We start from the raw sequence: 288,358 nt of genomic DNA on the forward strand, positions 1-288,358 counted from the left end.
GAAGCAGGTTTTTCATCTAAATTCCTTTAGTCGGGAAGGGGGGTGGTCAAAGGCTCTGATACTGATATAATAACCTGGTTATTATTAACAGGAAAGGAGTAAAGGGGAGACTAGCTAACGCAGGCATGCCATTGACGCAGCTTTGCCCGGGAGCTGCAGTTACCATTCTCCAAGTCCGTTCCCGCGGGTCGCTGGGGGAAGGGCCTGGACACCAGACGCCTGCCTGGGAGGGTCTGGGTGACGCCGGAGGATGCTCACCTGTCAGTCACACCTGGGAGCGAGTCAGTGGCCACAACAGGCCTGGCCACCGCAAGGGCACGAAATCTGGGACACAGCCTCTGAACAAGGAAAGCTCCCTCTCTCTCCTGCTCGCCTTGGCTCCCGGCTTGCGGGGCCCTGGAGCTCTGCACTCACCCACGGGGCCCACCGCTGTGTGGACGCCTCACAGTGGACTAATGGGCTTCAGCAGACCCAGCTCCACCATGGAACAGAAACTCTGGCTTTGCTTCTGGCTCTAGCTGCATCTTTTCCAGGACTGGATTAAGGGAAATGGGACTTTAGAAACCGAGAAATAAATAAAAACCACTCATTTCCTGTGTGAGTCTTAGAAAATTCATTTTCTCAAGATATCGCCAAAACCCCACTCCCACTAGCAACGGAGGAATCCACTCATGCAATTCTCCGATAACAGTTCTTTCTGAGTCTTTTGTTTCTCAATAACCAGCTTAAAATCAATATCCTAAAAGGTATATTTTGGGGTGGCAAAACTTTGGTCCCTCTCAAAGTCTTTTATGGGTTATGGGAGCTGCTGGCAGCTAGATCTGCAGTCACATGGAAAAAGCTGACTTGGCACAATGAGGCTGATGCACAGAGAGAAGCAGAGGTAGGAAACTAGGGAGGGTCCCAGCTGCATCCAAGTCCCTGGGTCTGAGGGTCACTGAGGCTCACTTTCCCCAGCCTCCATTTACACATACACGTCAATTAATTTCTTGTATCAAGCAAGTTCAAATTGGGTTTCCATAACTTGCCACCAGAAAAGTCTTGATCACTTTTGAGCCTCCCCATTTCCAAAAAATATCTATTCTTCCAATCTTCCACACTTCTAAATGAGAGCCCGCTTGAATGAAAACATTGCTCCTCCAGGAACCCACAGCAATGTATAAATACCCCTGTATATTTAACTTCAAAAACCCAGAGGGAAAAAACAGGAACCTGACATCTTTATAATCGCGAAGCCAAGTTCAGTTTGATAATGTATGAACTGGCAGATGGTACTAAGAGCATCGATTAAATCTCTAACCCAAGGCATTTTATCAAACCCTTGTAAAACCTTCAGACTTCTAAAAAGGTGGACACTTAATTTAGAAACCGAGAAGTGAGGATGGAAAATAAAAGTTGGATCATGTAAAACTTATCCCTGTAAAGAAGCAGCTCTCTATATACTGATAAGAAAAGATCTCCAGGATATATTGTACTAGTTTTTGTGTAAGAAAGAGGAATAATCGGAATATGTATGTATTTGCATAAACAAACCCTGGGAAGCATACAAGAAACAAACTAACAAAAGTGGTTACATAGTGGGAATTGTGTGGACAGGGACAGGTGAGGGAACGAGGCTCCTGAGGTCTGGACGCCTTTACATGTTTTGATTTTCATGTGCATGTATTACCTACCTACTCAGACTGAGTTTTAACGTATAAGAAAGTGAACGCAGAATTCCAAAGGTAGACCACTGACAAAGCCAACCGACATGGACTCGGAAGACAGACACATCTAACAGAGGCTCAGTAGTCTACTCATATCAAAATCAAAGGTTTGAAGTCAAAGGATTTTTTAAAATGTATCTCAATAAATAAACAAGCATCTATGAACGGGGGTAATGATACCATCTGATTAGTTTAAGAAATTATTCAGATTTATCATTTAATTCCAATTTCCCCCAAACCCATGGATGTTAAAGTGAATTAATGTATATAAAAGCTTTTATTGAAAAAACAAAACTATACCTTTTATTACTATTAGCTATTGTCTTTTCTTAAATAAAGATTTTTAAAGATTGGAATGTTTCTTGGTTGTATATGAGACAGTGATATTGTGTTGCATTCTTATGATGTATTGGGGAGAGTTCATCGAAATGAAGATCGTTACTAGTAAGAGCTCTTGTTTTAGTATTTGCAACAAAAATATGTCATAAAAAACCAAGCACTGCTGTCATGTTATTAGTAGGTGTTAAATATAACTTTTGCATTAGAAGTTTAATTCAATTGAATCTGATAGAAAATTATTGGGAATATTTAGTAAAATATCTCTTTCATATTTATTAGGACTCCTATAAATCATAAATAAATGTATTAAGAAATAAGCTAAGAAAACTGTAGTAAGTCCAGAAATGCTTTAAATATGAGCTGGCCAGCATGGCTCAGCGGTTGATCCAGGAGATTGCGGTTCAAGCCCCGGTCAGGACACATGCCTGGGTTGCAGGCTTGATTCTCAGTGGGGGCCGTGCAGGAGGCAGCCGGTCAATGACTCTTGTCATTGATCTTTCTATCTCTCTCCCTCTCCCTTCCTCTCTGGGAAATCAATAAAACATATTTATAAAAAAGAAATGCCTTAAATATGGTTATGGAGAAAAAGTAAACCCAAAGCTATTACAAATCATCTCATGGGGCTAAACCTTGAAACTGAGAAATTACTTTCAGCTTGCACCATCTAGAGGTGGAAAAAAATAATTCTCCATGTACCCTACAAATCTCTCAGATCTTTCTCTTTTTATCTCATGAGGTTGCTAAAGGTCTTAGACATGTGTATAATCCTTTGAACATACTGCTGAATTCTGCTTCCCAGCACTGTGTTCAGAACATTTCTATCAATGATCATAAGAGATGTTGGTCTGTAGTTTTCTTTGCTTGGAGTGTCTTTATCTGGCTTTGTATCAGAGTAAGGCTAGCCTCATAGATTGAGTTTACAAGTGTTGCCTCTCCAGTTTTGGGGGAAAGTTTGAGAAGAATTGGTATTCTTTACATTTTTGGTAGAATTTACTAGTGAAGCCATCAGGTCCAGGCTTTTTTTTAAGGGAGATTTTTGTTTACTGCTTCTAAGAGGTCTCGCTTCCAATGCCCAGGGTTGTGGGAACAGTGAACAAACAAGCTGTGGGAGTATCTGGAGGGCGCCAGACCCCTGTAAAAAAAGGGGAATGGACGATTCAACATCAGCTCATTATTTGGGCTCAAGTTTCCAGGTCTTCAGTTTTTTTTCAAGAGAAGATAAAAAGCTGAGATTTTATGTTTATGTGGTGTATCACATTGATAGATTTGCAGATGTTGAACCATTCTTGCATCCCAGGAATAAATCCCACTTGATCATGGTGTATGATCTGTTCAGTGTATTACTGAATTCAGTTTGCTAATATTTTGTTGAGGATTTTTGCATCTGTGTTCATCGGGGATATTGGCCTATAGTTTTCTTTCTTTATAGTGTCTTTATCTGGTTTTGGAATTAGGACAATGCCGGCCTCATAAAATGAGCTCGGGGTGATTGTCTGGGAAGGGCTGACTGTGGTGAAGAGAAGCTGGAGACTTTTGCATTTAAGTTGGCAGGGACATTATTTATGACAGTGATTTGTTAAAAACAGTTATGAAATATTTTCATGGGGAACTTTTCTCCTCCACAAATATGAGTTTTCTTTTTTAAAAAATACATTTTTATTGATTCCAGAGAGAAAAGAAGGGAAAGGGAAAAGGAGACAGAAACATTGATGAGAGAGAAACATCTGTCAGCTGCCTCCTGCACACGCCCCACTGAGGATTGAGCCCGAAACCTGGGCATGTCGTCCAGGAATTGAACCAGTGGCCCTTTGGTGCATGGAATCACACCAGCCAGGGCCAATATGAGTTTTCTAACTTTTTTGTGAGCCAAGTATTGTTCTAGGTCTCTCTTTCACTAAGAATGCAGCCACTGGTTCCCTGCTTTATATCCTGAGGATACTAGGTTTTATGTCCCATCACCTACTAACAAGACAACAGCTATTAAAAAAAGAACCAAAGAACAAAAATTGGAGGGCTCACACTACCTGATTCCACACCTGCTACAAAGCAAGGAAAGGGCAGTCTTTTCAACAAACAGTGCCGGGAAAACGGGATTTCCACATGCAGAAGAGTGAAGTTGGACCCCTATACCACATACAAAAATTAACTCGCAATGAATCAAAGACATAAATGCAAAACATAAAACCATAAAAATCTTAGAAGAAAACAGGAAAATCTTCAAGATATTGGATTTGGTGATCATTTCTTGAATATGGCACCAAAAGCACAGGCAACAAAAATAGCTAATTTAGACTTCATCAACATGAAAAACCTTTGTGCATCAGAGGACACTATCCAGAGAGTGAAAGGACAACCCACAGAATGGGAGAGAATATATGCAAACCATGTATCTTAGAAGAGGTTAGTATTTAGAACATAAGAAGGACTCCTATATTTCAACAACAAAAAACAACCCAATTCGAAACTGGGCAAAGGGCTTGAATTTCTCTGAAGAAAATATACAGATGCCCAATAAGATACTTCACATCATTAGTCACTGGGGAAATGCAAGTCAAAATCACAATGAGAAATCACTTTACACCCAGTAGGATGGTATAATTCTTACAGTTGATCTTAGCCAAAAGGCCAAGAAGCGATGGCTATTATTTTTAGAAAAGCAAAATCAAACATAACAAACGTTGACAGATGTGGAGAAATTGAAACCCTTGTGTGTTGCTGGTTAGAATGTAAAATGTTACAGTCACCCAAAAAAGTTTGGCAGCTCCTCCAAAGTTACACATAAATTTTCCCATGACTCAGCAGTTCCACTCCCAGGGGCAGACCCAAGAGATGTGAAAATAAGTCTAACAGATACTCATATGCGGATGTTTCTAGCAGCATTATTCACAAAAGCCAAAATATGGAAACAACTGAAGTGTCCATGGACACACGAACGGATAAACAAAACGCGGTGCACACATACAATGGGATACACTGTAACTTAGCCGTAAAAAGGACTGAAGTTCCGATTCCTGCCCCAACATGGATGAACCTCGCTTCATCACGGATGAATACATGGCTGACACATGCTATGAGGATAAGCATTATGATAAGTGAAAAAAGCCAGACTCAGAAGGTCACGGATTGCATGATTCCACTTAGATGAGGTATGTAGAATGGGCAGATTCATAGAGACAAGGGCTGTGGGAGAGCAATGGGGAGCTGTTGCTTAATGGTTACAAGTTATGTTCTGGGTGGTGCAGTTTAGGAAGAAGTGGCGATAGTTACACAACACTGTGAATGTACTTTATGCCGTAAGTTATACATTAAAAATGGTAAAATGGTAAACTTTGTGCTATCTATCTATATTTTACCATAATTAAAAACAAAACAGGAGTTCTGTGGTGCAGGGATGAGCAGGTGGCTTCACGACAGCCACCATCTTCAGCACCCACTCATTCCTCGAGGTTCCTGCCGATGTTTCATTTCCCTCACTTTTTACCTGCTAAGCACACATTTAGAATGTTTTTTGCATTTTATTTAACATTCGTAAGTGTTCAATAGCAGAAGTACCAGCCGGGCGTGGCTCAGCAGTTGAGCACTGACCTAGGATCCAGGAGGTCGCGGTTTGATTCCCAGTCAGGGCACATGTGGGCTCGATCCCCAGTGGGGCGCGTGCAGGGGGCAGTCGATCAATGACTCATCATTGATATTTCTCTTTCTCTCCCTCTCCCTTCCTCTCTCTGAAATCAATAAAGATATATTTTTTTAAAAAAAGAAAAAAAAAGATATATTGTCAGAAATGTCAATTTCTCCAACTCATCTTTTCAAATTCTACGGAAGTCCATTATGTTTTTTAAAAACATATACATACATATACACACTGTATGTTCATATGTATACATATATGTATATAAATATATATACAGAGCGGGACAATAGTCGCCTTACAGTTGTGAGTACACAAAACAGTTTATTCCTGTATTATTATTTATTATTGTATTATTTTCCATACAATTAACTGTAAGCCTACTTTTGCCCCACCATATATATATAGAACATCTAGATAGAGTGTTTGATTTTTTTGAAAACTCACCTGGCGCCAAAGAGTACGTGTATACCTGCTCCCACTGGTGTTTCAGCAGAGAGGGCCAGAGGCGTTGGTGCTCACCGCTCTCCGACAGGTCGCGCACTTCAGGAATACAGGCAGCAAGCGCTAACGCTCGGAACGGTGCGGGACCTGGGCTCTGAGGCAGGAGGCACCCTTCCTGTCGCCTGCATATTTTACTGGGTGTGTGTTGTTTCTTTAAAATTTTATGTGTGTGCGGTTTTTAATTTTAAAACCCTACCTAAATTTTTTGAGGGGCTCCTACTTCTAGTTTCCACTAAAAACGCATTAAATAATATATATTGTTACAAGCTCAGCCTTACGGTCCTAGGTTTACGCGGCCTTCTTCTTTAAGGAGCCCGTGTAACACCTGACCTCTGACCTTGACCTTCGGGCCGGGCAGGTGGGTCTAAGGGGCGGAGGGCGATGGGCAGCAGCAGCCTGCGCCCCCCTCCAGCTGCTCCTTCCTCACAGCCCTTTCCGAGATGCCACCTTAGGTTCTCATGACAGAGGAAACGGCCGGCCCATCACACATCGCGTGTCATCTTTGGTGGAACCAGATATTTCCCCAAAAGGATGCATCTGAATCGATAGCAACAAGTACGTTTTCAGTTTAAAATGATGATCTGTGTCTCTAAGTAAGAATGAATACTCATTGGAATAAGTTTAAACTATAAGTATTAGCATAGACGTATATCCAATACATACGATGGAAAAGCTAGTTTCAGAACAATATATATAATATGGCTTTAGGTAAAAAAATTAAAGTCAAAACTAAGGTTTTATAGTAAGTATATATCTATATTAATTATTTAATTTTTTAAAGTAATGTCCATTGTCTAAATTGTTGGTAAATGCAAAAAGCTTAGGAAGGAAAACTGAAAGTGAACCATAGCGTTTCTCCACGGAAATAGTTTCGGTTACTGTGTTGGTGGGTTCCTGCCAGCCTCTCTCTCTCATCCTTTCCTTTTCTGTCTTTTTTCTTTTTTCCTTTCTTCCTTCTGTCAGACTGTCATGTGTATATAAATAAACATAGATATATAGATAGTATTACACTCTCTGAGAATCATATTATAAGCATTCTTCCATGTCAATAAATATTACTTGAAAATGCAGTTTTAAATGATAAGTAATATTCCTTTATGTGGAAATAGAATCACTTATTTATCTATTTTCCTGTCTTTGTACATTTCCTTTTCTGCTATATAACTTGATAAAAATCCTAATAAGCAAAATTTGTCTGTATTTTCAACCATTTCTGCTGGAGTTTCTAGATGTAAAATTACTGAGTCGGGAAATGTGGACATTTTAAAGCAACCCAAAGTTGGGAATAACTCTTTAAAGTTCTGTACTAAACACACACACACCGTTTAAATGTCTTCTGATTTAATGTCTTTTGAAGTGAAAACTATCTCTAGTAATTAAAAATACTAAAAATTTAAAGTTAAATGTTTATTGGCCATCTGTATCTCTATATTTTTAAGATTTAACATTTATAATTATTCCCCAAATATGTGTGTGTGTTTTCTAGGTGCTGAGCGATCAAGTACACAGTTACCACAAGAGGGCACTAGCACGTAAATTATATCAAAATCTGACAACAATATTGCGTTTAAGTCCCAAAAAATCAGATCTTTATTAATTCTGATTGTTGCACTTCCAAACTATTGTGCTGGCCTCTGAAATAAGAACAGGCCTTCTGAAATTGACAAAAAGTATTAAAGAGAGCAAGGGACGGAAGCTCAGTAATTCAGAAAGCTAGGCATTGAATAGTTGAATTCCTCTGTACTCCACCCTACACACACCTTTCTTTGCTTTTCTGACAAAATCTCTTATAGCTTGATTCTCTTGTTAGATATATTCACTCTCAGATTTCAAAATATATATATAACACCTTAAATTTGAGACGTCCTTGTGCCATTCTATTGTTCAGCAAATATTTATTACTCTCTTCATATTCAACCAGAAGAACTATGGGCTTTTTTTTTAAAAAAAAAAAAAAAAACTCAACAAATTAATATTAGCTGCTATGTGCCACTGCCCTAGTTGCTGGGAATATACTGATGAGCAAAATCAGATGCTGTTCTAGCCCTGCGGAGCTCACACCTCTGACAGCCATCCTAGCACCTCTAAGCAGACTTTCAGGAAATTCATACAATGGATGCTTTTGCCTTAATTAATAGGAGGCATCTGTGTCACCCACACAGGATGTGTCTGCTGCTGTAAGGTCCAGCACCTTGCAGCCGTGACCCATCATTACATCCTGGTCTGGTTTTTTTGTGTGTTTGTTTTTTTTTAATATATCTTAATTGATTTCAGAGAGAGGAAAAGAGAGGGAGAGAGAGAGACAGAAACATCAATGATGAGAAAGTCATTGATCCTGCACACCCCTGACTGGGAATTGAGCCCACAACCCAGGCATGTGCCCTGACCAGGAATCGAACCCTGATCGCCTGGATCCTAGGTCGACACTCAACCCCTGAGCCACGCCCGGTTGGGCTCCTGGTCTGTTCTGAGTATCAAACTGTCTAGCTAGGTATGATATATTACTTTTTGATTGATTCAAAAAACACTTTAAAGTATACTATACATGCACCATAAAGAGTTTATATGCCTATACATTGGACAAGTACTTACTGACTACTCACTGTGTAGAAAGCATATTTCCAGGGCTGTGTCTCAGTTGGCTTGGCCTGCTGTATCAAATATCACACTAGGCAGCTTAAACAACAGAAAATTATTTTCTCACCCTTTTGGCTGCTAGAAGTCCAGTCAATGTGGGGTCTGGTGAAGGTTCTCTTCCTGGCTTGCAAATGGCCACCTTCTCGCTATGTCCTCAGGTGGACTTTCCTCAGGTAGGGTGCAGAGTCGGGGAGGGCTTTCTGGTGTCTGTTCTTACAAGGCCACTAATCCTATTGGATCAGGGACCCACTCTTTTCACTTCATTTAACCGTAGTAATGTCCCTACTCCAAATACAGCCACACTGGGAACTGGGGCTACATGAATTCCAGGGGCGGGGAAGGACAGGAACGTTCACTCTACGACAGGCTGTGAAGTCCCTGCAAGTGAGTGCGGCCCAGTCTTTGCCTGCTTCTCACTAATGCAGGAGTTCGTGGAGTGAACTCTGTTTCTGTCTTTTTGTGCATCGTTTACTTTATTATCTTTTGGAGGAGTTTCCACCAAGGCTGGATATATAAGGTAAGTGAGACTAAAGAAAATTTTATTTCCTTCTTGGTTTAAAAAATATTCTGGAAGCCTGTCCAGTCGTGGCTCGGCGGTTGAGCATCGACTTAGGATCCAGGAGATCAGGGTTCGATTCCCGGTCAGGGCACATGCCCAGGTTGTAGGCTCGATCCTCAGCCGAGGGCGTGCAGGGGGCAGCCGATCAATGACTCTCTCATCACTGATGTTTCTATCTCTCTCTCTCCCTTTCCCTTCCTCTTTTTGTACTCAATAAAGACACATTTTTATAAAAAAACCTGGGAAAAGCTGTCTACATCTCCGTGATGGAAGACCACCCTGGAGCCTTTGTCACGGCTTCATCTCTCATTTCCTGGCTCTCCCCTGGAAAACAAGATTGTTAAATATGTCACACAGGGGCCCCTCCTGACACCGATCTACTCCGCAAGGAGCAACAGTTCCAGGTGGGGGTGGAGTCCTTCATTCAGAGCACGTTTACTGAGGACTCACCCTGCTGAGAACAGCGAGTTGAGTGAAATACGGTCTCCACCCCCGAGAGCTCGTGGCCCAGTGAACCAGTGACAAGAGTATAGTGGACAAGTTCGAAGGACACTCAGGAAACCGGAGGAGAGAAAAGGAGACCCGGAAAGGCTTCTGGGAAGAAAGCACGCCCTGTTGGAGTCTGAAGAAAACCAGCCTGAGTTTGGAAGGAAAGGGGAAAGGCGATTCAGGAAGACGACACACTCGCGTGTGTGGGTTTGTGACGGCATCATCGAGCCGGGCCCTTAGAGGTGCGGGGCGGCGGGGTCTGCGGGACAGAGGGCAGGGAGAGGCCCCTGCGCTAGGCAGGAGTTGGAACTTCACCCTGAAAGCCACAGGTGGCCCCTGAGGTATTGAGCGGGAGAGTGACGCCATCTGAGTTCAGAATGGTGGCTCCAGCAGTCGCGGGGGAGGCAAGCTCAGCAGCAGTAAAACCAGTTAGCAGCTGTGGCAGATACTATCAGCGACCTGTCCACTATCTACCCTCCAGGGAGATAAAGAAAATGTTCCCAGCTCAGCCCCAGGCAGTCGTGAGCATGCTTCCCCCCCTCTATACATTTGTCTTTTCTGTACATTCTGTAAAAGGAATCGTATAGTATGTGATCTTTCATGCCTGGCTCCTTTCACTTAGCATAATTACTTTTAGGGTTGTCCAGGTTTAGCATCTACCAGTAGTTCAAACCTTTTTATTTCTGAGTTCATACCCATTGGGTGAATATAACACATCTTGTGCTTCCATGCCTCAGCTGATAAACGTGGGTTGTTTCCACTTTTCTTTTTCCAATCCGCGCCTGAGGATATTTTTTCCATTGCTTTTCAGAGAGAGTGGAAGGGAGGGAGAGAAACGTCCATTGGTTGCCTCCCACACGTGCCCCAACTGGGCCGGGATTGAGCCTGCAACCAAGGTATGTGTCCTTGACTAGAACCAAGCCCAAGACTCTTCAGTTCGAGGGTCGGTGCTCTAACCACTGAGCAAAACCACCCAGGGCAAGATTTTTTTTTCAAACTGGGGCTTAGGATTTCGTTTTTTCATAAACCCCTAGTGAGACATTATGAGCCCTTTCAATACAGTTCTGTACCTTAAAGGGGGTGTTCTTGGGCTAACACCCCTATACTCTTCTGTCTGATTTGAAGCTGTGACCCCCACTTAAAACCACGTAAGTTACAGCCAATTATTTGTTCCTTGTTTAGATGCTGTGTTTCTCTGCCTTTCTTAAGATGCTGGAATATCTTTCTGTACAACTCATAAGTTACTGTAATGACTTTGCATAGGATTCTTCCCACATGTATATTATTCTTAATCCTTTCATCATTCAGCATCTTTTTTAATTTTGTTTTTTGTTTTTCGGGTCACAACTCATATAGACATTTAAATGTCATTTGGCTACATATTGCTCAGAGGAAACAAACATTTGATAAGAAGCCCCCATCATGAAAAGATAGAACAAAACAAACAGAAAAAAGGAACCTGGTGGAAGAAAAGAAGAACAGAAGAAAAAAAAAACAGCCAATAAGGAACATACTTGGAAAAGCAATAGATTTTGTATCCATAAAACAAGGAGAGAGTACTATGAAAAAGTAAACAGAGACCCACAGAGAACACTTGGAAATTATAAAGTATGAAAGCTGAAAGCAAACATTTTAATGGAAAAGTTGGAAAATCAAGTCAAGGTTATCTTCCAGCAAGTGGAACCAAAAGTCAAAAAGATAGAAAATACAACAGAAAGGGGCTGGTTACGTGGGCCTAGAGCATGAATTCAGAAGATCAGGGATCATAAAAAAAGATAATGGAAGATAGAAATTTTCCCAAGGAGAAATGTAAGAAAATTTCCCAGAACTGAAGGACACAGAGCCTCCAGATGAAAGCGCCCTCTCGGTGTCTAGCATCATGTCTAACCAAGTGTCCCCGAGGAGGTATGTCCCTGACACTGGAGGACATCAGGAAGGAAGAGACAATCTCAAAAGCTTTCAGAAAGATAAACGAGTTACCTAGAGCACAATGAGAATCCGAGTGCCGCCAGGCTTGTCAACACCACGGGATTGTAGACGATAATGGAGTGATGCCTTTAAAATCCCCCAGCCGAGCGTGAGTCGAGTGTGGGGCAGCTGAGGGCACTCTCCTTCCCGAGAGCCTGCCAGGAGCTGGCCGCAGCAGGTACAGAGAGCGAACCAAGGGAAAGGGTGTCACCCACACAATGCCACACACAGCGGATGCGTTACAGAGTTGTGCACTTGAGACCTAGTAACCTTATCAACCAGTGTCACCCCAACAAATTTAATTTAAAAAAGAAAGATACTGTATAAACTCAAAGAGCAATCACTGGGTCCACGAAAAGGAAACCCAGCAGAAGAGAAATAGTTTGCTAGCGAAGGGAGTTCTCAGGGTGACAGCTGAGCGTAGGGCTTCAGAGGACCCACCCAGACTGCAATAGGCGGGTGCAGCACAACCAGAGGGAGGTCTCCAGGGGAAAAAAGGAATAAATTACCTAATATGCTTGAGCGTTATAGGGAAGCAAAAAAGCCACAACAAAACCTGAGAGTATTTGACAGAGCAAATGGACCGTTTGGGAAAATATTAAAGGTAGGTATATAGAAAACAGAATTTTAAAAATTATTAATTCCAGAAAAATTAACTTTGTACATGATACAATATATAATTAATAGGATCTTCACTAAATAATTACATAGCCATAATAATACATTGACTCTTGATTTATCTAGAATGTTTTATCCTGGAGAAGAAGAGGGAAAGTAGGAGGTGGTAATAACAGACTAACTCATCTACCTAATAGGAAGTTAATAGTTTCAAATTGATAAATCAGGAAATAGCTGTATAAATATATTGCCTAGGTATGTGAAGATAAATGCCAGGTTCTAACTTTAAAAAGCTGAATTAGTTCAAAGAGGTTTCCTCCAGGGAATAGGGGACAGATATTTTCATTAAGACCTTTCAATACCGTTTGATCACCTACTATACGCCAGGCATATTCCTCCTCAGGCCTCAGTCATCAGAGTCAGCCCGCCCTCCAAGAGCCATTGGTGATCCCCTTTATTGCCTCCCCGGGACCCTGCTCCATCTATTACTGTTTCTTTCATTCCTATCATCAGTCAATCTCTCCCTCTCCACTGGCTTCTTTCCCTTTGCTGGTAACTGTGTCCAAGAACTTCCAGCTTGGCAAACTGACTGGCCAACCTTGGCCCTGTTCCCTGGATTCTGATCTCATCCTTGGCACGGAATATCGTTGGAATGATACCCACTGCTAATGAGCCCGCATCGGGCCCAGCTCCAGGACCTCCTGCGTACGGGCATTTGTCAGGTACTCTGTACCCTGCAGCTTGGAGCACATAAAGCCAGCCCTACCTGCAGCAATGGGCATTAGAAGTGCAATAACCGTGGAAATTACTACACACAGGAAAGAGAAGGAAGAGTCAGGGGTGACTCTGAAAGATGTCGGGGCCGTTATTGACATTGGGAACTCAAGAGCAGGACCTGTGGTAAGGGTGGCAAAGAAGATGATAAATTTGGCTTTAAACAAATTGAGTTTGAAGCTAATAGAACTGGGAAGTAATCAGGGTAAAGCGAACAGAGTAACCACGATCCAGGAACAGTGAAATAAATAGAAAAGGTTTTGGAGTTACTATGCACTAGATTCATCTTCTGGCTCTACCAGCTGCTAACTGAATAGTAGTATTCAGTTAGTTGGCAAGTTACTTAATTTCCCTGAGGCTCAGTTTTCTCATCTGCAAAATGGGATTGTACCTTGATTAGAAAGGAAGCGGGGCAAATCTGCGACGTCACCAGGCAAAGGCCACTTGAGTCAGAACAATCTGGCTACAGTGTGAAGACTCTACCAGAGATGCCAAGACTGCAGTTCAGTATCCTGATTGTAACACTGCAGAAGATCAAGGGAGATGGGCTCAAGGGGTACCCGAGGGAGTGGGCAACTAGGGGTAGAGGGAAACAGGACAGTTTGGGAAATACGTGGGGGATAGAAGTAGCAGGATGCTGTGATTTACTAGTTTAGGGGGGTGGAGGGCAGATGCCAATGCTCCACCCGTAGGCTTCTGGGTCCATTTACCATTCTCATGTGTTTTCGCCCCAACAGCCAGCACCTGAAAGGAGAGCCAGGAACACCTGGGATTTACATCTCCCTGGGGAGAGCCCTAGCGGGTGCCTCCTGCTGCTGAGGTAGAACCTTCCAGCCTCCCTGCCCCTGGTCCGGGCTGCTCTGAGGTCTGACTGTCTCCAGGAGCGGCGTGGAGTGGAGCCCATATTGCCCTCCCTGGGGCTTTGGTGTCAGATACTCGCTCTGCTCCCTCCTCTTTCCTGTGTCTCTCCACGTTCCCCAAATGCCTTTCCTGGCGGCGCTTCCTAACTAACCCAGTTTCATGTGAGCCTGCCTCTCAGAGTCTGCTGGGGAGCCAGTGTGTCCTAGCCAGGGCGGTAGTCCCCAGGCTGTCCCTTCTGCGCGTGGCTGGGTTGTGTTCCTGGCCTCGGGCTGGGTGATGGAGCCGAGTTCTCGGCTCTGGCAGAGGCGCCGTGCATCAAATGCCAGGATGGTGCCCTTCAGAGCTCTTTTCCTTTGGCTGTGGCGACCAAAGATGTTCCAGATAGTGACTGCTCTATCAGCCCGGGACCCGTCAGTGTGACAAAGTGGGGCAGAGCCCGGCTCCGGCTCAGTAGTCAGAGTGAGCAGCAAACGGCTGCTACGGTGAGCCCCCCGAGCTGGGGGTCGCTAGCTGCGTGGCAGTAAAACCTGGCACATCCCGACGGGTACAGGGGGTGGGCAAAAGGGGAGAATCGAGGACGATAAGAGTCCTGACGTGGGCTGTTGGGGGGATGGGTTAGCAGTCTTTGGGGTTGGGGAGGGCAGGGAGGAAGGCCTGGGTTTTGTCTGTTTCCTTAGGTGGGGAATTAGTGCACTTTCAGACATTCTGAGTTTGAGATTCTTTGGGAATCTAAGCAGAGATGCTGAGAAGAGAGTTCTTTCTCAGTCTCCGGAGAGCGATCTGGGCTGGAGACAGACATCTGAGATGTTAGTAAATTAGGAAAATAGGAATAAATCAGGGCAAGGGAAAAATAGAGCGCGTAAGTACTAATGGTAATCATGAACACAGAGGCTGTGATTGAAACTTAAATCGGGCGTTGAGCTTCCTGGCAGGGAAACAAGGACATATGCTCTATTATATGGCTCTCACCATTGGAAAGAAATAAGTGTATCAGCTCCTTCAAGACACTGACGTTCTGAATGTCCTCTCCCACTTCAACCAGAGTAGTTTCTCAATAATATTAGAGTAAGAATTTCATGGCCAGCCCTGGCCTGTGTGGCTCAGTTGGTTGAGTGTCACCTCAGGCACCAAAAGGTCACCAGTTTGATTCCCAGTTAGGTCACATGCCCAGGTTGTGGGTTCAATCCCTGGTGTGGGTGCATGCGGGAGGCAACCGATCGGTGTCTCTCTCTCACATCAGTTTCTCTCTAAAAATCAATAAAAACATGTTTAAAAAAAAAAAAAAAGAACTTCATAACCCCCAAAACATTGGAGAACTCTCAGTGATCTTCCCTGAGTATACTTCTTTGGACTAGATTTCTGACACGAATTGAATGGCAGAAAATTCAATGTATATTTTCTGAGGCACTCCACCTGGAAGCGAGTCCTGGGGGTAGCTAGGCAAAGCAGGCTTTTCTCCAGGGAGAAGCTCTGGAGCGTTTCCAGCATTGACTTTACAGCCTAAGTTGTCCTGTGAAGTCAGTTCTGTGGCTGATGGCCCATCTCGATCTCCAGGGCCTGGACAGTGCGGCTCTGTGTTTGCCAGCACCTTCACTGAAGAGTGGCTGCTACTGCTTTTGTAGCCATGGAACTTTCCCAACAAGGATTCTAGTGTCATCAGTAGAGCAGAAGGGAATAACTGACCACAGAGGGGCTGGAAGTGACTCGATCACTGTGAGTGACAGTGCAAGGTGACGCCAACAGCTCGATGATGTGATGTGTGAGATTTTATTTCACAGAACAGCAGATCAGCTCAGTTCACCGAACAGACATTGTCGTTGCTAAAACATTCATATATTTGTTGGGGCCTAGTATTTATGAGAGCGAAAGAAGAATAATTCTGGAATATATGTAACATATCAGAATTTGAAAAGCAAGTAATCATTGGGAAAAGATAGGGGGGGAAAAATCACCAAAGAATTTAAAATTAAAATACCTACAAGAACCACCAATATATGTTCAGTAAGATGCCATGATAAGAAATCTTGCTTTATAGAGTTAATTAAATTAAGTGAACTAAAGCATATTTTCGGCATTCATGATAGTGTCTAGAAAAGCAACCCCCACCCTTGAAACCACACAGGCACTGATTTACGTGTTCTCCTAATTCCCTCAATTATAAAGGGTTCCAGAGTGCCCACGGGAAACTTCTCAACTGTGAAAGCACTCACAGAAGGAGCAAAGCAGAGCGCAGGTATAAAAAGCCAGTGTTGGGCACAAAAAAGCACAAACAGTAGGAACAGATTAATCGACTTAGACATTAAAACTAAAAATTTCTATGCATTTAAAGACACTATAAAAATAATTAAAACTTCTTTTCATCAAAATAAAAAATAATTGTTTGTATTTATTAAATTATAGTTATTTCCACATTTTCTCTCTGAAATTCCCCAGCACTACTTTCTCCTTTGCTTTGGAAATTGGCCTTTCCAAATTCTTCAGTCACACGTGTCTACACAATTGCTCGTTCCCCCCTCAGAAGGTTGCTCACACCCATGCTGCGCAGGGCGTGCTTGTTTTTTCCTGTGGCCGCCTTATTTCTAAATCACTGTGTATAGAAAAACCAGCCTTGCATGTGCTGAGTTTTGAAAGGTGATTGGAGTTTGCTTAGCGGACTGTGGCAGTTAAGGGCACTCCATCTTGAGGACTGGAAATATGTAAAAGCAAGGAAATGGGAAACAGCTGGGCTTGGTGGAGGACCTATGAGCAGTTTGTTAAGCCTTTGGTGTGACTGCAGCAGTGTCAAGGCCACGTCCTGACAGGGGGTTTCAGTCTAGGCCGAGGGGGCTTCCTCTCTTCGTTCACCATCTTGCTTTCACACTGCTGCCCCTAAGGTTTTTTTTCATTGTCACCATAACAATTCATGCCAATGTATTAATCTTGAGGGTAAGAGCCCTTTCTCTAGCTATTAAAAACCCCTCACAATTCTAGCACAAGGCTTTGAATGTCATAGATTCTCAATAAATGCTCTTTGAATGAAAATCATTCAAAAGAACCATATTGTGAGATAAAAACCATTCAAAGCTATACTGTCATTTTGTCTCTGTTGATGTCACTTATCATAAACCTACAACTTTTTCCTGATTTCATTACATTTGCATTTTTTATCATAATAACTGCACACCAAAAAAAAAAAAGGTATTTCTCTAAACGGTGTAACTTGATGTTCTCCATAACAGCATCTACAGTATGGGATTTCACCTTTGTCTGCCAGCAAGAATCAGCAGAAGAATTTTTAAATTAAATATAGTTCCCATGTATCATCTATTGGAAAGCTGCTAAGAGAGTAGATCTTAAAAGTTCTTATCACAAAAAAAAATTGTTAACTATATATGATGATGGATGTTAACTAGAGTTATTATGGTCATCATTTCTCCATATGTACAGATATTGAATAATTATGTTGTGTACCTGAAACTAATCTACTGTTATATGTCAGTTATATTTTCATTAAAAAAAACTACAGTTCCCAGAGCTACTTCTAGCTACTTTGGTTCAGTTGGTCTGAGATGGACCCTAGGCCCTTATTTTACAGCCCCTCCGGTGATTCTGGCACCCTCAGGGTTGAAGTTTTACTGATCTAGCCCACTGACTTATACCCCAAGGACATTTCCTTTGAAATCCTTTACCAGAGAAAGATCAAGGACTTGACATGAATTCACTTGAGATTAGTCTCATTTGGCCATCTGACTGACTCTCCGAGTTGCCCTCATTTCCACCAGAATTCTAGCAATGTTTAAACATCCCCACCCACCGCTCCTCCATTCCCCCTCATCCCATGTACAAGTCAACAGCTTTATGCTTATTTCACTTTTTTAAAAATTCCACTCATGTTTGACAAATTATAATGAGTTTTGTCATTTTGCTTTTACAGTTCACTAGAACTGTCTTTTCAATAATTCTTCCAACTTTATTGTTTCATGCTTTAAAAATTATATACTTATGCATATAAAACATGTAGATATGGCGTATTACATATATGTAAGCACACACACATGTGTTTTTCCCTATATCCATTGTTTTGCAACTTGCTTTTCTTTTTAAACTTGTTCTTGGATCTTTCAAACATGCAGAAGAATATTTATAAGAAATGAACAGTCAATAAATAGAAGCATAAATCCAAATGGCCAATAAAATATGAAAATATTCCCAATCTCATTGTAATTAGGAAAATGTACATTCAACCCACAGTAATAACACATTTTATATTCATCAGCCTGTCAAAAGTTTAAAAGATGACCAAGGGGGTACATGGAGAGATGGAATGCTAGAGCGCTGCTGATTTGAGCATGAGCACAAGTGCTTTGGAGAAAGGGTTGGCCGCATCTCATGCATTCGCCAGCCACTGCCATAGTAATGCTGTGTGAAAGAGAGCCACAACAACAAAGCACTCCAAGTAAGCAAAGATTTCTTAAACAGCACACAAAAGGAAAATGAAAAGAAATGAGAGAAAACTTTGATAAATTGTTTCATTTACTATTCACTAACACTATTAAAAAAGTAAAAAGAGAATTATAGACTAGGAAAAGATATTTTCCATAATATATCCTACAAAGGACTTGTCTCCAGAACATATAAAGAACTCCTACAAGTCAATAAGAAAAGGACAAAAAGTTAAAAATTAGGCAAAGACTTGAACAGGCAAAAAGATAAGATATTCAAGTGGCCAGTAAGCATATAGAAAGATGTTGTTCCTCGAAGATATAAATGGGTTGAAACGAAAAAGATGGAAAAAGATATACCATGAAAACAGCAAAAGAGAACTGGAGTGGCTATACTAATATCAAAGTAGACTTTAACATAAAGAAATTTACTAGGGATAAATATGGACATTTATAATGATAAAAGGGTCAGGAAGATATAATAAATGTACATGTATATTTACCTAAAACTGAGTCCCAAAGTACAATGAAGCAAAATTTGACAGAATTGAGTGGAGAAATAGACAATTCAATGATAATAGTTGGACTTGAACACCCAAATTTCAATAATAAAGTAACTAGAAAGAAAACCAGTAAGGAAATAGATTTCAGTAGATATATAGAACTGTTCACTCGACAACAGCAGAATACATTCTCCTAATTGCACACGGGACAACATTCTCCAGGATAGACTACATTTTAGGCCATAAAACAAATATTAATAAATTTAAAAAGTTTTAAATCATGCAGGTATGTTCTCTGATGTCAATGAAATAAAATTAGAAATTAATAACAAAAAATCTGTAAAATTCACAAATATGTGAAAATTAAGCAACACATTCCTAAATAACCAATGGGTCAAGAAGAAATCCCAACATAAATCTGAAAATACTTTGAAGTGAAAAAAAAAACCAAAACAAGATACTAAAACCTATGTCCTATAACAAAAATAATTCTAGGAGGGAAATTTATACATGTTAACACCTACATTAACAAAGGAGAAAGATCTATAATCAATAGCCTAACTTTCTACTTTAAGAAACTAGAAAAAGAAGAGCACACCAAATACAGAGCATAAAGAATGAAGTAAATAAAGATTAGAGTGAAAATAAATGAAACAGAGAAGAGAAAGATAATAGAGAATATCAACAGAGCCAAAAACTGGTTCTTTGAAAAGATCAATGAAATTGATACACCTTTAGATAGACTGATCATGACAAAAAGAGAAAAGACTCCAATTACTAAAATGAGGAGTAAAAGGGGGTCATTTCCTTACAGAAACAGAAAAGATCACAAGGGAATACTGTGAACAAGCGTATGCCAACAAATTAGATAACCTAGATGAAATGGACAAATTCCTAAAAACGCACAACAATCAAAACTGACTCAAGGGGAAAAAAAGAAAGTACAAATAGACTGTAAACAAGTAAAAAGACTGACTTAGTAAACAGAAACTACCCCCCCCCCCCAAAGGCCCAGGCACAAATAGCTTCACTACTGAGTAATACCAAACATTTAAAGAAATTAGCATGAACCCTTTTCAAACTCTGGCAAAAGACAGAAGTGAGAATACGTTCCAGCTCATTCTGTGAGTTCAGTACTACTCTGACAACACAGCCAGACAAAGACATCACCAGAAAAGAAACCCATAGACCAATATCACTTGTGAAAAATCCTCTACAAACACTGGAAAACCAAATCTAGCATCATATAGAAGGGATTAAACAAATGGGATCTGCCCCAAGAATGCAAGGTTGGTTCAACAGATGAAAGTCATCATGTAGTACAACATATTAATAGAATAAAGGAAAACCACAGGAGCATCTCAATAGACAGAGAAAAAACATTTGACAAAACCCAATGCTCTTTCATGATAAAAAAAAAACACTTAACAAAATAGAATATAAGGGAACTTCCTCAGCCTGATGAAGAGCATTCATGAAAAACCCACAGCTATAATCACACTCAGTGGCAAGAGACTGAAAACTTTTCCCCTAAGATCAGGAATAAGAGAAAGATGTCTGATCTCATCACCTCTATTCAATACTATGCTGAAGGTTCTGGCCAGTGTAGTTAGGCAAGGAAAAAGAAATAACAGGAATAGAGATTGGAAAGGAGAAAGTGAAACTATTTCTATTTGCAGATGACTCAGTCTTATACATAGAACACTCTAAAGTATCCAACAAAAAAATATTAGAACTGATAAACAAGTTAATCAAAATGGCAGGATAAAAGATCAATATGCAAAAATCAGTTGCATTTTATACACTAACAATGGACAATATGAAAATTAAATTAAGGAAACAATTTCATATACAATAGCATCAGAGAGAATAAAGTAGGAATAACTTTAACTAAGGAAGTGCAAGACTTGGACACTGAAAACCATAACACATTGCTTTAAAAAAGTAAAGAAGATCTAAATAAATGAAAAGATATCCAGTATTTATGTATTGGAAAACTTAATATTGTTAAGATGGCAATACCTCGCAAATTGATCTACAGACTCAATACAATCACTATGAGGAGCCCAACTAACTGCCCTTTTTGCAGAAATGGACAAGTTGATGCTAAAATTTATGTGGAAATGTCGAAAAATCTCAAAATGATTGGTGTCCATCAATAGAAGGGTCAAATAAATTGTGGCATTTTTATACAATGGGATACTACACAAATAAAAACCTACTTCAATGCTCAACAACATGAGGAATCCCACACACATAATGTTAAGCAAAAGAGGCCAGACACAAAAGAGTTCATGCTATATTACTCATTGACATGAAATTCAAAAACAGGCAAACCTAGCATGTCCGATGTCAGAATAACGGTTTCCGCCGGGGAGAGGTATTGACAGGGAGGGGGAAGGAGGGAGCCTGCCGGTGTTTTGGAAATGTTCCATATCTTGATTTGGGTGGTAATTATCTGTGTGTGTACTCATTAAAAATTCATTCAACTGTAAGATTAACATTAGAGGCCTTATGAACTTACCTGCAAATGTTAAACTTTAATATAAAATTAAAAATCAGAAGTTTAAATCCCTTTATTTTGCCATAGATGTATGACACTTTGTCTCATCTCAGTTTCTCTGTTGTGTTCATGAATAACCTCACTCTTTATCAAGAGTTTTGATAAAGGTAGTACCTTTGGTGCTGATTTAAAATGTAGATTTTTTTGGTCCCATCCTAGATCTCCTGGATTGGAATCTTCAGAGGGAAGTGAGTCAAGACTGCATTTTTTTTTTTTAACCCCTGAAGTGAGAGGAACACTGCAGTAGGGAGCTCACAGGGAGCTTGCACCACACCAGACATGGGTCCACCCCACCCCCACTCCAGCTCTAATCAGTTCCACTGTAGCATTTTCAAATCAAGGCCAGGCTGAAAGATTGAGACATTGTGCATTGTTTCAGCCTTGATGTGGGGGAAGCAGAAAACTGTCCCTCTCCTAAGCCTTTGCAGGACATGCCTTTCAAAGCCGGACATGCATTTGCTCAGTTAGAAAGTTCATATCTCTTTTGCTCTTTTTCAATATAAAAGAAATAAAGTGTTTTGCTTAATTTTTTTCTTTTTAAATCTAGTTATCCTAGTGGAGCTGGAGATAGTTTCACAGGTTTTTGTTTGTTTGATTTTTGGTTTTGAAGGTGAAGTAAAGTAGTCTTTGCTTTATGTTTTGTTGATTACAACATCTATTGCTTCCATATGCATATTTTTACTTTGAAGGCATTTTTAGTCTTAGCATTATCTGCAGGACAGAATTTAGCTCTTAGTCAAATCCCTTGCTCAGGTAACTAAGCTGACATGAAGGAAGCCAGTGGGTACTGTTGCTGTCTTCCGCTTTGTGACATTTTTCTAAATCAGTAAATGAAGCTGGCAGTGGGGTGGGGGTACTGGACTGGTGGGTAGGAGGGTGAATGGGGGTATGTGTGTGATTACAATGTCTCTCTCCCTTTAGTAAACACAAGTGTAAACACTGTATACAATTTTCATTTACAATGAGGTATGTCTTCTTAGAGGGCCCCATAAAGAATGACCTCAAATTACCTTGGATCTGCTTTTCAGGGTTACCTAACATAGTTAGGACATCTTAGTGTAGAAGGACACTATGGTTATAAAGGTGCTCCTTCACACCGACAGGTTAGAACAAGGTGCCCTGCCCTCTGGCTGATGAAGCCGAGAGTTATGGTGCTTGACTTGGCAGAGCCCAGGCAGGATCTCAGCCTTTTCTTAAGCCCCCACTGGCGGGTGGCCTTGTGCAAGGCCCAGCTGTGAGTGGAGACCATGCAACAAGGACAACATGGCGAGTGTTACCAAGACCTCCCTTCATCCATGAATTGGCTCTGCTCCGCCAGTGGGCAACGATAAAGTACAGGGACTCATTTATTAGGAGACTAGAGGCAGAGGTCTTTACCCAGTTGTGCAGAAGGGGGACCTACTCAGCATCTCCTGGATCTGTTTCTACCTTTTGAACTTGGACATGTTGGCCCTGAGAACTGCAGAAACCCCTTCACTAAGAGACTTGGCAAAAGTCTAGTATGGCTTCTAGCAACCTAAGGCCCTAGGATGACCTAGGCTCCTTATTTCCCAATCTGGAAAAGCTCAAGGTTGCCAAAATAATTGCCATTTGTTCCAGCAACACCAGACCAAAGCTCTTGACCTCCTTTTATTAGAGCATTTATTTAAAAGCACCACCACCTAAAAATTGTAAATCCTTCCTCTGTCCCTTTGAAATGTGTATGCATCTCCTACAACCCAGAAGTGTCTCTCAAAGACCTGAAAGCCATTCCTTCAAAGGATAGGGGCTCCGTCTCCCCGTCTCTGTGGGAATGGAGAAACCTAACTTAGATAAATTCCAGTTAGCAGACATTAACTCTCTTCCCTGCTCTTTGTAACTTTTCACTTTTCTAACTCTGCTCAAACCCCCTCCTCTTGTTCCCCCTCCCCACTCCAGCAATCTACCTTTAAAACACCCAGTCTCCACTGCACAAATCAGAATTGAGCTCAGCTCTTTCCCCTCTGGTTGTGGTAGTTACTTAATATCTGCCTTTACCCCTTTCAACTAGTGTGGCTTTGCTTGGCTTTGATAGTTCTACCAGTTCTTAACCCGATTCTTTCTAAAAAGTAATATAACGTGGGTTATATGCCATAAATTTCTTAACCAAAAACCCATTAATTTTTTTTTTATTATGAAAGGACTATATGTTCATCATGGAAAATGAGAAAAGTATTATAAACAAATTACAAAATTACTATCCAGTTGTCCTACTACCCATTCTTGCTTCTTTGTAATCCATTTGCCAACTTTTGGTGTTAATATTTCAATATATATCCTTATGGTCTATATAGTCTCTGAATGTATCTGTATAATTGAGCATAATTTTTAAAGCAAAAGTGGGATCATACTCTTTAACAGATGTCTTTTCTACTTAACGTTTTCCCATGTCATTAAATATTGTTGGGAAGTGTGACTTAGAGACCACACGGCGTTCTGTGGTATGGATGCGCTGGTATTCACTTAACTATCTTGTCGGGCGTCTTGCCCTTTCCCCAGCACCAATACTCTCCCACCACAAACAATATGGAAATAAGCCTGCAGGCAAACCTTGGTGCTCATCCTCCCCAGCTCCTCTGGGTAAGTTCTGAAGGGAGTGATTAACTCCACTGAGGACGCCTCTCCCTCTCCGCCCCTCCCCTCCCCATGTCTCTGCTTCCCCTCCAGGGCTTCCTTATGGTCCCTGTTCCATTTTGGCTGCACCTATGCTTTTTTTCGCATTTTCTGTAAACGAGCTCACTCAGTTTACGGCTTCCATTTCCATCCTTACGCTGACGACTATCTATCCTCTCAGTCCTGATAGCCCCTTGGACTCGAGTTAAGATCTCACAGCACATAAAACTCAACATAGTCAAGATGGAATTCACGGCCCCGCGGCCCCAGCGCCCGCGCTGTGGTGACTCCCATTGAGCAAGCAGCAGCGCCAGCCCCGGCCAGCCGCGCTGGCCTTCTCCATCGCAGGGCCCGTCTTGCCAAATGCTGAGCTTCAGAATCCACTGACTTCTGCTCACCCCACTGCGACCTCTAGACGGGACTGTCGCTCTCGTCAGTTCCCTGCCTGGCTGGCTGCCTCCAGCCTTACTTTCTCCAGTTCACGTCCCACTGGGCATCCTGAGAAAATGTGTCATAGGCAATGTGGTCACGTCGCTCTGAAGCTCACCGCCCCACATGGCTCTCCACTGCCTTCCACACCGAGTCCATCCTCCTTACCATGGCTGCCCAGGGCTTTTCAAAAGGATAATCTTAGGAACAGGCCCTGCCTGTTTCTCCAGGTTCCCCAGCCTCGTTTCCTGACACCCCAGTAAGCCGTTGTCCTGGAGTCCTCAGCCCGGCGCCTGCTCTCTGCCTGACCATTCACGACTTTATCACACACAGGGTGGGTCTAGCATAGTGCCTCGGGCACACTGCCCCGAGCAAAACTGGGTCTGTCAAATAAAAGCGTAGAACGGATACTGACTAGGCAACTTGCAGTTTCTGCCATGGACGTAGTATGTAATTTTTCATTAGTAATGTAAAAAAATAACCCATGTTATTTCTCTTAAACCCAAACTAAACTTACTAAACACTATGTCCTTAAACTTCTACCTCATATGAAACCAAAGCAGAAGAAACAATATAACCTGGCTTCTCAAACCTGTTATTTCTCTTGTTCTTTGGGTGCATAGTATCATTCAGGAATTTGAAATCTGCGGGTAGTAGCAGCGTTGGATAAAGAAAACCCGCCGGCACTATTTTTAATCCCCAAAGCATTCCTGTGACATGTTTTATATACCAGAGGAAGAAATGAAGCATCCTAGGATATGGGGACCCTTTTCTTCTAATGCAAGTAAAAAAGATTGCCTTATTTCCCCATTATTAGCTCATTAGTTAACTAATTGGCTAATAGCTCAGATCTAGTTAGAAGTACCTGGGCTACCACAGTCATTAAAATCTTCTTACTGTGATTTTATGAATTTAAAACATATACTGTATATATTGGATCCTAGTTTTACCCATTTAAGTGTAATGGAGAGTCAAAGATGGTGATGAATCTTTTCTAAGAAAATGTGTTCCTTCCATTTACTAAATAAATATTCATAAAACTTATAACTGTGCTCCTGAACCCTAAAAAAAACAACAAAAACACCTTGGAGAGCAATTACCCCATTATGAATTCCTCTTTTGCACTGCAATTTAAGGGTCTTTTCTGAGGCATTTGTACCAACTTCCAAAATCCAGTGTTGTGGCAAGCTTCTCTTAGGATGGCCCCAGTCCCCTTTTAACATATACTAAAAATGCAACGAGAGCTCTTAACATGTTTCCTTCTGCTTATAAGTTAACAAAATAACAACTAAAGCGAAGCAGTAACCCTGAACTCTGCGAAAAATCCGCATAAATGGAACCATTTTATTATTTATTTATTTATTTTAAAATGGAACCATTTTTAAATGGGGTCTGGGCAGCCTTTCCAGAGGAACTGCATTGCACCTCCTAACTCCTTGAAGCCTACAGAGCTGACTTCCTGACTATGAGGACTGATAATGACTTTTTTTAATATCAGTAAACAGCCATGTAAAGCCAAAGAATAACTTAGCTTATTAGCACCAATAGAAATTCCTTCTTTCTATTCATGTAATTATTTCTCTTCCTTTTCTCATAAAAAACCCTCTGCCTTCACCCCATAATCGAAACACTATTTGGGTTTCTGCCTGAATCAGTGCTTCTGGAATAGCTATTCTTTGATCTCAAATACAAGCCTGCTGCCTCTCACTTCAGCTTTTTATTTTTTTATTGTTAAGGTTAACAACTCTGAAACACTTTTCAGACGAAAAGGTTCGAAGCATATTTCAAAGTATTTTGGTTGCATGTATCAATCCGATACAGACTTTTCTTTTTCTTTTCTTTTAATATATCTTTATTGATTTCACAGAGAGGAAGGGAGAGGGAGAGAGAGAGAAATATCAATGATGAGAGAGTCACGGATCGGCTGCAGCCCGCAACCGGGCCAGGTGCCCTGACCGGGAATCGAACCCGATCGCCTGGATCCTAGGTCGGCGCTCCACCGCTGAGCCAGCCGGCCGGGCCAGACTTTCCTTTTCGTTCTTGGGCGGCTGGAGCTCGCGGACTCGCAGGGGCAGGCGCGCCCGCAGGGCTTGCTGTGTCCCGGACAGAGGAAGCCGCTGGCGTGTCTTGCACACGGAAAGCCGCCTCACGCAACAGATGTGAGTGAGTCTCGGGAGGAACTCGAGGCAGGAAAGCCTACTTGATTTTTTAAAATATCTGAATCAAACAAACCTCTATCAACAGGTATTATTTGGGGTAAATTCGTAAGAGCTTGGCATTGTGATTGCTAAATATTTCCGAGGAACGAAAGAAATTCCAGTCTACTGGATAAGCTGCGTTTATTTTCCGGAGTTGACACATTGTAAAAGGAAGACTTAAAATTTCTTACACGCAATACTCTCCCTCAAGACCTTTACTAAACACATTTACACCATGACTTGCATTACGTCTAAGAAGTCTACCTTGCTTTCAGGGCTTCAGGGGTTACCTTTCGTCGCGGGAATGGAATTAGCAAAGCGCCCCGCGCGCTGAGGCGGGTGGGGAGAGTTGGGGGAGGAAGGGGGGTGGAGCCGGCGCCCTTGGGGGCCAGGGTTAGCGCCCCGGTACCAGATTCTGGAAGAGAAACCTGAACACAGGAATTTGGTGGGTCCCTGTTATCTCAAGATGGAAGTCCAGGCTCTCGGGCTCCTCCAGACTGGCTGGAGCTCGACTTCCCTTCCCCCGCGTCTTGCTCGGTGGCAGTGGGTTTGGGAAGGAGGTGGCAGCGCGGGGGCCCGCGGGGCTCGCGCCGCCCCGAGGTTGGAATGGTCCCCCCGCCCCCCGCCCGGGGCCGGGATGGTCCCCCCGCCCCCGCGCCCCAGGGCCGGGATGGTCCCCCCGCCCCCCCGCCCGGGGCCGGGATGGTCTCGCCCACCCGGGTAAATTCCCGGAGGGCCCGCGCCGCGCTGGGGGTGCGGACGGGGTTCTGCGAGTGTGGACGCTGAAGGGAGGCGCAAATGGCGCGGCGGCGTCCCCGCAGCCTACCCGCACCTATTTCTGTGTCTACGCCAAGGTCGCCCTTTAGCGCCGAGCCACTGCCCCGCGCTGGGGCGCCGCGCTCCGCCTAGCCACGGCGGCGGGGCGCGGAGGGGGCGGCGGCGGCGGCGAGGCGGGGGCGGGGCGGCGCCCCCGGTTGGCCGGGCCCGCACCTGCGCGGCGCCGAGGCCCGCAGGGAGGCCGGGCGGCGTCCCCGGCGCCGGGCGGGGCGGGCGGGGGGATTCGCGGTGGGCGCGGCGCGCGGCGGCACAGGCTGCGGGCGCTGCGGCGCGAGTGCGTCACGCCGGCGGAGGGCGCGGGGGGCTGCGGCCGACCCGCCGACCAGGAGCCGGGCGTCTGGGGCGAAGGGGAGGCGGCCGCACCCGCCCCGGCAGCCGCGAGGGGGTCGCCAGCGAGCGGTCACCGGCTCCATTCATTCCCGCGGCTCCGCCTCCCTCCCGGGCTCCGCGGGCACGTCCGAGGTGAGTGTGCCGCCCGCGCTCGGCGGGGCCGCGGGCCGAGGCCCAGGCTGCTTCCACCGGCCCCGGGCCCCGCGGCTGGCGACGCCGGCCGTGGGCTGCGGGCTCGGCCGTGGCGCAGGCCCACGCCGGCTGCCCGGGCCCGGGGCGCGCGTCCAGCGGCTGGCGGCCGGCCGGGTCCCCCCGGGGGGGGGCGTGTGGCGCGCCCCCAGGTGCGCGGGCCTCCGAGTCGGCGCCACCATTTTGTCGAGCGAAGGCCCCCGCCTCCTCCCCGCGCTCGCCGCCGGCGCGCGCCCATTCCCCGCGGCGCCAGCCGAGCCCCCTCCCCGCCCGGCCCCGGCCCCGCGCCTGGAGCTCTCGGCGCGCGTGGACGCCGTGGCCTGGGGAGAAGCCGACCTGGTCAGGTGTGGGACTGCAGCCGGTAGGCGCGGGTCACCCTCGGAGGGGGCGGCCAGGGGTGCTCGGACCACCTCCCGGGCCTTTACCCCCCTTCGGAGCCGGGCGGTGGACACGCGCCCTGGACCGCGGCTGGCGGCGGCGCGCTCGGTCTAGCTCGGAGTCCGCGCCCAGGCGACGGCGGAGCGCGGGGCTGCTGTGGCTCGGGGACCCGCGGGCATGGCCTCCCTGTGCTGTCCTTTGGGAGAGACGATGAGGCATCTTGCTTTTCAGCTTCTGGAAGTCGGTGTGGGTACCCTCCCGGAGTAGGCTTTAGGATAACCACCTGATGCCTGCCCCTGCCCCTTTGGGAGAGCCTTTGAAAACCTCAGTGGAAATGCGCACGAGCGGGGATTCTTGAGGGCATCGGGCCGGAGGGGCAGGTTACTGAAAGGACTACTGGAAAGAAAAGTTGTAATGAGGATTCTCAACTGTTGCACGCAGTTTGTCACTTTCAAGGTTCCTGAGAATTTGCTAATTGTTGTTTATGTCGTAAATGCACTTAGGTACCTAGTGGATTATACTCATGCCATTTGTATTTTATCACTGCTTCACAGACAGGGATTAAACTCTGGAATGGTGGCTGTTGCATAATACACGTATTTGGGCCCCGGAGGGAATTCAGCAGAATGGATCTGGGTTCGATGTGGAGTGTGTCGTCTGCTTGCATTTATTTATTTATTGCACGCAAGGTGTACAGGTTATCTTTGCAAACTATATTTTATTTTCCTCCTACAAGATGAAAGATTTTTAGTGACCAATACGGACCAGACTAAGCCTTGGGTTTGTTTTTATTTTTCCAACGTGGGGGTGAGGAGGAGAGGACAGGGAAATGCGGCGGTGAGAGGAACCTGGAAGGCTGTTTGTGAAGCCCTCCAGTGCAAGCAGAGGTAGACTGTCACAGCCTGTCACAGTGCCCGGACTGCCCTAGTGTACTCCTCTCTTTGAATACGATGAGGCGGGTTTAGGGAACTTAGAAATATCTTACATGAATCGCAGCAGCATCCTGCTGCCTGAGTGATTATTACCTAAAATGCTTTACCTGTGGATTTTAGGTTCTAAAAAGTTCCCAGTTAGTCTGACCTTTGAAATAGGATTGGAATCATTATCAATTACTTGTATCATTTCTCTAGCAAAGGTACAACAGACATCAAACAAAGGGCCTAACTGATTTGGAGAAAACAAAATATTTTGTAATTAGTTGCTTTTGAGAGTAAATTTCAATGTCACCCTCCTTATTAAATTACTGTAAACCTTTTTTTCTGATTAGTTGACTTTCCCATGAATTCTCTCTACACACAAGTGATTCCATATCATGCACCATCCCTCACAGCAATGTTATGCCTCTCATTAATGACCTGTTCTCTGGGGAGAATTATGGAGATGAAAGAGACCTTGGATATTGAGAGAGGAGTCTTGTTTTACGGAATTTAAGTGAGCAAAGATAGTCTGCTAGGGACCTATCCTAGTCCATGGGGAACGAGATTGTTTTTTCCATCAAGCTCACGGCTGAGCCAAACAGAATTGCTACACGTTTACATTGATTATGTTAATATACACATCAGAGAGGTTCTTAGAATTGGTACTGTTGTATTTAATTGAGTTTTGAAGTGATCTTGGTGTGTTTTTTTTTTGGTGTTTTTTTTTTAAATATGTGTTTATTGATTTCAGAGAGAGGAAAGGAGAGGGGGAGAGAGAGAGAAACATCAATGATGAGAGAGTCATTGATCAAGCCTGCAACCAGGCATGTGCCCTGACCAGGAATCGAACCCCGATCGCCTGGATCCTAGGTCAACGCTCAACCCCTGAGCCACGCCTGGCTGGGCGATCTTGGTGTTTTTTTAATCTTTAACATAGCTTGAGATTTTGAGTATTATTTTATCAGTGGTTGAGAAGTTGAAAAGAAAAAAGATCTAATGTTTTTATCCATTAGCTCCCACCTAACAAACCCCTTTAAAGCCTTATGTATGTTATGTTCAGTCATCTGCTTAAAAATGCAAAAAGATTTACTTTTTAAAGGTAATGAGAACATAAGAGGATTGAATATTTGGGCAGAGGTTTGAAAAATATCAAGGATTCTGTAGAAGGGACTGTTGGTTGGGTAAGAAGGTAAACAAAACTTTCATGTTCTTTTCCATTTCTAAGATTTTCTGATTCTAAATTGAAAAAAAGGAGTTGCACGACTATTGCGTTTAAGGTGATTTTCTTTTCACATACCATTAGGCTTCTGATCCTTTGTATATTTAACCCTGAAATTAAAGTTCTAAATTTGGTATGCTTCATTGGTAGTGAAGGTATTTCACAGTCCTCTATGACAATAACAATGAAATCACTCAAGGTTGAATTTATTAAGGAAAAGATATGATGATTTAAAAAGAATCAGGGAAAAGCTGATAATTTGCTAAAGATATCAAAGAATTATTAGACTCATTGGATTTTAGAGCTGCTATCTGAGATTTTATACCAGGTTTATCTGCTCTGTAGGAGGGATCTACTCACCTAGCCCAACCTATTCTTTGAGCCAGAAAGATTGTGATTTACCATATACTTTTTTTTGAAAAAAGAATACCAGTTTAGTTACTTCCTGCTCCAGTGATATGTTAGTTTTAGGCTACACAAAAGATAGCTTTCATTAATTCAAGCACCGAATGTCTGTTGTATGTTATGGGGCACAAAAACAAGTACACCCCACTATCATGGGATTTATAGTTTAGTGAAGTATTGTGGATTAAAATGTTAAACATTCCATAAAATGTAAATGCACAAAGATTTTTATAAATGTGAATAGGGAACAAATTCATTTAGTAAATTCCATTTTTTAAAAAGTATCAGGTTGCATGGGTGGGGAGAACCCTACATGTATGGGTTGTGCAGAGGAGAGGGTTCAGTTGATGAAAAAAACTGAGGAGGGAAAGAAACTAAGAAGTAGAATTGGGAGAGAGTGTTTTCCCAGGAAGGAGAGGAACTTTTAAGCAGTAGAAAGTGGTCAGTTGGGTCTGGGCTGCTGTAACATTGAGAGGAGTGGGAATGAAAAGAGTCCATTGAATTAGGGAGTTGAGAGGTTATTGGAGGCCTGAAGAATAATAATATCAATGTAATGATAAGGGAAGAATCCCATTTAGGAGGTGTTGGGGGTGGTGGAGTGAGCAAAAAAGAAAAAAAAGAAAGAATTCATGGTCTTAGACAACAGTGTGGTGATGGGAGGTGGGGGAGGTGGAAGAGGGTATAGGGGGGATAAATGGTGATGGAAAAAATAAATAAAATCACACACTATTGCCAGGAGGAAGACCGTCCACAGATGAAAGACATGTAAAGGTCTGCTGCTAGATGAAAAGCAATAGACGGTCCTTCAACAGGCAGAGATAGAGGGAAAGGCCCTCTAAAAAAAAAGATGCTAAATGGAAGCCAGAAAGCATGCCGAGAATGGCAAGTAGTTAGATTTACCAAGAGAATTAAGAGAAGTATATAAAGAGAAGTAGTGGAAGGGATGCTAGGAAAATAAATTGAGGACAGAACATAAAAGGCCAGGAAAACAGTATGGCTTTACACACCAGTGTCACCCCAATAAATTCAATTTTTTAAAAAAGGCCAGGAATACAGACTGAAGAGTTGGGACTTTATTTGCTACTCAAGTAGGATTCCCTTTAAGGATCTTAGTTTGGCTTTCACGAGTTTGTAAACTGCTTCTGTGAGATTATAAACCGTGTTCAGTGATCTGGGCCATGAAGTACGTGTACCACTGTCGGCTCAGTGATTGTGACTTCAAAAGATGATTTTGACTTCTACTTGGAGTAAAAACAGGCAGCAGATGGGAACCGCACTTAGCTTTTTGCTCCCCTACCCATGAACTTGTAGGTAGTCCGTAACCATATGCAATCAAATCTTTTTCATTTCCCAGAAGACTGACAAGGATTGCTGAGCAGTGTTGAGCCCACCTGAGATTTGATCACTGGAACAGTCTGTTCAGTGGTTTCATTTTTGTTGTACTAAAAACTCAGCTGTAAGTACAGAGGAGGATTAATCTAGGATTTAGGGCTTTGTGTAGGACAGGAGGGCTGGAGGGCTGAGAAGGTAAGTAAGATAGATCAGTTGAGCTGTGCAGCACAGGAGCTAGGTTAGTTAAGGAAGGAAATGATGTTAGGGAGAAAAGAGGGAAGAACCTAGAGAGGAATCATAATAAGGCTTTTTGTGTACAAGGTTGAGAGCATTGACAGCTATGTTGCCAGGACACCTAACCTTTTTTCAGTGTTGGGGAGACAGTCAGGAGAGGTAGCATGCTGACTTGGGTTGGTTGAGATAATTATTTGTTCTCTAAGAATTTTCTCAGCTCTAAATTATTCATATTTTTGAAATTTTCCCTTTCCCCTAAAACCCCTAAATAATAGCAATAACCTATAAGAATCCTGAAATAATTTAGGAACTGAACTTATAAAATATGTTCCCCCTTTTTGGAGTATAGTTGACATCTAGTAATTAATATTAAGTAGGGAATAAATCACAATAACAGGAATTATTTTTTCTAACTTTTTTATATTGTTAAGAGTAGTCATTCTTTCAAATAGTGACATAATTTTTCAGGAAAAGGGAAATTATTAAAAGATGAATGTAAAATAGCTGATGGGCATCTTAGAGCTCTTACATAAGGAAGAGGTCTGAGTATGTTTTTGTACAAGTTAGCCAGGGTTAATGAGCATACCCTTTGCCTAATTTATAAATTAATTTGGACACTTTTTACACTTCACTGTCCATTCTGTGAACATTTGTTGATGAGCCAGTTCACTGAAGGCAACATTAAGCTTTCTCACCCATGTAGAATCTAGTCAGGCCATGGTTTATCTCATGGGCAGAGCATAAAGTGCTTGACAAAATTTGACCTGACAGCATTACAGTTATGTAACATAGAACACAAGCTTAAAAAAACAATAAAAAATGGGGAGATGTGAGTGGTTTATCATAGCAACCTAATTTTTCTCCAGAACCTTACCACCCTTTTAACTGGCCTCTAAACTGTAGCAGAACCACCACAGGGCTAATTACGCACTCTTGAGTTAACCAGTATTTTTTAAAAATAAACAATTGTTAGTATTTAGAGGTGGAAAGTTCCTTAGGATTATCTTGTCCAGTTTTGTCACATTACCAATGAGAGTACAGGAGCCTAAAAAGGGTCAGGGTCAAAGAGATCCTTAGTAGCAGAACTGACCCAGGAACCAATGTCATAGAATTACAATTTTAATGCTCTTTTTGGTGTAATGTGTGAATAGAATACTCAATAACAAGGTGATTCTTACCATATCTTATGAAAGAAAATTTAATTACACCATGATAAATACTGTGATATTTGATTTTGCAAATTGAGTAAAATAATTATATTGGAAGGTATATTGGGTTGTTTGGATTCATACTCTTCCAGCCCCACTAGTGGTATGACGTTGGCCAAGTCTTTTTTATCTGTAAAGCTCTGCTTCATCTGTAGAATACAGCAGATAGATGTACTTCAATATATAGTATATGCAACAATCTCTTTAAAGTCTGCTATATAGTCACTCCTCCTGTTACTGAGTTATAGTAATTTCTAGTTCTTTCATCTTTCTTTAAATACGAATAGGTGACTAGCCAATAAAATTGAGCATTGCGAGTGACTAGTAACAAAAGATTTAAGGACAGATTGTAAAAAATATTTTAGAAGGGGTATCTGTGTATGCCTGAACCTTGAGATTAGGGAAATGTTTTTACATTTCATGTGAAACTATGATGCTATAGTTGTCTTTATTTATTTTTTAATCCCCACCCAAGGATATGTTTATTGATTTTAGAGTGAGAGAAAGGGAGGGAATGATGGATGGACTGATGGATGGGTGGACTGGGGTGGGGGGTGGGGAGAAAGGGAGGGAGAGAGAAAGAGAGAGAGAGAGGGAGACATTAATTGGTTGCCTCCCACATGGGATAGAACTGGAAATCTAGGCAGGTGCCCTGGCCTGGAAACAAACCTGCACCCTGCTTGGTGTGTGGGAGGACGCTCTAGCCAGTTGAGCTGCCCTGCTGGGGCCACTGGCTTTAAACTGTGTTCAGAAACCACAACTTCTAACTAAGTGAAGTCGTCCCCGCCCCCCCCCCCCCCGCCCCCAGGAATGCTCTTTATTCAAATTTCAGAGTATTTAAATGGTCGTAATTCAGGAACACTAGATTTGGTTTCATTTTGCATTATATATATAGATATATACATATATATGAATAATCTCTGACTAATAATAAAAAAAACCTAGAAGTGATTATTTTTCTATTGAAAAACCTCAATCTAAGAAGGTTTAAGAATGAAAGATAATGAATTTTTGTTTTACACTTCAATTAATTTAGTCTCTGCCTTTGATCTGTAGTAGTGCCATCCTATGGTACAATCCCATATGGATAGTACAGTGTTTTCTAAAGTGTACTATATACTACTGGTGATTTAGGAGAGGTTTTTTAATTAGCATTCAGGTGAACATTTAAATGATGATACTTAGAAATCATAATGCTGATTTTAAAAATGTATAATCTAATATTTCAAATTGGTGGTTTCATAGGTTTTATAGTTTAAAGTGAATGAAATGTTTCTAAAAAAGCGAGTTGAGATTCTGATACAGGCTGCAACATGGATGAAGCTTGAAACCATTATGTTAAGTGAAATAAGCCAGACACAGAAAGACAATTATTGTGATTGCACTTATGAGGTTCCTAGAATAGTCAAATTCATAGAGGCAGAAAGTAGAATGGTGGTTATCAGGGACTGAGGGAACAGGAATGGGGAATTATTGTTTAGTGGGTTCATAGTTCTGGAAAGGGAGGTGGGGAAGGTTGTACAACAGTGTGAATGTACTTATTGCCACTGAATTGTAAACATAGAAAGGGTTAAAATGGTAAATTTTTTGTGTATATTTTACCAGATTAAAAGGGGAGGGAGTAGGAAATGGGATGAGAGGTGTGTGTTTAAAAAAGTGAATTGAGAAAAATATTAAGTAGTGATATAGACACACTGGAAAAAATTTTGAAGGTGGTATCAGATAATTGAAGTTCAGCCAACACTAGGATAGAGGCAAGATCAATGGCTTAGTGAGACCTGGCCCGTGTTCCAGTCTCCACACTGCCACTCACTAGCAGGATGGGCCAGATATAGCTAAAGAGTATTAGGTAAGAAGCTATGACCTCTAAGACTACTCACTACCCTATAATTCTCTTATTCTGGGCTATACTTTTGGGTTCTTTATGCAATATGAATAAAACTAAAAATAATAAGTAAGACTAAAAAAAATGGTATTTAAACATGGCAGTATTTAAAATCTAAGGACTGTGTAACAGTAGGTGAGAGTCACCCATCCATTTGCTATGTATCAGGCTCTTTTCCCTTCTGTGTCCCTTGCCTAGAATGCTGTGTTATTTCTGTGTGATTGTAATCAACAGTGCTTCTGTGGACCACGTTTTTGGCATCAGTCGTCATGTATTAATCTACATCTCATCCTTTAGGTTGTGATTACTCTCAGCAAATGAAATTTTTAAATGTGTTTCATTCATACCTTGTTTTGGTAGCTAATATTCAGGAGAATCTTTTGAGTTGGTTTAAGGAAAATACTGTGATACTAATCCTTCTTGAGCTTCATCTAGTCAGTGGTAGGGTATATTAAATGATCTTAATATTTTACTTACACACAAAGCTGAGATCTTGTCTATAAGAGAGGAAAACAGTTAATACATTCTCTTAACTAGTGTCCTAATTATGCTTTTTCTCCCATCTGCTGTTGACCATTTGTTTTGTGTATTTGGTTTCATCTAAAATTTTAATCTTCATTAGAATTGTTTTAGATCTGACTTGAGAACATAATGTTCTATTTCTTTAGTTTGCTTTTGCATATTGACTTTGATAGAGATACAAAGATTTGCCCAAAATAACAAATAAGCTTCCTTTCAATAGAGCTACTGTTTTATTTTGATACTTTTCTAACTATAACATCTTAATTTATGTAAGCTTCTGGTTGCTCTCTCTTGAAAGTCACAGTTTTTTTTTTCTGTTTTATAATTGGCTGGAAATCCCATAGCATTGCTTTTATAAATGTTTCACAAATTTTTCTTGCTTTCTCCTTTTATTTAGACATTTATGTTTACTAACAGATAGGATATTTTTGTGTATTCTATTTCTAGGTTTTGATTTTAAAAATTTAAAAAATCAATTTGATTAAAAAATACATATTTGTATAAAATTAGACTCCCAATCATGTACACCAGGTTTTAAAGTCCTTACGACCAGGATTTCAGATGATGATAAAAAATAAGTTTCTCATTATCATCGTATCTTCAAAATTCAGAAAAATATTTTTAGCGCTGGCTGGGTGGCTCAGTTGGTTGGAGCGTCGTCCTGTACACCAAAAGGTTTTGGGCTCGATTTCTGGTCAGGGTGCATGCCTAGGTTGTGGGTTCAATCCCTGGTTGGAGCTCCTACGGGAGGCCACTGATCAACTGATCAGCGTTTCTCTCACACATCGATATTTCTCTCTCTCTCTCCCCCTTACCCTTACTAAAAATCAATAAAAACATACCTTCGGGTGAGTATTAAAAAATAAATAAAAATTTATTTAAAAAAATTTATATTTAACTATATATAACTGTTAGTATATGTCTGTCCTGACTTTTACATGTTGATCTCATATTTTCATTAGGTTTTCAGTTTCTTGCCTACTAATACATTTGTTGTGATAAAATAGATGTGACAAAATTCTTCTCTGAAGAATGACTTCAGAGACAAATAAATTTTTATTTTCTCAACTGTTTTTCTTCTGCCTTTTCCCTTTATTATTTTTTAAGTCAAAATTGAAGAGGTTATTGACAAATATAGTAGTTGGGCCCTGCGGTTTTTATTTTGGGTAAATATGAAGTAGGGAAGTTTTACAACAAAATAACCTATGCTAGTTTTATGTCTTCTTTAAGAACTAGTAGCGTAGATTTTGGTATAGATCGTATGTTTATTTTTATTTTTATGTTTTTAATCCTCACCAGAGAATATTTTTCCCATTGCTTTTCAAAGAGTGGAAGGGGCAGAGAGAGAGGGAGAAACATGGATGTGAGAGACACATTGATTGCTTGCCTCCCGCACAAGCCCTAACCAGGGATCGAGCCTGCAGCCGAGAGGTACATGCCCGTGGCTGGAATTGAACCCGGGACCCTTCGGTCCGCAGGTCGATGCTCTAATCACTGAGCCAGACCGGCTAGGGTGATCATATGTTTATTTTTTATTTAAGTCCTTTTAAAAATACATCTTTATTGTTAAAAGTATTACAGATGTCCCCTTTCCCCCCCATTTGCCCCATCCACCCCGCCTCCCAGGCCTTCACCTCAATGTTGTCTGTGCCCACGGGTTATGCACATACGCCTGGAAGTTCTTTGGTTGATCTCTCCCCGGCCACCCGCCCCCTCCTTCCCTCTCAGATTGGTCAGTCTGTTCCATGCGTCCATGCCTCTGGATCTATTTTGTTTCTCAGTTTATTTTGTTCATTAGATTCCACACATAAGTGAGATCATGTGATAGTTGTCTTTCTCTGACTGGCTTATTTTGCTCAGCATAATACTCTCCAGTTCCTTTTTATCATGGAAATCTTCAAGAGTACACAAATCAGAATCCCCCACAATGCATCTCATTGCTATGTCTCTTAAGTGGTTTTTTTTGGTTTGTTTTTAATCTTCACCTGAGGATATTTTTTCTATTGTTTTCTGAGAGAATGAAGGAGAGGGAAGGGGAGTGGGGGGAGGGGGGAGAGAAAGAGGGAGAAGCATCATGTGAGAGATGCACGTTGACGGGCCCCACTGTGCCCCAGCCGGAGTCAGGGAGCAAACCAACAACCCAGGTACATGCCCTTGACTGGGAATCAAACCCCAGACCCATCTGTGCACAGGCCGGCGTGCTAACCGTTGGATACACCTGCCAGGGCTTAAGTGTCTTAAGGTTCATTAGTTTCCACTCTTTTCTTTAAACTCCATGCTGTATATTTATTGAAGAAACTGGGTTATTCTAAATTTGACTGGCTGCGTACTTAAGGTGTCATTTCACGTTTGTCCAATGGCTTGATTAGATTTGGATCAGGTTTTTCTTGTTCATCACATCCAGATGCATGTGTCTGTCTCACTTACTTTTAGATAGATGGGTTAGTGTGGGTATGCAGACCTAACACCATTGATTATTTATATATATTCACCAAAATACTCAAGCAGGAATGCTCAAAACAGCGCAAATGCCCATTAGCTGTAGAATGGATAAGTAAATTGTATTTGTATGTGATGGAATGAGTACCACAGCAATTAAAAAAACATTAACTGATGGACGCAACACTTGTGTTTCTCACAAATAAGGTTGAGTGAAAAGAGTTGACAAAATAGATGGTATCAGATATAAGAAGCTCACAAATGGGCAAAATTAATGTCCCATTTAAACATTGTAGTACAGACCAATGAAACAATACTGTCTATTATAAAGTCCTTTCTCCACTTAATGGAGATAGCTCCTTAATCATATACTCAGTTTACATGGCATTAGGGTCTGTTTCTGTATCTTGTTCCATTGGTATGTTCATTCCTATACCTGTATCACATTTAGTTACAGTTTAGTAACATGTTTGTTTTTCTTTTTATGTGTATATATTTATTGATTTCAGAGAGGAAGGGAGAGGGAGAGAGAGAGAGAAACAGTGATGAGGGAGTCATTGATCGGCTGCCTCCTGCACGATCCCCCCGAGGATCGAGCCCGCAACCCGAGCATGTGCCCTGACTGGGAATCGAATCGCGATCTCCTGGGTCCTAGGATCGATGCTCAGACGCTGAGCCATGCCGGCCAGGCAGTAACATGTTTTAATATCTGACAGGACTCGTATCTTTCTCCAGTCATTGCTCTGTCTTTTTAGGATTTTTCTAGCTTTTCTTCTATTTATTCTTTCAAATTAATTTTACAATCACCTTGTTTTTCTTTGGGGGGAAAAAAAATAAAACCCTAAAGGTATTTTCATTAGCATTGCATTAAATTAGTAGATCATTTTAGGGAGTACTGCTGTTTTTATGATGTTGAACCTTCCTTTCCTAGAATGTGGTTTGTCTTTCCTGTTCCCTTCTTTCAGGAATGTCGTATTCCTTATATAGGGTTTGTATTGTTTATTTTGTTAATTTTAAGCCCTTTATTTTTGCAGTTGTAAATGGGGTCTTCTTTTCTACTTTTACTTCATTTTTTTCATTCATGATTTCTTTTGCTGGTTATTATTGTACATATGAGGGTTTGATTTCTGTGTGTAACTATATCCTGCTGTTTTACTACATTGTCTTGTTTGGAATAGTTTTCCCATTGATTCTTTTGGGGTTTTCAATTACATATATTATTTGCAATTGGGGTAGAGATAGTTCCACATACACCCATACCCAAGTGTTATGCCTCTAGGTTAATTGTACTGGTGAGTACCTATATAATGTTATACAAGGTGGAGTCATTTTCCTGACTTCAGTGGGAAAATGTTTAGTGTTTTCCCATTAAGGTGCTGGTTTTTGTTTTTTTTAGAACAGCTCCATTTATGAGAGAGGTAATTTACATATATAACATTTACTCATTGCAACTGTACAATTCAATGATGTTTTTAAAGTAAATTTGTATGGTGTAGCAACCATCACTACAGTGCAGTTATAGAACATTTCTATTCCAAAAAGTTTCCTTCTCCCCTTTTATAATGACTTGTAATGTTAACAGGTATATGTGTATATATCTTTGTGTGTGTTTATATGTAAATTCTATACCTGTATAAGTATATTTATATCATTTAAAGAATTACCATTAATTCCTGTTTTCTTTTTAACTCAAATGAATAATATTTAAAAGTTTTCTTTTTGACATATATTAAGTTAGCAAGCCAAGTTGTAGCCTGGCTTGGCATAGTGAAAAAGAGCTCTCTACAATGAAATGTTGAAACATTACTATAAAAAGTTTTTTGATGAGAAAAGGAAGCTAGCATTTCATATTCTGAAACATCTTGTCCCATGTTGTTTCTTCAAGAGGATGGCATTCCCTGTGGACATGCTGGATAATTGCAGTCACGAGGAATTGGAAAATTCTGCCGAAGATTATATGTCAGACCTAAGGTGTGGGGACCCTGAAAATCCTGAGCGTTTTTCTCTTCTCAATATTACGGTAAGGTGTTCTGTGGTGATTTTTATTAGTCTTTTCAGTTGAGTTTATACATAGAATGAGTACCCTTTTATTTTTTATCATTTTATTTTATTTATTTATTTATTTAAAATATATATTGATTTCAGAGAGAGGAAAGGAGAGGGAGAGAGAGAGATAGAAACATCAATGATGAGAGAGTCATTGATCGGCTGCAGCCCGCAATACGGGCATATGCCCTGACCGGGAATTGAACCCCTGTCGCCTGGATCCTAGGTCAATGCTCAACCACTGAGCCACGCCCGGCCGGGCTATTTTTTATCATTTTAAAGTGTTAAGTAACACTTTTGAAATTTGTGTCAGAAGACATCAGTGAAATGGATAAAAATTCTGATTGGTTAGTACAGTATAGTAGCATGATCAGGTTTTAAAAAGAAATGCTACAGGTTATTGCTTAATATTTGTGTTGTGCCTTTAGAATTAAGTAGTTTACCAATTTTCCTAAGACTGGTTACCATATTTGAGCTAACTCAGTTAAATTTTCTTTAGATTTGGAATTTGTGATATTAGAATTTTTTTTTTAATAAAAAATCAGCAAATCACTAAATTACACAATTTTGTGTCACAGACCTTCCCTTTTCTAAAATATTAAAATGAAACTTTCAAATTAGAAAGCTGTGGTATCTTGTAATACATCCTTAGAATTGGAATCATGAGAATTCCACTGTGAACTTGATGGTATGCAAATTCTCCGACCTCTAGGCCTTAGATTTTTCTTCTGGAAAATTATGTTGATGTAAAGGATTCTTGAAGTTTCCTCTAGTACCAGTATTTTATAATTCTCTGAATTGCAATATTGCCTGTAAATGAGGGATTAGTGTTGGATTGATGAAGCAGAAAAATTTTAAAGTATTGTATGTATCTCCAAAAGATAGGAAAAAAATTTACCTGTCTGGTATCTTTTACTAGAAATTAGAATCCCCTTCCCCTCTAATAGTCTAAATAACAGATGAAAACTATAGTTGTTTTAATGACTTTATGGATCATATCATTGTTTCATTTTTATTTAGACTTGTGGCTCCTTAAACTTTCATTTTTCCAAGATAATAATCTTCCTGCAAAAGGGAATTTTGATTTACTTTTTTTTAGACTAGAAATATCTCTATGAAATGAAGTTACATAATTAGCATTAATGGAGGAAAAGTTAATATTTTGGTAGCATCATGGTGTTTTTGTCCTATATTTTCTTAACATACTCTTCATTAATTTTTAATTAATTTTCATTTCAGATCCCCATTAGCCTGTCAAATGTAGGCTTTGTACCTCTTTATGGTGGAGACCAGACCCAGAAAATTCTTGCTCTTTTTTCACCTGAGGACTCACTCACAGGTCTCTTTTTTGCTTAATCTTTAAGACTGAGGAGTTTTTCTCCAAACAATTAGAAATTTGTTAAATGGTAACTACATGAAGGAATTTAAAAAAAGAAAACTGTTTCAAACTATAAATTTAGGGAAATATAATTCTTAATTGCTTACAATTAAATGTTTAATTAGTGAAATAAAAATGGTATAAATGGGGCGACGTTGTATTATAAAAGTATGGGTATACTTAAGGGTATCTGTATAAAACCTTACAAAATGGTAATGTTACGTACTTGAAGACTTAAGACTTAAATGTTAATATTATCATTTATTCTGTTTTAGCTGTGGCATTTTACCTTGCTGATCAGTGGTGGGCTATTGATGATATTGTGAAAACATCTGTCCCTTCTAGAGAGGGGCTTAAGCAGGTAATAAGATCCTATAATTTTAAGCCTTTCTTGGCCATCTCACAAGTATGTTTCTCATAGACAGTGATAGTTTTTGAAGTTACTGAGCTCTTCTCCATTTTATTATAACCAGGTTATATTAAACCCTTAGAGTTTCATTGTTCTAAAGGTGTGTGAGAGTTGGGTGAGGAAGAATGAATGCTTATGGGTTACTTGAACTGTAGTCACCCATAGCAACTTTAGCTTCTGATTTTCTTGTTAGGTAGAGAAAAAGCTAGTTCTCTCTGTGTGTGGTCGCTTAGGTTCTCTGTCTCTAGGAGACACTGACCAGGAAACTTGCTTATCAGCAGGGCCATGTTGGGAGGTTCTCAGCAACATACTGCAAAACTTTCTCTTTTTTCTGCCCTGGTCACCATTTCATAAACTTAGAAGAAGATGTGTCAATTCTGCATGCCACAGTGCTGAATGGAAGAACCAGCCTGTGAAAGGCAGAATTAAGAAACAAAAAGGAAGGATCTAACAAGATGAAAATAAATAGGGATAAATGTAAAGTAGTGCCCACAGGCTAAAAAAATTGACTGCACCACGTATCCATGAAGAGCAAACTGAAAGAGCAGCACATATGAAAAAGAGTGGGCATGAGTTAATTAGAAGTAAAAGGTTAGCAAGAAAGCTTATTTAAAAACCTCAAGTTTATGCAGAAAAGCCCCATTGTCTTAGCAATATCTTCAATGTTTATATCTGTAATTATCTGCATGCCATCATGAAGACAGATATTAGGGATCTGGAACAATTTCAAAGATGGAGACTGGAATGGCAAAAGTACCCCAAATTGCATTAGATTAGTCTTTCAATTATTTAGCATTGGTATGAAATTCAGGGGAATATTATGGTTCTCTTCAGATATTTGTAGGCCTTGTGGCTCCAGAATAGCAAAGCATATCTTTGGGAAATAGATTTTTGCTCAGTATGAGGAAGAATTTTATGCTGATCAGAGCTGTTCAGGGGAGGAATGGGTTGCCTTAAAAGCCAACGAGCTTTGTCATTTCATGTGTTGTTTAGTATTGGAGATCTACTAGGGATGTTTTTGAGAATAGTGTGTGTATGGGTAATGCTTTCTCTCTCCACTTAGCTAATTAGAGGGCACTCTTGTTTCTCTTTAAGGAGTCTATGGATAGAACTCTTGTTTTTAGCAGTGAAAGATGGCTGTTGGGGAAAACCCTACTGTTTGATGTCAGAAAGTTGGTAAGGGGGGCCCTGTGATCATGTAGCCCTGCACGTAAGAAGTGCGGCTCAGTTTCCATTCTGTGATTACCCCAGGTATGTTTTCACTAGACTTCCCTGGTGCCACTGTCATCACTTGCCCGGCTGAGGAGTATATATGTGTGCGTGTGGCCAAGGGGGTGGGTATTCCTTATAGTTAGACAACAAAAACACAACTGTTAAATGAACATTTTACCTGGAAAAGAGAAGATTCCTTCCCCAGGAGCATTATTACAGCTTTGCTCATCAAATAAGGTAATTGGTCTTAATGCCTTCAGGGGATAACATGAAGCCTTTTTTCCTTTTTTTCTTTTTAATGTGGAGGCTGAACTGGGTGAAAAAGAGTTGAAACAGTAGAGGTGGTGGAGGCGGCAGTTAAGGTGGTTGAGACCTGCTCAGGGCAGCTGGAAGCAGAAAGAAAACGCTGAATGCTAAAGAGGAGATGCTGGGGATTGGTGCACTGGAAACTCGTTTTGCCTGTTTTAGAATTTTGCTGAGGCAGTATTCATCCATAATATGTGTGCATAGAAATGGATTGTTATTGGCATGGATGATTAGCTTTATCTCTGTGATGATGAAATGTTTCACAAATCATCTTGAATGTATTCAGAGTGCTCTGAATGCCAGTGTGGGTAGGACGAAGGGAGTGCGGTAAATAGCACCTCTCAGTTGGTGCCTATTGTAACTGTTGTGCCTGGTGTTCGACTCTTTTTGTAGGTGAGAACTCTTGGAGAGAGAGTGGTCCTGTATGTTCTGAATCGAATTATTTATAGAAAACAGGAAATGGAGAGAAGTGAGATCCCGTTCCTGTGTCATAGCAGTACTGATTATGCTAAGATTCTATGGAAAAAAGGAGAGGCCATTGGGTTTTACTCAGTTAAGCCTACAGGTGAGTCTAAATGTTATTTCAACTGTGTGTGATGGAAACCCCCTTTTCAGACCCCAACTGTATCAGTATCCCTTTTAAATGAATCTCGAGTATAAATTGAAGTGATTTTACTTAGTACTTTGGGGGAGAATATTTTGATTGAGCCTCAAATTTGTCCATCTTTTCCCATGTTCTTCCCTTTATTTAAAGGTCGTTTACTGTGATTCTGCTGTTACCACTATTTCTGGCTCCCTTTAAACTCTTGTTTAGCTGTGGATCCAAGTGCATACCCCTTTCTGCTTAGTGCCGCAGATTTAGCTTGACATATTAATAATTAGCAGCTTTGCTAATTACCATGAAAAACAGCTTTTGAAATTGTGAAATCTTCTAAAGTTTGTATTTCTGATCCTAAGACTCAACTATACCCTACTCCTAAGAGACCAGTGTAGCTTCATCTTGTTTGACCTGTTTTCCTGCTCACTTGCTGTCTAGATGTACTGGAGCCAGAAAGATCTAACCTGCTTACTCCATGTATACAAATTACCAAATAACAAAGTTGACCTTGTTCTGTACCTTGACCAAAAGACCTTTCTCTGACTGAGAACACTCACATTTTTCTGTCTTTTTTGCATTTCAAACCTTCCAAACTTAGCTCTTCTGGTCAGATCCAGTGTAAAGGTCATATGGAATTCACCGCTGATTTGAACAGTTGTGACCGGTATCTTAATCACATAATTGGTAACCATTTATGATGAGGTTATGCACACAGTCAGTAAAAGTAAGGCCACTTTTTCTCAACAATAAAAAACTGTGACCTAGAGTTTAAAATGGTTTTGTTGTTTAGTAAATACTTTGGTTCTCCTTTAATATTCTGTTTTATTCTTCTATAAATTTGAAATAAAATCAATGATTCATGTAACTCCAGAAAGAGATCATTATACAAGGACAGAATAATACTGTTTGTTAAATGGAAGCTTGCTACTGCATTGCATAAAAGGCATCACGTTGTTTTAAAACGTTTTAGCAAGTTTGGGGCTGAGGTGTGGTTTAATTTCTTTATGCTTTAATTTATGCAAGATAATTTTTATGGGAATGGCAGCTTTTCACTTTTCACTCTGGCTCCAGGGGAGTTTCCTATCTGAAATTAGCTCATAGATATTTCGAGCACATATTACTTTTTTCACTTTTTTGTTTAGAGCTTGCTTTAGACGAAAGACCCACAGTTAAAGGGCATAGCGTTCCCCTTCTAGTATTGATGATCAGCATTTGATTCCAGGAGTGTGTTCCTCTTCATTTTATGTACATTTGGGGTTCCTCCTCTCCTCTGAGACCTGACCTTTATTTTTGTTTGTTCTGGTTGTTAACTCAATTTTATATCTTGGAGCTTCCAAGTGCTACTTTTCTACCACTTTTAGTACCTTTGACACCTCTCTGCTAATTGCTTTACATCCTTACTATTTTTGTTCTCACTTTACGCTCTGGCTTTCCCCTACCAGATGATAGTGGAATTAGGTGTGCTTATACTAGCCTTTGGATCAGTAACCATTTAATTTAATCTGGAAATGCACATTTTTTTAACACAAAGGAAACCCAAACATAAAATGTTTTGGAAAAACTGTCCAAAACAAATACTAAAACACTTTGTGATAGAAGTACTTCCTACATACATATCAGAAAAAGAACTCTTTATTAAATAAAGTTCTAGTTGAGTGAAAGCCTTATGCAATCACTTATTACTTATGATTTTTTAATTAAATAGCAAAACAGTGAATGGGGATAATAGTTGGGACGTAAAAATAGGCTTTATATATAAAAGGAGGCTTTGTTTCTGAGGTTAAATTCTATTATAGTACAGTGAAACTTAAACTATGTAAATTCTTTTTTACCTGAAGTAAGAGATCACTGTGAGGGACTTATTGTTTGTTTATTTTTTGGGTTAGGTAGATGTCAGGTTATTAAAAATAGTTTTTTGCACTAGGTTATTGTGTGATATCTGACATAAAACTCTAAGCGAGCTCAGATTGAGTAACAACACCACTATGTCAAAAGGTTTTCTGGTCTTGTTTACAGTTATTAAACACTTTTATCTATAAAAATTAAAAAAAAAATAGGAATAGGGTTAATGCTGAACCTTGTCTCATTCTGGTAGTAAGTAATATTCATTCATGGACATATAAGTGAAAAAAAAGGTAAGCCCTATATTTTATTAAGAGGTGTATTTTCAGTAGAATTTAACTTTTTTGCTTACTGCTTAGTTTTTCAAATATATAATATACTTGTGTTTTGATCCATCATGTACTAAAATTAACTACAATGATAATTTAGAATTTCTTTTGGGTTGATACTTGGAACCTAATGGTCACAAGAAATTTAAAAATTTTATACTTATATACAGATATATTTTTACAGAGAATGATTGGATAATCAGTAAACTTTCACGTATAGAAATACATTATATAGGATAATAGTCTGTAGAATAAATATAATAGAAATAATAGTTCAGGTGGAAAAGGGAACAGTGTAGAATTTTGAGTGTTAAAGAATGATTAGTTCAATAGTAAAGGAATAGTTTATTCAATGCATGCTGACAGTCATAAAATTGATAATAGTTTTTAGGGTCCATTTGATACATTTAAAAGGTTAATGTAATAAATTTTGTTTTTCTTTAAGACAATATTGTTGGTTAATTGCAAAGGGAAAAATAGTAAATTTACATAGAGAATACTGGCAGACATCATGTTAACCAAACATCATGGTTAATATCACCAGGAATAAGACATACTAATATCATGGACCCCAGAAGGGCATAACATGGTATCTGTGGTATTTTTGCCCAAAATGCATAACCTCAATTTTATCATGAGAAAACACTAGACAAAGACAAATTGAAGGTTATTCTACAATATAACTGATTAGTAATCTCGAAAAGTATCAACATCATGAAAGACAAGAAAAGATGGAGGAATTACCAAAAACCAGAAATTAAGGAGACATTAAATGCATTATGGGATCCTAGATTAGATCCTGAAACAGAAAAAGAATATCAGTGGAAAAACTGGTGAAATTGGTATAAGATATGCAATTTAGTTAATAGTATTTTATCAGTGTTGACTTCCTGGTTTTGATAATAGTACTTGGCTCTGTGAGATGTTAACATTAGGGAAGCTGGGTGAAGGGTATATGGCAACCCTTTCTATATTTTTGCAACTTTTTATGAGTCTAAAATTATTTTTAAAATAAAGTTTTTAAAAAGTTGACATTGGTAATATGCTAGAAATTACATCCTTTATAATCATTGAAACTTAAGGTGAAAATTTTAGATGTTACCAAAGATATGTGAATACATGATATTTCAAAATTATTTAATGGTTACATGAGCAAGAAAGTTTCCTTTGAGGTATTTGTCTTGGCCAAGAAAAAAAAAATTGAAAATTACCAGTGTTAGTGGTAGCCCTGGGAAAGGTTTTAGCTGCATCATCTCTCCATGAAGCTCATTGTCAGCAACCACCACCACGCACACGGAACTTCTAATGTGCTTTTTAATCTCATTCCTAAGTATAAACAGCTTAGTTGGGGAAAGCCACTCGTGTGAAAGATGGAGATCAAAACAAAAAAGAATAAAAACTTTTTGAAAGAGATACTGCAAAAACAATAAACTCAATTTTTGGAAGGTGAGAGTAGAGTAGCTATTACATTCATTAAATGATGTATTAAAAGATCAAAGTTGAGGAAATTGATCAGAAAGGAGAGCAAAAAAGCAACAGTAAACCGTAAATGAGGGAAAATAGGAAAGAAAATATAAAAATTAGAGGAATGGTCTGAAGGACCATTAAGGATGTTTCAGAAGGAGAAAACAGAAACTGGGAGGGAAGAAATCGCCAATGAAATAATCCAAGAACATATCTCAGAACTACGGAACGTGCATTTCCAGTTTAAAAGGGCCCAATGAACATCCATCATGATGAATTAAAATAGACCCACACAGAGATCGATTATTATGAACTATCAGAACATCTGAAATAAAGAAAAGACTGTAAACCTCCAGCAAGTGAAAAATGTATACAAAGGATGAAGACTCAGATTGTATTTCTCAGCAGTAACACTGAATACCACAAGTGGCACAGTGGCTTTAAGATCCTGAGGGAAAGTGATTTCCAGTATAATTCAGTGCTCAAATTATCAGTGAAGTATGGGAGTAAAAGAAGGAAATTTTTAGATGGTTAATTAAAAAAAAAAATATCTCCACCATTTTTCAGGAAGCTAGTAAGTAGAGTTAATGCTCTACCAAAATAAGGAGATAAACCCAGAAAGAAAGATAACTGATCAGGAAACTAAGGAAAATATATCCCCATATCATAGTTATGTAATAGTCCTGGAGCAGCTCTGCCCAGATTAGTAACCACTAGCTTTAATTGGCCATTTAATGAAAATTAAAATTAAGTATAATTAAAAATTAAAATTTTCAATTATCCTAGCCACTTCGTATGTGTTCAGTAGCCACTTACAATGTGACTAGTGGCTACCACATTGAACAGAATATATATATACAATTTCATCATTAGAGAAGTTTTAGACAACCCTTTTCTAGAGATTGATCTAGATTGTAACAGGTCAGAAAGCTCTGGGACAGCCTGGCTGGGCAGCTCAGTTAATTGGAGTGTTGTCCCAGACACCAAAAGATTGCAGGTTTGATCCCTGGTTGGGGCATGTAGGGAAAGCAACTGATTGATGCTTCTCTCTAACATCCATGTTTCTCTGTCTGTCCCTAAAAATCAATAAAAACATATCCTTGGGTGAGGATTAAAAGAAAGCAAGCTCTGAAACATTGATTCAAGAATATGGAATACCTGATGTGTTTGAACCTATCAAAGTAGATTTACACAGTTATAGGAGGCTTTGGGGGATCAGAGGTCAGTAATAGTGACAAACCATTATTAAGGCAAATCAAAAAGCAGTGCAGGAAAAGATAAATGATCCTACTACATGGCTCAGTTGTCAAAAGTATATAAATGTATACACTCATAGTATAAATACTGAAAATTGATCTGACCAAATTACAAATCACTGTATTGGGGTAATGGCGTGGGGCATATTTAGGAAGTATGTTTATGGTGGAATTGGAATTAGAGTGAATTTATGTAACAGCTAAATAGTCATTTCCATACTCGGAAGTCGGTAGATTGTGCCTAAAATGGAAAAATCAAAAAGTAGTAAGTTATTTGGAGATGTGGAATTAAAAACCAAAAATATCAGTTAAACGATTTCAAAGTGCTGTTTTCTCGAGAATGGAGAATGTGTTTGTGTGTTTGGAGTAGGGAGGCAGTCAAAGGATTGCTTATTCCCCAAAGAGTCTTATAGGGCTATTGTACTGTAAACAATGTTCATGTAAAACTGATTAAAAACTGAGCATTTTATGAAATGGAACTATTCCCAGAGTCTTATTAATGTCTCACAAAACTAGCTGAACTTTATAAATCCTCATGGGACCTGTAGTGATCACATCCACCTGTCAAAAGAGCTGTTCTAACTAGAAAACTAAAAAAAACCCTCATAGCTTATGAAAAACAAAACAAAATAAAACAAGAATGCCCATTGTTATTTCAGTGGAAGCTGAAATTTGCCTTCTGTCAGGAAATAGAAAAGATGCAAATCTGTATAAAACAGGTATCACATTTTCGTGTAAACAAGTGGAGAGAGAAAGACAAAAGCTGAGGATACCATTAATAGTTGCTATTTTGGAAATGTCCATTATTTGGCTCCAAATGTAAACGACCTTGATCCAATTTGAAGACCCATATTTTGGGGAAAAGCACAATCAAAGAAGCATATAGAGGAAGCACAATCTAATCAACTACTATAAATCAGTTTGTTGACTCACTGTCGAAGGGACTTACGATCAGTACTAGGAGACCTGTTTTTGTAATCTCCATTTGAAATGACTTATAATGGGAGCACTGTTTCCCTTCATTTGCTAGTCAGCTTATGTTTTACTGAGCACTATATCTTTGATCTTCCCTATTTTTTTGGACAGATCACTCACTTCCTGTTCATTAAGGTCAGATTTCTGGCCCTGAGATGATCTTAAAGAATAACAAAGCTGTGATATAGAATGATAAGGATTGCTAGTATAGCTAAAAGCAAAACATAGCAGATGTTTTTGTTGGAAAAGGCTTGCCATTATATTTTAGGGCCTTGCGTCTGGTTAGATATAATACTTATTAAAGGAAATGAGCAAAGGAATGGGGGAGTCCCACACTACACTGTAGCTACCTGAAATGTGTCCTTGGGAAATGAGGTGGCCACTGTGTTTTCAGGTGAAGTCCTAGCCACCTATAAAAGCACGTGCTTTCTAGTAAGGGTTCTGTTTATTGGAGAGGTAGGGCTGACTCCATACGCAGTGGAGACACAAAGATGGAGGTCATTGCTTCAGGCCTCAAAGCACCAAAATGTGGATGACACAGAAACTGTAATCAGTCAGCAACTAGTCGTAATTCAGTTTGATAAGCACTGTATTTGAGGCATCGACAATAGTAGTCATTGAAGAGTGGAGCAGCTAATTTTGTCTGGAGGGAGGTGTCACCGAAAGTGGTATTTAATAGTACCTTTCTCAGTTGGAGCATCGTCCTGTGCACCAAAAGGTGGTGGGTTCAATTCTCAGTCAGGGCACATACCCAGGTTGCGGATTTGATCCCCAGTCGGGGTGCTTGTGGGAGGCAACTGACCGATGTTTCTCACATCTCTCTCTTTCTCTCTCTAAAAATCAATTTTTAAAAAAGTGCCTTTATAAGTAGGATGTTAGGCAAAGAAGGGAGGAAGGGAAAGAACATTCTTAGTAAATATATGAGTGAAAGAATGAAGTCACAGAGTCATGAAAGTATATTTGGGAAACCACCTGAGTAAGCTGGTGGTACTAGAGGGTAGGATTGTGGAATGGGGAGAGGGGAAGATGGCGGTTCACTTGTGAAGGGTCTTAAATGCCATACTCAACTTTGGAACATTATCTTATTGGCAAGGAAGCTATCAAAGAATTTTATGTAGAGGTAACATGGTTAAATATTTTAGGGAGATAATATTTGTAGTGTTTTGTGGTGGGCAGGGAAACTGTATTCTGAAGTCAATTAAAGAGCTATTTTAGTACTCCAGGTGAAAGAAGTACTTCTGTTAGGAAAGTGGCAGTAGGGATAGAGAAGGAAACATCTGAGGGAGATTTTTTTTGCAGTCACTCCATGTGTCAGAAGGGAAAGGGAGTAACCAGTGATGAATCTTGAGGGTTTTGGCTTGGGTGCTTAGGTAGAAAGCTGTGAGCTAAGATTGGGAATATAGAAAGAGTGGATTTGGTAATACTTGAGTTCCGTTTGGCGTGTAATGTTCAATGTGCCTATGGGACATATAAGTAGGGAAAGTACATAGTTAGAAATGTAAGTTGTACCATATGGGGGAGGTGGGGATATTTCTGTGGGCCACAGAAGTCACCGTATTTTTAAAATATGGATGAGATCAGTCAAAACTACTGTATGAAGTATGTGTGTTTGTGAATATTGCTTTGAGGATATAAGTAAGTTACTGAAAACAACCTGAGGTAACCAAATGTAACTGTGGAGGGAGTCAGCCAGCAAAAGGTGCCACCTGATGAGATGTGATCATTGATTTCCAGAAGTTAAAAAGGAGGTGTCCTCACTTCTGCAGCACATAAACTAAGGTAAAAAGGAAGTGTTAGTCTGTTAGGAGATAAAAGAAAGGGGAAAGTTAGCTGAGGCTGCTAGCTGCCCACCAAATATTTGTGCTTCCTTTTCTGTATTCTGGTCATTGGCCAGCAGCTGCCTAGTCGGAGATTATATTTTCTAGTCACTTGCACAGTTGGGGGGGGCTGTGTGATTAGTTCTCCCCAAAGTAATTAAAGAAATGATATGTATGACATTGGGTCAAAGGGGTTAAGATGCATCCCTTTTTTAAATTTTTCTGCCGATTGCAAAGGATTCGGAGGACCTAGGGGATGGGGAAGCCATAGATAGAAGGAACCCAAGTTCCTGTTGTAGTCCTTAGCATTTCCATATCAGTTTTAGGGTCACCTCAATTTCTGTAAAAAACCCAGGGATTTTAAATCTGTAGGTCAATTTGGGGAGTGTTGTTGACATCTTAACAATGTTAAGTATTCTGATCCATGAACATGGTATGTTTTCCCGTTTATTTAGATGTTCATTAATTTCTTTTAACAATGTTTATAGTTTTCAGTCTATAAGTTTTGCACTTTCCTTAAATTTGTTCCTAGGAATTTTATTGTTGATGCTATTAGATATAAAATTGTTATCTTAATTTCATTTTCAGATTGTTCGTTGTTGATATATAGAAATACAATTAATTTTTGTATATTGATCCTGCAACCTTGTTAAACTTCTGTATCAGTTTTAATAATTTTTTAGTGGATTCCTTAGGTTTTCTATATATAAGGCCATATCATCTGCAAACATAATTTTACTTTTTTCTTTCCAATCTGGTGCCTTCTATTTTCTTTTCTTGCCTAATTACCCGTCCTCTAGTACAATGTTGAGTAAAAGTGGTGAGAGTGAACATTTTTGTTTTGTTCCTAATCTTAAAGAGGAAACATCCAGTCTTTCACCATTAAATGTGTTGTTAGCTGTGGGTTTTTCATAGATCTCTTTATCAGCTTGAGGATACTGAGTATTATTATCATGAAAGGTGTTGGATTTCATGAAATGCCTTTTCTTCATCTATTGAGGTGATCATGTGGTCTTTGTTATATTCATATTTATATGATGTCTTCCATTCTTGGAGTAAGTCTCAGGCATTATAGAAATTAAAGATTAGTGGACATCAGTATTTGGATAAATGGTAAAAGCCTTGGGAGTAGGTGAAATTACCCAGAAAGTGCATATAGGAAGAGAAGGTAGTCAAAGATGGAACTTTGGGGAGTATAAATATTCTGTTATCATGTACAATGCTGAATTTAATTTCATTTAATAAATTTAATGTAATGAAAATTTCACCTAAGGTAGCAGTTGTGGTTTTGCTATTCAAGGTAATTGTGCTATTGTCTACAGCTGTTGACGTGTCTGAAGATCTCTGGTACCATGAAGTTTTTCTGCCCTTTATCTGATTGCCTTTGTGTGACCCTTATACAAAGTCTAAATATTTAAGGTGTAGGCAAAGGAAGAGAATCAGCATGTTTTTTTGCAATGAATATGTACAGGGCGGGGCAAAAGTAGGTTTAAGTTGTGAGTACATGAAACAGAGTTTATTCTTGTATTATTATTTACTAATTATTGCATTATTTTCCAAACTGATGACAGTGCTGGGAATCAAGATTTCCACAGAGAATAATGCTTCCCAGAATGACAGTTTCCAGCTTCTTTTATGTACTTGGAATTAGGGAGGGAATGTAAGGAAGATTACCTGAAGAGCAGGGTGGGGATTGGATTATAGGTTAGTTAAGATATGTGTTCTCTTGAGGGTGGTTAGGCTTCCAAGGGCTCTGAAAATGAGGCATTTCAAAAGTATATTAATGTTGATGAACAAAAACAACGGACAGGGCTTGCTTAAGGCAAAGATAGACCTTTCACTAAAGAAATTATGTGCCTGGGGTGTGACTATCCACCATGACTTGTCCAGTTTGGAATTTATGATCGGATCACCCTGTGAAGTTACTTTAGGTTAGTTTTGTTATAGCACCCCACGCCCCCTTAAACAATTTTTTTAAAAAAGAGATTGTCAAAGCAGCTTGACAGAATTGGAAACAACCCAAATTGGAAACAACCCAAATAGTAGGAGCCAGGCCAACGTGGGCCAAGAGGTAGTGGTGGGGGAATGGGGCACATCTGTAATATTCTTAACAATAAAAGTAATTTTTTTAAAAAAGTAAACAGTTCAGTTAAATCCGTATCATGCATACTATACTGATAGGCATAGCATGTACTAGATTTCAAATTCATTGTGTTGGGAGAAAGAAACCAGGCACTAAGAAAATATACTGTATGATTCCATTTGTTATTTTGGAAAAGTAAAAGCTAATTTGTAGTGGCAGAAATCAGTGTCCCAGGATGGATGGATTAGCCATAAAAGGGATGGAGGGAACTTTTTGAAATAGCACCCCTTCTTGTCCACCGAAAAACTGTCAACTCATGCTTTCTAAAAGTATATACATATATAGTCTTCTGATGTGAAAAATTGTTGGCTTTCTGTTTTTATGATTGCAGGGAGCATATGTGCCTCATTTCTTACCCAAAGCTACCAGCTGCCAGTTCTTGATACAATGTTTATAAGAAAGAAATATCGAGGCAAAGATTTTGGGCTTCATATGCTGGAGGACTTTGTCGATTCCTTTACAGAAGATGCACTTGGCTTGCGGTATCCACTGTCCTCTCTAATGTACACAGGTAAATGGATTGAGTTAAAAATGTTAAACTTGTCTCAGTGTCACTTCTGACTTGTTTTTGCAGAATATTGTAAATGTGTACATATCAGTATTAAATACATTTTGATTCTTTGGTACCCTAGAGCTTAATTTTGCAAATGTGTCCTTATCGCACGTATATGGTAGCTTTTTAAAAGAATTGAACTATAATTTATATTCCATAAAGCGCACCCTGTGGCTATGCAACCGTAACCACTGTAATTCCAGAACATTCTCATCATCCCAAAAAGAAACTGTGCACCAGCGGGCAGTCACTGTCCATTCCCCCATTTCTTCATTACCTAGCAACTACTAATCTATTTTCTGTCTCTTTGGGTTTACCTACTCTGGACATGTCATGTAAATGGAATCATGTGATATGATTATATTATAAGCCCTTTGTGTCAAGCTTCTTTTATTTTGTGTAATTGTTTTCAAGATTCATCTACGCTGTACCACGAATCAGTGCTTCGTTCCTTTTTATAGCTAAATGACATTCCATTGGATGGATATGCCACATTTTGTGTATCCATCACCGATTGATGGACTTTTAAAGTTGTTTCTACATTTTAGCTATTATGAATATTGCTGCTGTGTACATTTGCGTAGTTTTTGTGTGGACATTTCTCGTGTTGGGTCAGATGGCGACTCTAAGTTAAACATTTTGAGGAACTGCCAGACTGTTTTCCAAAGCAGCTGCAGTAGTTTTACATTCCCGTAAACCATATGTGAGGGTTTGCAGCTTCTCCACATCCTCACCAACACTTACTATCTACTTTTTTTTATAATAGTCATTCGAGTGGGTGCAAAGTGGCCTCTCATCGCTTTGATTTGCACTCGATGTTGAACATCTTTTCATGTGTGTATTGGCCATTTGTGTGTCGTCTTTGGAGAAATCCCTATTTAGATTATTGGACCATTTTTTCTTTGGGTTATTTGTGGTAGTTTTGAAATTAAAAAAGAAATTTCAGACATACAAAAGGTATAAAAAATTAGGTAAATACTTACGTACCATCAGCATGTACCATCCATGAGAAATGGATCATTGCCAGCACAGTTGTACTCCTGCCCAATTAGCTTACTCCCTTCCCTGAAATAGCACTGTCCTCGATTTGGCATTTATTTTCTTCATGCATTTCTTAGGCTTTTAATACATATGTATATATCCTCCAACAATATGTCATATTATTTTAAATATTTTAAAACTTTATATAAATGAAAAGTACTGTATGAATTCTATAGTTCCCTTTCTTTACTCATCTTTATGTTTATGAGATTCATTAATGTCGATTCACAAAGCTCTATTCATTTTCCATCCTGTTTAGTGTTCCATTGTATGGCTATACCATATAGTGATGCTTTAAAAACTATTAGTGGATTTATATTTATGTAAGTTCCATACAACTATTTTTCCTTAATGTAGTAAGATTTAATTCTGGAAAGTAATTTACTTGATAACTTTTATGACATACAATTTACCATTGCTTTTATTCTAACATCAGCTGTTTATTTTCTTCTTCTTTTTTTAATATGTCTTTATTGATTTCAGAGAGAGGAAGGGAGAGGGAGAGAGAGAGAAACATCAACGATGAGAGTCGTTGATTGGCTGCTTCCTGCATGCCCCTGACTGGGGATCAAGCCCACAACCCAGGCATGTGCCCTGGCTGAGAATCAAACCGAGATCTCCTGGATCCTAGGTCGATGCTCAACCACTAAGCCACGCTGGCCTGTTTATTTTCATTAAAATATATTTTGTAACTTAATTCTTTTACTAAATGTTGCAAAATTGTCCTCAGACCAACAGAGTCCATTTCCCTTATTCTTCTGCTGCTTGTTATTTGTTATCTGATGGGTGTGAAAATGGTATCTTGTTGTTTCATCTTATATTTCCTGGCGGCTAGTGAGGTTTATCATCTTTATCTTTGTTTAGTGACCATTCAAGTTTCATTATGTGTGGATTTCCTGTCCACAGCCTCTGCCAGTTTTGGGAAGGGGGAGTTATTGCATCTTTCTAATTCAGTTTTAGGAATTTTTTATATGATTGGAATACTAATCCTTTGGTTTATTCTGAGTATCTCCTAATCTGTGTCTTTGTGGTATCTTTTTAATATAAAACTATGCAGTGCATTACAACAACCACTAATATAAATTAGATATAAGTTAATTAAAATTAAATGAAATTATAAATTAGTTCCTCAGTTGCCACCTGTGGCTTGTGGCTACTGTATTGGACAGTGCTGATATAGGCTGTTTTTATTACTGTGCCTTTATGATGATTCTCGGTATCTGTTAGGGTAAGTCTTTTTTATTCTTTTCTTCACAGTTGGCCTCAATGTTCTTTCTTAACCTTTTCTTCTTTCATTTTGAATTTGGGATCAAGTTTTGTAAAGTTCCATTGAAAGGAAACTTTTGGGATTTTGTATAGGATTGCATCAAATTTGTAAAGTAAGTTAGAGCGAATTGGTGTTTTTACACTATTGAGTCTAACAATCCTTTTATTCAGTTTTTTTGCATCCTTCAATAAAATTTAGTAATTTTCTCTTTAAAGGTAAAACACATCTTTTATTAGGATTTTTTTTGCTTGGTCATGTTAAAACTTTAACATGAAATTTTATTTAGAATTTTTATGTAAATGAGATGACTGGATAATTTTATTTTCTTGAGTTGCTTTGGTATTTTGGTATCAAAGTGATGCTAGCCCATTAAGTGAGTTTTCAGCTTTCCATCTTCTTTCTGTTTTCTAAAACAATTGATATTTGGGATTTCATCTTTCCATCTTCTTTCTCTTTTCTAAAACAATTGATATTTGGGATTTCTAGAAAATTCAAAATGTGTTTTACAGCTTGCAAGCAATACTTTGAAAAGTATCCAGGAGACCATGAACTCCTTTGGGAAGTTGAAGGTGTTGGACACTGGTGCCAGCGAATACCTGTCACCAGAGCATTACAGAGAGAAACACTTAAAATTACAGGTAAGAGTGTTTTTAGTTTGAACACATGTGCCACTTGAAAGTAGCAGTGCCTGATGGTGATGTGTCTTACAGTCCAGAGGAGTGGTGCACTGCAATGTGATCTCTCTAGTAACAGACCCTCAGATGTAACATGATTTTTTGTTATGTGTTAATAGTTGAGTCACTAAGAATAGCCCAGCAGAATGTCATCAGCAGGAACTGGTGGGTGAGAAATAAACAGAGGTTACTGAAAGAGCACAGAATAGGCATCAGAGGACCAGAGGTAGTCCCCAGTCTCATGCATCTTTCCTCAAAGTCACAAACTACAGATAACTGTGTAAGACTCTTTGTAATTGCCAGGTTTCATGATAAGATATTGGTAAGGGGGATATCCCACACCTAGATTTTCAATACCCTTCTATTATGCTGCTCTGCAGGGCTTTTGTGAAAATCAGAACAGTGTTACAATTTAAGTCAAATATTTATTGGGTCACAATTTGTAAAATTCTTGTACATGCAGCAATTTCTCCAAATGAAGCTAAAAGACCTGTGTCTGGGGAATACGGTCTTGCATCTGTTCCAGAGTATGAAGTGGGAACTGAAGACAGTCCATCTAGTGAGATGCAACTAACTGTAGGTACACTGTATATTTACTGTAGGAAATAATTTTTATGTTTAAAATAGATTCAGTCAATATTTAATTTTGTAAGTGTTATTGTTCATTCAACAAACTTAGGTAATTGCTACTGTTTTAGTTTTCTGGCATCTTTTAATTGGTTACTGAGGATTTAATTTTCTTTGAAAAATAATTTAAAATACACATAAAATAAAAGAAAAATCTGTAACTCAATTTTTCAGTTTATTTTAATATTAAGCCAAATAATTTTCAATGTGTCATTTCAGTGAAAATATATTAAAATTGCACTATGTCATAAGGTTGGCAGCATAAGTTAGGCTTTCTTTCATTTTAGAAGTTTATATTCTTGATATTACTTTAATATTTTAATAGTTCAAGGAAAATATTTATTTCTCATATTAAGGTATTATATCTCTATTTTTATCAGTAACCTCATGGGGAAGTGGCTTTATTTGTTTATTTTTACTACATGATGTATTTTTTAGCTTTATTGAGGTGTTATTGACAATTGTATATCTTTAAGATGTACAGCTTTGTGTTTTGGTATACATGGTGAAATGATTATCACTACATGGTTTATTCTTTAGATGATGGTATTTCTATTTGCTTTTTTCTATTTTTAGACATAAAACATACGTCGCTTTTTGTACCTTTTGTTTATTCATCTTTATCTATGTCTTAACCTTGTCTAGTTGAGTTACAGCCTTCCTGAAGACATGATTTTATCTTATTTGTGTGTTATAAACACACCTTCAAGTGTATGTGCCCATAATAATATAAGGTTTTGATAAGTGTGTGACTGGATAGCAGTTTATATAGTAAAGTAGCTACTGGGGCAAGCGCTTGACATATGAATTATGGGTCTTTTAAGCATGGGAGAAGTAGATGGTCCATTATTGGAAACAGATAAGTAAACAAATACACTGTAGGGTAATAATTGTTATAATAGAGCACATAGCAAGTGATTGCAGGTACATAAAAGAGTATGACTAACTCTATCCAGGGACTGGAATTGGTGAAGTAGTAACCAAGCTGAGCTGGCTTTTAAGAGGTGAGTGGGAGTTCTGTGCCAAGTGTTGCTAGGGCATTCCAACTATTTTTTTTTTGTAATGTAAAGGAGTAGCACAGTTTACATTTTGGAAGCATCACTAGCATCAGAGTGGAGAGGATTATGGGGCATGTGGCTAGAGTGAGGGATAGCAGTGAGGAGGCTATTAGAAAGTTCATGTTAACGATGATAAAGGCCTGAACTAAAGCATTGGCAATACAAAGGAGGAGGCAAGTTTGAGAGGTTCTTCAAAGTCAGAATTGACAGGCTTTGTGGTTGACTGAATGAAGGATAGGAAGAAGTCATTACAGACTGAACTGTTACTGCCATTTAAACAAGAGAGGGAATACGGCTGGGAAAAGATTGTTACAATAATATTTTCGGTTTGGGACAGGTTGGATGTGAAATTGGATGGAGCATCCACAGGGGAGATATTTCATTGGAAATAGGGCTTTGGAAATCAAGAAAGAAGTTTGGGAAATTAGATTGTATGTTTGGATTCATTAGCAGATAGAGGTTGAAGTGAAGGTAGTAGATAAAATTACAAAGGGACAGCATGTGGATTGAAAAGAGAAGGTAACTGAGGACTGAATACTGGAAACTCCAGTGTTTACCATTATAACCCATGAAAGGGCCTGATAAGTTCTTAGGCTCATGGTAAACTGAGGCTGTAACATAGCCTTTTTATTTCTTAAGTTTTCTTAATTGATGAATAGTGAGTACCAGAAAGTGCTATTTGAAAAACGTTTTAAAAGATTTTCTTTGACACTGAATGAAATAGATCCACAGGGAGATGAAAATGATCTAAAACTTTTGGTTTTAATCTGTATCTCTATTTTAGATTGATTCTCTAAAAGATGCCTTTGCAAGCACTTCTGAAGGTAAGAAATTCAGCTGATCTGTCAGAAGGTGTTTGAGACACTTAGAATTAGGGGTGTGTGCGAGTGTTACTTAGAGCAGGTTAAGACTTACCCAGCTTTCGAGTCTAGCTCTGGAGTCTAATGCCCCCACTTACCATTGGTTTTACTGTGTGAACAGAGTGAGTGATGGCACCTCTCTTTTCCTCATTTTCTTACCTGTAAAATATGGACAGTAACATTTACCTTTTTTATCTCCCAAGATTGCTGGGAGAGAATATAAGTGAAAATGCAAAAACTTTGTACAGCTCAAGTTAACATGGAAGTGTGAGGAATGAATACTGACAAAGTCTTTTCATAATTTGGAAAAAGATCCTGACATCGTTTCTTATGTCAGATGTGAGAGAAAGGAAGGGTGTAATGGTGGGGATATACGTAAACTAGCATAGTTCTTGCATTTCTGTGTATTTTAATAGGTAATCCTTTGAATACATAATTAATTATAGTTTTGCTGTCTTTTTCTTAGGCCATGATAAAACCACACTTTCCACTCGTACCCGAAGTAGTCATCTGAAGCGGCCAAAGATTGGAAGGCGGTTTCAGGATGGTGAATTTAGTAGTTCTCAAGGGGAAGGTGAAAAGACTTCCTCTACAGTGTCAGTAAACAAGTAAAGCATTGTGTATTTTATTCTCATTATTTTGTTTATTCTTATTTTCATATTATTAGTAATTAGTATTTAAGGTGGAGGCTGTTGTTAATCATGTAGCAAATGAATTTGGTATAGGAGTTTGTATTTGAACTTTTCTACAGGATTATTGATTCTACTTATCAGTGGTGTCACTTTGACAGTATAATAGGGAGAATTTAATTGTTAGCAAGAGAGTGGAATTTAATCATAATTCAGTCTCTTAGACATGAAAATCCAGGAGAATATTCTATTGATTATCCCAAATGTATAATTATCTTCAACTTTGAATTTGACAGTAGCTATAGTTTTTAGTAATGCTGAGGTGTAGTCAATTTTAAAAACCTTCAATTTTACATTATAACTGATTCATTTCACTGGGTTATTGGATATAACATAAATTAGTGATAACTGTAAATGGTGCAGTCAGCTCCTCTTAATCAACAGAACACTTGGTCAAAACTTTATCTTCTATGTTCCTTTGAATCTTAAAGCAAGATTTTAAATTTTGTATTAAACTTACACTTCTGCCCTGCTATTCCTACTAACTGTTCTTGAATCAGCCATTCATAGCTTTGCCATTTTAGCCGTGAAATTATTTTACTCAGGTAGAGAATTCTGTTGCTATACTAATTTCATTATGTAAATAATTTTGCATTTGTTTAATTCAGTAAGTATATAAATGTTTTATTTTTGTGAAAAATTCATGTTGAAGGAGAACATAAATATTTAAATTTAGTAATTTATGAAAAGAATAAGAATTTAGATAATTATGATTTTCTTACTGAACCACATTTGATGTAATACCTTTTTTAGAAGGAAATATAACAATGCATCTTAAATTGAACATCTCAGAATGATGTGGAATTTTGTTCACTTTTCATAAACAATAGTAACAGTAAGACTAAGTACTTGAATGCTTACTCAGATAGTACAGAGAACATAATTTCATCTTTGCCCTTGAAGAATGCTTCATCGTTTCTATTACATGTATCTGTCTGTGGCTCAAGTTAAGGGCACTGCAGGGTGTGATAACAGAAGTGCAAAGGGCTGTGAATGCTGAGGAGAGAGTGATTCTAATTGAGGGTATGGAGACATTTGGCATTTGGGCTAGGGATTCAAAGATAGGTAGAAACTTAATAAGCAGAGTTGGGAGAGAAGACTTTCTGGCCCAAGGGTCCACAAACTATGGTCCATAGGCCAAATCTGGCCCAACACCTATTGTAAATAAAATTTTATTGTAACACACCTATGCTCATTAGTTTACATGTTTATTATGGTTACTTTTGAGTTACTGTGGCAGAGTTGAGTAGTTATTCAGAGATCATATGGCCCACAAAACATAAAAGTTTGTTCACCCTGGATCTGTACAAGGGATGTCCAAAGAACTTTCTGCAATGAAGGAAATGTTCTGTGTCTGCCTTTCCCAATATGGAAGACACTACCCAGTGTGCCCATTGAGCACTTGAAGTGTGGCCAGTGCATCTGAGGAACTGAATTTTTAATTTCATTTAATTTTAATTAATATAAATAGTGACAAGTATTTTATGGCTACTGTATTGCATTGTGCAGTTCTAGACTACAGGAATAATGTGAGTGAAGGTACAAAGCTAAGAGGAATGTTGATAAGGATAACTGTGATATATAAGGTAAATCGTAGTGTAATGGAAACCAAGGTTCTACTGCCTGCCACCATGAAAGCCAAACTCGAGAGACAGATGCTGGTGAAAAAGGAACGAGGTTTATTTAAGTGCCAGTCACCTGAGAAGGTGGGGGACTTTTGTCACAAAGCCCATCTCAACATCTCAGTGCAGACAGAGGTTTTTATAAGGAGGGAGAGGGAAAGCAGGACAAAGCAATCAAGGGAAGGGAATTGAAAAGTTCTCTACATGCAGGCTAGCACAGTCCATTCCAGTAAGAATCTTGAAACTGTTCAAGTGGTGTACTGGTGTGTGTCATCCTGGTTCTGTGGTTGAAGGTCACCAAATCTCCCAGAACTAGAATGGCTGAAGGTCGGAGTCTGCTTCTTCTGAAGTTAGTTCCTAGGATTCTTATACAAGCATGCTGTGTATCTACAAGCTACATATCAGTCAGTCAGCATTTACAGAAACCAGTGTCAAAAGAATGATGGGGTGGGTCGCAATTTTCCACTGTTACAGTAGCATCTAGTAGGAGATAAAAATATAAGGTTCTGGTCATGTTAGGCTTTGAAAGGAGGTATGCCTTATTCCCTAAGCCATAGGAAAACCATCAGAACTTTCTGAGTGGGGCTGTCATAGGTACAGATATATAGAAATATAGCTCTGAAAACCTTATAAAGAACAAGTATTGAGATGAATTGGGTTCCCTGGTCGGTGTGGCTCGGTTGGTTGAGCATCGTCCTGTGCACCAGTCCGGGTGTCCGGGTTGTGGGTTTGATCTCTGATTGGGGTGCATTAGAGAGGTAACCGATTGATGTTTCTCTTTCCCTCTCTGTTCTTTTCTCTTTAAAAATCAATGAAAACATATTTTTTAAAAAAGGTGAATTGGGGAGAAGTTAATAGAATTCTCCAGAGAGAATTGGGGCCTGAAAATCACATTCGGAGGTAGAACTAAACCATGTCATATATGGTCCAAACTGATATTTTTGAGAAAGAAAGGGGCATTATAATATGCCAATGCTGGGATAAAAGCTATAAACCAGACTGTCCCAGATAAACTATGATGCATGTTCATTCTAATAGAATAAGATCTGATCAGATATGGATAGAGTAAAAGAAAGGCCTAGTTTACATGATTGAAAAGATGGTCATGTTATTAATTGAACTAGAGAACAAGGTAGGAAAGAGAACAAATTTGTAGAATGAGATTGGTTTGGGACCTGTAAAATTTGAAGTTGTTGACTGAACACCACTTAGCTGATTCTCTGAAGTATTACTTCCTTTATTAACAGATTCCTGAAATTTATATTCATCCTTAAAAAAACAAGTAAGAATGGTTTTCTTTTGTTTTCTAGATTGGAGTCTACTGCACGCACATCAGAGAGCTCAGAAGAATTCCTGGAAGAAGAACATGAACGGAGTGTGATTGAATTTGAGGACGGAAGTAGTGATAAAGATGCTCGTTCAGCACCTGAAACCCAGCCACATCTGGAGAAGCAGGATGGTGAAAAGGTAGATCATTTACTAAATAGAATGAATGGAGTTAAACTAAATTTTAACTTTCTTAATTGTATATTGTTAGATAAATATAATTATATACTTTAGAGTCTTAGTAGAAACTGTGTTTAAATATTAAAAAGCATATATCTGTATTAAGCGAATTCAGGTACTGGAATGGGGAGAGGCTAGAGTTACAAATATAATTTTATATTTCAAACAGTTTATAAAAGTTTGACTCACAGCAAAGATAAAATAGACAATGTTTAGGTAGTGAGGCACCTTAGTACATTTAAAACATAAAGTAATTTTTGGAATTAAACATACTTAAGAAGTGATACAAATAATATCTACCTTATGGAATTAGTTAGAATGCCTTAAGGTCCAACAGGTCCTCATTGCAACGCTAGTTTGGTTAGGAGGATATGAATGAGTTACCCATATATATATGGTGTCCTCCCAAAATGTATACATACAGTTTGAATAATTATAAAGGCAATATTTATTAAAATACATTTCATTTTCCAAATTAAGCTGTCAGCAGTTAAATTGTGTATATATATGTTTTTGGAACACCCTTTATTTGACTACAGTTGATTATAGATTCCTGGCAAAATAACTAAATTCATTTTTTTTTAAACACTAGAAAACATAGGAAAATCCTTTCTGACTAAGTTTACTTTAGAAAGAAAGAAAATCCTTTCTTACTAAGGATTTCTTCAGCTCCTCAAATATTTGTCTCTATCTTTTTTCTTCTTCTCATTTCCTGTCCTTCTCTTTTTTCTTTAATGTCTTTAATCATTCCCTCTTTGCAGATTCCTTATTTCTTCTTTCATATGTGCTTCAGTTTCTTTAAAAACTCTTTACCTGTTTGCCCAGTCCAGCCAGCAACTAAACATTACCAATTTTATTTTCTTATACCAATTTAGCTTCCTCTACTTCTTAAAACTATATTTTATTTATTTGTTTGTTTGTTTTGTTTGTTAGTTAATCCTCACCCAAGGATATTTTTTCCATTGATTTTTTAATTTTTATTTTAGAGAGAGTGGAAGGGAGGGAGTGGGGGGGGGAGAGAGAGAGAGAAACATTGATGTGTGAGACACATTGATTGGTTGCCTCCTGCATGTGCCTTTGACTGGGAATCAAACTGGCGACCCTTTTGGTGCTGGGGCCAACACTCTAACCACTGACTGACATAGGCCAGGGCTTGAAACTATATTTTTAAATGGCTTTTTTTTTTCTTTACTTGGAGAAAATTGGGAAAATAAAGTACATTTTTAAAAAAAGGTATTTATGGGTTGCTTCCATATCTTGGCTATTGCAAATAATGCTGCATTCACCATAGGGGTGCATGTATTCATTCAGATCAGTGTTTCAGGTTTCTTCGGATACATTCCCAGAAGTGGAATCACTGGGTCATAAGGCAGTTCCATTTTTAATGTTCTGAGGTAACTCCACATTGCTTTTCACAGTAGTTGCACCAGTCTGCATTCCCACCAGGAGTGCACTAGGGTTCCCTTTTCTCCACATCCTAGCCAACACTTGTTGTTTGTCGATTTATTGGTGATAGCCATTCTGACAGGTGTGAGGTGATATTTTAATTTTGATTTGCATTTCTCTGATGATTAGTGATATTGAACATCTTTTCATATGTCTCTTGGCCATCTGTATGTCTTCCGTGGAGAAGTGTCTATTCATGTCTTCTGCCCACTTTTTAATTGGGTTGTTTGTTCTTTTGGTGTTAAGTTGTCTGAGTTTTTTATAAATTTTAGATATTAACCCCTTATCATATGTATCACTGGCAAATATCTTCTCCCATTCAGTAGGTTGTCTTTTCGTTTTGTTGATGGTTTTCTTTGCTGTGCAAAAACTTTTTAGTTTGATGTAGTCCCATTTGTTTATTTTTTTCTTGTTTCCCTTGCCCAAAGAGATATATCAGAAAACATATTGCTAAGAGAAAAGTGTGAGATTTTACTGCCTATGTTTTCTTCTAGGAGTTTTATGGTTTTAGGTCTTATATTTAAATTTTTAATCCATTTTGAGTTTATTCTTATATATGGTATAAGAAGGTGGTCTAGCAACCCAAGTGCCTATCAGTAGATGAGTGGATAAAAAAGCTGTGTTAGATATATACACACAATGGAATACTACTTGGCAGTAAAAAAAGAATGATTCTTACCTTTTGACAGCATGGATGGACCTAAAGGGTATTGTGCTAAGTGAAGTAAGTTAGACATAAAAAGACAAGTACCATATGATTTCACTTATATGTAGAATCTAATGAACAAAATAAACAAAATGAAAACAGACTCATAGATACTGAGAACAGACTGACAGTTGTTAGAGGAGAGAAGGGCTGTTGGGGGGCTGGGTGAAAAAAGTGACTGGATTAAGCAGTACAAATTGGTAGTTACAGTCACAGAGATGTAGATTATAACATATGGAATATAGTCAATAATATTGTGATAAATATGTATGGGGCAGGTGGGTACTTGAAGCGGCGAGGGGACCAGTCTGTAAAGTACATGATTTTTTAACTACTTTACTGTACATGTGAAACTAATACAGGATAATATTGAGTGTAAACTGTATTTGAAAAATAAAAAATTAAAAAACTAAAAAGATTTATGTGTGCCTAGATGCTTATGGGCATATATATTTGTGTGTTTTTTCTCTTTTAAAAACGTAATATTAACTGTACATCATGTAATGGGTTTTATGTGTCCAGTAATACATTGAGCACATACCGTTGTAGGCCACCAGTGACACTTTCATTCAGTTCCAGTGTATTACCTTACCTAGATTGACTGCTCTCTCTCTCCAAGACTCTCTAGCCCCCTGGCTCTATAACACTGCTGTATTTTGGTTTCTTGGTTTTTTAATTTCTGACGTTTTGTTTTGGTTTTATTTATTTATTTTTTGACTGTCCTGCTTTCTGCTTTTTCCCTTTTATTTGTGGACACTCTAAAAGACTCAGTTCTTTTTTCTTTTTTTAAATATATCTTTATTGATTTCAGAGAAAGGAAAGGAGAGGAGAGAGAGATACAAACATCAATGATGAGAGAATCATTGATAGGCTGCAGCCCCCAACCCGGGCATGTGCCCTGACCAGGAATCGAACCCCGATCACCTAGGATCCTAGGTCGACGCTCAACCGCTGAGCCATTCCCGGCCAGGCAAAAAGACTCAGTTCTTGACTTTCTGGTCTTTGGTTCATACTCTCTTTTGAAAATGCATCCAATCTAATGGCTCAGTAAGGGGATGACCAATAACTCTAGACTTTCAATATTGATCGAGAGTGTAGTCTCATAAAGTTATTTGCCTTCTGAATATTTCTGTTTAGACAGATGTCTTTTATCATCTTAAATTCACTGTAATCTCTATTCTTTATCACTTCTGTATTGAGCCTTTTATCTTTCATTCTGTTCCCAAAACTAAAACCAGCTGGACTGAGTATTTCTCTTCAGTTGCTTCTTACTTTTAGTTACTAGAATTCTATTTTTAAAGCTTTTGCTCTGTCTTTCTCATTTTCTTTTAACATTTGTCCACCCTAGTTGGTCCTTTTATGAGTTTTATTGTAATTGCCTTCTGTGTGCAAGCTATTTTGTATACTGTCTGGCCATTAATTTTTGTAAGTCCCTGATTTCAGTTTTCCTGTGGAAAATGTTTTTAACAATTTCAAGCGTTCTATATAATTCAGCCAAATCTATTTCTGAACACTTGAGTGCATCAGTTTTCTTATTTTAAAAATGGTAATAAAATGCCCTCTAATTATTAGAATATCACTAGGAGTAGAAATATTAGACATTAAATAGAAGTCTTGTAAATTGGTAAACATTAGCATATTTTCAGAAATTGGAAGGTTTGTGTTATCAGATCACTTTTCTATATTTTAATATGATGTAAGGAGCAGGATTGTACAGAAATGGGTTTACTAAACAATGAACTGAGATTGGGGGCTCATTTATCCCTGCAAGAACCTGTGGCCAAACTCAGCTTCCCATAAGATTGCTAGTGTTCTTCCCCCCGGCAGGGTAAACCCTGACTCCCCACGGGCCCCAAAGATGCCAAGTGCTGAGCAGCTGGTGGTCTGTAAAGAGGCAGCACCGCATCTAGACTCTCTCTGGTGCCTTTTTACTGAAAAGGTTCCTGGCATGATTGTCCTGTAAGAGCAAGAAGGGGCAGGGTCTCATTACTGACTCTCGGACCCACACTGTGTGCGTAGTGCATCTGGGTCCATGAGAACGGGGAGTTTGGGATACTTACGGATTCTTCTACTGACCGAGCCTCATAGTACATCCGGGTCCTGTCCTCTCTGTCCATGAGAACGGGGAGTTTGGGGTACTTACGGATTCTTCTACTGACCCAGCCTCATAGTACATCCGGGTCCTGTCCTCTCTGTCCATGAGAACGGGGAGTTTGGGGTACTTATGGATTCTTTTCTTTTATTGACCCTGCCTCATAGTACATCCGGGTCCTGTCCTCTCTGTCCATGAGAACGGGGGGAGTTTGGGGTACTTATGGATTCTTTTCTTTTATTGACCCTGCCTCATAAGTTTCCCCTCTCCCCCAGTAAGACTGTTCTTTAACCCCTGCCCTGTAGTGTGGTAGAATTTATCTTGAGTCCTGGTGCATGACAGAGAGGAACTGAGAATAGACCCCACCTTGCCTGACAAATAACAGTCTGTAATTGTGTCCTGCCTTATTTTTCCCGATTGTGTAGGAATCTGAATTAGAGCCTATGAATGGTGAAATAATGGATGATGCTCTTAAGACCTCTCTTATAACTGAAGAGGAGGACTCCACTAGCGAAGTTTTAGATGAAGAATTAAAATTGCAGTCTTTTAATTCCAGTGAAGACTCTACAAATCTTGTTCCACTGGTGGTAGAATCTTCAAAACTCCCTGAGGCTGTTGCACAGGATAAGGTAAGAGGGAAATAACCCAGTTTTTTATAGTTACTGTATTCTAGTGTTTGTGACATGCAGGGGCAGTGTAGTATGTGTACTTTCCTCCACCTTAACATGTACAGTCCTTTAGGAAAATTAAGTTTCAGACTAGATTTGGTATTTTACAAAGATGCAATCAGTAACATTTCATAAATTCAAATCTTTGTAACTATTTATTCTTATCTGATTTATGGTAACAAAATGAGTTTTACTTTGTAAAGGGAAAAGCTTAGAAAAATGGATAAAATTTTTTTTTTTACCAAATATTTGAATACCTGTTGCTTACAGAGTCATTTTAATTTGTTTTAATTAGGGAGACAGATTAGATTAGTGGGAAAAACTTGATGGACTATTTTTAAAGAAATTTAATTTTTTATTTTGAACATTTTAATTTAAGGGTAAAAAACTATTGTGTAGCATTATTTTATTAGCATCTCACATAAGTAAATGAATAAAATTTGCATTGCCCTTACCTGTCATCTAACAAAATGAGTTTTGGCGCATGACAGAGAAGGACTGAGAACTTAGTGGGGTGGCAAGTGTCAACTCCCGAGGGACTCTTGGTTCTGCCTCCAGTAATAGCAAGAACGTAAAAACTTTTGAGTTGGGTCATGGCTTTGAAGAATCTTGATACGAAGTTTAAAATATCTTTTTAAAATATCTTAAGTACTTTTTGAGGTAAAATTACTCTCTTTATTATATCTTTAAAGCAAGAACGTAATGTATCCAAATGATCAGAAAGACTATTTTGAAGAAATTGAGTTGTATTCAGAATATGTACACATGATTAACTATAGTAATGAATACCGAATTTTTTTGTTTTTTAATATGTCTTTATTTCAGAGAGAGGAAGTGGGGGGAGATAGAGAGATAGAAACATCAATGACGAGAGTCACTGATTGGCTGCCTCCTGCACGCCCCCTACTGGGGACCAAGCCCATAACCCGGGCATGTGCCCGACTGGGAATCGAACAGGGATCTCCAGGATCATAGGTCAATATTGGCTCAACCGCTGAGCCACGCTGGCCAGGCAGTACTGAATTCCTTAAAAGGCAGTTTAGTGTCATTGCATATTTGTTTCTGAGAATGATTTACATAAGGCCTATATTTCAAAAGTTGGCTCACCAGGTTTTTTATTTTTAGACCTCACATGTAACTGACTCAGAAATGTTGCTAGACGAAGGCCCATCTGATGAAAAAGGGCATGCAGAAGAGAAACCAGCGCTAGTTCCAAGAAAGAAGGCACATTTTGGGAGTTCAGACAACGTTGCTATTATCCCAAATGAAGAACGATCTGACAGTGGTTTTCCAAACTCTGTGATAGCTGAATTTTCTGAGGAATCGATCTCTGAAAATTTATCGCCCAACACTACTTCTTCACTGGAAGACCAGGGCGAAGAGGGTGTGTCCGAGCCCCAGGAAACATCTACGGCTCCTCCTCAGAGTTCTTTGATAGAGGTTGAACTTGAAGATGTACCATTTTCGCAGAATGCAGGACAGAAGAACCAGTCAGAGGAACAGTCTGAAGCTTCTTCTGAGCAACTGGATCAGTTTACACAATCAACAGAAAAAACTGTGGATAGCAGCTCAGAGGAAATAGAAGTGGAAGTGCCTGTTGTAGACAGGCGGAATTTAAGGAGAAAGGCCAAGGGGTATAAAGGACCCGCTAAGAAGAAAGCCAAGCTGACCTGAATGAAGGAGAAATGCGGATGATAATTCCTCCTTTGTAACATAATTGTTTTTAAAATATGGTAATAAATAGCACGGGGCACAGGACAAAATTCCAAAATTTCACTTTGAGCTTATTTATGATAGTTTTTCCCTCCCCCTTAGGACCTAGGATTCATCATTGTTTTTAATTTTTCAGGCTATTTTGTGTAAATACAGTTTTTTAATTTTTATTAGCCATGTTTCAATTTTGGGAAACCAGGTCATACTATATTTTCTTTAGTTGTTGGGACCATCTGACCATTAATTATTTAGGAAATATAAATTAGAAAACTGAAAGTAGTAGGCTTTCCATTACTTGTGAGGATCATAGAAATGTTTACACTAAGGGTTTTGAATAGTGAACTTGGTGATTGGTCTAGAGGTTTTAGTTTAAATATCAAACCAAATCACCATTTTTAAAAATGTAGGCATGCCTAACCAAAAATGTCAGTAAATTAGAATAATTTCAGCTAAATGAGAGCACAAATATAGAAATTTATGGTCAGAGGTTTATGAGGGTGGTACTTTGGCCTCTCAGCCCGTTGTTGTATAGATACAGTTTCTTCATTTGACTTTAATGTCTGAATAGGTACAAACTTTCCAACTCACTCTTTATAACATCTGATATTAACAGTACTGCTAGGGATTTAACTCTGGCATGTAGGTACTAATATAATTATTTAAAATTGCTTTTGAAGTTGGGGACTAGACTTTTGTCTTCACCTAGTTAACATGTATACATCAGAAGAGGACCCTTCCTAAGACTCCTCCTTAATCCTGCCACTGCTTTATTCTAGAATCTTTATACTCCTCTCAGCTTTCATCCACTTCGCTAACTCACGGAGTGATTCCTGTCAAAAGATCTGCCTGCCTGCCTGCCAGCTTATGCCCTTGGCATCATTTTTGGGTAGGTATGAAACTGTGCCCCGCAATCGTAGACCTAGATGGCAGCAATAAAGCTGCCCTAGGAGCTGTGGTCACCACAGCTTAAGTCAAATTGGAGGCTTTGATCATCCCTTGGGTCTTGCTTACTCTTGGTTTGTTCTGTGCGGATAGGTTACGAGTCAGCCTGCTCATTGTGTTGCCATAGCAAAGGCCTTCGCCTAAGAAAACTTAAAAAAATAATAACAAATCCCTCAATTGTTAATTTTTGTAGAGTAATTTATTTAGAAATGAACAAAATGGTAATATTTAGGATCCAAAGAGAATCTCGAAACAATAATGCTCTTTGGAAGTATTATGTATACTCAGATCTGTACTTAAGTTGAAGAATGCTTTGAAAAGACCACTTAGATTGTTTTCAAAACAAGCTTGGTCCTTAATGAATAAATATGTTATGACTTTTTGTCATTATTTGAAGTGCTAAGGATTGATGTTGATTTTTTTAGTCCAGTCAGGTGATGTCATTACATTTTATTTTGGGATGTTGGTATTTTAGAAAGATCTAAGCTAAAATCTTTAAGCAGGCGAAATAGCAAACCCTCCTATTCATTGTAAAATTTTGAGTACTTGTATCTCCAAATTTTCTTTAATTATTGGTGGGGTAAACCAGATTTCACGTTAAATGAAAATTACAGCACTTTGGCTGTTTGTTTTCTCAAAAAATGCTAAATAAGTGAAAGAAAAAGTGTAAGTAGTAATAGTTAGCGAATGTTTATGTTGTTATACATTTTATGAAAAACTTTTGTTAAAACCACAAATAGGGAAATACAAGATTAAGATTTAGTAAGTTCTTATTCTTAACCTTTCCATTTAAAATTCTTATAATAGATAAAAATACAATATTATTTTACTTTTTTACTTGGATTACTCATTGTTCTCTTTAAAATAGTTCTTTAAAAAGGTGTAATTTAAGAAGACTGAGTTCACTCTTGCTGTGTGAGTATGGTTGCTGAGTTTACAAACAAATGTTTAGTTATTCGTATGTGGTCGTTAGCAACAGTGTAAACGTGTTCAACTTGTTCGGTTTATTCTTAAACAAGATGCGCGTTTTAGGCCATTTCAAAACATTTTGTTCAGCGCACAAGACTTTGTTGCATATTATCTGACAGAAAATGTTATTTTGGCATTTATAGATGGTAGAGAAAAAGCTGAGTCACGTGGAAAAACCTAATGTTCATGTTCCGTAGCATGTTCTTTCAGTAAATGACTTCTATACTCAGTGAGCATAGAATTTATAACAAAATATATCCTCAACAAGGAGACTGAATGAAACTTCATCAGATACTTGTGTTTGCAAGTCATTAGTAAAACTTTCAGAAAGAGAAGACAGAAATCCGACTTCAACCGGCTGGTCTAGTTGGGTGTCCAGGCACATCCTCCAGTCCTTTGTGAATTGTTTTCTGTTCAGAAGTCTTATTTGTGGAGAAGGGAGTTAACTTCTTTGTGTAAATACGTATATATTTCCTTGTGTAATGTAAAGCAGTTACTAGCACAATTTTAGTTCTACTTTTAAGTTTGTTCAGTTGCTAGACATCACAGAAATAAGTATATTTAAGAATTATAAAGGTCCTTACAACTTTTAAAGGTGAGAGGGTCTATTATTATGTTTTTTATAGACTCTAATAGCATGACAATGTCAGTCATCCACTTAAATTGTGTCTATATTTGTGGTGTTTCCATTGAGTAGAGAATTCTCACAGGAAGGTAACAGCTACTAGTGATTGATGGTCCACTTTTTGCTGACCACCAGAACACTACACTACCTAAAATGGTTTCAGTGACTTTAGAAAAATAGCTGGGAGGTTTAGGATTGCATCAAATTGAGTTTACCTAGTATCTAATATCTATTATGTTCTGTTTTACCCTTAGGGATTACCTTCTAAAATTTGGTCACACCAGCAAACAAACAAATTCTTAAGGTGTAAATAAAGAATTTATACTAACATTACTCATTTGTGTAATAGTATTTTACAAATATATTTCTGCCTTGTATGTCCGCTAACATCAATACTGTTTAAGATGTTACCCAGTATTTCGTGGGTGTGATTAGTTATGCTTCTATTTGCATATTTAATATCAAGCTTTCTTTGTATAAGATATTTAAGTTGCTTATTTTTGGTTCTAAAAAATAAGCAGACCTCAGTTCTGTAGTAGTATCAAGTGCTTACTTTAGCCAGTGTTTTGCTTTCACCTTCCAAAACCTAAGTCATTCATACATTCCCCTTTTCTGTTTGTGGCAAAATCATGTTAAAATCTAATTGTAAGAAAGGTTCAGCTTCTGTCATCCCAAAGTAATTGTATTATATTGGGTAGTCATTCCCAGGAATAGCCTAGCCTTTCTTTTCCTAAGTGTCTGTATTCTAAAACTTCTGTTTATAGAACTTAGAAGCTATTACATTACTCAGAATAGCAAGTCTTACGAAGTACTCGTTTGTTTTCTTGATAGTTTTTTTTTTTAAGTTTAAAGTAGTAATTAAACCTATATTTTGTGATTGTTTCTTGGTCTGTGTTTTGAAATTTTTTTACCTTTTCCCTAATTTCACTGATGATGTGTTTAGATACTGAATTTGTTTAAACATTAAATGATTTTGTTAAAGGCACAATTAATCATACTGGTTGTACCTTCAAATCAGACTTTAAAAAATAAACAATTATCGATTAATATAATATGAACCACCCTAAAGCTCAAAGCCACAAACATATAATTCATATCACAAAAGTGCTTTGACTTAGTCACAACCCTAAAAAACATGATCTTTTTTCTCTTATGTGACTACAAATATATGTCTTTAAGGGCATCAGTGCAATCATTTTTTCTGGAATTATTTAAACAAATTTTTCCTATTTTACAGATATAGACTACCCTGAATTCACAATATAGAAAATGCTAAAAGTATAAACATTTTGGTGTGTTTTTTCATGGTTTAAGTAGAAAACAGTTCCAAGTAGGTCTTACTATATAATGAGAGAAAAAAATGTTTAAAATACTAACTACTGACTTACTGTCTGAAGAAGTTAAGGATTACAGGTGAAAAGATTTACCTAAATAAGTTCTTCTGAATTTGATTTAGTGTAATGTACCTTTTCTCATATACCTTGAATGTGAATACTGGATAAACTTAACAAACGTTACCAAGTGTGTTATGCTGCATCTCTTTAGGATAAATGATGCATGATGGGGTGAGGTTTTAGATGACAGTTTTGTAGCCTAGGCCCCACGTTTATCCCCATCTTAGGATAAAAGGTGTGTTTTCAACTCCACTGGCTTTTTCAGAATGCAGATCTGCATTGCTGAGTACCTCCTTCTTAATACAGATACTGATGGAGCAGGATATTGCTATAACTGCTTTTTTTTAATCATTCAGTTTCATGAACATCTAAATGATAAACACACCCCAAAATAAAGACCAATTTGTAAAACTGGGCCATTTTAATATTCTTTACAACAGAATAAATAGTTCTCTTGGTGACTGCAGACATGTAAGCTGTGAGAGAGTACTCAGAAACATCGCAGTAAGAGTCTTCCTGATTGGCGCATAGTCTGCAATAATTATAAGGAGTTGCTTGTATGAAACTGCTGTCACACCAGTAAGACTGCATTTATGCATCCATCATTTTCAGGATTGTTGGTAACCTGGGCATATTTTCCTAAGGAAACAAAATGGAGAAAAAGAGGGATGTTAGCTAATAAAAATTAATTTTAAAGAATATAACCTTTGCCCCAATATTTCTAATTTACCACTTTTAAGAGTTATAGAACATACTCTTCTCTTTCAAAGAACATTAAAGTTTAGAAATACCTGGGCACTAAAAGCAGAAAAATAAGAAAATGAGGAGAAAAGAATTTATACTTATTACATGACACATTATAGTTTTTAGTTATTACTGAAATAATGTGGCTGTTTGATGTATGCCTCCTTTCCCCCACTCATGGTTAATTTATTGTATTTTCTTCCAATATTTTTTAGATATAATCATATCTTTGCACCTGCTTCCCTTGTAATTAATGCCTTTTTAAGTATAGCATCAAAATCCTAGCAATGTAGTTCTTATATAACTGAAACCAATGTGCTACATTGAAAATAATTATATTCATAACTACTTTTCCTGCAAAAAAGTACTCTTCCTAAAGATTTAAATCTGATTTACATCAAGTTTGAACTTATCTAGCTTTTCTGTGTTAAAATTTGCTATGTACTTTATGTTAACTTAAAACTTGGATTAAAAGAGCAGCATCCCCATACTAAAAAATTTACTTACCCCAAATAACCTTGCCTCCTTGTGTCACAAGGCCCAACTCGCTCACGTTCACTTCGATGACAGTACCTTTGGTAATGACACCCAAAGTTGTATAAAGTGGGGATGAGGGGTTCTTCTTTACACCAAGTATTGGCAGGCAAAAGGTGGCTTTCAGTTCAGGATGTGTTACATGGGCCTTCTTGAAACGTAAGCCCTAGTAAGTCAAACACAAGAATGTTTGAGTCCAAAATGTTAACAATGAGTAGTGGTCTTTTTTGCTTTATCTTTTCCAAGTCTCAAAAACAAAACAAGTCTAAATGTAAAATCTTAAGGCATCAAATAAAAATCCAATTCTACAGACTAAAAACCTGAGTTACAGGATAAATACAATTCCCCCTATTTTTTTTAAAAAACAATAAAACAAAGATTAGCAGGTTAAATGACTTGTTCTAAGTTAAATGGTGTGTGGATGGAATCAAACTTAAGCAGCCTGATTCTAAGGCTTTATATACCTCAGCTAACTTCCATGATGAAAGTTGTTAGCTTTCTTTGCACTGATAGTAACACTGGTCAAGGACTGGAAGAGACCACAGTCACCCAGTCACCTAGATATGGTCTTCAGGAGTGTAGCGTGTTGAAAAGCCACCACACTTTGTAGTCTCTTACATACAGTCTCTTACTACTTTGTAGTCTCTTACATGTAGTCTCTGAGACAATTACCTAGATGGAGGTAGGTGGCAAACGACACTAAATCAGGTTCTTAGTAAAGGACTCATTAATCAAGCTGGTAAGAAACTTAGACCATTCAGAATGCCATCTGACTAATTCACAATAAGATCTATCTCTGTCAAGCTACTGAAAGCCTAGAGCAGCCTGACTGGTATATTCTCTCCCTGTAGAACCGATAAGGTTACCAAAATGTACTTAAAAGATTCTGCACATGAAATCAAAATAAGGGGAGTCCATGATGTAATCTAGAGATCGGTGGGTGTTTTCTGTAAATGACCTAAATGAACATTTTAGGCTTTGCAGGCCATATACTCTCTATTGAAACTACTCAAACTCTGCAGGAAAAAATAGCCATGGGAAATATGTAAATAAACAGGCATGGCTGTGTTCCAACAGATCTTTATTTACAGAAACAGGCCGTTTGACATTTTAATCCATTAAAAATTATTCAGGTTCAGAGCTACAGTAACACTGCCAACTTTCCCGATTCCGTTCCTCTAAGCAGGCTGGATATCCAGTTGGGAGAATAATTTAGTCTGTTCAAAGGATTTTGTAAAAATGTATCTTCAATTATATCGGGGGGCGGGGGGGTTGGCCATTACTGCTATCATCAGAAAGAAAATTTAATTTTTGCAGTGATTGCATACTGAATGTTTTCAAAAGCATTAAGCTACTCCTCTTACTAAACCAGAATTGACTTGAAAAAAATCCTACTCAAGTTTTCTAACTGTTCTCAGACAAGAGTCAGGCATATAGTAGGTCACTTACTGAACGAGTAAAATTACTTCATGTGGAAAATGATTCTACAAACAATGTGATGAAAATCTTTTTCATATCAAATCTCTTTTGAAGCCGAAGACAAGATTTTTTTATGGTAGTGAAAAAGTCCTAAGCAATCCTTTTTCACTAACTTAAAATAACAAAAATAGCCTTAAAATGTCTTTCAACTTGTTTTTTGTATCAGTTTATGAATTTCAGGAAATTGTACTTTACCCAGGTTAACACAGGAACTAATATTTAAGCCACTGCACTCTTGCCAGGGACTTACCATTGGCCTAATGAATCTTTCATATTTAGGTGGTTTTCTAGTAAAGCCATCTCCAACAAAGCAGACTTTAGTAACCATCCTCTTCCATGCCTTTTTCTTTCTCTTTCCTGTTCGAATAACTTTTAATACCTCTGTTTCTCCCTGGGCACGAACTTTGGGTAGAGGGACTTCCCATTTTCCCTAAAAATAGAGAACAGTTAAAATTTACATTGTTAGTAAAAGACAACGAGAATAAGAAGTCAAGTATGTTCTAGTTGTACAGAGCAGTAATGCAAATTTTTCCTTAACCGACAAGATTTTGGCTCCAATGTTTTCTAGAGGTCTGCATTGTCTCCTCACAAATCCCCAAATAATTGGAACCGGTTTACATATCATAGGTACATTAAATGAAATGGTTTGCTTAAGGTAAAAATCTTAAAACCTTGTTAGGGACGAAAAATACCACCTGTAATAAGGCAGTGACTTCTCTAGGCATTTTATGTGCGGACTACTAAGTTAAAAGTGTAAAACTGGAAGACTGTCTCCACCTTTTGACATATCTTTGTATTTCTACCTCAAATGGATTTTTAGATTGCATTACTTGTAAGACAAAGTCATCACCAGATATTTTGTACTTCCCTAGAATGCAAATTCTATGAAAAAACTAAAATAGTAAGGCAGGAGAAATAATTCTGGATTTATTAGTAACACACAGGATCTAGAGGCTACTCTACCATCTCATAGATACGTGACCCTGCAGACTGATTTACAACCTCCTGGACTCCACAGTCTTTTCATTTCTAAAATAAGGAGGGGTTAACTAGATAATGTCTGAAGTTTCTTTTGGTGCTAAAGTTCTACTATTCTAATTTTGCATAATTACACACCAAAAAACAAGCAGTAACATTTAAAAAAAAACAAATTTGGGGACTGTAAGTTCTTTAAATATTAAGTTACCACATATTCTGTTGCTACCTGGATTTGTCTATCCTCAGGTGTGTAAAAATAGTATGTCCTTTTCTGTTTTTTAACAGAATTTAACACTAAGCACAATATTTTTTAAAACTTGAATTTTTACTTATGTTCAACCACTTGGGGATGTTTTTCACTATCCAGTTTAACTAGTTTTGACATACTGCAGGGCAGCACGAACAAAGCAGTTGTAGCCTTCTCTGCAACAGCACAGCATTAGTTAAGTACAGGAAGCTACTAAAATACTAAATTTGAGATTCAAAAACTAAAGATGGGGTTTTTAAATAAATTTTCAAGAAAAGTTAAATACTAAAATGTGCTGGCTGACGAGAAAGCAATTTTACTTAAACATTTTACACAAAATAAAATTACAGAGTCCTCAACATCTAAATGGAACTAGTTGGACTTCAGGTTTCCAATTAAACTGAGCAAACAAAGAATGTCACATTTGAATTTAAATAATTCTCCTGAACAAAAAAGGAAAGAAATATGTTTTTATTGCTTACCGCTTTCTCTTTTCGTTTTTGTTTAATCATATTGGAAAGTACTTTAGCTCGGGACTGTCCCTCTCTGTCCAGTAGATACGCAGGCACTGCTCCCTGTGGAGTCTTCTCATCATTCTTCTGTTTAGTGTTTCTCTTCTCGTGCATCTTGATACTACCAAGAAGGAAAAAGATTCAGGATTATCATTTTTAATAACTATTACTCAAAAGACATTAACTTGCTACAACAGATGACCACTTACGTCTTTTTCATTTGTATTTTCTCAGCATGGCGCTGTTTATGGTAGAGCTTAGCCTTCAGACCAATCATCTTTTTTGCCTTCTTTGAACGTTCATGAGCCTCTCGACCTTCCTTCTTTCTCTTTTTCTCATGGTAATCCAAACGGTATCCATAGCGCTTACGGTGTAACTCAATATACTCGTTTTGTGGCTATAACAATGCAAGAAATGTTAACTTTAATTTCTTTTGAGCAACATATGAAAGAAGACCCTAGATCACCCAAATGTTCTCTTCCTTAAACAACTCTTGCAGCATTAAGCCTATTCACATGATGTACATTAAACACATTTTGGTTCTGGATCATGAGGCATCAGGATTTACATCTAATAATCTCAGTGAAAGTTACTGTTTACTGAAGGGAACGATCCAAAGTCCACTGAACCACAAAAGGGATGATCAGATTCAGGATCTCATACAGTTTTCAGCTTTGACAAACTATACAGTTGTATAAGCACCAAAATCAAGATAGAGACTATTTCCAACCCCTGGAAAGTCGCTTTGCGCCATTTTGAGGTCAACCCTCTTTTGCCACCTCCAATCTTATTTCTATTGCTCTAGTTTTGCCTTTCCCAGAATGAAATGTAAATGGAATCTACCGCACGTCACCTTTTGCATCCAGGTTCTTTCACTTGGCATAAGGCTTTTGAGACTCCCCACATTGTTGCATGTATTAGGACTTCATTCCTTTTCTTTACTGCCAAGTAGTATTCCATTGTATGGGTAGACCACCTTTTGTTTATCGACAGACCAGTGATGGGTTTTTGTCCCCCTCCCCCCCCCCCGTTTTTACCGAATAAACGTGTCCACATAACTCTTTGGACATACGCAAACTGTTTACCGAAGTGGCTGTACTATTTTGCATTTCACCAGCAGTGTACAAGATCCCCCTTTGCTTTTTAAGTGCCTTTCTTATTTTATATGCCAATTTTGTTGAAACACGGCAGCCCCAGTCCATTTGTGTTTAAGACTGCAAAAATGATAGCCAATTCCACAGAGAATAACGCTAAGGAACAAGGTGCTACGTATCAGGTGTGGTTTCCACTGCTGCCCCATAAGCTTGGCGGCCACCGCGTGCAGGGTGCGTGGAATGCCATGTTGCAGACAGACGGGTTAGAGATGAAGCAGACGGGACCCAGCGGTCAGATCTGGGCTGTGAGCCCGACCAGCAACTCATCAGCTGTCGGCCAGCGCCACCGCAGGCCCTCAGCTCCCCAGCCGTAAAGCGAGGTGGCGGGGTAACGCCTGCCGCGGGGGGCCACGCGACCTGCGGAGCCAGGACTTTCACAGCCTGAGGCCTGCCTTGCTCTAGAGCTTGCGCTCTGGCAAATACCCCACTCTGTCCCCAAGGTGAAGTTCTTTGCGCTCTCCATTCCACGCAGCCGACCGCTCGCAGTTTACCTCTTTGCCTCCAGCAACGCCTCACTTCCGCCTACCCCGCCTCACCCCCTGCCCCAGCGCCCCGGGGACCCCAGGCCCCCCCGACTCCGACGCCCTGTGCAGCTAGCGCCCCAGGCAACCTCCTCACCATGGTTGCGGCCGCCGGCCCGCCGGGCGCAGTCCCGCGGGCGCGAAGAAGCTCTCGATCCTCGGATCTCAGAAACCCGAGGACCAACTCTTGGCAACTCGCGACAGGAAAGGGACGCTTTTGAAACGCCCGACTCCAGCGAGAGCGCGGCTCACCCGTTCCGAGTTTCTGTTCTCCGCTCTCAGCGAGAAGGGCGGAAGTTGCTGGCCGGAGGCCTTTGAGGGGTGCGCCGCCGGAAGTGTCGCGGCTCGGCGTGCGGCGGCCAGGGGGCGGGAAGGAGAGGATGTAGGTTCGGGTTTTGTTGGCACCGGGGCGCTCGCCGAGGTGGGCGGGCGCTGCGACCTGAGGTCTCTGCCGACTTTGGCGCCCCCGGGTCCCCGCTCTCAGCTCCCTGGAGGGAAAAAGCCGGTCTCTGGGATGCGACTGAGTGCCTGGTGGGTACCGAACCGCGCCGGGCGACTCCCACGTGCCTAAGACCCTGCCCCTCCTTGGGCACCGCTGACCTTCAGGATGCGACAGTCCCTCCCACGCCATCAGGTGTTGAACAGCCTTGAGCGCGCACCCAAGTGCTCTCCGAGGCCTTACCGAAGCGCTCCATTGTCGCAGCCGCAGGAGACCGTGTGGCCGGAGCGCACTGGCCCGCGGGGAAGGAGAAAGCCCCGAGGGCCGGGAAGGACCGTAGGTCCGGGAGGGTTAGAGGCCTGGAGCTCGGCCTGCGCCGGACGTCCCGCCTCGTGCGGAGCTCGCGGTGGTGGGGGTACCTGGTCAATTATTGGTCTGAGTGTAAATTGCAAGTGTTGTAAAGCACAGAGAGGTAGTAGTAAAACTTTCCAGGAAATCGGGGCAGGCGTCCTAGCTGGGGCTTGAGGACTGAATAGAAATGGCCCAGGTGGGGCTTTGGGCGCCCTAGGGCTTTCGGGCAGGGCTCCCCCGCGGCGCGAAGGCCCGAGCGCGGGGTGCGGGGCGGTTTGCCTGGAGCCCCGGGCGTGCGGCGGGGGGAGCGCGGAGCTGCGGAGGCAGTTAAGCGTGGATTCGTCAAGTTCAGGAGCTGACCTGAGGACGCGACAAGATGTTTACTGGAAGGATACGCGTGAAGAGCGGGCTAAAGCAGCGTTTCCCACGCTAGTGATTTGAGTACGACCTTTCAAGACCGGTCATAGTTGAATGTCACCTGTGCTGTTGTTTACTTAATGTTTTCCATACATTAATTCAGTTTTATGTAAATTAGTTTAACTTCATTTTAAACAACACTATAAAGTCACAGGCTTTGTTGGCACTTTTTCCCTTAATATTTATTTAGTAAACTTTTTTGTTGTTGTTGTCTATAACCTAAAATAATCATGGGCATTCTCTTTGGGAAACATGGAGTTGGAATAAGTATTTCATAATTTTTGGTCTATAGGAACCCTTCACACTCTTCAGTATGATTCAGAACTCCAGAGAGGTCTGTTTATGTGGGTTATAATTGATATTCAAATGTTAGAGATTAAAACAAAACCTTAAAGTATTTTAGTCATTCATTAAAATGTAATACATCAATTAAATGTTAATGTAAGTAATGCAGTTTTATGAGAAATGCCCACTTTCCAAAACTAAAATACTAGTTTGAAGAGTGTTTTACATTGCTTTACAATTTTGTAGGTCTCTTTAATGTCTGGTTTAGTAGGAAACACCTGGCATCTCATACCTGCTTCTGTATTTATGTTACTATATATCTTTTTTTTTTTTTTTGGTTGAAGTGTAAGAAGAAAATTCACCCTCATACATACATGTATATGTGGTTGGAAAAGGAAAGATTATTTTAATTATCTTTTCAGAAAATTGTGGACCATCTTAGACGCAGTACCAGGCTTTGACAAGCAGTAGTTTCTTAAAGATTAGTTGCAATGTGGAATCAAAGCGTATCAGGAACTTTTTCTATTCTGTTCTGTTAGAATCCATTGTTCTATTTTAGAATAGATTTAACAGGCACGGTTTTGCAAACATCCTAAACTTTGGTGTTAGAAATGAAAAAGAGGGAATGGATTGAAGATAAATTTAGGACATAAAAGGATTTGGTGACTTCCTGAACATGGATAGTGAATGTTTCTGTCTTAAGATACGGAAAAAAGCAAATTTAAGATGAATAATGATAAGTTTTGACATGGGCACAATGGTTTAACCTTATGTGTTTTTGTCTCCCCATCCAATCAAATGCTTCCATGCGTTTCTCATAGCTATGATAGTGTACTTGAAACATAATGAATATGTAGCAAACATTTTAAAACTAAAGATGCTTAGTTTCTGTAGTCATAGAAGAGGACTTGATTTTGTATATTTTTTTATATGACTTTATTTTTACATATTTATGGTAGAAAAATCAGAATATACAGGTAAACCAAATGAGAAATTACTAACATGTAGATGCTTACCTTTCTATACTTAATTCTATATACGTTTACACAAAAATTTTGGTTGGTATGATATATTTTTATAAAGTCAATAAATCTTTTTCTGTACTATCTTCATATCTTTCTTGAAGAATGAAAAGCATGTTGGAAAAAAACAAGGGATATTTTGAGCTTGGAACCGTTTTCCTCATGTTTAGTCAGAATTTCCATATTCTGAACAATGCATTGTTTTTGATAGCTAAAAATATTTTTCTTACAATATACATTTTTACCATATAGACTACATATGCCTTACATATGTGTTACTGACATGGAATATGTAGACTTAGTTTTATAATCTTGTCTATTTCTTTTTCAGAGGTTAACACTTTAGAGGGCCAGGATGTTGTCCAACTTGAGGATATTTGCAGTGAATCATAAGAAAATACCCAGCTTGCACATTAATGTAAGTCTTTCTTGTAAAATTAAATGTTCTTCAACAACTTCAGTTACTTTACTTCCCAGAAGGCCTAGTATATATATCTTTAGCAGTTTCTTAACAAGGATGGGAGAACCTGTAACCAAGAAGAAGCATGCCTTATCACTGGTTTATAAATTCATTTTGCTGCTTTAAAATTACCTGTGCAGCATTTTGAAGAATATCTGTTTCTGAATTCCATTTTGAAGTCATTACTGGCCCAAAGAGTTACAGTTTTTCTTCAGTGTTTTCATTGCTGACGCTGTCAGACTACACACCCTGTCTTACCTTGGTCATTACCTTGAGACTCATAGCTTTGAGTCTCTTCTTTACTCTTAAAATATTTTCTTAGGATAATAGTGTTTTATTGCTAGAAACTTGGTAACTAATGTAGAAATAACATAGAAGGCACAGGCATGCATTCTATTATATTTATAAAAGGCAGTTGTGGCAGCCCCAAATCATACATACACTAACTGTAACGATTCTAAATACATTGTCAGCCATTGAATGTTTATATAGTGGCCTAGGGATAAATTGGGATGGAGAATATTCACCCTCTATGTGGGAACATTAGAAGATACCTGGGCAGTTTTTTAAAATGCCAGTCTGTTCTTCCCCCACCCCAAGTGTTTTTTAAAAGCTTTCCAGGTGATTCTAACTGTAGCCACTATTATAAATCCCAAAAACAGCTGATGGTTTTTAGAGTTCATGACCCCCACTAGCTCTTAGCAGCTGTAGAGGAGAACCAAGGAGTATACAGGGTGAGAGACCTTTTTAACCTTTATGAGTCTCTGGAAACTTCAGGATCTTAGTTCTCAAGCTGTAGCTATCAGAATCACCTGGAGATCATGTTACAACACAGATTGTTCTGCCCCGTGCCCAGAGTTTCTGATTCTCTTATTTGGAGTGGGTCGTTAGAGCTTGTCTTTCTAACAAGTTCCCTGTGATGCTAATGCTACAGGTCTAGGAGAACCGGCATCTCAGGTCAGCTCAAAATAGCAAACCAGTATGAATTTTATTCTTTCTTTCCTGTAGTATGATTTGCTTTGTCACTTTTAAAAAGAATTGGGACTGCTTTCAGGAGATTCAGAGTATTTTGCCCTCTGACAAAGCATAGTTATAATGTTAAAACTACTGTAATAAGTCATGCCAACATAAAATGTTTCTCTCTCCACTAGGATATGTATTACTCTAGAATAAGAGCAGGTTTAAAAAGAATAAAGCCATATGTGCCTCTCGGAAGAAATTACAGTTCCCTGCCAGGTAATACTGTTAGATTCTTCTCATTTTACTTAAATTGCTTGCTCGCTTGCTTCTCTCTTCCTCTCCCCTCCTCTCTCTCCTCTCTCTCCTCTCTCTCCTCTCTCCCCTCTCTCCCCTCTCTCCCCTCTCTCCCCTCTCTCTCCTCTCTCTCCTCTCTCTCCTCTCCCTCCTCTCTCCCCTCTCCCCTCTCTCCCCTCTCTCCCTCTCCCCCTCTCTCCCTCTCTCCCTCTCTGCCTCTCCTTCTCTTCCATCTCCTTTCTCCTCCCCTTCCCCAATGTCTCTCTCATTTGTAAGCATCTCCCTTATTAGGGGGCTCCAGCCATTTTGGAAATAGTTGCTCCTTTTACTTCTTGGCTGTTTCCTTAAGGTTATTAAAGGTAGGGAGTGTTCTGGTAGACACCAAGAGGGAGTATCGGCAGACTTATTTATGCTCCTTATCTGCTGATCATCCTAATGAGCTGAATGAAGGGAAGGGCTGAGTCAGCTTTAGTAGCTGGCTTAAACGTTTAGCAGGGGAGTCTCCTTTGTAGAGTGCTCTTGCTGTAAATTGGTTGTCCAGTCCGTTTCTGGTTTTTATACAAAAGTATTTCCTGTCAGTAGAGGTTTACCTGAATAATTTATTTTGAAGGTTCTTGAGAATAGTTTGGTTAAACGTCTATCTGGGATAGTTTAGGTTAAATAATAGCGCATTTAAAGCTGGGAGCCTGAGGAACTGGCTACTCCCAATTCTGAATGTTCTTCCTGTGTTTGAAGTAAGCAAGCAGATGGGAGACTTGATGAAACTATTTTCATTTTTACTGTTCTCATTACCATCTTTGTCATGTAAGAAAAATGGAGTAAAAATACTGTCTTTGTGACTTGTAAGGGCATGTGAATTTAATGGTCTGTATTATTAGTGTGTATCTAGGTTTCTGTATTTTACTCATGCAAGATTATCTGTAACAATACAGATTATCTTTCCATCTTCAAACTTCCATGAAGTTTCCAAATAGAATAGAACTCTTGATTTATTATAGAAATTTGGGAGAACTGGTTAAAACATCAGGAAGGTATAGATTACATTATAAATGTAACTGCATTGTTGCTTTAATATTATTAACAAAATACATGTTAAGCATGGAGTAAGACATTAAGGACTTTTTTATTCCAGAAATACTACTTGGCCTTTTAGAACTATTAGATTATTATAGCTTCTGGTCAGTAGTACCTCCCAGCCTGACTTTAAAGGTATTGTGTTCTGGGGATTGCTGACAAAAGGTCCAAACTATACCGAAATTCATTATCAGCTGTTATGAGGATTACTCTTAGCTCTTCAGGCCTGAACATTGCAGGTTTATAGGACTGCATTTTATATTTTTTCTTTGGTTCAAGATATACTGGCTTAAGATTATTTTTATGAACATCAATTCTAAATCTATAGTTCTATTATGGAATTGTAGAAGGTGGCAGAGATTGGGGTAAATTTACATTTTTTTAAGGATGTGATTTAGAAATTGATGTTTAAAAACTTTAACTTGTTGTATTGTCATCCATAGCCTTTAAAGATTGCAGGAAAATAAATTTTAGGTAAATGAGACTTTTATTTATCTTGGATTTTACTTTAATTAGAATTACAGTATTTGCTTAAAATTATTTTAATTTCTTTCACCTGTAAATTAAAGGAAAATTTCTTAGTTTACTTTTAACCCTCTTTCCATTAGGTTTAATAGGAAATGATATCAAATCTCTTCATTCCATCATTAATCCTCCGATTTCTAAGTAAGTATTGCATTTCCATTGATACTGTCTTTTTCATTGGCTGCCATGAAAAGTTACAGGTTTCTCTCATGGGCTTTATTAAGTATTGTTAGTGAATGCTCTAATTTCTGTTACTTTTTGCCCTGCCTTATTATAAATCCATGTTGGTAAGTATCTTAAAAGCAATTTTCTTTTTGTAATTGAAAGGTAAAAATTTTAATATAGCAACAGCACCTTTCTCATAGAAATAAATATAAGATATTCACAAGATTGTAGTTAGCTCTTTTGTTACTTATTTTGTCAGAGTACTGTGGTACTGATATATTTTCCATTTTTCTAGTCTTTACACCATTATATAAATTATTGAAATACTAACCAGCTTCAAAATTTGCACAGCATAGATATTTGGGTTTTACAATTTTAGTAATGTCCACCTAATAATACATGTTTTTTTCTTCCTTTTAAACAGAATCCGTAATATTGGAATTATGGCTCATATTGATGCAGGCAAAACTACCACCACAGAAAGAATATTGTACTATTCTGGATACACAAGATCACTGGGAGGTTAGAATGGATTCCTCCTCTCCCTACCCCCTTTAGCAAAAACATCATTGGAAAATGTTTTGAGTAAGAAGTCAACCTAGAGATCTTGAGTATGGCTTGGAGGCACTGTTGTCTAAACCACAACATAAAAATAAGGTAGTTGCAACACTCACAAAAGGGTCTTTCGAGGTTCAAGTAAATATTCAGACTCATGAGACTATCATAGACTATAGTGGGCACTGGTCTACTCAAGCTATAGGACAGGAACCATAACTTACCAGTAGACCAGCAATAGGTGTTTGTTTCTTTGGGAATTTTTGCAGCAGCCCACATGCCTATCTGGGAACTATCTTTGACTAGCCCAAAGTGATAGCTTAGTTGCAAGGTAGCACGATTCACAGGAGTCACCCTGGCTTAGTAGACTTATGCCCCCTAGGAATGAATCTCCCGTGTTACAGCTGCATGGACTATCCTCAGGGTTTCCCACAAAGGACATGCCATGCCCCTCCCCACTCAGGGAAACCTAAAGCTCTGTATCTCCATCAGGTGTTTATAATGCATTTATAGTTCTTGCCAATTCAGATGCTGCTTACCAATCAGATATTTTTCTGTAAGATGTGTTGCCTAGCTACACAGTTAACATTCTTCTGTTTTCTGGTTTCTAGAAGAAAACCAAAAAGTTAACCAGAGGTCAAATTTTCATGCAGAGAAAGAAAGGATTTTGTTAATTTTTACCTGACAGTAGTAGTATTTACCTAAGTTTTGAATTTAATTTTTAATTATGACATGTCAAAAACTTGTTCTTGGCCAGGCATTCACATTTGAAACCCCATGTAGCTTTTTTTGTTGTTGTTTTGTTTTTTAATAACCATGCCCTCACTCCACTCTGGAAATTAAGATTCAACAAGTCTGTAGTATGGCCTGGATGTTCAGCAGGTCTGGGGTGTGATGCTTGGATGGTGTCATGTATTTTGAAACTGTATTTGACTCATACACATTTATGATTGTTATGTTTCTCTGATGAATTGAAAGATATTCAAAAGAAATCTCTTTTTCCAAAGCTCTACAGTGATTTTGAAGTGCACTGTATTGAGACCCATTTCTCTGGACCCTTGGGATTTGTTCTCAATAGAGTGCATTTCAAAGGAAGATTCTAATCCTGGCTGGTGTACTCCTCCCAGGATTATAATCTTCATGATGATAGGTTCCTAAGTGTAAAGCATAGGGCTCTGTCGTAGAATTAGTGCTATGTAAATGAGGGTGTAAGGGATAGTAAACGTGGAACTTTGTTAGGCTTCCTCTGTTGTGTCACAAATCTGATAAGAGTCCTTCTCTCACATCCACAGTCTGTATTCCTAAAGCAAGAGTCCAGAGTGGTGAGGGCCCAGGTGACTTTCAGCTTTTTTAAAAATCGTGGTAAAAAGCACGTAATATAAAATTGATCATCTTACACATTTCTGAGTGTACAGTTCAGTAGTGTTACGTATAGTTACACAGTTTACAGCCAATCTCCAGGACATCTTGCAAAACCCAAACTCTATACCTGTTAAACAACTTCCCATTTCCCCCTGCACCCAGCCCCTGGAAACCATTCTGTATAAATGTGACTATATAAGTGGGATCATAATATGTATTTGTCTTTTTGTGATTGGCTTATTTAATACTTAATGTTCTCAAGATTCATCTGTGTTGTGCTATGTGTCAGAATTTGCTGCTTTTTTAAGGCTGAATAATAAATCCGTTGTATGTAGATAGAAGGTATCTTTTAAAGTTTTTCTCTGTTCTGTCTAGAGGCCTAGAAACCATCCAGATTGTGGCAGAACTTGTTCCATCGTTGTTTTTGTTAGTCATATTAGTATTCATAAAGAGAGAATAGCAAGTAAGGTGTTTATTGTTGTTAAAAATCTTATTATCATGTAAGTGTTCTAAAAATGTACTGCCTTGTTTAGAACTTTTGGTTAATTTTGGTCTTTGTGTCCTTAATGATGTTTGCTTTCTCTGTTAGTTATGTTGTGAGTAACTGGCAACACTAATACATATCTTTAACATAGGCATAAGGAGTTACTGACAGAGATATTTTTCTTGCTATTTCCCCCTCTATTGGTGTATATGTGTATGTATACTTATGTACACATTCGTATGCACCCAAACATGATATGGGGAAACTAACTACGTTTTAGAGGTTTAATCTTGATATAAGAAGTGGTAATATGAGCCATGATAACTTGTGTTCTTGAATTTTCAGTGGTAAAAGTCTGCTTTATTTAATTTCTTCTTAAAAAAATATTTTTCAGTTATAGTTGGCATACAATATTGTATTAGTGTCAGGTGTACAACATAGTAATTAGACATTTATATAATTTAGGAAGTGATTATCCCAATAGGTCTAGTACCCATCTGACACTATACATAGTTATTACATTATTATTGACTATTTTCCTTATGCTGTACTTGACATCCTCGTGACTATTTATTTATAACTGACAATTTGTACTTTTTAATCCCTTTTTCACCCATTCCCCTCAACTCCCCTCTGGAAGTCTTTAAAATGTTCTGTTTCTGTTTTTGTTTTGTTTATTTTTTTAGATTTCACATAAAAGTGAAATTGTATGTCTTTATCTTTCTCTGACTGATTTTATTTAGCCTGCCCTTTAGGTCCATCCATATTGTCACAAATGGGGAAATTTCATTATGGCTGAATAATATTTCATTGCATATGTGTATCACATAGTTATCCATTTGTTTATTGATGGATACTGAGGTTGCTTCCATATGTTGGCTATTGTAAATAATGCTGCAATGAACATAGGGATATATATGTCTTTTCGAATTAGTGTTTTGGGTTTCTTTGGGTAAATACCGAGAAGTGGAATTACTGCGTGATATGGTAGTTCTAGTTTTATTATAATTATTTTTTAATCCTCACCCAAGTATATTTTTTCCATTGTTTATTCAGAGATAGTGAAGGGGTGGGAGAGAGACAGGAGAGATGAGACACATCAATTGGTTGCCTCCCGCATGCACCCCGACTGGGGCTGAGCCTGCAGCCAAGGTACATGCCCTTGGCTGGAATCAAACCCGGGACCCTTCAGTGCTCGGGCCGATGCTCTAACCACTGAGTCAAATGGGCTAGGGCGGTAGTTCTTGTTTTAATTTTTTGGGGAACCTCTATACTGTTTTCCATAGTGGCTGAACCAATTTGCAATTCTACCAGCAGTGCACAAGGGTTCCCTTCTCTCCACATCCTTGCATCCTTGCCAACACTTGTTATTTGTTGATATCTTGATGATAGCCATTCTGACTGGTGTTCCTGAGATGATATCTCATTGTGGTTTTAATTTACATTTCCTTGATGATTAGTGATGTTGAGCATCTTTTCATGTCTGTTGGCCATCTGTATGTTGTCATTGGAAAAATGTCTATTTCCTTTCTCTGCCCATTTTTAAATCGTGTGTGTGTGTGTGTGTGTGTGTTAAATTGTCTGAGTCCCTTACATATTTTGGATATTAACCTCTTATTGGATGTATCATTGGTGAATATCTTCTCCCATCCAGTAAATTGTCTTTTCATGTTGTTGATGGTTTGTTTCCTTTGCTATGCAAAAACTCTTTAGTTTAATGTAGTCCCATTTGTTTATTTTTTCTTTTGTTTCCTTTGGTTGGGGAGAGTAGACATTCAAAAAAATATTGCAAAGAACAATGTCAAAGAGTTTTTAGTGCCTGTGTTTTCTTCTAGTTTTATGGTGTTGTGTTTTTTTTTAATATATTTTTATTGGTTTCAGAGAGAGGAAGGGAGAGGGAGAGAAAGATAGAAACATCAATGATAAGAGAGAATCATCCTTCGACTGCCTCCTGCACGCCCCACGCCCCCGGTAATGTGCCTTGACCAGGAATTGAACCCTGACCTCCAGGTCCACAGGTCAACGCTCAACCACTGAGCCACACTGGCCGGGCCAGGGTCTTATATTTAATCCTGTAATCCATTTTGAGTTTATTTTTGTATATGATCTAAGAAAGTGGTCTAGTTCCCTTTTTTATTAAAATTATTGGGGTGACATTGGTTAATAAGATTATGAGCTCAGGTGTACAGTTCTGTAACACAGCATCTATGTATTGCATTGTGTGCTCACCACCCAGCCTAGTCTCCTTTCGTCACTATGTATTAGACCCCCTTTACCCTCTTCTCCTCCCCCACATCCCTCCCTTCTGGTAACCCCCATACTTGCGTCTGTGTCTTTGAGGCTTCCTGGTGTTTTGTTTGCTGCTTTCTGTTTTATATCTCACCTGTGAGTGGTGAGATCGTGGTTCTTGTTCTTTTCCACCTGACTGACGACGTTTAGCATTATGCTGTCAAGATTCATCTGTGTTGCCACAGATTTCATCTTCTGGCCGAGTACTATTCCATCCGGGGGGGGGGGGGGCTTGGACCCTTCACTCCGCAGGGGTGCCCACCTTGGGTCTGCGACCTACCCATTCTGTGTCTTTACCCCACCCACCAGTCTTGAGATGGCGGCTGCTGCTGCTTTAATCCTTACCCAGGGATATTTTTCCGTTGATTTTCTAGAGAGAGTGGAAGGGAGGACGGGAGGGGAGAGACAGACACACATTGATTGATTGCCTCCCTCATGAGTTTGAATTTCGACCCAGGTATGTGCCCTTGCCTGGGGATTGAACCTGTGACTCTTCGTTCACAGGCTGATGCTCCAACCACTGAGCCACACCAGTCAGGGCTCCACATGGCTGCTTTATATCCTTAGCTGTAGGACTTTTATTCACCTAGTCTTCAGGGCGTTCTCAATGGTGGTGGTTCTCTAATTTAGTTGTAATTTTGATGTTATGGAAGGAGACAAGCACAGTGTTTACCTACTTGTCATCTTGACCAGAAGTCCTTGTTTTCATTTCTTTTACTGTATAAACTTAATCAGAATGAAATGCTTAAGTTAAGAATTTTAGGGGAGGGGGTGTTGGGGGACTGGGTGAAGAAGGTGAAGGGATTAAGAAGTACAAATTGTTAGTTACAAAATAGTCATGGGGATGTAAATCACAGTATAGAGAACATAGTCAATAGTATTGTAATAACTATGTATAACTATGTAATAACTATGTAATAACTATGTAATAACTATGTCCTGGAAATATTGGGGGAATTACTTCGTAAAGCATATGATTGTCCAACCACTATGCTGTACACCTGAAACTAACACAAAAATAATATTGAATGTAAACTATAATTGAAAAAAATTAATTAAAAAAAAGAGTTTTACTGTAGATTAATTTCAGTTACCTTTTTGGTTTCCAGGTGAACTTTATTCATGACTTTATGCTGTAGAAGTTCTACCAAGACTTTATTTGCTTTTGTATAAATAAATTCCTCTCTCCCTTTTTTAAAAATTTAATAATGAGAGAAGGGTTTGTAAAGGTTAACTTGGGAGGAATTTTTCTCTATAGTGTTCCATGTAGCTACCATTTACCTAACACATACTGAACTAGGTACTTTGTATATATAGTCTCGTTTCATTCTTGTAATAACCCAGCAAGGTTGGCTTTATTACCCCGATTTTACAAACTGGGTTCAGTAACTTGCTCAAGATCACAGAGTAGTAGTAAGCAGTAAGGTCGGGATTTAAATCTAGGTCTGTCTGCTCTTTCCTTACACTGCTCTGCCTTAGGTCAAGACATCAGGTGTGAGGGGTATCAGATAAAGAAATAATGAAAGTTAAACTAAAAAAAATGAAAGAAGTATATGGTTCAGTAAAATGAAAATATTTAAACAGGTTTTAATCCTGGTTGTTACAGAAAAATTATTTTTATGGGACAATTACTAATTGTGCTGAAAAAGTTTTGTCTAAAACAAGGATTTGTTTAGAGGAGGATTAAGGGCCCTAAATATTAAACCAAATATTTTACAAATAATGTTTTTAGAGCAAATTAAATTGTCAGTTAGACATCAGATACCAAGAAAATACACTGTAATTAAGCCTAAGTATGTCATCTTTTTCCTGTTAGATGTTGATGATGGAGACACAGTGACAGATTTCATGGCCCAAGAGCGAGAAAGAGGCATTACTATTCAGTCAGCGGCTGTTACGTTTGACTGGAAGGGGTACAGAGTCAATCTAATTGACACACCAGGTATGGTGCTGTTCCTGCAGGGCACAGATGCTGCATCATTTGAGGTTTCTCTTTGTGTATATGGTTTTTTAAATTGTGGTAAAAAAAATATCATAAAATTTACCATCTCAACCATTTTTAAAATATATATATCTTTATTGATTTCAGAGAGAGGAAGAAAGAGAGAGAGAGAGAAACATCAGTGATGAGAGAGTGTCATTGATCGGATGCCTCCAGCATGCCCCCCAGTGGGGATCGAGCCCGAAATCTGGGCATATGCCCTGACTGGGAATTGAACCTTGATCTCCTGGATCATAGGCTGATGCTCAGCCACTGAGCCATGCCGGCCGGGCCATCTCAACCATTTTTAAGTGTACAGTTAAGTAGTGTTAAGTATATTGACATTGTTGTGAAACAGATCTCCAGAACTTTTTCATCTTGCAGAACTGAAACTCTGTACCCATTAAGCAACTATTCTTTTTTGTCTCCTCCTACCACTCCTGGTAACTATCATTCTGTGTTCTATCGCTATGGTATTGACTACTTTAGATATCTCATATAAGTAGAATCAAGCAATATTTGTAGTTTTGTTGTTGTTTTTCCTCACCTGAGGATATTTTTCCCGTTGCTTTTTCAGAGAGAGTGGAGGGGGAGAGGGCATTGATGTGAGAGAGACACATTAATTGATTGATTCCCCCAAGCGCCCCAACTGGGGCCAGGGATCGAGCCTGCAACCAAGGTACATGCCCTTGGCTGGAATTGAACCTGCACCCTTCAGTCCGCTGGCTGGCACTCTGAGCCAAACTGGCTAGGGCACAATATTTGTTGTTTTGTGACTGGCTTAGTGTCACTTAGTATATAAGTCCTTCAAGGTTCATTTATGCTGTAGCATGTGACAGTATTTCTTTCCTTTTTAAGGCTGCATAGTACTACATTTTACATATATAACACATTTTGTATATGTAACATTTATCAGTGGACGTTAGGGTTGCTTTCACCTCTTGGCTATTGTGAATAGTGCTGCTATGAGCGTAGATGTGCAGATATCTTTTGGATACCCTCCTTTCAATTCTTTTAGGTATATCCCAGAAGTGGGATTGCTGAGTAATTCATTTTTTTGTTTGTTTTTGTTTTAAGATTTTAAGTGTTGTATTTTTCATCTGTTTCTTAGGTCATGTGGACTTTACCTTAGAGGTTGAGCGCTGCCTAAGAGTGTTGGATGGTGCAGTGGCTGTATTTGATGCCTCTGCTGGTGTAGAGGTAAAAATTGCCAAAGTAAAATAAATATAGAACAGCATGATTTTTAAAAAAGTAGAAAGTATTAGATTTAGTTTACTATAACCCTTTATTTGGTTATAGTAACCAAAATATAAAAGCAGATATAAATCAAATTATAATTAAAGGAAGTTAGAATTTTATATTGAGATGTGACCCATATGTGATCTCAGATATTTCATAATAAAAGGAAAGTATGTTTGCTTTTCTGTATGAAATATGAAAGTTAGTGTTGAACTGTGAAAGGTCTGAGATTCTACCTTATTTTTACACTAACAAGTTAGCCTGCCATCGTTTTATGGATTCTGGCAGTATATGCAAGACTCCTGAGTCAGAGACAAAAGACTTTATTAGTCACAGAAATAGTAATAGCCATAGTATCAAGGTTTCCTTGTGCTGGTTCCCCAAGGCCTAAGTCCCACAGGGTGACTGAAGGGAGGTGACAGCTGCACACGCAGTGGAACCTGTGTTAGAAAATGCAAGTGTCTTACAGTGGGCAATAGCATGGCTGCTCTTTGCTCTGGAGAGAGACATTACTTCCAGGGTTGTAAGCAAACCTCCCTTTTGCTATGGAGGGATTCACAGTGTCTATCGTTAGAAGATGTTCACTATACAAACATCCTTGAAAATCTAGTTCAGAAAAAAAGCAGTCAGTGAGGGAGGGGAATAAGCAGTTACTGAAAGTCCTGCCTGAGGACTTCTGACAGTGATATTTGCTTGATAAAGCCTGACACTGAGGTCCAAGGTAGATTATACACTGTTATTTCTATTTCTTTTTGAGTCACTCCATTTCTTAACACTTTTATCCTTTCAGTATCATTGGTCAAAAGGGAAATACAGATCAAAATGACAAAGACCATTTCACACCCACAAGAATGGCTAAGAAGGATGCGAGTGTTGGTTGAGGATGTGGGGCAGCTGGACTCCTACATTATTGGTGGGATTGTAAAGTATTATAGTCACTTTGGAAGATTGTTCGGCAGTTTCTTATAAAGTTAAACATATACCTGTTTTACAGCCCAGTAATTTTCTCCTATGTCTTTACCCAAGGGAATGAAAACATTTGTCCACCAAGACCCGTTCAGAATGTCTATAGCTGTAAAATTCATAATTGCTTCAAACTAGACACAACCAGTGTGCATCCACAGGTAGATAGAAAAACAAACTAGCACATTTATACAAAGGAATTTAGCAATAAGACTGAGTGAACCAGTACACCCAGCAACATGAATGATTGTCACAGACATGTTGGGTGAAAGAAACTATGCAATTTATATGAGGTTTAAGAATAAGCAGAATGAATCTATGGTGACAAATCAGAATTAGTTGCTTATTGGGGATGGGACATAAGAAAATTTCCTTAGGTTCTGTATGTTCTATATCTTGATTGGGGTAGTAGTTATACAAGGGTATTCATTTATCAAAACTCAATGAACTGTACACTTAGGAGCTGTATATGTTATTTTTTATTGTGTACATGGATAAATTCTACCTAATAAAACTGAAATTACAAATTGGCTTTTATTTTAACGACAGCACATTAAGCTTTTTATGCTCTGTTTCAAAGTTATTGACTCCATTAGGCACAGATAGTAGACTCAAACAATTTATATCTAATGGTGTACAAAAAGTAGAATTAAAAGAAGTTAAATAGAAAAGCATATGAGAATTGCAATTTATAAATACAGGTATTGGCTTATTTTCCCCCCCTTAAATTATCTTCAGTTTACATGAACATTTAAACAGTCACAGTAAAAATACATGATTTTTATCTCAATAGCATTTTTATAGTATACCTCTGTTCTTTTTAAATCACAACTGTCTGAATTAATTAAGGCAAAAGTCCATATTTCAAAGATCAGAAAACATAAGTTCAACGTTGTGTGACATGTACTAGGTAAGGTGAAGCCGAACAAAAAGTAGGTCTTCTGATGCTTGGTTCAGTCCTTTTTTGCATGACTCTCATTACCTCCCAGGTGTTACTTCTCTGTGTGGCAGCCTCATTCACCCAAAGTATTCTTCCGAGTCTGGAGCATACTTTCCATCACACTTCGCTACGTTCTTAGCTTTGTTAACCCAATAGCAAAGGAATGACTCTGGAAGTGTAAGTGCAGTGGCAATAATTCCATGCTGGAAAAGGCCCAGCTCCATGTTATAATAGAGTCTTAGATCTCTTTATTTCATGTTTATGTAGTAACAGTTACTTTTGTCCAATATGTGCTCTTTGCTTTAGGCACAAACTCTCACAGTATGGAGGCAAGCTGATAAACACAAGATACCTCGAATCTGTTTTTTAAACAAGATGGACAAAACCGGAGCAAGGTATTTATTTTAAGTGTATTTCTTAGGCTTATCAAAGTAAGAATACAATTTGAGCTTTTAATGGACTATAACTTAAATTTAGAAGTAGCTAGTTCCTATAGAGTATAAATATTCCATGAAATCTCTATTCCCATTAAAAAAAAGAAAAAAAAGCTAATTCATAGGTTAAGTAATAATGTGAGGTTAACAGAGAGTTGAAAGATGATGAACCGTCCTGATTCTAATGTAGAGAGACTGTATTCTGTTTTCTAGATCCTGACAGTGGTGTCTTGCTGATTCCACTGCTTCTGTTTAGAGCTGAATGGTATAGTCCCTGTCTCTGTTGCTGGAGGTTACGGTGCCCTCTGTCATTGCTAAAGGTAGAGGTTAGAGAACTGTGTCCTGTAGTTGCCTCGGAGAACAAGGTTCTTCCTTGTCCTCTATTTTCTTTAGCTCCTGGGTGACGTGCTTACAACCGAAGGGAACTGGGAGAGGAGAATGTAGATGTTGTAAGACCTGCGTGTAGTACAAACGAGTTAATGGTGAAATGTGGTAGTGCTCGGTGACTTACAGAGCGGCAAGCCAAAGTGATACGTTATTCTGAGAACAGAATTCAGAATTTAGAGAATCAAGAATATTTGAAGGGTTTGGAGAAAATGTGAAGAGAGAATCAAGAATATAAAGGATTCTAGGGAAATGTGACAGGGATGATGCTGGTCTGTGGTGTGAGAACAGCAGAAACAAAATGTAAACTATTTCTTCCCTAAAACCACACAGTATACTTTGTGTTTATATAACTCTCGACAGTAATTCTAAGGCTGTTGGTTTAAAGGACATTTGTCTTGATTAGTGAAAGCATAACCTTCAAAATATGTGAGGCTCAGGTTCTGACCCTTTTCTGTTTGGAGTTCCTTGAGGTAGATGGAAGCACTGCCTTTACTGACGTACAATACCTGTGATGATGGGGAGGGAAGTGACTGGATACTAGGCTGGTTCTCAAAGACATTGAGACCAGAAAAAAGTTAGCCCATGTGCCAAAGATGACGTGTGCCATAGGTACCCAACCCCACTGTGAGCACAGAAATGAACAGCGTGGCAGATGATATTTAAAAAGCCTAAGCTAAAAGTATAGAAAAATTAGGCTGGCTCTTGGAAGAAAGCTGGTGGCGTGTGTAATAGTAAATGCAGTTATTAAAAGAATCCTTGACTTGTAATCACAAATTTTGCATTTGAATCCCAACTGCAATTTATTATCTGTGACCTTGATCAATTCAGGTGACTTTAACCTCAAACTTTAGTTAAGGTGCAGCTAACAATAATAACACCATAAATACCTGTGTGGCAGGATTCTGATCGATGCTCAATTTCTGTTATTTGAAATTGACATTCAAATTTTTTTCAAGATGTCCTATGGAAAACTGAAGTGGTAAACATTAGGAACAATGAAAAGGGTTATAAGTTTAGAGAACATTCTTAAACCTGTTTTTAAATTCTTAACATTTTTAACTACTGTATAATTATTTGCTTTCTACAGTTTTAACTATGCAGTTGAAAGCATCAAAGAGAAGTTGAAGGCAAAGCCTTTGCTTTTACAGGTTGGTGGATTCATATTTGGTTGATTAGTAGTAACAGCTTCTCAGTTTCCTCATCAGTTTATACATTTCTGAAGCTATCAAATCCTTTTTGGAAGAATTTGGCATATAAATAAAAATAGGTAAGATTATGGTAACAATAATAATGGACATTTCAAGGAAAGATAAGATTCATCATCAATGCCATTCTAATTGAATGTTCATTTACTAATGTTACTCTTACTCTGATTTATAGTTGCCAATTGGTGAAGCCAAAACTTTCAAAGGAGTGGTGGATGTAGTAAATAAAGAAAAGCTTCTTTGGAATCCCAATTCAGATGATGGAAAAGACTTTGAGAGAAAACCCCTCTTGGAAATGAGTGATCCTAAATTGCTGAAGGAGACTACTGAAGCACGGAATGCCTTAATAGAACAAGTAAAATAAATACTTTGAGTTTAAAATTGCATGAGTATTTAGAAACTTTGAAAAATACTGTATTGTGAAATTTAATATAAAATTACATATGGAACATGTAGGGTATAAGAATAATGACATGAACACCAGTGTATGCACCACCTGGCCTAAGAAATAGAATGTTAGCAATACTCTTGAGTCGTTATGTGTGATTATACGTCATTTTCAGTCTTTATAGAGTGCCAGTATTTGATTATACCATAATTTATGGTCTGTTTTCCTGTGGATAAACCTTGAGATTGTTACCTCTTTTTTATTTTTATTTTATTGCTGTTACAAACAGTGTTGCTTGAACATCTTTGTATGTAGCTCCTTGTGCACATATGCAAGAATTTGTTTAGGGTTAAACCTAGGAGTGGAATTGCCAGGTCAAAGGGTGTGTTCATCTTTTACTTGACCATGTGTCAAATTATTTAGAAAAATGTAAAACCAATTTTGTAGTTAATATATAACTTTAGACGTCATTCACCCTCAAAATTTTAATAGAAAACAGTAATTTGGGGGGAGGGCACATAAAAAAAATTGGAATTGAACTTTACTAATCATTGATTGGGTACCTAATTGGTTTTCCTTTGAGGTTTTATCTTAAACAAAAGGGCTATCAGAATAAACCTAAGAAGGATTTTATAATCTAGTTGAGGCACCAACATAAACTTGCATATGTCTCATACTGTTCTTGGACATGAAAGACTAAAATTTTCTTTATTTTCATTATATACTATCAATAGGTAATAAAGAGCTAATTGCAAGGAATACATATGTATGTATAGAATTAGAGAGTAAGACCACATCACACCTGTTTTTGCATTGTTGGTGGAAATGAAAATGGTGCAGCCACTGTGAAAAACAGTATAGTGGTTCCTCAAAAAATTGAAAATAGAATTAACGTATGATCTAGTAATTCTGTTTCTGGGTATGTGTCCAAAGGAATTGAAAGCAGTGTCTTAAAGAGGTATTTGCACATCTGTGTTCATAGCAGCAGTGTTTAGAATAGCCAGGAGCTGGAAGGTGGATTTACCAGCAGACAGATGGATAAATAAAATGCAGTGTATACACAATGGAATGTTATTCAGCGTTAAAATGGAAGGAAATTCTGACATATGTTATTAATGAACATTGAGGATATTAAATTGCTAATTAAAATAAGCCAATCACAAAAGGGCAGATACTGTGCTGTTCCACTTATATGAGATCTATATAGTCCAGTTCATAGAGACAGGAAGTAGGATGATAGTTACCAGGGGCGGGGAAGGAGAAAAGGAAAGTTATTTTATGGGTCTAAAGTTTCGGTTTTGTGAGATGAAAACCTTCTGGAGGTTAGTTTTACAACACTGGATATACTTAATACTGCTGAACCGTTCCCTTAGACATGATTAAGGTGGTGGAGTTCATGCTGTGCTTCTGTTATCTGTACTCTACCACAGTTATGAGAGTAGTGTGGACAAGGAAAAACTTCTGTGTTCTAAAGGGGAACAGTGAAAATAATAAGTAATATTTCTTGTATACTTACTGTATGTTCTGGCAGCATAATTTGAATTGGTTATTTAACTCTCACAATAGTCCCATGAGGTAGTTACTAGTATTATCTCCATGAGTAACCAAGAAAAAGAGAGGTGGTGACATAATGACCAAAGTTTTTGAGTAAGTTAGTAGGTAGCGGAGTCATTTCTAGGCAGTTTGACTCCAGAAGCTGTGCTTAATCATATGTTGCTTTTCAGGAGGATGCTTTGGTGCATTTTTGCAATAGTTAGCTATCAAAAGTGTTTCTATCAACAAGTTTACAAGTGTTGTTCCCTTGTACTGTTACAAACTTTTGAGACTTTTATTAATTTTATTGTCAGCTGAATTCTATTTCATAATAGCAAATGATTGTGAAAAGAACATGAATTAGATAACCTTTTATTATTGAATTATGTCTATGATGCCCAACTTAAACATATTTCCTCAGTGCAGGATTAATTACAATAAGATTAATTCTTTTACTTTGACTGTCACAAGAGATCTTGTGAACATTCAGAATATATTAGAGGAGCACCAGGTAAAACTTTTTTATGAACTAAGACCCCCAAATTTATCTAAAGAAAGCAATTCATTGAATATGTTACCATTGGCCATAAATTGTGCATTTTCTTTTAGTTCTTTTGAGCACTCTGGGTAGATAGCAGTTTAATGATATGCTTAATCTGGCTCAGGCTTCCCATGAATTTAGGGAACTCATAAGAGCATACCTTCAATTGGAAAGAAAAACTCTTTTAGAAATAGGGAGAAGTCCTTGGCTTGGGTAAGTTAGATCATATAGCTGTCTTGAAACATTTGGATAATGTATTACACTTAAGTTAATAGTTGGCCAACAAATACAGCTTATAGAACTAAAGCCTTTCTTTATAGGTTGCAGATTTGGATGATGAATTTGCTGACTTGGTTTTAGGGGAATTTAGTGAAAATTTTGATTTGCTCCCAGCTGAAAAGGTAAATTTTATTCATTTACTTACCAAGTTTTACTAATTGGATGTGCTTTGCTTTCTGTGTTTTGTGGTTTTTGTTTTTTCCCCCAACTTTGCATAGCATTGGAAATTACGTTGCCTTAAAGAAAAATTAGTAAAACATTAAGGTAAAGTTACTACTAATACAAAATGTTGACTTGAAAATTAGGAGAGCATTAAGATAAAGCCACTGCTAATACAGGTACTTAATAAGGGCAGTGATTTACTGGTTTTGGTTATATTTTTACAAAATTGGAAACTAAATATTTTTTATTTATATTGAGTCAGGAAAAGTTAATTTTTCATTCTCAGCCTTTTCTCTTCATTGTGATCATTTCTTGAAGTATTTTTCAGGAAATCACAAGTAGAAATTTTGTATTTAAAATTTATTGGTTTTTCAAACTACTACAGTGATTATTTTAATCAGAACTTTCTTCTGAATCTGTTTTAACACATTGTTTGCGGGTAGTTTTTATCGTGCGCTCTACTACCAGTCAAAGTAAAAGGTATAAATACGTTTCCCGCATACAATGTGTTAATTGTAAGTGGAAACTCATTGCAGGCCTTTTTTTGTTTGTTTTCTTTTGAAAAGCATTAAACTAGAGACTAGGAAAGTAAAATACAGATAATAATAGGATTATGACAGATTTCTTTAAGGCATTGCTGTTTTTTTGTTTTTTTCCGGCCAGGGCTCTCCCCCCATGAATTGGCAAACTTATTTTTTATTTTTCTTCATGAAACATAAGAGTTACCAAAGGAAGTGTTGTTTTTTAAAAAATATGTCTTTATTGTTTTCAAAGAGGGGAAGCGCGCGAGAGAGAAACATCAATGATGAGAGAGTCATTGATCGGCTGCCTCCCGCATGCCCCCTGCTGGAGATCAAGCCCACAACCCGGGCATGTGCCCTGACTGGGAATCGAACCTCGATCTCCTGGATCCTAGGTTGATGCTCAACCGCTGAGCCACTCCGGCAGGGCAAGAAAGTGTTTTTAAGTGGTAATATGTATAGTGGTGTTTAAGATGAGCCCAGCAAATTCATGGAGTTATTTTTCCTGAAAGGAATTGAAGAAAAACACAAGATCTGTAGATTAATTTTGAGCCATTTGAAGTTATTTGAGGTGGAAAAAAGTAATTTTTTCCTTTTCAATGCAATGCCATAATTTTGACATTTTTTATTATTTATTATTTGAATGCTACCCTGCAGTCACATAACATGATTTCTGTTTTCAAAGAGCTTATAGTCTAAAGTAGAATTGACCCACCATTTCTCTTATCTGTAGCTTGCAAGTATACCCAAGCTTTTCTTGGTTTTGAGGTCTTTCAAAAAAATTTTTTCCACTTTGATTTTTCATTTGCTTTTGGATTTTATTTAATATGGATCTAATTCATTTGAAGAAATTGTAACTTACCAGTTTCTCTGTTAGGTTGTCAAGGTAAAAATCACAAGTATATTAACTCATTTATTTAAGAGATATTTTTAAATACCTACTTTATTTTAAGTACTTTTCTAGTTTCTGGGGACTTAGCAGTGGTTTACATTGGACCTTACTATAATGCTCATATAAATTTTACATTAAATTTAATACTAATTAAAGTTAAACTAATAAATATGTATCTAATGTACCAGGTAGTGGTTATTGTTATAAAGAAAAGCAAAGAATAAGGCAGTAAAGAATGATGGAGGTGTGTGAGGAGTGCTGTTTTACATGGGTGGTTAGGAAAGACATCTGATTCTGAGCTATTTTGGTTGAGACCAGTATACTGTATATATGTGACCATTCTATGGTCACATAAAATACTTATACCTCTGCTTTGTAGCTACAGACTGCAATCCATAGAGTAACACTGGCTCAGACAGCAGTGCCTGTGCTTTGTGGAAGTGCCCTGAAAAACAAAGGGGTCCAGCCCTTGTTAGATGCTATCACTATGTACTTGCCATCACCTGAAGAGCGCAGCTATGAATTTCTGTAAGTATGCAAGTCCTAGATGAAAACCTTACAGCCTTGAAAAAACTGGTAGGTAAATAGGTTTCTTTTTCACAATCGGTAGTGGAATCACCATTTTTGAATATTGATGAAAACTATCATTGTAAATAACATAACATAGTGCCATAGTTTTTACTTGAAAGGGACATTTGCTATCTCTTGTAACCTGCTACATTTACCGATGGAGCTAGGAATGTGGATTTATTGATGTGTAAAAGTATGTTGACCCTGCCATCTTAGTGTGTTTTTTTAAGTCATATACTTGGGACGTTTGATAAATATTCTGTAGATATATTTATATTCTAGATTTCAAGATTTTACGTAAGTTCAAAATATTTTGTGGCTATAAAGAAAGGTCATTGATTTACTCCTGTTGTCTCTAACAGATTTGTACTTACTAATAGATCCTCTAAAATCTGAGTAAGTTTTATGTAGAATGGCAGACACAACTGGACTTCAATCATTTAACTAGAGCATTAATCACTTTCCACATCTCTCAGTTGAAGAGACATTACAATGAAGCGATTGTGAGCATGGACTGTTCTATCTGGATTTAAATCCAGGCTCTTCTAAACTGCCTAACCTCTCATCTGTGAAGTACAGAGAACAGGGCCTGTCTCATAGGATTCTTAAAGGATCAAAGGAGTTCACATTTATAAAGCATATGGAACAGTGCCTAGTTTATTGTAAGCTTTCTGTATAAATATTTTTAAAATAAAGTTAAAAACTAGAGGAAATCAGATTGGAGAATTTCTGTAGTAGAAATGTCTAACCTACTTTGAGCCATAGACTGCATTAAAACTAATGAAAATGCAGAGCTTTTCCGAAGGAAAATGTATTTGTGCACAAAGTTTGGCATTTTCAGAGGGTTTCAAACTTTCTGTAACCTATCAATGAACACCAGTTTAAGCACATCGTTCTGTAAGAATGTTGGCTCGTAAACAAGTTCAGATTTGTAGTTTAGATTTATATGGCGATGTAACTGGAGAGAAAGTGGGAGGATTATATAAAAGTAGTAATTGGAAAGTACCTATTTATTTACCCCTGTACAGGTTTTTTGAGAAAGTGGTGTGGATGTTCCTAGGTATATTTTTTTGAGGAGGGAATTATTTGTGAATAGAGGTAATATTTGGAAGAGACCCCGTTGTTTTTAGTTTTGAGGAATTAATAGTAAAATCTCCATTAAATAATTTAATCCAGTGGAGGAAGTGAGGTACTGACACTGTTTAGTCAGTCTGGGTAGCTAACCTAGAAAATAGGAAGGTTCTTTGGAAGACATGAAGATTGAATTTGTGTAGCAGTTATGATCTGACCTGTATAAATATATAGGAAGTGTGTTTTACAGGCTTTTCTGGAATGTCTCCTTAATTTTTATAGGCAGTGGTATAAGGGTGACTTATGTGCACTGGCATTTAAAGTTCTCCATGACAAGCAGCGGGGACCATTGGTTTTTATGCGCATTTACTCAGGCATGATAAAACCCCAATTGGCCATCCATAATATTAACGGAAACTGCACGTAAGTAGAAGTTTAGGTTATTTCCTAAAACTGTATTCATTTCTTTAAAAGTACTTTTACTAATATAAATCATTGTTTTACAGGGAGAGAATAAGTCGTCTGCTTTTGCCATTTGCTGACCAACACATAGAAATCCCTTCGCTGACTGCTGGTAACATTGCTTTGACGGTTGGGCTTAAACATGTAAGTGACCAAGTGGTTTCTCTAGGAAATAACAGCTCATGTATTTAATTAAAAGCAGGTATTTTATAATAGCAAAACCCCACAAATAATCCAAACGTCCATCAGTAGTGGAATAATGAATATCAGGGCATATTCATCAACATGGTTGAATCTCACACATTTAATGGAAAGAAAGAAAAGTAAATTAGAGAAGACTATTAACAGTATGTATTGTATTCATATAAGGCTCAAATCCAAGTAAAATAATATACTATTCATGGATACATACACGTTTTAAGATTATGTAAAACATTGTTATTCCCACTGGATTTTTTTCCTGTTTTGGTCATTGCCCACAATTTCATCTAACCGGATAGCCCATCAGGTTTTAACTGAATATGTGACAATGAGGCTCCATGAGGGCAAGGGTTTTTGTCTCTCTCGTTCTCTATTCTTAATCTTTAGGCCAGTCCATGACTTTCATAGGATGAAAATACTTGATGCTACCTGTGTATGTTTTTGGTAGGTTAAAACTAAGGACATTTCGCTTATATGTGGATTAAGTCAAGTACAGTTTCTCAATGAACTTAGGTATATTTGACATTTAGGATAAACATTGTTACTTTAACATTTTAAATCCTTTATGAAATTGCAAGATTTAAAATCCTTTACAGGAAATTCCCATGGTCTGGAAATTGGACTTATAGCATCACAGTGTCCTGTCTGTCTATTTGAAGGCAGGAACTCCTTGAATGTATTTGAAGGAGTTACAGAAATCTGTTTGGGCCGGTACTTCAGAAGGGGTATCTTTACAGACAGGAAAACTGGCACAGGACTTCATAATATATAAGTTTAAAGTAAAATTATAGTTTTAAAAAAATAACTGGAGTCTACAGGGACTATGTCAGTTTTGCATGGTCAAGGGTATTCTGTTAATTGCATATTTTAGTTAATAGAGGATTTTTTGTGAAATAGTAATATACTTTTACTGGTGCTAAAACACTGTAATGGACTTTTACCTAACTTGTCTTTACATGATTGAAAATTTAGGAAGGTCCATGTGTTTTGCAAAATGAATTTTGGGTATGTATGTTGTGTGTGTGTGTTTGTGTGTGTGTGTGTGTGTTTTAGACTTATTACAGCAGTATTTTGCATAGAATTCTTAGGTTAAATTATATTTACTTATGCAAAGTTACAATGAGCTTTATGAATTTGTCTCTTAAGTACTGATGAAAAGAAAGTGCCGCATTAAATTTTTTCTTGTGGTTCTTGGTAGAAGCTAAGTGCTTGCCAACAACTTGTTTTATTCCAAGGTCTCTCCTTTGCTTGCAGACCGCCACTGGAGACACCATTGTCTCATCCAAGTCCAGCGCATTAGCTGCCGCTCGTCGAGCCGAAAGGGAGGGAGAAAAGAAGCATAGACAAAACGGTGACGCAGAGAGGCTTTTATTGGCTGGGGTGGAGGTCCCAGAACCTGTTTTCTTCTGTACCATAGAACCCCCTTCAGTGGCCAAGCAGCCAGGTACAAACAGACTTGGTGTACCGATTAATTAGTGCGCTCACGATTTAGATAAAATAGTTACATTATACCCTCAAAAGGCTTTTCATGTGATTGAATCTAAATCACAATATATTGCTAAGTATTTCTTGTGATTGGTCTGTTTTTGTATTTAAGATGTTTTGATTTTTACAAACTCCTTTTAATTTTTCCTGTGTCTTGGCCATTTTCTCATGTCATACTCCTCTTCAGTCCTGTTCCTGTGGTGCTGCCTGTGGGTCTAAGTGACTGACCTTGGGACGGCCCTTCCAATATATTAGATTAGTGACCAGTTCGGAGCTGGCTCCGCTTCTCTCCACCATTTATAAAATTGCTACTTTTTCTTGTTTTCTAGATCAACCTTTGTAACTCAGTGGAGATATTTATATACTGTGTTAATGCTGATTGACCTTTTTGAGTGTTACATACTTTGTTTTTTAGCATATTTGCTCAGAATTCTTCAGTGGGTTTTCATTACTTAAAGCACAAACCCACACTCTTTAGTGTGGTGTATATATGTCATTGTTCCAGCTATGTCATTTCCAATTAGATTTGGTTAAATATTGCAGAAAATCCCCAAATAACAGCTGCTTTAATGACAAAAGTTTATTTCTGTCTATTGTAAATGATACCTTGAGTTGGTAGTCCAGGGGTTAGTGGGTGGATCCACAATACCATCAGGCACCCAGGCTCATCTCTTGTCTTCCTGCCTGAGTGCATACATAGGTCCTGTCCTTAGTCATCTCGTGATGCTGCTGCCCCTTCTACCCACCGGCGTCAGGCTGCACTGCCTCCTTGTCTTTCTAGTAGCAAATTATTCCTCGCACAGCCATTTCCCTGTCTGGAATTCTTTTTCTTCGGCATTTTACTTACAAGGTCTCTCTCTTTTTTTTTTTATGCCTTTACCCAAATCATCCTGGAGAGCCCTTCCCAGAGCTCCAGTTCTTAGGTAACCTCCCCTCGCTGTCTTACCCCTTATTTTGTTCTCTATGAAGCATTCATGGCTGTTTGGAGTGTTCTTTTTCAACATGAGTTTACTTGTTCACCTGTTCCCCCTGGAACACATGGTATGTTATCTAAGAAGTGGAGTGGAAGGAATTGTTTCTATTTCTTCCCCAGATTTGGATCATGCATTGAAATGCCTTCAGCGTGAAGATCCCAGTTTGAAAGTGAGGCTTGATCCTGACTCTGGACAGGTAGGCATATTATTACTTAATCCCAGAAATCTGTCAAGAATACAGTGCACATGTGCACATGTGTGTGTAAGTGCATATATCTAAAACAGTGATTGGTCTATGTGCCTGAAAAAGAAACTTACTTTCTTGGTTCTCATAATAATAAACTTCTAATTATTATGTCGACTGTCAATCTAAATGGACAAGTTCTCCTTAATTCCTTAAAATAATTATACCTCACTTATATAAACTACTGTGCAACATTTATAGCATCCAGAAGAAAGCCTTTTGTGAAATTTTCAAATGAGGTTCAGTCCCAAGATGAAGCCTTGAACCTCTTGTGCTAAGGCTTACAGAAGTGGCATGCCAAAGAGAGGGTGCAAAGGGGCTTTTAATGACAGTGACACTCATAAGATGGGTAAGTGGGATTACCGCCTAGCAGTGTGGAAGGAAATAGAGCTCTGGGGTAGGTGCAGAATTGGGCTCTGTTTTACAGCCCAGGGAAGAACAGATGCTAATTCTGTATCTTCTTTTTTGAAGGCAGGGTAAAGTGTACATAAGATTTTAGAAGTTACTCAGAAAGGTTATACATTTGTCTTTAAAGAGAGTGAACTGATTTAGTTAATCTGAAAGGCTTGGGGTACTTATTTTCCCAAATGCCAGGTTAATGAGTAGTAATTTAGTTTAATTGATCCTGAATGCTACAACAGCAATTAAAACAAACTTTTTATTTTAACAAAATTTTTATTTTAAAAAAATGCCAATACACATTTAAAATACCAACACACAAGTGTATAGGTTAAAGGATTAAAGTTTTCCAGTCTCTCAATCCTATTTCACCCAGGTAACCACTGTGAAAACTTGGTGAAAAAGCCTTTTGCACTTTTTTAAGCATCTATTCTATCGCTGTGCTGTGATAAAGCAGAGTATATTTTTTCCAAATATATATACACAGATATGTAACAAGTCATTCTCTTTGTATCATTCTACAACTTGCTTTTTTCCAAGTAATGCAGTTTTTTAGCTTTAAAGTGTAACAGTCATACACCAAGTCTTTTCTGTTGTAGTTCCATAGATTTATTACAGCAAAAGGACACAGATTAGAACCAACCAAAGGAAGAGACTCACTGGGCAGAGTCTGGGACAGTTCTAAATGAGAAGCTTGCTTCATCCTCAGGGTTGTGTTACCGTCCTAGCAAAGAGCGTTGCCAACCAGGGAGCCCCACTTGGGCCTTTGGTGTCCAGTTTTTATTGGGGCTCAATCCCACACTGCCTGTGTGGTTGACCTTTAGCCTACAGCACCTCCTGCAGGCTTGAGCCGGTACCTCTACTCTCCAGGTTGGAACTGATACGGTTATTCCAGAGCCTGCGTCATAGGTCACATTGTTTGACTAGCTGGAGAACAGGGCCCTCAGACAAGAAAGACACTTCTGTCAGGCAGCATCTTGGCCTAGAGAGAATCTCTCAGAGGCTGCGGCAATAGCCAGACCCCTCTCTAGCCGAATTCTTCACCACACAAATGGCGAATGACTGAAAACGATCAAACGCGCATTTCTTGCACTGGACTCTTCCTCATACACAGAAACCTTCTGGAATAGCCATTGTTGCTAAAAAACAAAAAATGCCTGTCTTGATGGGTTTTGATACAGATTTGGCTGTTCTAACAAGGGCCCAAAATAACATTGGTTCATAGTAAATAAGTCAGTTTCTTTGTCACATAAAGGTCAAAACTGACCTGGAACTTTGGGCTGCCCACAAAGCTGTAAGGTGCCCAGGGTGGTTGGGAAATATTCGTGTGGTTGGGAATGTTTGGGAGAAAGGTTATTTCCCCATTTATAAGATGCTGCCCTCATCCACATGTTTCAAGATAGTTGCTTACCTTTTCCTTAAGAGGAGGAGTTTTTCCTTTCCTTCAAGGCACAGCCTAGAAGTTTCCTACATCTGTTACACTCGTGTTCCATTGGCTAGAACTTAGCTCTGTGGTTGGGAAGTGTAGTCCTAGCTAGTTGCCACCTGTTCAGCTGATAATTCAACTATCATGGAGTAATAATATCATGGAAGAGAATGGCCTAGTAATTCATTTTTAATTGATTAATTCCAGTCAGAAAAGTTAAAAACAGTGTTTAGACGTAGGAGCCAAAAAATTGCAAAAGAAACTCAGTTTGTAATTAATGAAAAATTAACAGATTGACAATACCTTTATATAGTGTTTTGTGATAAACCTAATTTTTCCTTGATCTTTGTTTTATTTCTTTTTTTTAAAAAACCAGACTATCCTCTGTGGAATGGGGGAGCTACATATTGAAATTCTTCATGACCGAATCAAGAGAGAGTATGGACTGGAAACCTACCTGGGGCCTCTTCAGGTGGCATACCGAGAGACCATTCTCAATTCAGTCCGTGCCACAGGTAAAACAAGAAAACAATTGCTGTTTTCGTTCATCACTTTTTCTCCAGGATTTGTTTCCTGAATCTCTTAGTTTAGTTGCAAGTAGGATTCACAGTCACTAGTGTTTTCCATCAGTGGGGACAGGTTTTATATGTGTGTGTGTTTTGTTTTTTAGGATTTTAAAATTTTAAACACAGCCCTATTCCATTACCACTCATGACACGTACTGGGTGAGCCACTCTTCGAGCAAATGTGCTTTGCAGTGTCATGGAATAGAGTGAGCCATGGAAGTAGATGGCTCATCCCTGTCCTCACACCAGAATGTGTGTAAGAACCTGAAGATGGATCAGATGCATTCCAAAGAAAAAGGACTACTATGTATATGAAACTTTCTTTTTCACAAACCTAATGGTAACCATACACAAAAAGCCCCAAACTGAGACACATGTTTTTAAAAAAGAGGAAACAGGAGAATGAAGGTGATGTGTTATCTTTAGTCTGTAAAGTGAGTGGAAAATAATTTCTACTGTTTAATAAATAAGGGTAATCCTATGCTGATGGAAGTGCAGTTTTTATATTTTTGTCCCAAATGTAAGAATTTACGATTCATGGTTTTAATTTGGTTTTCTTAAGCAGGAGAACATGACGCTATTGCTGTTCTTCCCAAGGCAAAAACATGGACAGGTTTGTTAGAAATACAGAGAAAAGATGTTTAGTATAACCAGGGGCTTTTAGCACTTTGCTTTTCACTAAAACTTGAAAAACTACACAAATAGAATATAGGAGCAAATGACACGAGTATTTCTGTTTCTGAACTTTATAGCTGGAAAAACTAAAAATGCTGGGAAAATATAGCAGCGCCTATAAAATTAATGTCTGAGCTGGTTAAAACATAATGGAAATTTCCAGAGGTCAAAAAGGAAGTTGGAGCAGGAACCTTGGAAAATAAGTCCGCACCAATGCCCCCAGCTATTCTGGAAGAATCTGCAGTCATTTCTAGCCTAGTACTTGAGGGCTGCATCCTCAAGGAAATAATTAACTAGGAAAGTTGTCTTCATAGAAGAAGATAAGAAAACTTGTCTGACTGGCTCTGGGGGTAAGGGGCAAAATTTCTGAGAATGTGTAACTATAGGCTTCTGATAGAATTTATAGAATCAGTATGACCCGAAAAACTCCAAACCAAAAATTTAGTGTACAGTGCTCTCACGGATTGGTAATATTCCCAGAAATCTGGTGATAACAAACAAAGGGCCTCTCTATAAATGTATCTTCAGCCCAGGCCTCAAAGACAATCCCACAGATAAAGAAATACGAAGTCACAATAAAAAAAGTTTTAAAATCACGAGAAAAGGCACAATGAGCAAAAAGGCAATTGAAGCAACAAACATTAGCAAAGGCTTCTGAAATTGGAGTTATCAGATGCAGAATATAAAATAAGTATGTTTATTGTTTTTGAAGAGATAAAAGGGAATGGGAGGTATTGATAGGGAGCAAGACACTATCAAAAATAAGCAGGCAATGGAACATCATGTGTAAGAAAGAAAGGAAATGCTCAAAAAATGATTAGGGCATGTCATAAGGACACAGGAACCAACTTGAAGAGGCTCCACTGGCCAAATCTGGATTAATTTGAACACCAGAATAATTAAATTCAGTAATTATAGACCACTGAGAAAAAGTAAGATTCATGAGTCTCTAATGATGATAAGCAGACATGGGGAAGACAGAGGGCTCCTCCTTACGCTGGAGTGCCGCGTGCTGTTTGTTGGGGAAGCAGGGAAGTAGTTTTGCAACTACTGTGAATGCTTAATGTTGGTTACATTGTTGAGGAATAGCATATTTGCATGGTTTTAAAATATCTACCCACAGATTACTTATTAGTTACAAGGTACAAAAGAAAAAAAAAGTAACTAGGTGCTGCCTCAGTCAGATCACACCTTGATTGGATGACTAAATCACTAGTGATAATGAGGGTAAGATTGCATACATCCAGAGAAATTACAGAAATTTACGGACATTAAAAATGACATGAAATGGAAAATCCTGCTATTCATAGGCAAGATTAAATATCATGAAGCTACCAATATATGAAGCTACCATGACTAAATATCATGAAGCTACAAAGAAGTGTATCAGACATTAATACTTATTATAAAGCCATAGTCTTTATGATACTAAGCAAGCTGTAAGCAGACAAAAGACCAGTGGAACAAACCAGAAAGTCTAGAAACAGACTCATACATAAATGTGGAAATTTGGTTTATGTCAGCATGATACTGCAGCTCAATGGGAAAGGATGGACTGACTATTCAGGAATGCCCTGGAATAATTATCCATATGGAAAAAGGTGTAATTCGATTTCTACTTCATACCATACACAAAAGTCAATTCCAAATGAGCTTAAAAACCTAAATATGAAAGAAGAGTTGCAAAATCTCCCTTGGAGCACAAAGTATAAAGGAAATAAGTGCTAATGTATACCAAAATTTAAACATTTAAAAACCATAAACTATTATAGGCAAACCTTCAAATTTTTGGAAGAAAACACAGGGGAATTGCCTTACCAGGATAGGGTTGCCGAACCAGGATAGGGTTGGCCTTACACAACACCAAAAGTTGAAACAGTCAAGTAAAGGTTGCTGAATTTGATGTTATTAAAATTAATAATATGTTTATTAGGATAGACAATAAAGCAAAAAGACATACCGAAAACTAAGAGAAGATATTTGTATTATATAAACTGTTAAAAGATTAGTATCCAGAATGTATAAAGAATTTCTAAAGATGAGTAAAAACCTGACAACTAAGTAGAAAAGTAAGCAAAAGATATTGAACAGATATTTCACAGAAGATCATAGCCAAAAGGCCAGAAGATTCTCAGTCTCAGTAATGACTAGGATCATGCAAGAGTATAAGACCCCATTTTATACTAACAAAGTTGGCAGGAATTAAAATCTGACAATGCAAAGTGATGAGATGTGCATTGGAAACTCTTACAAAAACTTCTGATGGAGTGTAAATTATCTAACCACTGAAAACAATTTGGCAACTTTCTTGTTAAGTTGACCGTGTGCACTGTTCAGCAATGCTGCTCTTAGGTATATGCCCTAGAGAAACGCTTATACATGTGCATAGAAAGACATATAAAAATCTTCATAATAGCATTGTAATTAAAAAAAAAAAGCCTGGAAGTAAAAATACAGCCCAAATATTTGTGGACAGAAGAATGGATAAATGGTACCATGTTCATACAATGGAATATTATATAGCAGTGAAAAATTAATGGGTTCTATTAACATGTGTCAGCCTATATGACCCACTAATGTGAAGCCCAAAAACAAGTTGCAGGATACATAAAATAAACAAATTCAGAATGAAGCAGAAATAAACTATGTTGTGTAGGGATACATGCATATGTGATACAACTCTAAAGAAAATCATAGTGATTAAATATGATGTCATGGTGGTGGTTTCAGAAGGTTTCTAGGTTACTGGTAATGTTCTGTTTCTTTACTAATTTTAGGTTTCTTGAATGTTCATTTTATTTTTAGCATATGTACATATTTGTAAGTATAAAATAGTTCATAAGTTAGCTTAAAGAGGAATTATAGACTATTATTAATTCTTAGTTTCAAATTTGGGCCACGAATCACTGCATTACATGGTCACTCACATAAATTGAGCAGTTTTGTTTTAGTAAAATAGTGCAGATTGGTGACGGTTATTGGTTGTTAGCTAATGAGAGATACTATTTTCAATTTTACAATAAGACATTTTACTAGTTTGGGGGGAAAGCATAAACTTTAAATACATATAATATTACTAGAAGAATATATGAAATTTAACAGTTTGTACGTTACCGGGGTTAATGTCCTTTTCATTTTCATTAGGTGACTTTTTGCACTCTAAATGTTTTACTTTTAAGTAAAGAAAATTACAATACTATTATGAAGATTTTTATGTCTTTGTAATTAGAGTTTCAGTCACATAAGAGATGTTTCAAAAAGTTGGGTGTAATCTGCATATCAAAATTTGTGTGATCATCTGCCTCCAGGCATCTTAACTAAAGCAATATTAACAGGTGATTCAGAGCAGGTTTTGAACATTGATAAACATGGAAGCAGATACTTTCTTGGTAGAACTACTTATTCTGATTTTTTATACTATATTTAGTGCCATTGTTAGTATTTTCTCCCACTTTATCTTCCATGAGAGCTTGAACTTGTTGATTATAGTTTTCCCCGTTGTAGCACCTTGACACCTTCTCAGAAGAAATCTCTGAGGTCCTATATTCAATCTGTTTACAGATACCTTAGATAGAAATTTAGGAGACAGACGACATCTTGTGACTGTAGAACTGGAAGCAAAGCCCGTTGAAACATCGTCTATTGTGCCGGTTATTGAGTATGCGGAAAGTGTTAGTGAAGACATTTTGAAGGGCTCCCAAGAGGCCATTGAAAATGGAATTCACAGTGCATGCCTCCAAGGTAAGGTACTCAGGTAAGAGGAAGCAGGAGTACCACACTCAGCCATTCAATCACTCCCAGTATTACCGACTGTTTCAGTCTCTCTTCCCATCATGTGTATGTTATACCTTTTTAAATAATCCCATAGTCCTTGGATATTCTGTTCTTTTCTTTCAGTCTTCTGTTCACTTTGCTTTTTCAGTTTTGGAGGTTTCTACTGATAAATAACTCAGAAGGAGGAAAGAGAGAAATATCAGTCGGTTGCCTTCCATATGTGCCCAACTGAGCATGGAGCCTGCAACCTTTCAGTCTATAGGACTGCATGTGGACCTACTGAGCCACTGGGCCAGCGCCTGAAGTACTGTTTTTGATTTGAAGTTGGTTGAATCTGTGGATTTGAAACCAGTGGATACAAAGGGGAAGGGCCGACTCTTAAGTTTTAGGGGGAGTCAAGAGTTACACGCAGATTTTTGTGTGCCTGGTGGTCAGTTCCCCTAGACCCCCGCGCTCTTCAAGGGTCAGCTGTATTTCAAAATGCTTCCTTCTCTTCTCCACTGGAAGCACAAGATAACTTTTCTCTGATGTTTACTGTGAGAACCTGCTTGAGCTACTGGAGGTAAATCTCACAAAATTGTGTCCCCCCAATGACTAGGTCCCCCTAAACTTGTCCACACCAAGCCTCCAGTAATTTATCAATTACAGTTCAGTTTTTCCTACCCTGGTACTGGTTCCTGGGTTTTTCTGCCAGTAAGTCTCTGCTCCAGGAAGCCATGACTCCCTGTGTTCGCCTTCTCTCCATTTTGGGGGGCAGTGGTTTGCCCTTGTCCTCCCATCTTACAGATCCAAGAAGAGTTGTTGATTTGTCAGCTGTTTGCCTTTTTACTTGTTAGGACAGAGTTACGACTTCCAAGGAAGCTCCTTACGTGCTAAACTGGAAACTGGAAGTCCTCTTCCTATTTCTTTACATTTCTCAGTTACTCCTCACTGCATACTGAGTCCTAATACAGATTTTCCTTCCTGCCTAGGACCATTGCTTGGATCCCCAATTCAAGATGTGGCAATTACTTTACATTCACTGATAATTCATCCTGGTACCTCTTCAACTATGATTTCTGCCTGTGTCTCAAGATGTGTACAAAAGGTAGATAACTATCCTAACCCTCTTTGCTTTAAGGTTGCTCTCCTGGCAGTAATGCACACTGATCGGCAGGCAGCTGTGCTTGTAATGCCGATCTTGTCTTTGCTTCCTGAGCCTTGTAACCGAGAGTTTTTACCATGGAGAATCTTTGATTTTTCTAATCATCAGGGTTTAATTTGCAAGAAGATCTGCGAAATTTACTGTTTAACATAGATAGCTATGAAATATCTCCTGATTTTGGCAAATAGGCAAGTTTCCTTAAATGGCAATTCTTTCCCCATCCCAGACACATAGCCGATAGAAACAAGCTTGGTAGGTTTGAGTAGAGGACATTTCTGGGGTCAGCTTGGCCCAAGATGAACTATAAAGGACATTGAGGATCTAATATTGGTTCCAATATTGAGTTAATATTTATTCAAGTAAGATTTCTTTCATCAAGAATTGCTACATAATAGATACTTCTCAGAGTATCAGGCAATCTGATCTTTTTGCATGGTTACCCTGGGGGTATCTTGAATGTCTTGCCCCAGTACCTACCAGAGCTGGATTAACTCCAAGGATCCTGGTATGCTTTGGCCTTGTAGGCGACTGATTTTGCATTAAAATACTGGCTTTTATAACCATCTTCTAATATTTTACACTGTGAGACCTGATTTTTCTATAGTCTTGTTTGAATCCATAGTTATAAAGTGAACTTTACATACCCTAAGCCCCTGACTTAAGAAGGTTGAACTTAATGTCTCTATCATAGGAGTTGAAATTCATACTTCCTAAAAAAAATTATACTTTCAGAAATAAAATTCTTTGATATTGTTTGCCTAAGCATATAGTAAGAAATATCACCTGTAGTCATTATTAAATTGTTGAAAATGTTTACCTTCCAGTCATTTTTAAAGTTTCTCCTGAAATTGGTTTTAATATTGAAGTAACAGTAACCTGTAAGATGAGTAATGTTTGTAAATTAATCCCAAGCCCCAGTATATTGGCCATTCCTTCAAAATCTAATATGCCTTCTAAGAATAAAATCGTAACTGTTTTGGGGTTGAATAGCTTTTTTATTGAGATCATATTAGAGAACAAGAATTAAGTTTATGAGGCCTTAGATTTCATCTTCAGTTTTAATTCACTTCTTTAAATGAAATACTCCTAATGGAAGTACTCAGCCCTTGTTAAGCTTTACCTAGTGGGGAAGCTCTTTCTCTCTGCTTATGAGAAGCTGAGGATGTTTCATGTATGTATTGAGCCATCTGTGTTGTGATGCAGGGTACTGGGCATTGAGATGGACACAGGATTCCTGTGTTTCTTCTTGGCCTTTAGGAGCCTTAGATTTAGAAGGGAATTAAAATAGACAAATAGCCAAAATATTAGGTAGAACGGACTGGGAACCATAAAAGCTGAGAAGTGCAATTTGGGCAGATTCTTGGAAAGAAATTAATATTTGAGCTGTGATGATTTGGAGAATTTGGACATGGTGTTGGGCATTCCAGATGGAGAAATGAAAGCGTCTGTGTAGTTGTAGTTATCAGATGAAGGCAAGGGAGCAGTGAAAAACAGGTTGGAAAGGTAAAATAGAGTCTGACTGTAGAGAAACCTTTAAAAAGTACTGTTAGGAGTTTGAGGTTTGTTTTGGAAAGAGTGATGAATAGTTTTTGAAGAGGGCAGTATAATCATTGGAATCCAGGAGGGACTGGAGTAGGGAAGAGCTAGTTTAGGTCAAGGATTGGACTAGGTCTGAACTAGGACCACAAGCATGGAACTGGGAGTGGAATAGGAATGGAAGTCTTTCAGGTTACTTGGGGGAAAAAGTCATACATGCGTGTCCAGGTGAACTGAAGACCAGTGATGCCATCAGCAGACAAGAGTGTTTGGAAAAGAAAGTGATGAGCTTAGTTTGGGGGCAAATTGGGTTGCTGTAGGATAGACAGACATATCCCAGAGTAGGCCAGTGGAGTACAAGGCTGGGACGCTGAGACAGGGGCTGGTAGTTTGAGGAAGCCGTGTGCAGACATCTCTGAAGCTCTGCGGTCAGGCAGTGTTATCAAGGAAGCCTGGAGAAAAGGGCGAAGGACAGGCCCATGAGCCCGGGGCGGTACGCAGGACACAGCCCTCTCCTTAGCTGCAGCAGTTTCCTCTTCACCTTCTTCCACTCTGTTACTTTGTTCTAAAAGACAAATGGCACAAAGCTCTTGATAAGAACAGAGGATATAAAGTTAGTTGTTTGCTGTTGACTGTCATCATTTTTAGTAACATTTTCTTTCAAGGACTACTAGATACGTTTTATATTGTTTCATTTCCGTTGCTAATGATTGTAAAGGCTTAATTAGCTATGAAGAACTGAGATTGTTTTACTATGTACATGTGCTACTTTTTTGAAATTTCTGTGATGAAGAGAATATACTTTTGGCTTTACTAATTTGGCCATTTTTCATGGCTGTGAGGGTAGACGGGGAGGGGAGAAAGGAGGCGGCGAGGTATCAGGGACAGAGTGGTTAGAGACCCGGAAGCATTGACAGTATAGGTCCTGATGACAGTGCCCCACTGAAGGCCTTAGTAATAATGACGAGTGGTGGTGGGGTGGGAGCAGAAGACAGGTGATCAGCCAAACCCAGGTAAAGGTCAGCGCACCTTCGAGAGCCAGACTCCCTTGTTTATCTGGTTCTCATTGCTAATTCTAAGTTTATTACATCCACCTGGTAACCAAACAGGCTTAGAATTTATAGGAAACTGTTTTGTTACTTTTGATGTCTGGCAGGCTGGAGAAGCACAATAGCTTTTTAAATCAAACTCACCAGTCCTTACGGTGTTTGCAGACTCCATCCAAAATCCATTCCCAGGTTGTCTCAGGTAACGGTACTGTTAAAGACAGTGTCTGACTGGTAGTCCCAGTAAGGTTTCCTTATATTGCTGCTGCTTCCCCAGTTTTCTCGCCCTACACTATTTTAGCTCTTTTCAATTCCCATGTTCTTCATGTGCTTGTTCTCCTTGGCCTTTGAAATCTGAAGTTCTGAACAGATGATCTCTAGGGGTGGGCAAAAGTAGGTTTACGGTTGTTTGTGCGGAAATAAATAAATAATACAAGAGTAAACTGTTTCACATACAACCATAAACCAATACAGGTTTTGCCAAACCTGTATTTATTGTATGTAGAGGATGTGTTTCTACCTACTACCTTACTGTGTTAAATTTCAATTTTAAGCTCTCTCCTTTGATTCCCTGCTTGACTGGCACGAACTCTGTCGGCATCAGGAATGAAACAGGATGTTTCAGTGTGAATAGGTCAGTCTTTGACTGAAGCTTGTTTTCTTTCACTGTCTCTGGCCGCACATTCACAGGTGCGCTCTGTCATCTGGCTTCCTGAGCCCCTCGCACCATCCCGCACGAGCCCTCGGGGTACTGCTGTCTGCGTGTGTGAGCAAGTGCTGAAGTTTCTGGCTTTGTTGTTACCTTTATAGAGAGCGCTAAAGTAGGCATACGTCTTTTTGCCAGAGCTCTAGGCTTACAAGTATGGGCAGTATTTATTTTCTTAATGAAATTTTTTAACAGAAATTTGATTTCCAATTTAGGGGAGAGGGATTAACATTCTTTAATTTTTTTAGGCTCTGAAGAAAGCTGATAAGCAAGTTTTGGAGCCCCTGATGAACCTGGAGGTTACTGTGACTAGAGATCACCTGAGCGCAGTCCTGGCAGATCTGGCACAGAGAAGAGGGAGCATCCAGGAGATCCAGACTCGTCAGGACAACAGAGTGGTGGTTGGGTTTGTTCCCTTAGCAGAAATCATGGTGGGTACCTTGTGACTGAAAAGTACATGTTCTTTTTTTAATAGGGGGATAGATAGGTTGAGCGAAAATAGACCATCAGTAACCCGAGAGAAGCATCAGGGCTTCGGTGTAGAGGATGCATGTTCAGGTTCAGCCATCAGGAACTGTTAGGACTTGGGATTTAAACTGTAGGGGATTCAAGCAGCATGGGGGTCGTTCCCGGGCCCCCACAAAGGTAGAGATGTGCTGTACCAAAACGTGGCACCAGCTGTCATTTTTTCTCTTCCCAACTCTTACCCTATTTCTACGACTGCAGGTTTTCAGGCAGGTACAGCCTCTCTGCTTCAGAGCAAGCACCTGAGTGCTGGCAGCCATCTTACTAGATGCTGGGACCAGGGAGCGCATCTGAAGCACTCTCACTACTGGCTTCTGTCCTCCACGTTTCTGTGGCACATTTTCCTGAGAAAAATGATTCAAAGCCCCATTTGAAGAAGTGATAGGGATGAGTTACTCAGTCACCTTTCCTGGTGATGGTAAAAGATCAGCAGGAGGAGAAGCTTGGGGCTTAAATTTAAATCTTTCTGATTAGGGTTATTCAACTGTGCTTCGAACGCTAACATCAGGCTCAGCTGCTTTTGCCTTGGAACTCTGTAACTACCACGCCATGAGTCCTCAAGACCAGAGCACACTGCTCAGCCGGAGAAGTGGCCTTACCTAAGTGCTTCGAGCCCTTGGAGATTCAGGAGCACCTACCTGTTCGTTTTCAGTAAGAGCAATTTTTATTGCTTTATTTATTGGAGAAATAAATTACTGTTTCGGCATATTCAAAGCACTGACTGAAAAATGTAACTTAAAACTGATAGTGGTGCCCTGGCTGGTTTAGCTCCGTGGTTAGAGCGTTGGCCCTTGGACTGAAGGGTCTCAGGTTTGATTCTGGTCAAGGGCATGTACCTTGGTTGCAGGATTGATCCCTGGCCCACTGGGGCCATGTGTGAGAGGCAACCAATTGATCTCTTACATCGATGTTTCTCTCTCTCTCCCCCCACAAAAGCAATGGAAAAAATATCCTCTGGTGAGGATTTTAAAAAAAACACCTCACAGTGGCACTGTAGCTGTCCATTCTTTTGTACATCATTAGAAATGTGCTTTGATGTTGAAAGTTAATGTACCTGAACTACATGTGTATATATGAGGTTATTACGGTCAGTAAAGACACAGCCCTTTGGAATATATTGAGTGATATCACCAGGTTTTTTTTTAAGCTTCTCTCACAGAAAGATGCCAGTCTTCTATAGTAATGTATAAGATAAAGTTCAATCAATACAAAGATATTTTATTCAAACACAATGTACCAAATCTTAATTTACATGATTTCAAAACTGAGTTGATTAGTAGACTGCTGTGGGCTCTTCCCTCCTGGTTTCAGCTCATTTCAACATATTGTCACAGTATCCAGTGAAAAGAGGTTCTGCAGCTATCCCGCGTCTGTGGAGCAGATAAAGTATGAATAAAAGACGTTTTAGATTGAGATGACTAATTTCCATCTTAAAGAACTTAGCAGCTTCGATCAGAATCACCAACCACAGCATTAATTATTTTAAAGAGATGGTTAGTGATTCAAGATGGATGTCCAAGTTATACCCAAATTTAGCATAGCTATAAAATGGTTGTAAGTCCAAATATATCTTCTCCTTATAGGTATTATTCCCAGTTTTTCCTAATTAAGTCACTATTTCTTAGATTACATACATTTCTATTTATAGCAAAAATACCCAAGAAGCTAGCTAATGGTAAATAAGGTTTAAAACTCACCCTGGACTTACTAGTATCTTAGCCTTACCGGACCATCCTGCAGCGGTGAGCCGTCAGCCTCTTGTAGGCATCATCTTCATTTCTGACCGACTCCTCACTCCAGAGTCTCTCACCAACAGCACTTGCCCGAGGCCTAAAATTTAAACCACATGTCTCCCAAAGCAATTTAAATTTGTTTTCACAAAGAATTGAGTTTCTAGCCCGACTGGGCATGGCTCAGCCTGAGCATTGACCTAGGATCCAGATCGCAGTTCGATTCCCTGTCAGGGCACATGCCTGGGTTGTGGGCTCAATCCCCAGCAGGGGGTGTGCAGGAGGCAGCTGATCAATGACTCTCTCATCATTGATGTTTCTACCTCTCTCCCTCCCTCTCCTTTCCTCTCTGAAATTAATAAAAGAAAAAAAATGAGTTTCTAAATTTCTAATGCTTCCCGACTTGGCCAGGGAAGGAAAACTAGGCACCTTAATTCAAATGTCACCACCTAAATGCCGTACCACAGTCTCGGAGTGAGGTTGGTCGCGTCCACGAATTCTCCCCACAGACAGGCTTCTCCACCGATGACAAGCTGTTTCTGTTCCTTTGAACCTACATTAAAATCATTGGATTGATGGAAGTAGTTGCAGCTTAAGGCTTACATACAGAGGCAATACTGACTCCTCTCTGTATCCCGGGGCAATGTCTTTCTCCTGTAGTCAGCAGGACCCTGGGAGGTGTTCATGGTAGTGGCACAAGAAAAGGTGGCAAACTTGATTCCCACCCCTGACCCTGTGGTGCACATAGTGCTTTTTAGCATGTGTCAACCAATGTGAAAGATACCACTTTATATTGGTTTTCTGCAAACTGATTTGGTCACCAGAAACCTTTTTTCCCCTGGTTGCCTATGAATAGTGTGCCAGGGAATACAAGTTGGAATACTAGTGGCCACCGTGTCCCTGCCTTTAATATCTGTCTCTTGGGAGTGAAAAAGAGACTAAATACCTAATACTTTGTTTTACAGTAATTATGACTTTGATTCTCAGAAAATGCTTTCCAGAGAAAGTTACGTCAATTCCTAATAGACCTGTGGTTTTGAAACTTTCTAAAACAGCAAAATCCTTTTTCTCAAAAGAAATTTTATATTCAGGTCTGGTGTACAAACCTAGACAGAGTACAGCTGTTCTTAACAAAGGCAGTATGCGAGCCTGAAGCTCCATGCCTGCTCCTCAAACCCTAAGACTACACGGCCTGAAATCTGCTGAACTGGATGATGGCCTTGTGTAGGTGTATGTTGGAGAGGCAGTTCAGAAGAGGAGATGCAAGGTTAATGCAGTCAAACATCCTTAAAATGTAGAGAGCCCTGGCTGGGTGGCTCAGTGGACTGGAGCATCATCCCCCACACCAGCAAGCTTGTGGGTTCAGTTCCTGGTCAGGGCACATACCAGGGCTCCATCCCGGGCTGCAGAGTGTACGGAAGCAACCAGTCGATGTTTCTCTCTCCCTTCCCCTCTCTAAAACCCATAATAAAATAATCCTCAGGTGAGGATTAAAAAATGTAGATAGATAGTAACAAGACTCATCTGTGAAAATGGAGACAAAATCTAAGGGAATCTACTTTTGAAGTTCTTAGATAAGGATCTGGTTTCTTTCACAACATTTCAAATAATACTAAGGCCTTTCTTTTTAAGTAAACACAAATAAAATGAATCACACATAAAAGGGAGGAGAGTCAGTAGGCAGTATCTGGGTAAGGATTTCCTGGGGGGAGGGGAGAAAATCAGGAGAATGGGGGTGCTTCACTTACCGCTAAATTCAAGAGGTTCCACGCGATAGTATTTTACCCAGTCTTGTCCATAACTGATCCAGTCCAAGTACCACGGAGCAGAGAGGATCACGGGGAAGCCAGCTGCTGTGACACTGCTTAGTATAACATCATACCCCTCTTTCCATATTTGAACTACAGTGCCTGGCTGAAGCTATTAAAGTTAAAAATTGCAATATATAATAAGAGATCTAGAAAATACAGTAGATGAAACTTAAAGTGCAAGACTTACAACTAGAAAAATAAGATCCTTGAAAAACCACACACATCGGCCCCTTCCCCCTCAGAATACTATTTCTTCTAGAGACTTAGAAGTTGCATCACCTTTCAAGTTGGATACTTAACTTTTGCGTATTTATGACACCATGCAGGTATAATGAACCAAGGCTGTGGTCCCATCCTACCATACTACTGTTGGACTTACTCTGAAACTGTGAAGATGTCACCAACCCTTCTGGGAAGCTAACACTAATTGCTGGAGTTGCAAAGTCTCAGTTGCCCCAAAGGAAAATAAGGAATTCTGACTATGTGGGAGAGATGCCATTGAAAGGAAAAAGGGTACATTGACCATTTTACTTAAAATGACCTTAATAGCAGTAAGGACTCATTTGTTCTTATCTGTTTGTCCTGCTCTTTCCTGAAAAAAGGAACTTACTTCAAAGCACTTCAATTTGTGATTAATGAGCCGGCAGGGGAAAGGTGAGGGGGCACTAAACAGTGAAGTATATGGAAGAAAAGCAGCAGATGCCCTTAACACTGGCCTCAGTCTGCAGCTACTGCCCAATGGGAGTTCTATGGGAAAGGAAGCTAAGTGTTGGGGAACTGGAGCTTCACTAGGGTTTCTTCCATCCAAGACGTTAGAATATTAAGCCTCTCATATTATCAGAATCAAATGTAGTCTTTGCACTTCTCACCTTCGAGTCATTCTCAAAAACCTCTTGCCAGACTATGGGTCTCTTCTTTACAGTAGAAATAATATCCATAAGCCTACCATTGGAAAAAAAGGTGATTTCAAATCACAAGCTTAACGTGTTTAAAGCATGCCTATTTTCTACCAAGGACTGCAGCATTGAGAGGTACCTTTCAATATCGCACAGCTTTACAGCAGAACCAGCTAAGCCATGTGACCCCTTCTTCCTAAGACACGGCTCAGAAGCTGGCACAGCTGAATGAATGAGCTAAGCATGCCCCCAAAATAGGGAGGGAGAGCAGTTCATAGGGAAGTATACAAACAGCAATCTCTAGTAATTTCATGGCTATCTTAGAATAAAAGAAACTGACCTAGCCTATAATGTCACCTAAATAACATTCAACAGTTGCTGACAACCAGTCCACAAGTATTTCCTGATATTTAGACCATGCCAGGTGCTCTGCAGGATTTAAAAAAATTAGAATGTATCATACAAAAAGCTAAAGAGGAAAAGACTGGAATCTGGGCTTGCCCAATGCAGGCAAACTGCAGCCTGCAGCTTGTTTTCACGTGGCTCATGAGCCAAAAGTGGTTTTTACATCTGTAAAGTATTGTTTAAAAAATAAAAATGTGCAACCAAATGTGGCCTACAAAGCCTAAGATATTTACTATCTGGCCTTTACAGAAGAAAGTTTACTGATCCCTGCTACAGAGCGGCACTATCCAGTGGAACTTTCTGCAGTGAGGCAAATGTTCTTGTATGTGCACTTTCCAATACAGGAGCCACTGACTAACCTCATTCAGCTGCTGGACACTGAAATGTGGCTAATGTGACTAAGGAACTGAATTTTTAATTTCCTTTAACTTAAATGCAAACAGCCACATATGGCTATGGCTACCGTACTGGACAGCACAGGTACAGAACGAAACAGTGCTCCTGAAGTGGACACAAGGGAATGAATTCCAGGGGCGGGATAGTGATGGAGACTGGGAAGGGTAGCCAGGACTCAGCTGAGTTCTCAGGACATACTGCTGTCCTCCATTTCAACAGATATTAGAGTTGCCGTGTCACTGATTGGAAGGAAGCAGTGGATAATGCTTCCTCCTTTATGACTTACAACATCTACACCTTAGCAAGGGGTAGAGAGAAAATGAAGAAATAAAACAGTACTGGTAATAGCTAAAACTTCTACAAAAGGCAATGATGAAACAAAAACAAAAAGGCTTGTTTCAAGCGTCTTACTTTTGAATATAGAAAGATTGTAGTTTTTCAAAATCGCTGCCGAAGCCATGCTGCTTCATGAAATTCTGGATATCTGGATTGGAGTGCCTTAAGAAAAAAAAAAAATGATTAAAATGTCATTAAAAGTCTGATATGCCTAATCTATGTAAAGCCAATTTAAAACAGTTAAAGTTGTAGAGTAAAATAAATTTAAAAACTTAAAAACTCAGTTATGCATTACCTTTGTTTTCCATGGCAAATACTTTTTCCCAGCCGCTTTCTTGTAAAAGTGGCTTTCCCTACCTCCCGCCTCTCCCCTCCATCTAATGCTGTTTGCAAAGGGGATTTTTTAGTTGAAAAAGCGCCTCCCCCCCCCTTTACTCACTGCCCTCTCACTAAAGCTGTTCTCATTCACTAGTCTTTTTTTCCCCTTAATCTCCATGTTCTTCTGCATTTTGAGTCTCCTTCCTAAAAGCTTTTACTTTCTCATACCCCCCAAAGCACCGTCTCAGGAGTTGTGTTGCCAGATTAAAACCATGCCAGCAGAGGTATCGCCCCAAGCCTTCCCTTTTCACTTGGAAACCTGTAACCCTACTTCAGATGCAATGGTTAACAAAAGAAGGGTTTTAAAGAATTGTCCTACCAGCAATTAAATGACACCTCGTCTCCTCCCAAATGAACGAACTGATCTGGAAATACCAAACTGACTTCTTTGAACAATTTAGACAGGAAGCTGTAAGTTGTATTCAAAATAGGATTTATAGGTCCAAAAGGGTTAGAAGGCAAACGTCGATTGTGACATGGAGTCAGGAGATTTTTCTGACCTGGAGGAAAATACGAAGATTCTTTTCTTAAAAAGTATTTTAATCACAAAGACATGGCTTAGCACATGATTATACTACTTTATTTTGTTTAAGCTCTAAGAGACTGTATACAGAAAAAGATAAGCATGCTTACTAAGAGTTACTATGGTGATTTCTCCCAAATAAGATGGAGAATTGTTTCCTGAATCCTATCCCTGTACCTCTTTGTTTCCCTTTCCATCAGCCTCTCTGAGATTTTATCTACTTCAGATATTATCTTGAATATTAATGATTCCCAAATCTTAAGCTTGCCACAACCCTTTTTCGTGAGCTTCAATCCATATTTCAGATTCTCTGCTCAACACAATTAGACGTCCTATCTGCACTTCAAATACAATCCAACAAAAACTAAATTTTCTGCTCCCTAAGCTGCTTCAATAGCTTTTCTTGAGTTCTGTATTCTGGTAAGGGCACTACCATCCTCCTAGTCTAAACTCTTTCCTCACCTCACCTCCTGAAGTCCATCAGTTGCCAAGTTCCATGGATTATACTTCCAAAATGTCCCTCAGTTCTGCACATTTTCCATTTCTGCTATCACCATTTTGATCTGGGAATTCAGTCTCTTTCCCCTTCCAATCTGTCACTTTCCTGAAGCGTGGCTCCCTCATGTCCCTCATCTGCTTTCCAGCTTTACTGGTTCCGTGTGTCCTGATGAAGCCCACATTGCTCATGCAAGGCCCTCTACACTGTATTCATCCAGACTGCCTGTCCACTCTTCTCCATGTCTATCCTAATAATACTTATTGAACAGTTATAAAAGTTACGGGCTGGGCTGTATGCTTGACACTCATTTAATCCTCAAAAAATTATATGGTAGCTACTGCTAACATCCCCATTCTAGAGATGGGGAAAATGAGGACGAGATGTTCAGTAACTTACCCAAGGTCACTCAGTTATAAACGGCAGAAGCAGCATTCAAGCCCAGGCAGCGTGGCTCCAGAGCCAGGTCTTAACCACCCTGTAATATGAATCCCCTTCCTCTGCTGCACTGAACTCCAGCCAGGTGCCTCCTCATGCTACTCCTTCCACCAGCAGCACGAACATATTCTCTGATCTCTCAAAAGCTTTTTAAGTGTTACCTCATCCATAAAGCCATTTCTTGAATTCACTTACTATGTTCTACTTCTCGTAGTCACTCTTTATGTTTGCCTTTCTCCCTTGTTTTTATACTGGAGGCAGTGCCTAGGCACAGAGACTTGCTCACAACAGACCCACAGTTATTGAATTATATGTCAATAGTTGCTACCTTTTGTGTAAATCACAACTAAGAACAAAATGAGCAAACACCAAGTCATAAAATAAGAGATGCAGGACCTCAAATGTTCAGTTTTTGCAACTCATAAAACACTTACCTTTTCCCCAAGACTGTGTATGTCCGGGGCTATCAAATTCTGGTATGACTCGAATCCCCCATAATCGGGCATATTCGATCACCTTACGGACATCATTTGGGGTATAAACATGAGACAAAGAATAGCTTCCCTGTAAAAGCCATATTGATTAAAATTTAAATGTACCAAATGGATTTGGTCCTGAAAACTTAACAGTTCTGATTGCAGTTCCGTATCTCATAGCTGATTTTTCCAGTGTCACAATGTATTAAATAGTTCCATGTGATGTTGGATGACTCATTTAAATTATTTACCATATCTTATCCATAAGCTCTCAGCATACTTTAGGTTAATTCCACATTTACTGATAGAACTATCTAAACCAGGGTGGGGAATGTCCGGCCTGCGGGCCATATATGCCCGCGAAATCATTTGGTCTGGTCCTGCCAAGGCAAACTGTAGGCAGAACTCAAAATTCAATAAATCTAGGAGCTTCTTTCATAGCTAATTTTTAAGTTGATAATTTTGAATGGCCCACAAGTGATGTTATAAATATCCAAATGGCCCTAGGAATGTCTTCCATTATGCTGTTTCAATCTCATGTAACCATGCAACAAAACAGAAATAAAATGTTTGACTCCAAAGTGAAACCTCTGGAAATGGAATACATTGCTCTTGTCAATTTAAAATAAAAATCCACAGATTACTACAAAGCATAGCTATTGTCTTTCAAAGTCACTTTAATTACTATCAGCTTTAAAAATTCCCCCAGAGACCCTCTGATAAGTGACCAGATATTTCTTTAAGGTTACCCTCAGTTCCTTATTAGAACTCAATACTGGTTGTAAACTAAAGATAAAGGTCCATTAAAGGTATGACTGTAGCACATTTCTCAAGGTATAAATATAATATATAAATGTATATATAATGTATATATAATATACAAATATAAATGTTCAACTCCTCAAAGTAGCCTTTCCCCCATCTCGCAAGTCAAATTTGGTATCTAATCAAGATTAGATCTAATATTAAGTCTACCAGTTTATAGTAAATACAGAAGAATGTGTTAATCGACACTACGGGAATGCAATTAGCAAAATCTAGACAGACTATGGGAAACTATTGAACAAATAGCTTCATTTCTTCATCAAAAAATAACATTTTAAGGAAAAAAAAAAGAGATGGGCAGGACTGGGCACCTATAGATCAAAAGAGAATTAGCAGACATATGAACTGACCACAATGTATTGACCTTGCACCCCAATGCAAATTTTTTTTTATTTAATTAAGGAAAGGGCTTGGGCCTGGCCGGTGTGGCTCAGAAGTTGAACATCGACCTATGATCCAGGTCAAGGTTCGATTCCCGGTCAGGGCACATGCCGGGGTTGAGGCTCGATCCCCAGTCAGGGGCGTGCAGGAGGCAGCCAGTCGATGACTCTCATCATTGATGTTTCCATCTCTTTCTCTCCCTCTCCCTTCCTCTCTCTGAAATAATAAAGATGTCTGCCTATCTATCTATCTATCTATCTATCTATCATCTATCTATCAATCTATCTATCTATCTATCTATCATCTATCATCTTTTAAAGGGCTTGGGGAAATGGCTCTCTGGATTTTTAATTTTTTTAGCTGCAATAATGTTTCGTGGTTTTTGTTTTTTAAACAGGCCTTTTCACAAATGAGATATGACGTCTTGGATTTGCTTCAAAATAATGGTGGGGGGAAATATAGGTGATACAAGATTGTCCATGTTCTGATTATTGAAGCTGGGAGATGAGGACAGGGAAATTCATTAAATTATTCTACTTCTGTATATGTTCAAAATTTTAATATAATAAAATTTTAATATAATAAAAAGTAAAACAAAAGCAAACAAAAACAGGAGTGCTCCTAGCATTTCAGCCCATACTATATTACAGCACTGGTGAAAGCTTTGGAATTATGGCCAGAGAATGAAATTTTGAGTCCTGGCTCTGCAACTCTGGACAAGGCATATAGCTTCTCAATTACTGTTTCTGGATTATATGGGGTTAAAGTAGATGATACTGAGGCTTGCTCCCAGCTCCACTGGTCTCTAATATGATCAATCTGAACACTTCTGAGACGACCATTATTTTCTAAGAAGGAGCTCTCATTTCTAAAATTACCTACTTCATGTAGCTTTTCAGAGAGAAAAATAGTCACAGAATTCAAAATAATTGTTTAAAACAAATATACAATTGGACTACTTGATAAATATAATTACTTAACCTTATTTGAATCATGAATGTGTCAGGTCTCCTACATTCATTAAGGTTTTAAAATTTTATTTATATAACCCCTGGAGATTGTTTCCATTTATAATAACAATTATAAAAACAGAACAGTTTTATGGATCTAAAATGCTAAGCCACAGCCTATTAAAAAACATTTAAAACCACAAATATCTTTTACACTTTAATTCTATCCATAAGAAGAAACATTAAAGCTACATTCTAATGAAACTACCAAAATTTTTTGTAGACCACAACATGAATTACTCACTTTATTGCTTAAGTCTGGAAAAGTGGTGCTCTGATAAGGGAAAGACTCGTCATCAACTATGTGCCAGTGGAGAACATTAAACTTATTAAAAGCCATGGCATCCTGCAAAAAACATGTTAAAAATTATATACCACAGATAGAACACATGATCCAATTTACATGTCTCCACTCAAGGATTGTTTCCAATGTGTCTGCTTCCTTTGAAAAATTTCCGCAAAGAAAGAATGTGGGAGAAGTATAAATCCCATATCTTACATAGTCCACATGGCATGCCATATTTCAGAAAGCCTAGATAGAATCTGTACATTCTAAACAGTGAGCTGTAACTGCTCCATGAGCAGGGAGCAAGCTTATACATTCCCAGTAAGTATTGGGGGGTCGGCCAAGGATGGAAAATAGTTCTTGGCTGCTACTATTATATTTGGGAATAGAGCAGAAGAAAATGAGGCATTCAAGTACCAGAGCTAATAATTCCCAGGTCTGAGATTTGAGTGCCAACCCTTCCTTAGAAATAACGCAAATGCAATACAGTTCCAATAAAAATTCTGAGTAGTTTTTGGGGAAACTGACATGCTTACTCCAGAGGAATCAACAATATTTATATAAAATATGATTATTCAAAAAAGATAAAATTATAAAGGGATATTTGCCCTCACAGATAATCCAAATTTAAAGCCTCCCTTCTCCATCGGACTGAAAGGATTTGCTCGTGCCTTTGGGAAATAGCTTACATATAAGGGGATTGTGCAAAGGGATAAATGCAGTGAGGATAATGGCAGGATTTGCATTGCCAGACAAGGGAGTTCCTCGTGGTTTTTAATGAAGACCAGGAGATGGCAAACTTTTTACACAAAGGGCCAGGTAGTAAATATTTTGATTTTGGAGAGCTGTTTGGTTTCTGTCACAACTGATCCTACAGTTGTAAGGCAAGACAATATGTAAACGAATGGACATGGCTGTATTCCAGTACAACTTCATTTGCAAAAATGGGTGACCAGCTGGATTTGGTCCTTGGGCTGTAGTTTGTCAGCCTCTGATACAGACAGATAGAGAAATAGGTAAAGATGTGTGTGTGTGTTCACATAAATGTACATAAACATACACACTTATTTTATAGCTCTGATTGCTGAGAGGGCCCAGAAACAATGAGTACACCTACAGCCTGGGTTTTGGTTTCAAAATATCGTTCACGAACTAAGTGTTGCTTGGAGAAAAGTCTGATTCCAGGACTGGGAAAGCAAAAAGGTAAGCCTGGAATATTCATGTGCTAAAAAGTCAGAAATTGCTCAAAGATTAAAGGAGACATGCCAAAAGGATACAGGAGTCAGCTAGAAGGACTCCTGCTGGCCAACACTGAGACAGTGTGACTATTAAATGGGGATGGTAACAGATTATAGTCCCCTCAAAAAAACCACCAGTAATCCCTGAGTACAAACTGATTTTAAAAAAGTACTTAAAGAGAAACTCTTATCTTACAGTAAAATTTCATGCCAACTAAGAAACATAGAAGGAATGATGGAATTTAGAAAATCACCACCACCTGGTGGCCAACTTAGTAATAACTGATTTAGGCAAGAATCTGGGTGCTGCCCGGCCAGGCGTGGCTCAGCTGTTAAGCGTCAACCTAGGATTCAGGCGATCGGGGTTCAATTCCCGGTCAGGGCACATGCCCGGGTTGTGGGCTGCAGCCGATCAATGACTCTCTCATCATTGATGTTTCTATCTCTCTCCCTCTCCTTTCCTCTCTCTGAAGTCAATAAAGATATATTTCAAAAAAAAAAAAATCTGGGTGCTAAAACTAGTGGGTAAATGCCGGATTAAGAACAGGAATTTTACAGACTCTCAAAATATTGTCCCACAAGATACTTATTTACTTATAAGTACAAAATACTTTTTAATTAACCTTACCTGGAGAAACCTGGCAGATGGCATCTTAGTCAAGTTATAAGAGTTAACACTACCAATACTGGAAAATAAGGCAGCCTGCCACCTGACGTGCCCGGAGCAGAACAGGGGGTTACATCTGCCTCAGTCCTGCTAAAAATGCACAGCCTGAATCTAATCATGGGAAAAGACAAGCTGAAGTACATTCTACAAACTAATTGGGAAAAATGTCATGGTCTGGAAAGTCAAGTAAAGATAAATAGTTCCAAATTAAAGGCATCTAAAAAGACATGACAGATAAATACAACACCTGATCCTGCATTGGATGCTGAACCTATAAAGAACATTATTGGAATAACTGATGGCATGTGAATGGGGTCTGAGGATTATGTCAATTTCCTGATTTTTGATGGTTGTACTATAGTTATTGAAATAAGTGCTATTTTTTAGGAAATCCAAACAGAACTATTAAGGGGTACTGGGGTGTTTCATGTGCAAATTGCATATGGTTTAAGAAAAATAAGGCAAATATGGCACAATTTTTAAATTGAGTTGTCTGGGTAAACAGTGTGGGGGAGTCCTTTGCACCCTTCTTACAACTTTTCTGTAAGTTTGAAATTACTTCAAATAAAAACAACTTCTAAAGTTACAGAAATTAAAACCATCTATGCTGGCCCAAGAAGATAAACTGGTAAGTAGGACAGACTGAGAGTTCAGAAAATGACTTGTGTATTTATGGAGTTTAGTATTTGCTAGTCATGATACGGAAAGCAGTGGGGAGATTACAGATTGCTCAGAAATGATGTTGGGACTAACTACTGGAGAAAAAACAAAATTAAAGCAAACACCCACAACAACCCAATTCTAATTGAATCAAGAATAAGAAAAAACATAATCTAAAAGAAAATTTGAGAGGTTTTTACATTTATACCTGTTTTGGAGGCCTTTCTTAGCATACCTCCCAAGGTCAAAAACAATAGAGGACAATATTGAAAGAAAATACTTCATAAAAAATTGAAACTTCTACAGACAAAAGACTATACTATAAACATAGTTTAAAAAACACAGAAAACTTCACAATATATGATGGATAATAATATCATAAATATAAACAAATATAAAAGTATCATTGGCACATCTATAAACCAATATAACATTAAAGAGCTCTTAAGTCAACAAGGAAGGAATTAATGTTCTAGAAGACAAAATGCACATCGAAAATAAACTTGTAGTTTGCAATGCCAAAAATACAAATAGTTAGTAAAAGAGGCTTATATTCACTAAAAATTAAAGAAGTGCAAATAAAACAAGGAGATATACTTCATCACCAGGTTAGCAAAGAATGTGGCAAAGCTGTGCCCCACTGTTCGCCACGCACGCGACGGTGTGACCTCTCTAGAAGGCAATCTCACCGTCCGTCCCAAAAGGTAAACCGTATACAGTCTTAAGCCCAGAGATTCACTTCTAAGAATGTATCCTCAGGAAATATTCCTGACAAGTGTGCAAATATAAGAATGCTACTCTGCAGTGCTATTTGTGATAATAAATTAACGTAGATGTCCATCAGCAGGAGACTGGTTAAATACGTATCACGGTATATAAAACGGAATATTCAACTGTTTAAAAAGATTGATATAGCCCTTATATAGTCTTTCATGGAAAGATGTCCCTAACAGTCTATTTTAAAGGTAGCAAAGTATAATCCCATTTAAGTTTTTTAAAAGTCACATTATTTGTTAATATATTTATTTTTTAAGTCTAAAATGAAATAAATGGGACATAAAAACTTACGTTGATCTTTGGTAAATTATGGGATTACTACCTATTTTATTACGTGAAGTTTTTACACTAAACATTTCATAAAAGTGACTAATGTCTTTTGGAGGAAAAAAAATCGGTATTAATGTAAATGTAAGAATAATTTTTTAATAACATGGTGTATTTGTAAATGATCAAGTGAAGATACAGAAAAACATGGGAGGAAACCCCCCAGCCCCACCACTATAAATTGGCAGTGATGATGGGGATGAACCAATAAAAAGTCCATGGGAGAAAATAGTTATTGTCAGCCTGGCACCCAGCTCTTACCACCTGAGGTTACACATACCTTTGGGACATTTCCCTAGGTATAAAGCAGCTCCCAGACTTCCTCTGCCACTATAAAGAAAGTGGAGGTCCCAAATTAAAGGAACTAACTAGAGGTACCGAGACGGCACATTCCTCACCATGACTCGACAAGGGAGAGTATACAAGAGGCCAGGAGAGTATGAAAACTGTCTTTCTCACCTGAAACCTGTATGATCGTGCTGACCAATGTCACCCCAGTAAATTTAATCAATAAATTAAATTAAAACTGTCTTTCTGTTAATCCTGGTTAAATTTGCTGAGTCCCCCGCCCCCATGAAAACAAGAGGGTGATTCCCTAGGGGAGCCCCTGCTTTGCAGCTAAGGAAATACGCTTCACAAGGAAGAGGGGAGAAAGCCCAGTGCTTCCACTTAGTACATGAATAGCATAAGCAACCGACGTAAAGTAACGACATAAAGGGACACATCCTCAGGATATACAATGGGTTAAAAGAAAATAATTACCTACCAGAGTTTTAAGAATACTGTTAACTGGCAGATAGTGTCTGGCTGTATCAATTAAAATTCCTCTATGAGGAAACCTGGGAGAGTCACTAATGGTGGATTCATTGACGGTGAACTGTAAGACAAAATAAATTTCAATTTATTTTTAGAAGTTTCTCTTGATTTGAGCTCAATAAAGACTACATCTATCCATGCACATATTGGATAAAAAGATTAATTTAGAAGAAAAAAGATGTGAAATTTACCAGCTAAGATAAATATTTGGGGAGAAGAAACCTTCAAGAAGCAATCACTAGCTAAAAAGCTTACATTTTTCTTGTAGTAATATGTTTTCCCAAAAACGCAGGTAACGTATGACAGTAATACTTACAGTCCCATAAGCATCTTGATAAATTAACTGGCTAAAGGTCTCTAAACCTAGGGAAAAGTAAAATTTATAGTTTATTGTATAATTTATAAAATAATAAGTTGAAACAATAAAAGCTGTATTATCCAAACACAGAACCATAACCATGTAAGGCAAATAAAATTAAATGATAGTGTTATATCGTTATTCTCTAACATTTTCTAAAGGCTCAATTTTCAAAAAAGTCCCTGTTGCTATTAATAAAAGTAACTTCATAGTTCCTGTAGCCCGTTTGAATAAGCACAAAAAAAGGATAGTGATTTTAAAACCAAAATAACAGTTTCTAATACAGTAAATTTATAGCAGCATGAGTAGGAGTTTTTATGATAAAATATAGACACTTTAGAAGGTACCTAAACTTAAAGAGGGAAAAAAGGCTCAAAAAACCACCATGAAACTTTGAAGGCCCAACTGCAACTTACAATGTTTTACTCACAGCCACAAAGCCTATCTCCTGAACATTTTTTACTCACGTGGCCTGTTCCCTTAATACACTATATTACAGGGCAATTCCTCTACTCAGGCTTGAGTTTACCAAAATTCCACATTCTAGCTGCCAACTACATAGCCAGGGAAGATTTTAACCTAACAGTTCAAAGTCAGAAATGAGAGGGGAGATGTTAAAATTGATTATTGTAGGAGACTACTATGAACGATTACGTGCCAACAAGTTTGACAACCTGGAAGAAATGGATAGACATACAACCTACCACGACTAAATTATAAAGAAATAGGAAACCTGAACAAATTGATTGCTAGTAAGGAGGCTGCATCAATAATCAAAAACCTTTCAACAAACAAAAGTCCAGGACCAGAGGGCTTCACTAGTGAATTCTACCAAGCATTTAAAGAAGAATTAATACTCACTCTCAAATTTCCCACAAAACAGAGGAGGAGGGGACACTTCCGAACTGATTTTACGAGGTCAGCACTACCCTGCTACCAAATCAGACATGACACAGAAGAAAATTACAGTCGAAGTCCCTGATGAACACAGGTGCAAAAACCCTCAACAAGATATTAGGAAGCAAATTCAATGATCCATTCAAAGGGTCACACAGCACGGTCAAGGGGTATTTGTTCCAGGGATGTGCGGAGGGTTCATCCAAGATCAATGTGACACATCCCAGGAAGAGATGCTGAAAAAGCGTTTCACAAAATTCAGCGTCCATTTATGATAAAAACTCAACAAAGTGCATATAGAGGGACCATACTCTCAACATAATAATGACCATTTATGACAAATTCAGTAAAATTAGAAGATACAAAATCAATATCCCTACACACTAATGACAAATTATCAGAGAAATTAAGAAAATGGTCCCATTTACAGTTGTATCAAACAGAGTAAAATATCAACGAATAAATTTAACCAAGGAGGTGAAAGATCTCTACCCTGAAAACTATAAGATATTGACAACTTACTGTACATTTTAAATACATACAGTAAGTCACCACAGATCCCAAGAAGGTTGGTGTAGCAGCAAAGTGAAAGGGAAGTTGTGAGAACAACAACAGAGCTTTAAAAAGAAATAATTGAAAAGTATGATAGAGGTGTTCACATGTCTGATCTGGCTACTAAGTAAAAACTGATGACTGGCACAATTTTAAAACACGAAGAGGCCATCAAGAGTGCTGACGTTGCCAAGGGTGTGACAGTGCTCACGAAACAGTGATCACAGGCAACTGAGAAAGGCTAAAATGGAATCCTCTGTGGTTTGGAACAAATTAATTCCATTTACATTATTTCTAATGGGAAATAATGTAATGGTTTTCAGACAAATCACTTTTTGAACAGTCTTCCAGAACCAATTAAGCTTGAGAACCAAGGTTCTGCTATATATATAAATGACCCAGATGGTAATGATTGCAGTTACGTTTGTAGTAAATATCGATATTTTCATGTTCTACTTTGAAATAAGATTATGATCATGCCACTTTTATTATGACTATAAAACAATGATTATTTGATTATTTATATATGATTATTGTACTTGAGATAACACTCAACCTGAGTCAAACCCAAAGCTGCCTTTATTGTTAAGTACTATTAACTTTGGTTAGCTCATGCTAAAGAATATTATCTTTTTTAAAAACCTTACTATTTGGAAGTCAGTATAATATCTACTAAGAAGAGGTAAAATGAGCTTTTGTATAGCAAAAGTAAATGACCCAAAGCCCAAACTTTGAAGTTCAGACTCTGAAATTCACAGGAAAAGCGTTTAGGGTTCCTCTCTGCCCACTGCTTCCACTCTAGTGTTCCAACCACTCTTTGTCCTTTCACTGTTCCTGTAAACTTCGTTACGTTTCTAAATCCACGGGCATTTAAATGGGGGGAGGGGCCTCTCCCGCTCTCTGTCCTCATGGTTTGTGCTGGCGACTCTTATCGTGCTTTCTCACAAGATCCTCAGGATCAGGCGAGTCCTGGCCAGAGAAGCAGACCTGTCCCATTCCCCGGTGCGCCGATGAAAACTGGCAACAGGTTCAGGCCTGACTCCGAGAGGAGATAGCGGAGGAGAGCCGGCTCAGCCCACGTGTCGCAGGTGAGGTGGCTCAGTCATGCTGTGTCAAGGCCGTCAGCACCTTACCATATCAAGCTGGAAACACCACCACTATCTGGACAGCTAGACATGTTTTTAATGGGAAGATGGTTTTTCTCTTTGTCCGCTGCTTGACTAGTAGATTGGTTCAGTACTAGATATGAGAGAACTTTTGTTTTAATAAACAGCCAAAAATAAATAAATAAAATGAGGGGAAACAGTGCTTGTTACTGAAGGCAGCAAGGAGTGAGAGTGAGCCCGGCCGGTGTGGCTCAGGTGGCTGAGCGACATCCCCTGCACCAGGAGGCCACTGGCTCCATTCCGGTCAGGGCACATGCCCGGGTTGTGGGCTCGATCCCCAGTAGGGGGCGTGCAGGAGGCAGCCCGTCAATGTTTCTTGCTCTCTCCCCCTCTCCCTTCCTCTCTTTGAAATCAATAAAAACATATTTAAGTGAGAGTGAAACAAAATCCCCTACTCAGGTCATGTTGGGGCCATTTATAACTCTGGAACATGGCAGTTCCAAGAGCATCAGTGAATTTACAAAACTGGATGCAATAACCCTAGCTTTTTAAAAAATACATCTTTATTGATTTCAGAGAGGAAAGGAGAGGGGGAGAGAGAGAAAGAGAAACATCAATGATGAGAGTCATTGATCGGCTGCCTCCTGCACGCCCCCGACCGGGGATTGAGCCCGCAACCCGGGCATGTGCCCTGACCGGGAATCGAACCCCGATCGCCTGGATCCTAGGTCGACGCTCAACCGCTGAGCCACGCGCGGCCGGGCGACCCTAGCTTTTTAAAAGGTCAGCCTGAAATCATTTTGGAAATACCCAACAACCCATTCTACCAAGTGTCTAAGGAAGCAGTTTTGCTTGTTTCCAAAGCACCAACTGAAAAGATTTCTTTACTAGAAAAGAGCAACGAAACTTTATAGACCTTACCTCGTAATACTCCCCAGACTCTGTTGGCCTTGAGGACAGCCACTGGTCCTTTCACAATTAAAGTATCTGTATTGGGGGGAAAAGGTTGGTTAATCCCTCAGTGACACACAGTAAGCTTCCCAAGCATGCAGTTGGTATTTCTAGACCATTCTTTTCTTCTGAGCTCCAGACCTGTTTCCCCAGCTGCCTCCTGTACATCTTCACTCAGATGTCCTGTAGATTCCTTTTACTTTAAAAAAAAAAAAAGTTTTCATTGATTTATAGATAGAAGGGAAGGATGAGGGATAGAGAGACAGAAACATCGATGAGAGAGAAGCATCATCGCTGAGCTGCCTCCTGCGCGCCCCTGCTGGGGCATGTGCCCTGACGGAATCAAACCGGCAACCTGCTGGTGCACAGGACGCTCAACCAACTGAGCCACACCTGCCAGGGCCCCTGTCTGCACTTTTGCACCATACTTTTGTTCTAAAAGGGCATATATACAAATAACATATATTCTCCTTTAAAAACTGTGAAATGGTATAGGTCTCCTTTGAGATACCCACTCAACTCCCTCTATTGTCCTCAGAGGAAACATCAGGCTTTTCATAGGCATTTTCATACATATAACAAGAAAATACAGGATTGCTTTACGTGTGTTCCTGTTGATACATAAACACACAAGTAAATTGCATCAAACATCCTTGATATATGTAATTATTTCTGTATAGTATAAATGAGTCCACTTTTGGTTCTGAGGGTAGCAATTTTTATTAGATAATGCTGTAACACTTACACTTCCTTTGACATTTCCTCACACTCTGGAACAACACCTGATATCTTGTTATTTCTATTTGTGTATGTTACTTTTATCATCATCATCATCAACTTGTTTAAAACTTAAAACTAGTTTATCCTTCCAGGAGAAAATTTCATAATCAGCTTGTCTCAAGAAACTCCCTTTCAGAATAAAAAGGGTTTGCAAAGCTGAATGGAAGATAAGCTATAACTCTCCAGTCTCTATTTCCTGGGATGTGTAATATGTCTTTGTACTGCGAACAGTCAGCAAAGATTCCCTGATAACTTAATGACCATTTCTATCTTCATTCAAACTGCAAAACCTAATTCATATAGTGTCTTGAGTTCTATCAAGTGAAATCACATGGTTTATGTTGGCAAATTATCTTGTTTCTCTTCCAAGAACAGCTATAGCACTGAAGAGAAATGTATTATTAAGAAATCTCATCTATACCAAGAGCATGGGGCAGTCTAAGGACAAAGAATCACTCTTTTCTCACATACAGTCTCCTTTCTATTTTTACACCCAGCTCACCAGTCTGCTCTCTCTGCACTAATCTATGTCACACGTCCTCATGTTGCTCCTCTTTGACTCTCTGATCTAGTTCCACATTGCTGCCATTCAGTACACCCTATGGAAAAGGCCTGCCCAACTGTTTATTCCTTCTACAACAATTAGGGAAAAGCCTTAGAGAATGTTTTAGGCAACAACAAAAAAATCATGTAGCTAAATGTTGACTATGTTGTTGAGCAAATGAAATAGCTCCCCCCTCCCAGAGTTCTGCATTACCTTTGTGTGGAATCAGATTATAAATAGAGATCATGGATATAAGCATAGATCTGTCTTCAAAATTAAAGTTAAGAAATTACCTAGTTGTCCAAAAATAAGGGATTAGCCAAGTTAGTTACAGCACATCCAGACAGTGATAGAACATTACTCAGCCATTAACAATGATGTTTCAAGCCCTGGCTGGTGTGACTCAGTGGTTAGAGCACTGGCCTGTGCACCAAAGGATCACGGGTTCGATTCCAAGGGCACACACCTCGATTGCTGGTTGACTCTCTGAGGGAGGCAACCAGTTGATGTTTCTCTCTTACAGCAATGCTTCTCTCTCTCTTCCCCCGCACTCCCTTCTGTCTCTGAAAAACAAAGGAAAAAATATCCTCAAGTGAGGATTAACCAAAAAAAAAAGTATCACTAAATAGAAAAATATTTAGTGAAATACATGTTTATAATGCATTGTTGTATAAAAAAAGCAAAATACAAAATCACATGTACAGAATTAATCCATTTTCATGTCATTAGCATGTTTATGCATTTGTAAAATATTTAAACTAATTACTCTTTTTAAAAATCTGAAATAACAATGGTTAACCGAGTGCTGGAGTTATGAGTGATTTATTTCCTCCACTTACTGTACTTTTATCATCAGACTTTGATGATAGTTTATTTTTTTAAAATATATCTATTGATTTCAGAGAGAGGAAAGGAGAGGGAGAGATAGAAACATCAATGATGAGAGAGTCATTGATCGGCTGCCTCCTGCACGCCCCTGACCGGGAATCAAACCCCAATCACCTGGATCCTAGGTCGATGCTCAACCTCTGAGTCATGCCCGGCTGGGCTTTGATGATAGTTTTAAAAATATGAGTTTAATTATAAACTCACTAGGGAAGACCTCACAATAGTTCATGGCATGAAGACTGCTCCTGGCACTTAAGTCTGTAACAGCTTTAATTAGGACACACTCACATTACATAGGTACTCACAGGACTCATCTGAAGAGATATTGGGGAACATTTCACATTCTGACTCAAGGACGATTGAGACGAGAAGCTGCTGTAGGTTTTCCTCCTGAACGTGAAGTTTCTTGGGGTGATAATACACCATGTGGGTTCCAAAAATGTAGTTATGATATCTGTGTGAGAAATAAATTCAAACAGGTTTTAAACCACTGAAGCCAAGTTTTAAATACACAGGTGGCAGCAGATATTGCAGTTGACCCCTCAAATCCATACTATCCCGTATTAGTCCAAACGGGCTCTCACCCCAGACCGCACATTACAGTCACCTGGGGAACTTTTTGAAAATACTGATATCCAGACCTTCAGAGTCAGAACCTTGGAGAGTAGGATCCAGGCATGGAAATTTGAAAAGTTCCCGACACTCCCAGGTGACTCAAGAAGTCCCCAATGAGCCAGTAATCAAACCCATGATGGTAATCCAATCCCTCTTGAGTGTACAAGCCAGTTCTGACCAGTGATGGCGTGGGGCTGGGTTATAGGAGGAAGTCTCCTCTCCTAACCGACACCGGGGCCCACTGCGCCCACACTCAAGATGGCAGGGCAGAGATGGAAAGAATACGATTTTTCTAATGACCCTGTTGAGCCAGTCAGTCAGCTGTCCCTGAAATCCTCCCTGCTCTTGGATGTCCTGATGTGTGAGAGAATGGGTTTTCTTATTGCTAAGCCAGACTGAGCCAGGGTTCCTGCTACCTTCCAACAAAAGCATCCTAGCTAATATGTGAACCTGCAAGAAATGTCGCCAGACCACAAGATCCTCACTAGGGCCTTGACATTTTTACCATATGCTGCTAGTTACCCAGGTATCGGAGAAAGGGGATGTTAAATAAACACTTGAATATGCTAAAAGATAAAAGATCAGGTAGGCTTCAAAGCAAGTGTTTAAGTAATAGTTTTTGTGGCTTTTTTAAAAATAAAGAATAGTTTTATTAATTTTCAGAGAGAGGAAGGGAGAAGAGAGTAACATCGATGGATGTGAGGGCACAGCGCAGGCTGCCTCCTGCACGCCCCCTACTGGGAATTGAGCCCACAACCGGGCAGGTGCCCTGACCTGGGGTCTAACCAGCATCCTTCTGGTGAATGGGAAGACACCCAACCAACTGAGCCACACCGGCCAGGGCTACCTAGTACTTTAGAGATGTTGATAAGCCGGAAGGTTGTGTATGCTACTTGTGTGTAAGAACGTCTTTTGTTTTTCCGCAGTAAGGAGAGGTAAGAAAGTTCTGATGAACCTGGACGTGTACGGCAATTAGCCAGTGAGAGCAGAAGGGAGGAAGGTGCTGCGGGCCCTTTGCACAGAAAAACCTCGGCGGATTCAAAAGGCAACTAAGAGCACTGATCTACACTTTAAAATGGTTAAATGGTGATCTTACGTGTATTTTACCACATTGGGTGCTGGCTTGTCCCAAATAAGGGAAGTCCTGGCCCAGGATATTAAAACTCTGACAGCAAACTCAGACTGTTCAGAGGCAGTGGTGAAGGTTTATTGTGCTTCACAGATGTTGGGTTTTTTTTTTACAAGTTGAAGGCACACAGATTACGTACGACTCACTTTATTGTGCGTTTGCTTTATTTCTGTGGCTGGGACGGAACCCGCAGCGTCTCTGAGGAAGGCCGGTGTCTGGGTTAGTTCAGCCTTTCAGGAACCGACAGGCGAAGCTGTTTGTTCATTAGAGAAGGAGGAGCACGTGATGGACCCTGTCCTGTCCAGAAGCTGAGGAAGCGGCCCGGCACCCACAGCCCTCGGCGCAGGCCGGCGTCAGGCAGAGTCTGCTACAGAAGCGGGGCTCCCAGACAGGAGCGCGGGGCTCTGAAGGGCCGGGGCCGAGGCCGGGTGTGTCCCGCCTGCCGGGAGCTCGGGGGCGGCTCTGTCAATCTGAGCCTTTCCAGCCCCATCATGGTTTTACTCTGAAACAGACTCGGCCCTCCCGCGTTCCTGGAACGCTCACCGAGATGCTTCCAGCCTTGGGCACCGGGCTGTTGGACAAAGCCAGGATCATCCAGGCTGCTTCACACCCAGGCACAGATTAGTCAGGCACGCTCCGGGATGACCTGGATGACCTACGCTGCCCGGGAATGCCAAGCCTCGTTTTCACACCTCTCACAGCCCTTCAAGTCCTGCTTCACAGCCATTGTTAATTGTCACCCATGCTTTCCTGCCCTACTCACATCCCTTCAGCGTATCACCAAGCCCTTGTTTTACTGGTGGCATGGCAGGAAGGGACATCCAGTCTTAGAAACATGAGTCCCAAAGCAAGTATGATAAGTGTGTTTGCTTTTAGAAGATTGCCCGCCGGAAGCTCCCTTCAGGTGACCGCGGTCCTCCTCCCGCTCAGCACCCCAAGGCAACCACCCGCCTTGTTTGCCCGCCGCGCCCTCACCTGGGCTCTAGCCGGTCCCACCTGCGAGCAGGTTCAAAACCGCAGGCTCCTTAGGGTGCGTGCCCGAAACGAAGGCAACGGCGTGCCCCGGCTGTACAGAACTGAAGGGGGAAGGCGCCCTCCCTGCGCTCAGCGTCCGGGGCCGCGCGTGTGATTAAGCTAGCTCTGCATCTTCCCACCAACTGTTTGGTGTCCCGCAGGTACAATTAAGCTACAATACCCACAGGAAACAGGCAAAACGGGGGGGGGGGCTCAGGACAGCCCCGCCTGCACAGGCCTCTCAGTGGGGCCGGCGCGGGGCCCCGTGAACCGCCCCCAAGCGCAGCCGGGCTGCGGGCGGCCTCGCCGCACAACCCACCCGGCCCGGGAGCTGCGGGACGGAGCAGAAGCGGGGAGCAAGCGCGCGGCTGGGGCTGGGAGACACGCTCGGGTGCCGTGGAGGACCGACCGTATCCAAGGAATTAGATGAAAACACGGAACATTTTGGAACCGCTTTTGGAAGGGGGGTGGTTTTAGGCAGAGCGCTCCCACCTCAGGGCCTCCTGCCCTCTGAACTGCGACCTGACTGGGGGCAGGTGGGAGGCTGTGGGCGGGACCCCGTCCCCGAGCTTCAGGCGCTCGTCCTCCCCTGGAGCTCCCCGGGAAGGGCAGCTGCCCTCCCCCCCCCGAGGGGCACACGGCCGCGGATTCCGAGGACCCCACACGCACAGCAGGGCGCCCAGGGTGACCCGGGGGCGGCGGGGGGAGCGTGGGCGTCGCTGCGCGTTTCCAGCTCGCTCAGCCATCTTCCAGCCCCTGGTGGAGTCACCACCCGGCGCCCAGTCGGCGAAATGGGGACCCGAGCGGCGCCCCGCGCCCGCCCCGCCCGGCCCCCGCGGGCGCACTCACCGCCGAAACGCCTCCTGCAGGAGGGCGCAGGAGCCGGGGGCCCCCGAGGCGGGGTCGAGGGAGATGTAGAAGTCGTCGGGCGACAGGCGCAGCAGGCGCGAGGTCGCCTGCACCGACAGCGGCAGGGGCCACAGGGCCGCGCTCTGCGCGCCGAGGGCGCCGGGGGCCTGCGCCGCCAGCCACGCCAGCGCCGCCAGCAGCGCGGGCAGCCCCGCACGCCCCGCACGCCCCGCACGCCGCAGCCCGCGCCGCTCCATGGCCGCTCCGCCGCCGCCGCGCCAACCCCCGGCCCGCCCGGGACTAGGAAGCCCGGCGCCCCCGACGCCGAGTCAGCTGACCGCGCGCCCCGCCCCGACTCCGCCCCCGGGCGGGTGGCCCCGCGGCCGCCGCCCCGCCCCGACTCCGCCCCCGGGCGGGTGGCCCCGCGGCCGCCGCCCCGCCCCGCCCCGCCCCCGCCCGACCTCTGAGCCGGGGTCAGGCCCGCAGTCGCCCCGCGCGCAGGGCCTCAGAAACTGCAGAGCGCAGGCCCGTGGCCCCGCGCCCCCCGCCCCCCGCCCCCCGCCCCCCGCCGGCCCCGCGCTCCCCGCCCCCCGCCCCCCGCCGGCTCCGGGTCCCCGCGGGCCCCGCGCCCCCCGCTCCCCGCCGGCTCCGGGTCCCCGCGGGCCCCCCGCCGGCTCCGGGTCCCCGCGGGCCCCGCGCCCCCCGCCGGCTCCGGGTCCCCGCGAGCCCCGCGCCCCCCGCCGGCTCCGGCTCCCTGCGGCGGCGGCGCGGCGCCCTCGCTAAAGGCCCCGGGGCCTGGGCGGGACGCGCACGAGCCGGTCCCCAGACGGCATCTTGGGGGTGGGCGCGGGCAGAGGACTTTTTAAAACTTCTAAAGGACCCCGTGGACCAAGTTAGCAGACAGATGATACGACGAGGGAATATATTTGTAATGAGGGATTAATATTGTCAGTATAATTTTCAAAAAAAGTTACGACCATGACTATTACAAAATAGAATGAAAATGTGTCAAAGGTTTTATTCAACTCATTACGTAGGCAATTATTATAATGATGTCTGGTTTAAAGGCAATTTAATAAAGCAGTGTTCAAATAAGACGGCTAAATAGCTTAAAGATTGGGTGGTTTCATAGAGTGACCCAGCCTTATGCATCTGAGCCTTGGCACTCTCATCCCCACTCCAGAAAAAAGAAATTGTTTATAATGAATTTCCAAGAGCAACTTAACTATTTATTTGTGACAGACCTCTCTCTGGCTATAGTATCTGGAGATAAAGTATCAGATGTAGAAGTGGCAGAAACAATGTAATTGCACCCAGTGTGTCAGGGATTCAAGAGCTCTCTCTCTGTCTCTGTCTCTCTCTTTTTCTCCCTCTCTCTGTCTCTGTCTCTGTCTCTGTCTCTGTCTCTCTCTCTCTCTCCTTCTCCCCCTCTCTCCCCCTTCCCCCTCCTCCCCATTCCCATTGCTATTGTCTCCTGATACATCCACCTGTCAACTCAGCTTTCCCACATTGGCTCCATCCTCGGACAGGCTCTTTCTTCATGATGATGCCTTCCTTGGGCATCGAGTACAACCCCCGAGGAAGTTTAGGTCGCTCACTCATGCAGATAGGTCCTGGTAAAGGATCCCCAAGCTTGATTTCACACCCGCCCCTAGGGCAGAGCTACTGAAGTCGCATGACCAGCCTGAACTAGTGACCCCAACTTCCCCCAAAAGGAGAAGAGGTATTTTGTTCCTCAAGAAAGAGAAGGAGATGTAAGGCCCAAAGCCCAGAGCTGCTAGTTAGTATTCTGCAATGTTGACAACAGCTGCAGGAAAAGACTTCCGAGAACTTTATGGGGCACGCTTAGAGTTCTAGAAAAGCCAGCCTCAGGTCACACTATTTCCCCCTCTTCGTATAATTAACATGAATCTTATTTGCAGTATCATTTACTGCCAATTTTTACTGTTAACTGAAGGTGAGATTCAACCTTCACTTCACACTGTTGAAGTTACCGTAGGTTAAGTGACTTGGCCGTGTGCATTAGTTACCTATTGCTGTGGGAAGTGACTCCAAAATTTAGGAGCTTAAAACAACAACAAATAATAATGATAAGGTAATCAGTATTGCACAGCTTCTGTGGATCAGGGATTCAGGAGTCTCAGCTGGGTGATTCTGGCTCAGGGTCTCTCAGGAGGTTGCAGTCATCTGAAGGATTTTTTTTTTTTGAAAGCTTGGCTGATGCTGGAGGATCTGATTCTAAGCTAACTTCCATGCCTGGTGGCGAGAGACTTGAGTGTTTCTGCTGGCTGTTGGCTGAAGGCCTCAGTTACTCGACACTGTGTCCCTCCATAGAGCTTCTTGTGGATACTCACAGCAGGGCAACTGGCTTCCCCCAGGCCAAGTCTGTGTGGGGCAGAGGGAGGGAGAGGAAGGGGAAGAGGGGAGGGGAGGGGAAGGGGAGGGAGGGGGAGGGAGGGAGAGTAGAGCCAGCATTAAGAGGAAGAAGCCACAGTGCCTTTACATGACTTAATTGTTCAGTGACACTTCTTCCACCTTCTGTCCCTTAGAAACAAGGTACTAAATACAGCCTGCGTTCAAGGGGAGAAAAATTAGGCTTCCCCTTTTGAAGGGAGGAGTCCATTCTCTGACCACAAATTATTTATATTCCTCTCACATGCAAAATGCATTCCCTTCCTCTCAAGAACCCCCAAAAGTCTCATCCCTTTAGAACATTGGCTTGAAATCCAAAATGTTGCATCTAAATTAGCTCTTGGCATGGATAAGGCTCCTTGGATGTGTTCTCAGCTCTCCTCCAGTAAAGTTCTCTTAATCTGAAGACCTGGGAACTAAAGAGACAAGTTACCGGCCCCCCATCCGATGCATGTAAAATGTGATGTGGGACAGACATAGGATATCCACTACAGATGGTTCTGCTCAAAAGAGGCGTCCCGGGGCCTGTAGCAATTCCCGAATCCAGCCATGCAGATGATGGAAGTTCCCTGATTAGGTTACAGAGCCTGGAATAATCTCCATGGCTCTTGACTCCCCTCTCTGGGCTTTCGGCTCTGCCTTCTGACCGATCTTTCCTTTTTTATGAAAGTAGTATGGGTTTGCAGCTGAGTCGATTTTTTTTTTCTCGGTCTGCTTTTTACTTGTAGAATGTTGGGGTGCAAAGACCTTTTTTCGTTTGGTTCTGTCCCCATCCCTTTCCGTTCAAACGAGCAGTGTTTCTGCTGATACAATTCTGGTGAAAACCGTTGATTCCCCGGGTATCTCACCAAGGTTCATGCCCCTAGAGAAAAGCGACACCCCCATCTCTTCAAGGCCTGCGGTTCTCCACCTTGGGCCTCTCTGGGGGTGGCGTCCGTAGCAGCCCTGCAGTGTAGCTGGAAGGCTGTCAGGCATGCCCCCGGAATATTTAGACGGATACGGTCCCACTGGCAGATGCTCAGGCAGCAAAGAGATCTTCCTGAGGCCTCAAGGGGCTTTCCGGGCGCAGCCTCGGCTTCGCGTTTGCACCGTGTTTTCCTGAGAGTGCCCGGACTCGGCGCGTGCCTGAAGGCCGACCCGTCACCTTGGTGTCGCCGGCTGCCCAGCCTGGAAATGTCTACCAGGGGTCAAGCCCTGGCTGCTTCCACTTCGCTCCTCTTGCCCCTTGCCCGTTGGCAGAGCAGGACGATGCAGCTGGGAGCGCCTTGAGCACCCAGCCGGGAATCTGAGACGCGGGCTCGCTAGGCAGGCACAGCGGCCACCGTGTCGCTCGCGTCTCCGCTGTGACAGAAGGGGGACCTCACGCCGCGTGCCGGCAGGATTTTCCTTCCTCTCCTGTAGGTGGGCTTCCTGAGCCCCCCTCCCGCAGTGCTCACGGCCCTGTGCCCACTAACCCTGCCCGCACCGCCTAATTCCAGAATCGCGCCCACATGTTAGGTGTCTGCCGTGGCATCAAAATTGGTCTTTATTACCTGCCGCTGTGTAACAATTGCAGACGCTCAAGGGACGCATACAGTTACAATGCTGATGCAGTGCTGCTTCCCTCCGAAACCAGCGAAGGTGCGTGACGTCCACTCCTCACTGCCTCAGCTCACAATATTGTTAATCTTTTTCAATTCTGTAAGCTGCTTTTGTAGCACCTTATTTATTTTCTGTGAATTTAACATAATATCTTTCATTGAATTTATTGAAATGACGTTGGTTAATAAAATTATATGGGTTTCAGGTGCACAGTTCTTTTAACGCATCATCTGTGGATTGTATTGTGTGTTCACCACCCCGTGTAGGCTGTTTTAATTAGTACGTAATTACTTGTGAGGTTGAATAAAAACCATTTTATCTCTCCTGCTAAGAGCCTCCTCACATCTTTTGGGTTGTTTTCTTTCTCTAGTGACTTGTATGGGTGATTTTTAAATTACAGATATTCATCTGTCCTGTATATTGCAAATATTTTCTCCTGGGCCATCAATTCTCTCTCATCTTCATTTACATGGTACTTTATCTTACAACGGTTTTAATTTCTTTTGAGATTTAATCTGTCAATTTTCCTTTTAAGGCTTCAGGATTTATCTTGATTAGGACTGAAATATTATAAACATTCTCTGTTTAGCCTAATGCTTTTGTTTCTTACTTGCATGCTTTACTCCAGCTGATGTTTATTTCTGTGAATAGTTAAGGTGAGGCTGTGAGGAAAGCGCAGGGTTAGGGAGCATATAACACGGAGTCGCTTTCACCAGCATTATGGAGGTTGGAGCCTGGAAAGACTGTTCTTGCTCTAACTGGCCTGGAACTTAGACCTTTTGAACCTTCCAGTCCTGTGTTATCACCTGGATATACATCCAGACAAATCCTAGATCTCCAGGTGACCCTCTGGTTAACCCCAGGAAGGATCACATGTCCAAACCACCTGACGTCCACCAGACACCCGTTATCCAGACCACGGCACATGACCAGACCTCCGGCCCTCGCTCTCTGGACCGCCTGGCATCCGTCCTCTGGACTGCCTGATAGCCCACTGATAATCCTGCTAGACCAACCCTAGGGCTAAGAATGCAGGGGTGGTTCTTCTCAAACATGCATTTTTTATTAAAAGAACTTGACTTTTCCTTCTTCTTGGGAACACCCCTGGGTTTTTGCCTACCTGTGTTCCCAGTTGGGAAAATCTAAGACCCTTCAATAAATCACTTATTATTTATTTGTAGCAAGAGCCTCCCGTCTCTGAGTTCATACAACAGCTGTAACTTTTCCCCTCCAAATGGACAGCCAATCATCAAAATGCCATGCACCGAATAAAACATTCTTTCTTCACTGGTTTAGAACCTTTCCTATACTTTATTCTGAATTATTTTTTAAAAAATTAAACTTTTTTTCAAATACAGTTGACGTTAAATATTATATTATTTTCAGGTGCGTGACAGTGATTAGACATTTATATAACTTACGAGGTGATCACCCCAATAAACCTAGTGCCCCCTGACACCGTACACAGGTATTACAATACTATTGATTATATTCCCTGTGCTGTCCTCCTGACTAGTTTCCAACTGCCGATTTGTACTACTTTTTTTTAAGTGTTAAGGTCTTTTTTTTTTTAAGATTTTTTAGTTGATTTTTAGAAAGAGAGGAAGGGAGAAGGAGAGAGAGAGAAACATCCCTTTGTTGACTCCTACATGTGCCCAGATTGGGGCCGGGATCGAACCTGCAACCGAGGTGCATGCTTTTGACCAGAGATCAAACCCGTGACCCTTAGGTCCAGGGGCCAACTCTAACCACTGAGCCAAACCAGCCAGGGCCCACATCTTCGTGTCCATTCATCTTTTGATCGGTGACTAAAGGCTGCTGTGATGCCACAAAATGCGAAGATCCACAAGAAGCTAAATTTCTAAGGCTTCTAAAACCCAAATCTCTAGATTGGGGGCCGAGGTTATGCTTGTGACTGCCTGTCTCCGACCGTCCTAACGTGTCCCTGCCTTACCCTCCACCCCCCTCCCACAGACAGTGCTGGGAGGGGAGGCCTTCTGAGTGTGGAGGAATCCCATACGGCAGGGGACTGGGGACTGGAACAGAAAAGGGGCGGAATTTGATGTGTGTAAAGGAACCAGGGAGTGAGAGAGGACACGTCTCAGGCAAAAAACAGCGGCACTAGCTGCTCGGGCCAGGGTCCGAGAGGAGGGCTCTGCCTCTGGGCCTGCGCTCGGCCTGCCTGCCCTCCACCCAGAGAGGCCTAGAGAGGCGGGGACTTTGTCTTCAGCGGGAGAGCAAAGTTCTTAGGGGTCAGAGGTTGGCATATGCGTCTTTGTTTTTAAGACTTTAAGACATACTGTCCTGAGTGTTCTTCAGAAGGGGGTAATGGTGTATGTCCTACCCTCCACCGCGAGGATGCCCCCCTGTCCGCGCACTCCGGGTCCCCTCATTAGTAACAGTCCCAGAGCAAAGAGAAGCCTCCCCCTGCAGGCGAAGATGCTGCTGTTTCCATAGTTGGATGTTTGTCTTTTAACTTGGACAATGAGCTGGAAAATTTCAGCAGTTTTGCCAAGTTGTCTCCCACCACCACCCCATCCCTTGTTCAGAAGTTTTAAAACCTCTTTCTCTCAACCTTTGTGTTTACGGGGTCTTCTTTGGCTTTTAAGTTTTCCCAGCTTGAAATCAGATTCTAGATTTAGTTTTTACTTATATTTGTGTTTTTCTAGCTATTTGATGGTTTTATTTTTATACTTAACACAAATCTATCGAGACCTGATTTTGGCAAATTTTTTGATGTGGGGAATCTAACTTATTTGTTACCAAATGGTCAACAGCTTGTGTCAGCACCATTTATTCAATATTCTATCTTAAAGTAATCCAACTTTTAAAAATTAAAAGCAAAGGAGTGTTATTTCTCTATCTAGGTCTTTCTTACATGCCTTCACTTTCATAGGTCCTTCACTGATATGTGTTCTTCTTTTCACTGACTGCAAACCACAACTCCGCCTGCCTCGGGAGCTCTCGACTCCCAACAGTTCTGCTTAGAAACGAATTCTCAGCGTTGCTTCTGGCTTGCCCCTTAATTTCACACAGTATGTGTGTCTGGGGTGTCAGCATTAGAGCGTGAGCCCAAGAGAAGTCAGACTGCACAGGATTAGAAACATGTCACCTCTCTAGTTGGACAATCGATTCTAGGTCGGCAGCCTAGATGCCCACGTGAATCTGTGGGCCTCGGTTTACTCAATTGTAAATTGGCAGAGGAGCTTGTGAGCTTGAAGAATGTGCTTAAAAAAGAACTTATTTTGTTAAATATTGCAGGCAGGGCTGAGGGGTTCAAAAAAATAGTGGTGGTGGAAAGGGGAGGTTACTTCAGTAAGCCTCAAAAAGCCTGAGCTGGGAGTCCTCGCTTAGCCATTTTAATAGCAGTGTAGCCTTGGGGAAATGGTTTAACTTCTGCTAGTTTTTCCCCATTGGCAGTAAAATGAGACTTTTTTTGACATAGGACCAAATCAGTCACAAAAGGTGAACTATAACTGGTTAATAAATTTCTGGAAAGATGTACCAACCTCAGTGGCAACCAAAGATATGTAAATTAATATAATAGTGAGATACAATTTTTTACTGAAAATTAAGAAATATTTTTAAAATTTTCCACTGAGTGCTGGTGAGGGCATGTGTATGGTTAAATGGGCACTTTGGGAGTAGACTGGTACAGTCCTTTTGGGAAGCAATCTTGCAATTAAGCACCTTAAAACATTCATTCTGTTTGGACCAGCAGTTTCACCTCTAGTAATTTAGCCTAAAAAAAAAAAATCCACCTTAGATACAGACAAAGATTTATACATAAAAATGTTCAATGCAGAGTGATTGACAAGAGGGAAATCTCACTACTGGGCAGGACAGTAAGAACCTAGGAAAGTCCCAGGCAAGCGAAGCGGATGGGGAAACCGAGACAGAAAATCAAACAGGGCCGAACAGCTTGAGCGGCTTGCAGCCAGCTTGTGAATGGCAAGATCTTATCTTCCACAGCCAAGGACGCTGAGAGCAAACGGTTTATGCCTCCTCCCAACCAGAGAATACACAGCTTAAATCACCCCCGTCGGGGAGATAGAGAGCAGAGACCCAAGGAATGCCATTTGTGCAGCTAGACCCACAGACAGGGGAAGTCTGGGGGCATTTGGATGGTATCACTTGAGGGGGGATGTTAGGCAGATGGATAGCTGTTAGGGCAGGAGGAGGGAAGGGGGAAAAGTGAGTTTATCTCACCCACTGAACAAAGAAGGCAGCAGTCTTGAGACTTGCCAAGAGAAAATTGCCAGGTGTTCTCATAAATTGTGGGAAAAGCCAAACAATGTGAAAGGGGAGCTTTGAAATCTAGTCTTTGTGGCAGGGGAACCTTGAAACCTGTAGGGGGAAATGTGTAAACCCTTGAACCCCCACCAGGCGGGCACTCAGACTAGCCGAGTGGCTTGCTTGTGCTTTATGCCAACTGTATTCTTAATAAATTCGCTTGCTTTGCTTGAACACTGCTGTCTGTCACTCGTCTGAGTTCTTTCTTGAGAGCGTGACAAGAGCTGAGGAAGGGCGAGCCAGCCCCCTTTGACTCGGGCGTGTCTCCAGTAACAGATTTTATATGACTTAATTCATTTAGATTTTTGCTTAGATGACACCCGCAGAGAAATCCAAAACAAAGTGAGCAAAGTGTTTCCTTATCAGAAATATGGAAGTAAATTATCGCCTGAGCCGCGCAGCCCCCCAGCTCCAAAGGGCCTGGGAATCGGCTGCTGGGGAAAGGACCGGAGCTGCTGTGATCGGCTCACACTGGTCAGGATTCATTACTCGGGGCTGCACACACCGTTTGAGTAAAATCCAGGTCTTTTTCTAAAAAAGAAAATGTTTTCATTGATTTCAGAGAGAGGAAGGGAGAGGGAGAGAGAGAGAAACGTCAGTGATGAGGGAGTCATCAGTCGGCTGCCCCCTGCACGCCCCTGCTGGGGACGGAGCCCAAACCCGGCAGGTGCCCCCACCCGGAATAAAACCGTGACCTCGAGGATCAAGGGCTGACACTCAACCACTGAGCCACACCGGCTGGGCTAAAATCCAGGTCGTGGCTGCTGGGCACGTGTGGGCCCCTTAGGTGGAGGCCTCTGTGTCACACGTGCCCTTTCCTCTCGCTTCCTTCCCAATGACCGTGGTTTCTTTGACCAAGGTCAGAGTCCCTCCTCTCCCTTTGACTCTGGCTCCTGTGGAAATTTCCTCTATGAGTTGTGCACAGAAAACTTCCCCTCATTGCCCCCTCACCCTTTACCCTGGGGGCAAAAGAGCATTATTTCTAAGATCAGAGCCTTCTTTGACTTCAGAGATATGCTACTAAATTCCAGATCTTTATCAAGCATTTAAGGTTCAGATTTCATTGATTCCCATGGAAAGGCCATTTCCCGGGTTGAGGAAGAGCATTCAGGCTCAGGTGCCAATAGGGCAATTCTGGCTTTTGCTCAAGGCCTCTAGTGTTGAGTGTTGGCTGATTGAAAAGATCAGAGAGAAAGGACTTAGCACCATCCTTGGTTTTTGCCAGGGCAGGAGCGAGAGGGGCTATTCCACAGCCCTGGGGGCTACACCTCCTCTCCAGGCTCCCCACCCCCACTTGCTCTCTATTCACAGTCACTGGTGCCCCCGAGTCTTTCCTCACCCCCCGCTTCCTTCCTTGTGCTTTCTCTTCTCTTGCTGGCCAGGACCTCATATGTCCCCTTGTGACCCCTTTGAGTTCAGACTGGCCTGGGGCACCCCTTCATCCTTTCTGTAATTTTCCAGGGCAGACAAGTCCCCTTGTTCCCTCCTGGCTCAGCCTCACCTGCTCCCTCCTGGGGATCCTGTGCTTTCCAGTGTGTTCTAGGATTAATGTGTCCCTGGCCCTGCCCATGGCTGGTTGGACAGACAGAGAAATCAGCCTTGCATGTTCTGTTCCTAATTTTGCTATGAACTTTGTGAGGTTTTAGGCAGGTGACTTAATTACTCTGACAAGATTAATACTGTGCTGGGAAATCATTTTGAAATTCAATATTTTTAAAGTACCTTGGGACTTACACAAATATTACATAAGTACCAAAGACATGCTTCCCTCTGTTCTAAAAGTACCTTTCATCCGTGAGAGCTTTTAAATATGATGTAAGGAAATATTAACATACAACCTAACACTAAAAAAACAATTGATTAAAAAATGGGCAGAGGACCTGAGTGGACATTTCTCCAAAGAGGACATACAAGTGGCCAACAGACATATAAAAAGATGCTCAGCATCACTAATCATCAGGGAAATGCAAACTAAAACCACAATGAGATATCACCTCACACTTGTCAACAAACAACTGTTGGCAATGATGTGGAAAAAGGGGAACCTTAGGCACTGTTAGTGGGAATGCAGACTGGTGCAGCCACTATGAAAAATAGCATGGAGGTTCCTCAAAAAAATTAAAAACAGAACTACCACATGATCCAGCAGTTTCACTTCTGGGTATCCAGCCAAAGAAATCCAAAATGTTAATTTGAAAGGGTATATGCACCCCTATGCTCATTGCAACATTACTTACAATAGCCAAGATCTGGAAGCAGCCTGTGTTCATTGATAGACGATTGGATAAAGGAGAAGTGGAGTATACAATGGAGTATTTCTTGGCCATAAAAAATGAAATCTTGACATTTGCAACAACATGGACAGACCTAGAAGGAATGATGCTAAGTGAAATAAGTCAGACAGAGAAAGACAAATGCCATATAATTCACTTTCTATGGCATCTAAAGACAAAATAAAGGAACAAACAAAACAGAAACAAGATTCAGAGAACAAATGGATGGCTGTGGGGTTGGGGGAAGGGTAAAAAAAGGTAAAGAGATTAAGATTACACTTATAGCCTGGCCAGCGTGGCTTAGCGGTTGAGCACTGACCTAGGATCCAGGAGTTTGAGGTTCGATTCCCTGTCAGGGCACATGCCTGGGTTGTGGGCTCGATGCCCAGTCAGGGGAATGCAGGAGGCAGCTGATCAATGACTTTCTCATCATTGATGTTTCTCTCTCTGTCTCTCTCTCTCTCTGTCTCTCTCTCCCTTTCTCTCTCTGAAATCAGTAAAAAGATATATTTTTTTAAAAAAAGATTACACTTATAAAAACAGTAATGTACAGCATAGGGAACATAGTCAATGATATTATAATAACTATGTGTGGTGTCAGGTGGGTATTAGACCTATTGGCGTGATCACTTCAGAACATATATAAATGTCTAATCACTATGTTGTACACCTGAAATTACTATAATATATGTCAACTGTAATTGAAAAATAAAAAATTAAAAGAATAAAGAACTGTCTTTTTAAAAATAAAGTTAAATGGAAAAGAAGGCTGCATGTTGCGCCGGCTTGGAACACCTTGGGGCAGAAGCCCCGGTCTTCTGGTGGGAACGGCACCCGGTTCGTCACACTGTGAAGCTTGAAGGCACAGTCCCCAAAACTGCCCTCACTTCTGACACCAACTGCAAGTTTGTGGGAGGGGTTCCTGAAAACCACCTCTGTTTTGTTTTTTTAAATTCCAACCAAAGGATATTTTTTTTCTACTGCTTTTTCACAGAGAGCGGAAAAGAGAGAGAGAGAAACATCGATGTGAGAGAGACACATTGATTGGTTGCCTTCCTCACCACCCCAACTGGGGTGGGGATCGAGCCTGCAACCGAGGCACGTGTCCTTGGCTGGAATCGAACTTGGGACACTTTGGTCCGAGAGCCGACTCTCTAACCACTGAGCCAAACTAGCCAGGGCCCACATCTTCGTGTCCATTCATCTTTTGATTGGTGACTAAAGGCTGCTGTGATGCCACAAAATGCAAAGATCCACAAGAATTTCTAAGGCTTCTAAAACCCAAATCTCTAGATTGGGGGCCGAGGTTATGCTGGTGACTGCCTGTCTCCTACCGTCCTAACGTGTCCCTGCCTTACCCTCCACCCCCCTCCCACAGGCAGTCCTGGGAGGGGAGGCCTTCTGAGTGTGGAGGAATCCCATACGGCAGGGGACTGGGGACTGGAACAGAAAAGGGGCTGAATTTGATGTGTGTAAAGGAACCAGGGAGTGAGAGAGGACACGTCTCAGGCAAAAAGCAGTGGCACTAGCTGCTCGGGCCAGGGTCTAAGAGGAGGGCTCTGCCTCTGGGCCTGCGCTCGGCCTGCCCGCCCTCCGCCCAGAGAGGCCTAGAGAGGCGGGGACTTTGTCTTCTGCGGGAGAGCAAAGTTCTTAGGCCTTAGAGGTTGGCATTGGGTTCTCTCCCCTGCCAGAGGCGTTCAGTCTGGTCTGTTGCTTCAGAGGTTAGGGGACACAAGAGGTTAGAGGGCATGGAATGAGGGTCCACTTCTCACTGTGCCCTGCAGGCAGCTGGCACTTGAGTAAGCGTTCTGGGCAGTGTTGGCATTAAGGACTGTGTGGTGTGGTGTGTGTAGGCCCAGAAAGCTCAGCCAGAAGCCTGCAGAGGGTGCTCAACAGGAAGTTCTTCCTTTGCTGCAGACGTGCTGATTAGCTGAGGGAGCCGCGGGCTGCTCTGGGGAGCTGCCCCAGCTGAGCAAGGGGACGTGCACCGTGCATGGCCTGCAGGTGCACCACAGGCAGGGACACGAGGGGAGACGCGGTGACTCTCTTACCAGTTCATGGTGGCATGAGGCCGGAGCAGGTTGGGCGGGGGGTATGGCCTGAAAACAAGCATCACAGCCACTGGGAGAAGATCAGACAGGGGCCTCCATGGGAACAAACCCCAAGGACCTCATCAGCCCTGAGTCTCAGCGTGAGAAGAGAGGCAGGAGGAACCAACAGCAAAGGAGTGGCCAGACTCCCCATGAGCAAGAAGTACTTTCCTAATATCCAGCAAGGAATCCTCCTGTTATAGAGAGTGAACCTGAGAGCCAAGAAGCAGCTCCGAGAGTGCTAGGCCCAGGGGTTCTCAGCCTCCCCATGCAGCAGGCTCGCCTCGGGAGCTTAGGGAAAACAGCGATGCTTGCGTGCTGGCTCAGATCTGCTAAATAAGAATCATCAAGGGTAAGACGTGGGTGATTTTTTTACACAACTTCGTTGAGTATAATTGATATACAATAAACTACATATATTTAAGTGTACAGTTTGGTAAGTTTTAGGTATGTAACGGGAACAGTCACTACAAGCAAGATAATGGATATTTCCATCACCCCCAAATGTTTCTTCCGGTCCCTTCTTCCTGTCCCTGCCCTCCCTATCCCCATCTCAGCCCACCTCACCTCCTATCCAGACACCTGCTGACCTTTCTGTCACCATAGATCAGTTTGCATTTTCTGGAATTTTATAGAAATGGAATCACATGTTCTCTCCTTTGGTCTTGTTTTTCACTTAGCATAATTCTGTTGAGATTCATGCATGTTGCAGCATGTGTCAATAGTCCATTCTTATTTATTGCTGCCTAGTACTCCATTGTATGGATATACCACAATCGGTTTATCCATTTACCAGCTGATGGACATTTGGGTTATTGCCAGTGCTCCAGGGGCTCAGCAGAGGTGAAGCCCCATCTGGGTAGGACGAATGAGGAGACATAGGATTTCTACTGGCCCTGGAGCACTCGGTTGGTGATATTCTCACGGCACTGTCATCCCTTCTTACGGCTGGTATTTTATCATCAGGTTTTCTGTGTACTGCCCTAGTCCTGAGGACAGCAGGAATCCCCCCCCCCCCCGCCCCCAGCTGTAGAGCACTTCCAGCACTGCACGGGGTAAGCGCTTGTTCCTGGGGCTCCAGCCCGTCTCTCTGCATCCCCGCTACCTGCTTATTCTTTTCCTCAGTCCCTCACTCATCCCCCCCAACTGCACATGGACACAGTCACTTTTCTTCCTCTTATGAGGCCTCCAACTTCCCCTCTGCCCAGTTTATGTTCAGACCACATTGCCTGTCCTGAAAATCCCTCCCTCTCTTCTCTGCCGGCCTCCTTGGCACCTCCCACCCCCCTACCCTGCTTATCAGCATTCGACAGTCAGCATGGTGTTGGTCCAGGAAGAGGCAAACGGATCGATGACATAGAATTGATAGCCCTGAAACAGACCCTAGTGGATACAAGGATTTAGCACGTGTGGAGGAGGCTCCACAGGTTGGGGCAGGAGAGAGGAGAGTCAGTAATGGCACAGGAACAACTGATGAGCTCCTTGGGGGGAAAATCAATTTAGATAATTATCTCAGCCCTTCCAAAATGAATTCCAGATTTATGGATGAGGTAAGTTTTAAAAACCTAGGAGAAATCGAAAGTGAATATTAGTAAATCTCTGCAGAGGGCGGGCTGTCTCCCTCTCAGCTTAGATTTGGGTGATGCTCATAAAAGAAAAAAGTCAGTAGTTTTAAACAAATCTGTTAAACTTTTGCTTGTCAAAAAGTAACCCAAATTAAAATGCACTCTTTGAACTTAAAAAAAAAATATTGTGGCAAATACAGCTACTAATGGCATAATATATTTCCTATATAAAGTGCTCACATAGACCAATAAACATTTTATAGAAAAACTGCCAGAGGACGCATCCAAATAAGGGAATGCAGTTGGTTAATGAACATATGGACAAAAGTTCAACCTTATTTGCTGCACTCAAATATGTGTACAATTAAAAAGGAATGAGACATGACCCTTTGTAGGTTAAATTACTCAAGATTAAAAACAACTTGAGCACCTAACGAATGACACTATAGCTACCTACGCTTGATCACGCCCTGTGTGTTGTAGGTGCTCTGCTCACAGCCAGAGGCTCCTGGGGGTAAGCAGAGTTATCCCTTTAAGAGCCCTGCAACCATTATGCCAGCCCCGCAAGGTACATAGGATTGGTCTTATTTTACAGATGAGAAAAATGAGGCTCAGAAAGGCACTGCCAGGATTTGAACTGCACGTGGCCTAAGTACACATCCTGTTCTCACCCGACCTGGGCCGGTGGCCTCTGCAATTCTCTCACCTGGTGGAGAGGAAGGCGGCTACTCCTGGGAGAGCTGCTTCCCCCTTCCCCTCCTTCCCCAACCCCCAACCCACGAGGAAGATGGACAACAGGTTATAAGAAAACAGAATAAGGACCGAGAAGAAAAAAGCAGAATTCAAAATCTAAGGACAAAGCGCAGAGAAAAACAAAACGAAACCAGCTGCTGGAAGAGGCACGTCGGAGGGCTGCTGTCCCTTCCCAATCCGCCCCTTGTGGGTAGCGGGTGTCATACACCCTGAGATCAATAACCTGTGTGACACGTGGGGGGCAGTTAGTATTTCAGGATTCCTGGGGAGGAATCCACACTTCAGGGATGACTCGTGAGCCTCTAAAGTAGGCTCAGAAAGAAGATACACCCCAAAACTACCATCTCAATGTCGGTTTTGAAATCTACCAGCAGAGGGCCGGTGAACTAGTGTAAGGAATGGCCGGGGTGATTTCCCACCGGCGAAATGCAGAGTCGAAATCTGTGGCCGAGGAGAAAGGCCTTAGCCTGCTGCTCTCCCCCAAGCACGTAGGAGACTCGGACAAGCCAGCCCCAAGCCTTGGGAGCAGCGCTCGACCCTCGGGCCTTCACTTGACCCGCGTCCTTCCCCATCCCCACAGCCTGTTTCCAGACCCACCCAGAAAGGGGGCTGATCCTGCCGTGAAAATACTGTTCCTCCTTGCAGTGGCTCTCTGGCAAGGAGCTGGCCGGAATGCCTGGGAACGTGGGGCCTTTCCCCAGCTCTCGAGATGAACTGTGTGATCATTTTCATATCTGCTTCTTCATACACACTGGCACATTTAGAAGATTCTGGTCTCAGACGCCCGCTTATTGCAATAAACAAGCTGGTGGCGAGGCTGTCAGGGAGAGAATGGACAGACCCACGGTCTGCTGCCGGAGCGCCCAGCACCCACGAGAACCACCGCAGCAAATGAATTATCCGACACTCGCATGTGGGCGCGCGGCTTAGGCCAGTTGCCAGGCGGGCCTTTTGGCCTGAGAACACATCCCCTGATGCCCGAGAGCTTTGTTCCCTACATGTGTGTGAAGCAAAGGCAGAGATGCTGATTTCAGAGATGGGAAGCTAGAAATTCCTGTCTCCCCTCAAATCCCTGCTTTGATTGACAGGAGGAGAGAATTGGCCACCGTGAGGTGCCTTCTCTTGTAATGAGCTGCAGTGACTGGCTGCCAGGGCCAGCTCCCTAAGGCCCAAGGCAGGCCCTGCTCTGCGGGCTCTGATTGTGTGTGTTGGGGGAGGGGGGCATTGTTGGGGAAGGGGTAGAAGTGACACCTGCTCCTGCTGACCCTGGTCTTGTCTTTATGAGGACAAGACTTCCAACTGGTCCAAGTGAGAATTTTGCATCTTGTAGACAATGAGAGCCAGACCTCCAGTCACAGCCAGCCTGGGCCACTTTCAACGTCCCTGCCAACTTGACCGACTATTATGGAAATTGCTCCAATTACGACCGTGACATTTGCATGTGAAACGGCAACTAAGCGCTTGCCTAAAAGGCAATTTTTGTAAATGAAGCTGGGAGTTACTAAAATTGGGTATTTTGTTCTTTGTTGAGATTATTTGTGACCCAAAGAGAAGACAGCCCTCTTCTAGCATTGCCTCGTGGCCTGTCACAAATTACCTGTCCCTCAAATGCTTCCTATGGCTTGCAGACAAACCCCTTGAAATGAAAGGGCTTCAATCACCAGTTTAAATAATTCTCCTGTCCCCAAGTAATAAAACATCTGGGAAATTGGGCTAAATGGATAAAACAGCCCGCTGTAATAAGTATCTGGCATCCTTACAACCCTGTATAATGCATTTTTTTTATGACCAGATGTGGTACTTCTCTGCTATGAAGAACAGAGGCATGCTTTGTCATGCTTTTTATTGCACTTAAAATGCAAGGTATATTTTCACAGCCCCCTAGAGAAAGCTATCCCATTGATTGGGAATTGTCAATGTGTGGGTTTACACACTTGAAAACTAAGGGAACTGCTCAGAAAATTGCAGATATAATTTAAACAGTCATTAAACTGGACACTCACAGGGAGCTGGCTTCGGAAAAAGAATTCAGTCTATAAATTTCCCTTAGTTCCTAGTGGTTTGTTCCACAGAGTCTTTGATCTTGTGGTCACTATGTTGTTATCTCTCTCCTGGAATATTTATGGCTTTCTGAAGAAATGATTTCATCAAACTTGCTATTCACATCTTCCCAATTTCTCATTAAGAAAGCTTAGCTGGTAACCCACCTGTGTAGACTCCATTTTACAGTCCTTTGTGGGGTTCCCACAAGATGTTTTTAACATGTGTGTGCAGGGGGTGGAAATATCTAGAACACAGTCCACTGGGCTACTATTCTACAAATATCCCAGAATTCTACCACACACACACACACACACACACACACAACTTTTAAAAATAAAGTTTGTAAAGCACAGAAAAATACCAAAAAAAAAGCTAAACTAAAGAAATCTGTAACTATATTTATTTATTACCACAGTTTATCTGTGTACATTTCACTTTATGAAAGTACAATCCTGCTCTATATGTTGTGTTGTCACTTCCAATATTACGAACGTTTTTCCTTTTATTACATATTTCTTTATGTCATGATGGATAGACCATTTTCCTGTACTAGTTTACTTTGGGACATTTAAACCTTTCAGAAATGTTTACTACAATAAATATGATAAATATCTTATTTAAAAATCGTTTTATAGGTCTCTGATTCTTTCCTAGAGGTGGAATTACTGGATCAAAGCATATGAGCTTCTGTTTTTAAGACTTTAACACATACTGTCCTGAGTGTTCTTCAGAAGGGGGTAATGGTGTATGTCCTACCCTCCACCGCGAGGATGCCCCCCTGTCCGCGCACTCCGGGTCCCCTCATTAGTAACAGTCCCAGAGCAAAGAGAAGCCTCCCCCTGCAGGCGAAGATGCTGCTGTTTCCATAGTTTGATGTTTGTCTTTTAACCTGGACAATGAGCTGGAAAATTTCAGCAGTTTTGCCAAGTTGTCTCCCACCACCACCCCATCCCTTGTTCAGAAGTTTTAAAACCTCTTTCTCTCAACCTTTGTGTTTACGGGGTCTTCTTTGGCTTTTAAGTTTTCCCAGCTTGAAATCAGATTCTAGATTTAGTTTTTACTTATATTTGTGTTTTTCTAGCTATTTAACGGTTTTATTTTTATACTTAACACAAATCTATCGAGAACTGATTTTGGCAAATTTTTTGATGTGGGGAATCTAACTTATTTGTTACCAAATGGTCAACAGCTTGTGTCAGCACCATTTATTCAATATTCTATCTTAAAGTAATCCAACTTTTAAAAATTAAAAGCAAAGGAGTGTTATTTCTCTATCTAGGTCTTTCTTACATGCCTTCACTTTCATAGGTCCTTCACTGATATGTGTTCTTCTTTTCACTGACTGCAAACCACAACTCCGCCTGCCTCGGGAGCTCTCGACTCCCAACAGTTCTGCTTAGAAACGAATTCTCAGCGTTGCTTCTGGCTTGCCCCTTGATTTCAAGACAGTATGTGTGTCTGGGGTGTCAGCATTAGAGCGTGAGCCCAAGAGAAGTCAGACTGCACAGGATTAGAAACATGTCACCTCTCTCGTTGGACAATCGATTCTAGGTCGGCAGCCTAGATGCCCATGTGAATCTGTGGGCCTCGGTTTACTCAATTGTAAATTGGCAGAGGAGCTTGTGAGCTTGAAGAATGTGCTTTAAAAAGAACTTATTTTGTTAAATACTGCAGGCAGGGCTGAGGGGTTCAAAAAAATAGTGGTGGTGGAAAGGGGAGGTTACTTCAGTAAGCCTCAAAAAGCCTGAGCTGGGAGTCCTCGCTTAGCCATTTTAATAGCAGTGTAGCCTTGGGGAAATGGTTTAACTTCTGCTAGTTTTTCCCCATTGGCAGTAAAATGAGACTTTTTTTGACATAGGACCAAATCAGTCACAAAAGGTGAACTATAACTGGTTAATAAATTTCTGGAAAGATGTACCAACCTCAGTGGCAACCAAAGATATGTAAATTAATATAATAGTGAGATACAATTTTTTACTGAAAATTAAGAAATATTTTTAAAATTTTCCACTGAGTGCTGGTGAGGGCATGTGTATGGTTAAATGGGCACTTTGGGAGTAGACTGGTACAGTCCTTTTGGGAAGCAATCTTGCAATTAAGCACCTTAAAACATTCATTCTGTTTGGACCAGCAGTTTCACCTCTAGTAATTTAGCCTAAAAAAAAAAAATCCACCTTAGATACAGACAAAGATTTATACATAAAAATGTTCAATGCAGAGTGATTGACAAGAGGGAAATCTCACTACTGGGCAGGACAGTAAGAACCTAGGAAAGTCCCAGGCAAGCGAAGCGGATGGGGAAACCGAGACAGAAAATCAAACAGGGCCGAACAGCTTGAGCGGCTTGCAGCCAGCTTGTGAATGGCAAGATCTTATCTTCCACAGCCAAGGACGCTGAGAGCAAACGGTTTATGCCTCCTCCCAACCAGAGAATACACAGCTTAAATCACCCCCGTCGGGGAGATAGAGAGCAGAGACCCAAGGAATGCCATTTGTGCAGCTAGACCCACGGACAGGGGAAGTCTGGGGGCATTTGGATGGTATCACTTGAGGGGGGATGTTAGGCAGATGGATAGCTGTTAGGGCAGGAGGAGGGAAGGGGGAAAAGTGAGTTTATCTCACCCACTGAACAAAGAAGGCAGCAGTCTTGAGACTTGCCAAGAGAAAATTGCCAGGTGTTCTCATAAATTGTGGGAAAAGCCAAACAATGTGAAAGGGGAGCTTTGAAATCTAGTCTTTGTGGCAGGGGAACCTTGAAACCTGTAGGGGGAAATGTGTAAACCCTTGAACCCCCACCAGGCGGGCACTCAGACTAGCCGAGTGGCTTGCTTGTGCTTTATGCCAACTGTATTCTTAATAAATTCGCTTGCTTTGCTTGAACACTGCTGTCTGTCACTCGTCTGAGTTCTTTCTTGAGAGCGTGACAAGAGCTGAGGAAGGGCGAGCCAGCCCCCTTTGACTCGGGCGTGTCTCCAGTAACAGATTTTATATGACTTAATTCATTTAGATTTTTGCTTAGATGACACCCGCAGAGAAATCCAAAACAAAGTGAGCAAAGTGTTCCCTTATCAGAAATAATAAAGTAAATTACAGTGTGCAATCATAAAAAATGACATTTAGTAAGAGCAACAATATCCTGAGAAAATATTCATGTTATATAAGTAAAAAAAAGCAGAAAATAAAATTGTCTAATCAGTATGATCATGTCTACGTAAAAATAACCTGCACAGCACAAAGACGACAAGAAAAGTTTATGGGAAACGTAATGTACAGCATGGGACTATAGTTAATAACACCGTATTGTATATTTGAAAGTTGTTAAGAGAGTAGATCTTAAAAGTTTCAACACAAGAAAAAACCCTGTAACAATGTATGGTGATGGATGTTAACTAGACTTATTGGGGTGATCATTTTGCAATATATACAGGTATCAAGTCATGTTGTACACCTGCAACTAATATAATGTTATATGTCAATATATCAATTTAAAAATTATTTTTAAAAAAGAAAAACTTAAAATCAATGTTTTTTAGGGGGGGCTATTGAGGCTTACCCCCCTTCTTTCTACTTTTCTATATTTTCTAATTTTCTCCAATAAATACATATAAATTTTATACTCAGCTAAAAGTAAAAGTACTTTTTAAATGAATATTTGTTCCTTGAACAAAAACATATGATTATGAAAAGAATATCTATTCCTTTTGATCACAGGGTTGTCATAGGATTCAACAGAGTGGCCGTGAGGGCAAACACGGTGGACATGTTTTGTAAGGTATGAAGTGCTTTCCACGCGTGCAAGGCGTTGCGACTGCACATGGACACGCTGCTGAAGATTTCGGCTGAATTAGACTCCTGGGGAGTAGAGGCACTAAGGAAGCTCATTTTACGAAGAAACCCTGCAGTGTGTGAAATGAACTCTCCGTCCATAATGTGAATGGCCTTCTTTCCATTTGTTTGGTAGGTTTGGGTGTCTGTGTGTTGAATTTCCTTTAACTGGAAGTCAGTTTCGGAATAGAAGTCATGCTGTTCAGAGCTCAAAGAGAAAAGAAAGACTCCTGGAGGTGGAGAGAGCCTTGCTCCCTCAGCTGGCTTGTCTGGGCCCTGCTCCTTTCCCTGCCTTGCTCTCCACCCCACGCGTCCCTGGTGACTTGCCCCAACCTCACTCCCACCCTGAGGCTCACTGCTGGGGCCAAGGACTGTGGACTTCAATGTCAGCTTCCAGAAGCCCCTGGGAATCTAGCGGGTGCTTATTACAAGCGCAGTTGGCCTCTGCGGAAGTCTGGGCTTGTCATGCCGACAGGGACCAGTACCTCCATCAGCTCGAGCAGAGCGGCTGCCGGGTCGGCTGCTGCCTGGGGCGGAAATGGCCTCGCTCCCTTCAGGGGACCCTTTCCTTCCCGCCAGCGCCTTGCCTTTCTCACCCCGCTGCAACTGCGTCTCTGGCCTCATTTTCTTCCCAAATTGGAGCTCAGAGGCCCCTCTGACGGGATCCATGAGCTCTAAGGCAATTAAAATTTTTTTGTGGGCTTCTTTTAGTGATATCTAAAATATGATTTTACCAGTTATAAACGCAATAGTTCAAGACTGAAAGACAGTTTCTTGGAAAAAGGCTTTTGTATTAAGGCTACATGCAGTGGCTGCGAGGAAGGGCGGACACAACTTGGGCAGCTTGAGCCCAGAAGCTGTAATTTTTCTCACCTACCACGGAGCCTGGAGGTGGCGGCTGCTGGCTCGCCGAGGGGCTTAAGGAGAGCGGAGCCGGTGTCTCTGCGGTTGTCTGGCCTCGTCCCTCGGAGCTGCAGCTTCAGCAACGAGGTCTGTGTTGGAGGCAGGAAGAAGAGGGAAAGAGGTGGCCTCAGCCATGTTGGCCTCTTCACAGGAAAGCAAAACGTGTCCCAGAAGCCCCCCAGCAGGCTTCCGTCTACACTTCATTGGCGCCACCTGAGCCGCGCAGCCCCCCAGCTCCGAGGGGCCTGGGAATCGGCTGCCGGGGAAAGGACCGGAGCTGCTGTGATCGGCTCACACTGGTCAGGATTCATTACTCGGGGCTCCACACACCGTCTGAGTAAAATCCAGGTCTTTTTCTAAAAAAGAAAATGTTTTCATTGATTTCAGAGAGAGGAAGGGAGAGGGAGAGAGAGAGAGAAACGTCAGTGATGAGGGAGTCATCAGTCGGCTGCCCCCTGCACGCCCCTGCTGGGGACGGAGCCCAAACCCGGCAGGTGCCCCCACCCGGAATAAAACCGTGACCTCGAGGATCAAGGGCTGACACTCAACCACTGAGCCACACAGGCTGGGCTAAAATCCAGGTCATGGCTGCTGGGCACGTGTGGGCCCCTTAGGTGGAGGCCTCTGTGTCACACGTGCCCTTTCCTCTCGCTTCCTTCCCAATGACCGTGGTTTCTTTGACAAAGATCAGAGTCCCTCCTCTCCCTTTGACTCTGGCTCATGTGGAAATTTCCTCTATGAGTTGTGCACAGAAAACTTCCCCTCATTGCCCCCTCACCCTTCACCCTGGGGGCAAAAGAGCATTATTTCTAAGATCAGAGCCTTCTTTGACTTCAGAGATATGCTACTAAATTCCAGATCTTTATCAAGCATTTAAGGTTCAGATTTCATTGATTCCCATGGAAAGGCCATTTCCCGGGTTGAGGAAGAGCATTCATGCTCAGGTGCCAATAGGGCAATTCTGGCTTTTGCTCAAGGCCTCTAGTGTTGAGTGTTGGCTGATTGAAAAGATCAGAGAGAAAGGACTTAGCACCATCCTTGGTTTTTGCCAGGGCAGGAGCGAGAGGGGCTATTCCACAGCCCTGGGGGCTACACCTCCTCTCCAGGCTCCCCGCCCGACTTTCTCTGTATTGACAGTTACTAGGTGTCCCCGTGTCTTTCCTCACCCCCGCTTCCTTCCTTGTGCTTTCTCATCTCTTGCTGGCCAGGACCTCATATGTCCCCTTGTGACCCCTTTGAGTTCAGACTGGCCTGGGGCACCCCTTCATCCTTTCTGTAATTTTCCAGGGCAGACAAGTCCCCTTGTTCCCTCCTGGCTCAGCCTCACCTGCTCCCTCCTGGGGATCCTGTGCTTTCCAGTGTGTTCTAGGATTAATGTGTCCCTGGCCCTGCCCATGGCTGGTTGGACAGACAGAGAAATCAGCCTTGCATGTTCTGTTCCTAATTTTGCTATGAACTTTGTGAGGTTTTAGGCAGGTGACTTAATTACTCTGACAAGATTAATACTGTGCTGGGAAATCATTTTGAAATTCAATATTTTTAAAGTACCTTGGGACTTACACAAATATTACATAAGTACCAAAGACATGCTTCCCTCTGTTCTAAAAGTACCTTTCATCCGTGAGAGCTTTTAAATATGATGTAAGGAAATATTAACATACAACTTAACACTAAAAAAACAATTGATTAAAAAATGGGCAGAGGACCTGAGTGGACATTTCTCCAAAGAGGACATATGAGTGGCTAACAGACATAAAAAGATGCTCAGCATCACTAATCATCAGGGAAATGCAAACTCAAACCACAATGAGATATCACCTCACACCTGTCAGATTGGCTGCCATCAATAAATCAACTAACAACAAGTGTTGGCAATGATGTGGAAAAAGGGGAACCTTAGGCACTGTTAGTGGGAATGCAGACTGGTGCAGCCACTATGAAAAATAGCATGGAGGTTCCTCAAAAAAATTAAAAACAGAACTACCACATGATCCAGCAATTTCACTTCTGGGTATCCAGCCAAAGAAATCCAAAATGTTAATTTGAAAGGATATGTGCACCCCTATGCTCATTGCAACATTACTTACAATAGCCAAGATCTGGAAGCAGCCTGTGTTCATTGATAGACGATTGGATAAAGGAGAAGTGGAGTATACAATGGAGTATTTCTCGGCTATAAAAAATGAAATCTTGACATTTGCAACAACATGGACAGACCTAGAAGGAATGATGCTAAGTGAAATAAGTCAGACAGAGAAAGACAAATGCCATATAATTCACTTTCTGTGGCATCTAAAGACAAAATAAAGGAACAAATAAAACAGAAACAAGATTCAGAGAACAAATGGATGGCTGTGGGGTTGGGGGAAGGGTACAAAAAGGTGAAGGGATTAAGATTACACTTATAGCCTGGCCAGCGTGGCTCAGCGGTTGAGCACTGACCTAGGATCCAGGAGTTTGAGGTTCGATTCCCCTTGAGGGCACATGCCCGGGTTGTGGGCTCGATGCCCAGTCAGGGGAATGCAGGAGGCAGCTGATCAATGACTCTCTCATCATTGATGTTTCTCTCTCTCTCTCTCTGTCTCTCTCCCGTCCTCTCTCTGAAATCAATAAAAAGATATATTAAAAAAAAAGATTACACTTATAAAAACAGTAATGTACAGCATAGGGAACATAGTCAATGATATTGTAATAACTATGCGTGACGTCAGGTGGGTATTAGACCTATTGTGTGATCACTTCAGAATGTATATAAATGTGTAATCACTATGTTGTACACCTGAAATTAATATATGTCAACAATAATTGAAAAATAAAAAATTAGAAGAATAAAAAACGGTTTTTTTAAAAATAAGTTAAATGGAAAAGAAGGCTGCATGTTGCGCTGGCTTGGAACACCTTGGGGCAGAAGCCCCGGTCTTCTGGTGGGAACGCCACCCGGTTCGTCACACTGTGAAGCTTGAAGGCACAGTCCCCAAAACTGCCCTCACTTCTGACACCAACTGCAAGTTTGTGGGAGGGGCTCCTGAAAACCACCTCTCTTGTTTTTTTTAAATTCCCACCAAAGGGTATTTTTTTTCTACTGCTTTTTCAGAAAGAGTGGAAAAAAGACAGAGAGAAACATCGATGTGAGAGAGACACATTGATTGGTTGCCTTCCTCACCACCCCAACTGGGGTGGGGATCGAGCCTGCAACCGAGGCACGTGCCTTTGGTCAGAATCGAATTTGGGATCCTTCGGTCTGAGGGCCGATGCTCTAACTACTGAGCCAAACCAGCTAGGGAATGACAGTCATTATTTTAACTGATCACTTTTAATTACAATTTGGACACTTACATGTACTCACTAAATATATGTGGAATAAATTTAAGAAATAATTAAAATTAATGCTTCCATAAAACATCAACTTAGCTATGCATAAATGTCAGTAGAAGATCCATTTGACCAGGAGAGATGGAATGCACACATCAGAGTGCAGAACTTTGGTCAAATTGCTGCAATCCCTTTCTTACCCTATACGAGTCAAGAAAGACAAAAAATGTTGCTTTTCTTTCTTATTTCAGAGTATATATGCGGTTTTGAGGATAAATTTCCCTTATTAATAATCAAAATAAATTCTTTCAAACTATAACTTATATCTCAAGTTACATAGCAGTTATTGAAATTATAATTTAAAAATAAACATCAGTAAGATATCTACATTCATGAAAAAAAATCTATTATGTAAGAAGTTCTAAAAAATAACAGACAGAGCAGCAAGAATAATCGTTGTACAGACTGGCTTTGCCGTGGAAAGACTTGGCTCCTTTAAAACGGATTTTTTTTCATTGCTTCAAGTCATTTGCATTTAATAACAGTCAGGGCCTAACCGCGTGAATTAGCATAAAGACTGCTTGCTGACTAGTTCTAACTGGCTTTGGTACACAATGAGTGCAGGTTTTTATAGATTCAGAGAGATCAATGGTCAATAGCCTAAAACTCTACTCAAAGTCTAAAAAATTCCAAAGCTTTAAGGGTTGGACTCTGGATGTTGGTTAGAACATTCTTAAAAGCCTGGTGTTCTCATCACGGCCCTTATTAGTGCCTGGCCCAAACAACTGTGCGATTATATATCCTGATATTAACAGATACTTGGTGCTGCTGCTGATTGGAAAGGATACGTAGAGCCAAAGAAACAGTGGCTTTCCCAGTGCCACCCAGAACCAAAGAAACAGTGGCTTTCCCAGTGCCACCCAGAACCAAAGAAACAGTGGCTTTCCCAGTGCCACCGCACCTCCCCCCTCCCAGGAAGACTCCCCCACTTCCCTCGGCCCAACCCCACCACCATTCACATGTGGGATCAAGATCCATCTTCCAAGTCAAACTCCAGCCTTAGATGCTGGTGTCCGTCTCCAGGACATCAGCACCGCCCCCCCCAGCCTCAGCCTGGGCACAGCTATGCTCATGATCTTCCCCTCCCACGCCTGTCACGTCAGGGCACCAGGCACCGCGTCGCAGGTCGTGGGGATCCTGCTTCTCTGCATTCTGCTTAGTCCAGACCCTCACTGTCCCTTCCATTAGACTCACAGCTGACTCCCTGGTCCCGACCTTCCTCCTCTCGAGTTGACTCCCTGGTCCCGACCTTCCTCCTCTCGAGTTGACTCCCTGGTCCCGACCTTCCTCCTCTCGAGCTGACTCCCTGGTCCCGACCTTCCTCCTCTCGAGCTGACTCCCTGGTCCCGACCTTCCTCCTCTCGAGCTGACTCCCTGGTCCTGACCTTCCTCCTCTCGAGCTGACTCCCCACACGGCAGTCAGAGGACGCTGCCTAAAATGTATGTTCAGTTGTGTCTCTCCAGTTAACCTTTAAGCGTGGGTCGTGCTGTGTGTGCAGCGACTCACCTCTCTGTGTCTGTTCCTCCTCTCCACCCTCTGAACTCTTTACACACCCAGCTCAGGAATCACTTCCTCCTGGAAGCCTTCCCTGACCTTCCCAGAGTCGGTCCTCTTACATTCTATGCAACGTATTTATTTACCTGTCGATCCTCTTAGCTCAGGAAGGAGAGCTAACCTTATCTCCAGTTTTAACAGGGACAATTGAATCATGATGGAATTCCAGAAACTTTATCAGGACTCAACGTTATTACTTTTAGCCAAAATTACCTACAAGGTCAACATCAACATCACTACAACTCCTGGGAAGCTTCACTTAGCAAATTGTAAATATAAACCTGGATATCCAAGCAACGAGAAAGGGTGTACTTAGTGTTTTATATGGAGCCCTGCAGGCATAGGTCCGGTTGGGAGGCTGGACCTTGGCCTGTCAGGTTGGCTTCTGTTGCCTAATGACCCAATGTCTTAAGGGCCCTTCTTCAGATACTTTGTCTGGTTTTAGTTATTTCATGTGGGAGGGTAAATCTGGGCCCTTTTACTCTAACCTGGAGTGGGAGTTTTCCACTTTATCTGTAAACGCACAGTATTTTCATGGTGTTTTAATCCTCACTGAATTACCCAGGAGTGGGACTGCTATTAAATTGAGGGTCAATTCTTTGTTTTGTTTGGGGCCTCAGCAGGAACTGGTCGCCATGGTGTAGAGTCATGCCACTGAAGCAGTGTGGGGCACGGCGCCTGAGGGGCCAGTGCAGCACCCAGTGTCACTGGAGATGCATGTTCAGTGACTTCACCCGTGTGCAACCACCTGACTGCTTTATAATGTCTTTCAGTGTAGTCGTGCTAGGATATTTACATATTTACAGGCATAGGATGTTATTATAACTTTCCACTTGTTTCTCCTTTATGTTACAGTTAAGAGATTTCATTGAGTTTTGTGAAGTCGTATTTGATGGATATGTTAGCTATAAATTGCACTTTGGGAAAGCAAAGTGGGCATTAGAAATGACTGACATAAGAGGGGACATTGTGTCCCTGGTGTGGATGTGGGTCGTTCCTGAGAAAGAGGGTTGTCCCCTTGTTCCTAAAGGAATGGCCTGGGACTGCGGCCAGGCCTCATAAGGGGAGAGCTGTGTGGCGTGTTCAGGCTGGAAAGGCCTCGGACAACCTGGCAGAGCCTCCAGCTTGGAACAGGACAGCAAAATGACAGAGTAACTGAGAGGGGCAGCAAGGCTGGGGGGACTCAGTGACCACCTACTGAAGATCAGAAGGGGTGATGGTTGTCTTGGCGGTGGTCCCGTCGGTGGAGCAGATGATGCAAAGGACCAGGTGGGCCTCCGTCCTTGACCCTTTGGCTCCCCCAAAGCACTCTGGAACTTGCACATAGCTTCAGGGAAAAGTGCGTGTGGAGAGGGAGGGAGGGAAGCCTTAAATGGTACCAATTAAGTTTCCACCAAACCAGCAGATTAGGGGCTTATTATAAAAATGAAGTTCTGTTCTAGAAAAATAAAATTGCCTTTCTTATATTTCTAAGTTTGTGTCCTAAGATTCATAGTTATTACCAAGTATAAGGACCCCTTTCAATGTGAAAAAAAATTGCAGAATCTCCTCTAACATAAGAGCTGCTGTAATTTTAATATCCTTTGATTGAGAAAATACTTGAAAGCAAAAAGCTGTTCTGTGTTCAGGAGCTGCTTGCCTGCTGCACAAGTGGATTTTCTGGTTAGTAGGCCCACAAACGAGGAAAACACAGGTTCTGAATGAGAAAGCCTGGGCTTTGGAGTTTGCCACTTACTGACTGTGGGCTCCTGGGCAAGTTACAGTACACTGTTGCTCCTGTTTCCTCATTAACAAAACAGCGTAAGGATAGTATCTACCTCCCAGCACGATCAAGGGGACCCAACACACGCTGTAGGCCATGGTGTGACTATAAATGGGCATTATTATTATTTATAGGTGGTTCATGTACATGTATTAACTATGGACATAAAAGTGAGCATTAATTTAATTTCTGTGTAGACTCCTCACTCCAAACTTAAGCATTAGACTAAGCAAAATCAGTTAAGGTTAGGCTTTTACAAAAATGCCTAGTATTTCTGGCATAAGGGTAGTTTTACACAGAGCTGGGGAATAGACTTATTGCCCCAAACCCAGGCCAGAAGGCCTGTGCCGGCCATTAGAATTAACAGCCCACTGTGGACTGTGACCCTTCCCAATGGGAACATAGGCTCTGGTTTCCCATTACCTAAGTTTTATTATTTCTAGTACCAGGGAACACAGACCAATTAATCACCAAGGAGCAGAAATAAATTAGCTGGCCTTTGGGTGACTTGGTCTTTGGGTAACTTAACACTTCTTATCTCTAGAGGAAAAGCACAGAGATGCTGGTTAGTTCACAACTGGAATGGTCCATGCTTCTGAGGAGACCTGAGCTCTTTGCAAAGCTTCATTCATCATAGGCGGATGGCGGTCCTTGTTTGGAGGTTGGGGGAAACTTTCTTCTAATTCATGGCTCTGAATGTGGCATCCAGAGAAATTCTGATTAAGGAAAATATTCTGGAAATGGGGTTTTCCAGATCATGTAAACCACATCATCTGGGTTTCACTCAAGTTGAAAATCTATTTAAAATGCTTTGTTAGAGCCCCGGCTGGTGTGGCTCAGTTGGGTGACCATTATCCCATGCATCAAGAGGTCCTCAGTTCCATTCCAGTCAGGGCACATGCCGAGGTTGCAGGCCTGATCCCCAGTAGGGGGTGTGCAAGAGGCAGCCAATCAATGGTTCTCTTCTCTCATCCATGTTTCTCTCCCTCTCCCTCACCCTTCCTTTCTCAAATCAATAAAAACATTTTAAAAAAGGAAATTAGAAAATATTTCCAGTTGAATAAAAATAAATACAATGTATCCATGTGAATGCAGCTAAAGCAGTGTTTAGAAGGTAAGTTTTAGTACTAATGCTTGTATTAGAAAAAAAAACTTCTTGTTGGCCTTAAAAATAAAACAGTTAATTACCAGCAAAAAACCCAACCAAACAAAAACTTGTGTAATTTTAGTTAGTTGATTCCAGCTTCTCATTTGTCACACTTTTATCAGACCCTCATTTGTCAACATAAAGCAAAGTAAACTGAATAATCATTTCTTCTCTTCTTGTAAATTCACTGCACACATGCCAGGTGTCCACTGGCATTCCAGGGGACAGAGAAATAGAGCCCCCGCTAATCAGGAAAAGAGAGGAGGCAGTGTATGCCAGCGGTTAGGAACTCAACCCTAGTGAAATAAAAACCGCTTTGGGGTCTGCCTTCATACAACACCTTTAGTCTTTTTGGGTTGCTGTGGGGATTAAATAAAATGGGCATATGTAGTGCTCGGCACATGATAAGACTAAATAAATGTTAGGGATTCTACTCCTTTTTATTAGCTCCAAGACCATCCCAGTGGACAAGCGGGTCCTGTCCAGCAGCCCTTGAGGACAACTTGCATTAGCACTGTGCACAGAAGAGGCATGGCGCTGGACGGGCGGGATGGGATTGCCCGGTCTGTGCTGAGGAGACGCATGGTCCAGGTGTGCCCTCTGCTTGCCAGCCTGTGGAGCACAGGAGTGGCGTCAGGCTGTGTAGACTGGCTGGACCCCAGATGACACTTGACATTGCTCATTTGAGACATAACCTTTAGGGCCGTGTAACTGCTCAAAAACTCCATAGGGGTTTAGACACCCTGTTGGCTTTCTTTTTCAATATGTTGGATTTATTTATTTATTTACCTTTTTACTTAAAAAAGACAACAAACACTTTATTGAGGTATGGTTGACATGCAAAAATCTGTACAGATTTAATGTATACAATTTATGAGTTTTGGGATAAGTATGTATCTGTGGAATCTATGCAGTAAACATACCCACCATTTCTAAGTTTTCTCCTGCCATTTTTATTTATTATTATTATTGTGATAGGAGCACAGCATATGACCAACCCTCTTGGCAAATTTTTAAGCACACGGCACATTATTGTTAACTGTGGGCGCTGTGCTGTATAGGACTTGTCTTGAATTTTGTCAGATTCTTCTGTAACTGGTTCTTACTGTAGCCAGGAGAGGGCACTGTTGCTTCACCCAAATTCTGCACGGGGCCTGCGGAACCCTGCGTCTGGGTCCTGGGTGACCGCGTTTCTGCCTTTGTTGAGGATGGCGGTTTCATTTTTCAGTAACCAGCAAGGAAAAAAAACAGAATAAAACAAACAAGAAAATCTTTTGTCTTTAGCAGGACATATACAAAAAATATTGAGACTCGACAAATGTTTTATATTTTTTAAGTTATACAAAACTGTGTGTAGGATTTTGAAATATGCAAGTGAGATGGAGAAAAGGCATTCTGATGAAATTAATCAAGGACCTGCCTGGGAAACCACTGTTTGAAAAATCAGAGTGTAACTTGGTGTTCCTGTTAATTTTAGGCATCATAAGTGACCCAGAAAAGACACAGAAGATACTGATGCCGTGTTGGAGGACCCTGGGACGCCCCCTCGCAAGGCGTGAAACTCAGAGCCTGTGTGAGGAGGAAGGAGGGTGCGGTGTTGACGCGCACCCCCTATTTCTGCCTGTGAGGTTTGCCTTTTCCTTTCTTGGCCAATGCCTTTATGAGCCAGTTTACCCTTTTAACAGGCAAGTTTTTAATAAGGCAATAATGGCTTCACTTGTAATCCCTGGGTGAAAAATGGCAGTTGGAGACCATGTCACAGCCCGGGCGGTCTGCACCCTTCCCCTGGGTCTCCCCTAGACTAGCAGTCTAGTAAGGGTGACAGACACCGAGGTCTTTTTTTGCCTCTGTTTATGTTCTTTTTCTCCTTGATCCTCTCAAGTTTCCCTATATATGACTTCTTTCCATGGTTTCAGAGTTGGAAGGAGACACATTCGAAATGCAAATACATGTATGCTGATGGCAAGCCAAGCCTGCACGCTGTAAAGTCACAGCGAGGGCTGGCAGAGACCGGGTGGAGCTGGGGAACAGCCCTGGCACCAAGTATTAATACGATAACGATAAATAAATATTTGCCGGATGAAGGACCGATTGATCGGCTGAGTGACTGAATGACTAAAACCACAACTTTTCAGATAATTATGGGTATAAAAACGGACTTATAACTATTTCAATATACATAATTTTAAAAAATGTTACCATTTCCTCCTAGTATTTCCAAATATCCTCAGATAAAGAAATATTTACTTGGAATTTTCTAGTGACTGCTTCTGAAATTGCTCATGAGGCTAAGGGAATTTTGGGAATGCTTGTGTGTATGAGTCTGTCCTTCCTCATGCCGTCTTTTCAAAACAATGCGGAGAAACAGCCCTGGGACTTTGAGGGCAAAACCCACCCACCAGCACCCCTCTCCTTTTTCATTCTTTCTTCATTCTGGTAACGTTAACTTGCAGCTTCCTAACTTTTTTCCAGACTCCTGTCAGAGCTGAACTGTGAGCCGCGAGTGAAGTCCGTGCTCCCAGAGTGCCATAAAATCCTTTTAATATTCATCCAAAGGTGCAAGCTCTGGACCACAAAGGTCCCTTCTTCTGGTCCCTTCTTCATGCCCAGACATGCTTGGAGACTTGGCATCTTGCCCTGGAAGCAAAGCATATAGGCCAAACAAAACCTTCATTTTCACTGCTCAGAACAACGGTCAATTCTTAATGTAATTACTTAGAACAAATTAAGAGTTTAGATCCAGGAGCCTCCAGGCACTCAAAAGATTATGAAAAATAGTTGGGGGAGGGGGAGCATTTAAGATGTCCCTGGGCTGTGAAAGGCCACACCCCACGGAGGCCTGGTGTTGCTTTTACCAAGTGCACCCTACGGGACACCAGGGCCGGAACAGCGGGCCTGTATTCCGGGCCTTGGTGGCCTCGGGCTCAGGCTCGGCAGCGGCCTTCCTTTTTAAATGTGTGATTTGTTAAACGCTTTTCCCTCTGCAGCAGCTTAGTTTTTTTAAAGGTAATGAAGAGTAAAGAGCCCTTTCTCCATCATCAACTGGAGAGCGATGACTCCAGCACAAAACATGGAGACAGTGTCAGTGAGAGAGGGAAGGAGAGCAAGGCCGCGGGCGTCAGGTCCCGGCGAGTGCCAGGAGGGCAGAGACTCAAATCCACACTCCCAGGGCGGCAAGTCACTCAGGGCAGGCCGGGTCCCTTACCCGGTGCTACTGGCCAGATACGGGAAGAGGAACTTTGAAAAGGACCCAAGTCACTTTTAAAAAGTGTTTTTATTGATTTTAGAGAGAGGAAGGGAGAGGGAGAGAGAGAGAGAAACATCGATCGGTTGCCGGGAATCGGACAACGCTCAACTGACTGAGCCACCCGGCCAGGGCTCAAGGCACTTTTATTTAGGAGAGTTACTAGGAAATAACGATGGGATTGTAGGACCATTTTCCTTAAACAGCTTACTACGGAATCATAAAAGCAAGCATTACATAGCACTTACCACAAGCCAGGCACTGCTCTGTGTGCCGTGCGTACGCTCGTTTATTAATCTGGGCAGCAATCCTCGGAGCCTGGTACTCTCATTGTCTCATATTACAAACTGGGAAACTAAGGCACCAAGATATTACAATACCTGCTCCCAAACACCCTGCTAGTAAAATGTAAAAGCAGGAATCCTGGCTTGGTTCTAGAGACTCTGCCCTTAACCACTTAGATGCTAAAAATAAAAATACTACGTGGACACACAAAGACTAGAATTTAAATGCTGAGTGTCATTCTCTCCAAGTGACGGGCTTATGGTTAATTTTTTCTTTTACTTTTCGGTTTATTCCGAATTTGCAGCATGCACTGCTTTTGTAATTGAAGAGAAAAGAACCAATGCTGCTTTAAAATCCTGACCCTAAAATCTGTAACTTATAATAGGCTGTGAAGATCATTGTCTTGAAGGGCCCTGGGGTAGAAATAACAAGCAGCCTGGACTGTTTGATTTACCAGCGGCCACACTCTATAGAGTAAATTGTCACCAAGGAAAAGTGAGTCAGTGTGTCCGTCTGCAGTCCTGTAAGCAGCCAATAAACTGTCTACCCCTTGCCGTGTCGCTTGGGGCTGTGTAAGGTGATAGAGTCTCAAAGGAAGAATGAACTTTCCAGCTCCAACGACCCTGAAGAGAAGGTTCGATGCGATGGCGGAGCTTAGCAGTGAAAGGACACAAACACACTTTCACAGAAACTTTCCATTAAAAGTCACGACAGAGAAGTCCACCGTGTACTATATCAGCAGGGAGCAACTGGAATTTGAAATTTAAAGGTCATACCATAATCCAATTTGATCGTCAAAATGTATGTGAAGAATGGAGGGAGCAACTGAAAATTTTAAATCTGACCAAGCGAATCTGGATACGGTTTTAAGAATACTCTCAAGGTTGATCACAACAGGCATTTAACACAGGTACAGTTAAAAAGGCATAAATACTGAAGGTGGCAAACTAAAGTTTAGAAAACAGACTATCAGTTAAGCTCTCTTGTTTGTCCCCAGAAACGAAAGTAACTGACATACAATGCTGATAACTTCTTGTATTGATTATCTCACTTTTCCATTATCCCTGTCTTTAAAAACAAAATATCCCTCTTTTTGAAAGCAAGGGGATTGCTGATAGGATACGGTGAGGTCTCATTTCCCCGGTTTGTGCGTCTGTGTTAGGGTGAGGCGTTGGAGTGGGTACTTTGCTGGGCCCCCAGACCTGGGTTCCTGTGGGAATGAAGCACCCCTCCCCCGGGGCTGCTGGGGGTGCTGGCAGCAGGAGACGCCCAGCGGTCTGCCCTCTTTAGAACCACCTCTGGAAGAGCCACCAAGGCCGCCGTCCCTTCCCTGGGCAGCCTGCCCTACAGACCTGGCCTCGGCTTCTCCTTCACTGGGGACAATCCGCAGGCTCATTTCCACTTGGCGGAGGCTGGTCCCGGCTCAGCTCCTCCCTCTGCCCATCTCCTTCCCTCCCTTTCCTTCCACAAGTGTTCATCCCAGGGCACAAGTGCAGCCAGGGGGATGTTGCCCCTGGCTGGGTGTGCGCTTCCCAGCAGAACCGGACACGAGGGAGGAAGAACGCAGACCTTGGCGGGCAGGTGGCCCCCGGGCCCCACTGACTCCACAGGCCGCGGCCTTGGAGCCCATCTCACGAACAAGCCGAGGAAGGAAAGCTGTGCCTTTTTCCTCGCGCAGATGCGGGAAGTGGATTCTAGAACAAAGAGGACACTTTTGGAAGGCTGGCAGGGAGCGCATCTGAAATTCGGGTGGGGCTTCAGGGGACCCCGGGAGGCAGGATGGCAGCTGCTCAGCCCACTGCTCGGGCTGTCTGTCCCTGGTACCGCGGTCCCACCATGCTAATTAAATCATTCTCATTAATTCAGCCCGAGTGTAAATTAGGAAGGAATGAAGATAAATTAGGTTTGAAGGCAGCTAATACATTTAACCCCATGCTGCTTATTTTGCAGACTAACAAAATAAAGTTGTTAAGGGAGATAACAAGGCGAAGGCCTTGGGCACCGCTTCTTAATAGCATTAAAAATGAGGCCTTGGTTTGGTGTCACAAGGCAGAGCGGGAGAGCAGCTCCCAGGGGCAGACAGGACGGGCCTAACATCTCGGGCGGGTGGTGGCCTGGGATAACGGGGTGTCTGCCGCACTTCCTGAGTCGCTGTGACTCAGACATCTGCTATGTCCCTGGTCATCCAGCTTGACCACAGGCCTGCCCGGAGAGTTCTTCCTGCGCAGAGATAAGGTTTGCTCTTTTCTTCTTCCTTGTGGGTGACGTGACAATCACCTTTAGGATTGGCTGAGAAATGCTGGAGAAATCAGTTTGGGTCGCTGTGATCATAAACACGCTAAATCGCAACTCATCTTCAGCTGTGAAATGAACGTTAGAAACTGCACACAGGCTGAAAACTCTTCACGCGGTGGCTCAAGCAAACCCGGGTGCCGTCTGCAGGAGGTCACTGGCCGCAGGCACGTGTCCCCTCCAGTGCAAGTTTAGTTCCTGCGTCTTTCAGCAGGAAAATGCTTTCCCAGTTTTAGAACCCACTTAGCTAATTTCTCTTCCCTGCCTCCGGTGGCTTATCTCCCTGAGCGCATGAAGCGAATGTCTATGGTCACTGAACACATTTCAAGATTTTCCAGGCTCCAGCTTCTTTCCTTCTCTTTCCTTGCAGCCTAGAGACGGAGCAACAGCAGGTGGAGCAGACACTGGAGAGTGGCATCCCTGGGCGGTGACGGAGGCACAGCGGCCTTCACCGAGAAGGGAGCTTTGCTGTCCCCTCGGGGAAGGACACTGCAGTTTCCAGGGGCCAAGGTGCAGGGACTGGCCTGTTCCTGGCTCAGGGGCCTCTGACCCCCCCCCCCCCCCCAGCTGAGCCGTGTTTTATTTCCAGGCAGGGCCGCCTAGGGGAGGCAGCTCTAGGTAGACATGGTGAGTGGGTGCCCTGGAAGGGAATGCTTCTTACAGAAAGAAAATGCTAATCTCTTCAACAGAACACTTCCTCCCAGAGGAAGTCATTAACATGTGGGTCTTGAAGACCCGCGGGCCTGCTGCTGACCTGCCACCTGGACGGACGGGTCTGGGGGCCGCTGATCCGGCCGCTCTGGCTTTGGGGGGCGGTCTCTCCAGCTCAGACTCTACGTAAAAAATTTAAAATATGGAACAGACTTGTACGGGCTCACGGTGCGGCTGCCGACTCAGTGCTCACACAGGACTTCAGAGGGCACTGTCCGTCTGCGTTTGCAGGGCGCGGAGCCGCTCCGCCCGGTTCCAGCGGAGACCGCGGGCTGGGGGGGGGGAGTGGAACAAAGGACCGACCGTTTTGGTTTCCGCGGGCTGCGGGCTCCGGGAGGCCAGGCGGTGCCCCCTCAGCCTCTAAATCATGTCTGCGCCCGGGTTTCGAAAGAAGGGGGGCCGGGGGAGCGGGCGCGGGGCGCGGGCCGCTGCGGGGAGCCTGCGCTCCGCGGGCAGGCGAGCCGCTCACCCGGGCCGCTCACCGACGGCGCGGCCCCGCGACCCCCGCGGTTCACCCACAGACTTGATGCCAAATCCTAGTTGAAAACAAAACACAAACCAACCGCCCGGACGTGTGCACTCCCCGCGGAGAGGAGCCCGGGGCCCGAGGCCCAGCCGTGGGCTTGTGCGCGGGGCCCTCTCCGCATCGCACTGCTCGCTCCCGCACGCGGCGGGCAGGCGGGGCCGGGCCGCGCCGCTTCTTTGCTGAACTTCGAACTCACGCAGCTGGGCGGGCAAAGGCGGGAAGGGTCCCGTCCGAGGGGCGATCGGGGCCCCGTCGCTAGGGGGGCGGCGCGGCGGCCGCTCGGAGCAGAGCGCCCTGGACGCAGCGCCCCCGGCGCTCGGCCCTCCGCGAGGCGCGTGGGCGCCCCGGGCAGCGGGCGCGGCTCCGGGCGCGTGGGGCACAGTCCGCCCGCTGCTGCCGCACCCACCGGGGTAGGGAGGGATGGAGGCCACCGGGGAAACGCCTGGGGCTGGGGTCTGCCTGGCCGGCCCGCCAGCGACGAGCTCCACGGCCGGCTTTGCCCAACCGGCAGTGTCCCCGGAGGGTCCAAACTTGTGCCCCCTCCCTCGCCACCGTCCTCCCTCCGGGTGTCCCATCCAGCGCGCGTGCCGCGCCCCCCGCTCGCTTCTCGCCACCCTTTCTGGGCGTCTCGGGGGCTCCCGCCGCGCGGGGCGCACAGCCCGGGGCGTCACTCCCCTGCCGCGGGTCCCCCGGCTCCGGGGGACCCATTAGACGGGCTGGCCAGAGCGGCTCAGACTCTCCGACCCGGGAAAACTTGTTTCCCTCGCGGTCCCCGAGGGTTGCAGCTGCTCGCTAACGGCTGAGATCCCGCGTCCGCTTTGTCTCCGCTCCCCGCAGCCCCCTCCCCCGCTTCCTTTCCCGATTAACTCCCCCGACACGCTCCTCTGCGGCGCTCGCCGCCACCCCGCCCGGCCGCCTCCCGGCGCTTCCTCCCGCCCCCTCGGGGTGTCACTCTCGGCCGACGCGCCTCTCCCTCCGCCCCGCCCCTCCGCGCTTATAGCCGGCGCGCCGCGGCCGGGCGCACTCTGCTCGGGCAGCCGGAGAGGCGGCGCGGCGGCGCGCAGACCGGTCCAGACGCCAGGCGGCCGCCGGCGCGCGAGCGCGTCCCAGCTCCCTCCCCGAGCGCACAGCCGCCTCCTCGCGGCGCCTGCCGCCGGGCTCGCCCTCCGCGCCGAGACGCGCTCCGGGCGTCGCTCCCCGGGCCGCACACGGGCTGCGGCGTGGGCATCGCGAGGCCGAGGCGAGCCGCCGGGGTAGCCGGCCCGAGCCAGCGCCTCGGGCGCGGTCCTCTCCGCGGCTGGGCAGTCCTTTCGCCCGGGCAGTCGCTACCGCTCCCCGGGGCCGAGACGTCCACTTTGTCGCCTCCCCGCCCGGTGACCGAGGCAGGAACCCAGCTAGTTGTGCCCCGAGGCCATTCGCCACTGCTGTAAGTTTTCCCCGCTGCCCCGGACCTGTTGCGGGCGCCGCGGGCTTCTGGACATGCCCGGCCTGCGGGGGTGTGCTCGCGAGGGGTGTGCTCGCGAGGGGTGTGCGTGCGCCCCGGATCCGGAGCCCCGACTTAGGCGGAGATGGGGAGCTGTTGTTGGGGCGGAGACCTTTGTGTTCTCCGATGACCTCCCACCGCAAGCGGGGGCCGGGCATCGCCAGAGGGGCCCCCTCTCGGCGGCGGGGCGCCGGGGAGCTGCTGGGGGACCGAGGAGCGGGGCGAGGGAGCGGTGACGCCCCCCCTCTGCGGAAAGCAGCGGCTCCCGGGGCGGACTTCCCGCTGCCCGGGCCTCGCAGTCGCCGGGCCGAGAGCGCGGATGGCTGGCCCACGTTGCGCCCGACCGGCACAAGGAGCGCTGGGCCACGCGCAGAAATCCCTCCTGAGGACACGGCCACTCTTGCGAAATGTCTGTAGGAAATGAATGAAAACTGTTGTGGTGGTGTTCTTTTTGGTCTCAAAAATTAGTTTCTTCTCATGTAAGTACAGTATGTGGCCTTTAGGGTAACATTATTAGTTTCGAAGGACAGGACTTGGTGGGCGGGGCGGAGGTGAACCATTGAACTTGTCGGGCTTGTAATTTGGTGTCTCCCTGAAAGGAACGGTGGCGTGTTAAAGAGCTGGCGTGTTAAAGAGCGTTGCAAGTCAAGTGTTTTAGGGGACAGCATGGTGAAATGCTTTTCCTGTTAACAGGAGCTTTTTATAATGTTTCATTGTTACCAATAACGTAAGTGCCCCCCCGCCCCGCCCCCCCCCCCCCCCCCCCCCCAGTCTGCCTAGTTTCTCCTCTGATTGCATTGAAATCAGGTCCAAAACCTAAAGAGATGTGACAGGGACTCAGAATTGAAGGCAGAGAGCTTGGGTAAGGAGCTCTAAGTGAGCTGAAGTTACTGTAACTAGAGGCCCTTTTGATGTTAAGGGTAATAGCAGCCCTTTTCTCATCTTCTTTGTAGGTGCAGGTTAAGTATATGTGTGCATTTTTTGGACACTTACTTGGCATGCAGATATTTCTCTGGGGGCTTAGAAAGTGCCAGAAGGATGATTTATGTTGAAGGTGTGCTTAGTGACTGTGTAAATGATTTCTGCTGATATTTGGATGTTTGCTAATTTTAAACCAGAAAGTAACTTTTCCCATGGGTCTTCAAGTGTACCTTTTATTTTAATCAAACATTGTGGCAAGAATGTTGGGTTTTGACAGTGGCATGCTTCTCCATCTGGATGTTATCCAAGATGACAGGTTAGGTTCTTCCTTCTGGCTTTATGGGTCAACCTGGAAAATACAGGTGCGTCAACACAGGATGCATAGAGATGCAGATCCTAAGGTCTTCTTAGGTTGTGAGCCGTGTTGGACATCATCGGGTATCTAATGCTCAGGGAAATGTGTTCTGGCTCCTGAGGTTCCTGCCCCATGTGCTTATGGTGCTTGTGCACCTTGTTTGTGTAGGTCCCCCATTCTTCAGCCAGAGCTACATTTGTTCTTAGCCTGCAAGGAGACAGCTTTTGAGGTTGCTTTGGAAGCATTAGCTTAAAAAAAAAAAAAGGTGTAGCTCCTTACTCATTTGGAATTTTTGTAAGTATTTATACCGTCTTTTGAGGTTCAGGCTTAAAATCTTTCTCAAAGTGCTTCAGAAGGAAGGAATGTACTAGTTCAAATGACCACTACAGTGGTAGAGCATCAGTGATGCTGCTAGATGTTTTAACACTTGGGAAACCTGGTGCATTCACCAGGATCCTCCCCCTTGTTCTCTGCAGCATTGAGCACTGGTTGAAAAAAAGGACTGTACCTGTAGAGGCTTGGCTTGAGGTGGGGGTGAAGCTTGGCTCTTTTACCATTTGCTATATCCAGGAGACTAATGGGTGTTTGTCAAGTCTTTGTAACACCAGAGCCTGGGACTTTGTTGCTTATTTTCTTCCACTGAGCTGTGTTTACGCACAAGGAAAAGTTACATTCCAAAATAAAGGAAAACAAGTTACATCACCTAATGGTATGTGGCTTATGTGTTAAGGGCAAGCTAGGCACCTGCTTTTGTTTTCTGTGACACAGCTGGTCAGGGAAGTGCAGTGTAGTGTCTAGCCCATGAATCTGTGGTAAGTTACGCATTTGCATTTATTGATAATTCCTGGGATACATTAAAAATAAATATCTGAATGGTTGAAGGAAACAAACAGGCCATGGGTTTCAGCTGGCTGTTCTGAGTTCGAATAGATACTGTAACCACCTAGTTTACTCTCCTGGGATAAACAACTTCTTTAGGAATCTTTTGACAGGCAGGTGCTTGAAGCCTTTACTCCTTTGAAGTAAAAGAGAGGTAGGGTTTGTATGTGTGTGTTTTAAAGGATGTGGTTCCATTTTTGAAGATAGGTGATAGGGATTTCCTATACCTTTAGCCTACAATTTACTTACTGAGGAAAGCCAAAGATAGCATTAGATTCTGCTATAATTTCAATTTAGACACTGAGGGAAAAAAAAACTTTAGTCAGCAAATAAATTCTAGGGTAGCCCAAAATTAACAATGGTTGGCAAAATACACACACATGCATATATACATATACATACGTGTGCATGTTTTTTTATTTAGATAAAGCAGTGTTTGCATTTTGAACTCCCTATATGCAGATGGCAGCACTAGCAGGTACACAAGAACGGTCTTGGTGATGCACCATCTAATCAAAAGAGAGGAGCAGATAGATCCTTTGTTCTTGCAACTGGTTTCCTAAGAATTGATATAAAGAAGGAAGAACAGAAAAACAGCACGCATGTGTATGCCACTCAAAATATTCTTCCTTTTATGTGCCCAAATCCTCATTTTGGAAGCTGTCCAGAGCAAGAACGATGGGTGGTGATTGTGGTCAGAATCTATTCAGTGTTTTCACCAAAGCCTGCTGATCGGTATATGGTAATGTTTGTATTGGGCCGCTTTTAGGACTCTGTAGTGGCAGAGCTGTCTGGTTAGGAATGATTTGTAACATTTAAATAAGGGTCCTATCATTGGAGAAGTTGCCTAAGCCTGTCATTTTAATATTACATTTCCCACTTACTGTATATTGCAGGGAGACCGGAACTTACCCAAGGAATTCTTAATGGAATTAATTAGTAGGTGTTTGTTTTACGCATGGCTTTATGCTGCATAGGGCATTCTAGCTGGTGCCTGTCCCGGCGTTATGAGGGCTGGGGGCCTGGCATTTTGAGTGGCCTGCGGTGAGTCAGCTGGACAGGGACGGAGCTGTGAGCATGAGACCTCGCTCCTCCTGGCTTGTGCTGACGGACCATTCTCCAGGGCTTCGATATCCTGAAAGTCGGCAGTCAGGTTTTCCAAGATGAACCAGCTTTCGAGCAGTGATTTCTTTTAGACGGCGCAGAGCACAGCCTGACCGTGAACGGCTGTCCTTACGGACGGGTGCTGGCTCTGTGCGGGAGCGGCCGTCGGCTGTGCGGGGCCGTGGGCAGCAGAGCTGAGGGCAGGGCGTTCGGGTTCCTGTCCTGGGGGATCGCTGCTTGTTCTGCTGTTTCGAGCACCCGCTCAGCGGTTCTGTGTTGTTGTTTCAGGAGCGGAAACAAAATGTCCGTCAGCGTGCACGAGAACCGCAAGTCCCGGGCCAGCAGCGGCTCCATCAACATCTACCTGTTCCACAAGTCCTCCTACGCCGACAGCGTCCTCACGCACCTGAACCTGCTGCGCCAGCAGCGCCTCTTCACCGACGTGCTCCTGCACGCGGGGGACAGGACCTTCCCCTGCCACCGGGCCGTGCTGGCCGCCTGCAGCCGCTACTTCGAGGCCATGTTCAGCGGCGGCCTGAAGGAGAGCCAGGACAGCGAGGTCAACTTCGACAGCTCCATCCACCCCGAGGTCCTGGAGCTGCTGCTCGACTACGCCTACTCCTCCCGGGTCGTCATCAACGAAGAGAACGCGGAGTCGCTGCTGGAGGCCGGCGACATGCTGGAGTTCCAGGACATCCGGGACGCCTGCGCGGAGTTCCTGGAGAGGAACCTGCACCCCAGCAACTGCCTGGGCATGCTGCTGCTGTCCGACGCGCACCAGTGCGCCAGGCTGCACGAGCTCGCCTGGAGGATGTGTCTCAGCAACTTCCAGACCATCCGCAAGAACGAGGACTTCCTGCAGCTGCCCCAGGACACGGTCGTGCAGCTGCTGTCCAGCGAGGAGCTGGAGACAGAAGACGAGAGGCTCGTGTACGAGTCCGCGATCAGCTGGATCAGCTACGACCTGAAGAAGCGCCACTGCCACCTCCCGGAGCTGCTGCAGACGGTGAGGCTGGCCCTCCTGCCGGCCATCTACCTCATGGAGAACGTGGCCACGGAGGAGCTCATCACCAAGCAGAGGAAGAGCAAGGAGATCGTGGAGGAGGCCATCAGGTGCAAGCTGAAGATCCTGCAGAACGACGGCGTGGTCACCAGCCTCTGTGCCCGGCCTCGCAAAACCGGCCACGCCCTCTTCCTCCTGGGGGGGCAGACTTTCATGTGTGACAAGCTGTACCTGGTCGACCAGAAGGCCAAAGAAATCATCCCGAAGGCCGACATCCCCAGCCCAAGAAAAGAGTTCAGTGCGTGCGCCATTGGCTGCAAGGTGTACATTACTGGGGGCCGGGGCTCCGAGAACGGCGTCTCGAAAGACGTCTGGGTTTACGACACCCTGCACGAGGAGTGGTCCAAGGCCGCCCCCATGCTGGTGGCCAGGTTCGGCCACGGCTCTGCGGAACTGAAGCACTGCCTGTATGTGGTCGGGGGCCACACGGCCGCCACTGGCTGCCTGCCAGCCTCCCCCTCGGTCTCTCTAAAGCAGGTAGAACATTATGACCCCGCAACCAACAAGTGGACCATGGTGGCCCCGCTGCGGGAAGGCGTTAGCAATGCGGCCGTGGTGAGCGCCAAACTCAAGCTGTTCGCCTTCGGAGGTACCAGCGTCAGTCACGACAAGCTCCCCAAGGTTCAGTGTTACGATCAGTGTGAAAACAGGTGGACGGTTCCGGCCACCTGTCCCCAGCCCTGGCGTTACACAGCCGCAGCCGTGCTGGGCAACCAGATTTTTATTATGGGGGGGGATACAGAGTTCTCCGCCTGCTCTGCTTATAAATTCAACAGCGAGACTTACCAGTGGACCAAGGTGGGAGACGTGACGGCGAAGCGCATGAGCTGCCACGCGGTGGCCTCCGGAAACAAGCTCTACGTGGTGGGAGGGTACTTTGGCATTCAGCGGTGCAAGACCCTGGACTGCTACGACCCGACGTTGGATGTGTGGAACAGCATAACCACGGTCCCGTACTCGCTGATACCGACTGCGTTTGTCAGCACCTGGAAGCATCTGCCTTCTTAAACGCAGTCCATCCTCTAGAAAGGTGGGCAGGAGGTAAGGAGTCGGGCTAACTGTCAGCATGCGTGTAATTAAGCTAGCCGTGTAAGTGTGCGTGTGGCGTGAGGTGTGGTCCATATAGCCTATCCCGTAGAACCACTACAAAAACTGTAAAAATGAAAGAACTTGTATCCCAGCACTTAAACGGTTGTATTGACCACAGCTCCCCCCTGCCCCCCACTGTAACACTGTAAACCAGTGGTTCTCGGTCTTTACTGAGCCTCAGAATCTCCCAAAGAGCTTTGCAAAAACTACCCAGCCCAGACACTTGGTTTCATTTGGTCTTGTGGGGCCCAGAATCAGCATTTTTAGAAAGTTTTCTGGTGATTCTAATGCACCCCAGGCTGAGAAACCCTGACCTATGTTAATAATGCCAACTGGTAGTTAGCGAGCCCTCGCTGTGTGTCTGGAGCTGGGCTGTGTGTTCGCATGGATCACTTCACTGAATCTTCACAACAGCCTTGTGAGACGCTGTTACCAGAGCCCTTCATGGATGAAAACACCTCATGCACACAGAGGTGAAGTTGCCCAAGGTCATAGAGTTTAGCAGTAGGCGCAAGAATTGGTCAAGAAATCCACCCAGGCAGCCGGGCTCCAGGCACTCGAGCGTTGTGCTGAACTGCCGCTTAGTGAACTTGAGCTTCATATTGGTGTGAAGATATTTGTTAATATTCACATTTAGCTTCCTCAAACCCTTCCTGGAATGAAGTATGGTTTTTAAAAAATTGAATGCTTAAATTTATTCTTAGATTATTCTCTCCAGGATTATTTATTAGCTTATTTAATTTTTTCTCGAACGTATTAACTTTGGAGGGACATTTAAAAGGCCCTTGTAAAAGGCCGCACCTGCATTGCATACATTTGTCTGATGCGTGGATACGCTGAGCCATCTAAGCTGCTCTTACAGCAGCCTTTCAGAGTTAATCAGACAGGCCGGCCCTATTGTCGGGCCTAACAAAAGTTGTGTTTCTGTGTCATATATCTGAGTACATAATGGTTGTCTTGTGTACTTAAGAGTATATTATACTCTTGGCTCAAATAATTAATAGGCCTCCACAGCTCAGTGTCCGCTCGGCCGCCGTTAAGCGTTCCTAGGACCGGGCCCGGGAATCACTTCAGCACTGTCTAAGGCAGCACAGAGCACACAGCCTGTTGATTGGTTTTGGTGACTCGGGGGCTTATTCCATTACTAATAGCAGAATAAAATTAAAACTCTGCTTTGGAGGAACTACAACGAAAACCAACTTCTTACTTGGAAACTCTGGGCCCTGTTTTCCGTAGTATGCGTCAGACCTTTGAAGGGAACTTACAAAGAGAAAATGAGAGCTTAGGGGTCGTTGCAAGCTGAGTCGAGGGGGCTCTGACTCACCTGTCTTTTCTTCCCTCCTCTCTCACAGCTCATTTAAAAACACCACGAAAACTGGCCTCGCTGTCACCCTTAATCCTTCTACCTGTTTCATTTCTGCAGTTTCTCCTCCAGCCTATTCCAGTTAGTAGAGTTCTTAGCAATGTAATGTTTCCTCGGAATGAAACGCAGGAGCAGTCAGAAGCCTCCTCTGGGGAGCAGCTTGGCTCACAGCGTCCACACCAAACTGGTTTTTGCAGCCTTGCTGGCATCTCAGTAATCCTGAGTAAACAAGTGCTCTGAACGTGGTTATTTCTTTTGTGATATGAATGCGTGACTCACCTCCAAAGCTGCTTTAAAGAACCTCCTAGGGTAAAGCATCAATTAACAGCACACTGAGTTGGGTGTTAGTCCAGAACCGACTCTATTTGCCCATAATAATAAGGGGAGCCATAAAATTGCCAGTGGTGGCGGTACTTCAGAATGGCAACTGGTGGAATGGTTGGCCTCCTTGGAGCAAGGTAAGGACGTTAAGGCCGAAAGAGAGACCACGTGCATTCTGGTTCTGGTTCTAAGCTGGAGTCTGGACCTTTCTGGATTTCGCTCCTTTGTCAAATGAGTGGTTTGCATTATGCATCCCCTAAGATTTGCCCCAGTTCAGACCTGGGTAGATGGATAAATAGGGAGGCAGGGGAGGGAGTGGCTAGAACGCCTAGCCCAGCGCCTGGCATACATTCAGTGTTCAGTGCTCTCGGGCTTCTTTCCTCACTTCGGTTTAGACCTGAGCCTGCAGTGGAATTAGCTTTGTGTGTGGGGGGGATGAAGTTCCTCTGACTATCATCTCTCGTTATCTTTATATTTCCTTTTCGGTGCCTCATTTTTCTCAGCCCAGAGTATGCAAACACTGGAATTCATCGTATCCGGAATATTTGAATCTCTTCACATGCTTCCGGTGCCTTGGAAACGGAGGGTATCTGAAGTGTTAGGTTCTGGGTGAAATCACATCCTCTCCGCCTCGGTGCTGCCAGCCGGAGTCGAGCATGTAACGACGCACTCGACGCGGCCGGGGTCGCCCGCCTTTGTAAAGGCGGTGCGGGTGGGCCTGATCAAAGCCGCTCTTGCGGTTTCCCACGGGGGGGGGGGGGGTTTAAACTGCCCAAGTTGACTGCACACAGATATTTGTTAAAACGCCAAAGCGGGATGGAGTGAGAGGCGGTGCAGTGTAGGTGTCAGTCCTAAGCGGCAAAAACTTCCAGGAGGACATCTCTTTGCTCTCCAAATGGAGGTGCTGAGGGAATTAATAGTGTTAACAAAAAGTTTGCCCTGGTCCTAAAGCTCATCCATCTAGGAGATTCTAACGGACTCCTGCCGCTCTGTCAACGGGTGGGAGGGACAAAAGGGAAATTACTTTTGATTAGTCTGCGTTTTCATGGTGCTGTGTGGCCCCAGCCGGCCAGAACTTAGATTTTGCTTTGCATTTTTCTTCCTTTTTTAGAGTTTTTCTTTTCTTTTGGTGTCCTTTTCCCCCCTCCCCCCCGTGTGTGCAGCATCTTGAAGTTTTATTGTATTATTACAAGATACATTCTTTTGGCCTAATGTTGATATATAGGTTCTAAGGAGGTGGGGCCAAGGGGATGACACCGTAGTCTAAGGAATGCCTTGAAAGCTTGAATCACTGTTATGAAACTGCCAAAAGAAACACTGATGCAATGAATCAGACTCCTAAACACACAAAAGCGAGGAGAATTCAGGGCCAGGAACGAGTGGCCCCTCCTGAATTCCCTTTGTGAATAGCTGCAGCGGCCGGATGCAAGTTCCTACCCGGGCTGAGTGTGAGGGTGAGCGTTTGCAAGGCAAGCCATCTGCAAAACGTCCCCATATCGCATTAGACGTAACCGAGCGGGAGGGGTGGGCACTGTGAGGAAATGCCAGCTCCCATGACGAGTGGTTATGGCGCCTTGAATTTGTATCCACACTTGACACTGGCAGATCCCGCAGGTAGCTGCTCCGTGTACCTAAGCCGGCGTCTCCCAACTGTGGACGGACGAACTTTGAGAATAAGTCCAGCCTTGGGCTACTGAGCCCGGTATGTTGTCATATGAAAGGAAGCGAGACTGATTCCTGCCATAATGAATAGCAGAGATGCATTTAAATAAGAGGATTAATACGTCTGCCGCCTATATGGTAAACAAATTGAATTTGGAACCTGTTACGGTAAACGGGCCGTGGAGGTTTGCACAGGAATCTTTCCTGACCCTCCGGAGATTGCTTCCCAGTAGCTCTGTTTAACCACACAGAGGAATTACGAATGTTGGGAGCAGAAGGTGGCAACTGGTAGTAAGATCTAGACGTATAGGTGTGAATTTGAACACACGTGTTTAGGAAGGAAGCGAAGATCCTCCTTTGGACACCGTTGCTCCCGTCCGGCCAGCCGTCTGCATGCATGCGTGTGCGTGCGTGTGTGTGCGTGTGTGCGTGCGTGTGCATTCAAGGCAGCACCTCACGTCTTTGCACAGCTCCTACTGAACATGTTGTAATCAAGACCTTCAGAAGCAATACTGACCAGTGCTGTCCTGAGTTTTATTTTTAGATTTTGAGGATACTAACAAAAATCTTTTTCCTCTGTTTTAGCTCAAGAAACGATTTCTGTTTTTGAGAGGCCAAATTTAACGAAGAGAAAGAAAAAAAACGGAAAAGAAGTTGCTACAAGACCTGGATTGTACCATCGGCGGCACCTTGTAAATGCTCTAACTGGACATGAAGGAAGGGGGTGGGGGAGGGGTGGGATTTTCTGTGCAAGTAGCACATGGTTTAAATATGAATGAATGAACCTGTGATCCAGTCCTTGTCTTGTAATTGTGGATTAATGTCAGCGTTAATCAGCCCCTCAAAGGGAGAGAAAAGCCGGGCCTTTTCCCTTGCTGTACGATATTCAGCATTTGATTTCCATGGGCTCCACCATTTATGTGTAAAATTTGAAATGGTTGTCACCTCTCTCTGAGGAGCGAGCTTGAAGCCTCCACGCCAGCTGCTCTTGGAGATTGAAAGCCCGACTGTGGGGCCAGGAGGGAGGCTGGTGCTGGCCGCAGAGTGAGGAGCCCTGGGCCCTGCCGGTCTCTGAGGGGCTGTGCTCCCCGGGAAGGGTTCCGAACAATGGGGACATTGTTGGTAGCTGTTTGGTAGATGATCTTTTCTATTTATAAGTGACTTTAAACTTTCCCTTGGCTGTTAAGAAATTTGTTATAGATTTAGCTATTTATTGTTTGATGCCTGCATGCTGAAACAATGCTTACAGTTGTCTTCACGTGTATGGACTTGTGTGAATGGTTGTATGTTTTGCACAATTTTGTGGCTGTTATGTGCTTTGCTGCACAAAAAGGAAAACTTTGGAATTACAGTTTGGAATATAACTGGAGGGTGGGTTGGGAAGGGGAGGGATTTTGTAAATGTCAAGACAGGGAAGTATTACAAAACAGAAACTTAAATTACACCTAGAGGTAGAGAAAACATGGATGGAGGTCACGTTTCTTAGACTCACCGACTGTCAGTGGGGTTTCATGGGCTCTGGTCACGTAAGGGAAGGCTTCGCTCTGCCCCTTCCATCAGATTCACCTCCTTCAGTCTCGGCTACTGAAATTTGGAAAGGACCAAATTGCTTTGCAGTTTTTTTTTCTTTGTGTAATATCCTGAAATCCTGGAAAATTCTATGGAATAGTTCTGTATATAGGGCACAGGTAAAGGCATAGTCCAAAGTTTATATATTTATTTATTTATTACCCTGTGAGAATGCTTTGCCATAACCACAACTAACTGGGGATAAAAAACTGAATTGTCACAGACATAAATTAATTCAGTTACCCAATTTGCTTGACCTGGATTCATTGTTACCGTTGCTGTACAATTTAGCAAGTGTGGCAGGTTCTCCAAGACAATAGTAACCTTGGTACAATGCATACCTTAGTGCTTACCTGCAGGTAAGTCTCTAAAAGAACTCTTTGGTGCACGGAAGTGTCACATTTGGTCACGAAACACCAAAGAATTGTGAGCAGTGGCCACCGTTGGGGTTTTCTGGGGTAGCTGGGGATCGGTTGTGAATACATTCTTTGCTAGTTTGCAGGCTTGTTTACTAAACACGTGCTGTGATAGGTGTTAGTATTAGACTCCACTAGGTGCTTCCTCACAGGTGCCTGGGGAAGACCAGAGTTTGTAACTCTCACACTACGTTCATTGATGTTTCTCACGTTACTGTACTTTAGAAAATAAGGTTAAAGACTGATAACAACCTTTTACATTGTGAGTGTGCTTGCCGTGTCTAATGACAGATAAATCCTTAACATTTCTCTGCATCTGAAAACTTTAGACTAATTGTACATCTCTGTCCATGGCATGAATACGTGGGCTATAGTTGGACCAAAATTAACGAGCCGTTGGAATAAAAGCATCCCAGTCCTTGCCAGCAGTCAGTCTTTCGCTCCTCCATGTGCTCTAAGCGATGCCAACGTCTCCTTGCACAATGGCAGCGTAGCCGGGTGTCGTTACATTGTAGCAGCTACAGCTCCGTAGCTTATGATGCAAATGGGCCGAGATGTGTGCGCCGCTGCGCGGCTTCTGAGAGCAGGGTGGATTTCCTACAGCTGTTTCGGAGTTGTGGTCCGTCCTTGAATCTTCTATTAATTACTGTGTGTGAGCCAGAGGGAGCCGTGGTCAGGGTGGGCCCCAGCCTGCAGGGAACTTTCTGGACTCTCCCGCTCTTTGAATTGATGTGGGCATTTGGGCTCGCTCCTCGACCATTCTCACCCTGTGAGACGCCCCACACTTTGAAGCAAATACAATTCACAGCACAGTGCACACAAAAACCTTGGCATGAGACAGAGAAGGTTCTTCTTATTCTGTGGACGGGTTGCTGTGGAAACGGATGACAAAGGGCAGCCTTCCACTTCTGGTATAATTGTGGGGCCCCCTTTTCTCTGGGCTTGACACCTGTCTGAATACGAGTGATTAGAGCTGAATAATATCCCTCTCTTGGCTGTTGAGTATGTGGTTCACGTACAAAACTCTGTGTAAGTTGAAGAAGTAAAGTGTTCATGTTCTTATGTACTTGTTTCCTACGACTACATTTTTGAGGTTTTGTAAAACTGTTGTGTTTTTTTTTTCACAATGTGAAACTGAAGGTCAAATAAATTATTAGAGATTTTCTCTTCATTGTGTGTGGTGAGTCTTTACTTGAATACAACATAATTTTAGCTGTTGGAAATGTGCGCCTTTTCTAGTTTAATCAAAAGGAGGATTATCTCGAATACGTTCTGAGTGTCCTTTATGTCACCATTGAGTTGCGTACTTTTAGTAAAGCAATTTTACACATGAAGTAATTAAGAATTTTCACCTTTCCGGATATTTCTTTAAGCAAGTCAAAATATGGGTTACTCCAGCTTAGACTATAAAAAGTCATGTTCCCTGCAATATTAAGACAGCGTAACATGTTAGAGGAATTTAGTTTTTGGTCTTCCCGGTGGGTTATGTTTTCACTCGATCTTTTCATCTGACGTTGCCTCAGAAAGCATTTCAAGTAAGTGGGGATATGGGCAGGTTGTTTCCCTGTAACTGTACAAAACCAGCAGCCTAACCCCTCTGGTACACTCAGCGTCCTCCAAGTTGAAAGCCACCGTCCCAGCTGGCTCAGCCTAAAGCCCTATGAAGCCTCTGCCCCCACCTCGGGATCGCTGTGTGTCACAGTGAGATGCTCCTTTATCACCTGGGTCAGACCCTTGCTGTTTAACGTGCAGGGTAATGTTGGGCATGATCTTTTTTGGATAGGAAATAGACACTACCTAATTAGGACTCTGGGAGAGCTCCCGGGTAGGCCGAGTGCAATTACAGCCCTTGGACTTTGACCAAGATGCCAGAGCAGATGCCTCGGGTTTCACAGGATCGCTCAGCTCCGTGCTCGGTGAGGCTGGCCTGGAGCCAGCCTTGGGAGCAAGTGTCCTCAGACCCCAGGCTCAAGATGCTGATGACCCACGGGGACCTTGTTGGTGACACCAGATACGACACCATGTGATGGGGAAGAGAAGAGAGTGCGCCTGGGAATCTGACACTGGGCTGGTCAGGAAAAGCTGCGAAGGATTCACGCAGAGACCATTGGGAAGCAGCCTTTCATTCTCAGGAGGTCTTTTTCTTTGTTATCTCGGTTGAAACATGTAGACAGATTGAAGGAAAGAAGATATTTCAAATTCTTAATTTCCATTCACTTGGAAATTTCATTTCATTCAGACAGATCACCCAGATGGTGGCTGTGGCTTGGACGGCCCTCGGCTGCGGCCAGCAGAAAGCTGGCCCTGGGTTATCCACGGCGGGGAACCATGCGGAGGCGGACCATCCAGGGCGGGGGCCGGACCCCTAGCCGCCACTGGGGGTCTGGGCTCTTCCTTCCACTTGGCCCTCCTGGACATGGGCCTTTGGTCTTCGTGGATGCAGGGTGGCCACAAACTGTACTTGGTGGTGTCCTTGTGCTTCCCGGGCGGCGAAAACGGACAGACAAAGGAAAAGCCTTATGTCGCTTGAAGCCCATTTTCTTGGGATAGTAATGGTTTTTCCAAAAGGCCCACTTAAGAGACTTACAGTTATTTCTCATTGGCCAGAACTAGGTCACATGAACTCCCAAAGAAATAAGGGAGACTAAGGAAAACGGGGCACACGGCCACCTAGCAGGAAACTGATTTTGTAAGGATGAACAGAGGTTGGATGGGCACCCGCTGCACAGGGTCGGTTACGGTGAATAATCACAGGGTCATTTTCAACAAGAGCCCTACTAAGGACATGCTTTACAATCATCTCATTTAATTCTCACAAGTAATGTAGGTAAGTATAGAGAGGTTTTTTAAAAATATATATTTATTGACTTAAGAGAGAGGAAAGGAGAGAGAGAGAGAGGGAGATTCAACTGCTGAACCACACTGGCCGGGCTAGAGAGGTTTCTTAACATCTCTGAGCCTCAGCTACTTTATCTGTAAAATAAAGATGATTAATATTCTCTATTGATAAAGATTTAATAGTATCATACGCCCAGCCGGCGTGGCTCAGTGGTTGAGCATCAACCTAGGATCCAGGAGATCTCGGTTCCATTCCCGGTCAGGGCACATGCCCGGGTTGTGGGCTTGATCCCCAGCAGGGGGCGTGCAGGAGGCAGCCCATCAGTGACCCTCTCTCATCATTGATGTTTCTATCTCTCTCTCTCCCTTCTTCTCTCTGAAATCAATTAAAAAAAAAAAAAAGTATCATACGTTTAAGAGGAAGCACTAAGCTCAGTACCTGGCACATAGCAGGTTCTCAAGAATTTTCAGCTGTCATTTTTAAACATCACTGGGAGAAATACACTCAGTACATCTAAATCTGAATGCCTATTCTGTGCAAGGAATTGTGTTCCAAGTTCAGATGCCCATCACCTCACTTCATCCTCATAGCAACCCTAGGAGGGCCGGCACTACCTCCATTCTGTAGAGAAAGAAACAGATTTTGAGAGATTATTTTTGCCCAAAGGAGTGGCAGAACTGGATTTCCAGGCGTGCTCTCTGACTAGGTCCAGGAATGTGGAGGAAGGTAGTTCACGGGGCTCAGGCTGTCTGTGGGAAACCTGGGCTGCCTGTCTGCCGTGTCTGGGAAGACAACTTCATGAGCAGGTTCGAGGGGGCCTGCAGCTGGTGAGTCCCACCCCCGACATGAGGGCTTCTTAAGAAGCTCATGGAAAGAGTCTATTCAGCAACTCAAAATGTTCCTTGACCACAGGTTTCTAAAGCAAAGATTCTGCAGAATTTAAAATTGGATGGGGGCCCCCGAGTGGTGGTTACACTCAACTGTTCGTTGAACTGTACACTTACGCTTTGTGTACTTTTTTGTATGTGTAATGACTACTGGCTAAGAGATTGAAGATGCAAGTGGACAATGGCCAGACCATACTAAAAATTGAACTCTGACCCACAGCTTGCAGAAACCAGCCCGGGAGGCCAGCCTGCGACCTACAGGTCAGACTTGCAGGAAGTCAGACCACTGTCCCTACAACTGGTCCAGCAAGCCAAACAATACCGCCCAAAACAATTGGCACAAAACAGCCAGGACTTGGTTAGTAACTAACACCTTCCCTAATTTTTGTCCCTGCTTCCAACTGAGGACCCACCCGAGAAAGCCGAGTTTGTACTCCTGGCTGTGACATAGGAGCCCTACTTAGCTGCCTGCAGCCTCCCCCGCCACGAGCCTCCAGCCAGGGCACCTGGAGCCTTCCCTCTTCTCCACTACAGAGCTTTCCCATCCCTCTGCCTGACTTTGAGTCCTTGCCAAAATGCAAGTGACCGTGGCTGACTCTCTTGCTATTGACTTTGCCTGTTCTCATTTGTCTGGTCTTTGTTTATTTCTACAGACAAATAAAATAATGAAATATTATTTGTTTGTCAAATAAAATAATGAAATATTTCCCCTAAAAAGGTTCATAAAAATGAAATGGGGACAACACTGTGGGCTCTGGGTGAGCTGGGTTTTCAGGAGAAGGCTGCTTTCATCTCAAATGTTGGAGTACATGAAATGTACACAATACATATCATATGAGAAAAATGGATTTTGAGTTAATGGGGTTGAGATTAGGGCATCTGGTTTGCTAAAAGGAGAGCAGTTGCTTTGTTTAGGAATATTTTGAATAAAGTGAGAACACTTATATAAGTTTTACAGCTGTGTTCGTGGTGCACATGAATGTATGAATAAATGCAAAAACTTAGCAGTTAATTCCTGGTCTTGCCTGTCACAAATCTTAAGTGCTTTGCCTGTCTGACACATACTCAGACAAGCCATCTGTCCTGCATTTGAGTTTAATCACAGACAATGAATGTTAAGGCTCTGTTATTTGTCAGACATTGGACAACTTGTGCAGGACCTAACTTCCAGAGGAAAAAACATGTACACAGAGGCCTGAAGATGAATTAAAAGCAATTTGACTAAGTAAATTATAAATCTACTATAATCTCATCCAGCTCTCCTTACAGCCAGTCTTGTTTTGTGAGTCTGGGGGAAACCAAATGAGACAAAGTTTCTGTCTTTCTCTCTCTGGTCTGTTTCCCTGGCAACCATAATCTTTATCTGCACCAAGATGCGGAACTGCGTCGAGGGAAGGCAGCTGGAATTTCAGCAAAGTCTAATCCTTCTCTTGTGTTATCAGATGATTTGTTTTGTCATGAAAAGTTATTTTACACCCCCTTTTTAGATGGTGCCGGGCAGTGTATATCAGATATCCTAGCAAGGCTGAGCGGATCTTCCCCCCACCAGATATGCTAATATTGGAACCACAAAGAAGATGAAATCAGCCTCTCGGTGGACATACACTAGGCACCTGCAAAGTGAGAACGAAAATGTCTCTCTGAGGTTCTCACGTACAAACACCCCTGTCTCGCTCACCACCCGCATGCATTCTGGCCGCCGCATCGCTGCCAGGAGAACCACCCGAGAGAACGAACCCTGGGATTTGGAAACCCTTTGCGTCCTCGGAAGGGAGGGAGGGAGACGAGCAGAAGATACCCTCAGGGAGAGGTGTCTGGCACGTGGGGGGGGCAGCTTCCCATCCCTTTCCGGGACTTCCTGAGAGCGCACCTGTGTAAGAGATGGAGGGGGGTCCACCAGCATCCTTTTCCAAAATGGAAACACCTAAGCCCCATTTGGGGGGCTGTTAGTGATTCACAGGGTCATATGACCAGGCCCCTCTGAAAGGCGGGTGGGGTTGGGAGTGCTGACAAAGCCCACTGGGGGTCCAGGGGCCTTGCTGAGTGAGACTCAGAGGCCAAGGCACACCGGGAACACGGTGGGCTAGAGGGCCTGTGGGTGGTGGTCGCAGGTGGGGGTAGAATGGGAAAGGCAATATTTTACTTCAGGATATTATGGTTACGGGGGAGGGAGGGGTGAACGCGGAGAGAACAGGAGATTTTTAGGGCCATGTAACTGCTCCGTGTGACACTACAACGGGGGATACGTGTCATCCACTTGTCAAGCCCATAGCACGTACAACACCAAGAGGGAGCCCTGATGTAAACTAGGGACTTCGGGTGGTAATGACGTGTCGCGCAGGCTCCTCACAGATACAGACTGTGACAGGGGCACCGCTTGCGGGGTGCTGGCGGGTGGGGAGGTCGCGTGTGTGATGCGGGCAGGGGGAGGTGGGGGCAACTCTGCCCTTTGTTCTAATTTCTGCTGTGACTTAAACCTGCTCTTTAAAAATGCCTGTTAAGTGCCCCCCAATTACATTAAAAACAAAAGTCTTTTGGGGACATCAAAATAAATTCTTTAACGAAGCACACAGTGAATACATATATTTAAATGTTGCCATGGGTGGACTCCGAGTGCTGGAGAGAAGACTCTTCCTCCGCTTCCTGCACTCGTTGTCCCAGGGCCTGGAATCAGGCCGGCACCCGCGGAGGCTCAGGACCCGGAGTCAGGACGGCTACCTGGGGAACCAACCACCGATTAAAACATCGTCACTAAGAGGATATATGTCCCACATTCCAAGCTACCAACAACTACTCGCACTGTCAGAACCAAATCACTCATAAGCAATGACAGTCTGGACCTTGGCAAATACCTACGCTTGAATGTCCGCACTCGCAGTGAAATGCTGACTCAGAGATTTTTATTTCTGCAAATCCCCCCCCAATACTTAGTGTTGAAAATGTAACACATTTTTATTTTCCTTTTCAGGTATTTCTCTGAGCAGAAAGCTTACTTTATAAATGGCAGTAAGGGTGTATAAATGCCTCTGTGTGACTAGAAATTCATTTCTTCATTCATTCATTTACTTGCTAGGGGGGAAAAACAATTAGGGAAGGATAATTATCCCAGGTGGGAAGCAGAAATGTTCAGAGGTAAACCAAACCATTTGGGAAGGACGAGTCTTTCGGAACGTTCTCCCAGAGCCGATGAGAGGCAGCTGGGGAGGGAGCGTTCCCCGTAGATGGCAGCAGGCTGGCCTTGCTGGTCTCGCTACCGCAGGGTTCCCCGAGTTTCCTGTGCAGAGGCGCCTTTCAGCTTTGGGGTCCCTAAGGGTGGAGAAGTCGGGGGATAGAGGCACACTGGGGGTGGGGGTGGGGTGGGGTAGATGTTGCGGGCTGCCCTGTGCTTGCAGCAAACTGGAGAGAAGGCTGCTAGGAGGATGGGCCTAGGGCAGTGACTACCTGTATAGCCTTTGAATACCCTCCAAACCCACGTCCAAGAGCAGAAAACCAGGGACCCCTGGGGTCTCTGGGTTGGCACTGCTTGTGCTCGGACATTCAGCATTCGGTGAGTTCCGCAGGCTGGGTGGTTGGCTGTCATCAGGAGATCCTTTCCTGCCTGAGAACAAGGGGTGGGCGTGACCCTCCCTCTGCATCTCTGAGAAGGCTTGTAGGTGCCTTCTTGGAACCAGGGAGGAAAGGGGGCTGGAAGGAGCTGCTGTAATTGCACCAGGGAAGCAGGGACCCAGCATTAGCCCCCCGTGGGGAGCAGGAAGCGGGCAATCAGAGCCGGAGAAAGGAGAAGATCTGCCCATCTCTCCTCGCTGGGGTTTGGCTTAACACAGAGACACCCTTGTTCACAGGGGGGCCTGGGACAGCGTGAGAGAGCCTGAGACGCTGATCTACGGCACTGGGTAGAACCTGCAGGAAAGGGGAGGTGAGAGAGGTGAGTAGCTGGAGCCGCTCACGCCCAGCGCAGGAGCCCCACTACCGGAGGGAAACACTAGTGTCTAGGAAAGTGTCTTCTGTCCTCCCTCCCTGCACGAGCTCACCGCACTGTGGTCCGAATGCTCTCCCCGCCTTCTCTGGTCCCCTCCACTGTCTTCAGAGACCTTTCTCCCCGTGCGTCTCTTGCTTGACGTCTGTTCATGGAGAATCCAAACTAACTCAGAGGGTTACCGTTGAAGGCCAGGATGGAAATGACCCCTGCCTGTCACCTCGCCCGGTCGCCCTATGATGTCACGTGGGCGGGCGACGGAAGGGTTTGAGAAGGGATGAGTCACCCCAGTGGCCCAGCTTTTAGCATCTCAGCTTCAGACGGCTAGTTTCTTTGCTTGCTTTCTTGTATTTGGGGAGCCGACTAAGTGTTTTTGAAAGCTTCTTAGTGTTTGGCGACAATCTGCAGGAGCACGGGGATGTGACTGCTCTGTTCACAGCTAAGCTGCCATTTTAGGCAGAATCCTCAGAGCATCTCAGCGCCTCGCAGCTCAGGAAAACTCGGCGGAAATTTCAGGATACGTAACATCTGCTTTTTCATTTTGTTACATGTCACCTGGGCAAAAACTCTTCCTCGCTCCGCCTGGTAAGTGAGCGAAAGCCAATTAGAACCCTCCGGCTAGTGTTCCCACAGCAGAGCCTCAAGGTAATGGCACTTCTCCCTGCTAAGCAGCCAAACCAGACCGTTTCTTCTCTTTGTGGCTCGAATGGGCTGTTTGCTAATGTTTTACCAGCTCTAATAGCTTATTCTCTGAGGAGATAGTAGTCTTGGTTTCTTTGAGAAGAAACGACTCCTTTTGTCTGCAGGTTTGGAGGGAAAGGATTTGGGAGCCATTTAAGGCGCATTTGAAAAGCACGCGGCTCTGTGAGAGCCCGTGGCCGCCGCTTCGGACCGTTTTAACAAGCTTGGCTGTTGCATCGATTCAGCACTGTCCAAAGGAGGCCTCTGAGCATTGTTATGAAATAAATACCGACTGCCTGAGTTCTACAGTTATTTTTCCTCCAATTTTTTTTCCCCCAACCTGCTAAATCGTCACTCAGGGAAAATATGTTGATTGAATGTATCTGCAGGTAATTCCTGCTTCGGAAGCAGCGGGAAGCCCCAGCGGTCACCTTCGATTTGTTAATATCCTGACCCCAAAGCATTGCCTTTCTTCAAGGTCGGTGTTCGGTTTCTGGTATATACTTTTGGAAGATGTCTGAGGGATATTGCTTTGGAAAAGACCACGAATGGATGCCCACAGCTTGAGGCCTTCAGCAGCCGGGGCCTGCTTTGCAGGCTGCAGCTCCCATCCAAATTAGCTGAGGGTAGGAAATGACTGAAAATAGTCTCATCTGTGTCCCAGCCGAGAAGTGGAATGCTCCCGCTCGGTGCTCCACGTGGGTATCCCCTGACCCTCCATTTACCCCGGACACAAAGCTCTCAGGAGATCCTGGGATCAGAACTGATTACTAGTCTGGGGCTTATAGTTGACCTTGAAGCCTGACTCTCAACCTGTGGTTAATTTTCTGTGGTGACAATAAAAGCTTATTAAAAAGCTGACACATTGTTTCAGCCTTTAGCTCCTCTCGGTGATTCACTTAAAGGTCTTAAGGAAGGAGGAGAAGAAACCATATTAGTCACAGAAAAAAAAAAAGTCTGGAGCCTCCTTGATTATGCCATAAAGTTGTTTGTAATTTGAGTTATTAAATGACTTCCGCAAAGAGCCCCCTCTGTGGAAGTGTCAGCAGCGGGAGACGGAGCCACACCGGTCAGCGGGCTGTCCTTCACCCAATTTTGAAATGTGACCGAAGAGCTGAAATAGAACCACTGACAGCCTCGTGCCTCTTGCAAACTCATCCTGAGAGCTTAAGTGCCGGGGAGATGACAGACGATGGAGAAGCTTCTTAAATCCAGGAAAAGTTGCCTGGAGAGTTTTCATGTTTCAGCTTGATAAAAATAATTTCAAACTTCTTTTGACCAAAATTAAAATATCTAAGTAACTTTGTTGGGCTGTTCCCTTTGCCGTGTGATGTGTAAAACTAGGTTTATTTAAATAGCAATAAATACTCAACTTGTTATTTATCCAGATGAGAACATTTATCAGGAAATTTGAAGAGCTATTTCTGGAAATGAAGTTTGGATCATCATGTGGGATTTAGGGTGGAGGGTCCACAGAAATGCACCAAGGGCCCGGATGACAAATATGAGAACGTTACCTTGCTACTGGAAGGTAATTTTTTTTAACGACCCAGCTTTTGAAAAATAACAATCAGGGTAGATTCTCAGTTAAGCCATTTATTATGTCCCAAATTTTTGAAAGCCTTTAAGAATGACTTATGCTTAAGAGCTGTTAAGCAAGAATTGTTTGAAATTTGGGAGACATCTTCCACAGAGAGGGAGTTATTCTTGACGGGTGACGTTCCTATGATGCCTCTACATTTTTGTGGCCCAAATGCAGTTGATCCATAATATCAAGTTTGCTTGGTTTCTGATGAGTTTGGTCATGGGGTGAAGCAAAGAGGGTTAATCATACTCTGCGTATGAATCTGAAACTTGCGTTTTTCTCTTACTATGTCACTGAGTCCTCTCTGTGTGAATGTTTTTCTAATTGTGTTCTCTTTTCTCTGGAAAGAGGTTGGACATCTGGACATTAGGAGTAGAGTGGGCACCCTGGCCATGCTTAGGAGCCCCTCAGTCAGCAGCCAGCCAGCAGGAACGGTCCTCATTCGCTCCTGGCTCACATTCTGTCGGCCTCCTCAATCCACGCTGCCCAATGAACACTTCCAACTGCCCTTTCTGGTTCCTTTGCCAGTTTAGACCTGGAACTCCGGACATATTTGAATGGATGAAATCAGAAAATATATTCTCAGTGGCTTGGCTCTGAATAGAGCTTCTTAATACAATCTCTCATAAGCATTATCTTACAGAAGTGCATTCCATTGGCAAAGAGCTCGGATCTCCAAACTACTTTTCTTGATATCTTTGCAACGTCTTTGATACCACCATTGTGGTTTGTAGCTTTGGCTCTGCTAAAGCTCTGTGTCAGATGTCAGATGTTCGGTTAAGAGCTGATGCATTGGTCAGCAGAACAGATGTGTTACCAATTATATATGTGGGCCAATCATACAGGGAGAGAAGGAAATGAACATGCATAGCATTTGCCTAGGTTAACGGGTGGACCTGACAAGTATTCCTGCCTTTATAGCAACATGACTGTTTTTATAAAAGCCCTCTCTAAGTACAAGTGACTTGATGAACAAATAGCTGTGCCATTTATTTTTTAAATCTATTTTTAGCCTTAAACTAAGTGACTGGAATAGAATTACACCCATTTGTTTGTTGATAAAATGCAAGTTGAATGGATGAAAGCATTTCTTTCTCACCCTGGTGCCTTCCATCTTGAGCACTGGGACTTCTTTTCATTTTGAGGCAGGCAGGCCTTGAGTCAATGAGAGTGAGGCATATGGCATCACTCCTATAATAGGGACACCTGGTTTAATCTAGTTCCCTAGCTTGCAATTACATCGAGCTATGTCACTAGAAGCAGAATGTGTTCAATTATGTAGTGTCTTTAATTTGGAATGTCTCTGTACTTGAAAAACATTATTGCTTTAATTATCACCACACCCCTAGGAGGAACCAGAGGTGGAAACTCTGGCCAGTATCCCAGTATTACAGGTGAAGGAGTTAAAGAAGAGATGCTGAGTGACTAGGGAGCCTCTAATACTCGGACAGCCTGGAGGCAAAACGCCAGCAGCCAGGAGCTGGGTTCGCACTTTCACACACTGATCTGAATTCTGTGTTGAATGTCCAATGACTGAGATAGTTGGTGACCCTGTGGCGCACTGAAGTATGTAAATAATCGATTTGAATGGAGTGACAGAACCAGGTAAATACAGTAGTCCCCGTTATCCTCGGGAGATATGTTCCAAGACCCCCAGTGGATGCCTGAAATCCCAAATAGTAACAAACCCTCCCTATATAAACGATGCTATTTCCTATACATTCATACCAATGATAAAGTTTAATTTATAAATTAGCCATAGTAAGAGATTAACAACAAGCACTAATAATAAAATAGAAAGTTATAAAAATATAGTGTGATAAGATTATGTGAATGTGGTCTCTCTTTCAAAATTTATCTTATTTTACTGTACTTACCTTTTCACTTACAGAAAATGCTTTACAGCTTCTCTTTGGCATGTCCAAATCGCCAGCATCGGCACTCTTCGGAGCCATTATTTTAAATAAAATAAAGGTTACTTGGACACAAGCATTGCGACACCTCAACAGCTGAGGTGCTAACCTAGACGGCCACTCAGCGTGTGCGGCATGGACGCCTGGACAGGGGTGATCCCGTCCCAGGCCGGGCAGAGAGGGCAGCTTGAGTGTCCTCATGCTACTCAGAAAGGCGAGCAGTCTAAAACTTATGAATTGTTTATTTCTGGAACTTTCCATTTAATATTTCTAGACCGTGGTTAATTGAAACCTTGGAAAGCAAAATCATAGAAGGGGGGGGCACGGTGCAGCGTGGAGATGACGTTTCATTGAGCTGAACACTTGAAACCTGCATGGGTTTCGAAGGGTTCAGGTCGGTGATGCACCGCCGGCTAAACAGCCATCTCAGATGGTGACAAAGAAAAATTGAATTTATTTAAGGAAAAGGGGGTGGGGGTGGGGAATACCCAAAGGGAAGGGCTACACAGCACTGAGTCAAAGGGTATTGGTCCATGATGCAGCAAAAATATACTTGGGATGGTGAAACAAGGAGGGGCATGGAAGCAACAGCAGAGCCCAGGCGGGGCTGCTCTGGCTCACTGAGAGGTCAGAGAGAGAAGCGGCCTTGGAGACAGGTTCAGGGGGTTAGCCTGGGAGGAGCTGCCCCTGCCCATTGCTCCCCTGGTTGCAAGTCTCTGGGGTCCCCTTGGAAGGAAGAAGGGGGTGGAGATGGTGCTGGCGTCTCCCTTGGGCGGGAGCTCGAGCTGGGTCCTTTGTCCTGAGCATATTTATCTCTTTCTTGCAAGTGGGAATCTTAGGGGCTATCTCAGGGGAGGATCTCAATGGAATACTCACCAGCTTTCCAGGTGCTCGTTCAGGGTCCTGGTCTCCACTGATTGGTCGGTGCCACTGCAGGGGGTCATTAGTCAATGCAGCTGGTCCTGAGGCAGCCATGGCGCCACTTGTCTGGTTTTGCTACTTTTCTGGGCCTGGAGCTGAAATACAAGTGAGGCCTAGGTGTTATCTTTAGGGAGAAACGCTCAGGGGGTCTAAACTGCAAGACCAGCGATATGCTAGGGGAAGATAGGTTGCCCTGGGGACAAGGTTCTTGTTTTCCAGTTGCACCCCTTGCTAGGCATGCGGGGCTTTCTGCCTTGGTGAGTTTCTTTACCTGAGTTTCTGTACCTGGCCCATTGTCCATGCTCTGCTCATGTCTTTCTAACAGTTTTGCAAACCAATGTCACCCCAATAAATTCAATTTTAAAAAAAGGAACACCTTGGTAACAAATTTTTAAGGCTGACCTACAGGTGAAAGTCAGCCAAATTCTCGGTCGCAGTGCTGCAGCCATGGTGAACCACAAACCTAGTTATAGACATTGTCAAGGACTTAATTATTTATCTTAACAAAAAAAGACATTAAAAACAGTTGTTTTTAAAGCAAGAGAGGTGGCAACCTCTGTTAGCTCTCTATTCAACGAAGCGGCACACGTCACAGAGCCTGCACAGCTGTGGCCACCTGCACACACGGCCAAGACCCAGGGTCACACCTGGGATCTCACCACCTTGAAATCGGGCCTCCCTGGCTCTCCCATAAGGCCTGGGATGTCGCCCTCCTGTGTTTGAACCCCGGCCGGATTGTGAAAGCCACAGTGTGGTTTATGGATGACTAACTCATGCCCTGACTCACTCCGGAAGGGCTGTGTGCCTCTCGAGCTCCCTTTACTTAGCAGGGTTTTTATTGCCCACGGTGTCTGCTCAGCTGCTTCTTGCTCTGGCAAAACTGAATTTCTGGAGAAGACAGTGAATTGCTGGGGGAAAGAAATCTACCATACCTATGTAAATACAAGCACAGGAAGAGGGTGTTTGCTCACGATACTGATCTGACCCTTAGTGGGCAGACTTTGTGATTCCTGCCCTCTGCCAAACAGGGGGCCTTTGAGGCGCAGCAGAGGTAGCCGGCCTGAGGGGGATGCGTCAGGCCAGGGACCAAGAACAGGGGGTTAGGGGGAAGGGGAGAGATTTCTAAGCTGATTCGGAATACAAGACCACAGCAACTCCATTTTGCAAATCGACAAGGAAAGCCCCTAATGTGAATTACTTTGCACAGGATGTTTTATGCTAATTCAGATGTTCGGATTTTATCGTAAAGTGCTTATACAGCAAAACTGCTGACACCAATGACAGTCCCGTCTGCATGAGGAATGACAAGCCTGGAAATGACTGCCTGCGCCGTGGAGTAATTTGCATGCAGAAAAGTCGATGGGAAGGAGATGGATGTGTTCTAGCTGCGCACCTGAATAGCACACGGACAAGTGTTAGTCATTTGTTCATGAATATTTTCCATTACCACTCATCTCCCAACACATGGCGAGCATTTCTCTTTGCTCTCTTCTGTCCCCTCTGTAAGAGGCTGCCAGAAACAGCTGGCACCTATCTTTTTTCGTTTTTGCTGATGACTTTCCTGATGCACTGGGTTTCTCCTTGTGATTAGAGAGAAAAATTACTGACCCACCAAAGACATTCGTTCATTATTGCTGAGATGCCCAAGAGTGTTTTTTAAATGAGTAATCAATCCCACTGCTGATTCTGCCTCAGAAAAGCAGCATCTTAGGAATTTCTGAACAAATGCATGTTGACATAAGCACCATTCTATACTCAGAGGGTCACGGTGCAATAATTTCTAAATTGTGGTAGGCCTGCCACCTTTGTGGACTTGGCTGGTTCACATTTTGTCAGAAAAAGCAGTGCTCAAAATTGTGTGCACACAGTTAATTGTGACAAAACCTTGTTAAGTCTCGTATGAGGCAGCCTTAATGATTTCAGTTTAACCTTGACTTTATGCAACTTTTTTTCTTAGATTTTTAAAAAACATAAAAGCAATTCTGCATATTTGAATTTCAAGTAAGGACTTTCAATCGCACGTTTGAGAAGCGAGGCCATCAAATTAGGTGGTGCTGGCTGTGGAGGGCACACCTGCTCATAGAGACCCCCACCAGAACCAACATATGCAGATGCATCTGGACTCCCTCAAAGCAGGCTCCTCTATGCCTTACGATTCTTCCAGGAATGTCCTATTACCCCAAACCTCCTCCCTACTCTGGTTCTGAGTCTTAGAGTCCCCGGGAATATGGACCAATGGGGACAGGTGCATAGTAGCAGTCCTCTAGTTCCGGAGGTGAGAGAGACGATCAGTGGAACCCTCTCAAAGCAGGTTAGGTCCAACCAGGTGGTAAGACTCGTAATCAACTTGAGTAACATCATCGGCAGTAAAAATGCAGGAGACGTGGAAAATAATTCTGAAGGCAATTTCAAATGAGGAGTACAAAAACAATGTGAGCTCAGTTTGACTCGGCCCCTGTCCACCACCCCTCCTTCTTTGGCCTGCCCATGTGTCCCCTTCTCTTTACCAGGGAAGCCACACTCCTGGATACCTCCCCAGAATGGCTGTAGGACCAGCCACTCCCAGACCACTCTGCCTTTGAATTTCTAGTGACTTAGTTAGGCCCAGTTTTATCAGGTCTGATATTTCTTGTTCTCTTAGAATTATACCTGCAGCTACCAGTAACATTATAACTAGCAAAATGAAAGAAATCTTAGCTATAACAAGTTAACTGAGCTGGGGACCTTCATGGTTTGGAGGGAGAAAGGCATTAAAAAATAGTTTTGGAAACTCCTTTTGTGTCGTTTGCCTGGAGAAAAGACTGCCCACCCCCTTGTCTCTGAGCCATTAATGCCTACTCATCCTTAAGGTCCCAAATTAAGCATTATTTCCTCATAGATACTTTCCTTGACTCCTAAACTAGGCTGGACCCCCCACGCTCACACGCTCCATGGTATGCTGCGGCTCTCTTTCCCAGGCCCTGTAAACAGTGCTTGTAAGTGTTAGTAATCATAATTAATACTTGAAGGTATTAGTAATCTTTATTTCCTCCTGGACTCTGAGCCCATGAGAGCAAAGGCCTTATCTATTTTATTTGTCATCATGTCCCCAGTGGCAATAACTGGAGCCTGGTATGCACTGGGTGCTGAATAAATATTTGTTCAATGAGTGAATTTTCCGGAGTGATCTAGCAAGGCAGGGAAAGAATGGCTGGCGCAACACCAAACAGTAGTGGAGTTGGAAACTTAAATACCGAACACTTTATTGTTTTTTTCTTTAAAACCTTTATGTCTGTATATAATCTCATATCATTGCTCTCGTATTGATGGGACTTGGCTTTTGGTGCTTTTTGTGTATTTGAAAGTGATGAACACATGGTTTGGTTGGTTTCTCTACTGTGAGAATAGCAGACATTTGGAAGCTGTCCAGGAATTTAGGCTAAAAACGCCTTAGATAGCTTCACCTACTTGAGCAGTGCTTTCATGTAAATAAAGTTCAGCACAGCCTAGGAAATGCAGCGGAAGGCATCCTGCGACTGGCCCGTCGGGGGATGGAGAGGCCCCGAAGGCCCTCCTTCCCGAAGGTCACCATCAGTGGCTCCACTTAGCACCTCTGCTGTTCTGCCACCTCCACTTCCCTGCCTTTCATAGAAGCAGAATTCTTGGAATTTATCTTACAGGCACAAATCACCTTGTAATTCTTTGTACTTAGTAGCTATTGAGCATGTAACTACAGAGCTTAACAATTACTATATACTGTAATCACGCAAAGATTTTAATCTTTCAAATTAGATCTCACCTTCACACTGGGGGAGCAAAGGAAATTTACAGGATAATTAGCTTACGGGCCAGTCGGCGCTTCCAGGGATGGTCAGGAAGTTGTCTGCGTAAGTGGTCTGAAGGTACTATTTATTTTTTATTAAGTGCCTTTCATTAAAACTACCGCGCATGCTTTGCTTTGAAGAAACTAGAGAAAAGTGCTTTCCCCAAACCCAGCCGGCCTTCCTTCGGTAACGGGCCTGGCGGAGGGCGGCCTCTGCTGCCGCCCTTCGGGGTGAATGGTTGGTTCTCCATGTGTATAACCAGGGAGCAAAGTCAAAAGGAAAAAAAAAGCCCAATTTATGCTTATTCTGCATGCGTTGGTTTCACAGACACTTTGGGAGTTTGAGTTGCTACCTAATTGCACCCCAAACCCGAGCCAGCTCCACCCAGCTCCCTGGAGCCAGTCGTGCCGTGCGCCCTCTACACCTGTGTGCAGTGACATCACGTCCCGAACCTGGACTGGGCCGCGGTGGTACAGTGGGTGGAGAAGATCGGCCAGCGCTGCCAACCGGGGCTCCCTCCGCCACGCTGGCTGTGCACATTTACCAGCACATCACTTCCCCCACCTGCCTACCTCTAGGGGAGAGACGGACAGAGGGTGGGAGGCAGAGAGCCAGGGGGAGAGAGCTGGGAAGAAATCCACACACACACAGACACACACACAGACACACACAGACATGCACACACACAGACACACACGGACACACACAGACATGCACACACACAGACACACACACACACAGACACACACACAGACACACACACAGACACACACAGACATGCACACACACAGACACACACGGACACACACAGACACACACACACAGACACACACAGACACACACAGACACACACAGACACACACAGACATGCACACACACAGACACACACGGACACACACAGACACACACACACAGACACACACAGACACACACAGACACACACAGACATGCACACAGACACACACAGACACACACAGACACACACAGAGACACACACACAGACACACACACAGACATGCACAGACACACAGACATACACACAGACACACATGCAGAAACACACACAGACACACACAGACACACAGACACATACAGACTTAGTAAAGCAACTAGGAGAGGAATCCCTGGCCCAAGCAGGTGCTCAATAAATACAGGGAACGTTTCTCCCCTTCGCAGCAGACAAGAGGCCCGCAACCACAAGGCTGTACTGCGGTATGTGGAGGTGGGTGGGTGTCATTGTGCCTATCGTCTCAGATAAATGTGGCATTTTCAGGGGCTGACCTACAAAAGTGAGAAGGCCGGAGAGGAATGTGGCCAGGAAACGTGGGTGAGTGGGAAAGGACGCGCTCCGGTGTGGCCCCGCTCCCGAGAGCAGGAGCCTGGCCCAGCAGGGAAATCTTCGGAAATTCCGAGTAACACACAGGGGTTGCTGGGAACTGCGTTCAGGGCTTTCGGAGGGCTTGGAGCAGTTTATTTCCCAGAGATACAAACAAAGGGGCTTAAACTTAATAATTTTCAACTTTGCAGTCTCACTCAAGTCGCACACCATCCTTTATCCACTATGATAAAGAGATTCCCCAGGATGGGCAATACTGCCAATCAGAAAGTGTTGTTGAGAGCGACCCGGGTGTCCTGGAGCTGGTGCTGCGGGGGTCCCGGAGGAAGATCAGCATGAGCCTTATGTCCAGGCTCTTACAGTCTCAATGGGACAAAGCGAACTCACCTAGAGTGGTAAGAGAAAGAGTGATTGCTGGGCAGTTTGATACTTGCTTTAAAAAAGGTCCAGTAGTGTTTAGAGAGGAGAGGAGCACGGTAGGCAGATAATTTTTAAAGACCATGATAACAGAGTCTTTCCGAGTTTTCATGCCTGCTAACGTATTTCTTTATATTATTATGAGCATCATGAACATATCAGTAAAATTACAGTGCTGCTGGAAGAGATCCGTAATAACAGATTCCTAGCTATGGCTGCAGACTCATGGTCCTTAGGGTGTGCTCCCGAGTGGCTGAATGCCACGTGTTTTAAATCTCGGCTTTGTGCTCACCGGGAGAGTCAAGTTCAATACCTCGTCTCCGGCGTTTTACCCTGTCGGTAGGCAGAGCCAGGGGAAAAACAAAACAAAGCACAAGTCTCCGCATGCGATCACCGGCTCTAAGGAAACAACTTGACACCAGATTTGAAGGAAGAAGCTGGGCTGGCGAAGTCCCAAATGTCAGAGCAAAGAAGGACAAAGGAGTGATAGATGCCGGTCCCCGAGTGGGACAGACGGGATTTACATCTGCAGACCTTCAGACAGCGGGGAGGTATGCGGACCGCACATGGAAAGATTGGAACTGTCAAGATAAGTCAAGATGAAGGTGTGCTCGTGGGTATCTATCTCAGCAAGGAGCAATTCTAGGAATGTTTTAAAGATAGTGGCAGGCAGCCCAGCTGAGAAAGTGGCATGGGAGCCAACGTAAATTTAGGGGTCAAGGGCGGCTTCTTGCCCTGAGGCCCTGGGAACAAATTACAGAAGAAAAAAAAGGGAAATATATTATATATATATATGTTGTTTTTGTTTTGTTTTTTTTCTAAAGCAGAAATCTAATTAGAACAATATCAGGCAATAAAGACAGGAAGTATTATGTGTTTTAAAAGTGACAGAGAAGATAAATGGGGGGAGAGATGCACATTCAAGGGAGATCATCACATCAGAAGCAAAGTATTTAGTATCTGGAAGAAGACGATGTTAAATATCAAAGTATAAGAAGTGAAACTAAGCTCAATATTGAATGGGCTATAATTTTTAGTTCAATTCTTCAGAAAACACAGGGCAGAGCAAATTTCTAAGGCCTGGAAATATCAGCTGTTGCTGTCAGGCTGTGGTGCAGACAGGTCCTGATAACCAGTGTGACCCAAAGACGATGTTAGGACGTTCCTCGAGTTGCCACCTCCTCGTCCAGAAGAAAACAGGGATTGAAATCTTGAATTCCTTCCTTCCCTCACTAGTCATCCCTTCAGTTTTCCGTGCACTCATCTAACAAACGGTTATTAAGTGCCCACCTTGTGCCGGTCTCCTTGCTGGCTGTTGAGGATATGACGATAAATAAGGCCCACAAGGCCCAGGCCTTTGAGGAGCTCTCAGTCAAGTAGACAAAACAGATGGCTTGGAAAATATGTAATTACAAAATAATGTAATGATGTGTTGTAATAGAAGAAAGCTCATAGACAATTGCACTGTCTTTTGAAAAGGGGCTTCCATTTCATTTCTGAAATTATATGTTGCTTACCATGCATTAAAAAAATTATCCGAGTCCTTTACACGGCTCTTGGGAGGGCTCCGAGGCCAGAGGAAGGCTATGTCGGGATCACTCGTCAGGTGCAGGGACGGCGCAGATGGGAGGGGAGGTCGGCAACGCGCATCTGGAGGGCTGTTTTGTGGGGGAAGCTGTCGCTCTCACAGCGTGCGCTGTGCTCAGTACCGAGCATTGCGCTGCGAGAATACCAGCGTCCTTCACCCGGCAGAGCAGCTCGCGCCAGATGGCCTTTCCATCTGCACAGTGACATCTGCCATCATCAGACGGAAAGGCGAAATATGCAATGGAGAAGTCAAGGACTCGGTCAATCAATAGATTCCTTGTTAAACTGATATCAAACAAGAAATCTGATTAATTTTGGAATTGAAAAGACATCTTTTCATTCAGAGAATTAACTAAATTGGAGGTGCTTCAGGGCATTATATGGACAACCGGGTGTACTTTTAGAACCCTGTTCAAGAAGGGCAAAGACAAACCTGTAAGCATTTGAATTATGTTGGAAAGTTACACCAAGTGCAATAGACATCTAAAATTTTTATCCTGGATTTAAAGAAGTTTACTCTTTGTTAATAAGAGGTAGAAAGTAGCAAACATGTTGTAATTTGAAATAAGGTGAGAACTGACTGCAATTAAAATAAATATGACAGATTTGATCAAATAAGTTTTAAGTGACTTCCTGAAATGCTGTTTGAATCAGGGAGAATTTAAATAGGATTTTGACTTGTGGGCTTTATCTTTAAAAAGTTGATTACTCTAGGGGACATCCAGGGAACATTTGAATGATCAATGTCACTGATCTATGCTACACCGATTATTCCAAATTCAGAACCTCCCTCAAAGGTCAAGTTTCATCCTTAACAGAAGGAACCAAGATGCCAGCAAAGACAAGAAACGCACGCGTCTAAGGCGCCTCGGTGAACCAGTAACCCACCGTAGAAGGACCTGGCAGGGGGGGGCCATGGCTTTCCTTTTCCAGTGTGATTCGGGTGATCAGGCAGTTTTAGAGAAAAGGGCATGCATGCAGAAAGAAGCTGAGGATCCAGAAGTGGATTCCCTTCAATGACCCACGTAGCGTATGTGCGTTCTGGAAAGCCTGTGGATCCACGGGGCGTGAGGACCTCTCTCTGAAGAGCCCTCACTGTGGAGCACACCTCTGGGTGCTGCAGGCACAGCCTTGAGCAGCAATATCCCAATCGGTCTCCTGACTAAGTGTCTTTTTTGCCCCTAACCCACTTACTTCCATCACCTCCAAACCTTTTTTCCTACAGAACGAAACATATTTCTCAGCTGGTGGGGAAGCCCCTCCGCAATGCCGTTCCGCTCATGTTTTCTTCCCTCCTCTTAGCCCCATGCCCCCAGAACCCTTTGCTCCAGCCCCAAGGATCTCCACACTCATTTTTTTTTCTTTTAAAGAAAGCCCAGCATTTTATTGATTTTTTTTTTTCCCAGAGAGGAAGGGAGGGAAGGAGAGAGAGAGAGAGAAATGTCTATATGAGAAAGAAACATCGATCGGTTTCCTTCCGTACATGCCCTGGCTGGGGATCGAACCCGCAGCCTGAGTATGACCCATCCCAGAATCAGCCCTCAGCCTTTTGGGGCACGGGGTGACGCTCCCACCAGCCGCGCCACCCGGGCTGGGCGTCCGCACTCTTTCTTGACCGTGCACTGCTCCCCCCGCCGCTGGCTCTTGTCCCCTCTGGAAATCCTGTTCTCCGGGTATCTGCTTGTCCTCTCTGTTGAGGATCTTGACTCTCGCCTCCAGGAGGGTTCCTCAGGCAGCCTCTCCCCCGCCCCATTCTCACTGCCCTGTTTGGGCCTCAGTACCACGTCCAGTCTGAGGGCCTTGCACGAGCGCTACCTGGACAAGTGTTGTATTTTTCATTAGGGTCCAGTCTCCGAGCAGCGAGGACTCTGCTGTGCCCACCTGGCACCTAGCACAGGGCTGGGTAGGTGGGGACTGGGCGATCAGTCTGCCAGCTAAGACCCATTTAGTACGTGAGAGGCATGTGGAATTCGCAAGGGGACTGTTGCTCTTCTCTGTGCTTGGGGGGCCTCTGCCTAAGGAGTTTGACATTTCGGCCCCAGCCATCACTTGGGAAACCAGAGGAACAGGACCCCCGTGCTCCGTAACGGCAATGCGGTGGCATGCGGGTGACTTGCCAGCTGGCTAAGGTGTGTGGAACAGCGGTGAAATTTGCAAGGCTACCCACAGCAACACAGAGGCAAATTAGTATCTCTTTTTGTTAAAAGGAAACAAAAAAAGTCTTCATGCCCAAAGTATTTTGGGTGAACGAAGACCTTGGCTTTTCCTACAGGGCCTAACAAAGAATTTCGGTCCCAGTTGTCAGTAATGCCTTTGTGGCAGGTCCCTAATCTTTTTTTTTTCAAATTTCCTTCAAAGGATAGTTAAGGAGTCTTTAATTAACTATTAAAACGGGTGTTCTAACATGGGGGACAAGATTTAGAAAATCCTTTTAATTACTGGAACTAGATTTTCTCCTGATTTTTAAATACCAGTTTACTCCTAAACCAAATTAGGCTTTAATTAAACTGGGGCTGGGGGGCCTAAGTGCTGAAAAGTGCCTTAATTTGCATCAGCCCCCCACCCCCACCCCTTTCAATGAATTTGGCTTAAGGATGGGGATGAGAGACTCTTATGGTTTATTGTTTAAACTGGAAAATCAGGCAAAATGGGATTTGCTTCCCATACAGGAACTTGGGGAAATTAGACACACCCTCGCCACCTCTGATTGATTCAAATGCCGTTGCCATAGGATTACCACCGAGTCCTTCTGTGGCATGAGTTTATGAACCAGCCATGCATTTCTTCCCCCCCCCCCCCCCCCCCATACATGAATCAGGCAAAACTAGGCTTATGGTTCTAATGACAAGGAAAGAAAAACCAGAGCTCGCTCTACCCCTCCCTCAATTTAATGTTTAACATTCAATATGGTGCACAGTTTGTTGAGAAAATAAGCTACATGTTTTGTCATTCCCCTTATGGATTTCAGTCAACACATGGAGGTGTTTGAAATGATCTGCTAATCCAGTTTCCTTTCCTTGAACCATCTGGTTTGAATTCTGTCTACCTGCTTGGAGAGCACCAGCCTTGTCTGCGTGTACATATAAGGAAGTCACAACCCATTAACCGTTTAGGGAAAATCCCTGTGGAAATATACAACGTCACTATTGTGGTAGGTTTCCTCTGGGGAGCAAATTAGATAGGACTTTGATGTAAACCAAAGAAACTGGAGGGTTTTGGGAACACATGAGTGGGCCTAAAAAATTAAACAAATTTAAAAGTTTTTATTTTAAATGGGAACAAAGTCAGTGCCTACTGCTGGCTCACAAACACCATCACTTGCCTCTAAGGGGTCAAGTGTCGTGATGAGCAGAATGGGGCGCTACGAGCTTCACGAGGGGTCTACAATCTAATTTCAGGAAGGAGATTCCAGTAAAAATAAAGTCAACGGATAAGAATCCTGCGACAGATGCTTACCATTGGCTCAGCCAATAGAGCCTCTCAATCTTCTTGTTGCCTCTATTTAATAGACTGGAGAAGCTTCACCCTCGTTTCCAGTCTTCCTTAGAGGTAGGCCTGTCTATGTCCCATGGTTTTGGACATGAGTGAAAAGTTAGAGCTTGCTGGGGGCTTCTGGGAAACACTTTTCTGATGAGAGGGAAAGATATCACTGGACGGGCCTATGCCCTTCTCCTTCTTCTTAGACCCCAAAAGAAAGATTGAATGTGGATGTGATGCCTGGAGCACAGGCAGTCATCTTAGGACCACGAGGGAAAGGCTATGACAATGCAAGAGTCAACCTGGCTTTGATGAGGCATTGAACCAACCAACAGCTGCCTCTCTTTAGATTTCTTCCTGTTTAAACCACTTGATTGGTTACTTGCAGCCGAGAGCAATCCTAACCCATCGGGATAAACCCTGTGAGCCCTGAGAAAGGGCTTCCTGAGTTGAGTAGCTCCATCAGCCTTCCTTCCTCCACGCGGCACCTGGGGTCTCCAGGGGTTGGGGGCATCCACGCAAGTCTGGGAAGCAGTGTTGGGGCCTGAGCGCAGTGTGAGCGGATGCAACAAGCCGAAGACCCAAGAAGGACTGAAGATTATTTCCCAGCCTTCGCTGCACACAGGGGTAAATGATGCCATAGAATGTTGCAATCTAATGTCGTGAGTGAAAATGAAAAGTCAGCTCTTCCTATGGTATTTGTAGCCCTCCCCCCAACACAGGCCCATCTCTGACTCACTCAGACACCCCTCTTTCCCTCTACCTCTCTCTTCCTACTTCTCCAGCACCCCAAATCTCCTGATGCTGACAATGTGATGACTTATTTTCTTATTTATTTGTCATGGCTGAACGTGATGCCAATCGACACCCTGTCCTCAATTCCCTTCACCTTTTCGTTTCTCTTAAGCACTTTCCCTTAGCACCTGGTTTCATCTTACACAAAGTTAGTTCAAAGGTACATGCAAATTTATGTCTGACATTTTAGCCAAAATAACTGCCCCCCAAAAAAACCTTTGGTGGTGAGGAAATAAGAAGAGAATCCTTAAGAGCAGCTGCAGATGTTGTGTTTCCTGACTTAGGTTATAATATCTAAGAGCAAAAAGCTGCCATACACATTTTTACTTTTCCTGCACTGGCTCGTGCTTTGTTTTTGAAGAGTGCTTCCCCTTGGTCGAATATACAGAGTAGAATAAAAGTAAGGCTACAAAACTTGGGCTGTATTTGTTTTTATACTTTCCCTGGGAGGTGTGCTGCCCAAGGACAAAGAATCTTTTCTAAGAGGAGTTTTCCTCGGCCCGGGAATAATTCCAAAGACAGGCCCCCAGTTCAGCAGGTCAAAGGCCCACCTCACCAAAGGCCCTGCTCGGGCAGGAAATGGTGGATTTCCTCTTCAATGGGAACCTCTCCCGAGCGGGCAGGCCTGGGGGAGGGGAGGCAGCTGTTTCTGGCCGCTCAAATTCAGAATTTAAATTGGGAGTGACCGCCCGGAGCTGATATCCTCGCTCCAGGTCCGTGGGGATGGGAGAACGTGCCGCCTCTTTTTACGAATCCAAGTTGGCCCTGACGGAGATGCTGAGAGCGAGGCTCCGGTAACCCTGCAGAGCAGTACCCCAAAGCCCCGAAGACAGTGTTTCCCAAAATGCATTTTGCTTTTTCAAAAGACCGTACGGTCATAATGAGAGCTCTATGAAGTGAAGTTTCCTTGGCCAAATAAATTTGGGGAAACACTGACTTAAATAAAGTTGAACAAGTTTCTTCACTACTGTGATCCCCTAAAAGGGGGTTTGGCATCCAGTATTCTCCAAATTTTCTTGATGGTGTCGTGGAGGAAAAATAATTTTCCTTCTACCCTTCCAAGTTCCTCTGGGTGGTCTAATAATCAAATTAATATGAAGCAGATCAATAGGAGAAGGCAACCAAACGTATTACATGTGTGCGTACAGGGGTTCCCTAAGAATATGGGACCTCAGGGCAAGTTGGCAGTTGAAGCTTAGACGCCATTCTGGACCAAGGAGAGGGAGGCAGGAGTCTGGGGCTTCAAAGGGCAGCTAGACAATCCACAGAGAGATGAGAAAGAGCAGATGTTTGGTAAACAAATTCTTGCTGGGGCCACCCAGACACAATGGGACGCAGAGAGGGCGTCTATCACACAGTTGCTAGATTCCTTCCCCTCCGCACCACTTCTTCACGTGATGCTAAGGTGACAGCTCCCTTCCTTTAAGGGGTTTTTCTATCTGAATTTCTTTGGGCAGGTAAGAGGGAAGGTCCAAGTTTCTTTTTGAGACCTTTGTTTCTTAAAAATAACCAACTTAAAATAATCAATTTCTCTAAAAGGCAGATTGTGGGGTGACAAACTCAGCTTCCGCTTAGTGGCCAGCTTACTGTTTTTGTTTTTCTCTTTGGCGAAGTAGCAAAATGTTCCTGAAACAGTAGCAGCAAGCAATTTCTACAACGTAGAGAAATGCTACGGCGAGAAGCCTGTTGCTGGGATCCGCCTACCTTCCCTCTTCAATCTTCATCAGCTACATCAGTAATAACAGCTAACTATATCTGGCCACTTGTACTTAATGTGTTTCTAACCCAGTTCTCCAGCAAATAAGTAACCAATTCATGTAATATCTGAAGACTGCTGAGGCTGCTGAAAGAACCTGGTCTTACCCAGGGAGAACTTGCAGACTGAGCACATTGTTCTGCCCCTCACTTACTGGCAAAGCAAAGTTTACCTTTTTGAAGGGGCGAAAAAAGCTTCAGAGACCATGGTCCTGTTTACACAGGCACAGGAAATTATTGGCAACACTGCAGCTGTATTTTCCAGAGCCCATGAATTGCCCGCTGCATTCACGTAGAAAGCCAATAGCTTCCCCCTATTTGTTTGGTCTTGAAACAAACCCTTGGCTAATTCCTTTGTTGGGAGAGAAAAGAATTTCAAAATGATTGTTCGTTTTAAAAAAGAAATGACTTTTTTTTCCTTCTTTTTTGCCAGCTGGGATGATCCACAATTAAGATCTCTATTCTTTTTAATATCCCTAAAGCACTACATATGCTGACAGCTTGCACATTGAATGCTCCAGCCCAGAACTTTTCTTTTGAGCTCCAGACAAAGTATACAACCATCCGCCCAACAGCCATTGCAGGGTCTCCCAGAGGCACCACAGACTAATCGCTGTCACTCTGCTCTCCTCTGACTATATCCCCCGTCCTGACTAATGACACTACTGTCACAGGCCAAAACCCAGCCCTGCTCCCCCCCCTCCCCCTCTCTTTCTCATCTACTTCAGAAGAGCTCTCAAGATGTCCCCTCTCCCCCACTGCCTTTCCCTTAGTTTGCACAGACGACCCCTGCTTGCTTACCAGCCTTCAAGATTTGCCGTTTCCAGCCCCACCTCACCGGGTCCTCTGTCTCACACTAGTTTCTGGACAGCTCCCCAAACTCGCCCTGCAGTTTCACAGTCCTCTGCACCTTTCCTGCTATCTCCCTTTCTTTAAATGCCCCCGTTTGCCTGACGAACTTTCCCCCATGCCTGAGGTGGGAGACCTCCGCCGAGTGCTTCTCTTTTCAGAACCTTTCCTGAGCTCCCCACACAGAAACGGCCGCTCCTGTCTGTGCCACCACTGTCCTCCTCGGAACCCTTGACTTTCAGCTGGGTGTGCAGAATCCCGAGCAGCGACGCGTGCTTGGCGTTTTGGGGTTAATTGATATGCAGGGAAGCAAGCTGATGCCGCCTGGCACATAATAGGTGCTTAATAAGCGTTCAGTGGCTAAGCAAGATGGGAATACCTGAGGGTGTTTTAGTTTCCTCTACGAGGCGAAAGAAGAGAAGATGCTGTTTGTGATCAAGTTGTCTAACTTAGAAGTTGACTAATGGAGAAAGGAGTCGCCGGGGGAATGCCAGGGTCTTAATTATTCTTTCTTGACCATCCTGGGAAGTTCAGTGGGCAGATGGCGGTGGGCCGCCTGCTCTGCCAGGACCTTCTGCGCAAGCATTTCTGACGCCCTGAACTCCCGTTTCACAGAGCTGGGACCAGATGTCACCCAGCTGGCATCTCACCTCCCGTAGCCAGCTGGGCATCTGAGACCTAAATGATCCAGTAAGTGTTAAATTTCCTAGTACAAAGCCTGAGGCAGAACACTGGCTAAGTGCGAGTTTTCTTGTCTTGCCATTCTTTACAAGGCAAAGTTACAAAACTAAATTTTTTCTTGAAAATCGGGGCGTAGGACGTGGTCAGAGGATGGCTGCCAAGGTGCAGGGTGTTTTGCTGTATGTTTGTTCCTATTCTTTCTAAGGCAAGTCCCCCCTCTTCCTAGACCCCCCTCTTTCTCTTGCATCCCCAGCCTCTACCACTTCACCGGTCCTGCCACTTTCCCCGTGAAGGGGCTCCAGGTTCTCTTATTGCAGAAAACTCTCCTCGGTTCTGCTCCACCCCCCGCCGGGCTGCCTCCACCACGTGACTGAAAGCAGGTCTCCTCTGGGGCCCTCTGACTCTTGCTCCTGCTCCGTCAGCTGCAATCTGGGTTCCATCCCAGCTACTCCCCTTATTTCCCCTGCTGTGGTCAACTCTGGCCTCCTTATTGCTAAATTTAATGGAAAGTTCAGTCCTTATCTGATTTGTTGAGTCTGCTGCCATCAAAACTCATCTCTTTCTCTCTCTGAAGCCCCATCTCCTCGTGGCTGCGATGATGTCACCTGGCCTGGCCTCTTTTTCTACTCACACATTGACAGCAAAGACTTACCCGTCCCTTGAAACCCAGCTCAATTTCTGCTTCTTTCCAAAAAAATCACATCCCATTTCTAAACTTATTGCTTGTAACTTAATTGTTCTAATAGTATCATTTTACATTAAGATTATTATTCTGATATTATTTCCAGACGAAACCAATATCTTTATCTCACCATATACATGAATGGATATTTCTCTCTGGGTTGAGAGATCCTGAGGGGGCGGGAGGCGGGAGGGAAATTGGTTTTATTTCCTTCCAGCCACTGTCACATTTCCTGTCCCTGCCATTGCCCGCTCATGGTAACGCATCGGTGTCATTCAGTGCAATTCAGTCCACGCAACTCAGTTCAGTTCACCAAAGCCACAGGGGGCGGCCCATCAAGTGTCAGGCGCCGTGTGAGGCCCAGAGATGCACAAACGAATGAGGCTCGATCTTTACCCCTGAATTCCGAGTGGGGCTGGAGCTGGCTTGGGTAAGAACCACGAAACCTCTGCACTGAATTGGAGGGTTAGGCTCACAGACCACAGTGTGGCTGGTGCCGTGACTTTTGGATAGTCAAAGGGCTAATTCGTTGTGTGGCCATGGTAACACAGTTTGGCGTTGGGACAGCCTAAATCTTCGAGGTGATTGTGCTCTGCCCACAGCGAGGCTGATCAGGTGTGCGGTCTGTCCTAACATCCCTGCTTCTTCATGGCCCAAGGCTGATTCTGCACCGGGGCTACTCTCCAAGGAGTTTGACGAACGTGTCCCCAGATGTCTCTTTCCTGAGTAATGGAAGAGAGTTTCAACTAGGTGACCTCTAAGGTCTCTTCTGACCCTAAAACTCTGTGATGGTATAAAAGCAGCCCAGAGCCAGAGGCCTGAGTCCTGGCGGCAGCATTCATGTCGGCCCGTCGCTGTTAATCAGTGAACGGTTGCTAAGACAATACTTGAGAGGTGGATTCTAGCGGATTAAGGTGGTGGGTAGAGGAAAGTGACTGTCAGGAGGACAGTAGTTACAGGGACACGTGAAAAAGCCGAGCTCAAGCCCCACCTTTTCCTGGAAGCCTTTCATGCTCTGTGGGCCCTCGGCTCAGACGACAACTGGCCTTTATGAAATATTCTGGACTTACAGTGTGATGAGCCTCGGACCACATGGCCTCTCTCTCTCTCTCTCAAAATGATATGTATTTTTTTCATAGCCCCCAAGGAGATTTTAATATCCTTGAGGTTAGGGACTGTCTTGAGCATTTTTGGGAAATGACTGTAGTCATGCCGGAGACAGAGTGTGTGTCACAGGAGCTGGATGAGTAGTGTGAAGGTCTGTAGCTCAGCCATCTGTGCCGGGCAGGCTGGGCCTGCTCAAGGCCCTCTCCTCAGCCCTCTGAGAAGCATCTCAGGGATGAGCTGTGCTAGATCGCAGTGGGGCCACCAAATCCAGTGCTGCTGTGAGCTGAGGGGTCCTTTCACGGTTGGTCTCTGGGAAGAATCAGCCAAGTAGGGGCTGGCAGGCTTTGCAGTGCAGGGGCTAGCTAGCTGCCCACACTCCCAGGGCTGCACATCCTGTGTATCCCGAACTCCGATTCCCACCTCTAGTTCAGGTCCCGTGGACCTCTTGGAGTCCAAGAGTGGCTGTGGGAGCGGTAGGTGTGTGATTTTCCAAAATTTTATGTAAATTTGTGATGTATAATTTTTCTGGAGAATGGGGTCCAATTGCTTCAGACACCTACATGTTCCTCAAAATGCTAAGAAACCCTATTCGCATTTCTGTTACATAGGCTTTGTGGGGAATGATTTGTATGGAAACATGCACAGATCCTACAAGAGAGAGTGGGGATGAGCTCAGATTTTGTTTAAAAAGAAAAGACCTTATTAAAAAGATTTAGGTTGACAGTAAAATTGAGAGGAAGCGACAGAGATTTCCCTGCCCTGCACGCATGCAGAGCCGCTCCCTGTTATCCACACTTCCCCATTAGAGAGGCACGCTTGTTACAAATGAGGACCCGGCACTCACCCATCATCGTTATCCAAAGTCCCTCATTTACATTAATTGGGTTCGCTCTTAGTGCTGTGCATTCTGCGGGTTGGATAAATTGTATGTGTCCACCACTGTTCTATCATACAGAGTATTTTCACTGCCCTAAAAATCCTCTGTGTCCTGCCCATTCCTCCGTCTCTTCCCCCCAGCCCCTGGCAACCATTGATCTTTTTATTGTCTCCATAGTTTTGTCTTTTCCAGAATGTCATAAAGTTAGAATAATTTAGAACATAGACTTTTCAGATTGGCTTCTTTCACTTACTAATCGGCACTCAAATTTTCTCCATATTGTTTCATGGCCTGATAGCTCCTTAGAGCTCTAATGTTCCATTGTCTGTAGCAATTATAAATAAAGCCACTGTAAACATCTCTGTCAGGTTTTGTGTGGACATAAGTTTTCAATAGTCCCTTTGGTTAGAGAGATTAGGAAGGGAAAGATTTTTGTGTGTGTGTATAATCGTTGAGTAGTGTATTTTTCTAATAATAACAATAGTAATGTTTATTGAGCATTTATTATACCCTAGGAACTGTTTTAATCGCTTTCCATGTGTTAAATCAGTGACTCCTCACAGCCATGATTATCCCCAGCTTGCAGATGGAGAAACTGAGGTGCTGAATGATTAAAAACTTGCCTGAGGGTAATAGCTGGTAAGTAGCAAAACTAGGATTAAAACACAGCAATCTGGTGCCCTGTTGATGCTGAGCTTCTCTTTAAAGTGTCCAGCTTTCCAATAGGACTCTCTGAAAAGGTTGTAATAACTTTGGCCTTAATGGTCTCTGAGCACAGGGCCCACTCTTGTCACTGCTGGGCTAGTAGGTTATTCCTGGGACATCTGTGTGGAGTGCATAGTATTAGATGAGTTATCAGAAAGAATCGAAGTCCAGTGATCAATGGATTTACTTTTCCCTTGTGTAACATATCCCCAGGCAAGCTAATTTTTAGGGGAACAAAGCCAAACGGAAACCAGAAGATGTGAACGTGATGAAATTCTCACAAGGAGAGATACGGTGGGACCAGAAATACAATTTATCCAATGGCCTACTCCTTCCAAATAAAGATTTGTTTTTTTATTAAAAATAGATTATTTGAAATGATCCATTCTTAAATAATTGATTGACAGACCCTCCCACATACATGCGTTACACCCCCCCTCCCCCGGCCACACAAACAAATGAGCAGGAGACACCAAGGCACACAGACACCCAAGCAATGACAGACTAGTGGTTGACAGGGCAAGCTAATTGCCTCCCAATCTGTCTAATAAGCTTCGAGGCTTAAGCAAATATCGACTCTGTGGTGAAGCCAGCTTTGCCACAACCTGAGCAAACACGCTCTTCTGATGTTGACACTGCTCTCCAGGCCGTGGGCTGCGGCAAAATGCACCAAGTCCCATGGCCCAAAGCGTGGGCTTTCCCACTGGCCCCCTGTCCCTGTGGAAGAGCAGCAGAGCTGAGGGCCGAGCTGGCGGAGAGTGAGCTCCGGCTGACCCTCAGCTGGTGCCCTTACGGAATCCAAGGCCCGGGACCTTCCCACAGAGCTGGAAATCTGCCCCTGCTCCCCTCACTTCCCTTCACCCGGCCCCTCCGCCCTGACTGGTCCTTCTCAGAGTCCCCTGTGGACCTGAAGGGGTGCAGGAGCCTGCCCCGCCTCCCGCTGCGGGCCTAACCTCTAGTGTCTGTGTTCAGCCCGGTGGGATATCTCAGCAAGATTAAAAGCAGATTGTATGGCAGCGAGATGACTAAACCACTTCTCATTATGACAATTAGACAATGAAGAAGATTGCATTGCTTGAAATAATTGTTATAATAAAGTGTATTTTGATTTTAACATGATCTAAGGCTCAGAAAACCTGGGGCCATTAGCCTGCACTTGGAATGGAAGGCAGATACACTTACGGACGATGACCTCTTCTCTTTGCAGACGCCATGGCCTACCGCTCACATGCATCGTCTCACGGAATCCTCACAAGTGACCTGCCAGGTGACCAGGGTGTAACCTTATCGCTGTCTCACAGACAGGAATCTGTGAGGCTCTGACCTTGCTAAAGTCCCAAACCAGCTAGGACAAATTCAGACCTATTGCCGGGTCCTGCGTCTTCCTAACCCACAGCCCTGCTTAAGGGCATCCTCACACAAATGATTGCTGTCCTAGCTCTTTCCTAGAATTCTTCACACCCCAGTACTCTTGTGGTTTATAGTGTCAGAGTCTTCATTTGTCGCAGAATTCTGGGGGGTAAGCGGTGGATGGGCAGGAGAGTCTTATTTGCCACATTGAATGTCACGCCCCTCGCTCCCCAGTAATCTTTGGAAGAGTGAAATGCAGTCAAGAGATCACTCCGTGTTCTAGTAACATCCCAGTCCCAGCCCAGAACTTAAGTAATGGAAACGAATTATGTGATTCAATTATACTTAATGTGAGTAATTACAGTCGTCTTTGTCCTTTGTAATCTTCTTAACGTGGTGCTTCCCAACTCCGGCATAGTTTGGTATGATTATCTCTATCAGCTGGGGTGATGACTAATTCCTTGAAGCTATTTTCTGTCCTTATTTGTGATGGGGAACTATCCCTTTGTAAATCTGCACCCAAAAGACCAATTATTATTATTACTTTTATAGCTATAGCTTAACACAGTGCCTAGAACGTAGTTAGTGCCCAATAAATGGTGGTTATAATAATTAAAATTCAAGGTTTGCACAGGAACCTGCTGAGCAGGTGATATTTGAAGCACCCCAGCCACATAATAACTTGGGAAATCCGGGAAAGCTTTTCAAGAGTGGCCACATCAGAAACCCAAGGAGAAGCAGCTGAAGAAATGGTCAGCCACAGCATCTTTTAATTTATCCCTCTTGCTTCTTCAATTCTTCCATGAAAAAGGCAGGTAAGGACTTCCCCAAATTAACATTCACTTTCTGAATAACCACAGCTCTAGAATGACAATGTGAATGCACTTGCTGGTTTAGAAGAACTTTGACAGTCTTCTGATGATCATCTGATATTAATAAAGCCCCTCTGAAGGGTTATTTCAAGGGCTTCAGATCAAAGAACTTTCCCCAGAGGCCAGCCCCACCCACCTGGTCCCGAGCTATCTGGACCAAACTTGGCAGAAAATGAAACATCCAATTCTTTTTTAATTTAATTTTTCAATTACAAATTACATTCAATATTATTTTGTGTTAGTTTCAGGTGTCCAGCATAGTGGTTAGACAAGCATTTTATAGAGTGTTCTCCCAATATTTCCAGTACCCCCCTGACACCATACATAGTTATTACAATATTATTGACTATGTTTTCTAGGCTGTACTTTATATCCCCATGACTATTTGTAACTACCAATTTGTATTTCTTAATCCCTTCACTTGTTAAAAATTTGATTTTAGAGAGAGGAAGGGAAAGAGAGAGAGAGAAACATCAATGTGAGAGAGAAACATGGATCAGTTGCCTCCTGCATGCACCCTGATCAGGGATTGAACTGACAACCTGAGCATGTGCCCTGGCTGGGAATCCAACCCACCACCTTCTGGTATACAAGAGGATGCTCCAATCAAATGAGCCACACCAGCCAGGGTAACCTCTTCACTTTTTTCACCTAGTCCCCCAAGCCTCCTCTCCTCTGGCAACCATCAGTCTGTGCTCTGTATTTATGAGTTTGTCTCAATTTTGTTTGTTCATTTATTTTGTTGTTTAGAGTCTACATATAAGTGAAATCATATGATATTTGTCTTTTTCTTACTGACTTATTTCACTTAGCATAACACCCTCTAGGTCCATTCATGCTGTTGCAAATGGTAAGATTTTATTCTTTTTAATATCCCATTGTATATATGTAACATCATTTTTTTATCCACTCATATATTGATGGGCACTTGGGTTGCTTCCATATCTTGCTTATTGTAAATAACATCGCAGGGAACATAGGGGTGCACATATTCTTTTGAATTACTGTTTTGGGCTTCTTAGGATATATTCCCATAAGTGGGATCACTGGGTCATAAGGCAGCTCCATTTTTAATTTTTTGAGGACCCTCCATACTGTTTTCCATAGAGGCTGCACCAATCTGCCTTCCCACCAGCAGTGCACAAAGGTTCCCTTTTCTCCACACCCTCGCCAGCACTTGTTTGTTGATTTATTAATGATCGCCATCCTGACAGGTGTGAGGTGGTATCTCATTGTGGTTGTAACTTGCATTTCTCTAATGATTAGTGGTGATGCTCATCTTTTCATATAAACATTCTATTCTTATGAGCAGGAAAGGAATGGAGTCAGTCTTGAATGCCTGGTGAGATATGGCCTTCCCACCTCCCACTGTGTACGTCCATTTCTGATTTAGACTCCATTTCCCTCATCTTGAAACAACCTAGAGATTTCTGTAACTGTGCTCCTGTTGTCAAAATAGACAATATTAGCCCAGATTGAGCCTGCATAGTTGCAATTTAAGGTCAGGGCAAAGGGAGCAATTCTCCCCTGGGGGCAAGAAGTAAATTCTAAACAATAGACTTTTAATTATGTTTTGTAAGCGTCCGAGGAGAACATTTTTATTATTGTCCTTCAATACACATTGCAATTTAATGCAATTATAATACACATTTTATTAAACATTCCATGAAATGGAATTTAATTCTGAGGACTCATAGTTATACAATCTGCCTACAACACAGTTGGAATCAGATGTATGTTTGTTTCCTAAATTTGCAATGACTCAGAATCATTTGAGCTCCCTTAGGGCACAAGTTAGTGTCTCCAGCCCCTGTGGTACAATATACTCTTGCATTTAAGCAGTGGATTCAAAATAAAAATGATGACATGGTGATTGTAAACATGGAGAAGCATGATCACTTGGAGTTTTAAATTTGTGTTTAAAATTTTAACCAGTGAAAAAGTGCAAACTGCAAGATTCACTACAGACCAGTATGAACATGGGTTTTTTTCTTTTCTAAAAAATACATTGAAATTAGAAAGAGAAATACAGTAGAAAATATTAATGCATTAATTTTTCCCTTTTATATAGTTTAATGTATTTTATTATTTTCTTTTTTTGACCTAAGTCTTTGTTTCTTTTTTGGCTGTTGTTATTAGATTTATTTCATAATTATTACTAAAAATAATTTTGTTGTTTGGAGAAGAGGGAAATTGTTAGAAATGATCCACTCAGGATGTCAAATACTCCAGATACCACACTGAGTCTGATTTCACTGTGCTTCTTGAACTCTATGGTTTGGATGTAGGCTAGCCTTTTCTCCAAGGGGCCCACTCCATCATCTCTCTTACTTAATCCTTTTATGTTTAGCATATTTTCCTGCTGAGGTACCAGCATGCCTGACATCAAATCTACTACAGTTTTCATACTTGAATGTCAATGATCACATCTCCCTCACAGCAAATGTCCAGAAGAAAAGAAAATTACAGTTAATCATCTAGATCTTCTGCTTATTCAAAAGCAGACATCTCGTCGATGAATACTTTTATCAGTGTAATGATATGGTCAATGTCAGTCTGGCATAATTTTATCTTTCAAGTGTATCAAGGGATACCAATAATGTAGGTGTCCTTCTTATCAATAGATAAGAATGGCCTGGCCAGGTGTGGCTCAGTTGGTTGAGCATCAACCTAGGATCCAGGAGATCTTGGGCCTGCAGGCAATCAATGATGACTCTCTCATCATGGATGTTTCTGTCTCTTTCTCTCCCTCTCCCTTCCTCTCTCTAAAATCAATAAAGATATATTTTAAAAAAAAAATAGATAAGAATGGCCCTGGCTGGTGTGGCTCAGTTGGTTGAACCTGGTCCGATGCACCAAGAGGTCACTGGTTCGATTCCCAGTCAGGGCACATGCCCCAGGTTTCTGGCTCGATTCCCAGTAGGGGGCATGCAGGAGGCAGCTGATTGATGTTTCTCCCTCTCCCTTCCTCTCTCTATCAGAATCATTAAAAACATATTTAAAAAAAAAAAAAAAAAGAATGGATAAGAGTGAGCAATGTTGGGAAAAATGGGTCTCTGTATTGAATGGGGCTCTGTGAGTCATGTCATCACTATAGGACCCTGTTTGAGCTTTGCTTTGCCACTACTGGTGTCAAGGATAATTTGATTATAACTGGGGCCCTGTGTGGCCCAGTCTCAAGGGTGGTTTAAAGAAACAGTTGTTCAACAGAAAAATATAACTAATAGCAACTTCATTTTTAACTTATGTCTAGGGCAACTGCAAAAGGACTGAGGGAAATATAATCCTTAATTTATGCTAAATATCTTCAAAGTCTTATCTTTCCATTTCAGCCACTCTTAGGGTGCCCTTTGCAGAAAGGAGTGTCCTTCCCCATCTCTCTCCCTGACTCTTAATTTCCTAACCAAGAAAACAATCAAAAAACTCCCCAACACACAAAATACCTCGAAATACCAATAAGCAAAAACTCCCACACCTTTCTCCTGCCTCTGTTTCCTGTCTCTGCCGTTCCTTCCTCCCTCCAGGTCTGTGGACTCCCCCTATTCTGCATCATAAAGCACAGAGGCCGGGGCTGGGTGAGCAAAGACCACTTTATTGTTGGTTTCTTTTTTTTCAGTTTTAAAAACTTTATTGTTGAAAGTATTACAAGCTTGTAGGAAAGAAAGGGATTCCATGAACAAACACACAATGACTGTCTCACCAGGCTTCCTAGAGATGACAGCTACATGACTGACCTATTGTTCCCATATCCCTACGTGACGAGTATTTCCTTTTTGCCCCTTGGCATTTTTGATGTGCTGACGGGAAAAGCTTGAATTTGGACTCGCAGCAGGGATCAGAAACCATCCAAAGGCCCGGGTTTGAGAATGATGGCAGACCAAGGCGCCTCAGCAAGTCACTTGATTCAAGCCTCACTCAGCCCCAAGTCCTGTCCCCTTGACGGTTGCTCAGTGGCCTGTGCGAAGCTGCTCGCTGGTCTCTGTCCTGTCGCTGGTGGCCAGCTGTCCAGGCCCAGAGCCCGCCGCTGGACCGGGAGCTGTGTCCTCCCTGTTCCTCCCTGGACACGCTCTCGAGCACCTCGGGGGTCGGGGAGAAGTTGGGGAGAGAAAAGGACATTTTACCACGTGAAATTACTGTTGGCTATTGCTTGCTTTTGCCCCAGGGGACCAGAAAAACAAGTTCAGCCAGTGTCAAACTCCAAGGAGTGTGTGAAGCTGCATGTTAATGGCTCAGGCCCCGTGGCATAAATTGCCAGGAGCTGGGCTTTTCGGCTGCTGTGGCGTCAGAGGGGAGGTGGCATTCTCACAGCCTCCTGATGATCGCGACGGGACGGGACGGGACGGCCCCGACGCCGTTCTCGGGAATGTGCGGCTGTGCCTTCCGAGGCCAGTCTGCCCAAAGGGCGCCCCGGGCCCTGTCCCCAGCCGGTTCTTCTCACTTGCCGGGCGGCGTTTGATCAGTGACCTTTTTCTCTTTCCTTTTCTCGATTTCCTGACCCAGTCCTCCAGCTCGCTTCCACTCCGCCAAACGCCGTTTCAGGCGCCCGGCACCTCGCCTTGATCAAAGCTAAGGGGCATTTTATGTTTGCTGTGTTTCCTGGTTGCCAGGCAGTGCGATGATTTTCAGGAGCTGACGGAGAACCAGCCAAATACTCAATTGTTTAATTAGTTGGAGACCGGGAACTGAATTGTGTGGGCCTCAGGATGTCCCAGTGAAGGAGCTATTAAAGGAATGTGAATTTGAGTACAAGACCCAAGACAGACCAATACAACTTATTCCAAAGCTAATATATATATATATTTACCATGGATAAACTCTTCAGTGAAACAATAGGATGTCCTGTATCCAGAGTCAAAAATAATGTTAACATTTTTGACTTAGTAAATTCCATTTCTGGGAATTTGTCCTGAGGAAATAATAACCCAAGAGAAAAGGAAAGAATGGGCATGAAGATGCTGTGTTATTCAGTGGAATATATATATAGTGAGGTCTCCATAGCAATATGAAAATGAAAGCTAGTATATTCTTTCTGGAAGCAGAGCATCACCTAGCAACTTACTTTAATAAAAATCAAATAAAATGCAGAGTAGATTTTCCTATCATTTTCTCACTTTTATTTTCTCCAGCATCAGTGACCTGCAAGCTCCTTTATGATCCCCAAGTTGGAGAGACCCAGGAGCCCTCCTCCTCTTAAGAAAAACTACCAGGTCAATAACCTTTTATTTCTGACCTTTTAACCAGCTCCAGTGGGCCATGAAAACCTAAAGGCCGTTTCTTTCAGATTCCTGGGGAGCTTCAAGTCTCTTGAATCATCTCTAAGGGAGTTTTGCTCCCATATAATCAGGTCACCGATCCAGGGATGGCAGCTTCAAGTCATCTGTGGGAGTCATTTCTCTGGGGAAGGAAAGCTTCCCTGCCTAGGAGGAAGGGTGGGCCACTAGATAACCTCAGTCTTCTCCAAAGCAAAGAAGCTCTCATCTCTATGGTCTGGGAGACTTGGATAAGCATTACTAACAAGGATGTGATTGTCATCTTGGTGGAAAAGTTTGAAAGATTAATCAATAAGGTCGGTGGCTGCTTAGTCTAAGACTTACTGGAGAGCTTATGGGCAGCACGTGGGTCTTAAAATAGGAAGGCAGTCAGTGCCCACCGTGTGATGTGCTTCATGTCCTGACCTCGAAATGACTTGCATGGAAACATCACGGGCTGTGACAGTTGTTTGCAGGAACTAATGGAAACAACTTGAAGCAATAACACAGACCTGACCCACAAGGACGTTCCCAGAATGGAACAATGGGCCCATCCTCTTTAAGGGGAGCTGCAGGCCCACACTAAGCAAGAGGTCACTTTTATAGGACTTGACTAAATGACCAGTTGTGTTATTTTAGAGAATAAGTGTCCTTTTCCAATTATGAAATTGATGTTTTACTTGAGGAATTTTCAAGACCTTGATTGGGAGCCAACATACTTGGTTGGATTCTAGCTCTGGCCCTGTCACTATTTAGCCATAGGATATTGAACGCTTCAACCTATCACAATTTCTGCATCTGTGTGATGGGAACACTATTATTTGCTTGCCTAGCCCATGAGGTTGTTGTATCAACCATAGTAAATGTTAAAATACTTTGGAAATAGTGAGAGCAATTATGCCCATTGCGTCCTTAGGATTTAGTCAGACTTTTCTTGACAGCATCCTGGGTAAATGAGCTTTAAAAGTATGCTACTCACCATGGGAGTGATGCTTTTTCCACTCCCTGCTTTCTTTGTTCGGAGCGGGGTGAAAGGCATACATTTGTGTCGTTCAGACTTCAGTGTGAACTCTATACAGAATGGCTCTTTAAAGCTTTATTTATCAAGAAGAGTTACTTTTGAAAATATTTGAGATCTAGCTGCTGAATAGCTGAAAAATAAGCTAACCAATAGAAAGGTTACAATCCAACACCAGTTAGCTCTGTGTTTACAGCTTCACTCCTCCTTGTATTGTATTCCACAACAGGGTATTGAGTGAGCACTCCCGAGTTTATGAGAACCTTATGTGAGCTGTTCATCTTCCCGACTGCCTGCCAGCTACCCTGCTGTGTGAGATGCGACTCCCGCTCCTCGCTTCCACTTGATAAACGTAGAGAACAGGGCAACTATTCAGGAAAGGCGTTGTTAGGGGGAGAGCGGTGATTGGGGTTGAACCACTGCTGGGATTGACAAATTAATCTTGGCCTGCATGGTAGGTAGGTTCATATTTAGGAAAGGATTTGTGACTCTCAACAGGTGATGGGTTATCTATAATTTGACCAGATGGCTAAACCTGATTTCCTTAAAAATATGTGATCCTCTGATTCCCTTCAATCTTTGCCTCAGGCTTTTCTCCTATGCCAAACAAAATTGTCTCTTGGTTGTTGAAGAGGCTGGTAAATAAATGCCAAGAGAATCCTCCTACTGTAACTGACATCGTGACTATGCATAGCATTTTCATCCAACTGAGATTATATATTTAATTAAATTTCCTAATAACTCCTTTAAAAAATAAATCCATATTTAAATACATTCTTATGTAAAATAATCAAATGATACAGAAAAACCAAAGGCTTCTTGCCAAACTGTACTCTTCTCCTCTCTCCAATGAATCAGACCTTTTTCCCCCTTTCCCCTATGTGTTGACATTCATAGACATATATGGGCCTATAAAAATACATTTTGTTTTTGTTTGGTGTATGTGTATAGATATTTTAACACAAATGGGGTTATATTTGCTCAGTAACTTGCTTTTCTTCTTACATGTTTTAAACATCTTTCCAAGTCACTATTGAAGCCTCTGTCTCATTCTGTTAAACTGCTAGGTGGGAGCCTGGCCTGCGTGGCTCAGAGGCTGAGCACCAACCTGTGATCCAGGAGATCACGGAGGCAGGCCATCGTTGATGTTTCTCTCTCTCCCTCCCCTTCCTCTCTCTGAAATCACTAAAGATATATTTAATAAATAAATAAATAAACAAACTACTAGGTGATATTAAAATATGGTTGTATAATCTTTGATTATAATTTATTCAGACTTGTTCCAGTTTTTTTATCCTTAGAAACAATACCACAATGAATATCTTCATACAGGCCAAATTTGTAAGTGGAAATTTTGAAGAGATGGGAATGAAAATTTTTATTTTATGGGGCCAAGGTAGTAATAGTACGTGTTTGCCGTGGTGATGACTATCTACCTTGTTTGTGATAAAAGAGATTCTGGTTTCTGTTTTCAAAATCATTTCCTCCTATGTCCCCCTCGGGGCTATTGTGCTCATTTGCACTTGAAAAATATGTCGCTGCTCAAAATAAGTTTATCCCAGGAGCATATGGGTGACAGGGTGTTGGACACTCAACAGTAAAGACACCATGTAACATACAGAGACACCCAAATGAATGGCTCCTATGGAAACAAAGCTCCTGTGAAGAAAATGACCCTAGACTTGGAGGAAGCCAGAGAATGCTTTGCTCCCCCCATTCTGAGTTGGCAGAGGTGGCTGAGGAAGAGGCAATGGTAGGACCAGGTCAAGTATAATCTTAGGAGCTAATCAGGCCTGGGTGATGGCAGGCAGGTTGTACTCCCTGGCTCCTGGACAGTTTTCTACGGCCTCCGTGGCACTGGGTGAAACACCCAAGCCTCACAGGCACAAGCCAAGTGGATGGTAAGATCATAAGCTTCCTCGCTAGAAAAAAAAAGGAATACTATGCTGGAAAAAGTCTCTTCTCTTCTCCTGTCCAATGGACTGTTTTAATTATTTTTTATCTTTGATAAGAACATTTTAGACAGTGTAATGAGTCAGTAGGGCCCATCTTTTTAAATTGAGGGATAGTTGCATAAAAGAGAGAAATTCAAAGCAAGCTGGAGAGTGTATAAGGTGAAAATGGCAAAATTAAGACAGTAAATGATGATAAGAGTATATTAACTCCCATGTATTTGAACACTTACAGTGGGCCAGGTGTTGTGTGCTGTTTTATAGCTTATTGAAACCTCCCAGAAACCTTACTATCCCATTTTATAGCTAAAGAAACTTATGCACAGCTGGGTAAGTGGTGGAGCCTGGGTTTGCATCCAGAGTGTGAACTCTTAACAATAATCACAATTACACTCCTGTACATTGTTGCCTCGCTCTCATGAGGGAAAATTTTTTTTTTGCCCTTATAGACTGATTGTCTGCCCCCAAATCCCCGACTCTTCTCAGCTTGATGATCTGAGGTGTGCTAACCACAGTTCTCCAGGCTGTCATCTCAAAGAAAGGAGAGACCAATTCTAGTTCAAGTACCAGATAAATTCCTGTAGAGGAAAAAGGTGGTTTCAGACATTATAATTATAATATCTTGATAAAAATATTCTTCAGGTTCAACTCTCTTGGCAACGATTATACTCACAGATAAGTTTTTGCTGTTATTTTGGTTTTCCTGCTGGGAACAGAAGGTTCTAAGAGGTTTACATGAGAATCCAGTCGTCTTGGCTGTTATGTTTATCCCTCAAGTGATAAACCAGAATTTTGGATCGCTGGGCAACGTCTTGTGATCTTGGCGACTATGACGTGGTGGCATCCCGAGAGAGGAGAGTGGGAAGAATGGGTGTAGAGGAACGTGCTTTCTCTCCCACATGGAACAGGAGAACCTGTAGCTGGGGTCTTCCTGCTCTTGAAAACCTGTGGGTGGGCCTGGGGGCTGCTCAGCTTCCTTGGGGCTTTTGGCCACTGATTCTATGGCGTGGACTTGGAGAGCGTCTTGCATTCACCTACCAGCTGTGCTTCGGTTTCACGTGTATGTTAATTTATTTCCGTTTTTTTCCACCCACGATTTTGAGTCCCTCTGACCTCTTGCTATTCTCGGAGGACCTGAACACTCACACATAAAAATAAAATTTCTGCAAGGCTCGGACTCATGGAGATGTCACCCCCAGACGTGGAGGCTGTGATGACTGACAGCTCCAGGCCCTTTCAAGGGCCACAGCATCCACCGTTCCTTTGTAAAAACTGACTCTCCTGCCAGTTTCCTGCCAGAACCGATGTCAATCAGTGTCAGTTTCTTGACTGAAATAACTTTTTTCCCCCCTCTGCACAAAGAGGTTTTCAGATGGAGTCAGCCCTTCGCTCCCTGTGCCCCTGGGAGGTGTAGTGGCAGTGAGCCCACCCCTGCCACAAGCCCTCCTGGATTCCGGGCTTGACCGTGTCCCCTCCTGAGTGGGGCGGAAGAGCTCCCTCTGCACACTGGAAGAGGCCAGGGCCCGGACGGGGTGACGCAGCTTCTTATTCCTGTCCTCACGTCCCCCCAACGGGCGCGTGCACACACACTTCTCTAAACAGGACTCAAGGCCACGTTTACGCTGGTGCCACGTGAAAGAAAGCAACCCTGTTTCCCTCCTATAACCCAGGTAAGCCTTTATAATCCCGACTTCTTTTAGGCGCAAGGGACAGAAAGACCTAGGCTGGCGTTTATCTTCTCAGCTGAGCCAGCAGGTTATTTAAGATCTTTCAAGCAGATGCCAATGTTGAGTCACATTTGCAAACAATATGAGAAAGAAACTTGCTCGTTTAACTCAATTCCTCCCCCTCTCCCTCATTCATCATTTGGTTTTATCACAAGTCCCAAAAAGGGGGCAGGACCACGCTGAATCCTTCAGTTGTTCATTTTTTTGGCAACTCCTTCAGCCTTAACAATTTCCCACTATGTCACTCTTACCAAGATGAATGGAGGCGGTAACAAGCCTGGGGTGGGGTGGGGGTCGTCTGGGAGCCCAGGGCTGGGAGAGAGGGCTGAAAATGAACGATGCTGAACATGCCGACTCACCTCTGGGCCTGGGCTCAGATGTAACAGCCAGTCGCTATGATTTACAGTCCAAGATTTCATTCCTTGCGTCTTGCATCCCCAAGACGTGAAGAATGGAAGAAAGGAAAATGTCGTTCATTTCTTGCATCGATGACACATAAGTTTTTAAGGAGGTTCTCTTGGACATCAGAGCAGGTTGCCCCTGACAGATGACTTTGCTACTGTATTTGATTTCAAGTCCCCACCGAGGAGTGCCAAACGAAATCTGTTACGTTTTAAATTGTCGTCTAATTTCTGCCCCCTTCCCTCTACTCTACCACATGCCCAACCAACAAATAAATCACGCCACAGTCTCTCAACCACACACTTTAAAATGAAAAGAGCACAAGGGACATTTTTTAAACTGACATCTAGACGCATTATTCAGGAGGAATTTTACCAGGCACTGTGGCGTTTTTCTTGACAAATCACGGCGGCCCGTCCGTTTGAGAGAGTGTTCTAGGCTGGCCCGAGGAGGCTGCAGGGCTTCCTTTTGGGTGGGATATGGCCCAACGGCCTGTGCAGACACAGAGCGTTTTTAAAACCCTCTAGTCGCCCGCTGAGTCAATTGACTCATCAGACGCGGATCTTGCCTCCACCCGCGGCCCAGGCCCAGGCCCAGGCGAGGCGGCTGCAGACGCAGCTCTGAGCCCGAGGTGCTGGAGGTGAGAGTTAGGCTCAGTTCTTTCTCTCCTGAAGTTCTGTGTTAGTGAATCGGAGGAAAGCATTTTCTGAAAAGATGTATTCTCAGATCTAAAAATTATGGAAGATAGTTAATCAGGAGGTCATTTTTTCCCTTCTTTTTGTTCCTTCCCTCATTCCTTCCCCTCCCTCTGTCTGTCTCTCTCCTTCCCCTTTCCTTCCCCGGCCTCCCTCCCCACCCCTTGTCTCTGCCTATATCCCATTCTCTCTCTCTCCTTTTTTTCAGGACAGAGGATGGTTCTGGGGGCCCAGAAGGTGCCACATTGATACTTTTAAATCTCACTTTATTTGATTGGCAAGAACACCTGCGTTGACAGGGGACAAGTGCCCTACATGAATAGTGGCCATAGCAGGAGGCCCTAAGGACATTATCTTGTGCTGCTCCGGAAAGCAAGGGGAAACCAGAGGGTGGGAGGAAGTTTCCAGAAGAGCAAGTCTCTCTTCTTGCTGTGAAAGAAGACAAAAGGGGCCGAGAAGTGAGCCAACTTCCAAGAGCCAGATTCCTGGGCAAAGAAATCCTTAAACCCCAAACACGGGAGTTTTCTAGGGAGACTGTGGATGTGGCTTCTGAGGAGAAACTATTTTGAACAGAATTTATAACTGGATCTCAGTCTGTTCCTGTTTAGAGTGCATTGCCCACAGGGCCTTGTGCTGAGGATAACAGTAGTAAACTCTTACAAATTCTTCTGAAAATAATCAGTTGGCTAACATCTGGGAGGCCACGGGGCACATGATTAGAAGTGAGAAAAAATGTTGATGTGACTATTATTTTTATGGCCTGAGAGAGAGTCTCCACCTCATTCCTAGCTTGCCCATCCTCTGGCGACAAAGAGCTCAACATTAATGTTTTAGAAACGGAAGAGCATGTGATAACAGCAACACGCTTATATTGGTTTCCTGGCCTCAAGGAAGGGGTTTCTAGGTGTCAGAAGTCTGGCTGTCATAGGGGGGGTCTCCAAAAAAGAAGATGCCTGTGGTATTTTAAAAACTTTTCCTTGTAGAGAATGTCAAACACACACACACAAGGAGAGCACTGTGCCCAGACCCCGTTCTCCCATGGCCAGAGTCCGTTATTGTTAGTACGAGGCTGGCTGTGCTTCAGTTTCTTACCTTCAGTCTCCCCTACCCGCCCCCACCAACAGGATTGTCTCGACGAAGGTCTCAGGCATCCTATTTTCTTATTTGTAAATATGTCAGTGTGTATCATTGAGAACTATGGGCTCTCTCTTTCTCTTTTTAAAGTACATCCACAATATCATTATCAAACCTAAAACATCTTAAATGTCATCCACATTTCATGGACTTTTTGATTTGGTGTGGTTTGGGAACTTTCAGGCTGGCGGGGGGGAGGGGCGCTCTTGGTGGGTCATTGGGCACCCTGTTAATGCCTCTATTATGTGATGTCCACAGGTATAATTAGGCCTATGACCTCTTCAGATCCAGACAGCAACTAATGAAAATGCAGAGCAAGAGGAAAAAAGAAAAAAAAAAGCCCTGATTTAGCAATTCCCCTCAGGCATCCTCTTTTCCTCTTCTTATCTCAAGATCAGCTGCTATTTTGCAATTCTCCCAAACCACCCCTGTTCCTGTCCTGTCTAGTCACTTACAAAGCATCACAGATGTTGATGGCATTGTTCTGTTTCAAAGAAAATATTTTTATAGTTCTAAGCCTGTCACTTAGGTGAGCGTCATTGAACTCTGGGAAATTTTCAGGCTGGGTTTTAATTATGGTGTGGGGTCAGTGGCTAAGATGAGAAAAGAACACTCATGTTTCTTAGAGTGAAGGGGTGACAAGTGAGGACAAGGAGGCCTTTGTTTCTGGAACAGAATTGCTTCAGCACTAAAAAAAAAAGGCAATGATTGACCCCTGAATCTAGAACTTTCTTCAGCATCTCTGAAAGAAGTTAACTCTGTTTATGAGAGGGGTGAAATAACTTTTTATTTTTTTATAAGAGATGTGGATCACTATGACCGTCGTTTGGTAGTCCATATGGAGTGTTCTGAATTACAGCAATTAACCAAAAAGCTCTTTAAACCACTGCTTGTGGATTCGTTTGTTTATTTTCCCCAATTTTTAGGCACAGCCCCTGACATCGAAGAGCAATAATTGTGATAGGAATTGAAATGTCCCAGCAACTGCTCTTTGTTGCAAAATGTTAATTTAAAATAAGGCCCTCAAATCGCTTTCCCTTCCATAGATGGAGCTATATGGCTTGATAGGGGTCCCTCTATTTCTCTAATGCATTAGGAAAGTGGTCATACTGATACCATTGTAATTAGCTAGTTATTAATAATAGGAAAGGAGCAAAAGGGAGGCCAGATGTTATAAGCATGGCCATTTGGGCAGCTTCACCAGGAAGCTGCAATTTCACACTCCCCAGGGAACCACTGGCCCATTCCCTGCAGGTCACTGGGGGAAAGGGTCCAACAAAGGGGAAGATGAGCACATGTGCAATGAGTCTGGGTGACACAGGGAAAGTACCTGTCAGTCAAGCTTGGGGAACCATGGATTGGCTAAAGTAGGCAGGGCCATTGCAAACCCTAGAAAGCTTGGAAATAAATAATCTCACAAACAAAGGATTCTCTTTCTTGGCTCTCTAGTTCCTTTGGCTTTGCTCCTGGCTGTGTTCCCTCCACAGCCACATGGCCCATGGCCATGCAGACCCTACACCCAGTGGACTAATGAACTGCAGCTGGGAACACAAACTAAGATAGCCTGATGCTGGATTAGACTGGGTCCCAACATGGAATGGAAAAATCTGGACACTGACTTTGGTTTTAGCTCTGCTGAAACCAAAATGGGACTTCTTCCTTGGTGGGACAAAGGGAAATGGGACCCTGGAAACTCATGGGTGTCATTCCACAGAAATAAAACTTTCTACACTATCTCACCCTCCACTGCAAGTCTCAGAAAATTCCTTTTCTCAGGATATTGCAAGAAGTCCACTCCCAGTAGCAACTGGTGGAGATGTGGAGACCTCCCCACCGAAAGCAATAGAATTACATTTCTGCCACAGAGTGGTTCTATGCCCATGCCGTGAGGTAGAGGCAGAGGAGAGAGTTTCTTTTTGTGTCCCTATGCTGGGCATGTTCCTCAGTGGTACCCAACTCAGTTTGCTCTCCTCAGGAACTGTATAATAGGGGGAAACTTGCCCTTTTTTTGCATCCAAATGCTCCAATTTGTTGCATTTCCTCAAACCTTTGCTCTCTGCATGCAAATATTCAATGCAAATCAGTTCATCAAACTTAATGGCCATCTTCTACCAAATGCAAGGTCTGCACTTGGGTATGCGAAACCAAGAAATAAGTAACACACAGACTTTTGTCTTCAAGAAACGAGACCAATCCACAGATAACCTAATATAATCCCATACAATGTCTTACTAATTCTCTCTTACATATCACTTAAACCTGTCCTTCATAGCCACTCTGGGCCGAGCCCTCATCATTCATGTGGATACTTGCACTAACCTCTGTCTCTGTGCACATCCACCCTTGCCTCTCTATAGTCCCACATACTCCATGCGGGAGATGAAGCTAACTTTTCAAGGTGGAAGTGGTGATCAGTCACCCCTAGGTTTAAAGGCCAAAGATGAAAATTCTTAACAAGCTTTTCAGGACTCCCCCTATCTCTTTTGCCCCGTTTTTGTGCGCCCCCACCACAGCCACTCACTGTGTCCTGTGGCTGCTGGGCCGTAGTTCAGCCTTCGGCTCCAGGCTGCCCCCTGCCACAGCTCTGCCTCCTGCAGGAGCCTCCCCTCTGCCCGGTGAACTCTTCCCTCCCATTTAGGCAATCCCTGCCACTCTCCGCCTCCGTTCAAGCAGCGCTCCTCAGGACACAGCATCACGCTCTCTTTTGCAGCGCCCATCACAGTGGTCATTTTACTCTCACTCTGTGATCATTTGATATCTGTCTGTTTCTCCACGCCCATTGGCTGAAAGCGACATGAGGCAGGAAGACAGGGACCAGGGCTCCTTTGTTCACGGGGCACTGAGAGTGCCCAGCATGGCCACTGGTCCACAGTTCGTGGAATGAATGGATAAAGCAGATGTCCTAGCTCAGAGGGAGAAGTCCCACCGGGAAAGGTGATAGGATGGCTCCAGGGGTGGCAGGGAGTGTTCAAAGATCAACTGAGGCATATTAAGAAATTTAAGTGTTTATTTGAGCAGAAATCGATCTGAAGCAGGCAGTGACAAACCAGGTTGGCAGAAGCACTCCGCAGACGGGAGCTGGGGGAGAGACTTTCCCAGAGGAAAAGAGGAGGGAGGCAGAGCAAGGAGGCCACTTGATTGGCTCCAGCTCAGGTGCTGGCCCTGTTGGGAAAGCCTAGGTGGCGGTGATCGTTCACAGGTTTCCATTTCCTAACCTCAAGGCATTTACAGGCTTATGTTTTGGGTTGCTTATGTCATAGCTGCTAATGAATTTATTAGAACCACCCCAGCCTAATGACGTCCTCGTTTAATTAATTTAATGGGAGAGAAGGGAAGGAAGGGAGAGATGAGAGACTTTGTGGAGGAAGAATCAAGTGACTTGGAAGGCGGCAAAGGTAAGAGGGCCTTGAAGGCGTCTATGAGTCTCCAGGCTTCGTGGCTGTTTCCCGTAATATGTTGCTCAGCACAGTCATCCCAAGTTGTTCCATAAAAGAGGAAAGGGTTCCATGGACAAACACACCCGAGAAGCGCTCTGGTCCATACCTCTCCTTTGGAGCTTCACAGCACACATGATCACATTAAAGACTCTTAAAGGTTACATACGGAAAACCTGTTTGAGCTGAAAAAAAAGTCAGGAGGAAGAGCTGCTCGGTTGGCGGGGGCGAAGGGAGGAGAATTCCCCTTCCTGATCTGTGGAGCGAAACGCCGGCGAGTTCCCGAGGGGAGGCTGAGCAGGCCTTTGCAACTGTGGGCCTAAAGGTGAGAGTGGGCATTTGAAAGCGCTCCAAAAACCACAGAGCAGAATTATTTATTATTCGGGCTGAATGTGTCACTCTTTACAGGGAGGAGATTTCTGGGGACACAGCTCCTTAACCTACAGACAGACTGTTTTGGAGAAGAGTTCAGGCACAGAGCAGATGGGTTGTTCTGAGAAAAGCGGGCACTTTGATGAGGCACTTTCCAGCAGAGCGGCATGGCCTGCTGGGTGCCTACCCAATATTCTCTCTCTCTTTTATATGGGAAATATATTATTTGGATGGGAAATGGGCCCACATAAAGGCTACTTTCCTCAAATGCCCTAGCAGTGAAGGGTGGCCAGTCAAACTCTTAAGAGATCTAGTTGACATACCTGTGTCCACGGCAGCATTATTCTCAGTGGCCCAAAGTGGAAATAACCCAGATGTCCACTGACATGAATGGATGAACAAAATCTGGTATAACACACAATGGAATATAATTCAGCCTTAACGAGGGAGGAGGAGGGGGGCGGGTGGGCAAAGGGGGCAGAATAGGGGACATCTGTAATAGTGTCAACAATAAAAATTAAAAAATAAAAAGGAAGGAAATTCTGACACATGCTACAACACGGAGGAAGCCTGAGGACGTTATGCTACATGAAATAAGCCAGTCACAAAAGGACAGATATTGTATGATCCCACTCATATGAGGTACCTGGAGTAGTCACATTCAGAGAAAAGGTTGAATGGTGGTTGCTGAGTTGAGAGTCGGGGTTTAACTAGTACAGAGTTTCAGTTTTACAAGGTCAAGAGCATTATGGAGATGGATGGGGTGATGGTTGCACATTATAAATGTATTTAATACCATAGAACTATATACCTAAAAATGTTAAGATGGTAAACTTTATGAGGTATCTGTGTCTATATCTATATCTATCTATATCTATATCTATCTATTTACCTATATCTTACCACAATTTAAAAAAATGAAAAAGATTAAAAAATACTTAAACTTAAAAAAAAAAAAAGAAATCTACTTGACTAGGTGGGGGGCCTTTGCCCCTCTCCTTCCTGCCTGCATCACAGACTTGATTGGTGCCATGGCAGCCACCTTTGATCCCGAGGCAACCTCGAGCACAGAAGGATGTGGCGCAAAGGTAAAATGAGCCTGGGCCTCTGGTGGCTGTGGAGCTCTCAAATTAACCAGGTTTTCTTACTTTTCTTTTGTGTAAAAGAGAAAGAAACCTTGATCTTGTCTGAACCTCTCATTTTGGTTTTCAATTATGTACAGCTGAACCTAATCTTAATGACAACAGCAGGCAAACACTCATTCTTTTATGTGTTGACTTATTATTTCACCAAACATTTATTGAGCTCCTACTATGTTTGAGGCACTGAGGATACAAAATGAAGAGAAATGATTCCTGTTTTGAAACCCTTTGCTTTCTAAAGAGAAGGAAAACAGCGTAACATCCATGGGCAGCCAGTGAGATCTGGCTGCTTTTTGTTTGGTAAGCAGAATTACACTTTTTATATAATTCCTTTTAGGTAAAACCTTTTTGTAAAGAATTCAATAACACAGTAACTTTTAGGGGTGAGACTTTGCCAAGTTCTTGGCTACAACACATGGTTGAGTATTAGTTGCGCTATGATTGGGCTAATTGCATGTTACCTACACTCTATGTATATTTATTCAGTATCATCCTACATTTATTTGAGTCCCACTTTGTACTTGCAATGAGCAGCAAGGAACAATAGGCTCAGCCGAAGCAACAGTGATGGATCTTATTGCAAACCACAAGCTTTTAAAATTCCCCATTAAATGCAGAGTCTTCATGGAGGGAAGGAACTAAGATCCCCATTGATAAATACAGACACCACGATGACCTCATTGCCTCTGCCTCCCTCCACCCGCCAGAGTGTCTCTCAAGATCCCCCAGGGTAATTGTGACACTAATAGGCTTCTTTGTAGACCACTCGTTAATTTTAATTTAAAAAATGTCTTGGGATTGCATTGAGCTCAAAGTTAGAAGAATGAACCACCTGCAACCAAGAGTGATTGAAGAGTAAGTGGAGAGCAATGCAGAAGTGACCTTGGGAAAGTGTCTTCTCTGCAAAACCTTAGTTCCTGATCTGTAAAATATAAGGGCTGGAAGTGTTTATTTCAGACACCTTGCAGAGCTGACATTCTGTGAGGTTACTTATTGAGCCTGTTAAGTGAAACGGCTTAGTAGGAATTTTGAAATTGTACCTGCCAGGAGTGCCAGAGCCCTGAGTCACAGGATATTCGATCGTTCCTTGACTCATTCATATAGTCACCCACTGAGCACTTATCAAGTGCCTACTCTGTGCCTGTTCTTAGGTGCTAGAACTAAATGGATGTGACACAGTTCTTACCTGGAGAAACTCAGGGTTCGCCTGGTGAGGCACTAATACCTATGAGGAGATAACAGTTTTAATGAAGGTGAGAACACAGAGAAGGAAATGCCTGAAGTAGGTGGGGAAAGCTTTTAAGCTTTTTTTTTTTTTTTTTTAAATTCCCAAGGCAATTAAATGTGAGGATATTACATTGCAAAAAGCTCGGTGTGCTCCAAGGCCAGAGCTAGAGAAAGGATGAAAGTGGTCAAGTCATGGGGGACCTGTCATGCTAAGAATTTTGGACATTTTCTGGTTGAATATGACCAAGGCGCTGATCAAATAAACAAGGCGCTGATTAAAAGTGGTTGTAGAGGCACCCTCTGCTGAAGGAGAACTTGGATACTACCTCGTAACTCATACAAGTTGTATGAAATAAAATTCAGATTTTGGTTGCCATCAATAAGATGTCACTTGAATCCAACGCCGTGATGCCCTTTCACGCCTTTCAATGGCCCCTTTCACGACACTGCAGCAGAGACAGAGGACCCAGCACGTTTGCTCTCAGACCCTTGCGGGGAAGTTTGGGGAGCTCTGCTCCAGAGATTCCTGCTGAAATGAACTGTGTTCGTGTTTTGTTTTACTCTCCTTCCTCTGTGTGAAATGAAGGCCCTTCCTCAAAAAGAGACAAGGAGAACTCGGGATAAGAAAAATCCAGGAAGTTGCTCATATTAACCACCTGGTGACATGCGACGGCAGAAACTGCAAGGGGGTCCCCAAGAAGGTTCCTTGAGTCCCAGCGGATAATTGCTCCTCCCGTCTCCCGCCATCACTTTAACATGACTCAACACGCATAACCCAGCGTTAAAAGGCTCGTCCTAGGCCCTCCTTTCGGGTGGCGCCAGAACGCGAGGGGTAGCCCTGAACTTGGACCCAGGCCGAATCCCAGCTCCATGTAACCTCAGGCTAGTCAACCTCTCTGAATCCCAACTTACTGATCCATCAATGAGGACAACACTACCTCCCTCTTAGGGTTATGGAATTAAATGAGTCACTGAGTAAAGTGTTTACAGTTTACTAATACAACGATATACTTCTATTTGCGAGTTTTAAGGTTAACATCTCCTTCCCCCTGGACTAGAAGCTCTGTGAGGGCAACGACTCTGTTTTCACTTGTCCTTATTCCTACAGTGCTTAGCACAGGGCCTGGCGTATGTTACTCAGTGGTCATGATGGTGATAATGATGACGATGCTTTCCTGTAAGACATCTGGGGTGATGAGAGGGGAAGAACCCTTTCAGGATTTCCCTCTTCCGTTTTTGTTAAACCCCAAAGTGGGGTGCAATAGTGTGGCAAAGATGTCAGTTGGGTCAGGCGGCTTCTCATAGACTCACAGGGTCGGCAGGAAGAGAGAGCCTGAGGTTGGCTGGCTCATCTCCTGAGTTAAATGCAGCCACCTCTTATCACCCGTACAGTCAGCATCGGGGTTTTTGAATGATGCTCCTTCAGTCATGACTTCATTTCCTTGGTGCAGTCTCCACAGTAATCTTTTCTTTTCTGTGTTTTTTTTTTTTAAATTAAAATGTATTTGACATATATAACATTGTGTAAATTTAAGGTGTGCAACATGTTGATTTAATACATTTATATATTATATATGACTGTCATTGTAGCGCTAATCAGCACCTCTGTCACTGCGTGTAACGATAGTTTCTTTTTAGTGTTTGAAATAAGATCTAGTCTCTTAGCACGTTTGCTGGTTGTAACAGAATACTGTTCTCTACATTCGCTATACTGTGCGGTAGGTCTCCAGGGCTTGTTTACTGCTTACTTGTCACCTACAAAGTGGGAATAGTGTCTACTTTAGAGGCTTCTTATGAATGTCAAAATGTAGAGCATTGTGTTTGCCTTAATTTCTCTTACTAGGGAACACTACATTTATTTGGAAGGAATACTTGGATAAGCCACTCGGGGTAAAAGATGAGACCCTCAAGGGCAAGCTCAGGATACCTAATGTGGCTGATCTACTGAACTGTGTGAAATAAGAAGAGGACTTCCATTTAGCTTATACCGGGGAGGCTCGGAGAGGAAGTGGGGAGGAGAGAGTGGAGCTAGTGAGGTGGGAGAGGGCCCTGTATTGTTTAATTAGCATATCCTCCAAGCCCTCTCCTCACCCCCAGCAAATCTATACATTTGATTAAACTCACTAGATTGGTGGAAACAAGGGAAGGGGGCTGGGTTTCGGTTTGGGGCCAGAGAAGACAGCAGATGTGACTGCAGAAACCAGATACAAGGAGATTAGACTCTAAAGCTCCAGGAATTCATAAAAATTAAGGGAAGGGCTTTGAACTTTCAATGTTTTTAGAGTTGGGTGGTTTAAGCCAAATTTATTAAAGCTCAAGGGACAGGGGAATCCCACAGGATAGCTGGGGGCATGAGGACTTGAGTTAATGTACCACATAGTGTTCAGTAAACACTGATGGCTGCTATCTTTGGCTACCCCCAAATCCGAAGTTGCTTGAATTGGCATTTCAGTGCTGGAGCTGGGTCCAGATCAAGAAATTAGATATGAAGACAGGACTTTGTTCAACTTGAAGAAGGGTGGAGGTAGGGGGGAGAAAGGGATGGAAGAAGAGACCAAAGAGATACTTAATGCCAGAAACAGCTACCTTCTGCCTGGCCAGCTCCTTGCTTGTTGTGAGAGGCATGGGTCCCCGACTTCTCAGTTTTAGTCTCCCAGTGACTAGCTGTGGAGCCCTTGGCACACCTTCTACTCTCTCAGTCTCAGTTTTCTCCTTTTGCAGAATGAGTTTCCCAACACTGGCCTCACAGCAGCACTGTCAGGTTGAATGAAATAATGAAATGTGAAAGTGCTTTTCCAACTATGAAGTGTTATAAAGAGTAATGGTGAGTGTTATCCCAACCACCACGCCCGCCCGCCCCTGCAAGCTGTATGGGGCGCAGGCTTGTTTGTGGCCATGTCGCTCCTCCTAAGACAATGCTCATGAAGTATTGATTGGATGAACAAATGACCATACTTAGCATTTTTCACTTTTCAAACAGCCCTCGCACCTGAAAGCCTGTTTTCTACACTGTCTCCATCGCGCCTACGCCAATGCTTCTCTGTCCCCCTGGCCCCCGCTTCCATTTCTTCCTGTTCAGCCGGTGACTTCATCTGTGGCCTTGCAGAACTCAAATCGTATCAGGCACTGTGGTCCTTCTTGAGTCCACTCTGTGCTCCTGGGGTTTTCTACTTTCCTACCCATAAACCCAAGCATTCTGGTGTCTGGCCCACCACTCAGCTGAAATTGTTCCCTGTAGTCAATGTGAGTCACTGATTGGAAAGCCAGTGACCTTCCCTTAGGCTTTATTCTCGGTGACATCCCTGCAGCGTGGCACTCTGGTCACAGCTGGTCTCTTGAAGTTTCATCTCTTGACTCTGCCGCACTGGGCCTTCTGACCACACACACTTGACACCTTTGTTGGCTTCCACCTGTGGACTGAATTCTCATTCCTTCCTCGCCTGGTCTCCTTTTCAGCCTGTCTGACACATGTGCCCTGCCTGCATGTGGCCCCAGCATTTGGATGATCTTCCCATGTAGATACTGTTTTCCTGGAGCTCCAACTTGCTGCTCAGTTCTTCAGGGGGGCCATTCTGTTTCCTGGTGCTTGGAACCTGCCTCCACCTCTAGGCTGAGCAGGTCCCCCTTTCTGAAGCTGGCGGGCAGCAGTTGAGGGGAGAGACATTGGGACCATCTCTTCAGTCTTCCCTTCTCTTGGAGTATATCAGAATGCCCTTTCTGATTCCTGTTTCGATGACTTGCAGATCCATTTCTTCGGCTCCAATCTCACCCTCGGAGACCGGTCCACATTTCCTGGGACTTCTTAGATATTTCCATTAACAGGCACTGCTATCTTCTCAGACCCAACTCTACTAAAATCTGATCCACTTTCCTACACCATCTACATCACTCTCTTTACAATCAGTGACACCACCATTTCCTCTCATTTTTAAAGTTCATCTTTGATTTTGGGTTTTCAAATTCATCTTTGATTCCTCCTGCTAATTCTAATTTTTGTTTGCTCAATTTAATTATGCTAAAATAGCTTGCCTGTTTGTCTCTTCCCTATAATGTCTCTCACATTTTCTCTTCTTTCTAGTCCCACTCCATTTTCATTCCAGCTCCACTCTGGTTTAGGTCATCATCTCAAGTTTGAATAAATACAGTATTTCCCAGATTATTAGTAGTGTGTGGCATTTGGTTTTGTATTTGGAGTTGAGCTGCCTAAGTTTGTGTCAAGGTTTCCTACTATGTTTGAAGGAGCTTGTCCTTGTGCTAAATCCCTGGCCAGAAATGCATGGCGTGCTCTCTTTCATGGCTCAACCCCTAATGCTCCTTCATGGCCCAGTTTGTCTCACCTCCTCCATGCAGCCTCCCTGATGCAGCCAGCTCACATGGCTTCCTTTCTCCTCTGAAACATACTAGGTCTTATGTATTTTCAGTACCATTTCCTAGTTAGGAAAACTTACATTGTACTACATTAATTTACATTAATTAATTAGAAATATTTACTGAACACCTTCCTACACACTGTGGAAATAGTGTGGAATAGGGCTTATAATAAAGTTGCATTCTAATTGTATGTGTGAAAGAAGTACTTAGCAATTGCATAAATTAAGCAGCAATCAAGAAGGATCCAGTGATAAGTACTATGATGCACATGAAACAGTGATGGACTAGAAAGCGTTTGGTGGCGCTTTGAACTGGCAGTGTAGAAAAGGATTGTCTGAGGCGGGAACATGCAAGCTGAGGTCCCAGTCATAACAAGAGTCAACGCTGGGGATGACCCAGGGCAAGAATGTTCTAGGTGAAGGGAACAGCAAGTTCAATGCCCTGAGAATGAAACAAGCTTAGTGGCTGGAAGGACAGAAAGAAGGCCCATTTACCTGCTGGGTACAGAGGGAGGTGAGTAAGAGCAGCTGTCACAGGCGCACGTAGGCCCCGGATCAGCACAGCGTTGCAGCCTCAGTAGGAAGAGTAGGTGAAGTGGGCCGACGTGAGGACTGTAAGCAGGAGAATGATATACTCCAGTTTATTTTAAAAATGTCACTCTGGGGGCTGTGTGGAAAAATAGTGGAGGAACAACCCCCGAGGGAAAACAGGGAGGCTGGGGGCGAGGCCATTGGAAAAGCCCCGGAAAGCGCCGGTGGTGGAAGCAGTGACTTGTTGATAGAGCGATGCAACTCCGGAGGGGAAGCGAGGGGCCGAGGGTGACGCTGTGGCCTCAGCTTGAGAAGATGGGTGGTAAGTGTTGCTGTTTACGAAGGTGAGGATGATTGGGGTCACCTCTGTGAGGGGGCAGAGATTCTGTTAGTGTAGGGACTTAGCTAGTTATGAATAAAGGAAGGGAGCAGGTGGGATCAGACATTAAGCCTCATTCACTAGGTCCCTCCCGAGGACTGCGGCATCCTCTGCCCACCCCTCCAAAGTGGACAGAAACAGTCTCCCTGGTGCGATACTGGGATTACTGGGGGAGGAGAGGGGAAATTCCTCTGCTGGGTGCATGTGCTATAAGAGCTGGGATGGCGGCCCTAAGGAGAGGCGTCTAATCTGGGAAAAGACCAGATTGGTTAGGGGGCGGCAGGCAGCAGCCCTGAAGGATTGGGAAGGAGACTGGCTAGTTTGGAAGCGCTGGGCTTTCCCAAGCCCGCGGGACTGGAATCAAAGCCCAGCCAAGGCCGCTCTGGTGCCCCCCCCCCACGCCCGCTCGCTAGCCCCTTGGCCTCCCTCCGTGGCCGCCCAGGGCGCCTGGCCGCCGGGCCTGGGCAGCGCAGCGCCGGCCAGAATGCAGCTGGGAGCGCAGGCTCCGCTAGCCACACGGGACAGAGACGGAACCCCACCGAGGTCCTGCGCGGTGAGCCAATGGCACAGGGTTTCTGGACCCTGGCCCTTCTTCTGGGCTCGGTGAAGACCAGGCTCACTTCTTCCAGCGCTGGGCTGACGGGGAACCTGGGGCAGTCTTTTATCTCTACTCCAATAAATCTTACCAGTACCCCTCATCCTCCCATGCCTGGGTCATGGAAAGGCTTTTCTTGTGACCCCTTGGAAGAGCCCTGTTTCCACCAGCAACGGTTGAAGTGTTTTCTAGGAGAGAGAGGTCAGTATGGGCTGGAGGGGCAGTTTAGCTCCATGGAGGTGGAGACCAGCAGAGCCCTGAAGTATAATATGGAGAACAGTGGAAGGGACGAGTGGAGATGCTGGGAAAACCAAGAGTCTGTTTTGAACATGTTAAAGTTCAAGGTGTTTAATGGTCCCCCATATGTGGATGGTGTCAGGCAGATGGATGCAGGTCTGAACCATTTTCATTCACTTTTTGATGTGTGCATTTCTTGTTCTACACCCTAGAGAGCAAGCCACTCAGGGTCAAGGAGTCTCTCTCCCAGGGCTATGACAAAACCCCGTGTACAGTAGGGCTTTCAATATTATGGAATGAATGGATATATTTGATGAGAAAACTAAGGACAGAGAGACTACATGTATGAAAGCCAAGTCTTTTCTAATTAACTCCAAGGATTTTCTAAACTCAAATTCATTAGGCTCTAGCACTCTACTAGCTCAGGCTGTTGGAGGGTTTGTTTTGGAGAGGGGGAGACGTAGAGATCTGAAGACTAGAATCCAACAGCAGAGGAACTTCTGGTATAATCTCTGACCTTCCACCATCCCTCAGACTTCCAAAGGCTCACCTTTTTTATTCATAATTGGGCTGGTTTTATGTTTGTCTGACTTGCCTCCTTGTCTTTGATGGCACCCCTGTTTCTTCCCCCTGGGGGTGGCTCATTTAATGCTCCTCACCTCACTGATCTGTCTCCATTGCCTGAGGAATTCTCTTTCATCATCAAAAGCATTTAATCAGGCACCTGTTTAGCACCCTGCTCTGTATTAGGAACTAGGCATGTTTCTGGCCTCAAGGTTTCTGACAATTCTTAAAATTCCTTTTGTATTGTGACTTTTTGCAGAAACTGCCATGGAGGCCTTAGTCTTTATCATCATTTTAAGAGAGCTGGTGAGGCGACAGTGGACATTGCTCAGGCTCCGTAGCATGAGCTCAGATATGAGTGTTAACCAGAGAAAGTTTCCTGGGCTCTTTGTGTTTTACTGAAGTGGCTTTGAGTAATGCTGTGAGTCAGAGCAGGGTTCGAATCCTGACTGCCACTTTCTGGCCGTGTGATTTGAGTGACAGGGCTAATTTTCCTAAACCTCAGTTTCCTCATTTGTAAATAGGCTGTTAGTCACCTACTTTGTAGTGTTTTCAAGAGGTAAATGAGCTAATGAGTGTAAAGCCCTCGGCACAGTGGCTTCTCTTATTATTGATAAATTCACACCAAGTAAAGCATTAACAAGGGAATGAAAACATCCACAAATACAATGAGTGATGATAAAAGCTCTTAGATATGAAGGAAGCCAAAGAAGAAAAGACAATAAATGGTGAGTGCTCACACAAAAACCTAAAGGCTCCTGTTATCAGCTGATTGAATTCATGGGGATCTGACAGGGCAAAGTAACCATATTTCCCAGGACCTGCTCCATCAGGGCAGGAAGGTGCAGGACTTCCCCCTTCCCAGACATCACAAAGGAGCAGCACAGTGGGTTATTCCCACCCCACCCCCACCCTTGCTTTAGGAAGCTTTGCAGGCAAGGACAGAATCCCTCTGTAAAAAGTCCACCTGGGGGGCACTGACTGCTCTGGGCGTCAGGAAGTGGCTCTCTGAAGGGCCCTTTCTGCTTTGCATCTGACACTAGGGCTGAGGATTGCACTAAATTCGAGTTAACCTGCCATTTGGCAAAGAGCCTTTCTTCCTGGGTAGCTGAATAATTTTCAGATGATCCAGCTGGCACATCGCAGAAATGTGCTGATGAGTCAGGAATGATCTTCTAAGGCTCCCCCACGCCCGTCTTGCTCAAGGACAGAGAATTTCAAGGAAAGCCAGTGAAAGATTTATGAGACTAATCCCGGAAACATTTTCTCCCCCATCTCTTGTTCTCAGCAGGGGTGCCAGAGGCAGTGGGGTTGGGGTGTGAGGGGTGGAGAAAGCGAATTAGAAGGTGACAAAGGCGCTAGCTAGTCCTGCCTTCACGTGAGAACCGGAGAAGAGTGAGCACAGGAGCCAGCTAATGAGGATTCTCCTGACAATGAAATATTCAAGATCCTTTTCGGAATGTGCCCGCCTGCAGGCCCCACAAGCCTCGCAGCTGAATTGGAAGAGCGAGGGAGGTGCACTGGAGGGGAAAAGCTCAGGCCAACTCTGCTGGAAGGGGCTGGTAAATTAGCCCCTCTGCCTTCAAGCAGATGATGGTGATTTGGAGGAGGGGAAGGAGGAGTGAGGGGCAGGAGAGGAGGGGAGGCTGCGCGCCTTAGCTGGAGGTGGTCTCTGTCACCCACTGCAATGCCCTGTCCACTCCCTGCACGCTGGCGCCAGATGACTTCTCTTACATGTGGGCTGGTGGGCTATCGGGTCTTGCTTAGAGCTCAAGGCTCCTCTATAGCACACCCAGGGGATATGAGTTGAGTCACTGGGAGAATATCTACAAGAGGATGCTGCTCTTGGGCAAAAAAATCTTCCTATATGAAGTCAAAATATGAATTTTAAAAAATAGAAAATGGCAAAAGAGAATAAGAAGATTCCATTAGTTTGGGTCCGTTTCAGTCATGCAGGGACAAAGGAAACCTTCCTGTAGGGCATGATTCACATTGATACATTGTCCAAAAGGCCTCGAATCGGCCTCGACTTTAAGGATTCTTCGAAAAATCTTTTAGCTGTATAGAGCGGGAGAGCCAGGCTACTGCAAGCTCACCTATTGTCTTCCCCCAACCAGAAATGGCCCGAGAGCTTGCCAGCCTTTGGGGTGCTGCCAGGGTCTGTGGAACCCACGGCTGAGCAGTCAAGAGATGGGTGAGCCATAGGAAAGGTTCCTCTCTCCACGACAAGGATGTCCTGCAGCAGCCTTTCCTCCTTGTTTCAGGTAGCCACCTGCCCCAAGGTTGGGAGCCTTCTAGAATCTGGGACAGTGGCTGGGGCTAGCTTTCAGTTTAGTTCCCCTCAATGGCTGTTGCCACAGGAGTTGCCTTTCCACCTACTGCTACCTCCACCCAGAGCTTTCCAAACGTGGATGCATTGTTTAGCAAGGAAAACAGACATTTTTATAATATAATTTGCTGTAACTACCGGCAGTCTTGGTAGCAAAAAGGGTGTTCACACCATTTCCTTTCCAGAAGTTTCTGAATGGTCTCCAAAGAATTCAGAAGTAAGATTCTCATTTTTGCTAATAAAAGGAGTTTGCCTGGATGAGTCCACCACTGCGTTAATGTTTAAATTTTGAGTATGTCTTTTTATAAATTATAAGTGGACTAGACTTGAAAGCATTCAAATACCAACCATCTCTAAAAATTTATAGTGGCTGCTTTCAATATTTAAGTTCTATAAAATATGTTTGTTCTTCCCAGTAATGTGAAATTTTGGGATGGTGTGTGTGTGTGTGTGTGTTGGGGCAGGGGGACATGAGGAAAGGGCTCAGGTATAGCTAAGAAAACTCCAAGTTAACAGCAGGCTTCAGGTCCTGACCATACGTCTCAGATTTCTGGGGCAGTCCCAATAACAAAAATTTTAAACCAAGTATTTTAGTTTAGAAAATATGAAGTCCGCTTGGGGAAATAAGCAGGTGGTTTGTCAAAGCCCTAGTTTGCATTTTTATAGTTTCCTTACACGTAGAGCAGATCTTGGGCAGCCTCCCAAAACAACAGTATCCGAATTGTTTAAAATTATAAAAAATACCAAGTCACCCAATGTCAGATCTACTTTCATTTTCTTGTCATTGGATTCAACCTGAGCCTAAACCTAATCTATTTAATAAACCACCTCTGTTTATCTAGCCAGCCCTAGACTTGAACAATCATGATTCATTCAGAAAAAATTCAATTTAACATATGTTCACTGACTGCCAGGTATGCCACGGGTCCTGTGTTTGGGGCTGGGCGCACAGGTATGAATCACAGTCTCTGAAGTAGAGTGCTACAGCAAATTCCTTCTTTCAAAATCAGAAATAATAATAATAAATAATCTTCTGATAATGTTTCATCCCACACACTGTCAACATATCTTTTAAATGAAGATCGAAATGAGTTACCATATGAGAAGCGGAGCCAAAGGGCACAGGTTCAAGATTTGATTGCGAGAACAAAACTTTTAATTAGGAGTTTAGATTTTTTCTCATGAGATGAGCAGGATTCCAGGCCTTATCAACACTTGGGAAAACCCAGTGGAACAGTGTTTAAATAACCCCATGTTCTTTGTTAACAGGAAACAGAAAAAGACTGACTTAAAAACAAAATTTGGAACCGGGTCTGCTGTGAATTAGAACGATACCACCAATGCGTTTCACATGGGCTACTAGACAGCTTCAGATAGAAATTACTTTCAGCGCTTCCTCCCCCCTCGTCCTGAACAGAAGCTTATATTTCCTGCTGATTAAAGAAATAAAGCCACTGTGTTTACCAACAGCTCTGATCCGTCCAATCCCTCTGGCCTCTGTGTTTTGAACTAATGTGGGGTTTGTTTGAGTCTGAGGTAGGCTCAGAGGCAGAGGTTCAGACCACCCACTTTTAGGACCCATAAGGCATTGCTAGGGTTAGGTTGGACTGAGGCACTTAATGCAAGCTTGTGGGTTTGAGCAGAGGCAATTTTGACTCCGTCAGAAAGTATTTTGCAAGTGTCTTCTTGTTAGCGTCCCCCTGTGGAGGGGCCAGGCCAGGGCCCCTGACTGCCCACACTGTTTAACCAGTCTGCCTGCCCGGAGGAGCTTCTGCAGTTCCCTGGCTTTTCAGCAACCACAAAATGTACTTAGGTGTTTTTGTTTCTTAAAAAATGGGATCAAAATGCCCAACATTTCCCCGTCTATTGCCTATTTTATGTCTGTTCTAGGAAAACTCTGTTTAAATCAGGGATGCTCAACATTTCCTGGTGAGGAGCTAGGTATGAGTTTGCCAGGTCATAGAATTAGAGATTAATCATGGGTCCTTGGTTAGAATTCTTTCATTTTATCGGTGCGGCAGCCAAGGTCTACAGAGGGAGGAGAACTTGCCTAAAGTAATAGTGCCATGGGTCATTTGTTGCCTCATTTATTCGTGTGACAAATAATTTGTGCACGTTCCTATGTGTTGGGCACTTTGCTAAGCACTGGGTATACCATTGTCCTCAAGGAGTTTGCAGTCTGGGTGGGAAGACAGATAATAAGAAAAGCATTACAAATAGTGATGCATTTAATGAATTAAAGGGATAGGGGAGAGAGGGGACAAGCTTTCTTGGGAAGAGTCTTCAGGGAAGGCCTCTGGGAGGTGATGTTTTAGGCACTGGGGAGAGGAAATGGGTGCATTGCAGATAGAGGGCAGAAGGAGGGTTATGGTGAAGATAGCTGCAGTCCATCCTTGATTCTCTGGCAGGAATTATTTTTAAATTTTATTTATTGATTAGAGAGAGAGAAGGAGAGAGAGAGAGATTTATTGTTCCATGTATTTATGCATTCATTGGTTGATTCTTGTATATGCCCTGACCAGGGATCCAAGCCCCCACCTTGACATACTGGGAACGATGCTCTAATCAGCTGAGCTACTCTGCCAGGGCCCGGCAGGAGTTCTTTTCAGATTTTGCGTATCACTGTTGGTGGGTCCTGAATAAGGTTCAGTAAGGTTTTTTTTTATTGGATATCACTCTCAACTATTTAAGAGGTCTCACCCTCTCTTTTTCATCTGTCATAGTGGAAGCAACATAAAGACTAGACCAGGCGAGATTTTTATGTAAAATACAGAGTCCATTGTATTCTGGCATAGAGAGGGGATAGAGTTGACTTATAATAGCAGAGATCTACTCACCCCTGAGAGTAACACACAAGGCTAACTCAACACAGCCCAATCCTGACTGCTGGCCCTCAGCTTGAAATCACCCTCCCTCCCACCAGCGCTGGGCCTCTGTAATGGTATTTAGGACGATCTGTTTTTTTGCGCACGTCTAGCCTCTGTAATGTCTTGCACATCCCTGGAGGGTGGGATGGTGTTGAATTCATCATCCACCAGCAAACCTAACGCCCAGCATATTGCCATGCCCATAAAAACTGCTCAGTGAATATTGGTTGACTGAATTATCCACAAGGACTTAAAAATAATCTTGAGGGAGATGAGTTGTTGGAAAGCTGGGGCCACTTTTTTTTCTTTTTGGCTTTTGCACAGTGGTCCGTGTACAGAGCCTGTAATTATTACTGTTTACTTACCAGTAACAAAGCTGGCTTTAAGTAAGGATCCTTGCTGCATCCCTCTGAGGAAGCCACTGGCTTGGTGACAAGAACATCAGTGAGGACAGAGAACCAAACCCTGAGCTGTTTACCAGAGCCCGGTGCAGAGACACCGTGGCCTCCTTCGGCTGGAATGTGAAGTAATGTCTGAGCACTCGGTTCCCAGCGCTGGGCCGGCTCAGTCCTGCTCCCAGAGGGACCCCGCATCCTGTCTCCTGCCCCTGGCTCTGCAGGCTCCCGTCCAGGCCCACCAGAGGCAGCTTGGGGCCAGGCCCACCAGGAAGCGCAGTCCCCGGGGTGTCGCAAGCGCGGGGCAGCGCTGGCTGCTGGAGAGTCTGGGGGAAGCCCCGTCACCGTCACCGTTAGCGCCATCCTTCCCTCTAACTCTGCTCCCGCAGGCTCCCAAGCAAAGGACAACAACTGCACTTTCTCCAAACTTTGTTGTTCTAGGGCCATCTATCTGCTCAGCTGAAAACCAGTAACAGTCCCAGGTCAGATTTCTGTCCATGCCAAAGCAAGGATCTCACAGGGAAATGACAGCGGTGGGTGGTGGGATGGAGGAGGTTGGGAGCAGAGCCCCGAGGCAGCCTGTCCCTGCCCGGTGGGGGCGGGGAGGTCTCTCCTCCCGTGTCACCACGCCAGAGACACACGGCTTCACTCAGATGAGGACATTCGTTCTTAGTGGCGCAGGGAGGGTCCCGAGGCCCCAGCATCTGAGCTGACATGTGCAGCTGCTGCAGGTCAGAGGTGGGAGATGAAAATAAGACGATACAAAGGATTAATGTCAGCAGTTTATGGGTTGGATCCGGGCCGCAGGTAAACAGCCAACAGCCAGGGAAACTGGGCCACGTTAACTGGGCATTTGGGCCCAGGAGGTGCGTGTTACTTAGTGGAGGGTCCCCAAGCTCTTGATGAAGACTTCAGGAATGACAAGCTTCCCTCCGGATTCCCTTCTTCCTGAGGACACGGTGCAGCCTGGCTTACTCTGGGTGTAACACCCTGTAATTACTGTCAGATGAAGAAAGACCCATTATATATTTTTCTTTCTACTTTCCTTTCCCTTTATCCTCAACTAAAACATGAGCTGAAAAGAAGAAAAAGGAAAACGACACCCAGGTGAGAAGGGCCAGCACCTTGGACCAGCCGTGAGAGCAAAACCTCTGCAGTTAAAAAGGAATGCTAAAGAACCCGTGGTATTGTGTGTGGGGTTGGAGTCACCCAGAGACCAGTTAACACCTTATTTTTGGGATTAGCCATTCTGGTATTTGCAGATCGATTCTTAAACGGTGGTGTTCGGAGTCCGTGCTGTAGGAGTAGCGGACGTGCTGATAAAAGGGCTTTCAGCACAAACAGCGATGTCTGCAGCAGATGCTGGAGGAGGCGCGCAGGGCTCCAGTCTTTGGGTTAACAGCTTGGCACTATGTTTATTGCTGGAAGAATCCAAGACTCACATAAGACAGCTTTTAAAGGAAAAACTCTTTTTCTTAGAACCAGCTAACAGTCTGTTCTCTGAAAGTTGCTTTGTTAGGGCCCCTGTCTCCACCACCCATACAGTTCGTCCAGGGGCCTGCATCTCCCAGGATTTGTAGCTTGTCCCTGCCAATTGGCTTTGGGCTGAATCTGAGAGCTTTAGGCTTGGGAATCCAATCTTTGCTGCTGTTCTTGGTTGCCACCGTTTTTATTTTAAATTGCTTCTCGTAGTTGCCAAGGTAATTTCCAATTAGAGGAGCTCAGCTGCCTTTTTACTCACCCTTTGCTGTATTTGTCTGGTAAGTTCCTTACTAGGGAATAATTTTTGCAACTGGGGGGGTTGTGGAGCTGTGGTTCGGAGGTGCGATTTGGCGAGGCACCCAGAGTTTGCTTCTCTGCAGCCTAATGCGAATGAACTAGTCCCAGAACAGAAACCATCCTGGGTGTCTTCCTGCACTTTCCCACTGCCATACCCCAGGGTAATCACGGGAGCTCTTCTTTCAAAGAATGTCTAAAGAAGAAATTAATTACAGGTCCACACTCCCATTACTTGAACTCACTGAGCCAAAGAAACTTAGAGCCGGCAGGGATTAACCCAATCTTATTTTATAGATGAGGAAACTGAGGCCTAGAAAGGACAAATAATTGCCCCACCCCCACCCCCCAATCCTTACCTCCAAGGTCTTAAAACTAGTTACTGGCAGAATTGGAACAGAGACCTACATCTTTTGTTTTCTAGACTAGTATTTAACTCATTAATTAGAATTGTCATAGTTCCATCCTAGATCTCTCCCAGAATGGTGGCTCAATGTTTATGTTTGGTGTTGATTTTTTCAGGGTTATCTAGATAATTTAATTTTACTCAGACATTCCAGAAATTATGGTCTTTTTACCATTTGTATCAGAATTATTTGTTAGAAATGCATATCCCACCCTCTCCCAACCTTCAGAATCTCTGAGAGTTGTATCCAGGATCTAGATTTTAATAAGCTTCCCTAAAAGAGGTTTATGCACTTGAAAACCACTTTACCTGGCCCAAAGTCAAGTTAATATATTTTGTTGATTTAAAATGCTTACTTACCTTTCCATGAAGATGTCACTGAAAGTGAAGAAGGAAGCCCCTGTCCCTCCCAAAGCCAAAGCCAAAGCCAAAGCCAAAGCCAAGGCTTTGAAGGAAAGAAAGCAGTGTTGGAAGGCATGCACGGCCACACATAAAAGATCTGCACTCACCTACCTTGCAACGGTCAAAGACACTGCGGCTCCTAAGGCAGCCTATGTATCCTCAGAAGAGGGACCCCAGGAGAAACCAGCTTGACCACTGTGCCATCTTCGAGTTCCCCTGATACTGAGTCAGCCAAGAAGAAGACAGGAGACAATGCATTGTGTTCCTTGTGGACGTCAAGGCCCATGAGCACCAGGTCAACAGGCTGTAAAGAAGCTCTATGATATTGACATGGCCAAGGTCGACACCCTGCTAGGCCTGAGGGAGAGAAGAAGGCATATGTTCAACTGGCTCCCAACTATGATGCTTTAGATGTTGCCAACAAAATTGAGATGATTTAAATTAAGTCTAGCTGGCTAATTCTAAACATAAAATTTTTTCACTGTAAAAATAAAAGCTTAGTTAAACAACAAAAGAAAAATACCAACATGTGGAACTAAATCAAACTTAAAAGCTTCTGCACAGCAAAAGAAATAATCAACAAAATGAAAAGGCAATCTAAAGAATGGGGACAATTTCTACAAATTATATGTTGGATAAGGAGTTAATATCCAAAATTTATAAAGAACTCATACAACTCAACAACAAACCAAACCAACCAACCAACCAACTAAATAGATTAAGAAATGGGCAGAACTAAAATAGACATTTTTCCGAAAAAGACATCCAAATAGTCACAGGCACAAGAAAAAACGCTCAACATCACTAATCATCAGGTAAATGCAAATCAAAACCACTACGAGATGTCATCTCACATGTGTTAGAATGGCTATCATCAAGAAGACAAGCGATAACAAGTGTTGGTAAAGATGTGGAGGAAAGGGAACCCTTGTGCACTGTTGGTAGGATTGTAAAATGGTTTAGACACTATGGAGAACAGTACTAAAGTTCCTCAAAAAATAAAAAATATAACTGCCATGATCTAGCTATCCACTGCTGGGTATATATCCTAACAAAATGAAAACAGGTTATTGAAGAGATCTATGCACTCCAATGTTTATTGCAGGATTATTCACAGTGGCCAAGAAATGGAAACAACCTAAGTGTTCATCAGTGGATGAATGGATAAAGAAGATGTGGCACATATATACAGTGGAATATTATTCAGCCATGAGAAAAAAGGAAATTTGCCATTTGTAACTGCATGATTGGACCTTATGGACATTATGCTAAATGATATAAATCAAACAAAGACAAATACTGTATGATATCTTATATATGAAATTTAAAAAAACAAACAAACTCACAAAAGCAGAGAGTAAAAATGGTGTTACCCAGAGCTGGCGGGTGGGGGTGGGGGTGGGGGATAGGAGAGATGTTGTTTAACAAGGTTACATACCTGCAACTAGTAGATAAATAAGCCTTCATGATCAAATACACAGTATGGTGATAAACATTAAACTTGCTGAGAAACTAGATCTGAATTGTTTTCAACACTGGAAGAAATAATAATTATGTGACCACAGCTAATGCTACAGTGACAATCGTATTGCAATTTAAATGTATCGAATTAATATAAGTATACCTTAAACTTACACAATGTATGTAAAATATATCATAATAAAATAAAATAAATAACTAAATGCTTACTTAGTGTTCCTGAAATCAGCTGGCACCTTAAAATCAATGGTTAATTTAGGCCAAAATGTTTTTAAATGAATAGTGTCTTCTAATCAATAACAATGTTGAATTAAGGGCATATTAAGTTTCTGTTTTGTTACTGAAGAAGCGAAATTTTTAATTTGCATCTGAATTTAATTTCATGGCATTTAATTCTTTCAGTGCTTAAGTTCCTTTTTAGTAACAGAAGAAACATGGAAAGTTTTGCTTTCTCAGGCCATGGGCAGCCTTTAGTGAGCTGCTACCTTTGCAACTCAAGTCTTGCCCTACAGATTTTTTAAGATACTTATTACGAAACTCTGGGCTCCTACTTTTTAGTTTTTACTTTCTGTGTTTACATCTAAATATTAATATGTATATTTACTTAATGTGAAAATTTCTAATAAAATCTAGATTTATTCACTATCTTTATCTTCTTCCTGGAAGATTCAAGAAATTTAGCATGCACTTCCTACTACTCCATCTTTCATAGTACTGCTATCTAGGTTTTTAGATTTACTTTTTAAAAACATAACTTAGTTATTTAAAGTCAATGGTTAATATATTTATCAATATATTTTATCTGTTTTGAAGCTTAGCATTTGAGTGATAATACATTAAATCTTTTTGCCTGAAAATGTTTTATTTTACTCTGTTGTGAATGATAGTTTACCTGGGTATAGAATCCTTGGTTGATAGTTTTTTCCCCTCAAGTCTGCGAAAAGTTTGCTCTCCTGTCTTCTGGCATCCGTTGCACATGAGAGTTAGTCAAATTGCCAATTTTTTGCAGATTTTCCATCTTTTCTCTCTGGTAACTTTTAAGATTTTCTCTTATCTTCTATGTTCATCAGTTTTACTATAAAATGTTTCTTGGTTTGATTCATTGTTAGATATTCTGTTTGGGATTTGGTGTATCCTTTTGCACAAGTGAAAGGGTACACATATTATTTTCTTCATTCTGAAAAGTTCTCAGCCAGTGTCTCTTTGACTATAGATTCACAGATATTCTCCCCTATTCTATTCTAGAAATCCTATTAGACATATATTAGAACTTTTCAATATGTCTTCTATGTCTCTTAATTGCTATTTCATGTTTTTGTAACCTCCCTGCTTAAGTATTTATGCAGCATTCTAGGTAAACTCCTTAATATCATCTTTCAGTTCACAAGTTGTCTCTATTATAACACTTGAGATGGAATTCATCCTGACTATTTAGCATTTAATTCAAGTACTATACTTTCCTCTACCAGGATTTTTAATGTATTTTTTTCATATTCACCTGCTCTTGTTTAATTTTTAAATTTGTTTTGTTTAACAATTTACTAATCATTTTAAAGAATATTCTTTCTTTCTTTTTCTCTTCGAGGATTCTAAAAATTATTATTAGAAAAGAACTTTCAGATTCTGCTATTATTCTCATTTAATCTGGAATGAAATTCTCCCAAATATTGATTTTGTTGTCTCCATTTCTCAGTCTTAGTTTTCTCCAAGTGTTTTAGAATTTTAATTTTTAAAGACATACATCAGGAGCGGCATCAATTTCTCCCTTTTTCTCTTGTAACCCTTTTCTTTGCCCGTGTGCTTCTCTGTCTGGCATGTTTTCAGTGGTTGGGCCTTAGGGCCCCAGCCCACAGCTTGCACTTGTGTAGATGGCTCTGGGATCCCATCTTGTAGTATTGGGACATTGTACTCTAGTCACTGAGCCAGGTGGCAATTTGGCCCAAGTCCTGGCCACAAGGTCACGTCTGCTTATTCCTGTTTTTCTAGATTCATTTTCATCTAAGCCCTCACAGCTCAGGTGGCAGTTGTGGCTTTTTTTTTTTTTCAGACAAGAACTCCTCACCCCATTCAAGTTCAAGCAATAAGCCTGGATCCAGATTCTAACCATCTAAGGCACCTTCACTAACCACTACTGTGGTGGCATTACCCTGCCGATCTCTATGTACCTCCAGAGCCTACCAAACTCACAGCTTCAGTTACTTACTGTGTTATTTTTTTGTTAAATTTTTAGTGGACAGATACTTATTTCTTCTTATGTATATATATGCTCATACTTTACTTACCCCCCTTATTATCTTTTAATTTTACTCTTCTAAAATTACTTTCTTAGTGTTTAGAGTAGAGGGAATGACTTAAAAGCTTGAGCTCACAATGCCATTTAAAAATATATATATATCTTTTAAAAAAAATATATCTTTATTGATTTCAGAGAGAGGAAGGGAGAGGGAGAGACAGAGATAGAAACATCAATGATGAGAGAGTCATTGAATGGCTGCAGCCCGCAACACGGGCATGTGCCCTGACCGGGAATCGTACCCCGATTGCTTGGATCCTAGGTCGACACTCAACCACTAAGCCACGCCTGGCCGGGCAAAAAATATATATCTTTATTGATCTCAGAGAGAGGAAAGGAGAGGGAGAGAGAGATAGAAACATCAATGATGAGAGAGTCATTGATCGGCTGCAGCCCGCAACACGGGCATGTGCCCTGACCGGGAATCGAACCCCGATTTCCTGGATCCTAGGTCGAAGCTCAACTGCTAAGCCACGCCCGGCCGGGCACAATGCCATCTTGATCTTCACCCTCTGGCTCTAGGGATGACACTAGCGATAGTTCCCATGGTACTGTCTTTGAGACATTTACCATGACTGCTGCTGCTTCCATGGATGCTGTCCTTTGTTTTTCATGTAACTCACCTAATATGGCTTAGTGCCTGATGAAGCTCACTCAGTGTAGATGAATTCTCTCTTATGTGACTTTATTAGACCCATCAACGATTCATTTAGCAAGCACTTTTGCTAAAGAAATGGATCTGGAGGAGAGCCAGAGTAATTTAGGAGGGAACATGGTTTAAAAATGAGTGATCCATTCTCTAAAACACACAAGATGGCTATAGAAATATATTAACATGTTTTTATCTTTCCACAGATTAAACTAAGTTCCTTTGAAGACAGTAAAACAAACAGAAAATTCCTACAAATTAAGAATCCCAGCCAAGATTTTAATGAGCTTATTTGCTTTAGCTTGGAGAGAATAGTCATGCTATAGTTCTGAAATACATCAGAGAAGATCCAGGGGTGAGACTGGATTTGGTTCTGGAATCCCCCCAGCAGCGCAGTATGGAAATTATGCAACAGCACAGAGATACACGAATCATGCAAGATGGTCTTCGGGATTTTCCGAGAAACCTCCATTAAAAATGTGTTAGTAAAGCACTCAGAAAATCATTTTTTGTAGGTCACTATTTTTAAGTAAGTTGTTTGAAACTCATCTATATTTTTTGGTAAGGTGTGAGAGGCTGGGCCTCCTGCCAATGTAAATAGTTTCCTAGGATCCCCTCCTGCATTCCTCTGGTGGACCTTGGAATTGGCCTGTCTTGTTCTCTTTCCCTTACCCACACCCGTTGTCACCCACGGCTTCTATCTCTCAATGACTCACTCCGAGGGTTCCTGTGATGGTGGAGGGGACAGTTTGGTTTAGAACTGGACTGGGGCCCATGCAAAAAGGATTTGGCTTCCTTGGTGACAGAAGCTGGGCTAGGAAGTAACATCCTGTTAAAAACAGGTCGGTTGGTGCCGAGTTGGTCTAAGAAACCAGACTGTGTGCCCATAGTTTTTCTGCCTCTGTGAAGCTCACACCCTAGATTTCTTTACACTCTGGCAAAGTAGTTTCTGTGTCACATATTTCTGAGTTTTGCAGAACAAAGTGTTCCGGAAGCAAAGGGAAAGACCACGGTTGCAAGAGCTCCAACTATGGAAACAAGGAAAACTCTCCTTTCCCTCTTCATCTCCTTGGAGTGGAAGGAAGCTATTGTCTCTGTACCCAAAGTGCTCATGGGGGAGAGGGGCTCATCTTTGGACTTTGCCACGAAACAGTTTGCTCCCAGAAAAGTTTTTCATGACAACATTGGCCTATGGGTCTAGGAGGAACACAGTGTAGTTGTAGATAGGAAAGGGCAGACCCCAGACATAATTTTAAATTAGGGGAATCTGGTCTTCAATATGAGACATGTTTTTCCCAACATTATTCCTCTTCTGGCTCCTTGTCACATAATTAACAACTTGCATATTACTTTGAATAATATTTGTTTATTGTTTATATCTTTCCCTAGATGAAGAGCTTCTTGGAGACATGACCTCAGCCCTATACATTTTTGTATTTTCTAGGGCCTTGTACAGAGACATGCCTTCAGTAAGAGCTCAGGGTTTGTGAACTGGATGTGAGCGATTTTCAGAAGCTTCCCTATTCTTCAAGCTTCCTCCCCCACACTCCCCTTTCAGACTTAATGCTAGAGGAAGGGGAGGAGAGCACATTTAAGGGGTCTAACAGATCTAATACCTTTGTGTTCCTTTTCTATGTCTGATCCTTCCCCCAGAAAAGCCTCCAAAACTCATTAACATCAAGGACTCAGCTGATAGTGGTGCACTTGCTTATTAAAACAAAGTTTTTGTTGTTGATAGTATAGGGTTCTAACTTGATTTTCCGTTTCCATTTCTGGTTCTCTCCAAATTCTTTCTAATCTCATCTGCATCTCTTCCTAGTCATCTAGTCATAAAGAGATTGGCTAAGTCTCACCCCCTTTTGGTTATTAGTAAGCTCCCCTCTAAGAGTTCTGCTAAGAGAGAAGCAGTGGTCTGCATCTATGTGAACAAACCCAAGCGAATGGCATTCTGTAAAATAATTCCACATTTAAATAAAAGAAAGCAACGAGTCTTCCAAGGGACAAAAGAGAGGAGGTGTGAGGTGAGGAATGGGCCCACACACCTGCAGGCTGACCCAGCGACGTGCAGCTACATAGTCTTGGCTTTAGAATCAGTAATGTGCGCTGTACTTTGATGTTCCTTTTTTTTGTATGTGCTTTATTTCCCTTTCTATTTTCTCCTTAGATTCTTCATGGAATTCTTTTGAAACGTGCAGCATGTGTTGGCTGAACTAAAAGAGGAAGAAGAAAGGGAGCTTTGTGTACATATAGATTTGAAAACAAGACTCAGAGTGAGAGTTTGCTCTACCTCAGGGCAGCGATTCCTGACTTTGGGAAGGTGCCAGACTCCATTGAGAATCTTATGAAAACTACGGACTCCTTTCTTAGAAGAATGTACCTATGCACTAGATTTTGCATTAGTTTCAGGGTGTTTGAAGGCTGCATAGATCCCAAGATCAGAATCCCTGCCTTGGCAAGAGAGGCAAACTGAGGCTGATGTCCTGATGCTGTCCAGCCTGAATCAATTCCTTTGTCAGCTCATTTTTTTTATCACTTGGATTATTTTATTTCATCAAGATCATTATGATTAATAGTTTGGATGTATTGAATATTTGTTAGCACATGATCTCACTTAATCCTGCCAACAACCTCAGGAGGTAACTGTATTATTTTCATTTTGTAAATGAGGAAGCTAAGACTTAGTAAGGTTTAAGCAATTTGCCCAGCCCAGGCTCTTAATTCCTCTGCTTAGTACCTCCGCGTGTTTTGTGTTCTGTTGAATTTGAGGGTGAGATTTCCGTACACATCTCAGTTATCCAGACCGCTTAAGGTGGCCCCCTGCCCCCCTGCCTTCCCTGTACAGCCGCATGCATTTCTGTGAGCCTTGTGTTCTTCTTGGGTGTATATATTATATATTACATATTATGTATTATGTATTATATATTATATATATTTCACATGGCTTTTGTTCAATTGCTTATTCTGCCTTAGTCTATTAGGAGTGCTCCTGCTAAACCTAGGGAAGATGGTCTCCTGACATAACTTCAAAGGTTTTTACAAGTTTTAAAAATAAGACTTTACTTTATTTTTTAAATTAAAAAAAAAATCCTCACCCAAGGATATTTTTTCCATTGGTTTTCAGAGAGCGTGGAACCATGAGAGAGAGAGAGAAAGACATTGATTGGTTGCTTCCTGCACATACCTTGACTGGGGCTGGGGATCAAACCTGTAACCCAGGTATGTGCCCTTGACTGGGAATTGAACCCAAGACCCTTTAGTCCATGGGCTGATGCTCTAACCATTGAGCAAAACCAGCTAGGGTAATAAGACTTTATTTTTTAAGGACAGTTTTAGGTTCACAACAAAATTGAGAGGAATGTACAGAGATTTCCCATATGCCTCCTGCCCTTACACATGCATAGCCACTCCCATTATCAGCATTCCCCCACCAGAGTGCTACATTTGCTCCAATGGATGACTCTACATTGACACATCATTTGCACCAAAGACCATAATTTATGTTATGTTGTACATTCTATGGGTTTGGACAAATGTATATGACATGTATTCATCATTATAGTATCATACAGAGTATTTTCACTGCTGTAAAAATCTTCTGTGCTCCACCTAGTCACCTTCCCCCCACCAACCCCTGAAATCTACTGATTTTTTCACTGTCTCCATAGTTTTGCCTTTTCTAGAATGTCCTGTAGTTGGAATTCTGTAAGATGTAGCCTTTTCAGATTGGCTTCTTTCACTTAGCAGTATGCATTTAAGGTTCCTTCATGTCTTTTCATGTCTTTTCATTTGTTTTTAGTGCTGAATAATATTCCATTGTCTGGATATAGCACAGTTTATCCATTCGCCTACTGAAGGACATCTTGGTTGCTTCCTAGTTGTGGCAATTATGAATAAAGCTGTTATAAACACCCTGTGCAAGTTTTTGCATAGACATAACTTTTCAGCTCCTTTGGGTAAATACCAAGGAACACGATGGTGAAATTATGTGGCAAGAATATGTTTAGTTTTGTAAGTAATTGCCAAACTGTCTTCCAAAGTGGCTGCACCATTTTACATTCCCATGAGCAATGAGTGAGCGTGCCTGTTGCTCCACATCCTTGCCAGTATTTGGTGGTGTCAGGGTTCTGGATTTTAGCCATTCTAACAGGTGTGTGGTGGTATTTCATCGTCATTTCAATTTATATTTCCCTGATGACATGTGATGTGCTCATTCACTTTTTAGGCCAGGAAGGTGCTCACCAGGTAGGAGCCTTCCCCCACTGCTCCTCTGTCGTCTATTTCCAAATCATACGTGTGAATAGCAGTCCAGTACAGAGTGCCCTCACCCTTTGGCACATACAGCACATCCCTTGCACGCTGGAGAACAGGCCTGCCCACAACATCTTTTCGAAACAAGTAATCCTGTGAGACTTTGTGTCATGTGAAATATAAACATGGGGATTGTCCCAGTGTGTTGAGCCCACAACACACATCTGAGGAAGCAGCTTCAGTAAGTTGTTTCAGTCGGACAAGTTAATCCATATTTCCCAGGGAAAACACAGCTACTCTAAACAGGACATCTCCTTTTTCTTTTCATTTGTGCAGGGTCTCAAACTCAGCAAAATTCTCAGTTTAGGGGATATGCGTGCTGTGACACAAATGCACCAGAGGCAGGAAATTCACCACCTCTCCCCATGACATTTTTTTTTCAGGATGGGGTTGCTACTTCACCTGTGAACATCCTTCCTCAGCAGCCCAGTCTCAGGAGCTTGTGCTATTTAAATATGCAGCCTGTATGTCCGAGAGGCGGTGCCTTTGGGTACAGCCATTTCCTACCCAGCCCCACAAAAACCAGGGAAAGCCTTTTCAGAAGGGCCATGTGGAGCTTTTGGAAATGCAGATGTGTCTATGGGCTTGGGATGGAGGGGGGCTTGTAATTAATGATCTTTTGTGTTTTGCTCATTAAGGGGGTCGACTCACTTGAAAGCACATCGCCTCTTCTTTGTCAGTGACAGATACTCTTATCAGAAACAAGGCTCTTATTGTGGTTGTTTCCCTCTAATGAAGAGCAAAGCGTGATGCTGATTGGGAAGGGGGAGTGAGTGAGGAGGCTCCCCTCAGCACCATTAAAAACATTAACACATTTATTGGGATAATTATTATTAAATTTCACCTAATACTGCAGTTCGAGGTCCAGTGTTAAAGTGTGAATTTTCTCCATGGTCTGAAGCTTTTAAGAGGTAAATTTGCCGACCTTTTAGAAGAGACTGAACACCCATCGCCTACTTTGTAGATAATTTTTTTTTTTTTTTAAGAACTGATAAAAGAAGCATATTTCTTTCTGTGGGCTTTCTGTACTAGCCATTTTTATCTTAAATTTAGTATCCTCCATAAACATTCAAGAAACATGTAGAAAATGCTAAGGTGGAATTCAGAGGCTCAGAAAGAGGCCTTGTTTCAGCTGGAGTGAGGGCGGCAGAGCAAGGCTCTTCCCTGCTGGGTGTGCATGTGGTAGGGAGGGTCATGTCTCATGAGCAGCTGCTACTGAGAAATACTCTTACCTGGTGGCTAGTTTTAGGGGAGTCAGAAATTAAGAGTCTCTGAACATGTTGCAAAATGGACACAAATGTTTAACTCTTCTGGATTAACAATGATTCTAGAAGGTTCCTTTTCTTGAAGTGTAGGCATATTGAAGCTCCCTGAAATGGGTTTAAATGAGTAATTAAAGTGCCTTTTGATGTGCTGAGCAATCCACCAAATTTTCATTTGTAATGAAACCTACCCAGCTGTATGACTTGGCCAATACTTCTCTTTACTTCTCTTTGCCTCGGTGTCCTTATTTGTAAAATAGAGATACTAATAGTGTCTACTTCATGAAGTTGTGAGGATTAAATGAGTTAGTGACTCTAAGGTGTACGGCACAAAGAGACAGCAAGATGGTGGCGTTGGTCACCGAGGTGCCTGCCGCCTCCCACAACCACTTCAAAATTACAACTAAAATACAGAACAACCATCACTCAGAACCTCCTGAAATCTAGCTGCACAGAAGTCTTACAACCAGGGAACTGAAAAAGCAGTCATAATGTGGAGGCAAAGAAACATGTCACAAAGGAAAGAAGAGAAGAAATCTCCAGAAAAGGAACTAAGTGAAATGGATCCAAGCAAGCTGACAGATACAGAGTTCAGAATTATGGTTATAAGGATGCTCAAGCACCTTAGTAAGACTATCAAGGAAACTATCAATGATGTAATAAAGTACCAGTCAGAAATGAAGGCTACATGAACTGAAATGAAGAATAATTTACAGGGAATCAACAGCAGAGTAGAGGACGCTGAGAATCAAATCAACAATCTGGAACATGAGGAAACAAAAAACACCCAACCAGAAGAGCAAAAAGAAAAAAGAATCCAGAAATATGAAAATAGTATAAGGAGCCTCTGGGACAACTTCAGGAGGCCCAACATTTGTATTATTGGGGTGCCAGAAGGAAAGGACGGAGGCCAAGAAATTCAAAACCTATTTGAAAAAATAATGACAGAAAACCTCCCCTACCTGGGGAAAGAAGTAGACTTACAAGTCCAGGAAGCACAGAGGGTCCCAAACAAGAGGAACCCAAAGAGGCCCACAGCATGACACATCATAATTAAAATGCCAAAGGTTGAAGACAAAGAGAGAATCTTAAAAGCAGCAAGAGAAAAGCAATTAGCTACCTACAAGGGATCACCCACATGACTATCAGCTGATTTCTCAACAGAAACCTTGCAGGCCAGTAGGGAGTGGCAAGAAATATTCAAAGTGATGAGAAACATGGAACTACAACCAAGATGACTCTACCCAGCAAAGCTATCATTTAGAACTGAAGGTCAGATAAAGAGCTTCTCAGACAAGGAAAAGCTAAAGGAGTTCATCACCACCAGACCAGCACTACAGGAAATGTTGAAGGGTCTTCTTTAAGAAGAAGCTAATGAACAAAACAATCGGACAAACAAAATAGACCCAGAGATATTGAAGCATGCAACAGATGGTCGTATCTCAGAGCGAAGAGAGAAGGGGGTGGAGGGAAGTGGGAAGGGAGGTGGGAAGAAATTAACCAAAGAAGTTATATGAATATATGCATAACCCATGGCCACAGAAAATAATGGGGTGAAGGCCTGGGGAGGGGGTGGGAGTGAGGTGGAGGGGTTCAATGGGGGGGAAATGGGACACCTGTAATACTTTCAACAATAAAGATACATTTTTTAAAAAGTGTATGGTACATAGAAAATACATAGCTGCCCGGCTGGTGTGGTTCAGTAGTTGAGCATTGCCCCATGAACCAGGAGGTCATGGTTCGATTCCTGGTCAGGGCTCATGCCCGGGTTTCAGGCTTGATCCCAGTGGGGGGCGTGCAGGAGGCAGCTGATCAATGACTCTCTCTCATCATTGATGTTTCTCTCTCTCTCCCTCTCCCTTCCTCTCTCTAAATTTGAAGGTGCATGGCAAACACTATATGTTAGACTTTCTTCTTCCCCTCCGTCTCCTCTTCCTTCTCTTTCTCCTCCCTTTTCCCTCACCTTCTCCTTCCCCCCCTTCTCCTCTTCATTTATCTGCTCCCCCCACCCCATGTAGGCAATTCTTGTTGCCAGACCTTTGAAAACACAGGTGAGCTGCCAGCCTCAAATATTCTCATACTCTTCCAAAGGAATAAAATTCCCTTGAAAACCGATAACCAAAAGAAGACAGAGAAAGAACTTAACATGTAACATTTGTCTTGACGCTCGCTGCCTGCTTTCCTCAGGCCCCCTGTGCAATCTCGTGGCCTAAGGGTTACCGCTGGTTTTTCTTGCTTCTGTAAATGAGGTCGTGCTGGCCCTGGGAGGCAGGAGTGCTGCGCTGGGGCCCTGGGCCTGCTTCAGGTCTTCAGTCTGCCCCAACTGCGGAGCTGGGCAAGTCCTCTCTCCTCCTGGGACTTGTTTTTTCCCTGCAAATGAGAGGTTTGCGCTAATTGAACCTTAGGCCCCCTGGCAGCCCAGGTGGCCTCGGGGTTCAAACCGCCTGAGAACCTGGGAAATGCTTGTGTAATTAAATAACTGCTGGCTAGAAACTTCCTCCTGGCTCAGGGTGGGCCGGCAGGGAACCACCCTCTCGGTGCCTGCCTAGCTTCAGAGATCCGGGCTGTTGGCAGCATTAATGCCTGTGTTTAGGATGGGAGCTTGTCTGTCCCAGGGCTGTGGCCCTCACTCACCGCTGGGGATTTGGAGAGACAATGGGCTTCTCCACTCTCTCCTCTCCCCACTACGCCTTCTTGGAATTTTCTCCATGTGAACAAAGTAAGAAGTGTCCAGAGAAAGGAGCTGTGAACAGGGCTACAAAGCCCTGAATGACTGTGTGGGGGTTCTCTCTGCTTGGTGGATGTGGGGACTAAAAAAATGAACACTTTCCCTCCCACCTTCTAAGTTCTTCTAACTGGGCTATTGATCAAATCAAGAGACCGATCAACAGGAGAAAATAAAAATTTTAGTACACGTGCATGAGGAATTCACGTAAGCAGGTGAGGCAACGCTGACTCTATGTGACATTTTTGGATAATAAAGAAAGGGGAGGGCGGGGTCTTAGATTTCAGAAGCGAGAATGGGCGATTTATAGGAAGAGCAGAACACACACGGGCAGGCAAATCCTCGCTGGGCCACTCAGAAACAGCTGCACACACAGGGTACCTGGCTAACAGGCCCACATCTGAAGCCCTCTGATTTACCATACTTAATTCAAATTAGGCTAAAGTGAACATTCCTTCCTGAAGCAGGTTTTTCTATCTGAATCTCTTGAACAGGAAAGGGGGGAAGGTCAAGGCTCTTTCTGAGTCTTGTTTCTAAACAAACAGCTTAAAATCAGTATCTCAAAGGCAGCTTCCAGGTGGAAAAATTTTGGTTCCCTTTACGGAGCAGGGATGGCTGTGGGGGGTATTGCTGAGGGAGGTGAGCATTAGCTCTCTTTTTACCATGTTAATGATTTTATCATGACTGAGGGGCCAGGCCAGGGCAGGGAGGTCCCCACAGGCCTCAACTCTTCTGATTGGCTCCAAAAGCCACAGCCAGGAAGAGAGCTTGTGACGGGCCCCCTGTGGTTCAGGGGAGCTCCAGGAGCATCTTCGAGAGGGTGGGTCAGACTTGGGGTGCTTCCAGTTGTTCCCACAATGGAGTGACAGGGTTCACTGGACTCAGTTCTTCTGTAGTGTCCTCGGGTGGGCACAGGAGAGGAGAAAGGGACAGTACTGGAGCTGGAAGAGAATTGAGGGTAGAGAAACCATGAGGGCGGTGGGTGCCTGGGGAGGGGAGGGTATAAGACTGTGCGAGGGGTGGATTCAAGGGCCAGCTAAGTGGACGTTTCATTAAGGTGTCCGTTTCATGTTGGAGTAAGAAATGCTCATAGTTAGGCCAGTTTTCAGGGGACCTGGGGCCAGTATTGTCCTCAGAGAGCAGGCGGCCTGGAGGGTCTGTCCGACTGGCTTGCCTTCCTTTTTCACCTTCTGCTTCCTGCCCTGGCTCGTGGCTTCTCTACCTGCGCTCCCCCAGCATTCAGATCAGAGTGTTAGGTTCGAAGTTTCTTCAGAGGCAGTTGATTTCATTTCTTCCTAGAGGCAAGGGACCCGAGGTCCCGAGATGTGAAGAGAGATGGCCAAGGTCACATGGCAGGGCAAAGACCGGAAAGCACATCGCTGACCTCTGACTCAGTGGCAAGGGGACACGGGGGATGGGAACTCACATTTATTTAGACCCCCTGTGCTCAGCGCGGTGGGTGCTCTAGGTTCCCGCACACCAGCTGCTTCATTGGACTTGACTGTCTGAGGTAGGTGTTAACTCCTCACCACAGACGAAGGAGTTGAGGTGTTGGCGAGGCTAATCAATCTGTGCTGATAAATAGTGAGCGTTTATCAGTCAGACCCCAAGCCGGGCCTCCCCGACCTGGGCACTTGTGCTCCTTCCTCTGTACCTCGCCGTACAGATGTCAAGTATCACCGATGCTCACACGACGGGCCGTCAAACCCCCCTCCAGCCTTCCTCTGGCTCCTTCCGTCAGAACACTGCTGAGCTCTGCTCCGTTCTTGGGAGGTCATGAGTTTGAACCAAATTATGTGGTTTACACAGGATTAAAGCTAAAATTCTGCCCTCGTCCCGCCCAGGTATTCTAAGCAGGGGATATTTGTCAATATTTTTGGCTGTTCAGTGACTATGTGGTGGTACTGGCAAGTCATGTCCTGGGACTAAAAATGCTGAACATCTTTGAATATCCTGACAATCTGGAACAATGAAGAAATGTCCTACTCAGAATACCAGTGGCACCCTCTTTGAAAAAATTGTGCTTACTTAAAACACACGTGCCTCCCCGAAGACTCTGTGGTTTTGGTGCTAGAAGTGTTGAATAGGGGGTGTCCTCAAGACAGTGCCTTTCGGCCTGGAGGTGACTGGACAACCCACACGGAAGCCTCGCCCTGCATAAGTGTATCCTGTTACTACTTTCTCTAACCTTCATTTTCTTTATTTGTGACATGGGGATAATGTAGCACCTGCCTTTGGGGATGTTGTTTTGTTTTCAAAAGTCAGTACAGGGAGGGGCAAAAGTAGGTTTATAGTTGTTTTTATGGAAAATAATACAATAAGTAATAATAATTGAAGAGTAAACTCTGTGTTTTGGGCTCACAACTGTAAACCTACTTTCTCCCCACCCTGTGTATGTAGAGCGCTCCTAACAGCATCCGGCACCATCGATTCAATAGGTGATAGCTTTAATTCTGAATATCATGCAATGCGTTGCATGGAAGCAGTAGGATTTTTTTTTTTTTTTTTTTGTAAAATGCTCAACCATATGTACTAAAACTTTTAAATACTCCATGGTCCTATTGTTCACCTAAACGTAAAATAAAAACAAATCAGAACAAAGCATTTCGATATCCTTAAAATATCCACCTGTTACTGGAGAGTAAGAATCCCAGCAGAACTTGAGTGACAACCAAATAAAATAAAAAGCAGATACAAGTGTTAACCTCTCTCTGGGCGTTAGTGGTGCCTCTGGGACTGGGCTCTCTGGCCTCCTCTTGTCATCTGGAACCTGAGATGGACACTGCTGTTTCTGGGGTAACCCACCTGCATTCACTTCACATCCTATGAACAGCAGTAGCCAGGAAACCCTGGAGTGAGATTCACATGAATTCTTTCACTCTTTTAGGGCTTTGGGGATGGTACTGACAAATCCCTCAGCTGGAGAGCTGGGTTTAGGGCTGGGCTGCTGTGCTTTAAAGAGCCTGGACATCCTAAAGGAATGTGAGAAGTGCAATTTTGGGGACAGAGATGAAACAGTAGGAAAATGGATAAGTGATCTGTGTTCTCTCAACTAGTGGCTAGCTCCAGGTTAACATGGCACCAACTCCAGCAGAGACACTAGTGACCAGGCTATACACACAGTTTTTCTTAGCTGAAGAGTCACTGGCAACTGGGGGGAAGATGAATTTATCATCACCACACACATAACTCCTCCACACACACACCAGTTGTTTCTTGTTTAAACAGCTTCTTGTTTGTCAGTCTTAAAACAGACACAAGAATATTGGAGGGTCAATGCAGCATACTCTATGTGATATTAAGTACTAAACCTCAAGTGTCACTCAGTCTATGATGGAAACTGCGCTAAAGCCTATGGGAGAGGCAAAGAAGAAACAGGAGTGGCCCTTGGCAGCCAAGATTTACAATATAGTAAAACAACCTAAGACATGTACAGGAGTGTTTCTCAAAGAGGCCTTCTCAGGATCATGAGTCTATTTCAAAAACAGATTCCTAAGATCCAAAGCAGATGGGACCCTGGAATCTACGTTCAAAACAAGTCCCCCAGGTGATTCTGATATACACTGAGGTCTGAGTAGCATTGGTCTGGAGTAAGTGTAGGCTCTAAGCCCGGGGGGTAAAGTCTTCATTTCTGTTTCTATGCAACCAGTATAGCCCATTGTTGTAGGGTTGCCAAAGGATATTGAAACAAGTGCACAGCCGAGAGGTCTCAAGATGAGAAATATGTGGCAGGTGTGTTTGAAAAGTGAAGGAATCAGCATTGGGAGCCAGGGGGTAGCATGACCTTAGTGGTAACCGGAGGAATGAGTGAATATAATCCCAGTGTTTATGGAATGCCCTGTTGAGTTACTGATATATCCATCATCAGGGCTTAGTCTTAATGCTTTTTAGCATGCTGTCAGGTCAAGAGGGAAATCCAGAGCTTTGCTTCTCCACCAATATTTATCAATGGATATTTTGGGAATTTAAACATACTACTAGGAAATAGGCTTAATTTACACATCTGTCTTTGTGTAGGTGGGTTGGTAGATTGGATATCTACTGGATAGAATACATAGTGACTTCAGGCTGGTTTGGGGTGCTCCTGGTGGGGATGTTGAAAGGTTATTCCTGGGGAAGAAACTGAGGAAGTCAGAAAGTTGGACAGGAGAATTTCCAGAGGGACGAGGGGTGGAAAGAAGGGTGCACATCTTGGGAAGAGGTGGTTCAGGGAGGATCAGCTATTGCTCTGTAGGACTCTCCCTGGGGGAGATTCTTGGGCAGAGCCCAGAACATGTTGTCCAGCCCGGGCTCAGAGGCTGGGCAGGAGCTACAGGAGGGTAAAACTTAAGGAGGGGACCTATGGCCCAGCAGAGGGGCCTTGATCTCTGTGACCTCAAAAGCACAGAGAGAGCTCAGCTTAGGCCTGGGGTAGAAGTGGAAGAACTTGCCAGAAAGGAGTGTGATCCTCTGGGTGGAGGTGAACTAGGGGACACATGTAAGGAAACTGGTTAGTGCTGGACGCCTGAGTCCAGTTAACTGAATTGTGGAAGACAGTGTGATTAGCTTAGCTGATGGTCTTGAAAAAAGGGGTGCATTTTGCATGACTAGCAATGGGATGGAGGAGAAATAAAGTCCTTGGGGGGGGAGTGATAGACTGGGGTGGAAGTCTTTGGGGGAAACCCTTTTCTAATTTTCCAGGTAGTAACGGGCGAGGAGCTGAGAAATCAACAGCGAGAGCCGGGAAGGGGAGGGCTTGTGCAGGGTGGGCCTTTGGGGCTCTGCCTCTACGGTTCCTTTACCTTCAGATGAAGAACAGATTGTGCGGAGGCAGGCTTCATGCTTATCTAGTCCTGGGGACAGTTGTAGGTGCTACCAAGGCTTGAAAACAAAAGAAACCGATCTTGCCACTTTCCTGACCCCTGATGTGACACTTTGGCTCAAGTTTAAACAAGCTGTTCATATTCAGCAGCTCCTCTAGGTGTTTCTTTTTGCTGCCATAATGGAAGATGGGGAAGCACGGTCTCTAGCCTATGAAAACTCGATCCACCAGGCACTGGGCACTGGGTAACCTCATTATTTCATTGGACCTGGGTTTCTTTTGGGTCCCCGGCATGTTGCGAGGGGATACAAGTCTTCCTCATGCTTGGAGCTCGACTTTGCATGATGAGTAAACAGGCAGGAAAGGACCAGAAAAACCCCTTTGCAGAGCACACCCTGCAGGCTCTTTTTAAAAAATTCTCATTGAACATATTTTTTCCATTGCTTTTCAGAGAGAGTGGAAGGGAGAGAGAGAGAGAAAGAGAAAGGGGAGGGGCGAGAAAGAGGGTGAGAGGGAGAGAGAGAAACATCAATGTGAGAGAGACACATTGATTGGTTGCCTCCCACACTCACCCCGTCTGAGGCTGGGGATCGAGCCTGCAACAGAGGTACATGCCCTTTGTTCGAATTTGAACCCGGGACCCTTCAGTCTGCAGGCTGACACTCTAAACACTGAGCCAAACTGGTTAGGGCCCCACTAGCTCTTTTTTTTTTTTTTTAAATTAATCTTTATTGTTGAGAGTATTACAGGTGTCCCATTTTTCCCCCCAATTGAACCCCTCCACCTTGCTCCCACCCCCTCCCCAGGCCTTCACCCCGTTATTGTCTGTGTCCATGGGTTATGCGTATATGCATATAACTTCTTTGGTTAATCTCTTCCTACCCTCTACCCCCCCTTCCCTCTTTCCTCTGAAATATGATCATCTGTTGCATGTGTCAATGTCTCTGGATCTATTTAGTTCGTCAGATTCTCTTGTTTATTAGCTGCTTCTTAAAGAAGACCCTTCAACATTTCCTGTAGTGCTGGTCTGGTGGTGATGAACTCCTTTAGCTTTTCCTTGTCTGAGAAGCTCTTTATCTGACCTTCGTTCTAAATGATGGCTTTGCTGGGTAGAGTCATCTTGGTTGTAGTTCCATGTTTCTCATCACTTTGAATATTTCTTGCCACTCCCTACTGGCCTGCAAGGTTTCTGGTGAGAAATCAGCTGATAATCATATGGGTGCTCCCTTGTAAGTAACTGCTTTTCTCTTGCTGCTTTTAAGATTCTCTCTTTGTCTTTAACTTTGGCATTTTAATTATGATGTGTCTTGCTGTGGGCCTCTTTGGGTTCCTCTTGTTTGGGACCCTCTGTGCTTCCTGGACTTGTAAGTCTATTTCTTTCCCCAGGTAGGGGAAGGGGAAGTTTTCTGTAATTATTTTTTCAAATAGGTTTTCAATTTCTTGGTCTCTGTCCTTTCCTTCTGACACCCCAATAATATGAATGTTGGGCCTCTTGAAGTTGTCCCAGAGGCTCCTTAAACTATTTTCATATTTCTGGATTCTTTTTTCTTTTTGCTCTTCTGGTTGGGTGTTTTTTGTTTCCTCATGTTCCAAATTGCTGATTTGATTCTCAGCGTCCTCTACTCTACTGTTGATTCCCTGTAAATTATTCTTCATTTCAGTTCATGTAGCATTGATTTTCTCAATTATTTTTGTCATACTCTTACAAATATCCTTGAGCATCCTTATAACCATTACTCTGAACTCTGTATCTGTTAGCTTGCTTGGATCTATTTCATTTAGTTCCTTTTCTAGAGATTTCTTCTGTTCTTTCCTTTGTGACACGTTTCTTTGCCTCCACATTTTGGCTGCTTCCAGGTGTTTGTTTCTATGTATTAGGTAGAGCTGCTATGTCTCCTGGGATTTGTAGAGTGGCTTTGTGTAGTAGGTGTCCTGTAGGGTCCAGTGGCTCAGCCTCCCCAGTCACCTGAGATGGGCCTTCTAGGTGCTCCCCTGTGTGGGCTGTGTGCACTGTCCTGTTGTAGTTGAGCCTTGGTTGCTGTTGGTGTCACTGGGAGGAATTGACCTCCAGGCCAATCAGCTGTGAGGACCAGCTGCAACTACAGCCAGAGAGCTGCTGTGCTGGGGACACCCCTATGGAGCAGGATTTACTTCAGTGGGGCTTTGGTGTTCACCAAGTGCTCCCCTTGAGTGTGTCACTTGTGGATGTGGAAGGGTTGTAATCCAGGTGCACTGTCTCTGGGGCCTCGTGGGAGGTTCAAAGTCAGCCTGTGCCAGTGCCTTGCCCAGGGCCACCCAGCATGAGCTGCACAGCAAACCGTAGTTGGCTGCTACGTGTGCTGGGCTTGGAGGTGTCCAGGAGAGGCCAATCTGTGAGCCAGTGCAGGCTGCCGCTAGTGCCAGGCCTGGGGCCACTTATCAAGCTGTAGGGGGCCCGCTGCTGCTTGTTTGAGAGATTTTAGGAAAGTCCTAAGCATGAGGCTCGAGAGGCCACTTGCACAGAAAAGCCCCTGGAAATGGCCTGGATGAGCTGCAGGTGGGGAGGGCGGGGCCTCCGGGAATCACGGGGCGGGGCCAAAGGTGGGACTCAGGTGCTGGCGGTTCAAACATGGCGCCTGCCTGCCGGCTGTGCGGGGAGGACTCGCCACAGGAGCCGTGGCCTCCGCCAGCCCTTCTGCCTGGGAGGAAGCCGCCCCTCCGCCTCTCACCCGGATTCCAGGCAGGTTAGTTCCTCCCCGAGTGTCCCGGGTCCTTTCAGGCTGCTGCCTGAAGCTGTGGGGACGTCTCTTCCTGGCCCTGGACCCCTGGGCTGGGGGCCTGCTGTGGGGCTGGGACCCCTCGCTCCTCCGGGAAACCCCCACGGCCGAGATTCCCTCTCGGGTGTAAACAGCGGCACCGAGTGTGGGCCCGCGGCCGCGTCTCCCGGATCCAGCCCCGATCCGCCCGTGTCTCTGCCCCTCCTGCCGGTCTCGATGCTCCTTCAGCTCCCTGGCTGTGGGGCTTCTGTGCAGGAGGCTCTGAGTGACGGTGGTTCTGTGTTTTAGTTGTAGTTTTGATGTGGTTGCGGGAGGCGGCGGGGGCAGCTGTTACCACGCCACCATCTTGTTTCCTCTCCCCCCACATGCTCTTGGAAGCAGGCCTTGGACCTGGGAAAGCTGCATCTTAGCTCCACAGTGGCAGGGTCTCTGGCAGGAAGCCCTCTGGTCCCTGTAACACCTCAGTGGCACCACCCTGTCGAAAGCATTCCGTAGAAGACTCCACTCAGCTGGGACAGGACCCTTACTCTCAGCATGGGGATAAGGGACTTCACTTACTATCCAACATGCACAACACACTGGGACATATTCCTCCAGAGACATGGGTGCTGGCCTTTCCGAAGTAGCTGAAAGCGTACTCTAAGTCCTCTTGGCACTCCGGCGTTTTCTCTGAATAAACTCAGTGGTGGCAAATCTCTGTACTTACAAGGTAAAATGATTCTTGCAAAGTCCTTAGCAGCCAGATTCAGTGAACAAAGTAGGTGATTAAACAAGACTCATTGATAGAATCCTGATGTTCTTTTCTTCATGTAAAGTGGCCCTTAAAAGCAACTATGGCAGGAATTCCAGCATGGGACCAAGCAATGGCAGACCAGTTAGAACCACTGTCTGAGGGAAATGCTTTCCTGGCAATGCCGTACTCGATGGATAAGATCCACTGGTTTACAAACTGCATAAGTCTCATCACTATTTCTCGAATATGTAAAATTCATATATTTACTATCATTTACCAATTAGTACTAGATTTAGTTCCAGTGAGAATTGTTGTCTGTCTAAAACAAGCCTTGCTCACTCTTTATAATGTTCTTTACACACACATATGGTGATTGAAAGATTGGCTTTGAGGATTTTACCAGAATTAATGCTTTTGTGAGCACTAACTTGATGAACTCACCTCTCTTCCTCACTACATGCAGACATAGTGAGGAGATTTAAAGCAAACTATCTGCACCAGCTGGTACACTAACTTTATTAGTGACAAATACTAGGAGAGGGGCTCTGTTTGAACCAGCTCAAACTTAACTTGAAAAATGATTCTTGTGTTTAAATGGTACTTTGAGTTGCCTAAGCATCTGAGTGCTTTAAAAAGATAGCCCTTATTCCTATCAAGAACATTTTCAATTTTTTCCTTGGCATTTGAAAATTTCAAGCTCAGGATGTCTGTCCTTGCTCAAGTTACACACTTTTCAGCTTGGGCAGTTCAGCAAAATCCAAAAGATAAGGTTTGACTGGTTCTATCTATTCATGTCATCACACAGAGAAGCAAAATTACTGAGCCATCTGGTGAAAGGACAGCTTAGTTCTCACCAGCCTGCAAGTGGGTTTGGCAGGTCCTTAGCTGGAAACCACCGAGCCCCTCTCACTTCTGGACATCACATCTTGAAGACTGATTAACCGTTTTTACAATTTACAACGCAGATAAGTTTTTAAAAGTTCTGATAGTTTGGAAGTTCCCACTTTAAGTTCTCTGTCTCTTTTGAGAGACTGATTCATAGTATAAATATAAATGTAAGAGATTAAAGTGGATCATAACTGAGGGTTATTGGCATCCTGGAAAACTGCTCAATGGGTAGTAAACACACACACACACACACACACACACACACGCACACACGGCCAAAGTATTAGTTTTTTGCTTTGTAGGTCAAATAAATGGGAAAATTCTACTTAATAACACACAAGTTATTTTTGTTTTTTAAATGTTACCTTGAAATTTCAAATGGGATTTTATAAATCAGAGGGAAAAGCATTAGTAGGCAGGGATATTCAGTAGCTACTTTTAAAAAAGTGCAAACAACATAGTGAAATACATTGCCTAAGAACTGTGCTATAAAATATGTAAATTACCTGTATGGTTAAAGGCTTCTCTTAGGGAAATAAGTGAGTTTGGGTTCACACATTTGTCCAAGAGTTCAGTCTACTTCATTAGATTCCTTAAACTTAAGATAGATCTTGCAGCTAGATACTCCCCATCTGAATTCTTAGTCAAAAAGGAGTACTTTATAATATATATGGAATGCTAGCCTATTTTTAAAAATGGTGTGTTATTAAAAATATTATGCAAAAATATTAAAGAAAGTTTTGAGACAAAAATTACTCATGATATCACTATGTTAGCGTATTTTTTATTTTTACATATTATTTCCATTTGTTATCCAGGTACATTCATATTCTTATCTGCTTGCAATAATTTCATACATACATTTTGTAATCCATGTTTACATCTAGGATATCCATAATGGGTGTTGACTAAGTTCTTTGATAATATTCAAATAATACAGGAGAAACAAATGGTGTGTTGGAACGTCCATGTTAAGCACGCATTACTATGTAAGAACTCTAGTCGCTTACGGGGTGCGGGCGGAGCGCACTGGCTGCGTTAGGCATGTGGGGAATGAGCGCAGCTATGGCTCAGTGGCAGTGTCTGCCGTTCATAAGGCACATCAAACACGGGGAGGCAGTGAATTAGCTACCTGTTGAAAACATGTTGAAAATGGAACAGAATAGGTAATGGAACAAATGATAGTGTTTCCTTTAGATAAAGAAGTAATAGAAAGATTAAACCATTACGTTTGATCACTTCTGGGCTGACAAATAGGTCACCCCTAAATTAGCAGCAGTTAGTGATATCCATTTTAGTCCTACTATGGGCCCACATGTACTCAGCACAAGAAACAAAAATAAAATCCATCGTTGTTGAGCAGGCTCAAAGGCAAGTTACAGCTATTGGCCAGCTGTAGTTATCCACATGTCTCTGATAGAGCAAGGGTGCAACTTTGGCCCACCTCAGTTTGGGTCCTTGAGAAGGCTCATGTGCATGAGAGTGACAAAGACGGGGGGGGGGGGGGGAGAAGACATATGAACATTGCGTAACTAGGGTTCCAGTAGCATGGTGCTTCCACCCCACTTATATTTTATCCTAAGTGTGTTAACCTAACTCATCTAGTTCCCCATATATCTTGCAATATATTTTAAATGAATTTAATAAATTGCACAGTATGAGCACGTTAATTTGGTTTGTGAGAGAACCATGGAGAATTGTCTCCCAACATGTATTCTAGGAATGAGATGCGGGGCAGGAGTCCTATTACCTTCACCATCTCAAATGATTAGAGGCAACCAACAGTCACCAAAGAGAACATGACAATTGCGAACAGCCGAACTCTACCATCCCCTCTGTGGTCCCACTGCACAAAGACTTCTACTGGCTGAAGTCTCCTAGTAGAAGTGATGGGAAGTGCCTGGCTGGGAACTTTCTGTGTTGTTTCCCTGCTCAGGGAGAATCCTTCCCTGTCCACCCCCGCCCCCCACTGCCCCCAGTGCAGCAGAGAGATGGTTGTGAGGAGACTGCAAGGCCAAAAGCAGGGTCTCAGCAAAGCCTCCGGTGTCCCCGGGCTATGTCACTGTGCAAGGAGGCCAGTCATCAGGGAGATGACTGCCACCCTCTGTGTACCCCATTGTCTGGATTCTGTTTGGCAGACTCAGATAAAAACATATGATCATGTCACTGGCACTGAGAAAGCGTTTTACTGAAAGGGACAAGTATGAAAGGGGTCTTAGTAACCGTAGTGCACAGAGAATGAACACAAGTGTAGAGATGGGTGGGGTGGGTGAGAGAAGGAGGCTGCCAAGAAACTAACAAGCAAAACGAAACCCTTGTCTAATCTCACGAATTCTCACGTCCCCAGCGAAGGAGCAAGACGGAGCTATCAGGACTGCAAAAGATAGCACCCGTCCTGGTAAGCCGTGTTGTCGCCTGTCCGCATTGTTTTAAGCCTGCTGCAGATCTCTGCCTCCTCGAGGACTGGGTCTTTGGGAGGCACAGGCTGGGCATTCACTGAAGCTATCAGTTTCTCGATATTCAATACCTGGCCTGATAGAAGCATGTGGGAGAGGAACATTCCACCAGAACAGGACTGAGATTAAGACCTAGAGGCCTGGTAGAGTAACAGATCAGTGTTAACACACCCAGTCAAGGGGAAACAAAGGGCTTCTCTACCTACCCCATTAACCGCAAGTCCTGGGGCCAGCCCAGGGGCAAACAGCAGGAGAGAGGGCTCCCTAGAACACCATTAGGCAGCTGCAAATTGAACCATTAATCTCCGTGATAGTCTTAGAGGAAAAGCAGTTCTGTAGCCGAAGGAAATGCTGATAGGCTTCCCGCTGGGAAAGTTCTTCCTGTCAGAAGGGTGGCTCTCCCTTGGGGGAGGTCCAGGGACTGGTTCGGAGGATGGCAAATCCCCTGGCAGCACCCACACATTTTATTATAAGCATAAAGGGGAGTGAATGGTCCCCTGGAATTTGTGAATTTCAGCCTCAGCGATTTGATAGTTTTTTCCTAGAAGCCACCAGATGAGAAGGGACCCACTTCCGCGTGAGGGTGTTCTTAGTGTTGAACTCTAGGGAAGGGATTGGGGTCTTGTCACAGGAAATGTGGGACAGGGCGCAGTCTGCAGGCTGCTGCTTGTGGAGCACAGTCTGCCTGGGTTGTGGGAGGGGCTGTTGGTGGGGGGCTCCGAGGCTTCCCACAGAGGTCTCTGCCTCTTTGGAGTTAAGAGAACTTTCTGGGGTCTCAGGTCTGCAGCAGAAAATACGTGGTGCATGATATCTAACAATTTTCACCCACTCCCTATGTCCTAGGTATTGTTCCAAGTGCTTTTTATGAATTAAATCATTTAAATCTTGGAAACCTCTTAGTTTGGTGGGACATTGAGGCAGAGAGTTGAAGTCTTTTGGTCAAGGTCACCCAGCTAACAAATAGATGGCCTTTGAACCAGGCAGTGAGTTTCTCACCTGTGGGATGTACCCCTTCTCCTAGTTCACAATCAGCAGTTGCTTCTTTGAAGAGATGGTCCAGCTGCCTCTGGCCAGACCACACGGGTCTCTGCACAGTGCCTGCACCAGGCCTCTTCCAGGCTGGGCTCTGCTGGCCAGTGTGGACACCCTGCTGCTCTGTCCAGTTGCTTTACTGAATGTTCCAAATGCTGCAGCCTCCAGTCCTGTATTCTGTTTTGGGGACTGGACTCCTCCCAGGAATCAGGGAGGACAAGTTATGAGCTCCAGTGCTCACGGTCAGCCCCTCCCTTACAGTCAGCTGTGCTGGCCGCTCGGCCTCTGAACCTGCTTCTGGCTCACAAAGCGTCAGAACCACACCGCAGTGGAGTGGACAGGAGAGGCTGCGGGACCCGCCGAAGGGGTTGTGAAAGCCCGTCTCCTCTGCAGGCCAGCGGTGTGACCTGTAGGAAGTCACTCATCTTTCAAGTGGGCCCTACCTGAGGAAGACAAGATGAACCAGCCTTGTGAAAGCACTTCACATAGAAATGAGCACACAGTAGGCTGTCAACTTACCTGTTCTCTCTTTTGCCTTTTCCATATGAAACAGCTGTTCAGAAGAAAGAAGTGCTTCTGTCAGCCTGAGCCTGAGCCTGAGCAATGTCATGTGTTTGCTTAGTCCCCAGAGGAGGAACTGTGGGCATTTGTGGGTTAGAGGTGCGAGCGGGTGGGACCCTGCTGTGTGTACACCAGACCGTTAATAACCATGGGTCTCGCATGTTTGAAAGCCAAGGGTATATTCATACGGGGCCTGAGTATGTTTTTACAGCTCCGCAAACCATTCATCCCCTCAGCAGGACTTTTTTAGTGCCGGTGGTAGAATTCTGATGCTTGCTTTTTTCTCCTAAAAAAGTGATTTGCATTGGAAAGCAGTTTCTGGGCTCTGTAGGCTGTGGAGTTGGTGCCTGGACATTTTTTTCTTTAATAGTGTATTAAAGATGGAGGATCCAGCTCAGGGAGATCCTGAATTCTATGAATTTTATTTAAAAATTCAACTCCAACTACTTTTTGAGCATAAAAAACAAACAAACTGGTTTTAAAATATGTGCATACATTTATTTGTTGGGATCCCTGCTGAGACCTGGAGGTAAATGCGGGAATACAGGAACCTGGAGAATTCCCAGGAAGGCTGGGATGGGGAATTCTTGGAAGTCTCCAGGGAGAGCTGGTCCAGCTGGGAACTTGGCCCTGGTTGGCTCAAGGGTGCCAGGAAGTGAAGGTTCTATTGCTGTTTTTGGCTGCCCAGAAAAAGGTAAATTTCATTCATGTCATAACTAACTTTTATCTGAACATGAGCACACCAGGGGAGAAAATTATGGCTTTATGGTTTGTTTTGCCAAAGCTATTTGAATTCCATCTAGTTCTGTTACGATGAAAACCGTTCTGTTTAATTTGATGGAGGGCACATTTAACATGCTCACCTCTTGTAGAATCAGGAGCTGCCAAATTTGAGTCAGATCACGGTGCTGTTGGTCACTTTTAAAGCCCCATTTTCCAGATGAAAAAATAGAAAAATGTATTTTGAACAATGCTTTGAGCTATCTGCAAATAAGAGGCTGACCTGGGACTTAGAGCTCTTTACTTCTTCATAGTTTGCTTGTGAGTTTATTTATTTCACTACTTTCCTCTCTCCAGCCCATTTGCTGCTTATTTGGACACGGAAGCCAGTGCCTTTGCCACCCATAGAGCGGGTCCAGCTTCATGGGTGTGTGACTTGTGCGGTTACATAGGGCGCTGCCCCTAGGAGGGCCCCACGCTTGGTTTATGCTCTGCTGTGACTGTCTTGAAATATTTCATACCTTTAGAAAAAGGGACCTATGTTTTCATTTTGTATTGGGCTCTGCAAATTATGTAGCCAGTCCTACAGGCTGGGCTTTGCCCTGTTCATATGCCCTGCTGGGGAGTGGGCCCTTCCTCCTCTTCCCACTCCTATCCACATGTCGGTCTGGCGCCCCTCGGAGGAGGTGGGTGGCCACGCCACCCTCACAGCTCTACTGCAAGGCTTGGCCAACACCGGAAGGGCTGAGGGCTGTGCATCCCACGCAGATCTGGCCAGGTGACACAAGGCTCTGGTGCTCAGGCTCAGAACACATGGAACTCTGGAGAGGACCTGTGTGCCCTATAGAGTGGACACTAAATGTGACAGTGGCACCCTCAGCCACGAGGGTTTGTAGGGCCACTTAGGAAGGTGTCAGTATCATTCTGGGGGTGAGGTAGCTAGAGACATTCTTTTGAAAATAAAAAGAAATACAAGTGGATGCTGAGGTTGATGAGACCCTGAGCTGCAGGGAGTAAAGATCTGTCTTTACGAAGTGACATGTGCAAAAAGGGGACATGATAAGGGCATCTTCTCCTTATTTGTCCATATTGGCAAATGCTTTATTTGTTTGGGGAAGCCAATTAGAAAATACTGGTATTCCTCTATGCTGAAATGGAAAGAAAATTGCTCTATTTCTCAAGATGTAACTGTCTGGCTGCCTTCTTTAGACATGATTTTTGAGTGAAATGTCAGGGCTAGGAATCAAATTCCCCTTCAGTATGTGAAGATTGAGGACCCCGGTCACACAGTCACACACAGGAGCAAATGGACACAAGCAAAACTTGAAGTAATAGGAATCTGGATCATAGAAGCAGCAAACAGGACTGAGTGCAGGATGGCCAGTCCATGGTCCTTGTCAGAAGGGTTGAGTTGGACAGAATCCAGTGGGGCTGTGTCTGCCCTGTTGCCTTTTCCTAATTCACTCAAAGGCAGGGAATGGGCCAGCTCTGAGTCCTCAGACTTCTTTACCTCAGAATCTACTGTGGAATTTCTTTAATTAAAAAAAATTTCCCCCCTCTAATTATTTTAAAAATTAAAAAATTTAAAATATATCTTTATTGATTTCAGAGAGAGGAAGGGAGAGGGAGAGAGATAGAAACATCAATGATGAGAGAGTCACTGATCGGCTGCCTCCTGCACGTCCCCCGACTGGGGATCGAGCCCGCAACCCAGGCACGTGCCCTGGCCGAGACTCGAACCATGATCTCCTGGATCCTAGGTCAATGCTCAACTGCTGAGCCTCGCTGGCTGGGCCCCCTACTCTAATTTTAAAGGTAAAAATTGATGTTTGTGTAAAAACTTGGAAAATATGAAAAAGAATAAAGAAAAATTATTCACAGTCCTATAACTCAGTGATGATCACCGCCCTCTTTG

General features: G+C 42.8%; 5 protein-coding genes across 12 annotated transcripts; 3 read left to right on the plus strand and 2 right to left on the minus strand.

Moving 5' to 3' along the window:
• Window positions 1-27,900: 27,900 nt before the first annotated feature.
• Window positions 27,901-74,438, plus strand: FAM169A (family with sequence similarity 169 member A). Of its 6 annotated transcripts, none has more exons than XM_081133344.1 (13): window positions 27,901-28,127; window positions 40,609-40,743; window positions 42,009-42,108; window positions 42,423-42,508; window positions 44,468-44,639; window positions 54,830-55,009; window positions 57,869-57,997; window positions 58,497-58,609; window positions 60,503-60,542; window positions 61,045-61,186; window positions 64,200-64,356; window positions 69,065-69,268; window positions 70,433-74,438. In XM_081133344.1, exons 2-13 carry the CDS (start codon window positions 40,612-40,614, stop codon window positions 70,979-70,981), a joined length of 2,004 nt encoding a protein of 667 aa, XP_080989470.1. In that variant the 5' UTR covers window positions 27,901-28,127; window positions 40,609-40,611; the 3' UTR covers window positions 70,982-74,438. The 6 variants fall into 6 exon arrangements, with proteins under 6 accessions (XP_080989470.1, XP_080989469.1, XP_080989468.1 ...); XM_081133343.1 differs by having other exon boundaries at window positions 27,968-28,127; window positions 61,045-61,174; XM_081133342.1 differs by lacking the exon at window positions 27,901-28,127 and adding an exon at window positions 28,521-28,545.
• Window positions 74,439-75,352: 914 nt separating this feature from the next.
• NSA2 (NSA2 ribosome biogenesis factor) lies at window positions 75,353-81,954 on the minus strand. Its single transcript, XM_081133348.1, has 6 exons — window positions 81,217-81,954; window positions 79,654-79,841; window positions 79,415-79,565; window positions 77,958-78,137; window positions 76,202-76,394; window positions 75,353-75,589 (listed from the first exon to the last, which is right to left on the minus strand). Exons 1-6 carry the CDS (start codon window positions 81,748-81,750, stop codon window positions 75,522-75,524), a joined length of 1,314 nt encoding a protein of 437 aa, XP_080989474.1. The 5' UTR covers window positions 81,751-81,954; the 3' UTR covers window positions 75,353-75,521.
• GFM2 (GTP dependent ribosome recycling factor mitochondrial 2) lies at window positions 81,460-143,611 on the plus strand. 2 transcript variants are annotated; one of them, XM_081133340.1, is made up of 22 exons: window positions 81,460-81,650; window positions 83,965-84,051; window positions 85,245-85,329; window positions 87,030-87,087; window positions 87,536-87,633; window positions 93,618-93,743; window positions 94,894-94,982; window positions 97,231-97,319; window positions 98,833-98,893; window positions 99,126-99,305; window positions 101,733-101,813; window positions 103,646-103,794; window positions 105,190-105,330; window positions 105,414-105,513; window positions 106,825-107,014; window positions 108,149-108,225; window positions 110,475-110,613; window positions 114,901-115,080; window positions 116,085-116,200; window positions 119,794-119,976; window positions 120,545-120,721; window positions 142,560-143,611. In XM_081133340.1, exons 2-21 carry the CDS (start codon window positions 83,989-83,991, stop codon window positions 120,671-120,673), a joined length of 2,334 nt encoding a protein of 777 aa, XP_080989466.1. In that variant the 5' UTR covers window positions 81,460-81,650; window positions 83,965-83,988; the 3' UTR covers window positions 120,674-120,721; window positions 142,560-143,611. The 2 variants fall into 2 exon arrangements, with proteins under 2 accessions (XP_080989466.1, XP_080989465.1); XM_081133339.1 differs by lacking the exon at window positions 142,560-143,611 and adding an exon at window positions 123,938-125,926.
• Window positions 121,268-144,907, minus strand: HEXB (hexosaminidase subunit beta). Its single transcript, XM_081133347.1, has 14 exons — window positions 144,626-144,907; window positions 141,324-141,472; window positions 138,777-138,842; window positions 135,259-135,305; window positions 134,893-135,003; window positions 130,416-130,517; window positions 127,914-128,043; window positions 126,342-126,522; window positions 125,720-125,806; window positions 124,481-124,553; window positions 123,549-123,720; window positions 122,263-122,353; window positions 121,796-121,900; window positions 121,268-121,440 (listed from the first exon to the last, which is right to left on the minus strand). Exons 1-14 carry the CDS (start codon window positions 144,880-144,882, stop codon window positions 121,383-121,385), a joined length of 1,629 nt encoding a protein of 542 aa, XP_080989473.1. The 5' UTR covers window positions 144,883-144,907; the 3' UTR covers window positions 121,268-121,382.
• Window positions 144,908-182,285: 37,378 nt separating this feature from the next.
• Window positions 182,286-192,171, plus strand: ENC1 (ectodermal-neural cortex 1). Of its 2 annotated transcripts, none has more exons than XM_081131450.1 (3): window positions 182,286-182,683; window positions 186,288-188,103; window positions 192,083-192,171. In XM_081131450.1, exon 2 carries the CDS (start codon window positions 186,301-186,303, stop codon window positions 188,068-188,070), a length of 1,770 nt encoding a protein of 589 aa, XP_080987576.1. In that variant the 5' UTR covers window positions 182,286-182,683; window positions 186,288-186,300; the 3' UTR covers window positions 188,071-188,103; window positions 192,083-192,171. The 2 variants fall into 2 exon arrangements, with proteins under 2 accessions (XP_080987576.1, XP_080987577.1); XM_081131451.1 differs by having other exon boundaries at window positions 182,291-182,683; window positions 186,288-188,092; window positions 192,083-192,167.
• Window positions 192,172-288,358: the final 96,187 nt, after the last annotated feature.

This window comes from Miniopterus schreibersii, assembly GCF_964146895.1.
Source record: "Miniopterus schreibersii genome assembly, chromosome: 3".
NCBI lineage: Eukaryota > Metazoa > Chordata > Mammalia > Chiroptera > Miniopteridae > Miniopterus > Miniopterus schreibersii.

What these genes read in the sequence shown, in the direction of transcription:
- FAM169A (XM_081133345.1), top strand. Translation starts at nt 28,977, where the DNA reads ATGAGGATTCTCAACTGTTGCACGCAGTTTGTCACTTTCAAG. An exon ending in TTACTCAGTTAAGCCTACAG is followed by an intron (nt 44,640 to 54,829) that starts GTGAGTCTAAAT and finishes TTATGATTGCAG; the next exon opens with GGAGCATATGTGCCTCATTT. An exon ending in CTAGTGAGATGCAACTAACT is followed by an intron (nt 58,610 to 60,502) that starts GTAGGTACACTG and finishes TCTCTATTTTAG; the next exon opens with ATTGATTCTCTAAAAGATGC.
- NSA2 (XM_081133348.1), bottom strand. Translation starts at nt 81,750, where the DNA reads ATGGCGTGGGAGGGACTGTCGCATCCTGAAGGTCAGCGGTGCCCAAGG. An exon ending in GGCCGGCGGCCGCAACCATG is followed by an intron (nt 79,842 to 81,216) that starts GTGAGGAGGTTG and finishes GCATTGTTATAG; the next exon opens with CCACAAAACGAGTATATTGA. An exon ending in AGGAGGCAAGGTTATTTGGG is followed by an intron (nt 75,590 to 76,201) that starts GTAAGTAAATTT and finishes TTGTTTCCTTAG; the next exon opens with GAAAATATGCCCAGGTTACC.
- GFM2 (XM_081133340.1), top strand. Translation starts at nt 83,989, where the DNA reads ATGTTGTCCAACTTGAGGATATTTGCAGTGAATCATAAGAAAATACCC. An exon ending in GGAATGCCTTAATAGAACAA is followed by an intron (nt 99,306 to 101,732) that starts GTAAAATAAATA and finishes CTTTCTTTATAG; the next exon opens with GTTGCAGATTTGGATGATGA. An exon ending in AATATTAACGGAAACTGCAC is followed by an intron (nt 105,331 to 105,413) that starts GTAAGTAGAAGT and finishes ATTGTTTTACAG; the next exon opens with GGAGAGAATAAGTCGTCTGC.
- HEXB (XM_081133347.1), bottom strand. Translation starts at nt 144,882, where the DNA reads ATGGAGCGGCGCGGGCTGCGGCGTGCGGGGCGTGCGGGGCGTGCGGGG. An exon ending in ATCAAGATGCTTATGGGACT is followed by an intron (nt 135,004 to 135,258) that starts GTAAGTATTACT and finishes TTTGTCTTACAG; the next exon opens with TTCACCGTCAATGAATCCAC. An exon ending in GGAACCTCTTGAATTTAGCG is followed by an intron (nt 122,354 to 123,548) that starts GTAAGTGAAGCA and finishes ATTTTAATGTAG; the next exon opens with GTTCAAAGGAACAGAAACAG.
- ENC1 (XM_081131450.1), top strand. Translation starts at nt 186,301, where the DNA reads ATGTCCGTCAGCGTGCACGAGAACCGCAAGTCCCGGGCCAGCAGCGGC.